This window comes from Narcine bancroftii, chromosome 4 (genome assembly GCF_036971445.1).
Source record: "Narcine bancroftii isolate sNarBan1 chromosome 4, sNarBan1.hap1, whole genome shotgun sequence".
In the NCBI taxonomy this organism is placed as follows: domain Eukaryota; kingdom Metazoa; phylum Chordata; class Chondrichthyes; order Torpediniformes; family Narcinidae; genus Narcine; species Narcine bancroftii.
Genome location: NC_091472.1, coordinates 194336207 through 194579999, shown reverse-complemented (window position 1 = coordinate 194579999; position 243793 = coordinate 194336207). Strand labels below are relative to the sequence as shown.

The 243793-nt window shown below is 44.3% G+C and overlaps 2 protein-coding genes and 1 long non-coding RNA gene across 21 annotated transcripts; 1 reads left to right on the top strand and 2 right to left on the bottom strand.

Moving 5' to 3' along the window:
- Positions 1 to 1171: 1171 nt before the first annotated feature.
- scarb1 (scavenger receptor class B, member 1) lies at positions 1172 to 218179 on the bottom strand. 17 transcript variants are annotated; one of them, XM_069933453.1, is made up of 23 exons: positions 217935 to 218169; positions 216493 to 216626; positions 206206 to 206366; positions 193726 to 193867; positions 176710 to 176913; positions 170431 to 170526; positions 155643 to 155758; positions 154299 to 154465; positions 142540 to 142658; positions 130310 to 130383; positions 127932 to 127983; positions 125443 to 125598; positions 57508 to 57668; positions 51419 to 51560; positions 48680 to 48883; positions 46551 to 46646; positions 45520 to 45635; positions 40894 to 41060; positions 25660 to 25778; positions 23695 to 23768; positions 10916 to 10967; positions 6668 to 6820; positions 1172 to 1372 (listed from the first exon to the last, which is right to left on the bottom strand). In XM_069933453.1, the coding sequence occupies exons 2-23, from the start codon at positions 216598 to 216600 to the stop codon at positions 1259 to 1261; spliced, it is 2793 nt and encodes a 930-aa protein (XP_069789554.1). In that variant the 5' UTR covers positions 216601 to 216626; positions 217935 to 218169; the 3' UTR covers positions 1172 to 1258. The 17 variants fall into 17 exon arrangements, with proteins under 17 accessions (XP_069789554.1, XP_069789567.1, XP_069789555.1 ...); XM_069933466.1 differs by lacking the exon at positions 217935 to 218169 and adding an exon at positions 216730 to 216834; XM_069933454.1 differs by lacking the exon at positions 217935 to 218169 and adding an exon at positions 208956 to 209369 and having other exon boundaries at positions 216493 to 216574.
- Positions 148114 to 154495, top strand: LOC138761407 (uncharacterized). The gene is made up of 2 exons (XR_011356311.1): positions 148114 to 149168; positions 154179 to 154495. It is a non-coding gene; the product is annotated as an uncharacterized lncRNA (long non-coding RNA).
- Positions 218180 to 232142: 13963 nt separating the features above from the next.
- Positions 232143 to 233956, bottom strand: LOC138761405 (polyubiquitin-B). 3 transcript variants are annotated; one of them, XM_069933449.1, is made up of 2 exons: positions 233822 to 233956; positions 232143 to 233221 (listed from the first exon to the last, which is right to left on the bottom strand). In XM_069933449.1, the coding sequence occupies exon 2, from the start codon at positions 233216 to 233218 to the stop codon at positions 232298 to 232300; it is 921 nt and encodes a 306-aa protein (XP_069789550.1). In that variant the 5' UTR covers positions 233219 to 233221; positions 233822 to 233956; the 3' UTR covers positions 232143 to 232297. The 3 variants fall into 3 exon arrangements, with proteins under 3 accessions (XP_069789550.1, XP_069789552.1, XP_069789551.1); XM_069933451.1 differs by lacking the exon at positions 233822 to 233956 and adding an exon at positions 233425 to 233448; XM_069933450.1 differs by lacking the exon at positions 233822 to 233956 and adding an exon at positions 233352 to 233443.
- Positions 233957 to 243793: the final 9837 nt, after the last annotated feature.

The window sequence follows — 243793 nt, the reverse complement described above, 5'->3', positions numbered from 1 at the left end:
CTGGAGTAACAGTGTAGCCAGAGTGGGTGTGAAACACTGAACCAACAGTCCAGACAGTGTGGGTGTGAAACACTGGTGTAACAGTGCAGACAGAATGGGTGTGAAACACTGGAGTAACAGTCCAGACAGTGTGGGTGTGAAACACTGGAGTAACAGTGTAGCCAGAGTGGGTGTGAAACACTGGACCAACAGTCCAGACAGTGTGGGTGTGAAACACTGGTGTAACAGTGCAGACAGAATGGGTGTGAAACACTGGAGTAACAGTCCAGACAGTGTGGGTGTGAAACACTGGAGTAACAGTGTAGCCAGAGTGGGTGTGAAACACTGGACCAACAGTCCAGACAGTGTGGGTGTGAAACACTGGTGTAACAGTGCAGACAGAATGGGTGTGAAACACTGGAGTAACAGTCCAGACAGTGTGGGTGTGAAACACTGGAGTAACAGTGTAGCCAGAGTGGGCGTGAAACACTGGAGCAACAGTGCAGACAGGATGGTTGTGAAACACTGGAGTAACAGTGTAGCCAGAGTGGGTGTGAAACACTGGACCAACAGTCCAGACAGTGTGGGTGTGAAACACTGGTGTAACAGTGCAGACAGAATGGGTGTGAAACACTGGAGTAACAGTCCAGACAGTGTGGGTGTGAAACACTGGAGTAACAGTGTAGCCAGAGTGGGTGTGAAACACTGAACCAACAGTCCAGACAGTGTGGGTGTGAAACACTGGTGTAACAGTGCAGACAGAATGGGTGTGAAACACTGGAGTAACAGTCCAGACAGTGTGGGTGTGAAACACTGGAGTAACAGTGTAGCCAGAGTGGGTGTGAAACACTGGACCAACAGTCCAGACAGTGTGGGTGTGAAACACTGGTGTAACAGTGCAGACAGAATGGGTGTGAAACACTGGAGTAACAGTCCAGACAGTGTGGGTGTGAAACACTGGAGTAACAGTGTAGCCAGAGTGGGTGTGAAACACTGGACCAACAGTCCAGACAGTGTGGGTGTGAAACACTGGTGTAACAGTGCAGACAGAATGGGTGTGAAACACTGGAGTAACAGTCCAGACAGTGTGGGTGTGAAACACTGGTGTAACAGTGCAGATGGGGTGGGTGTGAAACACTGGTACCCTGCCTATTGACGGATGATATTTTTCAGTGATCCTTAGGCACTGGAATACAGCTTCAGATATCCTTTTATTGACAGACGTTCATTCAATTTGGGGTTGCAAAGTACCAAAGGGATGAATGGTCTTCTCAGCGACCTAGAGTTGTGTTTGAGACTTTTTCTTCAGCCAATCTCCTTCCACCTTATTTTCCTTTCTGAAGTTAGCTGATATCTCCCCAACAGTTACCGAACCCAATTCTTTGGTTCTCTTCTGAAAAAAAAAGATAAATTAAATTGTTAGATTATAGAATGAGGTAATTTGGCTGATCTCTGCTGGCTTCCTGTACAGCAGTTGTTCAGCAACTCCTTGTCAAAGTTAGCTTCTAGCATATTGTCAGGCAGACTATCATATGGAGAGCTTGTCAGGCAGACTGTCAGGTGTAGAGTTCATCAGGCAGACTGTCATATGGATAGCTTGTCAGGCAGACTGTCAGTCATAGAGTTTATCAGGCAGACTGTCATATGGAGAGCTTGTCAGGCAGACTGTCAGGCGTAGAGTTCATCAGGCAGACTGTCGTATGGATAGCTTGTCAGGCAGACTGTCAGTCATAGAGTTTATCAGGCAGACTGTCATATGGAGAGCTTGTCAGGCAGACTGTCAGGCGTAGAGTTCATCAGGCAGACTGTCATATGGAGAGCTTGACAGGTGGAGAATTTGTCAGGCAGACAGGTGGAGAGTTCTTTAGGCAGATTGTAGGGCGGAGAGTTAGTCAAGCAGACAGGTGGAGAGTTCATCGAGCAGACTGTCTGGCAAAGAGTTTGTCAGGCAGTCTAACGGTGGGAGTTCATCAGGCAGACACAGGTAGAGAGTTATCAGGCAGACAGTTGGGCAAAGAGTCTGTCAGCCAGACTCAGGTGGTGAGCTCATCAGGCAGCATGTTGTGTGGAGAGTTTGTCAGGCAGATTGTTGGGTGGGGAATTCATCAGGCATATCTTTGGGTCGACTGTCAGGTGGAGAGCTTGTCAGGCAGAGTCGTCAGGCGGAGAGTTTGAAATTTGTCAGGGAGACTGTCAAGCGGAGAGCTCATCAGGAAGATTGTCAGGCAGACTGGCAATTGGAAAGCTGATCATGGAGACTATTAGGTGGCCAGGTCCACACTGCCCTCTCATGTCCCCTTCACCCAAAGGCTATCCTCAGGAACTTTCCACTAATTGACAGGATCTCTTTATTCACTTTGTGCACATCAGATGCCCACAACTCATCAGGAAAACAAACATTCATCTGTATTTAGGTAGAATCCTTAACTTTGAAAGATTTTCAATGATATTTCACTGTGAAAATAATAGCTCAGACCCAATGAAACAGTCTTAAATAGGAAAATTCAACCTAAGCAGTTAAGCAAGGGTGCAGTTATTAATCTGATATAAAATTACTACAAAGAATCCCTCTGCTTTCCTCTGAAAGCTGCGCAGCAATAGGACATTACAGCACAGTACAGCCCTTTGGCTCTCAATGTTGTGGTGACCTACTCAACAAATGAATCCTTCCCTCCTTCGCGTCCAGAACCCTCTATTTTTCTTGCATCCATGCAGCTGTCTGAGAGTCTTTTAAATGTCCCTATTGTTCCAGCCTCCACCACCACTATCCCTGGCAATGCACCCACCACTCTTTGTGCAAAAAAACTTACCTCTGATGTCTCCCCTAAATTTTCCTCCCCTCTTCTTATACAGATGTCCTCTGGTATTTGCTACTGTCGTCATGGGAAAAAAAAGTGCTGTCTCTCCTTTCATAATTTCATAGACCTCTATTAAGTCACATCTTTCTACACTCCAAACGCTAACCTTGCTTCATAAGACACGTTCTCCAATCCAGGCAACATTCTGGTAAACCTCCTCTGCACCCTCTCCATAGCTTCCACATCGTTCCTGTAATGAGGTGACCAGAACTGAACACAATATTCCAAGCATGGTCAAACCAGAGTTTTATAGAGCTCCAATATGACCTCTCTACTCTTGAATTCAATTCCCCACTAATGAAGGCCAGCATACCATAACTCTTCTTAACTACCCCATCAACTTGCGTGGAAACCTTGAGAGATCTATGGATTTGGACCCCAAGGTCGCTCTTTGTTCTTCCACACTGTTAAGAATCCTACCATGAACCATGTTCTTTGCCTTCACGTTTGACCTTCCAAATTCATCACACTTATCCAGATTGAACTCCACTTTTCTGCCCAACTCTGCATCCTGTCTAAATCTTGTTTTAACCTGACAGCTTTTTGCACCATCCACAACACCTCCAACCTGCAAACTTACTGACCCAACCCTCCACTTCTTCTTCCGGGTCATTCATAAAAAACCATCAAGAGCCGGGATCCTGGAACAGGCAGAATACATTCCATCTCCTACTATCTTCTGCTTTCTGTAGGCAAACCAATTATGAGTCTACACAGCCAAGGTTCCACGGAGCCCATGCCTCATGACTCCCTGAATGTTTAAATTGTTTTAAAGCGGGCTTGTGAAATCATTGAGCATCTTCCAGCTACCCCAGTCAGGAAAGAGATACAAGAGTCTTAGAGCCAGGAACACCAAGCTGAGGAATTGCTTCTTCCCACGGTCAGTGAGAATACTGAATGGCTGATGGCCTTCTAAAACAACCCTCTGAGACTCCACTATTTATTAACAATATTTACTTTAAGTATTTTTTCTTTTTTTCTTTGGCTTGGCTTCGCGGACGAAGATTTATGGAGGGGTAAATGTCCATGTCAGCTGCAGGCTCGTTTGTGGCTGACAAGTCCGATGCGGGACAGGCAGACGCGGTTGCAGGGGAAAATTTGTTGGTTGGGGTTGGGGGTTGGGTTTTTCCTCCATTGTCTTTTGTCAGTATATGCATATATACATATATATATATATATATATATATATATATATACATATATATACTGTGCTTGTCTGCAAGTGTGTTATGTCTGTATGTGTGGTTGCAGGGTTCTGCACTGTGGACACGAAAACATTGTTTCAACAGGTCGTATTGATATAATCGGTAGATAAATGAACTTGAACTTGGTTTGTAATTCCCAGGATTCTCCCTATTATCTTTTTTAAACAAGGGGACTACTTTGCCATTCTCCAATCCTCTGGTACCTCCACTGTGGCCAGGGAGGACACAAAGATAATTGCCAATGGTCCAGCAATATCTTTCCCCATTTCCAGCAGTAATCTCGTCCAGATCCTGCACTTAATCTTTCTTAACCTCATCGTGTTCCTAAACCTGTTCTTTACTGACCTCATATTGAGCAAGGTCCCTTTCTCTGATGAACAATGCTCCCCATGCAAATGTCGACTCTCTCCTCTTGGCCCGCGGGCAGACAAGATAGTGTCGACCACGAGGTGCAGAAGGATGGCTGCCCTTTATCTTGATCCGATGATGGACTAGGTTGCGCTAACCTCGAGGCGAGGCAAGATGGCCACTGTGGCTTCCCGTGATGCTTCGCTTCCGGTGGTGGGTCCTGCCACGAGGCACAGCAGGAAGACGCTGGTGGCGAACAGCACGGAGAGGCAGGGGCCGGTCTTTTGGGACTCGGGCACGGGTCAAGCGATGAATGAGTGGTCACACATGTGGTCACCCTCCTTGGGTTCCCTTTAGCCCAGAAGACCTACACCCAGTGCTCTCACTTACCACATCCTGTGCACATGGAGTCCTTCATGGGCCATTGGGTGCAGGGGGTGGTGAACCTGTCCACAGAAGTAGCATCCCCAGTTGCTTGTGGCCGCAGCAGTTGGCACTGGGGCTGCAGGGGTCACCGACACCCCAATGATCTGGTCCTCTGAAAAGGCACTGCTTTCGCCTGTGAGGTCATCAGCTCCCAGTTGGGCCTGTTTGAGCACTTTCGCCAGCTCCAGGGTGCTGGCCAAGCCTTTCTCCCCCAACTCCAGCAGTCACTGCCTCACGTATCTTGACCTCACTCCTGCCATGAGGGTGTCCTGGATTTGTTCCTTCTCTCTCACCTGGGCTGTGACCACTTCGTTGTGGGATTTTCTGGTCAGGGCCCACCCACAATTCAAGAATAAAATTGTCCAGTGACTCATCCAGACACTGCCGATGTTGAGACAGTCAATGTCTCACCAGGACATCATTCTGGGGCCTCACGTAATGGGCCTTCAAGCCTTTTATGGCCAACTCGAAGGTAGAACACTCCCTGATGACAGTGAACCCCTTGAGGCCGACTTGAGAGAGGTGCAGATCTCCAGAGTTTATTGGAGTTGAAGATGCCTTGCGTGGTCATCAGGTCAGACTGGAAGCACCCCAGCCAGTAGGCAAATTCCTATGGGTCTTCCGGGAACAGAGGGTCAACCTGGAGCAGGTCTGGCTTCAACAGGGCTTCCATCCTGCTTCAAATTTAAAGCATTAAAATTGTAACGCAACTGATTGCCCTCAGGGACAAGTGAGGTGCACAAACACGCTTTTACTAGCTTACAATCAATGGCCAGTAGACACAATAGTCCTCAGGTGACTCTGAGGTGAGGTGGGAAAACCAGGGTTTATATTGGGGTAGGTGAGGGTGGAGCCGGGGAGGAGCCGGCCATCTGAACAGCACATACACAGTGAATTCCAGTTCACTACACAATGAAGCAAAGTATTCATTTAGGACCTTGCCACCACCCACCCACCAACACCCCCCCCCCCCCAACTTCCAGGTACATTTTGCTTCCTTTATCCTTATGTGGCGCAACCTTCACTCTTGTCATCCCTTTGTTTTCCACATACAGTATGCAGAGAACACCGTAAGGTTTTCCTTAATCCTGCTTACCAAGGCCTTCTCATGCCCCCTTCGAGCTCTCCGAAGTCATTTCTAAGTCTCTTCCTGGGCCCTTCCTGTCTTCTGCTTCCTGAACCTTCTGCATGCTTCTTTCATCCTCTTAACTAGCTTTTGTCACCAACGGTTCCCTTTTCCTACCACCTTTCCCCTGTCTCAGTGGGACAAACCTATCCATCATCCAAGGCAATTAGCCCCAAGACGTCCTCCATGGAGGATCAGAGCCGGAACCACCAGGCTGAGAAACAGCTTCTTTCCACGGGCAGTGAGACTGCTGCACGACTGATGAACTGCTCATACCAACCCTCCATGACTCTACTATGCATTAACAATATTTATTTTTAATATATGTATATAAGTTCTGCATGTGTATTGCCTGTCTGTTATGTCTGGCTGTTTTTGCACTGAGGACCAGAGAACATTATTTCGTTGGGCTGTACTTGTACCATCGGATGATAAATGAACTTGAACTTGCATCTTATTAGTTTTCTTCCCATTCAACTTTGCAGGGGTGATCAGCCTGAAGCTTTTGGTCCTTTGTCATATATGGAGATAATTTCCTGCAAAAGCATTTTGACTCAGGTTGGTAATCATTATATGTGGCCCCTTTGTTTCATAATTTACAAAATGCAACATTTCCTTGGGTTGGTTGTCTTCGCGCCAAAAGTCGGCCTCAAGGGGTTCACTGTCATCAGGGACTGTGCTACCTTCGAGTTGGCCAATTTGCAAATGAAAGTACTCCTTCTTACCTGTTGGAAGGAAATAACTCCAAGGACGGCAGCCACAATCACCAGCAAAGCGCCAAGGCCCAGGAGGATGTACTGCAGGCACTGAAGAGTCCGGGGTACCACCGCCATGAATATGTAGAATTTTGTTAGGATTGGCCCATCAATATTACCACTCTGAACAAAGAACATAGAGAATTACAGCACAGTACAGGCCCTTTGGCCCACAATGTTGTGCTGACCTGTATGAACCTACTGCACAACAATCTAATCCTTCCCTTCCTCACACACACATAACCCTCCATTTTCCTCACATCCATCAGCCTTCACCAGCACCCTCAGCAATTCATTCCAGGTGCCCACCACTCCCTGCGTAAAAAGAACGCACCCCTAAACTCTCCTTCATTTATCATTAGTAGATGTCCTCTGGTATTGGTCAATTGGTGCCCTGGGAAAAAGTGCTGGCTGTCTGCCCTAACTAGGTCTCTTGTAATCTTATCTACCTCTATTAAGTCATCTCACAACCTTTGTTGCTCCAAAGTTTCTTTCCACCAGCTCTTTCCACCTTGGTCTCCAATCCAGGCAACATCCTGGCAATTCTCTTCTGCACCCTCTCTAAAGCTTCCGTATCCTTTCTATAATGAGGCTACCAGATTGAACACAATGCCCTTGGGGTGGTCTAACAAAAGTTTTATAAAGCGGCAACATTACCTCACGGTCTTGAACTCAATGCCCTGACCAGTGAGTCATAAGCCTTCTTAACTACCCTATCAACTTGTGTGGCAACCTTGAGAGATCTACGCACCTGGACCCCAAGGTCCCTCTGTTCTTCCACACCGTTAATAATTCTGCCAATAACCTTGTACTCCGCCTTCAGGTTCCATCTTCCAAAGAGCATCACCTCACACTTTTCCAGATTGAACTCCATCTGCCCAGCTCTGCATCCTGTCTATATTCTGCTGTTACCTGCAACAACCTTCTGCACTACCCACAAAAAAAATTAAGCAAGTTTCAGGAGCAAAGGGTTTAATGAAATCCACAAAAAAATGCTCAGCGCCTACAACTTCTAGTGATTTTAATGACGAAACAGTACCTGGATGCTGTGATTGTAGCAAATGCACAAAAGTGTGGGAGGAACACAGCCGGTCTCGCAGTGTCCATAGGAGGTAAAGATATATTACTGACGTTTGGGGCCTCAAGGTATAAGCAAAGAACAGGCGATCACCTGAATAAAGACTGGGGAGAGAAAGGGGGAAGAATGGGAGGGGGGGGGGGAGTCCAGACAAAAGGCGTTCATTGGATGTGATAAGAGGAAAAGTGAGAATTTATTTTGGCCCTGTGAAAAGAGACAGAGGGAGAAGGGAAGAGGAAATAGAGGAGGAAAGGATAGGGGGGATGAAGATGGGGTAAGACTCTCTATGAGAAGTAGGTATTGTCTTGAAGGAATGGAGATGTGATCAGTTCCGTTGCAGACCAGTTGAAGAAGTAAATGCTGGAGGAACTCCGCCGGTCTCATTGTGTCCATAGATGTATTACCGATGTTTCGGGCCTGAGCCCTTCCTCAAGAAACAAAAGCAGACAGGCATCTTAATAAAGACTGGGAGGGAATGGGGGCAGGGGAGGGGGGGGGTTGGTGGTGGTGGTGGTGGTGGGAAGAGTGTTTCACTCCACTTTGAAGAAAGCCTGTCTGAAGAGTCATATATGCTGCCTGGTGCTGAGAACAGCTGCACGCAAGTCGTTCCTGAACAGACTGAGGCTGAGGTTTGTGAGCAGACAGCCTGATACACTGCCACAGGGTATGGAGTTAGAGGGTGAAAGGATGGTGATGTTGTCTCAGTTAGCAAGAGCTGTGCATGCATTCACTGGACAGCAGGGCTGCAGGTGAAGCTCTGACAGCGACATTTAAATTTAAATCTATTTACAGTGCGGTAGAAGCCGATTCCGGCCATTTAAACCTGTGCTGCCCAATTACACCCAAATTAGCCTCCTACCCCGTACAAATGGAAGGTAACCGGATCACTCAGAGGAAACCCACGCAGATATGGGGAGAACGTACTAACTCCTTATAGATTGGGCTAGATTTGAATCCAGATCACTGGCACTGACCGTGCCACCATAATGGGAGCTGGGATGTTCAAGCAGAAGGCGTCTTTGGTCAAGTCACCACGAAATGGCAGTAAGTTACAGAACACAACATCAGGGCCAGAAATGGAGCCGGCCTTCACTCAGTCATTTCTGGGCGGAGGGGAGTGAAGAGCTGGTGGTGGAAGGGGTGAAGGGGGAGAGGGCAGAGAGGGAAGAAATCGGAGAGGGGGTTGATTCTGATCGGTCGACAGAGGAATTTGTGAAGTGGCCTTGACCCGATGCTGGGATGTGGTGGGAGCTCAGGGTGTGGTAGAGAACTCAAACTGTGGGTGGAGACTCATGGAGGGGAGGGGGCGCGACATTACGCAGACGATGGGCAGTGTTAGACAAGCAGTGGAGAGCTTTTTTTTCTCCTCAGACAGTTGCAAGTCCACAGACATTGGAAGCACAATCTTTCAATATTTTAAGGGAAACATAGACACTGGCTCCTGAAGAAGGGATCAGGCCCAAAATGTAGAATGCCTTTTGGTTTCTATGGACAGTGCATGGCCTGCTGAATTTCTCCAGCACTTTGTACACTGCCATAGATCCCAATATCTACAGATTTGCCAGCATATTTCTGATATCGCTATCTGGTGTGGAGGGGCCAATGCACAGGACAGGAAAAGGCTACAGAGGGTTGTGAGCTGGGTCAGTGCTGTCTCGGGCATCAGTCTCCATTCCTTCGAGGACATCCACCAGAGGTGGTGTCTCCAGAAAGCAGCCTCTATCCTCAGGGACCCTCACCACCCAGGCCATGCCCTCTTCACACTGTTACCATCAGGAAGGAGGTACAGGAGTGGCACAAGGACAGCTTCTACCCCTCTGCCATCAGATTTCTGAATGGACAAATGAACCACAGACACGACCTCACTTCCTCTTAATTTTGCACGATATTGTTGATTTTGAAATGCAATTTTTAACAATATTTGCACCTGTCCTGCTACTGCAAAACAATGGATTTTGTGGCATGTTTGTGTAAATTCTTATTCTGTTAAGAAGCAGATGAGAAGACAGGTGCAGGTGCCAAGGGGAGTTGTAATCAGGCAGGTAGCAATCAAATTGTGCAGCGTTTCTGAACGACCTGGGGCACCTGCTCCTGGTTCCGCCTCTGAAACTTGAAAAACACAAGAACTGCCGATGCTGGAAACTTGAGCAAGCAATAAGACCACAAGACATAGGAGCAGAAATAGGCCATTCAGCCCAACGGGTCTGCCCCACCATTCAATCATGAGCTGATCCATTTCCTCACTCAGCCCCACTGCCTGGCCTTCTCCCCATTACCTCTGATACTGGGTAATCAAGAACTCTGCCTTAAACACACCCAATGGCTTGGCTTGTGGCAACAAATTCCACAGATTCACCACCCTCTGGCTGAAGAAATTCTTCCGCATCTCTATTCTAAGTGGACACCCTTCAAACCTGTAGTTGTGCCCTCTTATCCTAGACTCTCCCGCCAAACAACTTTTCTTTGTCTACTCTGTCCATGCCTTTCAACATTCAAAATGTTTCAGTGAGATCCCACTCATTCTCCTAAATTCCAACAAGTACAGGCCAAGAGCAGTCAAACATTCATCACATGATAACCTCTTCATTCCCGGAATCAGCCTTGCGGACCTCCTTTGAACCCTCTCCAATGTCAGCACATCCTTTCTCAAATGAGGAGCCCAAAACTGCTCACAATGCTCCAAGTGAGACTCACCAGTGGCTCAGAGAGCCTCAACTTCACATCCCTGCTCTTTTATTCTATTCCTCTGGAAGGACTCAGCAGGTCAGGCAGCATCCATGGAGAGAAATAGTCAATCAGCATTTCAGGCCGGGACCCTTGGATGCTGAGTTCCTTCCGTGACTTATTGTTTGCAAAACCAAAGAGCTACAAAGGATCTGTGCAATTTAGCGGAGGTATGGATGGGCAAAAGGGACAGGAACCAGAGCGGGAGCAGAAACCGGAATGTGAAAGGGAGCAGCACTTGGAGCAGGAGGAGGGAGGGGCGGCGACGACAGGAAATGGGGGAAGTCAGAGCAGGAACTTTGGGGGGGAGGGCTAATAACCCTTCTTGCCTGACCTGCCTTTCAGCAGTCTCCTGCCTGATCTTTTTACCCCAGCCCTACTCCCGTACCTTGACCCTGGAAGCTGTTGGGACTTACTTCATCGAACCACATGAGAGGCAGCAGCATGGTCCGCATCTTCCCAGTCAGTCTGCCCAAAGAAAGGTCAGAGTTTACTTTGCAGCAGCAACAATTTTGAGGATATTCTAGAGCCAAAGTCCAAGTGAGGACAATGGGGCCGGCTTTCTCCTGAGATTGAACACAGTCTGCTGGAGGGAACTCAGTGGGACAAGCAGCGTCAGTGTGAAAAAAGCCAAAACCCTTTATGGAGGTGCAGTCTCCTGCAGTTTCTCCCCAGGTTCTCTGTTCAAGCCCCAAGGTAAGCTTCTTAATGAAAATGATCACAGTACTCCATTGGCAACCTGCTGCAATGGCTTGCACACTGCCCCCTTGATCAGGAGACCAGACGGAGCATTCTCATTCCTACGTGGTGTAGGGTTTCTCCTTGTCGATAAACTCTCACCCTAGTTCTCGTGTCCCCTTCTCTCGCAACTTAACCCATTTGATTTTTCACCTTTCCAGGTCTGATTTGTTCACTTGTTTCTCTCCCCGCAGAGGCAGGCTGGCCTTAACATCTCTGTGCAGGTTTTTTTCTGTTACTTTCCGTGTTGTTTTCTGCGTAATTATTTCAATAATTTAAAAAAACAATTACTAGAGAAAGATAAGGTGACAAATAACAAGTGAATTTAGTGTTGTCAATCATTCCTGGTGACAGAGGCAGTGGAGAGATGACAATCTGTCCTCTCATTAAACAGGAGAGCATGCGATTCCAGCTGGTTTGGTGATGGGCAAATTACTTCTGTGGGACATAATGAAGCTTAATTAGAAGGGAATTTGCTAAGCAAATTTTGTGCCAAATTAACCAGCGAATTCCTAGAGGAGGTAAGAAGGAGGGCTCTTGGAGGGTACAACAAAGGAGCTGTAAATGTACCGAGATGGGCTAAATGCTAAAGGGCTAAAGGTGCAAGTAGCAAATGTGGAATTTAATTCTGAAAAATGCTAAATGCTGTATTTTGGAGAGTTAAACCTGGGCAAGGCTTGCATGAGGGCCCTGGGGAGTGTTGCAGAACAGGGAGACCAAGATACACAGATTCATGGTTCCCTGAGAGAGGCTACAGGGGAGGAGTCACGTGATGGAGTAGTGGCCGGACGGTGAACTCCAGCCCTCTCCAGAAAAGTCGGGAAAAACAAGAGAAAATACAAAGGCACAGAAATACAAGTTAAAGAAAAGTGAGTATAAAGGTGGAAAGAAGATGGAGACAAAAGGAGAAAAATCAAAATCAACGGAAAGAAGAGAGGAAGAGAAGACAACGGAGGAAAAAGGTGAAGGCCTTACCTGTCCGAAGAGGCCCGCTGTGGAGAGAGGACCCCACTACCTCAGGTCGGTAGAAAGAGAACTACAACAATGGCTCACAGAGCCGAGTAAAAGTGCGCAACCACGCATGCGCGACTCCTCGCGCATGCGCGATGCGCATGAAAAAAAACACACCGACGGGAGGGGGGACCAGCTGGGGAGTCGATCTCCACAGCCGGCAACGACAGCTGCAGAACACCTGCAGCAAGAAGAGACCACAGAAGACAATGGAAACAAGAAAGAAGAGGAGGAAAGGGCAGCAAAGAAACAACAGATGGTCAACCTAGAGGAAGAAGAAGAGGAAGAGGAAGAGTACAGGGAAATAGAAGAAGAAAAGAAAGGCAAGGTAAAGGAGGTACTTGCTCTTGTTAGAGGATACATGGAGTCATTTAAAGAATGGCAAACACAGGAATTCAATGATTTAAGAAGAAGAATAAACAACACAGAAAAGAAAATAAATAAAATGGATATGACCTTAACAGAAATGGGGAAAAAAATGGACAAGATGGAAGAACGGGCAATAGCAGCAGAAATGGAGGTAGAAGACTTAAAAAAGAAATTGGAGGAATCTAATAAAAAAAACTAAAGAGACACAAGAATTACTAGCCCAAAAAATAGATATAATGGAAAATTATAACAGAAGAAATAACATAAAGATAGTGGGCCTTAAGGAAGATGTAGAAGGCAAGAATATGAGGGAGTTTATAAAAGAATGGATCCCTAAGGCCCTAGGATGTCCAGAACTACAGCAAGAAATGGAAATAGAAAGGGCACATAGAGCATTGGCCCCTAAACCACAACCACAACAAAAACCAAGATCTATTGTAGTAAAATTCCTAAGATATACTACAAGAGAAAAGGTACTGGAGAAGACAATGGAAAAAGTAAGAGAGGGCAACAAACCACTGGAGTATAAAGGGCAAAAAATCTTCATTTATCCAGATATAAGCTTTGAACTCCTAAAGAAGAGAAAAGAGTTCAATGCAGCAAAAGCGATTTTATGGAAGAAAGGATATAAATTTACACTGAAGCATCCTGCGGTATTGAAAATATTTATTCCAGGACAACAAAACAGACTATTCTCGGATCCAGAAGAAGCACGAAAATTTGCAGAACAATTACAAAAATAGACTGAGGGATGAAGACGGGTAATGAGAGCAAAAATTATCACGATTGATATGTATGTGGGTAAAGACAAAAATAGACTGAGGGATGAAGACGGGTAAGGAGGGTAAAAATGACCACGATTGATATGTATGCGGGTAAAGAGGTATAAGAGTGAATAGAGACAATGGGCATATGTGAAAGTATCTGTAATTAGAGGAAAACATAGAGAGTATAGACAAGAATTAATAAGGGAAGGTAATGGAATAGAGAGAATAAGGAGGGAACTAAAAGAGTGACCTTTGTGACATATAAAAAGCGAAATCTTTTCTGGGGGGGGCTGGGTGGGGGAAAAGAGCGGTCACTGCAAAATCAGTTGACGCTTGCGAGTGGATTCGCAAATCCAAATGGAGAGGGGAGATGTGGTTGTCCGACAAGGGATAAAGGGCAACTCAGGAGGGGAAGGGGAGATTGGGGATAAAGAAGATAGAAATAGGAGAATAAGGAAAATGTTGGATGTTGTAGGAATGTTGTCTGGTAAAGAGTTGAAAATAAGAAAACAGAAATGGAAAAGGAGGAAAGGTAATGATGGAAAAACGGAAAGAGAAGATAAACAAAATATAAAATGGCTACGCTGAACTATATGACTCTAAATATTAATGGAATACATAACCAAATTAAAAGGAAGAAACTACTAAATTTACTGAAAAAGGAAAAAATAGATATAGCATTTGTCCAAGAAACACACTTAACTGAATTGGAGCACAAGAAATTAAAGAGAGATTGGGTAGGACATGTAACAGCAGCATCGTATAATTCAAAAGCAAGAGGAGTGGCTATATTAATTAGCAAAAATGTGCCATTTAAAATAGAAGAGGAAATAATAGATCCAGCAGGGAGATATGTTATGATAAAATGTCAGATATATTCAGAGCTTTGGAATCTACTTAATATATATTCACCTAACGAAGAAGATCAAAAGTTTATGCAAGATATCTTTTTGAAGGTAGCTAATACGCAAGGGAACATACTAATAGGAGGGGATTTCAATCTGAATTTGGATCCAAATATGGATAAAACGGGGAAAAAAATTAACAGGAAGAACAAAGTAACCAAATTTATAATTAAATCAATGCAAGAAATGAAACTTGTGGACATATGGAGGAAACAAAACCCAAAAGAAAAGGAATACTCATACTACTCGACTAGACATAAAACATACTCAAGGATAGACCTATTCCTGATATCAGCCCACATACAAGGGAGAGTTAGGAAAACGGAATATAAAGCTAGACTATTATCGGACCACTCACCCCTGTTATTGGCAATAGAGCTAGAAGACATCCCTCCAAGAATGTATAGATGGAGATTAAACCCCATGCTACTTAAAAGACAGGATTTTAGAGAATTTATTGAAAAACAATTAAAAATGTACTTTGAAGTAAATACGGAATCAGTGGAAGATAAGTTTATACTATGGGACGCAATGAAAGCATTCATTAGAGGGCAAATAATAAGTTATGCAACCAAGATGAAGAAGGACTATAATCAGGAAACAGAGCAGTTGGAAAGGGAAATAATAAACATAGAAAAAAAATTAGCAATAAAGGAAGATACAACCAAAAGAAGAGAATTGGCGGATAAAAAAATAAAATATGAAACATTACAAACATATAAGGTGGAGAAGAATATAATGAAGACAAAACAGAAATATTATGAACTAGGGGAAAAAACACACAAAATCCTAGCATGGCAGCTTAAGACAGAGCAAACTAAGAAAATGGTATTGGCAACAAGGAAAAAAGACAAACAAATTACATATAATCCAAAAGAAATTAAGGAAAACTTCAGAGAATTCTATGAACAATTATACCGAACCGAAAACGAAGGGAAAGAAGGGAAAATAGATGAATTTTTGACTAAAATTGAACTACCAAAACTACAAATAGAGGAACAAAATAAATTAACAGAACCATTTGGAACAGTAGAAATACAAGAGATAATAAAAAATTTACCAAATAATAAGACACCAGGAGAGGATGGACTCCCAATAGAATTCTACAAAACATTTAAAGACCTAATAATACCGCCCCTCCTGGATGTAATCAACCAGATTGATGAGACACAAAACTTACCAGATTCATGTAAAACAGCAATAATTACAGTGATACTAAAACAAGGGAAAGATCCACTCTCACCAGCGTCATATAGACCAATATCTCTGCTAAACACAGATTATAAGATAATAGCTAAACTACTAGCGAACAGATTAGCAGAACAGGTACCGAAAATGGTAAATTTAGACCAAACTGGATTTATCAAAAAAAGACGCACAACAGACAATATTTGTAAATTTATTAACTTAATTCATGCAGTAGAAGGAAATAAAGCACCGGCAGTAGCAGTTGCTTTAGACGCAGAGAAGGCCTTCGACAGAGTAGAATGGAATTACTTGTTCAAAGTATTGCAAAAATTCAGTTTACCGGAGAAGTATATTAATTGGATTAAAGCATTATATAAGGGTCCGTTAGCGAAAGTGACGGTAAATGGACATGTATCAAAGCAATTTAACTTAAGCAGGTCAACGCGGCAGGGATGCCCACTATCACCATTATTGTTTGCGCTAGCTATAGAACCACTAGCAGAATCGATAAGAAGAGATAATAATATAAAAGGAATAAAAATAAAAGACAGGGAATATAAAATCAGTCTGTTTGCGGATGATGTGATAGTGTACTTAACAGAACCAGAACTATCAATAAAAGAACTATATAAGAAATTGAAGGAATATGGAGAAGTGTCGGGATACAAGATAAACGTAAATAAAAGTGAAGCAATGCCTATGAATAACGCGGATTTCTCAAAATTTAAGGAGGAATCCCCATTCAGATGGCAAACGCAGGCAATAAGATACCTAGGTGTGCAAATAAACAAAAATCTAGGCCAATTATATAAACTCAATTACAATCCACTAATGAAAAAATTACAGGACGATTTAGAGCATTGGAAAGAGCTACCACTAACACTGATAGGAAGGATAAACTGTATTAAAATGAACATTTTTCCAAGGATACTATACTTATTTCAGGCATTGCCAATACAACTGACAGAAAAATTCTTCAAAGAGTTAAAGAAAATAATAAGGAGATTTTTATGGAGAGGGGGGAAACCGAGGATAGCACTAGACAAATTAACAGAATGGTATAAACAAGGAGGCTTACAATTGCCAAACTTCAAAAATTATTATAGAGCCGCACAATTAAGGTACCTATCAGATTTTTATCAAACAAGGGAAAAACCAGACTGGACGAGACTAGAATTAGATAAAATAGGGGAAAAGATACCTGAACACATATTATATAAATGGGACGAAAAATTGGTACAACATAGAACTTCTCCAGTATTACACCATCTCCTCAATATATGGAAGAAGATTCATGTAGAAAGAAATAAAATAAATTACCAAATACCAAAACTAATATTGACGCAAAATAAGCTACTCCCTTTTACAATAGACAACCTTGCCTTTAGAAAATGGGAAAAAAAAGGGATTAAAAGAATAGAAAATTGTTTTTCAGGAAGTAGATTCTTATCCTTTGAACAAATGAGAGATAAGTACAATATAACGGGAGATACAGCGCTGGCATATTACCAACTGAGATCCTACTTGAAAGATAAATTAGGAAGCAACTTGAGTTTACCAGAGGGAAGTAACCTTGAATATGTGATTACAGATACAATGTTAATCAAAAGATTTATAAAAAATATGTATATTAAACTGCAAGAAAAGGAAAATGAGGAAACAAATGGTAAAACTAAACAAAAATGGGAACAAGATTTAAATATAAAGATAAAAAAGGAAACATGGGAGAAGTTATGCTCTGGAACGATGAGAAATACAATAAATACAAGGCTGCGTATGATACAATATAATTGGTTACACAGACTATACATTACACCGCAAAAGTTAAATAAATGGGACCCAACAGTATCTGATAGATGTTTTCGATGTAAAAAAGAAAGGGGAACAACAATTCATGCAATCTGGACATGTGAGAGAGTAGAAAAATTTTGGGATGATCTCAATCAGATATTAAATAAAATAACAGAAAACAATATACCAAAGAATCCAGAGATCTTTCTCCTAAGTAACATAAAAAATAAAGAATTTGGAATTGACTTGGAGGATGCACAAAAAAGATTTGTTAAGATAGCCCTAGCCGTAGCAAAAAAATGTATTATGTCAACCTGGAAATTGGAAGATAATTTGAAAATACAACAATGGTATATAGAAATGAATAAATGTATTCCATTAGAAAAAATAACATATAGTTTAAGAAATAATATTGAAATATTCGAACAAGTATGGGAGCCTTACATTAAATACAATAGCGAAAACCTACCGGGAACAAACATTACCTAAGTTGATGGAAGGAGAAGAAAAGAAAAGAATGGACTCAGTAGAATTTCTGGTGTATTTTTGTTGAATGACAACATTGTCTAACTGAATTAATGCAACCTAGATTGTATAACTAAAATGGATGAGAGGGGGGGGGATGGGGGGGTGGCTTGGGAGGAGGGAGGGGAGAGGGAGAAAAAGTCACTGTAAATGTGTGGAAAAGAAAAAGTGTATATCATGGCTATTGTGATTTATGGCGTGAAAAATAAAAAATTTAAAAAAAAAAAAAAAAGAGAGAGAGGCTACAAAGGTTGAGAAGATGGCAAAGAAGTATTTGGCAGACTTGCCTTCATTGGCTGGGATTTGTATTCTGTGGCATGTTTACATCTGTGCAAATGATTGGTGAGATCACACTTGGAGGGCAAAATTTGCTAACCCCAGCAACAAGAAAGATATCATTAAACTGGAAAGAGTATGAAAAGATTCATAAGGATGTTCCTGGAACCAGAGGATATGAGTTATAAGGAGAGATTGGATTATAGAGAGCACCAAGTTCCTCGGAGTCCGCTTAAGAAGCACCCTATCCTGGTTACACATCTCACTTTTCAAGGAGGCACAACAGCGAAGACTGAAACAGGCAAGGTTACCGGCCACCATCACGTCAACCTTCTACAGAAGCTCAATCGAGACCATCCTGGCAGGCTGCATCACAGTGAGGTACAGTTGATGTAGCCCATTGGATCAAAGGTCAATCCACGGGACCATAAGAGCAGCAGAGTGGATAGGGCTCGGAAAATCTTTAAAGATCCCGACTAGTCTGTCCACAGCAACTTTCAGCTGCTCCCATCGGGGAAGAGATACAGGAGGATCAGAGTCAGCACCACCAGGCTGAGGAGCAGCTTCTTCTCACGAGCAGTGAGAATGCTGAAGGACTGAATGAACTGCTCTTGAAATTCCTTCGAGATTCTATTATTTATTAAACAATGCCTATTTATTTTTGTATATGTATATATGCACTGCATATGTGTTGTATGTGTGTAACATCTGTATGCATGTTTGCATATTTTTGCACCGAGGATCTGAGAAGATTGTTTCATTGGGTTGTACTTGGATAGGATGGGATTTTTTTTTTCCCTGGAGTGCAGGAAGCTGGCTTTTCATTATTTGGATTAAAAATGTAGGTAGCCTGAAAAGGAAGTTCGCCTATTGCACAGAAAATCTAGAAAGTGAGGGTGGTTATCAATGGATACAACAGGATCAATTAGGTGGCGAACTGGCAGAAGGAATTTATTTAGAACAGGTGTCAGGTGTTGGACTTTGTGAAATGCAAAGGCAAAGAACAGAGTAAAGGCCAGGACTCTGAGGAGAATTATGTTCAGAGAGTTTTGATGTGAAAGTCCACAACCTGTTCCCCAAGATCCCTCTGTGCATCAATAAACATTTGCAGAAGTAGATGGGAGAGAACATGTAACATTACAGCACAGTACAGACCCTTTGGCCCACAATGTTGTGCCAACCTATATATATATATATTTATACCAACACAAAAAAAGTTAGCCCTCCCTTCCTCGAAACCCTCCATGCCTCTTTCATCCATGTGCTTATTCAAGCGTCTCTTAAATGCCCCTATTGTTCCAGCTTTCACCACCACCCCTGGCAATGCATTTCAGATACCCACAACTCTCTGGCTAAAAAAGCCCTGATGTCTCCCTTAAACTTCCCTTCCTTCGTTTTGTACACCAGAGTGTTTGCTACTTGTGGCCTGGAAAAAAGGTGCTGGGTGTTTACCTATGCCTCTCATAATTTTGTAGACCTCTATTAAGTAATCTCTCATCCTTCTTCACTCCAAAGAGAAAAGCCCCAGTTCTGCTAACCTTGCCTCATAAGACACATTCTCCAATCCAAGCAACATCCTGGTAAATCTCCTCTGTACTCACATCCTTCCTGTAATGTGACCAGAAATGAACACAATATTCCATGTCATCTCACCAGAAATTTATAGAGCTGCAACATTACCTCATGATTCTTGAACTCAATTCCCCCCCAACTAATGAAGCCCAGCATCCCAAAGGTCTTCTTGACTGTGTGGGCGATCTTGAGAGAATTATGGATTTGGACCCCCAAAGACCCTCTGCTCTTCCACACCCATTAAGCATCCTACCATTAACCATGTACTCTGGCTTCTTCCAAAGTGCATCACCTCCACTTATCCGGAATGAACTCCATCAGCAATTTTTACACTCAACTCTGCATCCTGTCTATATCCTATAACCCATAGCAACATTCAACACTATCCACAGCACCTCCAACAGTACCATCCACAAACTTACTGACCCATCCTTCTGCTTCTTTGTCCAGGTCATTTTAAAAATCACCAAGAGCAGGGGTCCCAGAACAGATCCTTGCAGAACTCCCCTCGTCCCTGACCTCCAGGCAGAATAAAGAGAGAATGTGACCTAGTTGTCAGGTAAAGGAGTATTAAAGTTAGGAAGCCATGTTGCAACTGCTCAAAATGTTAGTTTGGAGAATATTGTGCCACACTTTAGGAAGGACGTGGAAGCTTTGGAAAGTGTGCAGAAGAGATTTCGCCAGGATGTTTCCTGGATTAGAGAGTATTGCGTGTATAAAGAGGTTGGGCACCAGAGGCTGATCAAAGTTTTTAAAGTTATGAGGTAGGGTGGATTGTCAGTCATTTTTCCCCTCGATGGAAATGTCAAATACTAGAGTGAATAGGTTTCAGATGAAAGGGAGATTTGGAGATAGGATATGTAGAGGATGGCAGTGGAGGATTGTGACTCAGCCTCTGACCACTAGTGTGTCACATGGTTTGGTGCTGGATCCACTGCTGTGTGTCATCTGTATTAACGAGGCAGCATGGTTATTAGAATTAGAATTTACTGGCATGAATATAACCCGAAATTCATTGTTTTGCAGCATCGCGACAGGTGGGAAATTACTATAAATCACATTTTAAAAAATTAATTTGTGCAAAATAAGAGAGAGTGAGGTCATGTCTGGGGTTCATTGTCCATTCAGAAATCTGCTGGCAGAGGGGAAGAAGCTGTTTCTGTACCGTTGGGTGTTATCTTCAGGCTCCTGTACCTCCTTCCAGATGGTAGCGCTGTGAAGAGGGCGTGGTTAGAGGCTGCTTTCTCAAGATACTGCCTCTTGTAGATGTCCTCGAGGGAGTGACATCTCGATGGACTTATGTTCTCAATAGCCTAAATTTCATTCTGAGGAGAAATTCTTGACTCACCGCTGAATCAGTGATGACTCTGGAGGACAAGGAAATCTCGGCTATGTCCATTGACTGATTTTTCGGCACCAAAAGAACCGAGTGGTATTTGAACCATGCTGGAAGATGATGCTGAGGCAGTCAGCCAGTGGCGTTCTTAATTAATGACAGAGCTGGAATGGGTGGATCGTCTCCTGTAGTTGGAGACACCTCAGAATTGATGAAGGGATCTGACCCAAAATGTCAATCAATCTTTTACTCTCACAGATGCTCTTTCCAACTGCTGAGTTCCTCCAGCAGGCTGCTTTTTTAAAAAATCAATTGTTCTCATTTGTTGACGATAGGTATATCATGGAGAGCGTTCTAACTGGTTACATCACCATCTGGTGTGGAGGCACCAAGGCACAGGGCAGGAAAAGGCTACAGAGAGTTGTGAACACAGTCAGTGCCATCATGGGCACTCCAATAAGAACATTTTCAAGAGGCTGTGTCTCAAGAAAGTAGCCTCTATCCTCAAAGACCTTCACCACCCAGGCCATGCCCTCTAACACTGCTACCATCAGGAACGAGGTGTAGGAGCCTGAAAAACGCCAAACATTATGAGAACATTTTCTTCTCCTTGGCCATCAGATTTCTGATCGGACAATGAACCTATAGACCAGTGGTTCTCCACCTTTGGCTTCCCACTCACATCCCACTTTAAGTAATCAGTATGCCATCGGTGCTCTGTGATTAGTAAGGGATTGCTTAAGGTGGGATGTGGGTGGAAAGAAAAAGTTTGAGAACCACTGCTCGAGACACCACTTTTCTCTTTTTTGGACTACTTATTTTTTTATAAATCTTGTTTTTACATAATTGTACTTTATTGTAATGTTTGCATCTTGTACCATACTGTTGCCACAACAAATCTCATGACACATGTTCATGATAATAAACCTGATTCCTACACACCAATTTATAAAATCAAGGATGGTCTTCCATTTTTATTATTCTCTCAATCTACCTTGCCCTCCAGTTAATGGTTGTGGACACCCAGGGGTGTCTCTGTTCCTGCATTCTCAAACAGCCTGTCTTTCTAGCAAGTGGAGGGATTCCCACTTCTTTCAGTTGCCTGCCGTGTGTCTGTCCATTGCCATCCCTTGAGGCCTCCCACTGTCTTCTTCATTGTCAATCTCACTTTCGTGAATTTTAAAATGACATCCCATGATCTTTCTTTCTTTGGCTTGGCTTCGCGGACGAAGATTTATGGAGGGGGTAAAAAGTCCACGTCAGCTGCAGGCTCGTTTGTGGCTGACCAGTCCGATGCGGGACAGGCAGACACGATTGCAGCGGTTGCAAGGGAAAATTAGTAAACATTGAGGAAGCTGTCTCAGAACGTCGCACAAAAGTAGTGGAGAAACTCGGCATTGTCCTTAAGTGCCTGCTGAGTTTCTCATAAGAACATGAGAAATAGGAGCAGGAGGTCATCCGCCCCGTCGAGTCTTCCTCGCCATTTAATGAGATTATGGCTGATCTGATGATAGGCTCATTTCCACCAAACTCTCTTTTCCTCATATCCCTTAATTCCCCTATTTTGTAAAAAAAATCTATCTTACCTTGTCGTAAATATATTCGCTGAGGTCGCCTCCACTGCTCCAATGGGCAGCAAATTCTGGGAAAAGCAGTTCCTCCTCATCTCCTTCCAAAATCTACTACCCTGAACCTTGAGGCTATGTCCCCTAGTTCACTAGTTCTGGTCTCCCCCACCAGTAGAAACAACTTACCTACCTCTATCTTATCTATGCCTTTCATAATCTTATACATTTCTATAAGATCCCCTCATTCTTCTAAATTCCAGCGAGTACTATCCCAGATGGCTCAATCTCTCCTCATAAGCTGACCCCCCTCATCTCCAGAATCAACCTGGTGAACCTCCTCTGGACAGCCTCCAAAATCAGTATATCCTCCCTCAAGTAAGGAGACCAGAACTGCACACAGTGCTCCAGATGCAGCCTCACCAGTAACTTGTACAGTTGCAGCATGACCTCCCAGCTCCAATATTTAATCCCACTAGCAATGGCGAACATTCCATTTGCTTCCTTGATAAGCCTGTTGCACCAGCAAACCAACCTATCGTGATTCATGCCACATGCTCTCCCAAGTCCCTCTGCGCAGCAGCATGCTGCAATTGCTTGCCATTGAAGTAATATTCTCATCTTCCATTTTCCCTTCCAAAGTGATAACCTCACATTTGCCAACATTGTACACCATCTACCATCACAGTTTCTGCAGGCTGTCCTATTAAACTCAGAACTTCAGTGGGGCAGGACGATGGCACCTGGGAGTTGTGGGCACATCTCCACCACTGCCTGCAAAAATGAGGACAATCTCCCATTAATAATGTGGCTACAAGTGCCTCGATGAAAGGCTCTGGCCCAAAACTTTGGCATATACCTTTATCTTTGCTCTATAAAATTACCCCCTCCATAAATCTTCGTCCGCGAAGCCAAGCCAAAGAAGAAGATAAAATACACTGTTTGACCTGCTGAGTTTCTCCAGCGTTGTGCTTTTACTTCAATCACGGTGTTTACAGACTTTTGTGATTCATTTCTGCCAAAGCCGAAAGTTCACTTAAAGAAAATGCTGCATTTACATCGTGCCTCCGCCACTTGTGTGATCGTAACAATTGAAAAGAGCCCACTTAGTCTTTCAGGTGAAGGAAGAAAATAAAAAGACCAATGACTCACTTTATTCCTTTAGCAGCTTTCAAGAAGAGATTTAGTTGCAATTTAATGGAGACATTCAGAGGGACTCCCGTCAACTGAAAGATTAATAATTGATTATATTAAAACGTCCCATACTTGACGATTATCTCACTCAGTGACAGGAAACATGAACTTTACAGGAAATCTGTGATGCCAAGGTCACCCACCCTGATGGCTGCATCATTATTGCCAGTGACCATTTACATTAACTTAAACACAGTCCTGTTAAGCTTCCAACAACATGTCATCTTTGCAACCAGAGGAGAGAATATCTTGGATCTGGCCTACACAAATGTCCCTGGAGCATACAAGGCTTCCCCCATGTCCCCACCTTGGATACTCAGACCATATATCCATCCTGCTAATCCCTCTTACAGACAACTGGTCAAACCAGTTCACAGGGAGGTCTAAATCAACATCAACGAGTCTTCAGTTTTCACATGCCCAATAACATGGGGTCGAACCGGGCGATTTAGTGGGTATTTAATAGGCGACCTAGCTGTGTGAATGCTCCAAGCTGGGCAGGGAGGGGGTAAAAATCAACCAGGCTCTGATACTTGATAGAGGAAGCCCCTTTCACACTGCCAACTCTCTTAGGATGTGAGAAAACTTACCGGGCCTGCTGCACTCAGGACCCTTTCCCACTGTTCCATGATTTACCAGTAAATTGGCAACCTGGCATTTTAAGGGAGGGGTCCCGCCTCCCATAGTGACATCACAAGTACTCATAAGAATACTCACAGGAAGTCTATTGTGCAGTTAGGAATGGCCAACAGTAATGATTTTCAGATGCTGGCTCTGCAACTCTGTGTCATGGCAGTCATCGCTAAGCAGCTATGGAAAAACAGAAATCACGGCATTTGCAATAGAGGCATTTGTTTGTTATGCCAGACCCTTGTTACCTGCACCAGTATTGAATCATGTTATCTGCTCCAGTGTAGAACCATTATCAGCTCCAGTGAAGAACCATGTTATCTGCTCCAGTGTAGAACCATTATCTGTTCTAGAGTAGAGCCATTATCTGCTCCAGTGACAGCCCATGTTATCAGCTCCCGTGTTGAACCATTATCTGCTCCAGTGTAGAACCATGTTATCTGCTCCAATGTAAAACCATTATCTGCTCCAGTGTAGAACCATTATCTGCTCCAGTGTAGAACCATTATCTGCTCCAGTGTAGAACCATGTTATCTGTTCCAGTGTAGGACCATGTTATCAGCTCCAGTGTAGAACCATTATCTACTCTAGTTTTGAACCGTGGTATCTGCTCCAGTGTAGAATCATGTTATCTGTTCCAGTGTAACACCATGTTATCAGCTCCAGTGTAGAACCATTATCTACTCTAGTATAGAACCATGTTATCTGCTCCAGTGTTAGCTCATGTTATCTGCTCCAGTGTTAGCTCATGTTATCTGCTCCAGTGTAGAACCATGTTATCAGCTCCAGTGTAGAACCATTATCGGCTCCAGTGTCAACCCATGTTATCTGCTCCAGTGTAGAACCATGTTATCAACTCCAGTGTCAGCCCATGTTATCAGCTCCAGTGTCAGCCCATGTTATCTGCTCCAGTATAGAACCATTATCTGCTTCAGTGTAGAACCATTATCTGTTCTAGTGTAGAGCCATTATCTGCTCCAGTGACAGCCCATGTTATCTGTTCTAGAATAGAGCCATTATCTGCTCCAGTGTAGAACCGAGTTATCTGCTCTAGTGTCGAATCATTATCTTTTCCAGTGTAGAACCATTATGTGCTCTAGTTTTGAACCGTATTATCTGCTCCAGTGTAGAACCATGTTATCTATTCTAGAGTAGAACCATGTCAACCTTACTGCCAGCATCACATTAACCTATCCCCCACCACTCTTAGCCCATTAATAGTCTTTACATTGTTATATGTTGTGTTTGCTTTCCCTCATTATTGCTGCAGGCCTGAATGGAGATGGTACTCACAGGGTGGATGTCAATGAACAGTGCATGATCCTTCTCATTGGGGTGCAAGCCGTCAACAGCCTCCCACAGCACAGGGTCACCATTGTAGAAGTGAGGATGTGAGATGAAAACTTGGGAATCTGAAATTAAACCACAAGCAGAACAAATTAAACAGCTGCAGAACTCATATTTCTGTGATTTAATCCAATGATGTAAAGCTCTTTAAAAAATTCCAAGTGGCTGGTGCTTTTTCTGAAGACAATGTTTTCTTTGGCTTGGCTTCGCGGACGAAGATTTATGGAGGGGGTAAATGTCCACATCAACTGCAGACTCGTTTGTGGCTGACAAGTCCGATGTGGGACAGGCAGACATGGTTGCAGCGGTTGCAGGGGAAAATTGGTTGGTTGGGGTTGGGTGTTGGGTTTTTCCTCCTTTGCCTTTTGTCAGTGAGGTGGGCTCTGCGGTCTTCTTCAAAGGAGGTTGCTGCCCGCCAAACTGTGAGGCGCCAAGATGCACGGTTTGAGGCGATATCAGCCCACTGGCGGTGGTCAATGTGGCAGGCACCAAGAGATTTCTTTAGGCAGTCCTTGTACCTTTTCTTTGGTGCACCTCTGTCACGGTGGCCAGTGGAGAGCTCGCCATATAACACGATCTTGGGAAGGCGATGGTCCTCCATTCTGGAGACGTGACCCACCCAGCGCAGCTGGATCTTCAGCAGCATGGACTCGATGCTATCGACCTCTGCCATCTCGAGTACTTCGACGTTAGGGATGAAAGCGCTCCAATGAATGTTGAGGATGGAGCGGAGACAACGCTGGTGGAAGCGTTCTAAGAGCCGTAGGTGATGCCGGTAGAGGACCCATGATTCGGAGCCGAACAGGAGTGTGGGTATGACAACGGCTCTGTATACACTTATCTTTGTGAGGTTTTTCAGTTGGTTGTATTTCCAGACTCTTTTGTGTAGTCTTCCAAAGGCGCTATTTGCCTTGGCGAGTCTGTTGTCTATCTCGTTGTCGATCCTTGCATCTGAAGACAATGTCCAGTAGTTCTAAACTCCACACTCTCAACAGGCAACTATATTAGCATCACGGTTAGTGCAATGTTCAAATCCAGTGCTGTCTGTAAGGAGTTTGCAAGTTCTCCCCTTGTCTGCATGCGTGCTCCAGTTTCCTTCAAACTTCAGAAACATACAAGGAGGAGGTTGTAGGTTGATTGGGGTATTTGGGCAGAATGGGCTCAGAGGCCAGAAGGGCCTGTTACTGTGCTGCATGTCTAAAAAACATGTCCCTCAGACTCATGGGCCTAATCTGCTCTCTTGATAAGATAAACATGTGAATGGGAACATCCTCTGGTTCTAGAGAATGATCTGGACATTGAAGGCTCTAGGCCAAGTACTGGAAGATGGGGTCAGCAAGCTTTGGGTGGAGTCAATCAGGCATCAGTCTTGTGATCATAAATGGAGCGGGAACCAATTATCCAGCCATCACATTGCTCTGTCTAGTATCTCTGTGCTACCTTTTTCTTGCACTATCTCCATTTCCCTGATTATCTGAATATGAAGTCAGTGTAGACCAACACTCCATTTACCACCTTGATTAACTGTTGTTTCAGGAAACCAATCTTTTGCAATTCATGCACAAACACTATCCTCTGTTTAACTTGCTGCAAGCTTTCATTAAACCATCCGGTCTGGGCAGAGTTCCCAGCCAAGTACTGAAAACCTCTGGGGACCAACTTGCCAATGTATTCAAGGATACCTTCAGTGTAGGGCGCTGTAACCATTTGTTTCAAACAGGCCTCAGTCGTCCTGTGCCCAAGAAGAGTGTGGTAACCTGCCTAAATGACATCCACAGCAATGAAATGTTTTGAGAGGGAAGTGTTGAAGCATATCAGCTCGTGTCTGCATGGCGACGTGGATCCCTTCCAATTTCCCAACCACAGCAACAGGTATACAACAGAGACCATCTACACAAAACCCTGGGACATCTGGAGAGCAGAGATGCATTAATCAGGATCCTCTTAACTGACTACAGTTTGGCATTCAACACCATCATTTCCTCAAAACTGATCAGCAAACTCCAAGTGCTGAGATTCAACACCCCACTGTGTAATTGGATCCTGGATTTCCTCACCTCCAGGCCACCATCAGTGAGGATGGGTAAGAACATCTCCTCCACAACCTCCATCAGTATCGGAGCACCACAGGGCTGTGTTTGTAGCCCCCTGCTCTACTCACTTTACACCTATGGCTGTGTGGCTCAGTATGACAAAATACCATCTACAAATTTACTGATGAATTTGTAGAAGGCTGTATAAAATGGGTCAGCGTACAGGAGGGAGATGGAAAACTTGGCTGAATGTGCACCAACAACAACCTCGCACTTGAAGCTACCAAGACCAAGGAGCTGACTGTAGACTTCAGGAAAGAGGATTCAGAGATGGAGAGGATGAGCAAAGCTAAATCCCTGGGAGCCACTATCTCAGAGGGCCTTCTCTGGACCCAGCGCATGAATGTTATCATGAAGAAAGCACATCAGCACCTCCACTTCCTCAAGAGTTTTCAGAGGGTCCTTGTGTCGTCGGAAACCCGGCCAAACTTCCATCGATGTGTAATGGAGATTGCACTGACTGACGGCATCACAGTCTGGTATAGAGGCATCAATACCTCTGAGTGTAAAGCCCTTAAGAGCTAGTGAACATGTCTTAGCACATCACAGGCAAAACTCTCCCCCCCCATCGAGAAAATCTACATGGAACACTGCATTAAGAGGACAGCAGCGATCATCAAGGATCCACACCACCCAGCACACGCTCTGTTCTCGCTGCTGCCATTGGGAATGAGGTGTCAGTCCCACAAGATTTGTACCACCGGGTTCAGGAAGAATTGCAACCCCTCCACCATCAGACTCCTCAACGACAAACTCAATCAGAGACAGATTTAAGGACTCTTTTTACTGTATTGCACAATTTGTTAACATTTCTCTCTTTTGTATACATATCTTTTTCTTGAGTACTGTTCACAATTACTGGTAAGTAGAAATTCTGCTGTGCCCCCAAGTAAAAGAATCTCAGGGTTGTATGTGATATCATGTATGTACTCTGACAATAAATCTGAACTTTGAACAGAATAACAATTGTGCTATCAACATCACCAAGACCAAGAAATTTATTGTTCATTCTCGAAAGGAGAAGCCAAAGGACCACGTACCTGTCCGCATTGATGGAATGGAGATTAAAAGTGTTAGAAACTTCAAGTTCCTCAGAGCCAATATTTATTCAAAATAACTTTCCTGCTTTTGAACAATTGTCAGTTAAATTTAAGCTCTCTAATCGACATTTTTTTAGATAATTGCAAGTTAGGAATTTTATTTGGTCTAAATTGTAGGCTTTTCCTTGAATCGCAGACTCAAATTATACTTTTTGATCTACAATTTGTTCACAGTGGATTGATATCACACATTTATATCGATTTATTGGATTTAAGATGAGGCCCAAAAGCTGATTAAAAATGATTGGGAACATGATCTCAATAGAACTTTTTCAGATGAGGATTGGTATCCACTCTGAGTTTGATCAACGAATCTTCATTTTGTGAAGGTGTTGTTTCCTTCAATTTAAGGTGGTACACAGAATACACATGCCTAAACTCAAATTAACCTGTTTCTATCCGGATATTGATCCATTTTGTGGAAAGTGTAACATTTTTGAAGCCTCACTGATTCATATGTTTTGGGAGTGTCCTAAATTAGGAAGATATAGGCAAAATATTTTTCATTCTCTCTCAACAATTTTTAAAATTAAATTAGATTCTTGCCCTTTAACTACGCTGTTTGGTTTGTCACGTGAACTTTTATTAACATTTCAAGAGAAAGTTTTAGCTTTTAGTACGTTGATAGCCAGATGAGCAGTTTTAATGACGTGGAAAAATGAACTCTCCCCGACCTCATGCACAGTGGCTACATGATGTTTAAGCTTAGAGAAAATTATATATAATATTAAAGATAAAAAGGTACATGGCCCATTTATAGAATACCATCATAATTGGCAGTTTTAGATGATTTGGGTGCTCTGGTGCTTATCCGTCTGTCTTCTGCAGGTCCATCTTTGTATTTCTCTTGTAGCCTTGATTAGAGGGAGGGGTTAGATTAGTTTTAGTGTTTTTTTTCTTTCAGATAAATGGATTTATGGGGTTTAATTATGATTATCCAAGATGACTTCTCTTTTTTTTTAGATACAGTACTATATTAAGGTACTGTAGCGGACCGCGCACGGAGATGCGAACCAGCCCGCAAAATGGCGACCGTGCGGACCTGCGGGTGGCACCGGCTATCGCCCCAGGTTACCTCGGCACTGTGGGAAGACGAAGTACTCTGGCGAGAACGCCGGCCAACCGGAGGTCAGCGCTCCGATGACGTGGGCCCCTGACGTCAGCCGTGGGGGCCATTTTAGCAGACCTGCGCATGTCTTCCTTCCACACTCGTAGCGCACACGCTACAGTATAATGAGGTTTGGTATAATATTATTTAACTGATCTATATGCATAATCATTTAACAAACAATCACATTTAACAATCAGTGATGAAATTTAAAATTTGTTGGATTGAATATTTACTTTAATTATATGCTATATATATATGTTATCATATTGCTTTGCCATCGACCTCGCCCTCAGCAAGGTTGCGAATCTTTTGATTCATCCACAGCTTTTGTTTGGGGCACACACTCATCTACAAAGGTCCTGATGAAGTCAGTGACAACCGTGGCACATTCATTCAAGTTTGAAGATGAGTCCTTGAATATGGTCCAATCCGTTGATTCAAAGCAATCCTGTAGGTGCTCCTCCACCTCTCTTGACCATACTTAACACCATCTTTAGCACTGGCGCTGTAATCCTCAGTCTCTGCTTGTAGGCCAGGAGTAGAAGTACAGCCAGGTGATCAGACTTGCCAAAGTGCAGTCGTGGTATGTCTTGGCAGGCGTTCTTCATGGTGATGTAGCAGTGGCCGAGTGTGTTGACTCCTCTGATAGGTTGGCCTGGTTGAAGTCCCCTACAATGATTAGGATGTGCTATCTCATGGCTGCTGATTACAGTGCCCGGCCCCTCCAGTGCCAGCCTGATGTTACCTTGGAGCAGATTATACACTGCCACCAGGATGGTGGTAGAGAACTCCCTCGGCAGATAAAATGGATGACACTTGATCACTAGATTCTCCAAGTCAGGGGAGCAGGACTGGGACATAGCTATCATATGAATTAATGACAAAGCAAACATCGCCACTTCTACTTTCACCTTACAACGACACCGTTTGCATTGAACATTATGACGATCAATCACCCTGGTCACATCCTCTTCTCACTGCTACCATTAGGAAAAAGGTGCAGATGCCTGAAAACCAGCTTCTCCAGGTTCAAAACCAATTTCTTTGCAAAGGCTATCAGGAATTTGAACCTCCTCATGTTGTACTAATCAGAATCAGAATTTATTGTCGTAAACAAGTGTCACGAAATATGTTGTTTTGCTGCAGCAGTATTGTGCATTGCAGAGGCAAAATTGCTCTAAATTACATTTCCATAAATACACTATTTTAAAACATAAATAAATTAGTACGCAGAAGAGGAACAGTGAGGTCGTGTCTGTGGTTCATTTACCCTTCAGAAATCTGATGGTGGAGGGGAAGAAGCTGTCCTTGTGCCACTGGGTGTTGGTCTTCAGGCTCCTGTACCTCCTTCCTGATGGTAGCAGAGTGAAGAGGGCATGGCCTGGGTGGGGAGGGTCCTTGAGGATAGAGGCTGCTTTCTTGAGACACCACCTCTTAAAGATGTCCTTAATGGAGTGAAGACTGATGCCCATGATGGCGCTGGCCGAGTTCACATTGGCCCCTCCACATCAGACAGCAATGCAACTAGTCAGAACACTCTCCTGTAGAAATTTGCAAGTTCTTTGGTTATGTATCAAATCTCCTCAAACTCCTAAGTCCTTACAGTTTCCCACATTAGATGTCATCTGCTGTGCCTCTACCCACTTCCTTCTCCTTTCCTGGTCAAAAGTCTCCTCCTTGATACATTACTTTAAGATCCTGCATTGCTTACCTGTGTCTGAATCACTGTTCAGAATCAGAATCAAAATTTATTGTCATGAGCAAGTCACGAAATTTGTTGTTTTGCGGCAGCATCACAGTTCAAACATTCATATAAACCACCTTTCAACAATAAATAAAAATAGTGCAAGGAAAAGAAAAAGTCAAAGTAGGCTGTGTCTTTGGTTCATTGATCATTCAGGAATCTGATGGCACTGGGGAAGAAGCTGTCCTTGTGCCGCTGGGTGCTCGTCTTTAGGCTCTTGTACCTTTTCCCCGATAGTAGCAGAGTGAAGAGGGCATGGCCTGGGGGATGGGGGTCTTTGAGGAGAAAGTGCTTTTTTAAGACCCCGCCTCATGTAGAGGTCCTCGATGGAGTAAAATCTGGTGCCTGTGATGTCGCAGGCGAGTTTAAACAACCTTCTGGAGTTTATTTATCCTGAGAGTTGGTTCCTCCATGCCAGGCAGTGATGCAGCTAGCCAGAATGCTCTCCACGGTATATCTGTAGAATCTTTTGAGAGTCTTTGGTGACAGATCGAATCTCCTTAAACCTCACAGAGTATAGCTGGTGGCGAGCCTTCTTTGTGATGCGTCAACATGGAGGCTCCAGGACAGATTCTCGGAGATGTTGACATCCAGGAATTTGAAGTTCTTGACCCTCTCCACTACTGAGCCCTCAATGAGGACTAGGTCATGTTCCACTGACTTCCTCCTAAAGTCCACAAACATCTCCTTGGTTTTGCTAATGTTGAGCACAAGGTTGTTGCCGTGACACCACTCAACAAGTTGATCTCCCTCCCTCCTGTATGCCGTCTATGATTCTGCCAACAGCTGTTGTATCATTATTGGCAAATTTGTAGATGGCATTGGAGTTGAGCTTGGTCACATAGTCATGGGTGCAAAATGAGTAGAGCAGTGGGTGAGCACACATTCTTGGGGTGTACCTGTGTTGATCGTCAGTGAGGAGGAGACATTTTCAATTCATACTGACTGTGGTGTTCTGAAGAGGAAGTCAAGGATCCAGTTGCAGAGTGGGGGGTGAAGAGACCCAGGGTTTGGAGTTTGTTGATCAGCACTGAGAGAATAATGGTGTTGAGGACTGAGTTGTAGTTGATGAAGAGCAGCCGTATGTTATGAGTTTCTAGGTGATCCAGAGGTGAGTGACATTGCATCTGCTGTGAAGCAATTGTGATGATAGATCAGTGTTTCTCAACCAGGGTTCCCCAGAACCCTAGGATTCCGCAAGAGGTCGCTAGGGATTCCGCGAGAAACAGTGATAAATAGGCTAATGCATTTTTGAGTAATTTTTGTTTCAATTTATATTTGTAATTTTACTATAGACAGACAACATATTGTTGAAAAATCCTCAGTTATTATAATAAAGGCTTGAACCTCTTACAATATGTACAATGAAAACCTCGGTGTGAGGTCTCATAAACGAGCAGTATGATTTTTTTTTTGCATTGCTAATAAATTTGACAAAAAAACGGAGGTCATTCTTTCCTTAAACAAGTTATCCAAAAAAAATATAATGTTTACCATGTGAACTACGATAAAAATATAAAAGCAATAGATATTAATAATGATATATAATAATTTTTATGCAGGGGTTCCCTGAGACATGAAAACTATTTCAAGGGATCCACAAAGGTAAAAAGGTTGAGAAACGCTGTGGTAGATGAATGGCAGTGGGTCCACACCTTTACTTTGGTGCATGTTAATTCTCGGCTCCATTCTTGATATCTTCAAAGGACAGTAAGGCAGTGCCCGTGATGAACTTGGCTAGGTTTGCACCATTTTGTGTTCCTTGGCATTTGTATTTCCAAACCAGGCTGCGATCCAACCAATGAAGACACCTAGCAAAGTGTACTTGCGAAAATTCCTTGCAATACGGGTACTCCCCAACATACGTCCATGTTCCGTTCTGGATAACCTGTCTTATCTTGGAATGGACGTATGTCGGAGTTGCATACTTACCTTGTTCGTCCTTGTTAGACAATTCTGCCTGGCCCACAGTTAAAAGGCTCTCAGGGTTGTATGTGATGTCATGTATGTACTCTGACAATGAATCTGAACTTTGAAAGTGGCTGAGGAGCTAGTATCTATGCAAAAAATAGGACCAAAAATCGATGAAAAGAGATATAAGAATTATGCCTGTATCTTTTCCCAGGTCATGGTAGACGACTGTCTGTCAGGATGGAAGTCTGTGACGATCGGCGTGCCTCAAGGATCGGTGCTTGGTCCCCTGTTGTTCATAATTTATATTAATGATTTGGATGATGGGGTGGTTAACTGGGTAAGTAAATATGCAGATGATACGAAAATTGGAGGAGTGGTGGATAGCGAGAAAGGTTTTCAGAGATTACAGAGAGATTTGGTTTGTCTGGAAAATTGGGCTGAAAGATGGCAGATGGAATGTAATGTAGAGAAGTGTGAGGTGCTTCATTTCAGAAAAAATAATCAAAATAGGACATGTGTAGTGAAGGGGAGGACATTGGGGAATGCACAAGAACAAAGAGATCTTGGAGTTATGGTGCAGCATTCCTTGAAGGTGGATTCCCTTGTTGACAAGGTGGTTAAGAAGGTATTTGGTATGCTAGCCTTCATAAATCATAGCATAGAGTATAGGAGCTGGGAAGTGATGCTGTGACTGTTTAAGGCGTTGGTGAGGCCAGGTTTGGAGTATTAAGTTCAGTTCTGGTCTCCAAATTATAGGAAGGATATAGGTAAGGTGGAGAGGGTGCAGAGAAGATTTACCAGGATGTTGCCTGGCTTAAAATACCTAGAGTACAGAGAAAGATTGAAGAGGTTAGGACTTTATTCATTGGAATGTAAATGGTTGAGAGGGGATTTGATGGAGGTGTTTCAAATTATGAAGGGAATAGATAGACTAGATGCAAGTAGACTCTTCCCCCTGAGAGCAGGGGAGGTTGAAACAAGAGGACACAAGATGAGAGTAAGGGGGCAAAATTTTAGGAGAAACATTAAAGGATGCTTCTTCACTCAGAGAGTGGTGGCTGAATGGAATAATCTTCCAGAGGAAATAGTTGAGGTAATCAATTCTTTCATTTAAGAGGAGGCTGGATATATACATGGATAAGAGGGGAAGAGGGGGGTTAGAGGGTTATGGGCGGAGAATAGGTGGGGGGGATCTAGCAAAGTTGTTTGAGTGAACCGGTGTAGACTTGATGGGCCGAGATGGCCTGTTTCCATGCCATAAACTGTTATATGTGAGGGAAGTCACGTGATGGAGTAGTGGCCGGACGGTGAACTCCAACCCTCTCCAGAAAAGTTGAAAAAAATAAAGGAAAGCACAAAGGCACAAAAATAAAAATTAAAGTAAAGTGAATATAAAGGTGGAAAGAAGATGGCGACGAAAAAAGAAAAGTCGAAACCAACGGTAAGAAGAGAGGAAGAGAAGACAACGGAAGAAGAAGGAGAAAGCCTTACCTGTTCGAAGAGGCCCGCGGTGGAGAGAGAAGCCCGCTCCCTCAGGTCGGTAGAAAGTGGACTACAAAAATGGCTCGCTGAGCCGAGTAAAAGTGCGCAACCACGCATGCGCAATGCGCATGCAAAAAAACACACCGACGGGAGGGGCGACCAGCTGGGGAGTCGATCTCCACAGCCGGCAATGACAGCTACAGAACAGCAGCAGCAAGAGGAGAACATAGAAGACAATGAAAACAAGAAAGAAGAGAAGAAAAAGAAAACAAAGAAACAACAGATGGCCAACCCAGAGGAAGAAGAAGAGGAAGAGGAAGAGTACAGTGAAATGGGAAAGGCAAGACAATGGATATATTTTCTCTTATTAAAGAATACATGGATTCATTTAAAGAATGGCAAGCACAAGAATTTAGTGATTTAAGAAGAAGAATAAACAGTACAGAAGAGAAAGTGAATAAAATAGATATAACCGTATCAGAAATAGGAAAAAGAATGGACAAGGTGGAAGAACGAGAAGCAGCAGTAGAAATGGAGATAGAAGACTTAAAAAAGAAATTAGAAGAATCTAATAAAAAAGTTAAAGAGACACAAGAGCTGTTAGCTCAGAAAATAGATATAATGGAAAATTATAACAGAAGAAATAATATAAAGATAGTGGGCCTTAAGGAAGATGAAGAAGGCAAGAATATGAGAGAGTTTATAAAAGATTGGATCCCCAGGATCTTAGGATGTCCAGAACTACAGCAAGAAATGGAAATAGAAAGGGCACATAGAGCATTAGCCTTTAAACCACAACCACAACAAAAGCCAAGATCCATTTTAGTAAAATTCCTAAGATATACTACAAGAGAAAAGATACTGGAAAAAACAATGGAGAAAGTAAGAGAGGACAACAAGCCACTGGAGTACAAAGGGCAAAAAATTTTTATTTATCCAGATATAAGTTTTGAGCTCCTGAAGAAGAGAAAGGAGTTCAATATGGCAAAGGCGATTTTATGGAAGAAAGGGTATAAATTTATACTAAAGCATCCAGCGGTATTGAAAATATTTATTCCAGGACAGCAAATCAGACTATTCTCGGATCCAGAGGAAGCACGAAAATTTGCAGAACAATTACAAAATAGACTGAGAGATGAAGACGTGTAACGAGAGTACAAAAGACTGCGAACTAAAAAGATGTGTGTATAGGACTATATACATATATAATACATATATTACATAAGTGTATGTGCATTTAAAAGAAAATATATAGTGTATAGAGAAGAATTAATGAGGGAAAAAAAGGGGAAGAGAGGAGTAAAGAGGGAATTTAGAGAGTGACCTTTGTTGTATATAAAAATTGAAATCTTTTCTGGGGGGGGCTGGGTAGGGAGAAATTACGGTCACTGCAAAATCAGTTGATGCTTGCGAGTGAATTCGCAAATCCAAATGGAGAGGGGAGATGTGGTTGCCCGACAAGGGATAATGGGCAACTCAGGAAGGGGAGGGGACAATGGGGTTAAAGAAATATTAGGTAGGAGAATAAGGGGAATGTTTGATGTGTTAAAAATGTTGTCTTATTAACTGTTCAAAGAAAGAAAGCAGAAATGGATGAGAAAGAAAGGTGATGATGAGGAAATGGAAGGGAAAGATAAACAAAGTATAAAATGGCTACATTAAACTATATGACTTTAAATATTAATGGAATACATAACCAAATCAAAAGGAAGAAACTGCTAAATTTACTGAAAAAAGAAAAAATTGATATTGCATTTGTGCAAGAAACACACTTAACTGAAGTGGAGCACAAGAAATTAAAGAGAGATTGGATAGGACATGTAACGGCAGCGTCATATAACTCAAAAGCTAGAGGAGTGGCTATATTAATCAGTAAAAATGTACCAATTAAAATAGAAGAGGAAATAATAGATCCAGCAGGAAGATATGTAATGATAAAATGTCAGATATATTCGGAGTTTTGGAATTTACTTAATATATATTTGCCTAATGAAGAAGATCAAAAATTTATGCAGGATATTTTTCTGAAGATAGCAGATACGCAAGGGAATATATTAATAGGAGGGGATTTCAATCTCAATTTGGATTCAAACATAGATAAAACCGGGAAAAAAATTAACAGAAAGAATAAAGTAACCAAATTTATAATTAAATCGATGCAAGAAATGCAACTTTTGGATATATGGAGGAAACAACACCCAAAGGAAAAGGAATATTCATATTATTCGGATAGACATAAAGAAAATTCAAGAATAGATGTATTCCTGTTATCAGCTTGTATACAAGATAGAGTTAGGAAAACAGAATATAAAGCTAGAATATTATCGGACCATTCACCCTTGATATTGACAATAGAGTTAGAGGATATCCCTCCAAAAATGTATAGATGGAGATTAAACCCCATGCTACTTAAAAGACAGGATTTTAGAGAATTCATAGAAAGACAAATTAAAATGTATTTTGAAATAAATACGGAATCAGTGAAGGATAAGTTTATATTATGGGACGCAATGAAAGCGTTCATCAGAGGGCAAATAATAAGTTACGTAACTAAGATGAAGAAGGATTACAATCAGGAAACAGAACAGTTGGAAAAGGAAATAGCAGATATAGAGAAAGAATTAGCAAGGAAGGAAGACACTACTAAAAGAAGGGAATTGGTAGATAAAAAAATAAAATATGAAACATTTCAAACATATAAGGTGGAGAAAAATATAATGAAGACAAAGCAGAAATATTATGAACTAGGAGAAAAAACGCACAAAATTCTAGCGTGGCAGCTTAAGACAGAACAAACTAAAAGAATGGTATTGGCATCAATGAAAAAAGACAAACAGATCACATATAATCCAACGGAAATTAATGAAAATTTCAGAGAATTCTACGAACAATTATACCAAACTGAAAACGAAGGGAAAGAAGGCAAAATAGATGAATTCTTAACTAAAATTGAATTACCGAAATTACAAACAGAGGAACAAAATAAATTAATAGAACCATTTGAAATAGTAGAAATACAAGAGACAATAAAAAATCTGCCGAATAATAAAACACCAGGAGAGGATGGTCTCCCAATAGAATTCTATAAAACATTTAAAGATTTATTAATTCCCCCCCTTCCTGGAAGTAATCAACCAGATTGATAAAACACAAAGCTTACCAGATTCGTGCAAAACAGCAATAATTACAGTAATACCAAAGGCAGGGAAAGATCCACTTGCACCAGCATCATATCGACCAATATCTCTACTTAACACAGATTACAAGATAATAGCTAAATTATTAGCAAACAGATTAGCTGATTATGTACCAAAAATAGTAAGTCTAGACCAAACTGGATTCATAAAAAAAAAGACGAACAACAGATAATATTTGTAAATTTATTAACTTAATTCATGCAGTAGAAGGAAATAAAACTCCAACAGTAGCGGTTGCTTTAGACGCAGAGAAGGCCTTCGACAGAGTAGAATGGAATTATTTATTCAAGGTACTACAAAAATTTAGTTTACCAGAGAAATATATTAATTGGATTAAAGCATTATATAAGGGGCCATTGGCAAGAGTGACAGTAAATGGATATGTATCAAAACATTTTAACTTAAGCAGATCAACAAGACAGGGATGCCCACTATCGCTCTTATTGTTCGCGTCAGCCATAGAACCACTTGCAGAACTGATAAGAACAGAAAATAAAATAAAAGGGATAAAAATAAAAGGCAAGGAATACAAAATCAGTTTATTTGCAGATGATGTTATAGTATACCTAACGGAACCAGAAACATCAATAAAAGAATTACATAAGAAATTGAAGGAGTATGGAGAAGTGTCGGGATACAAGATTAATGCAAATAAAAGTGAAGCAATGCCAATGAATAATGCGGATTTCTCAAAATTCAAGAAAGAATCACCGTTTAGATGGCAAATGCAAACAATACGATACCTAGGTATACAAATAAATAAAAACCTCAGCCATCTATATAAACTTAATTATTATCCACTAATGAAAAAAATACTGGAAGATTTAGAGCATTGGAAAGACTTACCATTAACACTAATAGGAAGGATAAACTGTATTAAAATGAACATTTTTCCAAGGATACAATACCTATTTCAGGCACTGCCAATACACTTGACAGAAAAATTCTTTAAGAAGTTAAAGAAAATAATAAGGAAATTTTTATGGAAAGGGGGGAAACCGAGGATAGCACTAGATAAATTAACAGAATGGTATAGACAAGGAGGCTTACAACTGCCAAATTTTAAAAATTATTATAGAGCCGCACAATTAAGATATCTATCAGATTTTTACCAAACAAAAGAAAAGCCAGATTGGACTAGATTAGAGCTAGACAAAATAGGGGAGAAGATACCTGAACATATATTATATAAATGGGATGAAAAATTGGTAAAACATAGGAATTCTCCAGTATTGCACCATTTGCTTAATATTTGGAAGAAGATTCATGTAGAAAGAAATAAAACAAACTACCAATTATCAAAACTAATACTGACGCAAAATACGCTAATCCCTTTTATGGTAGATAACCTGTCTTTTAGAGAATGGGAGAAAAAAGGGATTAAAAGAATAGAAAATTGTTTTTCGGGGAATAAATTATTATCTTTTGAACAAATGAAGGATAAATATAATATAACTCAAGATACAGTGCTGGCATATTACCAATTGAAATCCTATTTAAAGGATAAATTGGGAAGTAGTCTGAAGTTACCAGAAGGAAGCAATTTTGAATATCTGATTACAGACACAATGATAATTAAAAAATTTATAACAAACATGTATATCAAATTACAAAAAAAGGAGAATGAGGAAATAAATGATAAAACTAAACAAAAGTGGGAACAAGATCTAAAAATAAAGATAAAAAAGGAAACATGGCAGAGGTTATGTTTAGGAACTATGAGAAATACAATAAATACGAGATTACGTATGATACAATATAATTGGATACATAGGTTATATATCACTCCTCAAAAGTTAAATAAATGGGATCCAACAGTATCTGACAGATGTTTTCGTTGTAAAAAAGAAATAGGAACAACAATTCATGCAATCTGGACTTGTGAAAAAGTGAAAAAAATTTTGGGAAGATCTAAACCAGATATTAAATAAAATTACAGAAAGCAATATACCAAAAAACCCAGAGATCTTCCTCCTAAGTAACATAAAAAATAAAGAATTTGGACTTGATTTGGAGGGTGTACAAAAAAGATTTGTTAAGATAGCCCTAGCTGTAGCAAAAAAATGTATTATGTCAAACTGTAAATTAGAAGATAATTTGAAAATACAGCAATGGTATATAGAAATGAATAAATGTATTCCATTAGAAAAAATAACATATAGTTTAAGAAATAATATAACATTATTTGAACAAATATGGGAGCCGTACTTGGAATATAATAGAGAAAACCTACCGGGACATCTATCACCTAAAATGACAAAAGGAAAAGAGAATGGAAAGAATTGACTCAGTGGAAGTTTTTGTTCGTTAATGTTGAGTGACAACATTGTTTGATGGGTTTGATGTATCTTGGACTCAGAGTTTTGAATGGATGGAGGGGGAGGTGGGGGGGGAGGGGAGGAGGGAGGGGGGGAGAAAACGACACTGTATATATTTGAAAGGAGAAATGTGTATATCTTGAATAATGTGATCTATAGTGTGAAAAATAAAAAAAATAAAAATAAACTGTTATATGAATTAAATAGAATCAGGTACTCACTGTATCTGCATGAGCTGACGTTTAGAGCTCCGGACTGCCTGCACGGACAGAAACCTTCATTGGGAGGGTACACTGTTCCGTTTGCAAACATTGTCTTTGGAGCAATGTAGCGGTATGAAGGTAATCCAAAAGTCCAGGCTGATCTTTGGTAAACTAATTCCAAGGACCTGTTCCAATTTAAAAGTAAAATTGCTTAAGATCAGTATCTTGCTAATGGTAAAACTGCTGAGGGAAAGGTGCAGTGGTTGGTCTAACGTTGTCTTTGCACTGCGCAAAAGAGAGAGCTAAGGTGATGGTAATAACCACTGAGGAAAATCCACTTTATACTGAATCAGAAGTGCCATTGCGTTGAGACATTACGTTACAGCTGTACACAATGTTGGTGAGTCCAGATTCCAAAACGCTGTCCCACCATTCCTTGAGATTATGGCTGGAAGTAAGGATCCACCTGGTAGAGATGGGTGCAGATTGATCAATGTTAATTAATGCCTTGCTGCCTTGTAAAAGAGCGCAGAGGGTTATAAATATTCAGAGACAGGAGCCCCCATGACTTGTGTTGCTGGGCAATCCCTGCCGAGCCAGTAAATTTCCATCAGTCTAGAGTTACCCCACATCAGGTGACGTGCATGAACAGTGCCCAAGGACAGGAGAACCTGGCTACAATGATCCAATTTTCAGATGAATAGTGTGTAGCTGATTGGGTAATGCTTGTCACATGGGAGAAGACTGTTTTTAGGTTGGTGGCGGGGTAATTGTATGTTTGGGGAGCTTCTGGGACCCCTATGGGGGGGTTGGGGGGGGAAGGGTGATGGAACTCCCACCAAGCTTGTGTGTAATAAAGAACCACCAGGAAACTAAAGTGCCTGAGCTCTCCATTCATTTCAGTAGGGATAGAGCACCAATCGGTAGGAATAGAGCACCAATCAGTAGGAATAGAGCACCAATCGGTAGGAATAGAGCACCAATCGGTAGGAATAGAGCACCAATCGGTAGGAATAGAGCACCAATCGGTAGGAATAGAGCACCAATCGGTAGGAATAGAGCACAACCCTAGACTGAAATGAAAAGCGACCATCCACGCATGAAGAACTCCCCAGTGACCCAAAAACAGCTTCTTCCCCTCTGCCATCAGATTTCTGAATGGACAATGAACCACAGACACTATCTCAATTTCTCTTATTTAACAAAAAATAGAAACGTAGAATAATTACAGCACAGAAACAGGCCACTTCGACCCCTCTAGTCTGTGCCAAACCATTTTCTGCCTCGTCCCACAGACGTACCCAACACATACCCTTTCATACTCCTCCCATCCATGTACCTCTCCAAATTCTTATATGTTAAAATTGAGCCCGCATTCACCACTTCAGCTGGCAGCTCATCCATATCCCCATCACTCGCTGTGTGAAGAAATTCCCCCTAAACTTTTCCCCTTTCACCCTTAACCCATGTCCTCTAGTTTGTATCTCACCTACCCTCAGTGGAAAAAGCCAATCTACATTTACTCTGTCTATCCCCCTCATAATTTTAAAAACCTCTTTCAAATCTCCCCTCATTCTTCTACGCTCCAGGGAATAAAGTCCTAATCTGTTTAACCTTTCCCTGTGACTCAGTTCCTGAAGTCTGGGCAACATCCTAGTAAACCTTCTCTACACTCTTTCCATCTTATTGATATCTTTCCTGTGATTAGGTGACCAAAACTGCACACAATCCTCCAAATTTGGACTCGCCAATGTCTTATACAACTTTAATATAGCATCCCAACTCCTGTACTTAATATTTTGATTTATGAAGGCCAATATGCCAAAAGCTCTCTTTATAACTCTATCTACCTATGATGCCACTTTCAGGGAATTATGTATCTGTTTTCCCAAATCCCTCTGTTCTACTGCACTCCTCAGTATCCTACCATTTATCGTGTATGTCCTTTCTTGGTTTGTCCTTCAAAAATGCAATACCTCACACTTGTCTGAATTAAATTCCATCTGCCCATTTTTCCAGCTGATCCAGATCCCTCTCCAACCTTTGAAAACCTTCCTCACTGTCCACATCATCTCTAATCTTAGTGTCATCTGCAAATGTTGATGCAACTTATCACATTATCATCCACATCATTGATATAGATGACAAAAAACAATGGTCCCAGCACTGATCCCTGAGGCCTCCGGTCTGAGAAGCAATCATCCACTACCACTCTCTGGCTTCTGACTAGCCATTGTTGAATCCAATTCACTACTTTACCATGAATATTTAGCATCTGAACCTTCCTGGCTAACATCCCATGGGGGACCTTGTCAAGGGCCACGTAGACAACATCCACAGCCTTTTTCTCATCAACTTTCCTAGTAACCTCCTTGAAAAACTCTATAAGATTGGTTAAACATGACCTACCATGCACAAAGCCATGTTGATTATCCCTAATCAGTTCCTAGCTATCCAAATACTTGTATATCCAATCTCTAGAACATCTTCCAATAATTTATCTACTACTGACATCATGTTCACCGACCTATAATTTCCAGGGTTACTTTTGGAACCTTTTTTAAACAATGGAATAACTTGAACTACCCTCTAATCCTCTGGCACATCACCTGTGGCTAAGGACATTTTAAATACTTCTGTCAGAGCCCCTGCAATTTCTACACTGGCCTCCCTCTAGGTCTGAGCGAAAAAGTTTTCAGGCCTGGGAATTTATCCACCCTTATTTGCTTTAAGGCAGCAAGCACTTCCTCCTCTTTCATCTGTATCGGTTCCATGACCTCACTGCCTTTTTTCCTTTCTTCCCGCTACTCTGAGCCTGTTTCCTGTCTGAACACTGATGAAAAAACATTTAAGATCTCCCCATCTCATTTTACTCCTTTCGTAGCCACCCACATTGATCTTCAAGGGGACCAATTTTGTCGCTTTTGCTCTTAAAATGTAATTTCTAGGAATTTGGTTGGAAAAATGAAAAAGCATATTACCTAAAGAATGAGATATGAGAAAGCTCTTGAGGTTCAAAATTATCTGAGGGTCTTAGTGCATAATTCAGAAAAGGCCAACTACTTAGCTTAATACCTGGAATGGGTGGGCTTTCTTGTGCAGAAATATTGGAAGAGTTTTGGAATATTAAAGTTTACATTTTTAGATTTTAATCACTGTAGGGTAGAAACTGATTCTGACCATTTACACCCATGCTGCCCAATTACACCCAAATTAATCTCCAACCCCTGTATGTTTTAGAACATGGGAGGAGACCGGAGCACCCAGAGGAAACCCACGCAGACACGGGGAGAACTTACAAACTCCTTACAGACAGAGTGGGATTCCAACCCCGGTCATTGGCCCCGTAACAGAGAAGCTAACCCACGATGGAGGTCAGAATCGAACTGGGGTCTGTGGAGCCACAGGTCAGCAGTACTACCTGATGCACCACTGTTGCAGACAAAGGTGGAGCCAACATTGCAGTCAGGTCAGCCATGGGCTTTTAACTAGAGGGTAGGATCAATGGGCTGAATGGCCAACTCCTGTCCTAATTCATATGTCAACACGTTGCTAAAACAATGAGCATCATGGGCTCCAATGCTGAATGGCATATGCATTTTGTAAGTGGCACTGCTGCCTGCAGACCCAATATAGAGAGACAATCAGTGAAAGGAGAGACATTATTTGACCCTTGGATTAAATTTAAAAAATGGCAGTGTTGCTGGAGTTGCTGTAACAACACCAGTGCTGCCACTGGTGCGGACCTGGGAGAGCGGGAGGGTGGAGACACAGTGCTGCTCCAAAGGGTTCACCGCATGGTCCTAATGCTGATGGATCCATACAGGCTTTAAAGGAGCCGACAGTGTTTGTAAGTAAAAATCCTGCAACCAGGGAGGTCTGTGCTGGTCATGTCTGTACTGGGCAGCGCAGACTCCGGGGAGCAGAGGTCTGGTGCAGGGCACCAGAAACAGGGAAAAATAGTCCCCGTGGACAAGGAGAGGAGATGACCCTACAGGAAGCTGACCACGGCAGTGGACCAACAAGTGGCTCAGTGGCTTCAGGACCCTACAGGAAAGTGACCATGGCAGTGGACCAGCAAGGGGCCTGCACGGGCTGCAGGCTGCCGGACAGTGGCTCGTGAGAACCAGGTATTGGAGCCGGGATTCAAGAGGGTGCTGAGGGCAAGAATGGCTCCCGAAGGGCCTCGGGCGCTGAAGGCTTCATGATCACGTCAGAGGTTTGGATCGAGAACTCAATCATCAATTGAATTGAACATGGGTCTGTGCGTCTGCAGAGGCTACGGGAGCGCTGGAGATGAATCCAAGGACACTCAGTGGCTCTGAAAGGACTCTCTTCTGCTTCTCTCTCTCTCTCTCTCTCTCTCTCTCTCTCTCTCTCTCTCTCTCTCTCTTATTTTAAGAGGTGCCGGGCAATACTAATGGCAGCTCTTTGCTGCCTTAAATTAAAGCATATCATGTATGCAATATTTTTAATGTATTAATGCATGGCATTAAAAAGAACCTTAAACCTTGAACCTTGAACCTTAAACCTTGAACCTTAAACCTTGAACCTTAAACCTTGGTTGTCTGACACCCCTATACACATCTTTACAAAGATTCTTGCTGAACACATTAAATGTGGCTTTTGTTTTCTCATTCGTACCTACATGCATCTGGGCTGTAAAACTCCAATGAGTCTGATGGAGTCATGAATGGAGGCCACATTTCACCCGATGTCCCGTTTATCATGTTGCATTGGTCAGAATACCAGTAGTTTACCTGGAAAATAAGAACAGCGAGTAAAAACCACCTCAGGAGGGAGATTGAAATCTTGGCTGAATCTTGGTGAACTGATGTCAACAAAACCAAGGAGCTCAATGGAAAGGGAAGGGAAAACCAGAGGTTTCTTGATCATTAGGGGATCAGAGGTGGAGAAGGTGAGCAAATGTAAATTCCTGGGAGTCACCATCTTGGCAAAGCCTTCCTGGACCCAACATACAAAAGTCATTGTGAAGAAAGTGCGTCAGGTCCTCGGGATTTTGCGGAGGTTTGGTATGACATCAGAACACTTGGCAAGCCTCTGAAGATGTGTAGAAGAAAGTGTGCTGACTGGCTGCATCAAAAACTGCTGCAAAAGGTAGTGGACATATCTCAAGACATCACAGGCAAAACCCTACCCACCATTGAGAATGCTGCTGTCGGAGCAATCATCAAAGACCCACACCACCCAGCATGCACTCTGTTCTCGCTGCTGCCATCAGGAAAGAGGTGTAGGTACAACAAGACTCACCCCACCAAGTTCAGGAGCAGCTGCTGCCCCTCCATCATCAGACTCCTCAACAACAAACTCAATCAGGGACTTGCTTAGGACTCATACTTTGCATTTATTTTATTATTTTATTATTTTCTGTATTGCACAATTTGTTTGCATTTGCTTCTTGTTTTAAATTTCTCTCTGTTCTTGAATAGTTTTTTTTTTGTTCGACGAATAAGTAGAAATTCTGCCATGCCCGCAGGATAAAGAATCTCAGGGTTGTATGCAATTTCATGCATGTACTATGACAATAAGTCTGAATTTTGGATTTGAACTTTGAACATTTTAAGGATATATAAAATGCAGCTTTCAGATATGCTCCTTGTGGAATATTGGCCCCTAGCTGGCTTTAGCCACTCAGCTCCCGCTCCAAGCCATACCTTTTTAGCACCATTCCACGTGTCGATTTCTTGGACTTTATCAATATCATTGACTCCTGTATTAATTGTGAATAATCCAGTGTCAGTGTTGTTCAGCTGTAACCAATCAGAGAACAGGGGCTGTTAGATAACTTATTCAAAGCCAACTCTATCACTGTAATAAAACACTGCAGACCCTGTGATTGAAGTGAAAACAAATGGAGAAACTCAGCCGGTCAAACAGTGAACTTTATAGAGCAAAGATAAAGGTACATAAACAATGTTTCAGCTTGAGCCCTTCGTCAGGGTGTCGATCAGTGCATATCGGAACATGTGACAATAAACTTGCACTCCCATCCTGGGAAAAAGGTTGTCCATCTTATCTATGTCTCTCAGAATCTTGTAGACCTCTATTAAGCCACATCTTATCTTTCTATGATCCAAAGAGAAAAGTCCCACCTCTGCTAACCTCACCTCATAAGAGTTATTTTCCAATCCAGACAACATCCTGGTAAAGCTCCTCTGCACCCTCTCCATAGCATCCACATCCTTCATGTAACGAGGTGACCAGAACTGAACACAATATTACAAGTGTGGTCTCACCAGAGATTTGTAGAGTTGCAACATGACCTCCCAACTTTTAAACTCAATTTCCCATTAATGAAGCCCAGCATCCCATGGGCCTTCATAACTATCCTATCAACCTGTGCAGTGACCTTGAGGGATGTATGGATTTGGACCCCAAGGTCTCTCTGTTCCTCCACACTGTTAAGTATCCCTCCATTAACCCTGTACTCAGCCTTCAGATTTGAACTTCCAAAATGCATCACCTCACACTTATCTGGATTGACCTCCATTTGCCACTTCTCCACCCAACTCTGCATCCTATTGCAACCTTCAATGTTCTTCAACACCATCCACAACTCCTCAAGAAGTCAACCAGGGTCCACTGGGGAAAAATGGGGCAATCAGAGGATGTAGGTGATGTCTTAAATGGATTCTTAAATAGATCTGCATCCAAGGTTGCTGTGAGAGAGAGGAAGGAGATCGCTGGGGTCCTGAGAGAGTTTTTAATCTTGGCTGACTACAGGTGAGGTGCCTGATGCAGTAGGTGTTACTCAAGGAGGGCAGGAGGGATAAACTACATCCAAGGAAAATGGGCAGAACTGTTTGATTGTGAGAGACAATGCACTGCTATGTTTGGAAGCCTGTGACCAATTGTGTTCCAGAGAGATGGGGGTGCTGAGCCTCTTGTCTTTTCCATCATGTACATTAACAATTTGGAATGAATGCGGGAGACATGATCAGCGGCTCATTGGGTAATGGTGCTGATAGGGAGGGAGGAAAGTTGTAGGTGTAAAAGAATAAGTTTAACAAATATGCTGAACAAAGGGTTAATGAATTAGGGGAGATAATACAGTCATTCACTGTAAGATAATGGATATATAATTGCTTTCTAATATGCTGCAGTGAGATGGTAACTAACACTACAAGAATGTGAATACACCTTGAGTAAAGGACACCCTGACATTGCCCAGCCATATATAGATGCTACAGGAAACATGTGTAAAAACAAAAGGGCACCAGCTGTGTGAAACTTGTAGGGTCTCGTGCAGACCCCTGCCCAGAGGTGTATAAAAGTGAGGTGAACACTCTGTATGCTCTGAGTGGGGCTCAGTGTAGAGAACGAGTTACTGAACTCTTTCTTGTCCGCCTCACTCCTGCTAGCATTGTCATGGCTGAATAAAAAAAATGCTGTACACTTCATTGGTTCTGCTGTTTGTTTTATTACTGACTTTCACATAAACTACAGGGTAATAGGGATGAGGTGGCAAGATGGGGAGAGCTATGGAAGTTGGAATGTAATCTTGATATGTGCATGGTGATGCAGTTTAGGAGGACTAGCAGGGTAGGGCACATGACGAATGGAAGAGCCCTAGGGAGCAAGAGAATCTCAAAATATTTATCTTGAATCAAGAGGATAGTAGATTACAGAACAAGTGTTAATAAAATGTGATCCGTAAAGGCAGGCACTTAATGGTCTGCTTTGACGCGGTGGGCAGGAGACTGTGCTGTCAGGTGGACTCCACACATGATTTCAGCCACATTTTGTTCACTTTACTAAACTTCTTTGAAAGCTACAAACTTACATCAGCAAACAAGCCAAACTTGTCCTTGAAGGGGAGGAGATCTGGGAACAGTGTTTTCAGGAAGGTAATAAGTTCATCTTCGTAGCCCCACATGATTTCTTTTACGGTCTTTCTGAAGAAGGCGGTTTGATTAAATTTCTTCATGGCTATGTTGAATGCCAACTTCAAGGCTGGAGGTAAATTCTCAGCTAATATGGCCGAACCCTAAAATTAAAACAACAAATATTGGTAAAAGACACTGATGCACTCAGGAGGCTATTGTGGAGAAACCAATAGGCTTTCATTCACTTGAGAACATAGCATATCCTGGCTGTTTGGCCGTCCTGCACTGAGTTGCAGGGGCCTGTGGAGCCTGTGGGGTGGGGGGTTGGGGGGGGGGGTGCACAGGTACAACCAGCCAATAGGCATACTTGACCACATAATTATACGTTACACCGGAGGAGAGTTGAGATATCCTATATTCTGCAGTGCACATAAGAGTCCAAGCAAGTGTTTCAATTTCAGGTTGGGAAGGAGAATCTACTTTGAAGATCACACTAATGTGACAAGGAATCAGCATCAATACAACATCCTCTAACACAGTTAGTGTCGCCTTTATAGCACAAGCAGCCCAGGTTTGAATCCCGCGCTGTCTGTAAGGAGTTTGCCCATTCTCCCCATGTCTGCGTGGGTTTTCCCCGCGTGCTCTGGTTTCCTCCCATCCTCTGAAACATACGAGAGATGTAGGTCGATTTGGGTGTAATTGGGCGGCACGGGTTTAAATGGCCGGAATCGGGCTGTAAATAAAATTTAAAGCAATCATCAATTACAAAACACAGACGATGATCAGACTTGCATCATGCAGGACAGAACCTTTGCAGCTGAAGGTGAGCGTGATGTACTCCTTTTAAATGTGTTCAAAGAAAGGATGATGGAAAGCTGAAGGAATCTACAGTGGCTCAGTGAGAAACAAGTTGGGATTAGTTTCCTTGACCAATTGTAAATGAGTCCATCACTCTTGCTCTTAACTTCCCTTCTGAATGTTCTTCCTCTCCTCCTTTTAGGCTGTGTGTCCCACAGCATGCCCACGCAGGAAAAGGAAGTGGGAGGCGGCCCTCTGGCCTGTTGAACCTTGTCCACCATTCTATAAGATGGTGGCTGATCTGGCTATGAAGCTGAGCTAAAGGCCCTCCGAGTCAAATCACACCTCCTCTATTCTTGGTTCCAAATCCCCAAATCGCTACAAAGTCTTTAGCGTGGGCCCTGCTCACCATCACCATTCCTGGCTCCCACAGATGGCTGCATTTAAGCCACAATCAATATTATTATGTCAGAAAAGATACCAGCGCTGCTGGAAGAGCAGTGCAGACCCAGGGAGCGGAGCTGCTCCATAGGGTCCTGCCACCCGGACCCCATGCCTGTAGCTCCATACAGGCTTTAACCAGTAGTCGCAGAGGTGTGTGCCCAACATGATGACACCCATCCTCGGCAGCAGCAACAAGAGGTTGCAGAATCCAGAGGAGCAGCTAACCGGTGGAGGGCACCAGAAACGGGGACAACATCCCTGCTGAGAAGGAGAAGCAGACAAGATGACCTCAGTGGCAGACCAACAAGAGGTTCAGTGGCTGAGTGGCCAACATGGGCTGCAGGCACCGTGCTCAGGGGATATGCAGGGGCTGCTGGTCACTGGGTCATGGGAACTAGATATCAGAGCTGGGATTTGAGAAGATGATTAGGGCAAGAAGGGCTCCCGAAGGCTTCCTGATAGTGTCGGGAGATTAGATCTGGAGGTCAGGTCGTCGATGGACCAAACAGGAGTCTGCGGCTGCAGAGGCTGCAGGAGGGCTGGAGGTGAATCCATGGACTCGTTGATTCTGAAGGACTCTCTTTTGCTTCTCTTTCATTCATACTGAAAGGGATGCCAGGCCACACTAATGGTGGCCCTTTGTCTGTCTTACAGCAGGCAGAATGCAATTTTTAATAATATTACATGCTCTGTGCTATTATATGATGATAAAGGAATGTTGAATGCTCCATATTGCAATCCAATGGGAACCTGCATGACTTGATCCACAGCCATGGGTTTCCATCTCTAGAGACTGCTTCAGATCTCCTTTGGTGAAATGACAGAAGGAGGGGTTGGGGGAGAATGAAGGGTAAGAGGAGGAGGGGGGATGGGAGAAGGAGGAGGGAGAATGGAAGAGGAGATGGAGAGGGTGGGGAGAAGGCACTGGCTGGGGAGGGAGGGAGGGGTGGGACAGTGGGAGGGCAGAGGAGGGAGAGGGGGAACGAGAGAGGAATCTGAGTGAGGTGGGGGAGGGGGAGAGGTGGGGAGGGGGAGAGGTGGGGAGGGGCAGAGGGTAGGAGACTGTAAGAAGCAAGGAGAGAGAGGAAAGAGGGTGCAGGAGGGGGAAGGGTGAGAGCAGAGAAGGGAGGGAGTCGAGGGTGGAGGGTGGGAGATAGCGGGGGGGGTCTCTCACTCTGCTGTGGTGCACCAATTTACTGGTTCTTTGGCACCTCCACCCCTCAGCAGCCAGCTACTGTGCACTGCCAATATGGATACAGACCTCCCAAGACCTTCGATGAAACCTGCACCAAGGACTCTGGGGCTTAGTCCACCAGAGAGGCTATGGCTTCTTCAACCAGCACCGAATCAGCTGCAGAACTGTTGAGCCGAAGGATATTAACTCTTCCCTCAACATTAACCTTATCAGGTTAAGCCACTCATCAAAGCCCTATGGGTCTTGGACTGGTACTTACAAGTGCGAGCATGTTGGGCAGCACCAGTTGGTCCTTCTCATCACCGGCTGAACGTTCAGGGACAAAGTGAAACTGTCGATAAGATCGGTATGAAACAGTGTAGTTGTCATTAAAGGTAATGTTACCCTTTGGTCTGTACTCTCTGTAAAACAAAAAGAAAATCTCAATAAATTTTACATTTAGACATACAGCATGTGGTAACAGGCCCTTCCAGCCCATGGGCCTATGCTGACCAAATACCCCAATTAACCTACAACCCCCCCCCCCCCCAAATACATTTTGAAGGGTGGGAGGAAACCAGAGCCCCCAGAGGAAATGCTCCCAGACACGGGGAGAATGTACTGTTACGAGCCCAAAGGACCCCAAAACCCAGCAGCAATAGATATTTACCACAAGTAGTTACTTAAACAAAAGTTATTTTTTTTTAGTTATCTTTAAACATGAAAACAGAATCAAACTTTAACTTATCACTATTAACTTAACTAACCCAACTAATCCCTTTCTAATTCTAAGCGCACGTGTATGTAATGTGTGTATAAATTTAAGAAAGATCTTTGGTTCATAGTTCAATCACACTTCTCATTCTTCCAAGTTCTCTGGTTGCAGGCAATTCTTATACTGTGCACAGAATTTAACATGTATAAAGCACACCAGACTTTGGTACTCAAAAGGTAAATGGTTACTGCTCAGGAAGGTTCTTGTAGGTTTGCAGAGAGAGGTGTGTTGTTCCAGGATTTCCACAACTGAGGTACCACCATTAGTCACCTCAATGTCCAATGTCTTGCTGATGAAACTTGCCCCATCAGGGTTCTCCAGATGATAACCTCTTTCTTTCATGCTATCACAGAGTTCTTTTCTGTTCCTCTTATTCCAAGAGAAACATCAGACAGATAGCACTTCCATCCATCCACCACTCTGGAGCTTCTGTTTCAGTTCCAACAAGCTTCTCCTGGCTTGTTACCGCTTTCCTGTGTCACACACAGTCAAAGGCTCCCTTCTGTTTCTCTCTCTATCTGAGATCCAAACTGCCAGCAGTGTGTCCCTCTCTCTCTCTCTCTCTCTCTCTCTCTCTTTCTCTCTCTCTCTCTCTCACTTGCAAAACCCCCAACCTTCTCCAGCAAACAACAGGAGTTCATCTTTTGGTCCATCTGTTGTTTTAGGTAAACAATAACCTCTCAATGACCTCTGAGTGACCACTTTGCAGAGAGGTCAAAAGCCTTGCAAAAAAGTCCAAAACAATCAACATGGCTCTGGTTGTTCTTCCAAGACAATAGTCCATTCATTTCATGACATCATTTCAATTAGTACCTACTTGTGAAATGTGCATAGCATTCCTCACAGTTCCTCTTCAAAGTACTCTGGATATGAATTCTCCAATATTTCAAATAAGATCAGTTTTAAAGAGTGTGTATGTAACCTACTCTAATTTTACCAATCTAACTCCCAAAAACAAACCGAAATATTCCATCACAGTACAAACTCCTTACAGACGGCGGAGGTCACAGGCACTGTAACAGAATTGCGCTGACTGTGATGCTATCGGTGCCGCCCCAGACGACCCCACCTACTTCCAGGTTTCAATGAGCACATATTACTTTACAATAATTTTACTAACTCAAAGGAAATGGTTTTTAAAGTTGTTTGAGGACTTGGGAGCCTTATAGAATTCAGAAAAGGCCAGCTAAAAAATTGATAAAGAAAAGGCAAATGTTCTATGAGATCCAGGTGGGAATTTTGGTGGATCATTATCAGGTGAAACTTAATCTTACCAAGTGCGAGGTGATGTATTTTGGGAAGTCAAAGAGGGAGAGGACATATGGGGCAAACAGTTGGGCACTAAGAGACGTCGATGAACAGGGGTGCCTTGGCCTCTATGTCAGTGGATCCTTGAAAGTGTCAGTACAGGTGGACAAGGAGATGAAGAAGATGCATACGTTGCCTTCATGGATTAGCACATTAAATATAAATGTCAGGATATTATGTTGTAATTTAACACCTGGCCACACCACTCCTGATGTGTGCAGTTCTGGTTATCACACAACAGAAAGGATACGATTTTACGAATTTGCAAATACAGATTTGGTGCTGACGCTGTGGCCGTCGGCAGAATCCCAAACAGCAATGAGGAAGTGCGCAGGAGTGAGATCGCTCAGCTGGTTGAGTGGTGTCACAGCCACAACCTTGCACTCAACGCAAGCAAAGTGATTGTGGATTTTAGGAAGGGGGATTCAGGAGAACACAAACCGGTCCTTGCCAAGGAGTCAGGAGTGGAAAAATTAAGAATTTCAAATTCCTGGGTGCCCAACATCTCTGATGATCGGTCCATGTCGCTGCAGCAACTAAGAAGACTCACCCAGCGGCTCTACTTGGTGAGGAGTTTGAGCAGGTTTGGTGTTTTGCTAAAGACTCTTGCAAATTTCTGCAGGTGTGCCACGGAGAGCGTTCTGACTGGTAGCGTCGCTGTCTGGTGTGGAGGGGCAGAGAGTTCTGAACTCACCCAGCGCCATCTTGGGCATCACTCCATAGAACCAGAGAACATTACAGTACAGCAAAAAGGCCCTTCTGCCCTTTTATTATTCTAACCTGCACCCAGTCCTCCATATCCCTAAATGTTCTTAAATGTTAAAACTGAGCCCCCATTCACCACCTCAGCTGGCAGCTCGTTCCACACTCCCACCATTCTCTGTGTGAAGAAACTGCCCCTAAAAGTTACCCTTAAACTTTTCCCCTTTCACCCTTAATCCATGTCCTCTGGTTTGTATCTCACCTGACCTCAGTGAAAAAAAGCTTACTTGCATTTATACCTATACCCATCATAATTTGTAAACCTCTGTCAAATCTCCCTTCATTCTTCTACGCTCAGGGAATAAAGTCTTAACCTTTTAACCTTGCCCTGAGGTCCATGCAACATCCTAGTAAATCCTCTCTGCACTCTTTCTATCTTATTGATACCTTTCCTTTTGTTAGGTGACCAAATTTGCACTCAATATTCCAAATTTGGTCTCACCAATGTCTTATACAACTTTACCATAACATCCCAACTCCTGTATTCAATACTTTGATTTATGAAAGCTAATATGCTTAAAGCTCTCTTTACAAACCTATCTACCTCTGACGCCACTTTCAGGGAACCGTGTATCTGTATTCCAGATCTCTCTGTTCTACTGCACCTCTCTTGGACACATTAAAGCTCTTTAGACAGGAAGATTTCCGGTCAATACAACCTTTGTGAAGGTTGACAGAGCTAAGGCTTTTCTCTTTGGAGCAACAAAGAATGAGAAGTGACTTAATAGAAGTATATAAGATTATGAGGGGCACCAGACATCAGTTTAAAGCGATTGGAGAAAGTTTTAGGGGTGATATCAGGGGTTCGTTTTTTAACACAGAGAGTAGTGATTGCCTGTAATGCATTGGTGGAGGCTGGTACAAAAGGGACATTTAAATGACTCCCAGACAGGCACATGGATTCAAGAAAAATAGAGGGTTATGGCCGTGAGGTAAAGTAGGTTGTGATTGTTGAGTAGGTTTCTATTGATTGGCACAACATTGTGGGCTGAAGGGCCTGTACTGGGTTATAAAATTCTATGTTCTAACAACTGCCTGTGTTAATCCCTATATTTGCTCCTTTAATTCCTGATGGGTGGGGGAAGGGCTCCATTATAACCCTATCAAATCCTTTTTTACTTTGAACCTCCACTCGCCAAGAATATACCCTCTTGGCCCTGCCCTGATGTCCTCCCTGATCAAAAACTACCACCTCACCCCTCTTACCTCTTCCTCTATCTCAGAGGAGGTGAGGCAGAATAAAATTGGACAATGTGGGAATGAGAAATTACTTTCTGTGTTGTACTCTGCATTTACATTGCTTCAAGTATGGAATCCTCCCTTCTGCAATTTGAGCCACTCCAGGTTCACACTGCTGGAGCAGTGAATCAGGCATTCACAATATTACACTTAGGAATATTTGCTAAGTTATAGCAGATATATATATATACTTCTGATTAACCGAAAACCAAACAACCGGAATTCTGGCATCACAATTTGAAAAAAAGTCGATTTTTGTTTACCCACCATGCTCAAGTGGGGGGTCTGGCACACGGTTAGTGCCATTTTGAATCAACGGAGCTCTTGTGCCCTATACTGTTGGAAGATACGTAGTAGCTGCAATGGCAAAAAGGTCTGTCGGTCAGTGAGAAGTAAAGGAGGGAATGTTTGTCTGTCTATAGAAGAGAACATCAAGCCACTGTTGAAGCTGGACAGTGGTGTAAGTGTGAAACATCTAACAGACGTGTTGGAACAACCACACTCTATGACCTGAAGAAATAGAAGGATAAACTGTTGAAGTTCTATTCTGAAACTGAAGAACGGAAGTTAATAAAAGATAGAAAAACACTGCGTAAAGTTAAAAATGAAGAACTGAGCGTGCATTGATGGAGTGGATCAGGCAGCATCACAGTGAACATGTGCCATGTAACAGATTGCTGATCCTGAGAAAGGCAAAGCTCTTTCATGATGAACTGAAAATTGAAGAGAACTGTGCATATTCAGTCGGCTGGTTGAGTAGATTTAAGAAAAGACACGGCATTAAAGATGAGAAGCAAAAAAGCATCTGCTGATCATGAAGCAGTGGGAAGATTCATTGACGAATTTGCCAAGATCATCGCTGATGAAACCCTGAACCCAGAACAAATCTATAATGCCAATGAAACATCACTGTTTTGGTGTTTTTGCCCCAGCAGAACACTGGCAACCGCTGATGAGACAGTCCCTACTGGAATTAAGGATGCCAAGGACAGAATAACTCTGCTGGGATGTGTTAATGCAGCAGGCATGTGATAGACAAAAGCATGCATCCTCATTGCTTTAAAGAAATTTTTTACCAGTCCATTATTATGCCAGCAGAAAGACATGGGTCACCAGGGATATCTTTGCTGATCGGTTTAATAAACATTTTGTTCCAATGGGCCATGATCACTGCAGGGAACTTGGACCAAATGCCGACACCAATATTTTTTTAAATTCCTTGACAACTGTTCTGCTCATCTTCCACCTGGAAGTCTCAACAAAGATAATGTTCATGTCATGTACCTTCCCCCGGATGTGACTTCCTTAATTCAGCCATGCGACCGAGGTATCCTTCGATCACTGAAACACTTTCTTGAACAACGTGTTGTCAGCAATGAACAGAGGTGTGGTGGGTTTCCAAAAGGAGTTTACCATAAAGGATGCCATTCATGCTGCTGCCAACGCTTGGAGCAAAATGACTAAAGACACAGTTGTACGTGCCTGGCACAATCTCCAGCCTGTAACTATTCCTTGATGATGAAGATAATGGTGAATTTGAAGGATTCCGTGTGTCAAGGGTAAAAAAAAATGTCATCTGATCTCCTTGCAAGTGCAAATGAAAAACCTTCAGAGTCCATCAGTAAGTTGGAAGCAGAGAGTAATGAAGAAGTTTTTAACCTCGATTATGATGCTCCAGTTGTTCATTCACTGAAATTGTTCTGCATCCAGGTGAGCGCGATGAAGAGAACTTAGTTGATGCTGCAGAAAAAGTACCTATAGATGACATGGTGAACATGTATTGATGGACTTACTGATGGACTAGAGCAGTGTGCATTCAGAACAGAACAAGAGATCATGTCAGTGTATAGAATCAAAGACAGACTGCTCAGACAAAAACCCTTGTTAATGAGGCAGATGACATGGGAAGAGACATTGGAAAAAACCGGCGCACTGAAACCCCAGTGTTTGTTGCTGCATTTCAGACATACACCACAGTAACAACAGGCCCTTTCGGCCCATGAGCCCATGCCAATTACACCCAATTCACCTACAAACCCTGGTACATTTCGAGCCCCCAGGGAACACCCATAAAGTAAAAACACACTCTGCTTTGTAAGAATTAAACTTTATTATTTCATGCTTGAAAAACCTTCTGTTGTCATTTGCTGTTGTTTAACTATGGACACAAGTGTTCTGCTGATGCTATTGATCAACTTAGAGAAAATACCCGAATTTCTGAAAAATCCGCTTAACCAAGATTGGTCCGGTCCCAAGCATTTTGGATAATTGGAAGCATACTGTACCTGTAAACATAGGGTCCTCGCTGCACAATAACCGGTTTCTTTCCGAGGAGAATGGCATCTGGATTCACAACGTGAAAGAAATATACAGACATGTAGAAAGGCACAGGAACATCCTTCCAGACGGAATAGCTAAAACCATTTTTGGGGTTGATTTGAACATTCTAGATCCAAAAGTAAACCACAGATTAACAAGGAGTAATGAAATGGAGGCAAGCCATTAGAATTCAGATCAGTGCTTTACTTACAGACTGTACCAGCAGTGTTGTTAGAACATAAAATGACATTAATAGGAGTGGGAATAGGGTTACATGGGGCCATGAACATCCAATCTCTCTGCACCTCCAACCCCCATATTGAACGTCTCAAATCCCTGCAAATTGACCAGTCCCCATCCTTCACCACCCTCCTCTGCCTGGCAGAACTTGTTCTCACCCTCAATAACTTCTCCTTTGATTCGTCCAACTTTGTCCAAATCAAAGGATGAGTACCCACTTGGGCCTTGGCTATGCCTGCCTTTTTGCTGGCTATGAAGAGCAATCCATGCGATAAACCTACACAGGCAAAGCTCCTCAACTCTTCCTCTGCTTCACTGACGACTACATTGGTGCTGCCTCATGTGCCCATGATAAGCTTGTCAACTTTGTCCACTTTGCTGCCAACTTCCACCCTGATCTTAAATTCATTTGGTCCTTCTCTGGCAACAAAAGGGACTCCATCTCTCTGTCTCCTTCTCGGGAGATAAACTCTCTCCTTTTTCTACAAACCCACTGACTCCTCTTCCCACCCTGTCCCCGGTAAGGATTCCATTCCTTTCTCGCAGTTTCTTCATCTCCATTGCATCTGTTCCCAGGATGAGGCCTTCCAAATCATCCGAGATGTCACCCTTCGTCAAAAAGTGTGGCTTCCCCTCTTCTACCATCACTTCATCCTTACCTGCATCTCCTCTATTTCCTGCACATCTGCCCTAGCCCCCTCTTGTCCTAACCTACTACACCACCAGCCTCCGCATCCAACATATTATCCTCCACAAATTCCACCATCTACTATGTGATCCCACCATTAGAAGCATCTTCCCCTCTCCGCCTTCCATGGGGACCACTCCCTCAAAGTTCAAATTTATTGTCAGGGTTCATGCAGCCCTGAGATTCTTTTACTGCAGGTCAGGCAGAATTTCTGATTATCGGTAACTCTGTGACTCCCTCGTCCACTCAGCCCTTCCCACTAATCTCTCCCTTGGTATCTACCCCTGTGACCACAGGAGATGCTCCACATATGCCTACACCTCCTCCCTCACAACCATTCAGGGTCCCAAATAGTCCATCCAGGCGAAGCGACACTTTATTTGTGAATCTACGGGAGTCGTCTATTGCTTACGGTGCTCCCATGGTGGCCTCTATAGATAAAACTTTCCTTATTCTAATATATCCTAATTTCAAAGTAAGATATTCCAAAAGCATGAGCTACAATATTCCGAATTTCGATCTCTTCAATCCAATAAATCCAACTCTGTGACTGCTGCTTTAATTCATGATAAAACAGATAAACATTTTGCATAGCTTTTCATTAAGACTTTCATAACAATGAATAACAACGTATTTACTGTATAATTATAGATATAAAACATATATAAAGAAGCTCAGACTTTAAAGCGACAAAAAAAAGGTATTTAAAGAGATGCAAAATGTTCAAAATGTTTCTTGTGCTCACGCCTTCTTCAGATCTTGAAGAATAATGAGCAAGTTGTTAGTCTGGGTGGATATTACAACATATTACATCATGGTCACTATGGTAACACTTCAAACAATAGAATGAAGCACAAAATTAACTAAGAATTAAAAAGCACAAGGTTTTAATTTTTACAACCTCCTTTGTACTTGGAGTGACTGGACACAGACTGAGAGGTAATTTTGTTGAGTACCTTCACTCTATCCACTGCAATAGCAGGGATCTCCCAGTGGCCAACCATTTTAATTCCATGTCCCATTCCCACACTAACACATCTGTCCATGGCCTCATGGACCACCAAACTAAAGCTATCTACAAAATGGAGTAGCAATACCTATTATTCTGTCTGGGAACCCTCCAACCAGATGGTATCAACATTGACTTCTCTGGTTTCTGTTAGGCCCCTCCCCATCTCTCTCTCTCTCTCTCTCTCTCTCTCTCTCTCTCTCTCTCTCTCTCTCTCATTATCCTTCTGTCTCCTTTCCTCCATCTCCCTATCCCCTTCCCTCTCCATTCTGAGAGTAACCTTCTACCCCTAACACTTCTCACCTTTTCCCTCCAACCCGTATCCACTGATGACCTCTTGCCCATTGGCCTCTGCTCCTCCCCTGCCCCTTCTTTCATCCACCCCCCACCTTTTTATTCAGGTGCCTGCCTGTTTTTTGCTCACACTTCAGGTCCGAATGTTGGTTTTATATCTTTACATCCTATGGACACTGTAAAACCTGCTGAGTAAGATCCCTAGTATCTGGAATTCAAGCAACAGGCAAAAAAGAAAATCGAGAAAAATAAGCAATAAATAAATAAATACATAAGAATAAAATAATAGGTAAAAATACATAAGTTTAAATTGGTAAAAGTAAATGTTCTCTGAAGTAACACATCAACCTTTGGTGAAGATGGGAGCAGTATCCAGCCAGTGGAGGTCTTTGGTCAGGTTTTACTCGTAGCAGCTGTTTGAATCAAGTTGTGTTTCAAACCACAAGCAGGGTAGACATAGGAGATGCAGTGGGTGTTGTATATTTGGATTTTCAAAAGGTCTTTGACAATGTGCCCCACATGAGGCTGCTGAACAAGATGAGAGCCCATGGGAATTACAGGAATGATACCAGCAGGAATAGACCATTATCTTATCGGCAGGAAATAGAAAGTGGGAATAAAGGGACTGACGAGAAATCAAGTGACTCCATGAGGCAGTGGATTGGAGTCCAAAGGCTTTTATTAATTTAGACGTTAGCTGGGGCTCAGAGAGCATCTGGCCTGGATCCAAGCAAGAAGTGATCTGGGGTCAAGGTCTCGGGTCAGAACCTTTATTAGGGAATCTCCTGGGAGGGGGGGGGGGGGGAGTCAGAGGGAAGAAAGGGGTGGTCCAGGCAGTTATTACAGTGGTGTAAGCCAAGCCAAAGAAAAGTAATAACTCATACCACATGATTTGGATTGCAGAATACATGGCTTTGTGGCTACGTTTGCAGATGATACTGGTGGAAGGGAAGGAGGTAATGAGGAAATGGAGGAGCTGCAGAGAAACTTAGAAAGATGAGGAGAACGGGCAAAGAAGTGGCAATTTAAATACAACGTTGGAAAGCGTACGGCAACACATTTTGGTAGAAATAATAAAAGGGCAGACTATTATTTACATGGGAAAAAATTCAAAATTCCTGGGGTACAAAGGGATTTGGGAGTCCTAAAGGTTAACCTCCAGGTTGAGTCGGTGGTGAGGAAGGTGAATGCAATGTTGGCATTCATTTCTAGAGGAATAAGATATAAGAGCAGGAATGTGATGTGGAGGCTTTATAAGGCACTGAAGAGGCCTCACTTGGAATACAGGGTACAGTTTTGGGCTCATTTAAGGAAGGATGTGTTGGCATTAGCGAGGGTTCAGAGAAGATTCAGAAGAAGGATTCCTGGACTGAAGGGATTAACAAATGAGGAACGTTTTGACGGCTTTTAGTCTGTATTCCTCAGATTTCAGAAGAATGAAAGGGAAATCTCTAACTGAGGGGCTCAGCAGCTGAGAGATTCACACCAGGCTGCGAACTGCTGGAGACTGGCTCATGGGGACCAAATATCGGAGCCGGGATTCAAGAGGGTGCTGAAGTCAAGAAGGGCTCTCAAATGGCCTCAGACACTGAAGGCTCCCTGATCGTGTCGGAGGTTTGGGTCTGGAGCTCGGGTAGCCGATGGATTGAACAGGAGTCTGCTGCGGGATCGCTGAAGGTGAATCCATGGACACTCAGTGACTCTGAAGGACTGTCTTTTGGTTCTCTTTCTCCTATAGTTGGTGATGTGGAGCGGGGGGCGGGGTGTGGTGAGCTCAGGGTGACTCACAGTTTGCCTTACAGCAGGCAAACATTAAAGTATATCAGGTATGTTAGATTTTTAATGTATTAACACGTGACAATAAAAGAAACCTTTAACCTTGAAGTTATTTATGTGGTTGGTCACTAGTGACCTTGAGGTGTTGATATTGGGAGACTTGGCACTAGTTTTGCCTTTGAACGTCATTTACATATATCACAAACGATAGGAGTTTCCAACACCAATCCCAACAGCACAGAGCTGTCCATACACCTCCACCCAGAATAACCATCTGTCTCCTATGTGCCAGTTAATTCAGAATCCAAAACTATCAATTGCCATGGATTCCATCCATTTTTACCTCCTGGGTCAGCCTATTATGAGGGACCTTGTCAAATACCTTAAAGTCCAGGCAGTCAACATCTCCACACTCAAACATCTTTGCCACCTTCTCGAAAAAAATTCAACAAATCAATAAGACATGATCTCCCCCTCTCAAAGACATGTTGACTGTCCCTAATCTGACCACAATGTTCCAAATGTGCACAAATCCCCAAGTAGCCTTTCCAATAGTTTCCACTGAAGTGAGGTTCACTGATATTGTAGCGGAGTCGCTACGGTATAGCTCGAGGTAGAAAGAAGACTCGCACACCAAGGGAGTGTAATCAACACGGACTTTATTGGGGTGCAGCTCTGCTTTTTATAGGCAGCCAGCCATGTCACCACCAGGACGTGGCTTGAGCGAGGCCGACTGCTGATTGGTTGTCCCGGATGTACAGTTCCGGATTGGACCCCCTGGGATCCGCTGGCTGTGATTGGCCAATTCAAATGCTGTTCCTCCGGCCTATGGGAGCGGACGTCTCATCCTGCGTGCTTTCTTGCCTAATCGTCGTGTTCAGCGACTGTTTGCTGTGTCATTCCATGGAGTTGGCTGCGGGCCGCTACACGACCCTCCCCCCAACCAGAACCGGTGATCAGGACACTGTCTTTGGGCCGCCAACCCCTGCGCCATGGGGTCAGGTGAGTTAATGTCCAAGTGGGCTGGTTTCAGCCTGTCAAGCGTGAAGGTCTCTTCCCTGCTTCCAACATCCAGCACGTAGGTGGAGCTGTTGTGTCTGACAATGTGGTATGTCCCTTCATAAGGCCATTGAAGAGATGGCCAGTCAGACAAAAATGTAGGCACAGTCTGCAAAGGTTTTTAGATCAAAGGTCTGGCTTGGGCGTGGGCTTTGGGTTTAACTGGGGCTAGTCAACGCAGGTGCTCATTCAATCAAGTCAATGTAGCCGCCAGGAGCTCCCCCAAGTCCTCAGAAGCTTCCATGAAGTTGCCAGGGATGACTAGGGGTGTGCCATAAACCAACTTGGCAGAGGATGCCTCAAGATCCTCTCAGAGCGGTCCGGATGCCTAGCAGGACCCAAGGGAGTTCGTCTGCTCAGTTCGGTCCGGTGAGCCGGGCCATCAGAGCTGTCTTCAGGTGCCTGTGGGACCTCTCCACCAACCCATTGGCCTGCAGGTGGTATGCTGTGGTCTGGTGGAGTTGAGTCCCCAGGGCATTTGCTCAGGTGATGCACAGACTGGAAGTGAATTGGGTCCCTCTGTCAATGTTAAGTGTTTGGGGACCCCGAAACGTGCCACCCAAGTGTTCAGTAATGCCCATGTACATGTCTTCATAGAGATTTCAGGTAGCGGCACCACCTTTGGCCATCTAGCCATCCGGTCAACCATGGTCAATAGATAACATGCACCTCTGGATACAGGTAGAGGTCCCTCAATGTCTATGTGTACGTGGCTGAAACGGTGGCACACTGATTTGAAAGGCTGCAGAGGGGCTTTAATGTGGGTCTGGACTGGCACTGAGTACATGTTTTGTCCCATTGAGTGACCTCTTTATGGAGGCCGTGCCAGACATACCTGTTGGTCACCATTCTAACTGCAGTCCCGATAGCAGGGTGAGCCAAATTGTGGACTGAATTGAAAGCTTTCCTCCTCCATGTGACCAGAAAGATGGGGTGCAGTTTTACCAGTCTAGATGTCGCACAGCAGTGTACAGTTACCTGGGACGATCTGAATGTCCTCCAGTTGAAGGCTGGTAAGTGCTGTCTGATATGCCAGTATTCAGGGTCTGCCTGCTGTGCATCTGCTAGGGCCACATAGTCGATACCTGGAGTAGGGTAGCCGGATGGGGTAGGGCATCGGCTATGACGTTGGACTTGCCAGCGATAGGTTCAATGTCTGTTGAAAATTCAGATATGTAGGACAGATGTCGCTGTTGCCTGGCTGATCACAGGTCTGACACCTTACTGAAAGGAAAGATAAGTGGTTTGTGGTCTATGTAAATTTTGATCTTTCTGCCCTCCACGAAGTAATGAAAATGCCGAATTGCCAGATATAACACTATCAGCTCCCTATCAAAGGCACTGTACTTGAGCTCTGGTGGCCTGAAGTGATTAGTGAAAAAGGTCAGCGGATGCTACTGTCTGTTAACCAGTTGCTCGAGTACACCCCTGACCACTGTGCTGGTGAAGGCGGTCTGTCCTGGGGTGCACAAGGAGGGTGGGATTGGCTAGGCATCTTTGCTTGCTTGGAAAGCTTCGGTCGCCTCCTGTGTCCATTGAATGTCTTTACTGGGCCCTGCCATGATGGGAAATAGTCAACTCACTATGCAGGGCTGCTGCAGGTATGAGGCGATGATAAAAATTGATCATACCTGCAAACTCTCGCAGTCCCTTCATGGTCGATGGTCTGGGGAAGAAACAAATAGCGCCCACTTTGGTGGGTAACTGCCTGGGCCCATGTTGGTCAATGCAATGGCACAGGAAATCAATGATCTCTTGGCCAAAACTGGCACTTGGCCAGATTGATGGTTAAACCAAACTCACTTAGACTTGAGAACAATAGTCTTAAGTGAGCAGCGTGCTCGGTATGGGTGTGACTGGCTATTAAAATGTCATCGAGGTAGATGAAGGTGAAGTGCAGATCCTGGCCCACTGACCCATCAATCTTTGGAAAATCTGAGCCGCATTTTTCAGCTCGAATGGCATGCGGAGGAATTTGAACAATCCAAAGGGGGTTATGATGGCAGTTTTGGGAATGTCATCAGGGTGAACTGGGATCTGATGATAACCCCTGATGAGGTCCACCTTAGAGAATATCAGTACCCCTTGCAGATTAGTGGTGAAGTCCTGGATATAGAGCATGGGATATCTGTCGGGCATGGTAGCCTCATTTAGGCGGTGGTAGTCTCTGCACAGCCTTCAACCTCCAGCTGCCTTAGGAACCCAATGTGGGGGGGGGGGGAGGCCCATAGGCTATTGGAGAGCCACACAATGCCGAGTTCCTCCATCTTTCAAAACTCCTCTAGCCAGGTTGAGTTTCTTGGGGGTGGGGGTGGGGTAAGTCACCACACCCTGATGTGGAGGGGAGGACCCTCCATAATAATTGGTGTCTCAACCCATGTTTTGGTTCCACTGAGTTGAAATGGGGCATAGTGATGGAGGGGAATTCCAGTAAGACTCGAGGAAATTTGTTGTCGGCAGTACTCACCAAGTATAGATGTGGGTTAGTTAACTTCGGTGCCCTTGAGCGAGAGAGTCTGAAATATCTGGGCATGTACCAGCCAATAGCAAGTTGGCTCTCAGGAAATTGGCACCCAGTAACAGTTGCGGTACAGCCATCACCGTAAATTTCCAAGTGAATTGTCTGTCCCTAAAGCAGAGGGGAATTGTACAGGCGCCAAATGTCTGAATATTGGAGCTGTTTGCTGCTCGAAGCTCTCAGCCCATCTTGCTGCTGTGAGCCTCTAGGCTGGACAGGGGAAGGATGCTGTACTGTGCTCCGCTATCCACCAAAAACATCGGCATGACAGGGAGTCTTGGTTGTGGAGGAGGCTATGCCGTTGGCTGGTCATCGCAGCCATCAACGGGCTGGCCTTGGCATTTCCCTGGAATGCATAATGGGAGTGGCATCAACGGGCCTTGGTACCCCACCATTGATGATAGAAATAATACTTCTCACCGGTCGGGTAAGTTGATTGGTAAGATGGTCGGTCGACAGACTTCCTGGACAGATGTTGCTGGCGAGGTGCCATCACCTATTCAAGTGAAGCGCAGGTGTCCCTCTTCACTGCTCATAGCACATCTGCTCGGGCAGTCAAACTCCTGGGGTCGCCAAAGTCTTCCTCTGTGATGAGTAGCCGGATGTCTTCAGGCAGCTGCTCCAGGAAGGTCTGCTGGAACAGTAGGCAGGAGGCGTGGCTATCATTGAGAGTGAATATGTCGCTCATGAGGGTAGAAGGGGCCCTGTCCCCCAAACCATTGATGCTTGCACTTTGAGAGCCCAAAAGTGCAGGTTAGTAGCTCCTTGATGGCCACAAACTTCCATTGCTCCAAGGGCTGCTGGAGGAAGTCGATGATGCGGGCTGCAGTGTCTTGATCGAGGGCACTGACCACGTGGTAGTTATGTGCAAACTGCGCCTCAGCTTGCTGGAACCACACCAGTGGTTGTGACGTCCAGAAGCCCAGCAGCTTCAAAGCTATGCCATTAATTGTAGGCTGTTCCTCAATCATTGGGTCCAAAATGCCGTTGGGACCAGTCAGGATCACCACTGTAGCATGGTCACAACAGTTATAGCTCAAGTTATAGGTCGAGGGAAAAGGAAGAGAGTGTCATCAACACCGATTTTTTGGGCTGCAGCTCTGCCTTTTATAGGCAGCAGGCCGTGTCACCACCAGGGCATGGCTTGAATGAACCCGGCTGCTGATTGATTGTCCCAGATATGGAGGTCCAGATTGGACCCCTGGAATTTGCTGGCTGTGATTGGCCAATTCGTCCACTATTCTTTCAGTCTATGGGAGCAGGAGTCTCATCTTGCGTGCTGTCTGTCTGATCATCGTGTTTGATGACTGTTTGCTGTGTTGGCCCTTGGAGTGGGCCGCAGGCCGCTACAATATGATAAGAAGAAAGGTGAGAAGTGATTTTGGCTCTGTGAAAGGAGACATGGGAAAAGGGAAGAGAGAGAGAAAGAGAAAAAGAGAGAGAGAGCTGGAGGAAAGGAGACGTGGGGAAAGATGGGGTGTGTGGAGGGGTCCATGTTAATGCCATCTGGTTGGAGGGTGCCCAAACCAAATATGATGTGTAGTTCCTTCAGTTTGCGGGTGGTCTCAGTCTGGCTGTGCATGAGGTCATGGACAGACATGTCAGCAAGGAAGTTAAAATGGGGGGCCACTGGGAGATCCTCATTTTTTCTCAACTTGTCCACCACAGCTAGTCCCATTTGCATGTATTTGTTGCAAATCTTTCATAACCATGTACCAGTCCAAATGCCCTCAATGTCAAAATTGTAACACACCTCTACCACTTCCTTGTTCCACACAGACACCACCCTCTATGTGAAAAGTTGCCTCTCAGGTTACTTTTAAATCTCCCACTCATCTTAAACCTAAACCCTCTAGTATTAAATGCACCTACCCTGGGGAAAATACTGACCATTTATCACGTTCAGATGGTCCCCGACGTACTTCCGAGTTCCATTCTGACCAACCGGTCAGATCTCGAAATGGTCGCAAGTCAGACGTATGATAGTCAGGGCCAACACGTTCTTAAACTAGAGCGTGACACTTCGTCCATGGCCCAGCCTGCCCAGCACTGTCCATCACCACTGGCACCTGGCCTGCGCTCACCTCCCCCCACCTCAGTCTACCGCTGCCTTTGTGTCCAAAATTAGAACAAATCCAGCAGCAGTGGCGTCTCGACGCCATCCTGGCCCACGGCTGCCGCCATGTTGGTCCATCAAAATAAACAGCCCCTGGATACCCAGCACCAAATGCATAATCTTTATACTTACATTACTTTTTCTTTATTTCTTTTAATTTATACAATATTTTTTTCCACTGGTATATACAGATGGTCATAAATATCATCAGTCATAAGTAGGGGACTACCTGTTCATGTCTCACTTGATAAATCTCTAAGATTACTCTTGTGTTCCAGGGAGAAAAGCCCCAGGGTCTCCACCCTCTCAAGATTCAAGATTCCTTCATTGTAATGTAATGATACAAAATATGTAATATTACACAAAACGTCCTTCTGCCTGCCTTAAGGCAGATAAAGAGTCACCATTCATGTTGCCTGGCACCTCTTACAGTACTAGAGAAAGAGAAGCAAAAGAGAGTCCTTTCAGGGACATCGAGTGTCCGTGGATTAGCCTCCAGTGATCCTGCAGTCTCTCCAGCCACACACACTCCTGTTCCATCCATCGGCAGCCCGAGCTCCAGATCCAAACCTCTAGCGCAATCAGGAAGCCTTCAGCGCCCTGAAGCCTTTCTTGCCCTCGGCACCCTCTCGAATTCCCATGAACCAGAATCCAGCAGCCCAGATGGGTTTCCCGGCAGCATCGCCCACAGTCTGTGTGGGTCCTTCAGCTGTTGAGCCCCTCGCTAGTCCGCTGCTCGCAACTTATCCTTCAGTCCTGCTGGCCTCCTGAAACATTTTCTCACCCTTTCCAGTTTAGTGACATCTTTCCTCATAGCAAGATAGCTATGAACACAATAGTCCAAATGGAGAGAAACACGAAAGTCTGCAGATGCTGTGATAAGTAGTAAGAACAGAGAAATGGTGGAAGAACGAATCTTCAGGTGTCATCTACTTCATCCACTGCTCCTGTTGTGATCTCCTCCACATCAAGGAAACTGGACACAGACTGGGAGATTGCTTCACTGAGCACTTTTGCTCTGTCCACTGCAATAGCGTGGATCTCCCAGTGGCCACCTATTTCAATTCCCTGCCCTATTCCCATGCTGACATGTCTGTTCATGGTCTTATGCACTGCCAGACTGAGACCACCCGCAGATTGGAGGAACAACACCTCATCTCTCGACTGGGCACCCTACAACCAGATGACGTTAACTTCGACCTCCAGTTTCTGTTTGCTGCCCCCCCCATCACATTTCCCTATGTTTCCTTTCCTCTCTCTTTTCCCATTTCCCTGTTTCCTCTCACAGAACCAAACGCAACCTCCTTCTCCCCCCCATCAATTCTCACCTTTCCACTTTCCTGTCCTCTTGCTATATCCAATTATCACCTTTTATCTGTTGGTCTGGACTCCTCCCTCTCCCATTCTGCTGCAAACGTGCCTGCCTGACCCGCATTGGACTTGTCAGTCACCAACGAGCCTGCAGCAGACGTGGACATACCCCTCCATAAATCTTTGTCCGCGAAGCCAAGCCAAAGAGAGAATGTAGGTGCCTGCTTGCTATTTGCTCGTACCTTTAGGAAGGGCTCAGGCCTGAAACGTTGGCTCTAAATCTTTGCCAACTTATGCGAGATCTGCTGAGTTTCTCCTGCATTTCTGTGTTTTTACAATAGACCAAATGTGGCCTTACAAATGACATGTAACATGAAATCTCAAAACCTGCATTCAATTAAGATAAAAGTGTCAAACAATTTCTTCACCTCACTGTCTAACCTTGTCTCTACTTTCATGGAGCAATGGATCAGTATCCCTATGTCTCTCTGTTCTGCAATGCTCCCCAGGCTCCTACAGTTTATTGCGCAAGTCCTGGCCTGGCTTAACCTCCAACTGCAACAACTTACACTTATCCAAATTAAACTCTATCCACCATTCCTCAGCCCACCGTCGCAGTAACTTGGATAACAGAGAACAGAATACAGGCCCTTCAGCCCACCAGATTGCAGCAAGTGGGATAAACTTACTCCACATAAATCAAACCTGCCCCTCATTCACACCCCATAATGCTCCATTTTTCTTGCATCCATGTACTTATCAAGGCCCCTATTGTACCAGCCTCCACCACCACCTCTGGTAATGCATTCCAGGCACCCACTGCTCTGTAAGTGAAAAAACATTCCCCTAACTTTCCTCCACTCACCTTAAATGAATGATAACCTTGCTGATTGTCACATCACCAATTTTAATGTCATTCGCAAGCTTACTAACAGTGCCATTTACATGCTCATCCAAATGAACAATAGTGGACCAGAATCAATCTCTGAAACATACCACAGGCCACAAGGCTCCATCGCCACTCTCTTTTTCCTACTCCCAAGCCAATTCTCTATTCAATTGTCCAGCTCGTGCTGGGTCCCATGTGATCTAATCTTGTGGGCTAGTCTACCATGAGGGACCTTGTCAAAAGCCTTGCTAAAGCCTATGTAAACAATGTGAGACACGAAAGTCTGTAGATGCGGTGATTGTAGTAAAAACATACAGAAATGCTGGAGGAGCTCGGCCAGTGTCGCAGAGCCCATAGAAGGTAAAGATACGTTACTGACGTTTCAGGCTTGAACCCTTCTTCAAGGAATAAGCAAAAACCAGGCAGGCGTCTCAATCAAGAAAGGGGGGGGGGGGGGTGGAGAATGGGCAGGGGGAGGAACCCAGACCAACAAACAAATGTGTGTCAATTGGATATAATGAGGAAAGATGAGAATTGATTTTCATTCAGTTAAAGGAGACAGAGGTAAAAGGGACAGAGAGAGATACAGAGCTGGAGGAAAGGCAATGGGGGAAGGGGTGGGGGGGTGTTAACTGAAACTGGAGAAGTCGATGATAATGCCATTTTGTTTGGTGGGTGCCCAAACAGAGGAGAGGTGTTGCTCCTTCGATTTTCAGATGGTCTCAGTCCGGCAATGCATGGACAGACATGTCAGCAAGGGAACGGAATTGACATGGGTGGCCACTGGGATCTTTTAGCAGTGCATGAATGGCCACTGTCCTGCTCTCATCAATCCTCTCCATCACCACTTTAAAAACATTCCAATTCATGAGCCCACATTTCTCAGCCTCAAAGCCATAATGACTATTCTAAATCAGTCCTTGAACACAAGGAGATCCTCAGAATGCCTCCAGTAATCTACCCACCTCTACTCAGCCTGTATCACCCAAGACTGTCCTTACAGCCTCTAAAAGAGGCACAACATTCACCGCCTTCCAGTTGCCCAGTACCTCACCCATGCCTAATGATGATTTAAATCACATCTTAAAATTTAGATATACAGCACGGGGTAACAGGCCCACGAGCCCGTGCCACCCAAGTACCCTAATTAACTCTCAACCACCCCCCCCCCCCATATGTGTTGAAGTTTGGAATGAAACCAGAGCATCCAGAGGAAACCCACGCAGACAAGAGTAGAATGTACAAACTCCTTACAGACTAGCGCCGGCTTTGAACCCAGGTCACTGGCGCTGTAACGGTGTTGAGCTAACCGTGCTGCCTAGGGGCCCTATAATTTATCCTCATTTCTCAAAACCTTCTGGGATAGACTTAGTCAGGCCCTGGGGATTTATCAACTTTTATGTTCCTCTGCAACAGCTCAAAAACATTGTTCCGTAGCCTAGGGGGACTTCAGTTCTCCAGTGATTATCCCTTCCGGAGGAGGGTTAGAGAGTGCACCTCAGAGGCATTTCCTGCTCTTTCAGGTGGGTACCCCGAGAACCGCATAGGGGAAGAATATGAAAAGAGCCTTATGATAAATTCAGGCGAGAAATACTCTTATCTCCTGTGATCCACAAACAGACAACCTCGTTGATATTAAAGAGACCTCATTCATTAACCTGCTTACTCTTTTGCTTTTAATCTCTGAAGATTCCCCTTTACTTTATCTGCCAGCCCCACCTTTACTCTTCAGATTTCCTTGAAGTGAATTACTACATCCCCATTAATAATACTTTTTCAGAGGAGATTCACAAGAACGAAAGGGTTATTTTATAACACATGACATCTCTTGGCCAGTACTCATTGGTATTTAGGGGATATCACATTAAAACAGGGTGGCACGGTTGATGCAACGTCTTTATAGCGCCAGGGACCGGGACCAGGATTCGATTCCTGGGCTGTCTGCACGTTCTCCCCTGTGTCTGTGTTGGGTTTTCCCCGGGGGCTCCGGTTTCCTCCCACCATTCAAAACATGTACCAGGGGTTGTAGGTTAATTGGGGGTAAATTGGACAGAATGGATTCATGAGCCAAAATGGCCTGTTACTGCACTGTATGTCTAAAAATTTTTAGAAATAGAATGTTGAAAAGCATGGACAAATAAGGTTGTTTCCCTCGGTGGGAGAGTCTAGGACAAAGGGGACAACTTCAGGATAGGAGGACGTCCACTTAGAACAGAGAGGTAGAGGAATTTGTTCAGACAGTGTGATAAATCAGTGGAATTTGTTGCCACGGGCTAAGCCACTGGGTGCATTTAAGGCAGAGATTGATAGGTTCTTGATCAGCTGGGGGAACAAGAGTGATGGGGAGAAGGCCTGGCAGTGGGAAAATGGATCAGCTCATGATTGAATGGCAGGGCAGACTCAGTGGGCTGAATGGCCTATTTATGCTCCTATGTCTTGTGGTTTAGATAAATACATATTCACAGTTGTAGTTAGTGCAAGAAAAGAAGTGACATTTAGGGCAGCCGAGAAAGGGTTGAGAATGTCTGGTTTAGATCGTGCAGGCAAACCTTCCTGGGGCAGTTTATAGTCCGGCTTATAATAGGTATGGATAGTGGTGGAAGCAGATACATGGTCTAGTGGAAGAGGCAGGGAATGGAGGGGCGCAGACCACGTGCAGGCAATCAACGTTAATTTGGCATCGTGGGTGTCACAAAAGGGCCTGTTCCTGCACTGCCTGGTCTACATTTTTAGTCTTTTCCCCAAGGAGGTGTGGCCGCCGGTGGAAGAAAAAAGAGCGGCGCTGCCGGAGCTGCTGTAGTGGTAACACTGTGGACCCAGGAGAGCGGGAGTGGAGTTCAACCACCTGGTCCTGACAGCGACGGCTCCGTTTGGGCTTTAAGCGGCCCTGTTAAAGGAGCTGATGGTGTTTGTAAGTAAAATCCTGCAACCACGGAGACTTGGAGATGGTGGAGCTGATGCCATGGGGGGGTGCCAAAAATGGGGAGAACACCCCTCGTTGAGAAGTATGTTAGATGACTGCACAGGAGGGAGACCACGGCAGCAAGACCCGCACAGGCTGCAGGTGATTTGAAGTCGGGTGACGCACACCAGCTCTGGGCTGCTGGCAACTAGCTCAGGGGAACCAGGCATTGGAACCAGAATTTGAGAGGGGGCTGAGGGCAAGAGGGGCTCTGGCAGGGCCTCGAGTGCTGAAGGCTTCCCAATCGTGTTGGAGGTTTGGATTTGGAGCTCGGGTCACTGATGAATCGAACAAGAGTCTGCGTGGCTGTGGGAACACTGGAGGCAAACACTTTCAAATTGCAGCGCCTGCCTGGGTAGCCCTTTTGGGACCCTGGTGAGATGACTGGGTCATGTGGGCAAGATACACCTTCCAAATAGCAGCCTAACTTACCTGTTAAATTAAGGGGGATCTCAACCTGGCAATGACATGGTGAGTGACACGTCACACAATCACAGGCAGTCCCATAGGGAATCACTTTCTGTTTAAAGTTCTCCTAAATGCCATCCCATTCTTGGCCGTTAGTCGCCCCCCCACCCTTCAGCAAAGAGCCGCTGCTGCTAACGGGGAGGTTGGAGCGGGGCATTGACGCAACGGCCATTGCTCCCATATTGAGCCGTCACCACAAACTGGAGCGGAACATCGTGGCAGAAACCTCCCAAACCCCCGGTCATGGAAGCGGCATTTCATGGCAGCACTGTGACAGCATCCTGTATTGAGCCAGCCAGGAGTCTCTCTGTTACGCACGCACGCAAGCCAGCTGAGTAACCGGCTCCACCATTTCCCCTTTCTAATCGACGGAGGAGGATGCCTGGGCAGGTTTTACTGGGTCCCCTGACCACCTCTGAGGTTGGTCTGGGACCCAGGTGCATTCTGACCAGGTTGACACGTTTGGGCCCTTTCAAATCACCACATATTTGGATCATCAACCAAACAAATTGCCCAGTGAACCCCATTTTACATGGCAATTTGAAAGGGCCAATTGACTCTGAAGGGACTCTCATACTGTATTGACAGTGAGTGGCACTAATGCCAACTATCTGTCTGCCTTACATCAGGGCAAAGTTAAAATATGTATGTTACATTTCTAATATATTATTATGTGACAATTAAAAGAACCTGTCTGATTCTAGACTAGAGGGCATTGTTTAAGGTGAGGGGAGAGTTTATGAGCTGAGGGGGTAAGCTTTCCACTCGGAAGGTGGTCGGTCGGTGGAAGAAGCTATCAGAGGAAGCTGATTACAATATGACAGTCAAAAGATATCTTGACAGGTTTATGAATAGGAAGGGTTTAAAAAGATGGCAAATGGACTCGCCCAGAACACTAACTTGGTCAGTATGGATGTGTTGGGTCAAAGGGGCTCTTCCATGCTGTACCATTTACGAAAAAAGTGAAACACAAAAGTCTGCTGACGTTGTGATGGCAGTAAGAACACACAGTAAATGTTGGAGGGACTCGGCCGGTCTCGCTGCGTCCGTGGGAGGTAAAGGTACATTACTGGCGTTTCAGGCCTGAGCCCTTCTTCAAGGTATACGCAAAAAGAAAGCAGGTGTCTGAATAAAGACTCGAGGAGAGAAAGGAGGAAGAATGGGAGGGGGAGGAGTCCAGACCAACAAAAACAAAAGGCATTCATTGGATATGATAAGAGGAAAGGTGAGAATTGATTTTGGCCTGTGAAAGGAGACAGAGGGAGAAGTGTGGTGGGCGGGGGGGGGGGGGGGTAATGAGAGAGAACTAGAGCAGGGGTGTCAAACTCAAATTCACGGAGGGCCAAAATTAAAAACTTGGACTTAGTCAAGGGCCAAACTAAATATTTATTGAAAATTTTCAACAACATCTGCATGTTTTCTCTTCTTTCAACATATGTAATGTTAAACTTTAGGATATAACTTTAGGAGGATAATGTTAGAGGTCAGGAGTAGGTAGCTCAAGTTCACCCTTTGCTTGATCTGAGGGAAACCTATTTGGTCCCTGTGGAGATGTAGTCAGCATTCACAGGCTGTGTCCATTTTGGCCTGCATCAGGACTCAGCATTTCCTGCTCACTCCTCAGGCTCTAGGCCTCTATTCACCCTCGACCCACCATCCCTCTACCTGACCAGTCCTTTACCCAACCTCTACTCACCCCTCACTCCACTCACTCTGCCTCTACCCACCCCATCCTATACACGCCCCTCTACTGCCTCTCCCCTCAACCTGTTCCTCCCTCTACCCGTCTCTCACCCTCTAATCACCCCTCCCCTACTCGCCCTGCCCCTCCCCTTTTACCTCTTCCCTATCCACCCCTCCTTCTACTCATCCCTCCCTCTAACTGCCCCTCGCACCACCATAACTTCCCCTGCCCATTACTTCTCACCTACACCCTCTGCCCACCCCTGCTTACCCACCCACTCAGGCCCAGCGCGCTGCCGATCAACCTTTGCGGACAGCCACCATCTCTCTCTTCATGTGCAGGGCCGAACCAGCCGTCCCTGGGGTCCGCGCGGGTGCAAGCGCTGAAGGCCGTGGCGACCAGGAGAAGTGCACTTGCGCTGTGGAAGGGCCGTCCGGTGCCAGTCGCGCGGGGCTCACGCTGCACGGGGTTCGTGCGCAGCTTGCCATGCCCGTTGCGCCGACAGGAAATCACAGGCGCTCGCCCATCCGCCACACCGCTCGACAGGTGGGAGAAGTGACTGGTTGTGCGGGGAGCCTTCCAACCGGCTTGCCGGCTGATGACATCGACAGACTTCTCGTGTTACAATTTCTTGTGTTACAATGGGGAAGGATGTGCAATGAAGGGGGAGGATGGTGGGGGTGACATTACCAAAAAACAGCATCGGTTCTCGTTGCAGGGCGGGCCACCTCTAATACATTTTTGAAATGATCTTGCGGGCCAAATATAGGCCCGTGGGCCAGAGTTTGACATGTGTGAACTAGAGGAAAGGCGGCAGGGGAAGAAGATGGGGGGAGGGTTTTATCAGAAACCAGAGAAGTTGATGTTAATGCCATCTGGCCAGAGGGTGCCCAGACAGAAGATGAGGTGTCTTGCCTCCAATTTGTGGTTGGTTCCATTCTGGCAGTGCAGGAGACCATGGACAGACATGTGACTAGTGTGCTTCTCAAACCGGATTCCAATAGTGTTGCAGTGGGTGGTGGTGCAAGTCTGAGTCGAGTCGGTGATCAGTTCTGCAGCACAGGGATCCGCGCTGGATGTGAATATGGAGGTCTGGTTCGTACGTTTGCAGATGATATGAAAGTTGGTGGAGTGGATGAAATATGGAGTGGATCATGAGGAAGGTTGTAGGAGGCTAAAACAAGACATAGATCAAATCTATCCACATTCACAATGACGTTACAAGAGCAGGTCCGGGACGAGTAGCTCGCCTCCTAATTCCCAAAGCCTGTCTTCACTGAATACAGCTTCAAGGAGTTTGACAGTCTGTTTGATTAACACCCCATCCCCAACCACTTCCTCACTCCACCCGTAACACACAGTGCCAGCAGTTTGCACCACCCCTGGGATTCAATGCAGCAGCACATGAGACAGCACCTTCCAAACCCACCACCTCTACCAGTGAGAAGGGTAACTAAAGTAATCCTCTCCAACGGTGAATTATTCCATCCCGTTGAAACAGTCCAAGATCTGAAGCCTGTCCCGAGCTGCTTACCTTAATAATTTGGTCCCGGACAATAAGTGGTGCCACAAAGAGCAAAACCAAGCCCCCTACAGCAAACAGAAGCCCAGTCAGCAGAATGAGGACAATCCTTCGCCTGGAAGAACTCATGTCCCAAAGAGTGGCTGCCCAGAACCACTGTTTTAAAGAAGGGAAATTGGGGGATAAATCAATGATTGACAAGTATAAACCAGGCAGTGATCTTTCCAAATTATTAATAGCAGTTATCTGAATGTTAAGAAAAGGCTTTGGCCATAAAATGTATCATTAAATTGTAACAGCACCCTATCTTGCTCATCACACAAGATCAGAGTCCATTTTATCTGAAAGGCCTTGGCAGGTGCAAATGCCATGAGCTCCAATGTTCAGGAACCAGGACACCTTATCAGCGGCCATCCTTTGCTGACCTGGGATCCCGATAAGGCACCGTGTAGCCAATGTCACCCAAAGACTGATTCAACCATTACATCAGTGACTGATTTAGTGATGCAAAGCCCGGCCTCACTTTATAACTCGGGTGGGGAATGAGGGTCATTTTCAGGTGTACGTGACAAAGCTGATGTAGCCTGGGTAAAGGTTCACTGCCAACCTTTGGAGTGTTCTTGTCGAACAACCCATTTCAATGATTTTGTAAAATAGCTTGCAAGATGTACATCAGACTTGTTGAGGGTCTTCCAGAGTTACACTGTCAGGCAGAGTCTGCTCCATCTTAGGCAAGTCATGACAGAAAACATCAGCTCAAACCGCCTGGGTGATAAGGTGGCAGATGGGATTGTGCAGCTGGGGGGAAATGGAGGGAGGCCCAACAAGATGGGGAAGTGGGATGTACGGAGGGTGACAGAAGGTGAGCTGAGCAGGGGAGCCTATGTTGGAGGGCATGGGTCAGGTCGGCTCCCTGTTCTGTATTTATTCCATGGGAAACAACACAAATACCATGGAGCTTCAAAACCACAGTTCCCCAACAAACCCATTCCAGAACTTTGGGGATCTCAACCTCAATAATTCCTTCCTAACAAACCTTAATCAGTTACCTTGATAACAGTCCCAGCCCCGAAACATCAGTTATATATCTTTGGTTCCTGTGTACACTGCGAGACCTGCCTGAGTTTCTCCAGCACGTTTCAAGTTCATTCATCATCCAATTGCTCAAGAACAACCTGACAAAACCACATTCCCCACTGGTATCCCAGACAAAACACACATACAGACAGGTGATACAAATGCAGATCAAATGTACAGATATAAAAATAAATAAATATTGTTTAATGAACAGTAGAATCTCGCAGGGTTTATGCGCGTAGTTTTGTGCATTAAACTACAATCACAGCATCTGCAGATATTCTTGTTTAACTCCTCAATCAGTAAAGAATTGTAAAGACATCTCCTCAATGACAATCAACAACAGTGCTCCTCAAGCATGTGTACTCTATCCCCTACTATATTCCCTTGTTATATAGTCAGGATAATGAGAACTATTTTGTTACTGCGTAAGAATACACACTTCTCACTGTAGTAACTGTAGTGCCCCACTGTGGGGCGTATGTATATGTGTGCGTGTGAACAGTTTCCGAGATGGTGGAAGGCATCAGTAAGTAGTCTCTTCTGTTATTTGAATCTTGTATCTCTAAGTTATTTAAGAAGCCTCCCAAGTAACACAGAGACATAAAATGGAGGCAGCATTGGGATCCGAACTCTTTTTTTTCAATTTTTAATTTTATTAAAACTATCTTGATGATCATAATGGCAGGTTACAGCTATACAGAAATGGCATTCACAACTCTAACATTAATTTAATTTTGGGTCAGTCGGAACATCCATGACTGCACAGCTAAATACCATTCCAACTCCACCTTCCAATTTGCCAACAACTGCACAGGAGTGGGCTAGGTATCAAATAGTGATGAGGTGGAAATGCAGGAAAGAGATGGTTGCAGGTCACCAAAATAACAAATTCTCAGTGTCAATAAAATGAATGGGATGATCAGTGACTTCAGAAGAAGGCAGAGAGTTCACACAGCTGTCCACACCAATGGAACTGAAGTTGAAAGAATAGAGAGCTTAATCTTAGAGCCGTCGAACAATGCAGCACCAAAAACAGGCCCTTCGCCCCTTCTAGTCTGTGCCAAATTATTATTCTGCATGGTCCCATGGACCTGCACCCAAGCGATATCCCTCCATAACCCTCCCATCCATGTTCCTGTCCAAATTTTTCTTAAATGCTAAAATTGAGCCTGCATTCACATTTCAGCTGGCAGCTCATTCCACACTCCCACTACTCTCTGTGTGAGGAAGTTCCCCGTAATGATTCCTTTAAATTGTTCCCCTTTCACCTGACCTCAGTGGAAAAAGCCTGCTTGCATTTACTCTGTCTACCCCCTTCATAATTTTGCATACCTCTATCAAATCTCCCCTCATTCTTCTACTCTCCAGGGAATAAAGTCCCAGCCTGTTTAACCCCATAACTCAGTTCTTCAAGACTCGGCAAAATCCTAGAAAATTTCCTCTGCACTCTTTCAATTTCATTGATACCCTTCGGATAGTCCTGTGGACCAAAGATCTTCAATAACCTGACCCAAGTCAATCACATTGATACAAAAGTCAAGAAAGTACGCCAATGCCTCTACTTCGTTGGAAGACAAAGGACGTCTGTCATGTCCCCCTTGGCCCTTAACAACTTCTGCAGGTGTACCATCAAAAGCACATTTACTGGATACATCACAACATGGTAGGGGAGCTGCTCTGCTCAAGATTGCAAGGAGCTACAGAAGGTAATGAATGCAGCCCAGGCCATCTTGCAAACCTCCTTCCCCTCCACGATCTCCACTGAATCTCCCACTGCTGAGCTGGCATTCTCAAAGACCAATCACACCTTGGACACACTCTCCTCTCCCTCCTCCCATCAGAGAGAAGGTTCATAGTGTGAAAACATGCACCAACAGTCTGAAATCTTCCCTGCTGGCATCAGGCTCTCGAATGAGCTCCATAATCAGTGCTCTCATGCTGCCTCTTGCCTTCCTGATTGCCCGGGAGAGTTCCGCCCTTGTTGATCTTGATGCCATCTCATCACCCATCCTGAAGACAGTGTCACCAGCTCAGAGGAATGAATGTATGGCCCTCTATGTCTAGCCATGGTTTCTGATTTGCCCTGGGTGTGCAGCATTTGATCAACCCCACAATTCCTATGTCATTGGCCACTGAGCTTGCGTGCTCCTTAATATTGATGTGGTCATTCGAGTCCTCGCCTCCCCGAATCCACTTCTGTCTGTGGTTTTGAAGTAGTCCTGCAGTGGCTTCCTCTGGGCATGATCTGATTTCCCTGTGAACTGGTTTGACTCGTTTTACTGAACTCTGACTGAAAGGAGTAATGAAAGGCAGCAGCATTAGATTGCAGTAGTTGGTGTTTCGAGTGAAATAAGGTTCCAGACAAAGGAGATGATTGTGGACTTCAGAAGGATGAAGTTCAACCAAATGAACATTTCCCTTGTAGAAAGGACAAAGTTCCTTGGTATGCTTGGCGGCGCAGTCAGCATAGCAGTGAGTGTAACGCTATTACAACGCCAATGAACCAGGTTCGAATCTGGGTAAGATGTCTGCACATTCTCCCTGGTTCCATGTTCCAGATGCTCCAGGTTCCTCCCATCCTTCAAAACATACCAAGGCCGTGGGTTAATTTTGGTATTTGGGTGGTACAGGCTTATGGGCTGGAAGGGCCTGTTACCGTGCTCTAGATCTAAAAGCAAGGGGCGACCTATCCTGGACTCACACCTCCTCCTCATTAATTAGGAAGGTGGAGAAGCCCCTACACTTCCCAAGGAAGCTGAGGAGGGCAAGGATACAGGCCCCCACCTTGACAATATTTTACAGGAGTACATTTCAGAGTGTCTTCCCTGGCTACATCATTGTGTGAAACAGTAGCTGCAAAGGATCAGACTGGAAGTCTATGCAAAGGATCACCAAAATAGCCAAGAGGATCACTGGTGTCTCCCTTTCCTCTACAAGTCATTTACTGGGAACATTGCCTAATGTGGTCCACAAACCCAGAAAAGACTGTATAACAGGCTTTATTCCAGTGAAAGTCTGAACACCAGTTCAAGCCTTGGTGCTGCCCCATGTGACTGGCTCAAGAGGGACAACTCAGGTTTATATTCAGGTCAGCTGATTGACAGCTGGCCAGATGTACTCCCCTTAGGTGGTCTATTGAGATCAGCTTATTGACAGGTCTTCCTGCAGGTACAGAGATCGCCCCTGCAGTAGGCTGGTGGTCATATCACCACATTCACCACCTTCTTAAAATTGTCCGGGGGTTGAGGGGTGTGTAAAATGGTGCCGGGTGGTATTTACAGATTCAGGTAGTCCAGCAGCCATCGGAGTCTCTTGGACCATCGTAGGGTTGGTTCCTGGTCAAAGGTCAGCGAGGACGGGGTTGCTGCCTGATGGTTGGCTGGGTCTGGGATAGCCATGGTGGGCGTTGGTGTGGGTAAAGTGGTGGGGGGGGGGGTGGCCGGGTAGGTGTAGTCCACTAGGAGTGGGGCTCTCTGGAGGGGTGGAGGGAGGAGGTCTGTCCCCGGGTCCTGGGTGGCCAAGGGTACCTATGGTGGGGTGGTTGAGCTAGTCGTGATGCTAGGGGTGTGGGGCCCCTGCTGGTGCCAGATCCCTGGTTGAGACAGTGTCTTCACGGCCACTGAGGTATCTGATGTAGGCGTAGTTCTGGTTGGCGTGGAGGAGCACCTGCTCGACCAGCGGGTCGGACTTGTGGGCCCACATGTGTTTGGGGAGGAGCACCAGTTCTGGAGATGTAAGCCAAACTGGGAGGGAGATGCCAGTCGCTGATTTCCTGGGGAATGAGAAAAGGCGCTCATAAGGGATCTGATTAGTAGCCGTGCACAAGAATGACCTAATGGCATGGAGTGCCTCAGGGAGGGCCTCTTGCCAGTAGTCAACGGACCAGCCTTTGGACCTCAGACCTCAGGAGGAATGCCTTCCAGATCACTCTGTTTTCGCGCTCCACCTGCCCGTTGCCCTGTTATGCAACTAGTCGTAATGACTCGCGCTACCAGGTACTGGTGCAGCTCCTCACTCATGAAGCCGGACCCCCAATCACTGCGGATGAATGCTGGGTATCCAAACATGGTGAAAATCTGTGTCACTGCCTGATAACGGTGGCTGTAGAGGTGTCAGGGCAAGGGATAGTGAAGGGAAAACAGGAGTATTCGTCTATGACCGCGAGGAAGTAGATGTTCTTGTTTGTGGAAGGCAAGCAGCCCTTGAAGTCGATGCTAAGTAATTTGAAGGGCCGAATGCCCTTGACACCGTGGGCCTGTGGTGGGCAGAAGATGTACGGTTTGCACTCCGCACAGACCCCGCATACCTCAATCATGGTCCTGACTTCTTGTACGGTGAAAGGGAGGTTCCGGGACTTGATAAAATGGTACAAGCATGTGACGCCTGGGTGACAAAGGGTGTCGTGCCGCCTGCAGTTGGTCAGACTGCACAGTGGCGCAGATCCAGGACAGGCCATCAGGGGAGTCGTTGAACTTCCCTGGTCTGTCTGGATGTCGTAGGTGAACGTGGCCAGCTCGACTCTCCAGCGCAAAATCTTGTCATTCTTGATCTTGCCCCTGTGGGTGGTGCTGAACATGAACACCACTGCGCATTGGTCGGTGAGGAGGGTGAACCTCCTGCCTGCCAGGCAGTGGCACCAGTGGCTGACTACTTCCACGATCGCCTGGGCCTCCTTTACAGTGGCGGAGTGCCCAAACTCAGAATCATGGAGGATCCTGGAGAAGAAGACCATGGGTCACCTCCTTTGGCCGCAAGAGCAACATCAGAGGCATCGCACTTCACCTGGAATGGGGTGTCCTCATCCATGGCGTGCATCGTGGCATCGGCGATGTCCTGCCTGATGTGAGCGAAAGCTTTTTGCGCCTTGGGGGGGGAGAGGAAAGGTGGTGGCTTGGGCCAGCAAGGGGACCTTGTCTAAAAAATGGGGGATTCACTGGGAGTAATAGGAGAAAAGCCCAAGGCACCCACAGAGGGCCTTGAGCATGTGGGGGAGGGGCAGTTCTATTAGTGGGCACATGCGTTCTGGGTCGGGACCAATGACACCATGTTCCACGAAGTACCCTAGGATGGCAAGGTGGGTGGTGCTGAACATGCATTTCCCTTTGTTGTAAGTGAGGTTCAGCTCCTTGGCCGTCCGGAGAAATCTCTCCAGGTTGTCATTGTAGTCCTGCTGGTCATGGCCGCAGATGGTGACATTGACCAAGTATGGGAAGGATGCTCTTAGGTTATGCCAGTCTACACGTGGTCCATCTCCTGCTGGAAAGCAGAGACCCCATTAGTGACCCCAGACGGGTCATGGTGGAACTGGTAATGGCACCCATCAGCCTCAAAGGCAGTATATGGTTTATCCCAGGTGTGGATAGGGAGCTGGTAGTAGGCCGACTATAGATCAATTGTCAAGAAGACCTGTTAGCGGGCTATCTCATCGACCATGTCAGCTATTCGGGGTAGGGGTAGGCGTTCAGTTGGGTGTATCGGTTTATAGTCTGGCTATAATCGATTACCATCCTTGGTTTGCTAGCCCCTTTCATCCAAGGACAGACTGGGGAAACCTTTGGCCAGAAGCTGCCTCACTTCTCCCTTAATGAAGGCCCTGTCGGCTGAGCAATAGCAATCTGACATAAGATAGTTGAAGAGGGCAGAAAGGGTTACCCGTAGTGTGGAGAGGCCACAGGTGGATTGGAGGTAGTTGCTGGGCTGTGTGCTGTGAAGTGTGAGTAGGTGGATGGGCTCGCCGAAGGTGAATGTAAGGCTTTGGAGGTGACACTGGAAGTCTAGCCCTAAGAGGACTGGGACACAGAGCTGGGGCATGACCAGGAACCTGAACCTTTGGTATGTCCCCCCCCATGTAAATTCCACAGAGCAGCGCCCAAGGGCTGTGATGGAATGGTCCTGGGCGGCAAAAATGATGAAAAGGTTTGTGGGATAGATTTTGAGCTTTCGTGTCTTGGCCACATTCGGCTGCATGAAGCTCTCAGTACTACCGCTATCAAACAGGCATTTTGTTACCTTCCCATTGACAGCGATGTCCATCATTGAGTGCACGTCCATGGGAAATGACACTTTTTAAAATGGTGGACGCTAGGACCATCTCAGGGTCCAAGTCACTGCTCCCCAATGGATGAGATGAGTAGTCAGTGGCTTCCTTCCAGGGCATGGGGTGCATTGGGTAGTCAATCAGGTATGCTCCCATGTTATCCCGTCAATATGGTGCATGCGTTATGGCAGTCGAGGGCTGGTTGGCCCGAGATGGCGGTGCTTGTGGTGTCGGTGCAGTCCGATGACCTGACCACCAAGGCGAGCACACTGCAGCGGTGCGGGTCAGTGGTTGGGCCGGAAGTGACGTCACTGGTGATGGGTGGAAGTGGCAGGGCGAGAAATGGCATCGCCCGGTCCTCACACGTGGTGACGTTCAGGATGGCTCCCAGCTGGTCGAGGAGGGCCGCAGCATTCCCGATGGGACTGGAAAGGCACGCCTTAGCGAAGTGGCCTTTCTTCCTGCATAGGGAGCAATGCGAATTCCTCTTTGGGCAGCCTTTGCAGGATCGCTTGTCTGACCCACACCGGGACCCGCAGTATTTACAGGGGTGAGGTGTGGCGGCAGCTATGATCATTTCCTGCACGTCAGGCCTTTCGGCAGCAGTGGTCATTTGCATCAATCAGGCCGGGGGTTGGGGGACTCAGGCATCGAAGACATCTGCATGATGAGCTGCAGTCTCCAGGGAGAGGACTACCTCTATTGTCCTGGTAAGTGAGACAATATTTTCTTTCAGCAGCTTCTGTTGGGCGCTCCTCGAGCTCAGCCCTCGCATGCAGGCATTCCAGATGAGTAGGTCTACTTCCCCTTCGGTCACCCAGGTCTCGGCCAGGCATGGGCGGGCTATCTCGCAGGACCCCCAGATAGACATCTGCCGTCTCACCTGGTTGCTGGGACCTGATGCTGAGCAGGTACCAGGTGTAGACCATGTTTGTTGGGGGCTTCTACATGCTCTCCAGGTTGGCCATCACAGGTTCATAGTCCGTGCAGTCCTTGATGGTCTGGAAAGCTCTTGGGCCCAGCTTGCTGCAGAGCACTGCGAGCCGTTTCTGGTTGGTGTTGATCACCTCAGCCTGTGTTAGGATAATCGCCTCAATCACGTGCTTCCAGATCTCGAAGCATGCTTGGGCATCCGAATGTTGGGGGTCAACCTCCAGGCCCCCGATTGTCAGAAACTTCTCCATGGTGTCTCCTTAAAATTTTACTGGAATAAATTGTGGTGCACTGAGGTAGTGCAAGCAAGCACAAATCTCGAAAGACTACAACAGGCTTTATTCCAGTGAAAGTCTGAACACCAGTTCAAGCCTTGGTGGCTCCCCATGTAAATGGCTCAGGAGGGGCCAGCTCAGGTTTATATTCAGATTGGCTGATTGACAGCCGGCCAGGTGGAGTCAGCCCCTTTGGTGTTCTATTCAGATTGGCTGATTGACAGCTGGCCAGGTGGAGTCAGCCCCTTTGGTGTTCTATTCAGAATGGCTGATTGACAGCTGGCCAGGTGGAGTCAGCCCCTTTGGTGTTCTATTCAGATTGGCTGATTGACAGCCGGCCAGGTGGAGTCAGCCCCTTGGGTGGTCTTCCTGCAGGTACAGAGAATCCCCCCCTGCAGTAAGCTGGTAGTCATATCACCACATCGAAATAAGGAATAATAGAAGACCCTTTTCATCCAGTGCATAGTATCTTCAACCCTCTACCATCAAGGAAGTCCAGGAACATCAAAATCAGGGCTGGTAGGCTGGGGAATCGCTTCTTCCCACAGATTGTGAGATTGATGAACTGTGAGAGTCATCCAAAATATTTATATATATTTAATGTAGCAGTTAGCGGAATGCTATTACAGCACCGGCGACCTGGGTTCATATCTGCCGCTGTCTGTAAAAATTTGTATGGTCTCTCCCTGTCTGCATGGGTTTCCTCCAAATGCGGGGAGTTGTAAGTTAATTAGGGTATTTGGACAGCACCGTCTCGTGCTGTATGTCCAAATTAAACATTGTAAATCTTGTGCTTGCACTGTGGTCTGGCCAGGAGCTGTTTCAGCAGGTTGTATATCTACATTCAAATGATAACAAACTTGACTTATGCAGTCAGTAGCCTCAATTGAAACTAGTAATTAAGATGCTTAGTTCAAGGTTAACGTCGAAGTACTCGAGATGGCAGAGGTCGACAGCATCGAGTCCACGCTGCTGAAGATCCAGCTGCGCTGGGTGGGTCACGTCTCCAGAATGGAGGACCATCGCCTTCCCAAGACCGTGTTATATGGCGAGCTCTCCAGTGGCCACCGTGACAGAGGTGCACCAAAGAAAAGGTACAAGGACTGCCTGAAGAAATCTCTTGGTGCCTGCCACATTGACCACCGCCAGTGGGCTGATATCGCCTCAAACCGTGCATCTTGGCGCCTCACAGTTTGGCGGGCAGCAACCTCCTTTGAAGAAGACCGCAGAGCCCACCTCACTGACAAAAGGCAAAGGAGGAAAAACCCAACACCCAACCCCAACCAACCATTTTTCCCCTGCTGCCGCTGCAACAGTGTCTGCCTGTCCCGCATCGGACTTGTCAGCCACAAACGAGCCTGCAGCTGACGTGGACTTTTACCCCCTCCATAAATCTTCGTCCGCGAAGCCAAGCCAAAGAAAAAAATTCAGGCCGGGAGAGCCAGCATCTCTGCTCACCATATATCACTTAGGTACAGCTCCTGATTGTCATAGCACACAGCTGGATCTCCGGATAGATTCATAATGGGATGTCCACTATTGCAGTGACAGATCGATAGAACCTGTAGCATGGATGCGCTCACCTCAACCAAGCCGACCTTAATGCCCATTTATACTTGTCCCATGATCTCATATTAGGTCTGTCTCCTTCTCTGCCTTGCCAATTTACGTGTCTGTCCAAATGCCGCATGCATCGTTCTAGAATCCTGCTCCACTACCTCCTCCGCCGGAGAGTTCCAGGCATCAACGAGTCTCTCTGTGAATTTGAAAAAACCTTGCCCCTCAGATCGGGGAGGCAGAGTTGGCATAACAGTTAGCGCAACGCCTTTACAGCACCAGCAATCGGGACTGGGGTTTGAATCCCGAGCTGTCTGTAAGGAATTTGAACATTCTCCCCGTGTTTGTGTGGGTTTTCTCTCGGGGCTCCGGCTTCCTCCCACTGTTCAAAATCTACTGGGGGTGTAGGTTAATTGGGAGGCACATACTCATGGGCTGAAATGGCCTGTTACTATACTGTATGCTTAAATTTTTTAAAAATTAAATCTATCTTTAATCTCCTTTCTATCACTTTAAATCCATGTCCTCAAGCTTTGATTTCCTCACACGGGAAAAAATAATTATCTATGCTTTTGCAATCTATATATTTCTATCAGGTCAGTCTCATAACTCCAGGGAAAATAGGCCTTTCTCTCCCATAACCAATGTGCATCAATCCAGTTGACATTCTGCAGAATTTCCTGTTCTCCCTCCAGTACACTCATACCCTTTCTCTATCCTTGTTTTCTCTATGTCATCACTCTCTGCTCCAAGTAACTCATTGATTTGTACCAGAAATTCAGAATCAGAATCGATCATCCTGAACACGTCACAAAATGCGTTGTCTTGCAGAAGCATTAGAGTACAAATGTTGCCAATAAGTTACAATTAAAAATAAATACATTCGTGCGGAAGAGAAGAAGAGAAAGTGAGGGAGAGTCCATGGTTCATCGTCCATTCAGTAATCTGATGGCAGAGGGGAAGAAGCTGCTTTTGTACTGTTGGGTGTTCGTCTTCTCTTACACCGCAGACCAGCAGCAATAGAAATTCACCAAGATACACTATTGTTTTTATTTTTAAAACAATATATTTATTAATAACTACCAATTATATAACACCTTAATTAACTTAACCCCAACTATGCGCAAATATACTTATGAATGTATTTGGGACACCCAAACTATTACATAGCTCAGGCACAATTCTGGAAAGTCAGTCCTAAGTTCAGTCTTAGAAATCCTGTGTTGAAACGCAGACTCTAACTGATGCACAGATTTAATCGCAAAGGAGGTGGGAGAGACTGGCTGACCGGACTGCTGAAAACTCAAGAATCCTTGTCGAGTCGCTTGCTGAGAAATATTCTCTTGAGCAAACTGTTGTCCCAACTCCTCTTTTCCTTGATGAGGGGAAACAAAATGTGTGACTTCCACTATATTTCTAAAAACCCCAGCACAGGTCAGTCAAAGTGACCTCTCTTGATCACGGTGTGGTTCAGTAAATTCTCTTTCCTTTGGTCACGGTGGGGTTCAATAATTCCCCTGACAGGGAGAATCAGCCAATTCATCCATTTCACACAGAGTCACTCAGCACAGTGTTCAAGAGATGGCTGCTGTTCCTTTAAACGATTCTCTCGCATGTCTCTCTCCCCACCTGTCCCTGGATAAAGCAACATATGTTCTCTCTCTTCTTCCAGAGAAATAAACTTTGGGCACAGTCTGCACCTAATTGTTGTCACTCAGTTTTCTCCACAGTTGTGAATGGTGGCCATCTGTACTAACCCACTAAATGAAACAAGAGCTCGTAATACCTCCCCCAACAAAGACAATTTTGAGCTGTTGGAACCAAGTTTTAACTGCAACCTACAATGTTTAAAATAACACATTCACTATTGTTACATGATATAGTACAGACAAATATAACTTTTTTCAAAAACATTGCGAACATAACATCTTGAAAGGCAATTGGCAATACATTATCCTTGCCTTTAACATGAGTTATCATTCAATCATATTCCTGCTGAATTAAACTCCAGTTTGACAGTCTTCTATTTTTGTTTTCCATTTTATTCAAGAACACTAAGGGGTTGTGATCAGTATCTACCAGAGCTGTGCAGATATAAATATAAAAATGCTGCAAAGCCAGTCCAAGGGACAATAATTCTTTCTCTATGGTAGAATAATTCTGTTGATGTTCATTGAATTTCTCGGATAAGTAAACCATTGGATGTTCAATTTCATCACAACCATTCTTTTGTAATAACACTTCTCCCACGGCTCACCAGTAACATCTACTGCTAAAGAAAATGGCTTCTCAAAATCAGGAGTCTTCAGCACAGGCTGCCGACATAAAATGGCTTTCAGTTTATCAAATGCTTCCTGACAAAGTTCTGATCAAACAAACCTTTCACCTTTCTTCAGAAGGTTAGTCAAAGGAAGGGCAATATCAGCAAAATTTTTACAGAACTTTCAATAATACCCTACCATTCCCAAAAGCCTCCTAATAACTTTCTTACCCGTGGGAAATGGAAATTTAGAAATTGTCTGAACTTTCACCTGAACAGCCACCAACTTGCCTTGACCAACAACATAACCAAGATAAGTCACAGTAGTATGGCCAAATTCAATTTTATCTAAATTAACAGTAAGACTTGCTTTTGAAACTTTGTCCAACAATTTCTCTAACTCAGAGATATGTGCTTCCCAGGTGTTATTCCTATAACAAAATCATCAATATAAGCATTTGTATGCTCTAAACCAGTAGTTCTTGACCTTTTTCTTTTCACTCACATACCACTTTAAATATTCCCTATGCCATTGGTGCTCTGTGATTAGGAAGGGATTGCTTAAGGTGGAATGTGAGTGGAAAGAAAAAGTTTGAAAACCACAGTTTTAATCGTACCTAATTGACTCGTTATGTGCATGGTTTCAGAACTCCAAAGGAAATGGGCCAATGACAATTTTTATCAAGCAAAATATTTCAGTAACATTTGGGTCTAGAGCAGAGATTCTCAACCTTCCCTTCCTACTCCCATAAAACCTTAAGCAATCCCTTCCTAATCACAGAGAACCGATGGCATAGGGTTTACTTAAAGTGGGCTATGAGTGGAGAGAAAAAGGTTGAGAACCACTGCTCTAAACCTTGAATCACTGAATAAATTGTTCTTTGGAATGTCCCTGGTGCATTTTTCATTCCAAATAGTAAAACATTCTATTCATATAACCTTGACAAGGTTACAAATGCAGAAATGTTCCTACCTGTCTGTTAAGGGAATGCACCGGTAACTTTTTAATGAAGCAACAAACGTTCTCTCTTTTCCTACAGAGATAAACTTTAGGCACAGTCTGTACCTAATTGTTGCCACTCAGTTCTCTCCACAGTTGTGAATGGTCGCCATCTGTACTAATGCTTAAAGTGACAGTCACTAAATGAACCAGGAGCTCATAATACTTCAGGCTCCTGTACCACCTTCCTTATGGAAGCAGAGTGATGAGGGCATGGCCTGAGTTGTGAGAGTCTTTGATGATAGAGGCTGCCTTCTTGAGGCACCGACTCCTGTGGTTGTCTTCGATGGGGTGAAGAATGAAGCTCATTATGGCGCTGACTGAGTTCACAGCCCTCTATGGTTTTATCCTGTAATATGCATTAGCTCCTCCAGATTATCCAGTGTACACAATAGTCCAAATATGTTCGAAACACTCTAAAGGGGCAACATAATGTTCCAATAGACAATAGGAGTAGGCCCTTTGGCCCATTGAGCCAGCATCGCCATTTTACAGATCATGGCTGATCACTACCATCAGTACCAACTCTTGTATTCCATATCCTGATCAATGAAAGCAAGCATTCATACGCCTTCTTCATCATCCTAATTATCTGTATGGCCTCTCTCAGAGAACTAAGAACTTGGATCCCCAATCTCTTCAATTCATCAAAATTCCTTGGTACCATAAATCCAACCCCTATTTAACTTCCAAAAATACACATAGAACAACACAACACAGGTCCTTGGACATGTATGTCTTTGCAGATCCTGGGGGGCACAAATGCCAATACCCCTGGACAGAACAGCCCAGGACATCACAGGCAAAACTCTCCCTACCATCAAGTACAAAACAGGGAAGGCTACCGTCAGAGAGCGGCAGCAATCATCGAGGATCCCCACCACCCAGCACATGCCCTGTTCTCGCTGCTGCCATTTCTCAATAAGAAGGATATCAACAGTAATAGGGAGCATATTGAGGAGAATGTTCACATTTTAGGGGATTTAGAGATCAAGAAAGAGGAGGTGTTGGGTCCTCTGAGAAGCATTCAGGTGGATGTCCCCTGGGCCTGATGGGCTCCATCCCTGGTTTCTAAAAGAGGCAGGTCAAGAGATTACTGGGGCCTTGGCAAAGATCTTTGCCTCCATACTCGCAACAGGAGAGATCCCAGAGGACTGCAGAGTGACTAATGCACCTTTGTTCATGAAGGGAAATAGGAATAAACTTGGAAATTATAGGGCCAGTAAGCCTCACATCAGTGGTAGGGAATCTATTGGAAAGGCTTCTTCGGGATCAAATTTGGAAAATCGTGGTCAGATTGGGGACTGTCAGCATGGCTTTCCAAGGGGAAGGTCAGGTCTTACTAATCTGAATGTGCTTTTTTGAAGAGTCAACAGAGGCGGTTGTTGAATTTTAGTAAGGTGTTTGACAAAGGCACTCTTAGTTGGTTGATTTAGATGGTGCAGGAAGGTGAGTGGCTAGTTTGGCTGTGAATTTTCCAGCACATTGAAGGCAGGGGACAGTGATGGAAATGTGTTATTTAAGCTGGAGGACTGTTCCTGAGGGATTGGTGTTGGGACTACTGTTGTCTGTGATATGTGTAAATGTCTTGGACAAAAAAGCAGGAGGGTGAGTTAGCCAGTCTGGAGATGATACAGATTGATGGAGTTGTAGACAGTTATCAAAGAATAGAACAGGATATAAATCAGATACAGATATGGGGAGGGGAATGGGCAGATAGAGTTTAATCTGGACAAGTGAGAGAGGTTGCAATTTGGGAGATTAAATGTAAGAGGAATGCATACAGCAGGGGTAACCAAACCTTTTTGGTTGTGGACCACATACAGAAAAATAGGAGTCGGGCCAAACAATATTAAGGCCAGCAGGTTTCAACTACAGTGGGCTGTTTAAAACCTGTACGGAACCAACAGTAGTCAGACTGGGTAATTGCACCATGCAGGAGAGAGCTGAGGCTTCGCTCCCAGCTTTCTGTGGGCTGGTATCAGCAGCTCTGCTTCTTTTTTTCCTAATGGGGCACTTAAAAATGGGCAACAGGCTGCAGTTGGCCCAGAGACTGCAATTTGGCCACCCCAGTATAGATTTAATGGTAGAGCTCTTGGTAGTGCAGTGGGCTCGGGGAACCTGGGTCCATAGCTCATTGAACATGGCCACACAAGTACAAAGGGTGGTAAAGGAGGCATATGGCTCCATTGAGTATACGTAAGGAGGCCATGTTGCAGCTATATAGAATGTGGATTTGGCTGCACTTGGAGCACTGCGTCTAATTCTGGTGTCCCCACTCTGGGAAAGATGCGGGGGCTTTGGAAAGAGTACAGAAGAGGTTTACCAGAATGTTTCCTGATTCAGAGTTATGGGGAGAGATTGAATAAACTTGGACTGTTTTCTCTGGAGCGTCAGAGGGCTGAGGGAAGGCCTGATGGAGGCGTGTAACATCATGAGAAGCAGTGATAGAGTGGACAGTCAGAATCTTTTCTTTTCCCCCCCCCCCCCCACAATAAAAGAGTCACACATTGGAGAACATGTTTATAAGGCAAGAGGGTGGAAGTTTAAGGCAGAAGTGCGGAGCAATTTTTTTCTATACAGAGAGGGGCTGTCAGTAGTGGTGGAAGCAGATAGCAGGCGTTTGGATAGACATATGAGCATGAAGGGATGGATGGATATCAGTCGGGCACAAGCAGCAGAGTTTTAATTTTATTTAGGCATCGTATTCAGCACAGATATGTGCCCAAAGGGTCTGTTCCTCTGATATACTGTTCTATGTACATGATCTCAATCTCTCTATTCTCTGGATATTCATATGTCTTCACACTACATATCAGTACAAATAATGTTGATTTTTAAAAAAAGGATTAGGTCCCGAAATTAGAGAGAGCTCGCAAAATCTGTAAGTGCCCCTACCACCCCACACTTGTCGTCTTCCAGCTACTCCCATCAGGAAAGAGATACATGAGTATTAGAGCCAGAACCACCAGGCTGATAAACAACTCTACCCACGGGCAGTGAGAATGCTGAACAACTGCTGAACTGCTAAAACGCCTCGCCATGATTGTACTATTTATTGATAACATTTATTTTTACATATGTATATAAGACATGTATATAGATTGCATGTGCATGTAGAGTTTGTCTGAATATCTGTTATGTCTGCATGTGTTTGCACTGTGGACCGGAAAATGCTATCATGTTTAGTTGGACTGTTACAATTGGATGACTAAAAAAACGTGAATTTGAAACTTGAATATAAATGATTTGAGCCCATTATTTTTTAAAACAAATCAGGACATCAAAACCATCTTTCACACCTGCAAGTGATCCCAGGAATTAACGGCCTGTCAGCCTTTAAAGTGCTAAGAGTGAACCAAATTCAGCTCAACGCTGGCATCAGATGACATCATCCCACGCTGGGGATTGACAGCCTCAACCCCTAGTACAATCCCTGGCATCTGCAGACATCGGCATTGCAATCAGGCAAGTGTGAAATGGGTAATTGCATTGTGGGATTGAAATGACGCAAGTTTTTCCGTGAGTGCAGGAGCTTAAAGGAAGAAAAAGATTAAAATGAAGATATAAACTTTGCCAAGGGAAAGTTGCATTAGGGGAGAGAGAGAGAGAGAGAGAGAGAGAGAGAGAGAGAGAGAGAGCAAGTAAATAGCAATAGCAGACAATTTTTAAACAGAGTGGAAAAATTCGTGGCGCTATAGCGTACAATTTATAAAGATCATGGGAAAAAGCAATGGCAGACCTGATTTCCCAGAATGCTCCATGCATGCAGCTGGGCATACAGCTCTTTCACTGCCGCATGGCATTCTGGGATGGCAGGTCTTCATTGCTTTTTCCCCCACATTATTTATAAATTTTACATGATAGTGCTACCAACTTTCCCATAAATTGTGTACTATAGCACTACAAACTTATCCACACTGTATAAATTGTGCGCAAAAGCTCGACCAATCTTCCCACCCTCTTTAAAAATTGTCTGCTATTGCTATTTATTGCTAGCACTTTACCACAGTCCCTTATAAAGATTTATATAGGTTGGCCCAACAACAACAGGGGCTGAAGGGCTTTTACTGTGCTGTACATAAAGCTTAATTATGTTATAATTATGCATGATTAATTTTGTTCAAATATAAGATCATAATACATTGATTAGGATTTAGGGCAGGTCCACCATCACTCGATGCATCATGACATCACCAGTAGAAGGTAGAACAGTCCTAAACGTGGGGATGGTTCCTTGCAAGTGCGAATGTGTTCAGTGTCCCAGTTGGGAGTGGTCAAGTTTGAAAAGCTAAACCTCCATTCCTATCCCAGGAGATTGAACAGCCAATTTAGTGGGATGCCAGTGTGAAAGGGGCTAAAGATAGTAATTTCAAAATTAATTCATATGCCACGCTTATTAGCACAAGAACAGGAGAGGTGGTTGAGTGAATGAATCGATGACAAAGGGACTGATATTGCAAGGACATAGTCACCAGTTTTTGGAAAGGTGAAAAATGTAAAGGTGGGTGAAGACCTGTACAAGGTGGACTGGTTACACCTATATCAGCTGTTCATGTTACATCTCTGCAAGAAGGGCACATTAGATCTGTACAAGCAAGGCTGGTTACACCTGTCAGGGAGATAGTGGAAAAACACAAAAATGCTGGAAGAACTCAGCAGGTCTCATAGTGTCCCCGCGAGGTAAAGGTGTATATCACCGAGCCCTTCTTTAAGGTATGAGCAATACACAGGCAGGCGTCTCAATTAAAATACTGGAAAGAAGGGGCAGGGAAGGAATACAGTCCAACAGAGAAAAGATGTTAATTGGATATGGATGGGATACAGGAGAGAGGAAAGGTGAGAATTGACAGGGAGGGGGTGTTGCTTGGGGCTCTGTGGAAGTGGAACTGGGGGAAAGGAAACAGAGGGGAAAGGGAAGAGAGAGAGAGAGAGAAAGAGAGAGAGAGAGAGCTAGAGGAAAGGGATTGTGGAGAAAGGCTGGGGGCAGGTGAGGGCTAACGGAAACCAATGCTAATGGCCTTCAGATTGAGACAGATACTTTTACAATGTTTAAAAGATGCTTGTACAGTTACGTGAACTGGAAAGGTGAGAGGGTGAGGGGCTTGATGTGCAACTGGTGGAGATGGAGATCCCAGTGGCCATGGGCAAGGTGGGGTGGGAGGTCCCACCTCTGTGATGTATGATTCTATTCATCACAAAACCTCAAGGTGGAACGACAAGGTAATTGATGAGATATTTTCATGAATAGGAGGGTCCCAAATGAGAACATAGGTGCACGATAATGGGACAACCATTTCATATGGCCATAAATCAGAATTTTTTTTTCCCCAGAAGCTGGTGAATCTCTGAATGTTCTGTTCCAAAGGGTTGTAGAGGAAAAAAATCACTTGATATATTGAAAGAGGTGTGACGCTCTCCCATTTTTTCAGTTCATTTTATTTGTGTGGGACTGTCCCTTTAAGAGAACAGATTTGACAAACCTTGCCGATTTTGGAAAGTGACTATGAACTAGCAGCAGGCTTTGAAGACAGCATGTTCCAAAAGGTGATATATTTGCAGAGCAAAGGAAAGAAGCCCTGTAGAAGCCAGGTGCAGAGATTGTCCAAGTTTTTGAAAAGATGATACACAGTTTGCTCAGGAGGCCTTTTTAAGAAGGCAGCACAAGTGAGAAACCCACTTGGCTTCATTGTGTGGTTATAGACAAACTGTGAGATTTCCTCCTGTTAGTTATTGAGGAATGAGAAGATCGCTTTGTGACGCAAAAGAGTGAAGGTAATTTTTTGTTCAACTGACCCATGAAAAAGGTTCTGGAAGCTTCATCACTTGCTTCATGTCCCCCTACACCAGAAAAGAGGGGAATTTTAGTTGGCACTTGTCTACAAAGAACACGTCTTTGAAGCACCGCATCAAGGGTTTCGTGAGTTAATCAACATTCTGTCTCTTTCACTCATTTCATGAACTGTTAATTTCATCTAAGGCCTGTGTGTCTGATCAATGTAAAGACTGCATGTCACGTTCATCTAAGATCTGCTTGTCTCAACCATCTAAAGCCTGTGGGTCGCATCAATTTCAACCCTACGTGACATCATTGAATTTCCAAAATTGAACTTTGAACTGCCTTCCGAGAATTGGGCCTTGAGCTGAGTGGCTTGGGGTATTCTACACACGCGCACACATGAATGGCTTGGGGTATTCTACACACATGCTCACCCACTCACTTGCATGTGCACATACGCACATGCATATATTCGTGCAAAGTGGGGGGGGGGGGATGTTAAATAAGTGTAGGTAAATTTAGTTAAGTTTAGGTAAGTTAGTTCAGTTAGATAAAATGTTATATGTTTATTTATTAATAATTAAAAATATTATTTTAAATATAACACTGGGCTTATTTTTATCGCTGCTGTCTGGTACGTAACAGAAGAGATAGTGAATTTTTGAGAAAGATCAGTGAGTTGAGGATGAAATGGGATTGGCAGAGTAAGGAGTTGGGGTCTGAAGTAGATCAGATAGGGTCACATTAAATACTGGGGCCAGGAGGACTTGTCCTCCCCTCTATTTCCAACAAATCATTCCTAGACTGCAGTTTATGACCAGAGAGGTTCCACAAAGATTGGCAATTTCACCCCAGTACAGAAAACAGGCCCTTCAGCCCTTCTAGTCTACACTGAACTATTATTCTGCTTAGTCCTCCCATCCATGTCCAAATTTTTCTTAAATGTTCACATTGAGCCCACATTCACTACTTCAGCTAGCAGCTTGTTCCACACACCCACTACTCTCCATGTAAAGAAGTTGCCCCTAAACTTCTGCCCTTTCACCCTTAATCCATGCCCTCTGGTTTGTATCTCACCTCCCTCAGTTAAATAAGCCTACTTGCATTTACTCAATCTATTCCCATCATAATTTTGTCAACCTCCATCAAATCTCCCATTTTTCTATATTCAACCTAACCTGTTTAACCTTTCCCTGTAACCCAGCTCTTCAAGTCCCAGCAACATCCTAGTAAATCTTTGCTTCACTCTTTCAATTTTACTGATATCTTTCCTGTAGTTAGATGACCAAAACTGCACACAATATTCCAAATTTGGCTATTCTCAATGCTTTGATTTATGAAACCAATGTACGAAAAGCTCTCTTTACCATCTATCTACATGTGACACCACTTCCAGGGAAGTATGTATCTCTATTCCCAGATCCCTCTGTTCTATTGCACTCCTCAGCACCTTATCATTGATCATTCATGTCCTATCTTGGTTTGTCCTTCCAAAATGCAACACCTCAAACTTGTCTGCATTAAATTCCATCTTATAGCGGCTGTGTAGCGCACCAAGTGGGCACACAGTGCAGTATCGTGAACCATTGCCAGTGCAGCTCACCAGCGAATGCACGGAACTGTGGGCCAGACCGCTATCCACTTACCTGAGTAATGGACCGCATACGTACGATACTGCATGCTGAGTAATGGCACACCGGATTGATATGCCTCCCTCTAGAGGGCACGGGGCTCCCACCATGTGTACTTTAAACCCGCCAGGCCCGCGGATTGGCAGCAAACACTTAGTGATGTCACCACCCCTGTCCCATGGAGCCCGGAATGGGAGGGATATAAAAGAAGCATGGCAAACTCAAATAAACAGTCTTTGGTTGACTAACTCTGTGTATGTGTGTTGATTTAGTAGCTCGACCGGAGTAGTCGCTACAATTGGTGACCCTGACTGCAAGATTCAGCCGAAGCTTGAATCTACAGTTGTCATGGAGAAAACGACTGCAGCAGCTGCCACCACAGCTGCAGTTAATGCAGTGGGGCTTCTCTTTCCTCCTTTCTGGACCCACCAATCTCGGGTATGGCTTAATCAGGCTAAAACCCAGTTTCGTCTTCGTGGCATAACGGCAGAGGACAAAATTCTGGCACATCGTTAGGGAATTGGACGCTGCTACAGCATCTAAAGTGAGTGAATTTATGGCCCCCCTCCTCCCCACCGGCTGACAACCAGTACACCAAGTTCCACCAACTTCTCCTGGACACACTGGAATTGATCGGGCTGAGCGCAGCATGCGACTTTTCAATATGGAGAACTGGGTGACAGTTGTCCATCCGATCTGATGAATGAGATGCTCGCATTAGCGGACAGTCATTCTCATTGCCTGCTTTCTGAGACTCTATTCCTGTCGAAACTCCCGGCTAATGTCATCATTCCAATTGCTAACATGGATTTCTGGCGTCCCCATGACATGGCCCGGGAGGCTAACAGACTATACCGTACACCAACGCAGGAGTCTGCTCACATACTGCCGTATTCACAGCGGATACATTTCCTGTGCTCTGTGAGCCACCTGTGTCTGTGGTTCAAAGAAAGACAAAGGAACATAGCGACGGGCGACGAGAATTGTGTTTTTGCCATCGTTTTTTTTTAATTTTTTATTTTTCACACCATAAACCACATTGACCATGATACATACATTTTCCTTTTCAAATATATACCGTGTCATTTTCTCCCCCCCTCCCTCCTCCCATCCCACCCTCCCTACCTCCCCCCCATCCATTTAAAGTACAAAATCTAAGATACATTAAACCAGTCAAACAATGTTGTCATTCAATAAAAATAAACAAGAAATTCCACTGAGTCAATTCTTTTCATTTCCTTCTCCTTTCATTAATTTAGGTAGTGAATGTCCCCGGTAGGTTTTCTCTATTGTGTTTCATGTAAGGCTCCCATATTTGTTCAAATATTTCAATATTATTTCTTAAACTATATGTTATTTTTTCTAATGGAATACATTTATTCATTTCTATATACCATTGTTGTATTTTCAAATTATCTTCCGATTTCCAGGTTGACATAATACATTTTTTTGCTACGGCTAGAGCTATCTTAACAAATCTTTTTTGTGCACCATCCAAATCAATTCCAAATTCTGTTTTTTATGTTACTTAGGAGGAAGATCTCTGGATTTTTTGGTATATTGTTTTCTGTAATTTTATTTAATATTTGGTTTAGATCTTCCCAAAATTTTTCTACTTTCTCACATGTCCAGATTGCATGAATTGTTGTTCCCATTTCTTTTTTACATCGAAAACATCTGTCAGATACTGTTGGGTCCCATTTATTTAACTTTTGAGGTGTAATGTATAGCCTGTGTATCCAGTTATATTGTATCATACGTAACCTCGTATTTATTCTATTTCTCATCGTTCCAGAACATAACTTCTCCCATGTTTCCTTTTTTATCTTTATATTTAAATCTTGTTCCCATTTTTGTTTAGTTTTACCATTTGTTTCCTCATTCTCCTTTTCTTGCAGTTTAATATACATATTTGTTATAAATCTTTTGATTATCATTGTATCACATATTCAAAGTTACTTCCCTCTGGTAACCTCAGACTGCTTCCTAATTTGTCCTTCAAGTAGGATCTCAATTGGTAATATGCCAGCACTGTATCTTGAGTTATATTGTATTTATCTTTCATTTGTTCAAAGGATAATAATCTATTTCCTGAAATACGATTTTCTATTCTTTTGATCCCTTTTTTCTCCCATTCTCTAAAGGAAAGGTTATCTATTGTAAAAGGGAGTAACTTATTTTGCGTCAATATTAGTTTTGGTAATTGGTAATTTGTTTTATTCCTTTCTACATGAATCTTTTTCCAAATATTGAGTAGATGATGTAATACTGGAGAACTCCTACGTTGTACCAATTTTTCATCCCATTTATATATGTGTTCAGGTATCTTTTCTCCTATTTTATCTAGTTCTAATCTAGTCCAATCTGGCTTTTCCCTTGTTTGATAAAAATCTGATAGGTATCTTAATTGTGTGGCTCTATAATAATTTTTAAAGTTTGGCAGTTGTAAGCCTCCTTGTTTATACCATTCTGTTAATTTATCTAGTGCTTTCCTCGGTTTCCCCCCCTTTCCATAAAAATTTCCTTATTATTTTCTTTAACTCCTTGAAGAATTTCTCTGTCAAGTGTATTGGCAATGCCTGAAATAGGTATAATATCCTTGGGAAAATGTTCACTTTAATATAGTTTATCCTTCCTATTAGTGTTAATGGTAAATCTTTCCAATGCTCTAAATCGTCCTGTAATTTTTTCATTAGTGGATAATAATTGAGTTTATATAGATGGCCGAGATTTTTATTTATTTGTATACCTAGGTATCTTATTGCTTGCATTTGCCATCTGACGGTGATTCCTTCTTAAATTTTGAGAAATCTGCATTATTCATTGGCATTGCTTCACTTTTATTTACGTTAATCTTGTAACCCGACACTTCTCCATATTCCTTCAATTTCTTATATAATTCTTTTATTGATAGTTCTGGTTCTGTTAAGTATACTATAACATCATCCGCAAATAGACTGACGGGAGGGGGAACAGCTGCGGAGTCGATCACCGCAGCTGAGAGAGACACCTGCAGCACAGCAGCAGGTGCAGAACACAGACAATAACGACAACAAGAAAGAAGAGGGTAAAAAGAAAACAAGGAAACAACAGATGGTCAATCCAGAGGAAGAAGAAGAAGAACAGAAAGAAGTGGAAGAAGAAGAGAAAGGCAAGACAATGGATGTATCTTTTTTTAAAGAATATATGGAATCAGTGAAAGAATGGCAATTACAAGAATTTAATGAGATAAAAAGAAGAATTAAGAATGCAGAAGAAAAAATGAATAAAATGGAAATGGCCATGTCAGAGATAGGAAAAAGAATGGAAAATATGGAAGAACGAGAAACAATTGTAGAAATGGAAGTAGAGGACTTAAAAGAGAAATTAGAAGAATCTAATAAAAAAGTTAAAGAGGCACATGAGCTGTTAGCTCAGAAGATAGATATAATGGAAAACTATAATAGAAGAAATAATATAAAGATAGTGGGCCTTAAGGAAGATGAAGAAGGCAAGAATATGAGAGAATTTATAAAAGATTGGATCCCCAGGGTCCTAGGAAGACCAGAATTACAGAAAGAAATGGAAATAGAGAGGGCACATAGAACTTTAGCCCCGAAACCACAACCGCAACAAAAACCAAGATCCGTTTTAGTAAAATTCTTAAGATATACAACAAGAGAAAATATATTGGAGAAAGCAATGAAGAAAGTAAGAGAAAACAAAAAGCCACTGGAATATAAAGGTCAAAAAAAATTTTCTATCCACACATAAGTTTTGAACTCCTGAAGAAGAGGAAGGAGTTCAATACAGCAAAAACGATCTTATGGAAAAAAGGATATTTTTCTTTGGCTTGGCTTCGCGGACGAAGATTTATGGAGGGGGTAAAAAGTCCACGTCAGCTGCAGGCTCGTTTGTGGCTGACAAGTCCGATGCGGGACAGGCAGACACGGTTGCAGCGGTTGCAGGGGAAAATTGGTTGGTTGGGGTTGGGTGTTGGGTTTTTCCTCCTTTGCCTTTTGTCAGTGAGGTGGGCTCTGCGGTCTTCTTCAAAGGAGGTTGCTGCCCGCCAAACTGTGAGGCGCCAAGATGCACGGTTTGAGGCGATATCAGCCCACTGGCGGTGGTCAATGTGGCAGGCACCAAGAGATTTCTTTCGGCAGTCTTTGTACCTTTTCTTTGGTGCACCTCTGTCACGGTGGCCACTGGAGAGCTCGCCATATAACACGATCTTGGGAAGGCGATGGTCCTCCATTCTGGAGACGTGAACCATCCAGCGCAGCTGGATCTTCAGCAGCGTGGACTCGATGCTGTCGACCTCTGCCATCTCGAGCACCTCGACGCTAGGGATGTAAGCGCTCCAATGGATGTTGAGGATGGAGCGGAGACAACGCTGGTGGAAGCGTTCTAGGAGCCGTAGGTGGTGCTGGTAGAGGACCCATGATTCGGAGCCGAACAGGAGTGTGGGTATGACAACGGCTCTGTATACGCTTATCTTTGTGAGGTTTTTCAGTTGGTTGTTTTTCCAGACTCTTTTGTGTAGTCTTCCAAAGGCGCTATTTGCCTTGGCGAGTCTGTTGTCTATCTCATTGTCGATCCTTGCATCTGATGAAATGGTGCAGCCGAGATAGGTAAACTGGTTGACCGTTTTGAGTTTTGTGTGCCGGATGGAGATGTGGGGGGCTGGTAGTCATGGTGGGGAGCTGGCTGATGGAGGACCTCAGTTTTCTTCAGGCTGACTTCCAGGCCAAACATTTTGGCAGTTTCCGCAAAGCAGGACGTCAAGCGCTGAAGAGCTGGCTCTGAATGGGCAACTAAAGCGGCATCATCTGCAAAGAGTAGTTCACGGACAAGTTTCTCCTGTGTCTTGGTGTGAGCTTGCAGGCGCCTCAGATTGAAGAGACTGCCATCCGTGCGGTACCGGATGTAAACAGCGTCTTCATTGTTGGGGTCTTTCATGGCTTGGTTCAGCATCATGCTGAAGAAGATTGAAAAGAGGGTTGGTGCGAGAACACAGCCTTGCTTCACGCCATTGTTAATGGAGATGGGTTCAGAGAGCTCATTGCTGTATCTGACCCGACCTTGTTGGTTTTCGTGCAGTTGGATAATCATGTTGAGGAACTTTGGGGGACATCCGATCCGCTCTAGTATTTGCCAAAGCCCTTTCCTGCTCACGGTGTCGAAGGCTTTGGTGAGGTCAACAATGGTGATGTAGAGTCCTTAGGATATAAATTTATGTTAAAGTACCCAGCGGTACTTAAAATAGTTATTCCAGGGCAACAAAACAGACTATTCTCGGATCCAGAGGAAGCAAGGAAATTTGCAGAACAACTACAAAACAAGCAGAGAGATGAAGACATGTAATGAGAGTAAAAATGACCACGAACTATATGTATGTGTGTATATGGGTATATGTGTGTATATATATAGTGTGTATACATGAATGTATCTGTATTTAGAGGAAAATATATAGAGTATAGACAAGAATTAATAAGGGAGGGAAAGGGAATAGAGGGAATAAGGAGGGAATTAAAAGAGTGACCTTTGTTACATATGAAAATTGAAATCTTTTCTGGGGGGGCTGGGTGGGGAGGAGTTACGGTCGCTACAAAATCAGTTGACGTTTGCGAGTGAATTCGCAAATCCAAATGGAGAGGGGAGATGTGGTTGCCCGACAAGGGATAAAGGGCAACTCAGGAGGGGGAGGGGAGAATGGGGTTAAAGAAGTTTTAAATAAGAGAATAAGGAAAATGTTTGATGTTTTAGAAATGTTGTCTTATAAAGTGTTCAAAACAAGAAAGCAGAAATGGATAAGAAGGAAAGGTGATGATGGAGAAACGGAAAGAGAAGATAAACAAAGTATGAAATGGCTACGCTGAACTATACGACTTTAAATATTAACGGAATACATAACCAAATTAAAAGGAAGAAACTGCTAAATTTACTGAAAAAAGAAAAAATTGAAATAGCATTTGTGCAAGAAACACATTTAACTGAATTGGAGCACAAGAAATTAAAGAGAGATTGGGTAGGACACGTAACAGCATCGTCGTATAATTCAAAAGCAAGAGGAGTAGCTATATTAATTAGTAAAAATGTGCCAATTAAAATAGAAGAGGAAATAATAGATCCAGCAGGGAGATATGTAATGATAAAATGTCAGATATATTCGGAGTTTTGGAATCTACTCAATGTATATTCACCTAACGAAGAAGATCAAAAGTTTATGCAAGATATTTTTTTGAAGATAGCAGATACACAAGGGAACATATTAATAGGAGGGGATTTCAACCTGAATTTGGATTCAAATATGGACAAAACTGGGAAAAAAATTAACAGAAAGAACAAAGTAACCAAATTTATAATTAAATCGATGGAAGAAATGCAACTTTTGCATATATGGAGGAAACAACACCCAAATGAAAAGGAATATTCATATTACTCGGCTAGACATAAAACATACTCAAGAATAGACCTATTTTTGTTATCAGCTCGTATGCAAGATAGAGTAAGAAAAACAGAATATAAAGCTAGAATATTATCGGACCATTCACCCTTGATCTTGACAATAGAGTTAGAGGACATCCCTCCAAGAATGTATAGATGGAGATTAAACTCCATGCTACTTAAAAGGCAGGATTTTAGAGAATTAATTGAAAGACAAATTAAAATGTACTTTGAAATAAATACAGAATCAGTGAAAGATAAGTTTATACTATGGGTTGCAATGAAAGCGTTCATTAGAGGGCAAATAATAAGTTATGTAACCAAGATGAAGAAGGACTATAATCAGGAAACAGAGCAGTTGGAAAGGGAAATAGTAAATATAGAAAAAAAATTAGCAATGAAGGAAGATACAACTAAAAGAAGAGAATTGGCGGATAAAAAAATAAAATATGAAACACTACAAACATATAAGGTGGAGAAGAATATAATGAAGACAAAACAGAAATATTATGAACTAGGTGAAAAAACACACAAAATTCTAGCGTGGCAGGTTAAGACAGAACAAGCTAAGAAAATGGCTTTGGCATCAAGGAAAAAAGACAAACAAATCACATATAATCCAACGGAGATCAAGGAAAACTTTAGAGAATTCTATGAACAATTATACCAAACTGAAAACGAAGGGAAAGAAGGGAAAATAGATGAATTTTTAACTAAAATTGAACTACCAAAATTACAAATAGAGGAACAAAATAAATTAACAGAACCATTTGAAATAGTAGAAATACAAGAGATAATAAAAATCTACCAAATAATAAAACACCAGGAGAGGATGGATTCCCAATAGAATTCTATAAAACATTTAAAGATTTATTAATTCCTCCCCTCCTGGAAGTAATGAACCAGATTGATAAAACACAAAGCTTACCAAATTCATGTAAAACAGCAATAATTACAGTAATACTAAAGCAAGGGAAAGATCCACTCGCACCAGCGTCATATAGACCAATATCATTACTTAACACAGATTATAAGATAATAGCTAAATTATTAGCAAACAAATTAGCAGAGTATGTATCGAAAATGGTAAATCTAGACCAAACTGGATTTATTAAAAAAAGACGCACAACAGACAATATTTGTAAATTTATTAACTTAATTCATGCAGTAGAAGGGAGTAAAGCGCCAACAGTAGCAGTTGCTTTAGACGCAGAGAAGGCCTTTGACAGAGTAGAATGGAATTATTTATTCAAAGTATTGCAAAAATTCAGTTTACCAGAGAAGTATATTAATTGGATTAAAGCATTATATAAGGGGCCATTGGCGAAAGTGACAGTAAATGGATATATATCAAAGCAATTTAACTTAAGCAGGTCAACACGGCAGGGATGCCCACTACCACCCTTATTGTTCGCGTTAGCTATAGAACCACTAGTAGAATTGATAAGAACAGAAAATAATATAAAAGGGATAAAAATAAAAGACAAGGAATATAAAATCAGTTTATTTGCGGATGATGTTATAGTATACTTAACAGAACCAGAACTATCAATAAAAGAATTATATAAGAAATTGAAGGAATATGGAGAAGTGTCGGGTTACAAGATTAACGTAAATAAAAGTGAAGCAATGCCAATGAATAATGCAGATTTCTCAAAATTTAAGAAGGAATCACCGTCAGATGGCAAATGCAAGCAATAAGATACCTAGGTATACAAATAAATAAAAATCTCGGCCATCTATATAAACTCAATTATTATCCACTAATGAAAAAATTACAGGACGATTTAGAGCATTGGAAAGATTTACCATTAACACTAATAGGAAGGATAAACTATATTAAAGTGAACATTTTCCCAAGGATATTATACCTATTTCAGGCATTGCCAATACACTTGACAGAGAAATTCTTCAAGGAGTTAAAGAAAATAATAAGGAAATTTTTATGGAAAGGGGGGGAAACCGAGGAAAGCACTAGATAAATTAACAGAATGGTATAAACAAGGAGGCTTACAACTGCCAAACTTTAAAAATTATTATAGAGCCACACAATTAAGATACCTATCAGATTTTTATCAAACAAGGGAAAAGCCAGATTGGACTAGATTAGAACTAGATAAAATAGGAGAAAAGATACCTGAACACATATATAAATGGGATGAAAAATTGGTACAACGTAGGAGTTCTCCAGTATTACATCATCTACTCAATATTTGGAAAAAGATTCATGTAGAAAGGAATAAAACAAATTACCAATTACCAAAACTAATATTGACGCAAAATAAGTTACTCCCTTTTACAATAGATAACCTTTCCTTTAGAGAATGGGAGAAAAAAGGGATCAAAAGAATAGAAAATCGTATTTCAGGAAATAGATTATTATCCTTTGAACAAATGAAAGATAAATACAATATAACTCAAGATACAGTGCTGGCATATTACCAATTGAGATCCTACTTGAAGGACAAATTAGGAAGCAGTCTGAGGTTACCAGAGGGAAGTAACTTTGAATATGTGATTACAGATACAATGATAATCAAAAGATTTATAACAAATATGTATATTAAACTGCAAGAAAAGGAGAATGAGGAAACAAATGGTAAAACTAAACAAAAATGGGAACAAGATTTAAATATAAAGATAAAAAAGGAAACATGGGAGAAATTATGTTCTGGAACGATGAGAAATACAATAAATACGAGGTTACGTATGATACAATATAACTGGATACACAGGCTATACATTACACCTCAAAAGTTAAATAAATGGGACCCAACAGTATCTGATAGATGTTTTCGATGTAAAAAAGAAATGGGAACAACAATTCATGCAATCTGGACATGTGAGAAAGTAGAAAAATTTTGGGAAGATCTAAACCAAATATTAAATAAAATTACAGAAAACAATATACCAAAAAATCCAGAGATCTTCCTCCTAAGTAACATAAAAAACAAAGAATTTGGAATTGATTTGGATGGTGCACAAAAAAGATTTGTTAAGATAGCTCTAGCCGTAGCAAAAAAATGTATTATGTCAACCTGGAAATTGGAAGATAATTTGAAAATACAACAATGGTATATAGAAATGAATAAATGTATTCCATTAGAAAAAATAACATATAGTTTAAGAAATAATATTGAAATATTTGAACAAATATGGGAGCCTTACATGAAACGCAATAGAGAAAACCTACCAGGGACAGTCACTACCTAAATTAACGAAAGGAGAAGGAAATGAAAAGAATTGACTCAGTGGAATTTCTTGTTTATTTTTATTGAATGACAACATTGTTTGACTGGTTTAATGTATCTTAGATTTTGCACTTTAAATGGATGGGGGGAGGTAGGGAGGGTGGGATGGGAGGAGGGAGGGTGGGGGAGAAAATGATACTGTATATATTTGAAAAGGAAAATGTATGTATCATGGTCAATGTGGTTTGTGGTGTGAAAAATAAAAATTTTAAAAAAAAACAAGATGCTGCTGGTAAATGCAAGTTTCTTGTAGACATAGGCGCTGAGGTCAGCTTGCTCCCGTCAACTTATTTTGAGAGGACACATAAGCGACAAGACCTGGCTCTTCAAGCAGCAAATGGGACTTCCATTCCCAGCTTTGGCACACGATGGGTCACAATTAGAATAGGAGGGGCGACATTCCATTGAAATTGCGTCTTTGCTTCCATTGCACAACCCATTTTGGGTGCTGATTTCTTACAATCCCATGACTTGCTGGTGAAGCGGAGGTAATTAGTTAATGCCACCACTTTCCAAACATACCTGTTAGCATGCAGCAAAGAACAAGTTTCCCAGCTCGGGGTGCACAACCTACACAAAGACACGTATGCTGCCCTGCTCAGAGAATTTCCTGGTGTGCTCTCTCTTAATTTCCGGTGCCCCTGACTATAAGAGAAGAGAGATTCCCTTCAGAGTCACTGAGTGTTCATGGATTCACCTCCAGCGCTCCCTCCCTCCACCTCTGCAGCCGCAAGGACTCCAGTTCAAACTATCGGCAACCGACACGATCGGGGACCGAGGACATTCAATAGCCTTTTGAACTCAAGTAGCAGTTCTGATTATCTGGTTCCCATGAGCATCTCCAATAACCCGCAGCCTGAGTCAATCCTTCCGCTACTGAGGCTCCTCCTGGTTCTCTGTCATGGTTACCGACCTGTAGGGCCATCTCTGCTTCTCCTTCTCTATGTGGGGGGGAGGGGTGTTCCGCATTTCTGGTGCCCTGTGCCGCTGCTGCCCCAGAATCTCCACCCCTGCCAAACACAGACTCTGCCGTCTTGGGTGCTGACCCCGCAGCTTGCAAGATTTTCACTGAGAACACGTGTCATTTAACAGACTCTTTGAAGCCTACATGCAGAAGTTGGCAGTAGGACCCTGTTGGGCAGCACTGTGTCTCCTCTCCCTGCTTTGCCAGGTCTGCAACAGCAGCAGTGGCGCCATAACAAGTAACAAGTGGGCTCAGCACCGATCCTTGAGGCCACACCACTAGCCACAGGCCTCTAGTCACCACTACCCACCTTCCACTTACCAAACACATTCTTGCAGAAAACAACCTGTTCAATCCACGCTTTCCATATTTCCTCAAATATGAATGCCAGAATTTATTAGACACCAATGAATTCAAGAATCATTAAAGTTCAAGATCTCTTTAATAATAGGTTAGTAATTGCAGATCTAATTCAAATTTATCATCTACAATCGGATTGGAGATAAACAAGTAACAGAATAATTTTCTATGTCTTCATGCTCCAAAAGAGCTCACAAGCCAAGTACCCCTTTCTGTAAATTGGGAGATTTGCAATGCACTGATGGCAATTGTTTGTACGTCCAGCATTGTTGGTAAATTCACTGCTCCCTACCACTCAGACACAACAGTTCAAAGCTAAAGGAATTAAACTTTATTTAAATATCTTCAATCTTTGGTGGGGGGGGGGCAGGGATGAGACAGAAGATATTTAGGCTTTTTGGTCCACGAGCCCATGCCACCCAATTACATACAATCCCATATGTTTTGAAGGGTGGGAGGAAACTGGAGCACCTGGGGAAAACCCATGAAGACACGGGGAGAATGTACAAACTCCTTACAGACAGCACCAGATTTGAAGCTTTAACAGCACCAGATTTGTCACTTTAACAGCATTGCGCCAACCATTCGGCCACTGGTTCTTGACTTTCTTTCCACTCACACACCACTTTAAGTATTCCCTCTGCCATCAGGGCTCTGTCATTAGTAAGGGATTACTTAAGGTGGGATGTGGGTGGAAAGAAAAAGTTTGAAAACCACTGTTTTAATCGTATCTAATTGACTCGTTATGTGCACAGTTTCATAACTCCAAAGGAAATGGGCCAATGACCATTTTTCTCAAGCAAAATATTTCAGTACCAATTGGGTCTAGAGCAGTAGTTTTCACCTTCCCTTCCCACCCACGTACCACCTTTAGCAATTCCTTACTAATCACAGAGCACTGACAGCCTGGGAATTACTTAAAGTGGGATGTAAGTGGAAAGAAAAAGGTTGGGAATTGCTGCTCTATGCTAACTATGTGGAGATGTTTCCTGGAGTGGGAGAATTATAATTGAGGAGACATACCGTATATACTGTATAATAGTCAATCCCATGTAATAGATACCCTTTTTTTGGCTCAAAAATTGCATTTTTCATATGACCCATACAAAAGTTGACCTCTCCCCCTATTTTTGTCCTTGTCCTCAGCTGTCCACCCTTCCAAGCTCCCAACACCTCATCTGTGGATCCTTGCCCTGTCCTCCTGCCCATTCAAGCTCCCAATGCCTCAACCACTGACTCTCTCCTAGGCCCTGGCCACCCACCCACCAGAGTTCCTGATAACCCTGATCGTGGACTTACCACCCAGTCCCATCTGAGCTCCTGATGCCTTGGGCGACACAGGTACGTACTGGGGTCAAAAGTCATATCCATGTAAAAGTTTAGCCAAATTTGGCCTGGAAAATTAGTCCCCAAAACTCAAATATTACATGAGCATGTATGGTATAAACAAGATCAGAGGCAGTCATTTAAAACTAAGTTAGGTAGGAACTTGTTGGTCAGGGGGTTAAATCTCTATAATTCCCTGCTATGGAGAGTTGTGGAGCTGAAACAATCACTGAAGATGCTCAAAAGAAGAGGGAGAAAAGGTTTAAAAGATCAGGATTATGGGGAACTGGAGTAGAAGAGAAGACCAGGATAGATGAGCCAAGATCACATGGAATGGGCAAAACAAACACTTTCATTTTCTGTTTCTAGAGGAAATGGTATTTTGTATTCCAGGGCAAAGGATGGTGGCTTGGGGATTCCCAAATGAGAACCACAAATCCAGCTACTGTAAAACCCCTGGTAAATGGCACCTATGGGGATTGGTAGATGCCAGATGAGTGAATATCCCATTTGCTTGAGATTGCATGTTGCATGATTGGTGAACTATTCACGCCAATTTATACTTTTATTTTTTACCTATTTATTTCCCCCATTTTTTTTTGCCAGTTGCTTGAGGCTGCCAGTTGCTTGAATTCAGGACAACAAGGGTTTCACTATATCTATTATTAAGAAATATAGAAACATTAAGAAGTCGAGCGCTGAGTCAGTGGAATCGTCTTTCCAGGTATTAGTGTTATTGAGGAAATTAGTAGTTTAGACTTTGAAACATTTCAAGGCCATAACTTATAATGACGACGTTATCCAAGTTGACACTAGAGTTAAGAAAATAAGGGTTATTACTCAGAACTGCATATCATTGGACAGAATTTTGGTTCAGACATAGAACAGGTCCCAATGTGGGAATTCTGTCCATGGTCTCTGCCAGACTGAGACCACCATAAATTGGAGGAGCAGCATCTTGTATTCCATCTGGGCAGCCTCCAACGGATGCCATTAACGTCAACATCTCCACTTTCTGTCAAACCCCCCCCCCCACACATCTGCGCCCCCCCGTCTCCTTTCCTCTAGTTCTGTCTCTCATCCCCCCCACCCACCTTTTCCCCTGTCTCCTCTCTCCCAGCTCTGCTTTCACAGAGCCAACTTGTGCTGACTTGCCTTCACCCAATGAGTTATTTTCTTGAACTTGAATTCCATTAACTGAAATAGTGGGTGATCTGGCTTTTTTTAAAATCTATATACCAAGAATCAGCATCAACTAAACAATGGAAACAAGGCCTTTCAAACAGACATGAGATAAATGTTTCATGCTTTTGAAGTGAGAAAAAAAAAGGAAAATAAGAAATGGTACCTGCTCAATTTTTACTCATGAAAGGTGTCACCTGAATTAAAAGCATAGAGACGCTGGAGAAACTCCCCAAGTCGCACAGGAGGTACAGATGTAGAACCGACCCGTCGGGCCTGAGCCCTTCTTCAAGGTAGGAGTAAAAAGCCTGAATTAAAAGGCTGGGGAGAAGGCAACAATGGGCTGGGGGAGGAGCACAGGCTGATAGACAAAAGGTGTTAGTTGGGTATGGATGGGACACAGGAGAGGAAAGGTGAGAATTGACTGGGGGACGGAGGAGGTGTTTTTGGCTCTGTGAAGGCAGAGCTGGGTGAAAGGAGACAGGGGAAAAGGTGGGGGGGGGAACAAAGACTGACAGAGCTAGAGGAAAGAAGACAGGGGCACAGATGTGTGGGGGAGGGGTTTTAACAGAAAGTGGAGATGTTGACGTTAATGGCATCCATTGGAGGCTGCCCAGGTGGAATACGAGGTGCTGTTCCTCCAATTGACAGGTGGTCTCAGTCTGGCAGAGACCATGGACAGAATTCCCACATTGGGACCTGTTCTATGTCTGAACCAAAATCTATCAAGTCTTTCAATCCAACAGGGTCATATTATATGCTTGAGAGTTTGATTGAGACTCAAACCCTTGATCCACCATGGAAGGGTTGAATATCATCTTGTAAACACTTGATAATGTTATCACAGTGCACCATGTATCTGAACAAGGTAATAAATAGTATACAGCAATGAAAATGAAGCATCGCTGGAAGGTTTCTCCATTCATGGATATAATGTTGGCAGAGGGAAAACTTGGATTAGAGAAAAAAATCTGATACAAAATACAAATTGAATAGTTAAAATGAATATCTTTCAAAGCGATGGTAACAAAAAGCCAGTCCATAAGATAACTAGCTTATCTAAGTGATACATTTGTCGTGGCAGCTTGTAGTAGCGGCGACCTCTCCGAAACTCTTTGACAGACTGGCATGGCTTCTGATAATCTTCTAGTGAGTGGAATCTAAGTAACAATGAAAAGGTGAGTCAAATGGTGAGAAATAAAAGATGGGAAAATACATAGCAGGAAATGCACTGGATGCTACATTTTAGATACAGGAAAAAACAAATTCTATATTTGAAAGTTGCTATAAATGCATTTCACGAAATATTGACATTAAAAGTAGCAGCACAGAATTAGCTATGCAAATATTTTGAATGAAGCTTCCAGAGTTTCAGTTCCCTCTCACCGTTCAAAAATATATCGGGGGAGTAGGTCGTTGAAGTGTAATTCAGGGGTATGGGCCATAAGGGCCTGTTACCATGCTGTATGTCTAAATTCCAATTTAAGGAAATAAATTTTAATTTAACAATGTTATCAGGAAATGAAGAACATAACAGCAGAGCTGCAGGCTCTTTGGCCCATGGGGTTGGCGCTGTTATTCAGAGAATTATTAGGTAGTGAAATGGTTACCTTTTAATAGGATTTGTATATCTATACATCTTGGTAATAGTTCTGCCACCAAACAAGGCACAAACGTGGAGGAGGAACTGAGCAGCATCCGCAGAAACCTATATGCAGTTGATGTTTCAGGCCAGCATGCTTCATCGCGAGTGAGAGAATTCAAGCAAACGCCCAAATAATGTGGGGGGAGGGGAAAGAGCACAGGCTAACAGATGATAGATTGGGGGGTGGGGGGGGGGGGAGGAAGGAGATGTGATGGAGGGGGTAGAGGGCTCAGAAAAATGCTCTCAGATAGGATAGGATAAAAAGGAAAAGGAATAAGCAGCAAGAGGGAGGAAGGTGTGGGTGGTGAACAGTGAAAAGAGAAGGGAATGAGAGAGAAGGGATGAGGGAATGAGAGAACAGCAGAGGGAGTTGACTGAAATCAGAAGTTGATATGACATCATGTGGTTGGAGACTGCCATTTATGTGTTGCCTCAACCTGGCAGCACAGGAAGCCATGGACAGATATGTCAGTATGGTAGCGGGATGTGGAATTGAAGTGGGAGGTCCTTGCTATTTCATCAGACAAAAGTACTCAATGAAGCCCGCTCCCTCCAGACTTGTCTGGGTGCTGCATAGAGCCTTTCGCTGAATCCACTAGGAAGGATGAGGACATGAGTGGAGTGACGATGCCAGGCAGTGGAGGCTCTCAGGTCAAGGTCTCCCTGTACATGGATGACGTCACCATCTTCTGTTCAGGCACATGATCGGACCACAGACTAAGAACATCTGAGGCCGGGTTGAGCTTGCATTGGGTGACAGAGTCAACTCGAAGAAGAGCGAAGCAATGCTCTTCAGTAACTGGTCTGATCAGTCCACTATCTCCTTCATAGATCTGACTACCTGAAGGTGTTTGGGATCTGGTTTGGAGGGGCTGAGGCGTGCAAAAAGAATTGATTGGAGTGGATTGCAAAGGTCCATTAGATATTGGATCCAAGGGTGGAGCGCTCCCTCTCCATAACAGGGAAGAACCTGGTCATCAAGATGCTTTTGGTTCTGCTGTACGTGGAGTCAGTATGGCCCATCCCCCTTCACCTCTGCCCTGGCAGTCGCCAGAGCAGTCTTTTGGTTCATATGGGGATCCAAGATAGAAAAGGCCTGAAAGGTTGCCACGTACAAGTCACCAGACAACTGTGTACCCAACATGGCCCTCATCCTGATGACCACCTTCATGTGTGGCCACATCAGGCTGTGCATGGAACCAAAGTATGAGGGCACTAAGTGCTCCTATATGCTGAGGTTCTACCTGTCCCAGGAGTTGTGAAGGATGGGCCTAGCCCTATTTCCAGACAACAACCCAGTCAGCTGGACTTTACAACACCACCTATCCTTCATGGAAGTTTTTCGAGACAAACACCTTTGACCACAAGACCATCAGGCAATGGTCAACATGGAATGCCCTGCAGACACTGAGAGATGAGGACTTGATGGACACAGTTCTCTGAGCAGACTGTCCAGATTATCTGGTGGAATGCTTCGTTGCCAGTGACAAGCACCAGGACTTGGCCTGGCCAGCAGTGAGAGGAACCCTCCTGGTCAGATCCTTTCTGTACACCAGAACATCACATAAAATGCCCATTATCCCCGAGACAATTGTGGTAGAGTGGAGACAGTCACCCACTTCTTTGCAGAAAGCAGACACCAAGAGTGTGTAGAGAAGGATGCAGGGGACTTCAACACAGTTCATCCCCAGCAGCAGTGTGACCGAGGACTCTCTGATTTATGGGCTGTTCCCTGGACACACACTCAGCCAGACATCCAGAAATGCTGGAAGACCATCTACTTGGAAAGGCACCCAGTGGTCAGTCCGAAACCTGTTGGTCTTTCAGCACACAGAGATGTCGATGAGGGAATGCTGCCGACTGGCACATTCCAGGCTGCAGGAGTACGCAATGAGGCTTGGTGCAGCCCACACGAGGGCATTGCAGAGCAAGATAACAGTCTGGAATCCTCCCATTACTGGGCACTTAGGGGCTGAGTCCAAGGGGAAGCCCCTCAAATAACAGAAGGGGGATAACAACAAGGTCTCATAGGGGTGACAATGGTGTAAATAGAAATAAATGTAACAATGTAGTGATGGAAATGTGTGGATACGTCTCGAAGAATGTAAAAGGATGAACAGTTTTCTTTTGTCTATAACTTTTTGTGAATAAAGTTTATTTTGGGGGGGAAAATATCCTGTTTTTTTTTTGGTAGCCATCAATTTGTGTCTTCTGCAAACTCACTCACCCATGTATGTTGGTTTCATGCCAACTCTGACCAGGAGACTGAGCTCATTAATTGTTTTTTTAATGAGTTTCAACAGGGAAGGATCTAGGCAACTGGGATCCAATACAGCAAGTGTCCAGTTAACGTTCTGCAGCCAACCCTTCCCTTTGCAATATATCAGCCTCCTGAACCCAAAGGCATTTCCCTTCGACTCCAAGATGGTGCCGGTTCTCTCTTCTGAGAAATAGCTGGGCTTCCCTCTTGGGGTCAGAGAGGTGACATGGACTGCCGTTCCTTTTCACTGCGGCCTTACAACTAACTGCAACATGGAAATGTGAGGTACCCTGAAGGCCCACCTTCTATAGCAGCAGGAACCCAGAAACAGAGGACGCTAAACAGGACTTGGGCAGACCTGAGGCTGTTGGTTTAAAACATTTTTTTTTTCCGTAAGGGGGACTGAATTTCTAGCTGCCCAGTCAAACCAACCTGGTCACACAATTATCGGAAGTAAACCTTCACCCACCTACATCGAGACTTCCACCTCCAGTTTCTTGGTACAAGCCACTTAATTTGATTTTTCTGAATCGTGCGCTGTCTCCTCAGTGCGCTCTTTACTATTCCAAAATAAAACCTTTTTGTCCTACAAAGCAATTACTCAAAATGTATTGCAAGGTTAGTTTACATTAAATTTTAAAAGCTTATACATGAGGTCAATAAGCACAACCTGGGTTGTGTGTTGTTATTTAGCTTATTTTCATGTTTATGATAATATTATCACTGTACTTAGCATATCTTATCTTTAGTAAGCATTATATTTAGTTTGGACATTTATAAATTATGCACAAGGCTGTTATTTAAATTCTTTTTAAGTGCTTTACACATTTTAATCTATATTTTAACATCATTAAATCACAGCACAGGAAGGCAATCAATTCATCATGTCTGTGGCAGCTCGATGAAGAAGCAAAGGGAGATTTGGAACGTCACCAAAGACTCTTGCAAATGTCTACAGGTTGTACCATGGAGAACGTTCTGGCTGGTTGCATCACTATCTGGTGTGGAGGGGTCAACGCACAGGACAGGAAAAGGAGAGTTGTATACTCAGCCAGCACCATCACAGGCATCAGTCTCCACTCCATCCAGGACATCTACAAGAGAGGTGGCATCTCCAGAAAGCAGCCTCTACACTCAAGGACCCTCCCCACCCAGGCCGTGCCCTCTTCCCTGCTACCAATAGGAAGGAGGTGCAGGAGCCTGAAGTGAACATACTGCGGTGCAGACACAGCTCCTTCACCTTCACGACCAGATTTTGAATGGACAATGAGCCACAGACGCTACCTCACTATCTCTTCTTCTGCACGGATTTATTTATTTTAAAATGCAACTTATAACAATATCTGCACTGTAATGTTGCAGCCAATGAATTACATGACATGACAACAAATTCTGATTCTGGACCCATGCTGGCGACTTGAGGTAAAAGGACTCACACCAGACTGTGGGCCTGCTGGAGAATGGCTCATGAAAACCAGGTACCAGAACCTGGATTCAAGAAGGTGCCAAGAGCAAGCAAGGATCTTGCAGGGCCTTGGGTGCTGAAGGCTTCCTCAGCATGTTGAAGGTTAGGATCTGGGCTTGGGTTGCCCATGGTTTGAACTGGAGTCTGGTGAGGCTGTGGGAGTGCTGGAGGTGAATCCGCGGTGACTCAGGGTTGGTGGGGGTGGGGGGAGCTCTCTTTTGCAACTCTTTCTTTGATTCTAAGGCGTACCAGGCAATTCTAATGTGGTAGACGACAGGCAATTTTGTGTAATACTGCATTCCTGTTTTATTACATGATGACAAATAGTATCTAATTTGATGATTTGTTCACCCCGTTGTCCTTGTTCTGCAGCAATTTTTTAATAAAACAGAATCTAATTAACTTTGTAAGGATTGCCCCCTTGGCACTGACCATATTTCAACACTCCTCTCAGTAATTCCAGAGTTTTGATTTTACAAGGCAAGGTCCATTGAAAGAACCAGAGCCCATCTTTACTTGTCCATTAAAAAAACCACCAATGGCCTCAGCAGTCCCACAATTTCCAACTCAAATAACTCAGGCGTCAATTAATTTTCAAACTCTATTCATCTGCGACTCATTTTCATTACGAAGAGTAGAACTGAATCTAAAACAAATCAAAGAACAACACGAAACTTGTCACCTTCAAATAATAATACAGTAAAATGTCCATGATCCAGAATTCAAGCAACCAGCAAAAAAATCATAGAAAATAAATAGGCAAAAAATACAAATGTTTAAAATTGCCCCTCCTCCCCCCCCAATTCACCAATCATGCAATCTCGAGCAACTAGAAAATTTGCTTATCCAGGATCTAGGTGCCGGATACAGGAGGTTTTACTGAAATCGACTTTGGGGAGCTTGGACCAGGTGTGAAACGGCTAACTCTTTTTCTCCTAAAATAAATCTCATTTTTTGAACTTTTGTCAATGAAAGATTCCATGCGTTTTATTAATTCCTCTTTCAACACGTCAGAGGATCAGAGTTTAACAGCATGAAAACCAGCCCGACAACTCAATTTCTCCACAGTGTCCACTGTCGTGAAATGTTGAGAGAGTCCAGTCACAGACTGCATTAATTCCACTTCCCCACCACCTTATCACACTTCAGTTCGTCTACTGCTGCAACACATCCCCGGAATAGACCATCTCCTGGGCCCTTCACTCAGACTTGGAACAGCTGGATTGGAAGGAGACCTATGTCAGATCATAAGGCATAGGAGCAGCAAAAGGCCATTCAGCTCATCGAACCTGCTCCACCATTCATTCATAATCTGATCCATTTTCTCCCCTTAACCTTAGACGCCCTGGCTAATCACGAGCCTTTCAATCTCTGCTTTACATACACCCAATGTCTTGGCCTGTGGCAACAAATTCCACAGATTCACCACCCTCTGGCTGAAGAAATTCTGCCTTATCTCTGTTTTATGTGGCTGCCCATCAATCCTGAAGTTGTGCCCTCTTGTCCTCTGCTCTCACACCGTGGGAAACATCCTTTCTACATCTACTCTGTTCCCGCCTTTCAGAATTCAAAATCTTTCGATAGGATCCCCCCCACATTCTTCTAAATTCCAACAGGTACAGGCCAAGAGCCGTCGAACGTTCCTCAGATGATAGCCCTTTAATTCCCAGAATCATCCTTGTGAACCTCCTCTAAGCACTGTCGCTAACTGTAGCTCTGCCTTCAGCTCAATAGTGCCAAGCAGATTCATCACCAATCTCCGTGACATCAGAACCCAACACTGTAACTAGATCCATGATTTCCTGACTTGTACACCACCATCAGTGAGGAGTGATGAGAACACCTTTTCCACGAGCATCCTTCACTCCAGTGCCCCACAAGGTGGCGTACCCAGTCCCCTGCTCTACTCTCAGATCATCTGCAACTGTGTGGTCAAACTCCGTCAACAAATTTGCAGACAACACCATCACAGGCAGGACCACTAACAATGATGAAGCAGAGTACAGAGGAGAGATCGAGGGGCTTATGGCTTACACCAGACTTACTGACTGGTGCCAGGACAACAACCACTGCCCTCTAGCAATAAGCAAAGGCACAGCTCCAAAGTGTTCAAGCATTCTGAATCAGAATCGGGTTTATTATCATGAACATGTCGCAAAATTTGTTGTTTTGAAGCAAAACTGCTATAAATTAGTTACGTAAATACAAGATTTAAAGATAAGCAATCCGTACAAAAAGAGAGAGACCGTGTCTGTGGTTCGTTGTCTGTTCAGAAATCTGACGACAGAGGGGAAGAATCTGTTTTTGTAATGTTGCGTGTTGGTCTTCAGCCTCCTGTACCTCCTTCCTGATGGTGGCAGTGAGAAGAGGGCATGGCCTGGGTGTTGAAAACAGAGCTGGAGAAACTCAGCTTCATAGAGCAAAGGTAAAAATATATAACCGACGTTTCGGGCTTAAGACCTTCATCAAGGTATGACAAAATGCCGGCAGGCATCTGAACGAAAGAGTGGGGTGGGGGGAGAGGTGGTCACAAAGGCAGGAGGTAATAGGTGGAGAAGGGAGGGATGGGACAGCAGCGATCAAGGGGAGGAGGGATGGCTGCGTGAACAGAGATGGAAAGGAGGGAGGGGAGAACTGGAAAGGGGAAGGGGGGGGGGAAAGAGAAGAGCAGGTTAGCAGATGCCAGAAAAGTTGATGTTAATGCCACGTGGTTAGAGGATGCCCAGATGGAAAATCAGGTGTAGTTCCTCCAATTTGCGGGTGGTCAGGGAGCGACAGTACACAAGGCCACGGACAGACATGCAAGTATGGGAGTGGGCCACAGAACTGAAATGTTTGGTCACGGGAAAACACAAAGCTGGAAAAAAATAGAGTGACTTGGTGGTAAATGTATGGAGATCTTTGAATTTGGGAGTAAAGTGCTCAATACTGGTTACCTTGCTCAAGGAAGGATGACTTCAGATTTCTGGGTGTCACCACCTCCGAAGATCTATCCTGGGGATTTCACGTTGATGCAATCATGAAGAAGGCTCGCCACTTCGAGAGGAGTTTGAGGAGATCTGGTATGTAACCAGGCTCTTGCAAACCTCTACAGATGTGCTGGGAAGAGCATTTTAACTGGTTGCTTTTAGTATCTGGTATCAAGGATCCGATTCACAGGAAAGGTAAAGACCACAGAGCTTTGTGAACTCAGCCAGTGCCATCCTCGACATTAGTCTTCACTCCTTTAACCTTTCATAATATATATATTCTGGACTAGGTTCATAGGTAAACTACAGTGTGAAAGGTTGAAAATCAGTATGAACCAGCTGATGATTAGGTACAAAACCAGTCCCAGAAAATGGGGACACGGAGCATATGTAAAATGGTTAAAGGTTCCATTGCTGTCACGTGGTACTACATTTAGAATGTAACATACATGAAATTCTTTAACTCTGTCTAAGGAAGACAGAGAGTCACTACTTTGTCCAGCGCCCCTCACGGAAATGAGACCCCAGCGAGGAACAAACTCGCAACCCCGGTTCACAAGACTAGTGCTCTAACCACTGAGCTACGTACTCGTTGGTAGTCCCTGAAAATAGGGACACCGAATCCAAGGGTTTAAGGACATCTTTATGGGCCCCCATCCTCAAGGACCCTCACCACCCAGGCTGTGCCCTCTTCAGCTTGCTACCATCAGGAAGGAGGTACATGGGCCTGAAAACCAATACCCAACAACAGCTTCTTCCCCCTCCATCATCACATTTCTGAGCAGACAATGGCCCACAGACACTCCCTCACTTTCACTTCTAATGCTCAATTTTATTTATTTATTAAAAAGGTACTTTAAAGCGATTTTGCACCTGTGATGTGGCCACAAAACAACGAATTTCGCGACACGTTCACCACAATAAATTCTGATTCATTCAGCTGGGGAAGGGTGCAGAAAAGATTGATAGGATTGTTACTGGATTGGCAACCTTGAGCTACAAGAAGAGATTGGGTAGGCTGGCGTGTAGGAGGCTGAGGGGTAACTTTATTTTAAAAATTCTAAAATCATAGGTCTGGTTGCCTTATCCTCGGAAGGATGTAGAAGCTTCAGAGAGGGTGCCAAGGAGTTTTCCCAGGATGCTGCCTGGATCATGAAGGAAGGTTGAGCCAGCTGAGGCTTTTCTCTTTGGGATGAAGGATGAGAGGCGACATAATGGAGATGAGTGAGAGAATGGGAGACACAGATGGGGTAGACAACCAGCACCTAAAGTCTAATCTAAATCTAAACTGAACTCAGCTCTGCAACCTGACGAGATCCCACTGTGAAGTTTTTCCTTGTCTGTGTCCTAAATAGCTTCCCCCTTATCCTTAGACTGTGACCCCTTGTTCTGGACTTCCTGAACATCAGAAACATTCTTCCTGAATCTAGCCTATCTGATCCGGTCAGAATTTTATATGTCTCAATGGGATCTCCTCACATTCTTCTGCATTTCAAAAACCCCACAACAGTACTGATCCGTTGATCTTGCTTGATGCTAAATTATCTTTCAAATGTGATCCTATATTCTGTAATTGCACTCTTTACACAGTTGTATGAATGCGTGCGATAACCTGTTTGCTCGCAGAAGAACCTCTTGCTTTTGTGTCAAATAAAGAACACGTAAAAGGACAAGGAGATTGAGATTGTGTGGCTGAAGGTCGTCGCTGCTTCCTATGCTCTCTCCATTCACTCTTTCTGCTGTCCTCTGCATCCAAGCGCCATGTGAGAGATCCCTTTCCCTTGAAGAATCCCTTGTGGAGCATTCCATCCAGGACTACATTGATTTGGCAGTCAATTAGTTCCTCAGTTCCTGGCCATCTTCAACTATCCTCATCAAACCAGCACAGAAGCTGCTGGTTGACACCCGCCCCCGCCCCCCCCCCCCCCGACCCCTTATGCTCAACAAGCCAATCATGGTTCATCTTCAAATTTATTATCATCTGATTGTACAAGTACAACCCGAAGAAACAGCGTTCTCTAGTGCTCAGTGCAAAAACATGCAGACACACAAAGACGTAACATACATAGAGACAAATGATAACCATATAACTGTTTACGGCGTGGAAACAGGCCACGTCGGCCCTTCAAGTCCACGCCAGTTCACTTGAACAATGCAACAGATTCACTTCTTCTTGTAAAGTGGAAAATCTTAATGAAGTTAATTCTCAGAAATTGTTAGTTCCAGCAGGATTCGGAAGTGACTGAGAATTACATTTTATATATATTTTTTTATTTTAGACATGCAGCATAGTAACATGCCCTTCTGAACGCTAATTCCTGGAACAAACTGTTTCCCATTGACGGAGCAGTTTTCAGAGCAGATCCTGGTGAGTTGCATCTTCTGAGCCATTAGAACATACATTTTTTAAAAATAAACATATATAAATAAATAAATATTGTTTAATAAATAGTACTGTGACAGAGTATTTTGAGGTGGTTTGGGAGGAATTGCTAGAGCAGATTGTACACACACACATTTTAAAACACAGGACTTTTGCAGAATGCTTTTTGCAGGAGGCAACAAAGTATCGACAACAGCTTGCCTGGGAGAGCATGTGATCTTTACAGGCAGAGGAGAACTGTTTTGCTCTCAAAGAGGGAGGGTGTGAAAATGGAGAGAGAAGGAGTCACAGAAATCAGTTCCAAAAGGACATAGCTGGCAAACGTTTGGAAGACTGCCTGGTCAAAGGAGAAGGCTGACTGTCTGAAAGGTGACCTGAAAGAAGAAGGATCATCTGGAGAACCCTGAAGGGGGGGCAAGTTTCGTCGCAAGACTGATTGGAAAGGAATCAGTTGTGGATGTCCTGGAAAAGGAATCTCTCTCTGAAAACCAACAAGAATCCTCCTGAGTGGTAACCATTTGCCTGTTAAACACCAAAGCCTGGTGAACTTTGTTAATGCTAACTTCTGTGCACAGTACAAGAATTGCCTGCAACCAGTTAGATTGGACTGTGATCCAAATAACTTTTCTAATCTTAAATATACATTGCACACACCTGCACTTAGTATTAGAGGGGGGATTAAGTAGGTTAGGTAGGTTAAGTACGTTGATAGTAATAAGTTAAAGTCTAATTCTGTTTTCTTGTTCAATTATAATTAAAAACTACTTTTGTTTAACTACTCCTTTGTGTTGTGGTGCATATCTATTGCTGCTGGTTTCTGGGGTCTTCTGGACTCCATAACAGTAGAGTCTCAGGAGGGTCAGCATGACCAAGTCATTTAGTCATTCTGTGGGAAGAAGCTGTTCCTCAGGCTAGTGGTTCTGCCTTGGATTCTCTTGTACCTTTTTCCCGACAGAAAGAGTTGGAAGATGCTGTGTGCAGGGTGAAAGGGGTCCTCAATCATCTTGTGTGCCCTCTTCAAACAACGATCCCGGTAGATTGTGTCGATGCGAGGAAGGAGGCTCCTCTCTGCCACTCTATGGTCATGTGGATTGACCTCTGATCCAATTCTCTGCAGCAGCCATACCTCACTGTGATGCAGCCAGCCAGGGCGCTCTCGATAGAGCTCCTATAGAAACTTGACAGGGTAGTGGCCGGTAGCCTTGCCCGCCTCAGTCTTCTCAGTAAGTGCAGTCGTTGTTGTGCCTTCCTGACAAGTGAGGAGTTATTGTGTGTCCACGATAGGTCCCTTGTTTAGTGGACTCCGAAGAACTTGGTGCTTTCCATTCCCTCTGCTACCGAGCTATTGCTGTGAAGTGGAGGATGGTCGTTCCTGGTCCTCCTGAAGTCCACAATCCTCTTCTTTATCTTGTCCACTTTAAGACTCAGGTTGTTATTCTCATACCATATCTTGGTAGAGGGTCCAAGAGCTTCTCCAGAATTACAGCAGATATTAGGGTCGCCATAAGCTGCGGCTTCTCTGCAGTTCTTGTAGACTGAGGGTTGATAGCATGTCTGGCGGCTAACGAGCTGAGAAGACCAGATCATGGGTCTCTTTATTCTCTGCTCATCTCACATCCAAGCTTGGTATCATTTGCAAATCTTGAAATGCTATCTCACGGAAATGCTGGAGGAACTCAGCAGGTCTCTACACCGTCCGTAGGAGGTAATATATAACCAATGTTTCAGGCCTTACGAAAGGCCTCAGGCCAAAACGTTGGGTATGCATCTTTACCTCCTACCTGGCTGAGCTCCTCCAGCATTTCTATGTTTTTACTACAATCACAGCATCTGCAGACTTTTGTATTTCACTTCCTGCTATCTCATGGACATGCTCAATTCTAACACTAAGTGCAAGGGAGCACAGGCCCCCATGATTATTCAGTTTGAGAAACGAGAGTAATAGGAATTTGAAAGGATGCAAAAATAGACCTGCTAAAAACAGGGAAACATAAAAATACAACAACACCCCTCACAGATGTAATGAAAGGTTTTCCTCTCAGAAGGACCCTTAACAAGCCTGTATGTGTGCAACTGAAAGCATACAAAAGATTCTGGAGACAAAGTCAGGCCTACTTCATGGAATACACAACTACAGGTCAACACTTCTCACTGGATAACTAGTAGGCCATGGTTGAACACAAATCCAAGCGCAGCATTCCCATTATTCTTCAATCTCAGTAGCTATCCAGCACTTTTGGAAATCTTAGGATGGCAGGCTCTCTGATTCCTGTGTAAAGCACCAATATTAAATCCTGATACAGAATAGCCCTGGTATCTGGAATTCGAGCAATCGGCAGCCTCAAGCAACTGGCAAAAAAAATTGCAGAAAATAAATAGGTAAAAAAGACATTTGGAATTGGCACACCTCGCCATTAGTTCGCCAATCAAGCAACACGCCTACTCAGGCAACCAGAAAACATGCTTACTTGGCACCTATCAATCCCCATAGATGCAGGATACCAAGGGTTTTACTGTATTCAGCCCTTTCATACACTCCTGGGGAACGCAACCAAAGAAGCCCAGTAAATACTTACAAAATATTACAGAAGCCAGAAAATCTCAAATAAAACAGAAAATGTTGGAAATATTCAGGCAATCAGGCAGCATCCGTGAAGGGAGAAACAGAGTCAACATTTTGGGTCAGAGATCTTCCATCTGAACTAGGAAAAGTCGTGGCAGGCAACAAAAAGTGGAAGAGCCAAAATGTGCACTTTGTGTGTACTACCTTGTTGGTCAGTGTCCCGGGATGTTCTGGGGCCACGTTGGGTTCACGTATGGTAGTTTGGTTGGCGTGTGCGCGAGAGTTAAGAGCATGAATTCAATATGGTTAGAGCACACTGAACAACATGCCGATGTGTGTGAGTGAGAGTAAATTAAGCTCACGTGTTTTTTGTTGACCGTTAACTCGGACATTTACATGAATTTTTCTTTTTACGATCGTTATCATAGAACATTATTTATAGATATTTCAGAGAGCGCTAAAGAAGATGGTTACATTTTATGTGTTAAAATAAAGGATTTAAATACAACTGAACTTATATTAGAAATAATTGAAATGCATCACAAATATAGAGCTTTGTCCAGAATCCAAGTGGCTTTTGTGGATAGTACAAAAGCCAGCCGTGGAATTGGAAAATAGAATCAAAAGTAATAGGTGGCCTGTAAATCCTGGGAATCATAGTTATGTTGGGAAAAGTTTAGTTCAGTGGTTCTCAACCTTTTTCTTTCCACTCACATACCACTTTAAGTAATCCCTAAGCCATTGGTGCTCTGTGATTAAAGGATTGCTTAAGGTCGTATGTGAGTGGGAAGGGAAGGTTGAGAATTACTTCTCTAGACCCAATTGTGACTGAAATATTTTGCTTAAGAAAAATTGACATCGGCCCATTTCTTTTGGAGTTCTGAAGCCGTCCACATAACGAGTCAATTAGGTACGATTAAAACAGTGGTTTTCAACCTTTTTATTTCCACCCACGTAGCACCTTAAGCAATCCCTTACTAATCACAGAGCACCTATGGCATAGGGAATATTTAAAGTGGTACGTGAGTGGGAAAAAAAAAGGTTGAGAACCACTGGTTTAGAGGGATGTGGGCTGAACGCAGGCAAATGGAACCAGCTTAGTCAACGTGGGCAGATTAGGCTGAAGGGCCTAGTTCTGTGCTGTAGAACTCCATGACTTCTCATGCAGGGCATGGAGGGTGCATGGATTTCACTGCTGGCAACTGTGGCAGATGCAGATAAAATAGGATCTTTTGCTGATGTTAGAGTAGGTTATTAGGTCAGCACAACACTGTGGGCCAAAGGGCCTGTAGCTTTCTATGTTCAATGACTCTGACCATTATGAACTGAAATTCCCTCCTGTCTCACACAGACCTCCACACCCAGTGTTATTGCTCCCATCCTGCCCCTTCACTTGCTAAAAACTTTCATGCAACATTTTACACGATAAAGAATAACATTCTCCCATTTCACGCCTACCACTTAAGCTTACACTTCCAACATTTTCTGCTTTTGATTTTCTGAGATCATTTACACAAATTAAAATTAATTTCAATTGATTTGCAGACATTTTAATTAACTTGATGTGTGTATAAAACTTAATTTGAGGGAAGTTTTGTACTCAAGACATATCTATGGCTTTTAGACTGCAATGTCGGGAAAATCATGGAATAAGTGAACATAATTAAGCCCGTGTGGTTGTTCACACACTGGGCGCCTTTTTAGACTGCAAATCCCTGAGTGCAACAAACCCGGTGGTCGGACATGCAGTCGGGTGGATGCCCGCCAACAAATTTTTCCCGCACGATTTACGCCGCAGGCTTCCTCCAAAAAGTTGCAGGATAAATCGCGGGGCAGGAATTGTCTCCAAATTCCTGCACATTCCTTTTTCAACTGCCCGCTTGGTGGCAAAATTCCTTGATTGTGCTGGTACACACCTGTAGTCTCAAAGCCATAATCAATGGATTAATAACCGTTTGGAGGAGAGCACAATGTACAGACCCCTTACACCGATATTCTCAAACAGTGAAATGATTTTACCTGTTTTTTCAAGGACACAATTCCCAAGGCTAGAGCAAGCAACATTAAAAGGGAGCCAACCGTTAGCAGGATGTACTGAATATATTGAATGATGATCGGCAACAACACCAGGAAGTTGTAGAAAGTGTTCAGTGCTGGGCCATCAATGTATCCACTCTGCAGAAAGAATAAAGAGATACATTTGCATCGTTTTCTCGAGGGAGATGAAAGAATGGAGAAGCAGTGATTCATTTCTTATTTAATTCACTACATATGGTGTTCAATGCAGACTCCTTCAGACAATCCAAACTCGTAAAACACTTCCAGCCAGCAGGAGCCAGAGTTTTTGTTCACCTGCTACTCTTTGCTCCACAGCAATGCCACAGTGATGGGATTTTCTCTAACGCTGTTCCAATAAAGCACAAGCTCATGGCACAGCTCTGCATCTTCATGACAGAACCACAGTCCTTTGGATTCAAAGTTGCAATCAGCACCAGAACAAGGATGGCCCACTGTGCAGCCCCATGTCCCCTGACAGTCCTCTACTGTCAGTATCTGAGGATGACACGTGGCCTGTCTTCAGGAAAGTGAATCCAAGGGCAGCATCTGGTCTAGACGGAGTACCTGGTCAAGTACTAAAAACCTGCACTGACCAACCTGCCAATGTATTCATGGATATCTTCAATATCTCACTCTGGCAGGGCATGGAACCCACCTGTTTCAAACAGACGTCAATCATATTGGTGCCCAAGAAGAGTATGGTAACCTGCTTAAAAGATTACCGACCAGTGGCACACACATCAACAGCAATGAAGTGTTTTGAGAGGCTGATGTTGAAACATATCAGCTCCTGTCTGAGCAGCAACATGGATCCGTTCCTGCCTATCGTAGCATCAGGTGCCATCTGATGGTAGCATCAAGAACAGAACGTGTGCTGGGTGGTGGGGATCCATGATTCTTGATCATTGCTGCTGCTCTCCGCCGGCAGCGTTTCATGTCGACCTTCTCAATGGTGGGGAGGGTTTTGCCTGTGATGTCCTGGGCTGCAACCATTACCTTTTGCAGGACTTTACGCTCAGAGGTATTGATTTCCCCATTCTAGACCTGATGCAGCCGGTCATCCCAGTGGTCTGCTCTGCCACTCTGATCATGAGCTGATCCATCCTCCCACTCAGCCCCACTCCCAGCCTTCTCCCCGTAACCCTTGATGCCCTGGCTAATCAAATACCTCTCAATTTCAGATAACTTCAGCAAGTCACACAGCGTGCTTTATGCAGCCACAATGATAAAGACATTATGTATCTTTATCTTTGCTCTATTTTTACTTCTGCACTGTCGGTCAGAAGCAAACGCACAAAACCAAAAGATTGTACAACAGGCTTTAATCAATTTACTGTCACCTTCACCAATGGTCTCTAATATAATGCTTTAATCCAATTAATATATTTCTCTGGTAGGTTGAACCACTGCAGTACTTTAAATAAATAATTCCATTTTACCCTGTCAACGGCTTTCTCTGCATCAAAAGCAACCGCCACCGTTGGAGTCTTCTTTCCTTGTACTGCATGGATCAAGTTAATGAACTTAGAGATATTGTCCATTGTTTGTCTTTTCTTAATAAATCCAGTTTCGTCAAGTTTTACTATTTTTGGTACACAGACAGCCAATCTGTTTGCTCATAGTTTTGCTATTATCTGATTCTACCGGGACCAATGCCTGAAGAGGGCGCACAAAATCAGTGAACCGGTGTGGACTCGAAAGGCCAACATGGCCTGTTTCCGCTCCGTAAATGGTTATATATATATAACGTTAAACTCCACAGAGCCAGCTGTGAGAGTGTGCTGCTGTTTGCTGAGCTCTAAGAGTGTGACTTCGAAGGGCCGGCGCAGGCTTATATCCTGGGGGTGGGGGGGGGGGGGGGGGGGGTGATTGACACCCGACCAGATGGGGCTTGGTCCATTCAGATTGGCTGATAGACAGCCGGCCAGGTGCTGTCTTGTCCCCGTGCTGTTCTGCAGGTACAGAGGTTGCCCCCTGCAGTTGGCCAGTGGTGTACCACCACAATCATGTATATTACATTTTTTTTAAAATATACAGCAAAATCCCTGTTATCTGAAATTCAAGCAACCGGCAAAGAAAACTGCAGAAAATAAATGGGTAAAAAATATAGAAGTTTAAAATTGGTGCACCTCACCATTAGTTCTCCATTCACTCAAAAAACAGTCTCAAGCAACCAGAAAGTTCACTTATCCAGATCTACCAATCCTGTAGGTGCTGGATACCTGGGGTTTTGCTGTATTATTATGATAATAAAAAGAACCTTCATCGAGCAGCCCTTGTTCACCTCGGAAGTGGACAACAGGCTGAATAGTCTGCTTATACCGTCCGGTCTAGTGGCCATCTGGATTCAGTGTGAACAGTTCCTATGTCTTAGCCCCACCGGTAACGCTGCATTGAATTGTTTTTTGTTGAACTAATTTTTTTTTAAATCAAAAGGTTTAGTGACGTACCTCATCGAACCAAAGCAATGGCAACAGCACAGGCTGAATATTCCCAGTTTCCCTTTAAAAATAAAATATGCAACACAATTAAGATTTCACAACTGACTGAATATCCTACAACAGAGGTGGGGGAGGCGGGCCAAAGTTGGAAAATTAAACAAAAGAATCAGAAGTCAGCCAATCAGCTTCTTGTGCTCACTTTATCATTCGGCAGGATCGTGGCTGACCTTTTACCTCAATTCCACTAAACTTATCTGTTGGTTCATCTTATTATCATTACCTTGAGTATACAGTGACTCAGCCTGTGCAGTACCTGGAGAGAGAATTCCAGTGATTCACAAACGTGAGAGTGAAGACTTTCTTCATTCAGTCTGAAGTGACTGACCCCTTATTCTGAGAATGTGAACTTGGCCATGTGGGAAACAACGTCCCCACACCCACCCTATCAAGCTCCAAGAATTTTGTACATTTCACTGTGCCACTTCCACTTTTAAACTCAATAAACCCTAAGCCCAATCTGCTTAACCACGCGAGTGAATCACGCAAGCCTGCAGACACTGTGATAAGTTGTTAAAAACCCAGAGATGCTGGAAGAACTCAGCTGGTCTCGCAACATCAGTAGGAAGTAAAGATACATTACTGGCATTTCGGGCCTGAGCCCTTCCTCAAAATGTGAGATAAAGCAGGCGGCTGCCCGAATAAAAGAAATGGAGGGGGGAGGGGTGTGGTGAGGCGTACAGGCCAACAGACAAAAGGTGATGATTGGATCTGGAAATGAGGCAAAGAGAAATGAATGGGGGAGGGTCAAGTTTGGCTCTGTGAATGTAGAGCTGGGGGAAAGAGAGACAGAGAACTACAAGAAAGCAGACAGGGAGAGTGGGGCCAATACCATGCAGTTGGATGGTGCCCAGATGGAATATGACATGTTGCTCCTCATATGAAATGAGGTTAATTCTTACCTCTCCTTTCTCCCCTCGTCTCCATATCTGATCATCACCTTTTGTCTGATGGTCTGTATTCCCCCCTCCCCCTGCCATTTCTGTCATTCAGCTGCTTGCCTGCTTTTTGTTCACACCTTGCGGAAGGGCTCAGGTCTGAAACGTCGGTGATAGATCTTTACCTCCTGTGGACGATGCGAGACCAGCTGAGTTCCTCCAGCATTTCTGTGTTGGTACTGCTTAATCTTCTATCATGGGGCACACTTTGCAACCTTGGAATCCACCTGAAGCTTGATTACAATCCCTTTACTTCAAAGTCAGGACACCATAGTGGAAGAACATCAAGCGTCATTTCTCCAGTTCGCCCCTGATAATGTATCACTCTAAACAACTAAACACCACGCAACACAGAAGGTTAGGACTGTTGGTAACTCATTCTCGCTTTAAATCACTGGTTTTCGACCTTTTTCTTTCCACTCACTTTCCACTTTAAGTATTCTCTATGCCATAGGTGCTCTGTGATTAGTAAGGGATTGCTTAAGGAGGTATGTGAGTAGAAAGAAAAAGTTTGGAAACCTCTTGTTATGTGCACATTTGTAATTCCAAAGGAAATGGGCCAATGACAATTTTTCTCAAGCAAAATATTTCAGTAACAATTGGGTCTCGAGCAGTGATTCTCAACCTTCCCTTCCCACCCACATCTTACCTTAAGCCATCCCTTACTAATCACAGAGCACCAATGGCACAGGGGTTACTTAACGTGGTACATGAGTGGGATGGAAAGGTTGAGAATCACTGCTCTTGACCCAATTGTTACTGAAATATTTTGCTTGAGAAAAATTGTCATTGGTCCATTTCCTTTGGACTTATGAAACCATGCACATAACGAGTCAATTAGGGATGATTAAAACAGTGGTTTTCAAACTTTTTCTTTCCACCCACCACCCACCTTAAGCAATTTCTTACTAATCACAGAGCACTGAATACTTAATAGGGAATACTTAAAGTGGTATGTGAGTGATTGAGAACCACTGCCTTAAATGGAGGTGATTACCTATCATCCTGGGTACAGGCACATCACCATAGAAAGATTTGGCTGTGCAAATGATTGTAAACAGAGCCATTGAAGACACTTCTTAAAGTATGGGTGGCACAATTAAGAGGGACCCTGTTACAAGGACGAATCTGGCGCTGTCAGCAAGGAGTTTGTACGTTCTCCCCCATGACCTGCATAGGTTTTCCCCCGGGTTCTTCAGTTTCCTCCCACCCTCCAAAAAGTACAGGGGTTGGAGGTTAATTTGGGTGTTATTGGATGGCACGTGTTTAAATGGCCAGAATCGGCTGTAAATAAAATATATTTTTTTTAAAGTTGTCATAAATTATTGTATCAGGGAATTAATATAGTTGTTGGGAACTGATTCTAATTCATTTGACACTTATTATACTCACGTTATTCCCGGCACTGCTTTCACATAAAGGTTCAGTTGCAACTTGATGGAGACGTTGAGTGGGATTCCAGTTAGCTGAAAAGAGCAACCAAACTAAATCTTACCCTGATGCAGCGTAACAGAAACCAGTAATCTAACATAGCATTGTCTGGTAAAATATTGCTCATTAGAAAACATCTGAATACAATTATCCATCCCCCAGACCCCATTAAACAGCAAGAAAACACAAAAACACCCTCAGCTCACGGCGTCAACATGAGCGCTATCCTGTTCTCGGCACTACTCCCACTTCACAAGCTGCTTCACCAAATGAGGAGTTCTCCGATCTCCATTCTTTCCCCGACAACTCAAACAAGTCACCGTTCAAATTCCTGGGTGCCAACATCCCTGAGGAACTGCCCTAGGGACTCCTTATTTATGCAATCACCAAGAAGGCTCGCTGGCATCCACATTTCATGAGGAGTTTGAGGAGATTTGGTACATCACCAGAGACTTCTGCAAATTTTTATAGGTGCCCCATGGAGAGCATTCTGGCCAGTTGCAATCACTGTCTGGTGTGGAGGGGCCAATGCACAGGACTGGAAAAGGCTATAGAGAGATATAAACTTGGCCAGCGCCATCATGGGCATCAGTCTCCACTCCATCAAGGACATCTGCAAGATGCGGTGTCTAAAGAAAGCAGCTTCTGTCCTCAAGGACCCTCCCCACCCAGGCCATGCCGACTTCTCACTGCTACAAACACTCAACAGTGCAAAAACAGTTTCTTCCCCACCACCATCAGATTTCTGAACAGACAATGATCCACAGACACTGCTTCACTTTTTTTCCTCTCTTTTGTACTAATTTTTTTTTTTAAATATTGTATATCCAGAATTGTGATATCTTGCAATTTTGGTCCTGTAATGTACAATACTGACGCCACAAACCAACACATTTCGTGACGTCTTTTCATGGCAATAACCCTGATTCTGATCTACTTTCTACCCCTGATAAAGGGTCTTCAACTTGAAATGTAGACTTAGTCTATCTTTTCGTAGATGCCTGATCCGCTAAGTGCCTCCAGCATTTGGCTTTAGCTTCAGATTCAAGTGCATGAGGGCATCAGTAAAAGAGCTCATTAGGGAGATGGCTTTAATAGTTCAGGTGAATATCAGTGGGAGGAAGCCATCAAGTCTAAGCACTTCTGGTTGCCCAAGGGAGAGCTTTAGTGAATCCTGGGCAGGAGAGGGAGGTGAGCAGTGCCAAGATCAAGTAAGGCTTCACTTCTTTCTTCTTCCTGAACCAGTCAACTATTTCACCTCTCAATGTTTTTAGTTATGGCTAGGATTTTGCAGTCTATCTAACCCCTCCGTACAACTCAAGCCCTCTAGTTCCAACAGCATCCTTTGCATCCCTTTCAGTTTATTGATTTCAAGATTTCTTTCTTGTCATGTAATAAAGCAGATGTAATATTACACATAATTTCCTTTGTTCTACCGTAAAGAAGATAAATATTTGGCATCAGCAGAAATTCCCTTGTTCCCCTTGCAGTCAAGAGAAAGAAAAGTGAGAGAGAGTCCCTTCAGGGTCACAGAGAGTCTGTGGCCTAGCCTCCAGCACCACACAGGCTTCAGTCCAAACCATTGGCAACCCGAGCTCTAGATCCAAACCTCTGACACAATCAGGAAGCCCTCAGCTCCCTCTCGCATCCCCGTTCCAACTCCTGGTACCCCTTCGGCAAACCTTGATCCAGTCTCCGGCCCTCAGCACTATCGCTGAATGACCAGAACAGCTTACAGGACTCTAACAGCCAACAGCTAACTCACTTGCTCCCAAATTTTGTACCCTGCGCAACAAAGGTTGCCAAATGCCTTCTTCGCCTTGTCACTTTCAAGGAACTAAGCACCTGAACCTCCTTGGTCTCTCTGTTTTGCAGCACCCTCCAGGGTCCAACCATTCACCGTGCAAGTCCTGCCCTGGTTTTACTTCCCAAAGAACAACACCTTGCACTGCTCAGAGCTCAATTCCATTTACCACTCCTTGGCTCACCTTCCCAACTGTTCTAGATCTGGATGTAAACTTAGATATCCTTCCTCACTGTCCACTACATCACCAATTTTGGAGGCATCCCCAAAGGTACTATTCAAGTTAACAGTTTTTAATATAGATGACAAACTGCAGCAGACCCAGCACCAAACCCTGCAACACACCACTGGACACAAGCCTCCGATTAGAAAACATCCCTCCGCAACTGCCTTCTGCCTTCTCGTTAGCCAGTTTTGAATCCAATGGTCCAGCTCAACTTGGATTCCATGTATCCTGACTAATCTGCCATAAGGAACCTTGTCGAAGACCTTGCTAAAGTTCAATTACACAATGCCCATTGCTGTGCCTCTTGGTCAACCCTCTTGGTCACCTCTTCAAGAAGCTCTATCAGATTCGTCAAAAACCATTGTCACACACGAATCCATGCTGACTACCTCAATCAGTGCCTGACCAGCATGGGCATCAATCTTCACTCCATCAAGGACATCTTTAAGAGGCGGTATCTTAAGAAAGCAGCCTCTATCCTCAAGGGCCCTCACCACACAGGCCATGCCTTCTCCACATTGCTACCATCAGGAAGGAGGTACAGGAGCCTGAAGATGAACACCCAACAGTACGGAAACAGCTTCTTCTCCTCCTCCAACAGATTTCTAAATGGACAATGAACCCCAGGCACGATCTCACTTTTTTTTCCCCCTTTGCGCTGATTATTTATTTGTACGGAAATGTAATTTATAACAATTTTTGCACCTGTAAGGCACAATACTGCTGCCGCAAAGCAACAAATTTCATGACACATGTTGATGACAATATACCTGGTTCTGACTTCAAATGTCAGTAGATCCTGTCTCTCATAATCCCCTCCAGCAATTTTCCAACCACCGATATCAAGCACACTGTCCTGTATTCCCCAACTTTCTTCAATAACAGCACAGTAACCACCCTCTATTCTTCCAGCACTTTGCCAAAGGCTAACAATGATAAAAAGATCTCAGCAAGGCCCTCTGCCATTTCTTCCATACCACCCCACAAGACACGTGTATACATTTCATCAGGCCATGAGGCTTTGACCACTTTAATATACTCCCAAGGCTGCCAAGACCCCCTCCCTGGTAGTTCTAACATGGTCCAGCCAACTGTTTCTTCCAGTTCCTTGGCTTCAATTATCTTCTCCACAGAAAGACTGATGGGCACTATTCACTCATAATCTTACCCATCTCATGTGGTTCTACACAAAGATATCCTGTTGATCCAATTCTCTCCCTAACCACCCTTTTACTCTTAATATCCATGGAATCACTTTTGATTTTATTTTTATCCTGTCCACCTCTCATGTCCTCTTCTTGGCCTCCTGATTTCCTTCTCCTACTCCTACACTTCCTGTACTTCGAGGGATTCACTTGATCAGGACTTAAGATGCAAGCCTCTTTTTTTCCTGACTAAAGCATTGATGGCCTTCATCAAGCAGGATTCCTTCAACTTACCAGCCTTGCCCTTCACCCTAAAAGGTACATGCAGTGCCTAAACACACGCTTTCCTTTAAAACATCTCGCTTTCCACTGTCCCCTTCCTTGCAAACATCTTCTCCCACTCAACTTCTGCATTCCTGCATAATTGCTCCAATTAATGACCAGTTCCATCTCTCTCCAGAACTATTTTAAAACTTATGGAGCTATGGTCATTGATCACAAATTGTTACCCCACTGATACTTTAGTCACTTGCCCTATCTCGTTCCCCAAGAAGAGGCCCAGAATTGCACCCTCTCTAGTATAGACCTCATTACCGTGAAACCCCTGGTATCCGGAATTCAAGCAAATGGCAGCCTCAAACAACCAGCAAAACAAAAAAAAAATTGAGGAAAATAACTAAAAGGTATTAAAATAAATAAGAATAATATAATTGGTATAAAAATAAATAGGTTTAAAATTGTAAAAGTAAATATTCTCTAAAGTCAAACATAAAGCTTTGGTAAAGATGGGAGCAAATATTTAGCCAGCCTTGGTCGGGCTTTGCACATAGCAGCTGTTTGAATATAGTTGTGTGAAACAGCAATGGTGTCACCCAGGATGAAGAGCTGGTTGATGCTGCTCGCTGTTGGGGCGACTCTCTTAAAGTGTCTCCTTATCCCTGCTTAGTAAGAGTTGCCCCGGTCAGAGGTTTTATCTGTTAACTTGGGGGCTGGGAGAGTAATTATCTAGAATGTTATTGTTCGTCTTTCAGGCGGCTCTGTGGAGGGGCAGGAACCTTCAGAGTTAAACATTCATGCAAGTGAAATTTGTTCAGTGTAAGTACAGTGTAGTATTTTTGTCTTTTTTTAGAAAATTTTATTTATCACTTGTATCAATAACAATTATTCAATTATGTATAAATAGTACGTTATTAATACTATTCAATACAAGATTAATACAAACAGTTTTATATTTTCCCCATCCCCCTCCCCAAAAAAGGAAAAAGAAAGAAAAGGAAAACCCATAAACTATATATGTTAGGAAAATATGAATAGTGATTAAAAATTTTGTATCTTCTAATTATTAATTGAGAGGAGTGGATGATGTGGATGGACTCTTGTTAATGAATTCCATCTATGGTTCCCAAATCTTGTAAAATTTTCCAATCTGATTCTTTAAATGAAAAGTAATTTTTTTCTAATGGTATACCATTCTGTATTTCCGTGTTCCATCTGTCCATCATTACAAAATTTTCCATTTTCCACGTTACTGCCACACATTTGTTTTGCTATTGCTATTTATTGATATTTATCTAACTTCAACTTTATATCTGCTTCATATACATCACCAAGTAAAAATATTCTCAAGCTTTTTTGTATTTTTGTCTTCATAACTTGTCCTAATAATATGCTCAAAATGTTTCTGAAATTTTTCCACTTTAACACAGGACCAAAATGAATGTAGAAAGATCGTTACTTCCTTGTTACATCTAAAACATTGATCGGAATAATCTGAGTTAAGCCCTTTTAATTTATACAGAGTGCAGTATAATTGATGTAAAAAATTATATTGTACTATTTGATATCTAACATTAATTGTATTTGTTACACTTTCTTGGCATAGCCTTGACCAAAGTTCTTCTTGAATTTGCATATTTAAATCTTTTTCCCATCTTTGTTTTGATTTATGTTTTTTTTCCCATAGTTTCTTGTATTTTTATATACATATTAGTAATAAATGTATCTGTAATTAAATATTCAAATTTGTTCCAGAAGTCTTAAATTCACACCTAATTTTCCTTCTAAATGATTTAAGTTGATAATATGAAAAAATGTATTATTTTGTATTTCATATTTCTCTTTCATATTTAAGTCAGAAAAAAAGGAACCTAAAAAACAATCTTTTACCTCTATTTACCTTTTACTGTTACCAAGTATCAAATAAAGAGTTATTCAAAGTAAAAGGAATAAGGTGATTTTGTTTTAACATCATCTGAGGTATTTGATCATTTTTAATTCCTCTTGCGATATCGATTCTGTTCCCTACCTTAAGCAAATGCTTTAAAATCAGTACATTTGTCTTCTTTTTCAATTACTCATTGCTCCATTTATACAAAAAATGCTCTAAATTAATTTCTCCTATTTTATTCATTTCAATCTGGACCCACACTTTTTTTTCTCCAATTTGATAACAGGAGGACAAGAATCTTAATTGAGCTGCTTTATAATAATTTTTAAAATTTGGTAATCTTAATCCTCCTTGTTCAAATTTCTAAGTCAGTTTCTCCAAGGCGACTCTTGGCATTTTATCTCTCCAAATAAATTTCTAGATTTTTTTTATTTAGTTCTTGGAAAAACTTCTCTGGTATAGGAATGGGTAATGATGGAAATAGATACTGTATTCTTGGAAAAATATTCATCTTAATACAATTTACCCATCCTAATAAAGTTATTGGCAGATCTTTCCATTTTTAAAAATCGTCCTCACATTTTTAATAGTGGTAAATCATTCAATTTAAATAAATTATTTACATTTCTATCTATTTTTATTCCTAAATATGTAATAGTTTCTTTTTGCCACTTAAATTTTGTCATTTCTTTTTATTTTGTGTATAATCCATATCAACCATAGGCATCACTTCCCTCTTATCAACATTTACTTTGTAGCCTGAGACTAAACCATATTCTGCTAATCTTACATTTAGTTTACACAATGATATTTCTGGTTTTGTTAAATAAACTACAACCATCATCCATGAATAAACTAATTTTATGTTCTTTATTATCTATCTCAAAACCTTTAATCTCATTGTCTCTTTGATTTATTTCCACCAAAGGTTCTATAGCTAAAGCAAATAAAAATGGTGATAATGGACTCCCTTGTCTAGATGATATTTTTAATAAAAAAGTCTTTGATATTTGCCTATTTGTGATTACTTTCGCTTTTGGTTGATTATATAATGCTCTTATCCAATTTATAAAAGCATTTGGAATTCCAAATGTACTTAATAAAAAGTCCCATTCTAAACTATTAAATGATTTTTCTGCATCTAATACAACCGCAACTGCTGGTTTCTTTTCTTTTTGTGCTATATTTAATTAACTCATAAATTTAACTATATTATCTACAAATCTGTTTTTAATAAAACCAGTTTGATCTATATTTATTAATTTTGATAATTATTTAGTTAATCTATTAGATAATAGTTTAGATACAATTTTATAATCTGTATTTAATAATAATATAGGACTATAAGAAGGTTGTAAAGGATCTTTTCCTTTTTTTTGGAATAACTGTTATTAATGCTGTTTTAAAAGATTCTGTTAAATCATGTGATTCTCTCATTTGATCTAATACTCTCATTAATACAGGAGTTAACAATTCCTTAAATTCCTTATAAAACTCCAGGGGAACCATCTTTTCCTAGGGCTTTATTGCTTTGTAATTATATCAGAATCTCATATACTTCTATCTCAGAAAAAGGATTAGATAACTCTAATATTTCATCCATATTTAACATGGGTAAATTTGACATGATAAATATTCCTCTTTTTTTCATCCTTCAAGGATTCTGATTGATATCATTCTTTAATGAAAATTCCTAAAATTATCATTTATTTCTTGCATCTTATGTGAGTGGACCAGTTTCCTTCTTTGTTGCAATTATTGTTCCTGATACTTGTTCAGCTTTTAATTGCCATACTTATACTTTGAGCTCTTTCACCTTATTCATAATACTTCTGTCATGTTCTCATTATATCTCTTTCTACTCTATTTGTATTGTATTAAATCTTTATTTTTTTATTCCAATAACTTTTATTCACTTCATTTTTTTGGGTATGAAATTCCTTCTCTAAATTTAATAGTTCCTTTTCCTCTTTCATAAGTTCTTTCTTTAACTTAGAAGTATAATATTATTTGACCTCTTAAATATGCCTTAATAGAATCCCATATAATAAATTTATTCATTACTGAATTTTCATTAGTTTCTAGAAAAAATGTTATCTGTTGTCTCATAAAATCACAAAAAAATTTTCTCTTTAATAAAATTATATTAAATCTCCATCTATAACCTATATTTCGTTCTTCCTTCAATGCAATTGACTAAATTAAAGGTGAATGATCTGATAAAACTCTCACTTGCTATTCAACCTTTCAAACTCTAGCTTGTAGCTGTGCAGAGACTGTCTAGAGGACCCCAAAACCCAGCGGCAATAGAAATTCACCAAGACAAATTGTTACTTAAACAAAAGTCATTTTTAATTTTCTTTAAATGTAAAAACAGGATCAAACTTTAACTTATTACTATTAACTTAACCTCTTCTAATTCTAAGCACACGTGTATGTAATGTGTAAAAGTTCTTTGATTCACAGTCCAAACTCACTTCTCACTCCTCCAAGTTCACCATTATCAAGCAATTCTTATCTGTGCACAGAATTTAACATTTGTGATTTTTTTTTTTACCAGGCTCTAGTGAATATGGTTAAATGGTTACCACTCAGGAAGATTCTTGCTGGTTTCTCTCCAATCAGCCACTTCAGTGTCTTGCTGAAGAAACTTGCCCCATCAGGATTTTCCAAATGATAACCTCTTCTTCTGCAGGTCACCACAGAGTTCCTTTTGTTTCCCTTATTTCGGGTGAAACACTCTACTCTTATACACTATACCTCTTGAAATGAACGCTAGCACAGCATTCACCTTCTTCACTACCAATCCCACCGTGGCATTAACTTTTAGATGACTCTGCACAAAGACGCCCAGGTCTCTTTGCACCTCTGAGGACTGAATTTTCTCCCCATTCAAATAGCACTCTGCCTGTTTATTTCCACTCCCAAAATGCAAAATCAAACACTTCTCAACATTGTACTTCATTTGCCCAGTCTCCAAATTTGTCTATATCCCTCTGCAATTTTACAGCATCTTCAACAGTTCCTGCTCCACCACCTATCTTGGTGTCATCCGCAAATTTGGACACAAAACTATTTAGTCCACAATCCAAATCGTTAATATAAATTGTACACAGCCGCGGTCCCAAGACCGATCCCTGCAGAACACCATTAGCAGCCATCCTGAATGGGATCTCTCAATTTCAACCCTCTGCTTTCTGCCTATCAGCCAATTTTATATCCAATCTAATAGCATCCCTGTAATTCCATGGGCCTTCATCTTATTTATCAGTTTAACACGCGGCACCTAACTGAAAGCCTTTTGAAAATCCAAGTATATAACATCCACAGCCTCCCCTTTGTCTATCCTACATGAAATTTCTTCAAAAAAAACATGATCTATCCTTTAAAAACCATGCTGACTAGGATCTACCCTGTCATGCATTTCCAGGTATTTCATAACTTCATCCTTGAGGATTGACTCTAATATCTTCCCCACCACTGAAGTCAGACTTGTAGATCTATAATTCCCTTTTTTCTGTTTCCCACCTTTCTTGTACAGTGAAACCACATTTGCAACCTTCCAATCCCCCGGAACCACACCTGAGACTATTGATTTCTGGAAGATTGTCATCAATGGATCTACAATCTCCAAAGCCACTTCTTTCAAAACCCGTGGGTGTACCTCATCTGGTCTGGAAGATTTTTATATGGCTTTAATTCATTCAATTTACCTAGCACAATTTCTCTAGTAATCTTAACTGTATCCAACTCAACTCCCTGAAGCCTCTGTCTGTCAGAGATATTACTAATGTCTTCCACAGCAAATACAGATGTAAAATATTGATTTAATTCTTCTATAATATCTTTGTAATCCATTATCATTTCCCTAGCATTGTTTTTTATCGGTCCTATAATCAACGCGTGTCTCTCTTTTATTCTTTATATATTTTTAAAAAAGTATATTTTTCTATATTGTTTACCAATCTTCTTTCATAACTCATCTTTTCTTTCCTTATGACTTTCTTTATTTCTTCCTGCTGTGTCTATAGTTGTATCTATAACATTAACTGGCAATTTTTTTATGAACTAATATTGCCACACCTCTAGCTTTTGAATTAAATGAAGCTGTAAATACCAATCCAACCCAATCTCTTTTCAGCTTTTTGTGCTCTTTTTCTGTCAAATGAGTTTCTTGTAAAAAAGCTGTATCTACTCTTGTTTTTTTCATATACAGTAACATTTTGTCCCATTTTATTGTATTCTGTATTCCATTGATATTGATACTAATAAAATTCAATTTCCCTGCCATCAAGTACCTTTATAAAATCCTTTGTCCATCCACCCACCTTCCCCAGTCCTCCCATTCTCTTAATATTCTTGATTAATCTAGGTGTACAATAGAAAAGAGAAAGAAAGAAAAAAAGAAAAAAATGAGAGGAAATCCCCCCAAAAGGTGCTTGATGTTTTTACATCTTTAAAACCCTGATCTATATGGGATGTGGTTGAAACCACACTGTTTGCATGATTCTGCAGTAATCAGCTCCATTTTCCCAACTAACTCACTAGAAATGCAATACAGACCCCTGTTGTGTTATGACTATACATTCTTATTTATTCATAACTCTTAAACATATAGATCACTTATAGGTTAAAACCCTCCTCCCAATTAAACTCTCGAAATTTTCGGTTACATCTTAACTCATTCAGTCATAAATTCCTTTCAACTGTCAACAACCACCTGCCTCTCTCCTTCTGACAATGAATCCACAAACACCTTTGCCTCATTAGGCTCCATAAAAAAAAAGTTTTTCCCATCTGGAACAAAAAATGTTCAAAACTGCCAGATACCTCAAGACAAAGGCATAACCTTTTATCCAAGACATGTTTTTAACTGCGTTAAATTCTTTTCTCTTTTTTAACAAATCAAAACTTCTATCAGGGTAAAAGAAAATCTTATTCCCATTATAAATCAAAGGTAACTGTCTTTGTTTAGCTGCCAGTTCTAAGATCTTCTCTCTTACTTTGCGACGATGAAATTTAATCGGACGAGGTCTCTGATCTGGTTGTGGCTTAGTGTTCTATGTGCTCTCTCCATCTCAATGTCTTTCCTTGAAATTCACTTACCCCCCCACCCCCACAAAGATTTCGGAATCCAATGCTGTAAAAACTTAATTTCCTGTCCTTCATCATCTTCTTTAAGTCCAACAATCTCTGCTATACCTTCTGCTAAAATTTTCTAAAATGTCGATATTTTGCCTTAATTGATTTTTTGTTGCAGCCGCTTCTACTTGTACCTTCTGCATTTGTTCCTTAATGTCTTGAATTTCAAATTCTTTTCCTTTAATTTTTTTCATCCAGAACTTTAAGTCTTTTGTCCACCTGCTGCATCATTTTTTCCACTTGCCTTGTAAAATTCTTATTTTCAGCTACCCTCTCTCCACATTTTTAACTTCTTCTGTTAATAACATCATAGACTGCTGGAAATTATCCAGGTACTTTTTCATATCAGCTGGAGAGATAAATTATTCTTTCATTTGTCTCATCATTCCATCCATAAATCCTTGTTCAGAAAGTAGTTCTTGCTCTTCTTGCTGGAAGCCTCAAGTCTTTTTTTTTAATTGCTTCCTTTTTTATTCTGCGCGTACGCAGTCACTTCTTCACCTGTAGCAGGCAGCCATTGTCAGGAGAGATCCTGCACAGCAGTGTCCAAGGTCTCTCTGGCTCCCGGCCAGTATCTTCCGAACAGCTCCTGGATTCTTCTTCAAGGTAGGCCTTTCTTCTTTATCTTGGTCTTTTTCTTGCTCGGTTTCTTGTATTACTGCAGCTGGTTTTTCTTTCTTTGGTGACATTTTAAATTGTTCTTTAAATCTTCCGACATTTTTTTCTTCTAGTTTTCTTAACTTTTTCAACCTTTTTTTCAACTTTTTTGAGGAGAGTAGGGATTTGGAGTCTATCCCCACGTCATCACGTGACATGCTCCCCAGTATTTCTGTCTTTTAAATTGTTTATTTTTAATGCAGATGTATTAGTTAGACATTACAAGAGAAAGTCTCAAGCAACCAGAAAATACACTTATCCAACCTCTACCAATCCCCATAAGTGCTGGATACCAGGGTTTTACTGTATATTGATTGAGTAAGTTCTCTTGGTCACACTTAAATTCCACCCCATCCAAGCCCTTTTCACCATAGGTACCTATTAAAGTCTCTCAGTAATATGACCCTGTTATTCTTACAGCTGTCTGTTATTTCCCTACACATCTGTTCTTCCAATTTCTGATGACTATTTGGGGGCCCACAACAAAGTGAACATTCTCTTTTCTCCTGCCTTTCCGACCATGCCTTCCCACCTTTTGTTCGGATGCCTGCCGGCATTCTCCCACACCTTGATGAAGGGCTGAAGCCCTAAACGTCGGTTCTGTATTTTTACCTTTGCTACATAAAGGACACTGTTTGACCTGCTGAGTTTCTCCAGCATTTTGTGCTTTTACTTCAACCACAGTGTCTGTGGATTTTTGTTTTATTTCCTATTCCCTTTACTTTTCCAAGTTCTAATTGAGTGTCTAAATTTATCCCTCTGCTATCATGAGCTCATGATTGAAGAACTTTTATCAGAGAGCTTCCAAAATCTGGTTTTGTTTCAGATTTCTAGTAAATACAGCTATTTCCTTTGAAATACAGGAGAACGTTTTCAATAAACTCTGTTACCATGCTAGAAAAAGAGAAATTACACCCTAGGTTTTATGTTTATTTAACACAGGTTATCACGAAAGAGTTTGCAAATAGGATTAAATAAATTTTGGAAACATTATTCCCCCCCCCCCCATACAATAGTCCATCCTAAACATTATGAGTTAACAGATCTCACAGGGTGGATGTCAATGAACAGTGCATGATCCTTCTCATTGGGGTGCAAGCCATCAACAGCCTCCCACAGCACAGGGTCACCATTGTAGAAGTGAGGATGTGAGATGAAGACTTGGGAATCTGGGGGGGAAAGAGATCAAAACTCCACATGAATATTGCCAGTGGGAGAAAGGAATAGCAATCGAGATATGGGAACAAGTGTGCTCGTGAAACAAAACTATTGTAGGCAGGAATTAATAACCCAGAGCAAATGGTTTACAATTACAGTTAGAGTCACGGTTAGTGGAGATGTTAGCACAACATTGTTTCAGGGCCAATGACCGGGGTCCGAATCCAGTACTGTCTGTAAGGAAGTTTGTACATTCTCCCTGTGTCTGCATGGGTTTCCTCCCACTGTTCCCACAGGTTAATTTGGAAGAAATTGGGAGGAACAGGTTTAAATGGCCAGAATCAGCTTCTACCGTGCTGTAAATAAAATTTAACATTCAATTGAAGATATTGTCCATGAATACTGTGCCCAGTATCCAGTATCCATTTCCCCATTAATCTTTCCCCAACATATTTCATATTCTATCGCGATTCCACCACTCACCTCCAGCAATAACCAACACATCTTTGTGAAGTGGGAGGGAACAGAGGATCCAAGGAGACCCAATGAGTCACAAACATATAAACTGCAGGCAGACAGCGCCAAAGGACAGGATGCAATTTGGGTCCCTGGAACTGAAAGGTGGTAGCACCAATTTCTATACCACCATGTCAGTCCCCTACCTGAACACCCAAACTGCCGATATAGTCTTTATCCGGGACTGCCCAAAAACCAGCGACCACCCCCACAATTTTCCTGCATCTATCAGATTTATTGTCTAGGTACTTACAGGACATCACATACAACCCTGAGATACTTTTTCCTGAGGGCCAGGCAGAATTTCTACTTATTGGTAGTGTAAAAAAAACTGTACTTGAAAAAATTGTACAACAGATAGAAATGTAAACAAAGAATGAAATGTAAGCAAACTGATGGTGCAATACAGAAATTAAATATTTTCATAATAAATAATGTGCAAAGAGTTCTTGCTCAAATCTCTGAATGAGATTTTTATCAAGTTATGATTGAAGGATTTTGTATTTTAGGAGTATGTGAAATGTAATGTGAAAGTATAGTTAATGGCAGGGCTCTTAAAAGCATTCATGCACAGAGAGATCTGGGAGTCCTGGTCCATTGTTCGTTGAAAGTGGCCACACAAGTAGATAGTATGATAAAGGTGCCGAATGGTACGCTTGACTTCATTGGTCAGGGCATTGAGCACAGAAGTCACATTATGGCTAAATAAAACTTTAGTTAGGTCTATTTGGAATACTGCAAGCAAATCTAGTCATCCCATAGCAGGAAGGGTATTGGCACTCTGGACAGGGCTTTACCAGAATGCTGCCTTTATTAAAAAGTATGAGCTTTAAGGAGAGATTGGATAAATTTGGGTTGTTTCCTCTGGAGCGTCGGAGGCCGAGGGTAGACTTGATATACGTTTATAACATTATGAGAGGCATTATATAGGCAGCCAAAATGTTGCACACTAGAGAAGGTAGGGGAAGTTTAAAGATATTTGGTGAAGTTTCTTCTCTATGTTTAGTGGGCTTCTTCGGCTTCTTAATGGATGTGAGAATATGCAGCGAAAGGAGGGATATTCTGATTTCAGATTTATTGTCAGAGTACAGGTATGGAATCATTTGCAACCCAGAGATTTTTTTCCCTGTGGGCCAGGCAGAATAACCAATTACTGGTAGTGCAAATAAAAAACTGTACTCAATGCACACATGTAAACAAACTGTGCAATACAGAGAGAAAGAAAATCCACCAAGTGTACAAGTCAGAGTCCTTGAATGAGTCCCTGATTGAGTTTGTTGTTGAGGAGTCTGATGGTGGAGGGGCAGCAGCTGTTCCTGAACCTGGTGGTGTGAGTCTTGTGGCACCTGTACCTCTTTCCTGAGGGCAGAGCGTGTGCTGGGTGGTGCGGATCCTTGATAATCGCTGCTGCTCTCAGACAGCAGCGTTTCCTGTAGATGTTCTCGATGGTGGTGAGGGCCTTGCCTGTGATGTCCTGGTCTCTGTCCATGACCTTTTACAGGGCTTTACGCTCAGGGGTATCAAAGTAGAGATTAAATTTCATTTAATGTTCAGTGCAGGTCCTTCAGGGCTGAACGACCTGTTCCTATACAGAACTGTAGTACTGTTCCAGGGGCTAATTTTTCTCCTCCATCTCCCTGTTACTTGGCTGCCTACAAGACTCAGCCGTGTACAGAGAACAGTCAGCACAGGAATAGGCCCTTCATACTATCATGTCAAGTTTCAGACAACCTCTCCCCCCCCCCACCCCCTCCAGCAGCCTCTTCTATGCCTTTCACAATCTTATCTGTAAACTGTAATCATTTTTTTGCACCTTAATTGGGGGGGGGGGTCCTCATTAAAACATTCTGAATGTTGAAAGGCGTAGACAGAGCAGATGTGGAAAGGTTGTTTTCCACAATGGGAGAGTCAAGGACAAGCGATCACAACTTCAGGATTGAAGGGTGTCTGCTTAGAACAGAGAAGCAGAGGAATCTGTGGAAATGGTTTCCACAGGTGGTTGTTGAGGCCGGGTCTTTGCGTGCATTGAAAGGAAAGATTGATAGGTTCTTGATTAGCCAGGGCACCAAAGGTTGTGGGCAGAAATCTCCACTCTAGTGCTCATCTCTGCTCAAAGGGTTTAATTCCTCTCCCGTGCCACCAATTACCAAGGTGCACCAGAATGCAGTCTCAGGGAAGAGAGACAAATTGGAACAGGGTGGCTCAGGTCAGTTTGGAATGGGTGAAGATGAGTCCATAGTTCCCGGGTTGCTGGTGCAAGTTTTCATGTGGTTCAAGACAAGCACAGAGACAATTAGCAGTTTGACTTAGAAGATGGAGGAGGAAGCTGCAGTACTAATCAACCAGCATTCAAAGTGGGGAGATAGTGGTACAGCTTTGGTAAATTGGCTTCCACTTTGAACAGGTTGTAGCCACTGAAAAGGCAGTGGTGGCTGGCGAACAGGAAATAACGACACATACAGCTGCAGGTAAATCAGAACTCGTTTACTCAAGTCTCACACGTATTCTTTAAAAACGCAGAACCATGCGAACCAAGTCATGATGTCCCGTGCTGGTTTGCTAGACTTCTGGGAGTTGAAGTCTATCTATAGTGCCGCTACACTCACACACACCTCCCCAGAACTGGCACTATCACCAGGTAGTTTTTTGGGAGGTTCACCCCTGCGTCAGACCGCTGGCTGTTGAATGGGGCAGTTTTGTCAACATGGGCAAGTTTAAACCTGTCTGTGAACAACAGAGGCTGCCCAGCAATGTCCAAGATGCAGGTTGACTTCGTTCTTCTCATCACCCTGTATGGTCCCTCGTATGGTGCCTGCAAAGGCTGACCATGTGCTCCTCTATGTACGAACACGTATTCATAGTCCTTCAGTTTGTGTGGTACAAAAGAAACATGTTTGCCACGTGATGATGGTGGAACAAGGGATAATTTGCCTACGGTATCCCATAGTCTGCTCAGCAGCTCTTTAGGATCTTCATCTTTACTGGATTCGTGTGGAACGAATTTCCCTGAGACCACCAAAGGCACGCTGTATACAAGTTCTGCAGATGAAGTGTGAAGATCTTCTTTTGGAATTGTCCTAATGCGGAACAACACCCATGGTAATTCGTCTGCCCAGTTGAGACCATCCAAACGGGCCACTAAGGCTGATTTAAGGTGATAATGGAATTGTTCAACCTTCCTGTTGGACTGTGAGTGATAGTCACTTGTATGATGAAGCCTACAGCTGAGCAGCAGAGATAAGGCCATCCACAATGAAGATGTAAATTGAGGTCCACTGCCAAAGCAGGCACCCAGGAATTAAGGAATGCTTGTGCACAAGAGTCCATAGAAGCATCCACATGGGGACTGCCTCAAGTCATCTCATAAACCAATTGATCACTGTGAAGGGGTAACAGTAGCCTCATGAACCTGGAATTAGTCTCACAATGTTCACATGGACATGGTCGAGGTGGCGAGTTACCGGTGGGAAGGGTTGTAGCGGTGCTTTCGTATACCGATGGATTTTGACTTTTTGACAAACTACACAAGATCTGGCCATTTGTGTGATGTCATTCTTCAGACCGTGCCAAACAAATCTGTCTGAAATCAGATGAACCGTCGATCTGATGGATGGATGAGAAAGACTATGAACAGAATTTAAAATGCAACGTCGTCCACGAAACTGGAACCACTGGCTGTGGATGTCCTGTTGAGGCATCGCAAAAGAGCAGCTTGCTGTCGGCATCAATTTGTAGGTTGGTTATTGAGGTGCAATACGACTCCATCTCACAATCTTGGGCTTGAGTAGTGGTGAGAGCCGCATAGACAATACCATGGTCCATAGCTGATACCTCGAGTGCAACTGAGCGGTAAAGAGCATCAGCCACTACATTGTCTTTTCCAGAAATGTGCATTATTCTGGTATAAAATTCCAAAATGAAGGATAGCTGCTGCTGTTGTCGAGCTGACCTGGGCTCCGACACCTTGGAAAATCAAGGGTTTATGCTCTGTGAACATGGTGAAGTATTTGCCTTCCAAAAAGTAACGGAAGTGACAGGTGGACAAATATATGGCTAGGAGCTCTTTATCAAAGATGTTGCATTTTTTCCTCAGCCTCATGGAGATGGCAGCCAAAGAATGCCAATGGCTTCCATTGTCCATCGACACACTGCTGCATAGCGCCCCCTATAGCCACATCAGACGCGTCCGTTGAAAGGGCGGTGGCTGCGTTCAGGACTAGATAACTGAACGTGGATGCTTGAGCTAATAGTTCCTTTGTCTTTAGGAAAGCATTCCAACTTTCATTGGTCCATTGAATAGATGTGGCATTACCAGATCGCAGATTGAACAGAGGCTTCATAATGTGAGCTGCTGCTGGAAGGCATCGATGATAAAAATTAACCATGCGCAAGAACTCTCGCAAACCTTTGACAGTGGTTGGTCTGGAATATTCAGTAATGACATCGATCTTGGAAGGCAGCGGAACCATGCCCTTGTAGGTGATTGAATGCCCCAGGAATTCTGTGGACTGTTGTCCAAAAACACATTTATCTGGATTGATGGTCAGTCCAAATTCTCACAGACTTCTAAAGAGTGTACGCAGATGTTCCATGTGCTCTTCTTTAGTTTTGCTGGTGACTAATGTGTCATGTAGATAAATGAAGTCATTAGCCATGCCACCCTCTACTGCATCCATAACTCGCTGAAAGGTCTGAGCTGCATTTTTTAACCCAAAAGGCATACGTAAAAATTTGAACAATCTGAAAGGGATAATTATTGCCACTTGCACCTGGTGATATCCATGCATCAAGTTCACTTTTGAAAAGATTTTTGTCCCATGCAGATTCACTGAAAAATCTTGAATATCGGGTATAGGGTAGCGATCTGGTATAGTGGCGTCGTTGAGCCATCTATAATCTCCACAAGGTCTATAGGTAATGGAGATGCCCATGGGCTGTCAGATCTGCAAATTATCCCCAGCTCTTCCATGTTGTGGAATTCTAATTGCAGTTTCTCCAGAGGCAAGCAACGTGCCTTAGCATGAAAGGGAGGGCCCTTGGTAGAAATAAGGTGAGGTTTAAAACTGCCGAATTGTAATTTCAGGAAACTCTTCTACAAGTCTGGAGAACATCAACAGTCTTATGCAGGGCTTGAAGGCATAGCGCAGGAACATGCGATTCTGCCAGGCGAATAGTTTAAAAGGTGATACTATCCACCAGCCATCGCCCTTTTAAATCCACCATGAATGAATGAGCTCGTAGGAAATCGGCCATGAGTAGCAATCGTGACACTGTTGCTATAATAAAAGGCCATGGGTAAATGTTCCCCTCGATCTGAACATTCATTTTTTGGTGCCATACATGGGTACGATGGAACTATTGACTGCTACAAGTTGGAGGTTAGGGGTAGGATAATGTGTATCGAAACCATTTGGTGGAAAAACACTAACCTCCAAATCCTGTGTCCACCAAAAATTTACGTTGGGATTGCTGATCCCAAACATAGAGAAGGCCCGTAGATTTTCAGTCAACGGTTGGCCAGGGCATTTCCCGAGAACGTACACAGTGGCAAGCACCTATGTGAATTGACTCCCCAACGCTGGTGGTAAAAATACCAGGTGGAAGTGTCAACAGGCTGTCTGCCTGATGAATCATTACCTCGTTATAGGAGCTGGTGTTGAGAGCGCTGGGAAGTTGTGTCAACAATGGTGGTGCTGGATGCACACAGCTGTGATACAGTGACATTGTCCAAAGACCTTTTGGTGTGTTTTTTTTTGCCAGCCACAGGACATCGGCCTCTGCGGCTACAGCCCTGGGGTCTTCAAAAGAACTCTGCAATAATAAGAGTCTAATGTCTCTTACCGTTTCAGTAAGCGAGTACTGTGCTGGTAAGTTTCTTTTCCAGTGAACGGGAGTTGGAGCGAGAGAGAACGAAAGCAGGACGGTTGAAGTAGGTGTGGGCCAGAGTTAGAGTGGTGAGTTGAAGCTTTGGCCAAGAGGCTTCGGAAGAAGAGGTGGAGACTAAGGTAAGACTCAGGTGACAGTTTATTGTTATATATTCTTTGACCTTGTATGACTGCCAAGGTAAAATAGTCTGAATGGCAACAGGATTACTGGATGTGGGAATTCTGGGTGACTTGTCATCTCCCTGACAACTACATTGACATGAGGTGCATCGAGTTGCAGCTCCTTACAGACCATGTTGGGGACCTGGAGCCGCAGCTCGATGACCTTCAGTTCATATGGGAGGATGAGGAGTTCATAGATAGGAGTTGCAGGGAGGCGGTCACACCAAAGCTGCAGAAGGCAGGTAACTGGGTGACTGTCAGGACAGCAAAAGCAGAGGCAAGTAGGCAGGTAGTGCAGAATTCTTCTGTGGCTGTTCCCCTCAATAATAAGTATACCTCTTTGGATATTGTGGGGGGGGGGGGGGGAGGGGGGTGGAGAATGACCTACCAGGACAAAGCTTCAGTGACTAGGCCTTTAGTACGGAGCCTGGCCCTGTGGCTCAGAAGGGAAGGAGGGAGAAAAGGAGAGCGGAAGTGATTGAGTATTCAATAGTTAGAGGAACAGACAGGAGATTCTATGGACATGAAAGAATCACATGGATGGTTTGTTGCCTCCCAGGTGCCAGGGTCTGGGTTATCTCGGATCCATTTCATGGCATCGTGACACTGTTGCTATAATAAAGGGCCATGGGTAAATGTTCCCCTCGATCTGAACATTCATTTTTTGGTGCCATACGTGGGTACGTTGGAACTATTGACTGCTACAAGTTGGAGGTTAGGGGTAGGATAACGTGTATCGAAACCAGTTGGTGGAAAAACACTAACCTCCAAACCTGTGTCCACCAAAAATTTATGTTGGGATTGCTGATCCCAAACATATAGAAGGCCCGTAGATTTTCAGTCAACGGTTGGGCAGGGCATTTCCCGAGAACGTACACAGTGGCAAGCCCCTATGTGCATTGACTCCCCAACGCCGGTGGTAAAAACATTAGGTAGGAAAAAGGATGAGGTCCTGAAGAGGGAATACAGGGAGCTAGGTAGGAAGATGGAAGGCAGGACCTCCAGGGCGAGCAATGTCAGGAATACTGCCTGTGCCGTGCCAGTGAGGGTGAGAATAGGATGATATGGCAGATGAATACGTGGCTGTATAATTGGTGCAGGGGGCAGGGTTTCAGGCTTCTGGATCAGTGGCTTCTCTTCTGGGGATGGTACAATCTGTACAAAAAGGTCAGGTAACACATGAACTGGAAGGGGACCAATATCCTGATGGGGAGGCTTGCTACTTCTGTTGGGATAGGTTTAAATTAGTTTGCCAGGATGATGGAAAACAGAATGATCGGGCAGAGAATGAAGCAGATGGTGAAAATGTGTAGTGAGTTTGTGAGGAAAGACCTGCAGTGAAGGAGTTGGAGGGTATGAAATGTGATGATATCAATGCAAGAAGTATTAGGAATAAAAGAGGTAAACTAGAACATGGATTAGCACGTGGAATTACGATGCTGTGGCCAAGGCAGAGATTTCGCTGATGAAGGGACTGGGGTTTATATGTTTTAAAAGGGATAGGATGGGGAGGTTAAAGAGGGGTTGTGAGAGTAGCATTACTAATCAGGGATAGTAACACAGCTGCAGAATAGGGGATGCTGTGGATGGATTGTCAGTGTGGGTGGAAGTCAGAAACAGGAAGGGAATGATCACTGTTTTGAGAGAAGCCTATAGGCCCCCAAATTGGCCTCAGGACACTGAGGAGCAGATAAGTCGGTAGATTTTGGAATGGTGCAGAGATAACAGGGTTGTTGTTATGGGAGACTTCAACTTTCCAAATATGTATTTTTGAATATTTTATTTTATAATTTTTCAAACTCAAACAGTGTCAACAATCCATAACAAAAAAAACACACTACCATTTCCAATTATATACAAGCTTCACCTTTGGGTCCAATTTCGCCTCCCCCCCCCCCCCCCCCCCCACCCCCTCTCAATTAATACATCCAAAGACAAAATTAATAGTACTGGGTAATGAACCCGGTCAGGTGACAGTGCTCTCAGTGAGGGAGCAATTTGGTGACAGTGACCACAACTCCCTGATCTTTATTATACCTGGATAGCTTTTTAATTGGGAAAAGGATAATTATGATGAGATTAGGCAAGAACTTGGGAGAGTACACTGAAAACAGATGTTCTTGCGGAAATAATGCGGAGGGACCATTTGATAGGTTTGTTCCACTGAGACAGGGAAGACATGGCAGGATAAGGAAACCATGGTTGACAAAGGAAGTGAGTAGCTCGTTACGAGGAAGAAGAAAATATACACGAAGTTTAGGAAGCAAAAAGACAGGAAAGGCTCACGAGAATTATATGGTAGCCAAGAAATATCTTAAGAAATTTGGGCAGCACGGTTGATGTAGCAGTTAGCCAGTGATCAGGTCCAGGGTTCGAATCCCATGCTATCTGTAAGGCATTTGTACGTTCTCCTCGTGTCTGAGTCGGTTTTCCCCAGGGTCTTTGGTTTCCTCCCACAGTTCGAAACATACCGGGAGTGTATGTTAATGGTGTGTAAATTGGGCAGCATGTTTTCATGGCTAAATTGGCCTGTTATTAAAAATTTAAAGAACCTAGGAGAACTACAAGGGAGCATGACAAAGCTTTGGCAAGTAGGATTAAGAAAAACAGGAAAACAGAAGAATGACAAGGGTGAAGGTAAGGCTTCTTAAGGATAAAGGAGATGACATGTGCCTGGAGGCAGAGGAGATCCTCAATAAATACCTTGCTTCAGTGTTCATCAGAGAGAGGGACCTTAGTCAATTTGAGGTCAGTATAGAACAAGCTTGGGTGCTGGAGCATGTTGACCTTAGAGAGAAGTGATGGATCTTATTATAAACATTAGAATTGACATCCCCAGTAATGGACAAGATCAACCCCAGATTACTTCAGGAAGCAAGGGAAGAGATTATTGGGGCATTAGCAACCATTTTTGTGCTGTCCCTGGCCACAGGGGAGAGATTAGAGGATTGGAGAATTGCAAATGTAGACGCCTTCTTTAAAAAAGGTAATAGGGAGAATCTTGTAAATTATAAACCAATAAGTCTTGCGTCAATGGTGAGAAAACTATTGGAGCGGATTCTTAGGGGCAGCGTTTACAAGCATTTAAAGTACCATCAGCATGGCTTTGTGGGGGAAGATCGTCCCTCACAAACCTAATTGAGTTTTTTGAGGAAATAAAATGAAATGATGAAGGTAGGGTGGTAGATTTGGTCTATCTGGACTCTAATAAGGCATTTGACAAAAACACCTGTGGTAGACTGGTTTAGAAAGTCGTGAGGCATAGGATCGACAGAACCTTTGCTGTGTGGATTCAGAGTTGATATGCCTACAGAAAGTAGAGGCTGGTAGTGGATAGAATACATTCTGCTTGGTGGTCAGTGACCAGTGGAGTCCCACAGGAATCTGTTCTGGGTGGCCTGCTCTTTGTAATTTAAATAAATGACCTGGACAAAGACATGGAGGGATGGGTCAGTAAGCAGATGACATGAAGGTTGGGGGTGTTGTGGATAGTGTGAAAATTGAAACGAGGTAGATGAAGCTCAATCCAGTTCAGTGTGAAGTGATCCATTTTGGAATGTCAAACTTGAAGGCAGAGTACATGTTAATGGCAGAATTCTTAATAGTGTTGAAAATAGAGGTGCCTTGGGTTGATGTAGTTAAGACAGCTTGTGACAGTTCTCCTTCATTAGTCAGGGAGTTGAGTTCAAGAATTGAGAGGTAATGTTGCAGCTCTATAAAACCCTGGTTGGACATATATACATACAGACATACAGCATGGTAACAGGCCATTTCAGCCCACGTCCATGCTGCCCAATTTACACCCAATTAACCTAAACTGTTTTGAAGGGTGGGAGGAAACTGAAGCCCCTGGGAAACACACACAGATACAGGGAGAACATACAAACTCCTTACAGACAGTGCAGAATTAGAACCTCGGTCCCATTCCCTGGTACTATAAAGGCGTTGTGCCAACCATGCCAGCCCTCACTTGGAATATTGTGTTCAGTTTTGGTTGCCTCATTAAAGGGAGGATGTGGAAGCTTTGGAGAGGGTGCAGAGGAGATTTATCAGGATGTTGCCTGGATTGGAGAACACATCATATGAGGCAAGGTTTCTCTTTGGAGTAATGAAGGATGAGGGGTGACTTAGAGGTCTACAAGAATATGAGAGTCATAGATAGGGTGGACAATCAGCACCTGTTTCCCGAGGCGAGGGTAACAAACACCAGAAGACATCTGTACAAGGTGAGAAGAGGAATGTTTAGGGGAGACATCAGAGTCAAGCAGAGAATAGTGGGTAAAAACACAGAAAAATTGGGGGATCTCAGCAAGTCTTCCCATGTCCACAGGAGGTAAAGATTTATAACCAATGTTTCAGGCCCTGAGCCCTTCAAAGTATGAATGAAAAAGCAGACAGGCGTCTGAATGAAAAGGCTGGGGAGAAGGGAAGAATGGGCTGGAGGAGAAGCATAGACCAACAAACAAAAGGTGTTAATTGGATATGGATGGGACACAGGAGAGAGGGAAGGTGAGAATTGACTGGTGGAGGGGAGACGGCACATTGGACCTCCATGGAAGCTGAGCTGGGGGAAACAAGACAGGGAAAGATGGGGAGGGGGTAGGTTAACAGAAACAAGAGAAGTCAATGTTAATGACCTCCTGTTGGAGGGTGCCCGGGTGGAACATGAGGTGTTATTCTTCCAATTTGTGGGTGGTCTCAGTCTGGCAATGCATGAGACCATGGGCAGACACGTTGGCAAGGGAATAATACCTGGAATTCATTGCCGGGGGTTTTGCTGATATAAATAGGGACATTTAAATGTCTCTGATACAGGCACATGGATGCAAAATAAATGAAGGGTTATGGGTGTGAAGTATGGAAGGTTTAGATTATTGTGTAGGTTTATATTGGTTAGCACAACATTGTGGGCCAAAGGGCCTATATTATGCTGTAACGTTCTATAATCCAGAAATTATCTGCATTTAGATTTTACTGAAACTCTATCTGCATGGACAAAGACTGCTGCATTTGACACCAATCCAGTGCTGGGATGACAAGACCCCGAATATATCAAGAACATTGCTGCCCAGGCTCAGAGATACTCACTGTGTCGGCATGTGCTAACGTTTAGAACTCCGGACTGCCTGCACGGGCAGAAACCTTCATTGGGAGGGTACACTGTTCCGTTTGCAAACATCGACTTTGGAGCAATGTAGCGGAAGGATGGTATATCAAATGTCCAACCAGATTTCTGAAACACTAGTTCCAACGTTCTATAATTTTAAAAAGAGACATTTTACTCAGCTGCTACAAAATGTTTTTTTTTTCAAAACAAAACATTCCTCTTCAAATAATTGTATCCAAACTCTCAACACAACCAAGGATCAATTCATGGAATAATCAGGCCACACACGGCACACTGTGTCCACTTCTGATCGCACCACTTGAACAATATGGTTGCAACAGAGAGAGTGCAGAAGAGATTCACTGGGCTGATGCCTGGAATGGAGAACTTCCAATACAAGGGGATGCTGGGTTATTAGCCTCACAGACTAGGGAATGAACTTAGAGGTTCTTAGAGGTATGCGTGCAGGTGCCCAAATGAAATCACTGCCCGCACATTTGTGCACTCGCACAGCTTAGAGGGAACACTTAAGAGGAGCAGAGGTAGTGTGAATCGTTAGTCTTTTTCCTTTGGGTAGGGAATGCTAAGACTAAAGGGTACAGGTGAGAGGGAAGAATTTAATTTGAGAGGCAAGTAGAATGAGCCGCCAAAGGAGATGGTCGCGGTAGATGCAATTATTACGGGTGTCTGGGCAGATATCTGGATAGGAAAGACGTGGAGGAACATTGGTCCAATGCAGGGATTAGCACTGCTTGGCATCCTAGTTGTCATGCATGTGCTTGGTCAAAGAGCCCATCACTAGGCTATGAAGCTCTATGGCTCTTATACACATGCGCAACATCCAGTCTAAACATCCCTTCCCCTCACTTTAATATCTCATTAAGCCTCATCCCAGTTCCATTACCTTTGAAAAAGACGTCTACTGCAATCATCATCGTGCGCTGACAGATTTTCAATGGCCTACAGTGACAACACTAGCCACAATGAAAAGCTGGAGCAAGTCGGGCCGTGTCACCGGAGAGAAATGGACTGCTGAGGTTTCTGGTCAAAGGCTGGGTAAAAGTCCATGGAGAGAGTCACAGCAATTCAGCCAATACAATTTTAGCATGACATAAACTGCTTCCACCAAATGGGTCAACCCCATACGATGGGAACAGGAACCCAGTTTCACCATTTTCTACTTCCAATTTCCAAAACACAAGAATTTCCCTCAGAACTCAGTGCTGCTGGTGGCCAGTAATGCTTTAAGCCCCATCAGTGTACCAGAGACATGGTACTTCTGGGAAACAATGTGCAGGAGAGATCAACTACATTCAGTATCCTACCTACAAGAATCTGGGCTGAAAAACGTTAACGTGTCTGAAGGAGTTAAGAAAGGAGGCCACATTTCACCTGCCGTTCCATTTATCATGTTGCATTGCTCAGAATGCCAGTAGTTTACCTGGATTTGGAGGAAAAAAAGATACAGTATCAACATTTCCAGGATTTGGACTACAACATAGAGCACATGGATTGAAACACAAAAGTCTACCGTGATTGTGATAAAAACAATGCTGAAGAAACTCAGCAGGTCACAGTGTACTTTATAGAGGAAAGATAAAGGTACATAACCAACGTTTCGGGCCTGAGCCCTTCATCAAGGTAAGGATGAAGAGTACATACAACAATACAGCACAGGTAACAACCCACAGAAATGCGGGAAGAACTCAGCCAGTATCGCAGAGTCCATAGGAGGTAAAGATATAATACCAACGTTTTGGGCCTGAGCAATTTCAATTCTCCATCCCAGTCCATGGTCTCATGCCCTGCCAGACTGACACCACCACCCCCCATTTACCTCTTGTCTCTTTCCCATCCAGTTCTCTCCCTCTCTCTTCCCCTTTTCCCACAGTCTCCTTTCACAGGGCCAAAATCAATTCTCACCTTATCACATCCAATTAACATCTTTTGGCTGGACCATCCCCCGGCCAGTTCTTCAGGCCTGAAATGTTGGTAAAATATCTCTACCTCCTGTGGATGCTGCGAAACCTGTTGAGTTTCTTCAACCATTTCTGGGTTTTTAACTACAATCGCAGCATCTGCAGGCTCTGTATTTCACTTAGCACAGGACCTTCATGTATCTACGTTGAACATGTACAAATCAAACTAAAACTCTGATTTCATCCGAGAGATATCCCTCCATTCCCTTCGTATTCATGTGTCCATCTAGAAGCCTCTTAAATGCTACTATTGTACCTGCTCCCAATACCGCTACTTGCAGCCCATTCCAGGCACCCACCACACTCTCTGTAAATACATTTGCGCTCCACATCTCCCTTAAACTTTAACCACTTTAATTAGATCTCCCCTCAACCTCAGAAGCTCCAAAGAAAATGACCCAAATTTATCCAACCTCTCCCCCATAACTCGTCCCCTCTAAACCACCCTGGTAAACCTCTTCTGTCCCCTTTCCAAAGCCTCCACATCCTTCCAGTAATAGAGCAACCTGTGGTGATACATCACTAGCCTACTGCAGGGGGTGATCACTGTACCTGCAGGAAGATCACTGGAGGACAGACAACACGTGGCCGGCTGCCAATCATCCGCCAGGATATAAGCCAAATCTGGCCCCTCTTGAGGTCAGTCACTTGGGAGCAGGGCACAGCTAGCCGCAGCAGAGAGTTTAAGCTGAATAAAGCCTGTGTTTTCAGTCTTTGAATCTTGTATCTTCTTACTGTCACAACAGTGCATAACACAACCACAATTGCTGTAACTGTGAGGGTGCCTGTGGAGAGTGGGTGGAGGAGATGCAGCACTTCTCCACAGGGTTCTATTGCCCAGTCCAACTACGCATGGCTCCATTCAGGCTCCCAACAGCCTGTTAAAGGAGCTAACCATGTTTTTTTTATTTAAAATCCTGCGACTGTGGGATTTGGGCCCAAGATGGCGGGTGCCTGTGTTTGGTAGCAGTTTCGAGGGGGGGGTGTTTTACAGATTCTGGGGGAGCAGCAGCCTGGCACAGAGCGCCAGAAAATGGGGAGAATAACCCCCCCGTCCGAGAAGCAGAGGAGACGACCCTGCAGGATGGTGGCCATGGCAATGGACAGGTGAGGGGCTCTGCAGCCGAAGAACACAAAGGAGGTGGGCTTTTGGTGACTTGGGAAGAGGAGCCCACGTGGGCTGCAGACTGGCTCGAGGCTGGCTGAACAGGTACCAGGTATCAAGACAAGGACGAGAGAGGGGGCTGGGGGAATTCCTGATCACCTCAGAGGTTTGGATCTGGAGCTCAGGTTTGGACCGAAGGCTGTGCGGCTGCATAGGCAGTGGGAGCACCGGAGGGGAATCCTCGGACACTCAGTGACTCTGAAGGGAATCTCTTTTGCTAAAAATATGCAAGTTTAAAATAGTAAAAGTAAATATTCTCTGAAGTAACACATAACCCTTTGGTGAAGATGGGAGCAGATATCCAGCCAGCTGAGGGCTTGGTCAGGCTTTGCTCATAGCAGCTGTTTGAATAAAGTTGTGTGAAACAGCAATGGCATCGCCCAGGATGAAGAGCTGGTTGATGTCACTCGCCATTGGGGTGACTCTCTTAAAGTGTCGCCTTATCCCTGCTTTGTAAGAGTCACTCCGGTCAGATTCTTTATCTGTAAACTTGGGGGAGGAGGATTAATTATCTATAATGTTATTGTTCATCTTTCAGGCAGCTCCGTGGAGAGGAGAAACCTACAGATGCAGCAACAATTAAATGTTTTCAAAGAATGTGACTCAAAATAAAGTAAATTAAGGATTGTATATTCATGCAAGTGAAGTTTGTTCAGTGTAAGTACAGTATAGCATTTTTGTCTTTTAAACTGTTTATTCTTAATGCAGGCGTATTAGTTAGGGATTGTAAGAGTAAACCTCAAGCAAACAGAAAATACACTTATCTGGCCTCTAAAGGACAAACAAATTACATATAATCCAACAGAGATTAATGAAAATTTTAAGGAATTTTATGAACAATTGTATCAAACTGAGAACGAGGATAAAGATGATAAAATAGAGGAATTTTTAGCTAAAATTGAACTGCCGAAATTGCAAGAAGAGGAACAAAACAAACTAATAAAACCATTTGAAATAGAGGAAGTGCAGGATATATTTAAAAAGCTGCCGAACAATAAAACACCAGGAGAAGATGGATTTCCAATAGAATTTTATAAAACATTTAAAGAGTTATTAATTCCTCCTCTCCTGTAAGTAATAAACCAGACAGAAGAAACACAAAACTTGCAGGATTCATGTAAGACAGCAATAATTACAGTAATACCAAAGACAGGGAAGGATCCATTAACACCAGCATCATATAGACTAATATCTCTACTTAACTCAGACTATAAGATAATAGCAAAATTATTAGCAAACAGATTGGCCAATTGTGTACCTAAAATTGTAAAACAAGATCAAACTGGATTTATTAAGAAAAGACGAACAGCGAACAATGTCTGCAAACTTATTAATCTAGATATTGAGACCCTGGTTAAGAAGAAGAAGAACGGGACCATTGCCTGAAGAGGGCGCACAAAATCAGTGAACCGGTGCGGACTCGAAAGGCCAACATGGCCTGTTTCCGCTCCATAAATGGTTATAAGGTTACCAATCCCTATAGGTGCTGGGTACCAAGGGTTTTACTGTACATAAAAGATTTCTGTGGCAAGGTAACTAAGCATGAGGAAACAAAAATATGTGCTATGGTGGACAGTGAAGATTGTTGCGTGGGCTTGAAACAAAATATAGACCAGATGGGGAATTAAGATAAGGAATCGCAGATACAGTTCAACTGGTAGAAGTAAGAGGTGTTGGATTTGGGTAAATTGAACCAGGGCCACTCTTGGAATACTATGTGTAGGTTTGGTCGCCTAGCTACTTCAGAAGAGGTCTATGAATATAGCCAGGATTAGAGAAGTTGAGGTTCACCAAGAAACTGGAAGTGAACTAGGCCTGTTTTCTTTTGAGTATAGGTTGAGAGGGGATTTTATTAAGGTCTATGAAATCATGAGGGGCATGAATAAGGTGACCATCTATTTCCTAGATTAGGATGGAGGGTATAGCTACAAAGTTTGGAGGGGGGGGTGAGGATTTGAGAAGAACCTGAGGGGACACCTTTTTACAGAGGGTGGCGGGCACAGGAATGAGCTGCCATCGTGGTGGATATAGGTACCTTACAACCGTACAGGGAAAGTCACCATGGCAGCGGAGCAGCAAGGGGGTCAGCGGCTGAAGGACCCACACAGGCTGCGGGCATCTTGTGGTCGGGGGGCCTGCACGGGCTGCTAGTGCCTAACTCATGGGAACCAGGTATCAGAACCGAGGTCCGAGTGGGTGCTGAAGGTAAGACGGGCTCCCAAATGGCCTCAGTCGCTGAATGTTTCCTGATTATGTTGAAGGTTTGGATCTGGAGCTCAGGTTGCTGATGGTTTGAACAGAAGTCTGTGTGGCTGCAAAGACTGCGGGAGTGCTGGAGGCGAATCCATGAACACTGGGGCTTTCATACTGCTCGTTGAAAGCCAATAGACAATAGGTGCTGGAGTAGGCCAATTGGCCTGTTGAGCCAGCACCGCCATTTATCGGATCATGGCTGATCTTTCTCTTTCAATAACATCCCCATAACCCTCAACTCCCCTGCCCACAAGAGCCTTATCCAATTCTCTCTTAAATCTATCCAGTGAATCCGCCCCCACTACCCTCTGTGGCAATGCATTCCACAGATCTACAACTCTGGGTAAAAAAGATTCTCCTCATTTCTGTCTTAAATGGCCTTCCCTGTATTCTTAAAATATGCCCTCTAGTCCTAGTCTCACCCATCATTGGGAACATGTACTCTGATTTCACCCTGTCAAGCCCCTTGATAATCCTAAATACCTCAATCATGTCTCCCCTCATCCTTCTAAACTCCATCGGAGTTAATCCAAGTCTTTCTAACCTATCGGCGTATGACAATCCTGTCATCCTGGGAATTAATCTTGTAAAGCTGCGCTGCACTCCCTCTATAGCAAGTATGTCCTTTCTTAAATATGGGGACCAGAACTGGACACAATACTCCAGGTGAGGTCTCACCAGGGCCCTGTACAAATGCAGGAGGGCTTCTCTACTCCTATACTCCAATCCCCTCTTTATGAAAGCCAACATCAAACCGTTCACCGCCTTCACCGCTTGCTGAACCTGCATGCTAGTTTTCAATGACTGGTGAACAAGTATGCCCAGATCCTTTTGCATTACCCCATTCCCTAGCTTAACACCATTTAAATAATATTCTGTTCTTTTGTTTCTGCCTCCAAAATGGACAACCTCACATTTACTCACATTAAACTTCATCTGCCATTTCTCCACCCACTCTCCTAGTGGGTCCAAGTCCCCCTGCAATTTCCTGACATCCTCCTTGCACTTCACACCATCACCCAGTTTAGTGTCATCTGCAAATTTGCATATGTAGTTATTAATCCCCTCATCCAAATCATTTACATAAAAGATAAACAACTGAGGACCCAACACCGATCCCTGCGGGACCCCACTCGTCACATTCGCCATCCAGAAAATGACCCGTTTATCCCAACCCTTTGTTTCCTATTTCTCAACCATTTATCCATGACAGCACCCTACCCCCATTACCATGTTCCTTGATTTTACTAACTAACTTCCGGTGTGGGACCTTATCAAAGGCTTTCTGGAAATCCAAGTACACCACATCCACTGGCTCTCCCAAGTCCACCCTCCTTGTTATGTCCTTGAAACATTCCAGGTGATTAGTCAAGCAAGATTTTCCTTTAAGGAACCCATGCTGATGAGCACCGATACTAGTATTCCTTCCTATTTCTCCTTTAATGATAGATTCCAATATCTTCCCCACCACCGACGTCAGGCTGACTGGTCTATAATTTCCCGTATTCTCTCTCTTAAAAAGTGGTACAACATCGGCAACTCTCCAATCTGCAGGCACTTCCCCGGAATCTAAAGAACTTTGGAAAATGTCGACCAGTGCTTCCACAATTTTCAGAGCCACCATTCCCAGTCACCTGGGATGCAGCCCATCAGGCCTCAGTTCTAACAATTTGCTCACAACCACCTGCTTCTGGACCTGGATCTCCATCAGATTCTCTGTTTCCTTAGATAATTTCACCGTCCCTAGATACTGCTTGACCCCTACCCCTTATCTGATCATAACCCATTATCCTCCTTGATGAAAACAGATGCAAAGTATTTGTTAAATTCCTATGCCATCTCCATGTTCCCATTGATAATTTCACCTTTCTCCATTTTTAAGGCCCCAATTTGGGCCCTAACCAATTTCTTCCTTTTTTCACAACTGAAAAAGCTTTTGCTATCCTATTTTATATTACTTGCCAATTTACTCTCGTACTTCATTTTCCCCTCCCGTATGACTTTCTTAGCTTCTCTCTGTTGTTTTTTTTAAAGGCTTCCCAATCCTCTAACCTCCCACTCTGCTTTGTCATATTATACTTATTTCTTTTGGACCTGATACTGCACTTGATTTCCTTTGACAACCACAGCTGCCATTTGCTCTTCGTAGAGCCTTTCCTCCTCTTTGGGATGAATATATTCTGAATCCAGTGAAAAATGTCTAGAAATACCTGTTATTTTTGCCAAGTTGTCCTCCCAGCTAGAATGTCCTTCCATTTTATTTTGGCTAGTTCCTCCCTCATAGCTATATAATCACCCTTATTCAGCTGTAGCACTAATGTTTCTGACTTCCTTTTCTTCTCCCTTTCCATTTGCAGATTAAATGAAGTCATATTATGGTCATTATTACCTAATGGCACCCCTACCTCAAGGTCCCTTATTAGCTCCATGTCTTTGTACAGTATTAAGTCCATAATCGACTACCCCTGGTAGGTTCCATCACAAGCTGCTCCAAGAATGTATCTCGGAGACATTCAATAAACTCGTTCTCTAGATTTCCCACACCTAATGGATTTTCCCAGTCCACTTGCAAGTTGAAGTCACCCATAACTACTGTATCACTACCACTCTGACATGCCATTTTTAATTCTTTATTTATACTGATTCCCACATCAGAGCCACTGTTTGGAGGTCTGTATATAACCTCCATTATGGTTGTTTTGCCTTTGCAAGTTCTCAACATTATCCAAACAGACCCTATTCCACCTGATTCAATGTCTTTCCTTTCCATCGCCTGAATTTCATTCTTCACCAACAGATCCACTCCACCTCCTCTACCTAACTTTTTGTCTTTTCGATAAGATGTATATCCTGGAACATTAATTTCCCAATCCTGTCCTTCCTGCAGCCATGTCTCTGTAACTCCGATAACATCATAACCTCCGATGTCCATTTACGCCTCAAGTTCTTCCATTTTATTCCTTATACTCCATGCAGTCATATATAATACCTTGAAACTGTACCACCCTGCTCTCTCCAATTTTCTACCTGACACCCTCTCTGAAATTCTCCTATCCCTCTTTGCTCCCTCCGGCTTTGAGATTTCACAGTCTATCGGAGCTACCCATATGCTCTCCTTCCTATCCATTTCCCTATCAATCTGGTTCCCCTCCCCCAATTCAGTTTAAAACATATCCAACAGCATTATTAAACCTTACTGCAAGTACATTGGCGCCCTTTGGATTCTGGAGCAACCCATCCTTCCTGTAGAGGTCATGTCTCCCCCAGAAGAGACCTCAATGATCCATGAACCCGAAACTTTGCACCCTGCACCAATCCTCCAGCCATACATTTAACTTCCTAATTTTGTTAATTTTTCCCCTTCCTGCACGCAGCACAGGTAGCAACCCTGAGATTATGATCCTGGAGGTCCTGCTTTTTAATCTCCGTCCTAGCTCACGGTACTCCCTCTTCAGGATCTCCTCTCTTAATTTGTCAATGACATTGCTACCCACGTGTACCAGGACATTCGGCTGCTCGCACATTTCTCTCAGAATGCCATGAACCCGATCTGAGATATCCTGCAGTCTGGCTCCTGAAAGGCAACATACCATGCGGAAATACTTGTCAGGTGTGCAGAACCTTCTGTCTGTCCCCTGATGATGAAGTCCCCAATGACCACCTTACCCCTCGTCCTTTCATTTTGCACCGCTGGCTCCCTTGATCCAATCTCAGACTGGCCATCTTTCTCAACAACATCCAAAACAATATATTTGTCGCTAAGAGGAGTAGCCAGTGGCGTGCTCGCCACTGACTGAGCAACCTTCCTCCCTCCCTTGATAGCAGTCCACTTAACTGACCCCCCCCCCCCAATCTGGGGGTAGCCACCTGCTTGAAAGTCATGTCAATAACTTCTTCACTTTCCCTAATAAGCCTCAGATCATCACATTGTAACTCCACTTCTTTAATTTTATCCTTTAATAGTTGTGTCCCAGTACACCCCTTGTATGCATGCACTCTGGGGAGGGGAAAGGTCCTCTCACTCACCTCCTCACATTCCCTGATGAGCAACTGGTCCTCAAGCCAAAGCTGCAGATCACAAACCTGGTTTCTAAGGAGCTTCACCTCGTTGCACTTGACACAGACATGTCCACTTGGGAGGGAATAACTCCTCCATGGTTCCCACATTTGGCATCTTGAACAGAGTACTAACCCTATAGGCTTGTCTCAGCTCTTTAATGGAAAACTGACCCATGAAGGGTAAATAAGAAAGCCCACCTTTCTCCTCGCCTGCTTTTGACGAAGCCTGATGAGCCAAAGCCTGTAAGTCCCACTCCTTCGCTGCTCCGCTCACTCGCTGGCCGCTCCCTGTACCTCCCCTCTTATTTATTGGCCCACTAACCAATTGACCTAGTAACAAATTAATTAATTAATTAAACCTGCCCCCAGTAAAAGCCCTTTGAATAATACTGCTTACTTGCTCACCATTTCTTTCCTCTGCTCCCTCGAGCCAGTATTTAATCACTCTTTTACCATTTCACTTACCACGACCAACACAGTATTGGGGAGGGGGGGGGGGTTTATTTTCATCCTGGTACTTACCCACCAAGGGTCAACGCGTTTAACGTCGGCTCCAGTGTAAAAGGCTTGCCCACCTTCCCGGGACGCTAATGCTGTCATGCTGCAGGTCCCACCTCCTCTTGCACCAGGATGCCAGTTCCCTGTGTTAAAGGTCACACTGAACCAGCTTTTCTTGGTTCAGTGTGGATGCACTGATCAGACCCGACCCGGCTTTAAACACGGGTCAGTGACTCTGAAGGGACTCTCTTTTGCTTCTCTTTCTCTCTTACTGTAAGGGGTGCCGGGCAATGCTCATGGCAACTCTTTGACTGCCTTACAGCAGGCAGAAGGAAATTCTGTGTCATATTAAATGCTCTGTATGTCTTCATGACAATAAATGAATTTTGAATCTTTAAGAAATACTGATGAATCGATGGATAGGAGGGGATTAGAGGAGTGTGGACTGAATGCGGGCAAGTGGGAGCTTGCATCTGATTAGGATTTTTGGTGACTATGAGAGTGATTGGACCTTTTAGCTCTGATCTAGTTAGTGCAGCTGCAGCTGACGTGGACTTTTTTTACCCCCTCCATAAATCTTCGACCGCGAAGCCAAGCCAAAGAAGAGAAAGTTAGTGCAACACCATTACAGTTCAAATCCAGTGCTGTCTGTGAGGGGTTTGCATGCTCTACCCGGGTCTGCGTGGGATTCCTCCAGGTGTTCGGGGGTTTCCTCCAACCCTTCAAGAATATTCAGGGGTCGTAGGTTAATTGGGGTATTTGGCAGCACGGGCTCGTGGACTGGAAGGTCTACATTTTTTTTTAATTGAAAATTAAATTAAATTTTTTTTAAAAACAGTGAAAACACTGCCTTGATGGATGAGCCCACCTTACATTCACTGAATACAGCCATGACACTCTGCTTGATGGCAAATGCAACGCCTCCCCTCTCATCTCCAGTCTAAAACCTCGAACTGCACAACATTGAGCTGTCATCATAGAACCATGGAAGACTACTGCACATAAACAGGCCTTTCAGCCCATCTAGTCCATGCCAAACTCTTTTTTATCTGGTCTCATCAACCTGCAACTGGACCATAACCCTCCATATCACTCCCATTCACAAACCTATCCAACTTTCTTTAAAATGTTCAAACCAGCATCCTTCCCCTCTGCAGGCAGCTCATCCCTTTGGCAACCCCCATCCCCCCCCGACTGAAGTTCTCCCTGATATCCCCCTCAAACATTCACAATTAACCCACATCCTCTCATTCTCATCTCACTGAACCTCAGAGAAAAAGTCTGTTTGCATTTACCATATCTACAACCCCTCATAACGCAGTACGGTTGGCATAGCGGTTAGGGCAATGCTGTCGTTACAGTGCTAGCGATCGGGACCAGGATTCGAATTTGGTGCTCTCTGTAAGGAGTTTGTACATTCTCCCCTTGTTTGCATGGATTTCCTTCCACAGTTCAAAATGTACAGGGGGTTGTAGATCAATGGGGGTGTAAATTGGACAGCACAGGCTCATGGGCCAAAAGGGCCTGTTACCGTGCTGTATGTCGAAACTTAAATATGTCTAAATTTAAAAAAACTTTGATCAAATCTCCCATCATTCTCCAATACTCCAGGGAATACAGTCCAAACCCATTCAACTTTTCCCTATCGATCCTCTAAAGCACACATGTCAAACTCTGGCCCGCGGGCCAAATTTGGCCCACGATATAATTATATTTGGCCCGCAAGATCATATCAAAAATGTATTAGAGGTGGCCCGCTGGCCGCCGTGCCAGTATAGCGCATGCACAGTAACCGCTGTGTCCCAGGGTGAGAGAGAGAGAAAAATCCTGGTCCTTGAAAAGTAGTGGTAGGTGGTTTTATAAACACGCTGTCGTGTCCCCCCGCCCACCCCCCCACCCCCCCACCACAGCGCGGCCTGGCCGGTGTCAGGGGAAGCCAAGGCCGCTTCCCAGCGCCCGGAACCCCAGTGGCACAGCGTTTCTTGGAGCTGCAGATGGAGTTGGGACGCCGGAGGGAAGATTGGGGCTCCCCGCCGGGTGATGGGGGCGCCGGCCGCCCTGCGCCTTCCCACCGGACCAGCGGCGGGTGCCCGGAGTACACGTGGAGAGCGAGGCTGGTCGGGCAGGTAGAGTGGAACCCCCCCGCCAATCTCGGGAGTGGCGTGGGCTGGATCAGGATTAGCCGTGCTCACCTGCTCCTCCACCGCTGACCGGGATCCCAGCGCGGTCCTGAGTGCGGAGACTGCCCTGGAAAGGTCCTGGGACACCGGCATGGAAAGAAAAGGGGATCCAGGAGAAACTCAGCAGGTCAAGGGGGGTCTGGGAGAAACTCAGCAGGTCGAGGGGGGTCTGGGAGAAACTCAGCAGGTCAAGGGAGGTCCAGGAGAAACTCAGCAGGTCAAGGGAGGTCCGGGAGAAACTCAGCAGGTCAAGGGGGGTCCAGCAGAAACTCAGGGGGGGCCTGACCTCACCAGGACCGTTGCCCACTCCCCCTCCCTGCCGCAGGCCGACCCGCGACTCACGGTGACGGGGCAGCTGATCCGCCGAGATGCCACCCTGCAGCGAGAGCCGATGCCCCCGCACTGTCGTTGTCCAACCCGATCCCCCGCAAACCCCGCCCTCCTGCACACAGGCCTGAGTAAGTATTATGAACTTTAATCTCAGGATAAAACGATCTTCCAATGGTTTCATGTCATAGTGATAAATATATTCCTGGTTAAAAATGGTCCTGCACCTGGATACAAGCTCATTAGGCATAAAACTTGAAAAGTGTGTAAATCAAAGGATATCTGTACCAATGGAAAAAGGGCATGGCAAATAACCCTGCTAGAGTTCATGCCCACAATCAGTCACCCATTTGATTGTTTCAGGAATCCTGTTATTCTCCCACATTCTCAATAGCCCTCAGATTTTACTATTCGACAGCACACTAGCAACATTTGACAAATCCTCTATAGAGAAATATTATTTATTGAATATTTTATTTCTCATTTGTTAATGCTTCTGGAAGGAGTTTATCCAAAACTATTATTAAACATTTATTTAAATAAGAAAAAGTTTAACATTACATATGTTGAAAGAAGAGAAAACATGCAGATGTTGTTGAAAATTTTCAATAAATATTTAGTTCGGCCCTCGACTTAGTCCAAGTTTTTAATTTTGGCCCTCGGTGAATTTGAGTTTGACACCCCTGCTCTCAAGCAAAGGTTTCAGCATTTAACCTCAATCACACTTTGACCTCAAGCACGTCCACTTCCAAAATGGCAACTCCACTATACCTCCACTTTCTATTAGCTGCTGAGAAACACACAGAGCCAATCAAAGCAGCTATTTTGCCTTCTGGCATTTGAAACTCTGTTCAGCCATCCGCTCTTAACCACCATCAACTTTGCCCTAACCCACATACCCTCCATTACACATCTTGACCCTCACACACAACAGGGACAGGATTCCACTTGCCCTCACCTACCACCCCAACATTCTGTGTCCAACACATCCTTCTCCATCATTTCCATCTTCTTTAGTCAGAGGATGGTGAATCTGTGGAATTTGTTGCCACGGGCTGTTGTGGAGGCCAAGTCATTGGATGTATTTGAGACAGAGATTGATAGGTTGTTGACTAGCCAGGGCATCAAAGGTGATGGGGGGAAGCCCGGGCAGGGAGGCTGAGTGGGAGAATGGATCATCTCATGAATAAATGGCAGGGCAGACTCGATGGGCTGAATAGCCTATTTCCGTCCTTATGTCTTATGAAGTTCAATTTAAGTTTGTCCCCCAGAGCAGTCTTACTTGAAAAACATAGAACATTACAGAATCAGAATTTACTAAATTCGTTGTTTTGTGGCAGCATCACAGTACGGACATTCATATAAACCACTTTACAAAAATAAATAAAAATAGTGCACGAAAAGTCAAAGGCCGTGTAAGGCTCATTGATCATTCAGGAATCTGATGGTAGCGGGGAAGGTACGGTCCTTGTGCGCTGGGTGCTCGTCTTCAGGCCTCTGTACCTTTTCCCCGATAGTATCAGAGTGAAGAGGGCATGGCCTGGGTGCTAGGGGTCCTTGAGGAGAGAGGCTGCTTTAATAAGACACTGCCTCATGTAGAGTCCTCAATGGAGTGAAGTCTGGTGCCCATGATATCGCAGCCCACCCAGGCCATGCCCTCACCACCCAGGCCATGCCCTCACCACCCAGGCCATGCCCTCACCACCCAGGCCATGCCCTCACCACCCAGGCCATGCCCTCACCACCCAGGCCATGCCCTCACCACCCAGGCCATGCCCTCACCACCCAGGCCATGCCCTCACCACCCAGGCCATGCCCTCACCACCCAGGCCATGCCCTCACCACCCAGGCCATGCCCTCACCACCCAGGCCATGCCCTCACCACCCAGGCCATGCCCTCACCACCCAGGCCATGCCCTCACCACCCAGGCCATGCCCTCACCACCCAGGCCATGCCCTCACCACCCAGGCCATGCCCTCACCACCCAGGCCATGCCCTCACCACCCAGGCCATGCCCTCACCACCCAGGCCATGCCCTCACCACCCAGGCCATGCCCTCACCACCCAGGCCATGCCCTCACCACCCAGGCCATGCCCTCACCACCCAGGCCATGCCCTCACCACCCAGGCCATGCCCTCACCACCCAGGCCATGCCCTCACCACCCAGGCCATGCCCTCACCACCCAGGCCATGCCCTCACCACCCAGGCCATGCCCTCACCACCCAGGCCATGCCCTCACCACCCAGGCCATGCCCTCACCACCCAGGCCATGCCCTCACCACCCAGGCCATGCCCTCACCACCCAGGCCATGCCCTCACCACCCAGGCCATGCCCTCACCACCCAGGCCATGCCCTCACCACCCAGGCCATGCCCTCACCACCCAGGCCATGCCCTCACCACCCAGGCCATGCCCTCACCACCCAGGCCATGCCCTCACCACCCAGGCCATGCCCTCACCACCCAGGCCATGCCCTCACCACCCAGGCCATGCCCTCACCACCCAGGCCATGCCCTCACCACCCAGGCCATGCCCTCACCACCCAGGCCATGCCCTCACCACCCAGGCCATGCCCTCACCACCCAGGCCATGCCCTCACCACCCAGGCCATGCCCTCACCACCCAGGCCATGCCCTCACCACCCAGGCCATGCCCTCACCACCCAGGCCATGCCCTCACCACCCAGGCCATGCCCTCACCACCCAGGCCATGCCCTCACCACCCAGGCCATGCCCTCACCACCCAGGCCATGCCCTCACCACCCAGGCCATGCCCTCACCACCCAGGCCATGCCCTCACCACCCAGGCCATGCCCTCACCACCCAGGCCATGCCCTCACCACCCAGGCCATGCCCTCACCACCCAGGCCATGCCCTCACCACCCAGGCCATGCCCTCACCACCCAGGCCATGCCCTCACCACCCAGGCCATGCCCTCACCACCCAGGCCATGCCCTCTTCTCACTACTACTATTCGGAAGGAGGTGCAGGAGCCGGAAGACGAACACCCAACGGTACAGAAACAGCTTCTTCTCCTCCGCCAACAGATTTCAGAATGGACAATGAACCACGGACACACCTCACTTTTTGCCTTTTTTCTTTGCACTAATTTATTTTTTTTTTAAATAGTGTATTTACGGAAATGTAATTTATAGACATTTTGTATTACATCTGTTTTATTAAATCACAATAAAAGAATTTTGAATCTTCAATTTCTCTTTCCTGGATTTTTTTGCTTCTAAAATTTTAATTATTTTTTTTTATTTACAACATGGTGGAAGCCGATTCCAGCCATTTAAACCTGCGCCGCCCAAGTACACCCAAAGGAACCTACAACCCGGTATGTTTTGGAGGATGGGAGGAAACCCACGCAGACACGGGGAGAACGTACAGAGTATGTTCTGCACGATTCTGAAACAACAAATTTTGTGACACACTTTCATGACAATAAACCAGATTCTGATTAATCACCTTATCAAGCTTCCTGCCAGAGTAATCTACCCATTTCCCATCTCTGTCACATAATCCTGACCTTTTTTTTCCCCCTCTTATTTTCAAGGTGGAAAATCCAAAAGAATAGAAAATCTAAGGACTTTGATGACAACACAGTAAGATTTCCCCAAACAAAAACAAACTCATTATTTACAGACCTTTCTTACACCATTCCAATTATCCACAATGTGAACTTTGGTAATATTATCGACTCCTGTATGGACTGTGAATAACCCAGATTCAGAGTTGTTCATCTGCAAAATGACACAAATAACTGATGTTCATAAATTTGCAAAAGCAAAGTAAACAACAAATTTGTATTGTACATCCAGCATATTTCTGGAAATATTTTTCTTTTGAGTTTAACATAATAATCCTATATACATGTTCTACTAATACAATAAAAGAATATCACAATATATATAATTAATATAAATGCACTTTACAACAAATTTCATCCATATTTGTTAATTTGACATTATTTGTTAAAAAATATGAATATAAACCACTTGAGTTACATTATACCAACACTCACCATACCTTGGTATAATATCTAAGAAATTGTTGAGACCTAGGACCAGCAAATAATTTTAGCCTAGTGGTTAGCGAGATGCTATTTCAGTGCCAGAGCCCCGGGTTCGAATCCTGCGCTGTCTGTAAGAAGTTTGCACATTCTCCCCATGTCTGGGCACTCAAGTTTCCTCCCTCCTCCCAAAATGTACGGGGCTTTAGGTTCATTTGGGTATAATTGGGTGGCACAGGTTTAAATGGCTGGAATCAACTTCCACCTTGTAGTAAATACAATTTTAAAATTTAATTTACCCAGAAAAGGTCAGAGAAACCAAGGAATCCAGGAAAGAGAAATTCAAGATTGTTATATTGTGTAATATAACATGAAAATGTCTTTAGCCTGCCGTAAGGCAGACTAAGAGTCATTATTACACTTGTCCGGCGCCCCCCCCCCCCCACTACTGTCAGAGAAAGAGAAACAAAAAGAGAGTTCATTCAGAGTCACTGAGTGTCCGTGGAATTTCCTGAAACATATCAATGATCTTTGAAATCATTTAACTGTCACTGGATCGGCAGGTTCTTCCCCTCCATGGAGCCACCCAAAAGATGGACAATAATTATATTGATAATTAAACCCCCCCCCCCTCAAGTTTACAGATAAAGCCTCTGACTGAGGTGACTTATTAAGCAGGGATAAGGGGACACTTTAAGAAAGTCACCCGAAAGGCGAGCAGCATCAACCAGCTCTTCAACCTAGATGACGCCATTTTATTTAGACGCAACTTGATTCAAACAGTTGCTACGAGCAAAGCCCGACCAAAGCCCTCGGCTGGCTGGATATCGGCTCCCATCTGATGTGTTACTTCAAAGAACATTTGCTTGTACAATTTTAAACTTATGTATTTTTTACCTATTATTTTATTCTTATTTATTTTAACTTTTAAAATTTATTTTCTTTGGTTTATTTTTGCCAGTTGCTTGAGGCTGCTGGTTGCTTGAATTCCGGATACTAGGGGTTTTACTATTTATTTCCTTGTGCAAAGGAGATTCAAAGGTGAAGTTAGAGGCATGAGAGGCAGGGATGAAATAAATGCTCACAGTTGCCTCAGAGTAGAGGATTCTAGAACTAGAGGCCACATGTTTAAGAGAGGGGAGATAGTTAAGAGGGGCCTAAGGGACATTATTTTCATTCGGAGGCTGGAACACGTAAACTGTGGAAGATGTTTAGACAGATGTACGAATGGGAAATCCTCGGATGGCATATGGGCCAAGTGCAGGCAAATGGATTAGGCCAGATTCCCAACTTGGTCAGCATGTACGGGTTAGACCAACAAGGCTGCTCGCTGCTGTACAACTCTATGACTGGACGTGTTGGTGGTTTTGAAACACATGAAGGTGGATGAACCGCTGGGCCCTGACTACCTGTATCCCATGACGTTGTGGGAGGCATTTCTGGGACCCAAGAGAGATCTTTGTACTTTAATTAGCCAAGGGTTAGGTATCAGAAGACCGGAAGGCGGCTAATGTTGGACCTTTATTTGAGGAGGGGTGAAAGACAAGCTAGTAAACGACAAACCTGGGAGCCTATACCAATGGTAGGGAAGTTACTGGAAGGGATTCTGAGCAACCTGATTTACTTGCCTTTCAAAAAAGCAAGTGAAAACACACAGAGATGCTGGAGGAACTCAGCAGGTCTCCCACCACGCATAGCAGGTAAAGATGTATCACCGACGTTTCGGGCATGAGCCCTTCTTCAAGGTACGGCTCAAAGACAGGCAGGTGCCCGATTTAAAGGGGTGGGGAGAAGGAAAAAGGGCAGGGGGAAGAGCAGAAACCAACAGATGACAGGTGGCCATTGGAAATGGATAGGAAGACTGGAGAGGAAAGGTGAGGGGGGAGCTTTGTGAATGCAGAGAAAAGGAGAACTAGGGATAGGGAAGGGGAGAGATGGGGGGAGGGGACAGTGATGTTAGTGTCATCCAGTTGGATGGTGCCCAGACGGAAATGAGCTGTTGTTTTTCAAGTGGTCTCAGTCTGACAGGGCACAAGACCACGTCAAAATGGGAATGGGCAGGGAATTGAAATGGGTGGCCACTGGGAGATCCCCACCATTGCGACGGAGTGAGTGAAGAGTACAGAAAAGATTTATAAAACTGCTACCAGTACTAGTGACCTTAAATTCTAAAGAGACTTGGACTTTTCTCTCTTGAAAGTAGGAGATGGTGGGCTGACCTTATTGAGGTTTAGAAAACTATGAGGGGTATAGATAAGGTGAATGATCAGAGTTAAACAAGAAGGCCTGCAGAAGCTGCGATCATACTTTACACAAAAATGTTGGAGAAACTTAGCAAGTCATGCAGTGTTTTTTATGCAGTAAAAAGTTTAAGAGACGCGGCCAACATTTCCGGTCTGAGCCCTTTATCAAGGTATGAGGGAGAAAGAGACTGGGACCAGACAAAATAGTGGAGGAAGGGGCAATGATCACAGTCTTTCCTACCCCCCCCCCCACAAGAGTAGGCACTAGAGGGCATAGCAGGGTTTCCCAACCCTTTCCTTCCCACTCACATACCACAGTAAGTATTTCCTCTGCCATCGGTGCTCTGTGATTAGGAAGGGATTTCTTAAGGTGGAATGTGAGTGGAAGGGAAGGTTGAGGATCACTGCTCTAGACCCATTTGTTACGGAAATATTTTGCTTTGGAGTTATGAAACCGTGCACATAATGAGTCAATTAGGGACGATTAAAACAGTCGTTTTGAAACTTTTTTTTCCACCCACATCCCACCTTAAGCATTCCACAGAGCACCGATGGCATCCCCCCAGCTTGGCTCTGCTAACGAAGATTTAGGAAGGGAGCTGTCCTCGTCTGTCGCCAATGCAGGACAGACCTGCTTGGCCGCAGTGGTTGCAAGAGAAATTCTGTTCTGGGTTTGTGGCTGCTGCATCACATTTCTTCCTGTCTCCTTTTGTCCTCAAGGCCAGCCCTCCATGCATTCACAAAGGAGGAGACAGGCTGGTGAATGGTGTGTCACCAGGCCACGTGATCGGATACTAGAGCAGACCACTGGCGATGGTCAATGTGACAGGCACCAAGGTATTTCTTCAGACAGTCCTTGTACCTCTTTCAGAGCCTCTCTATCACAGTGGCCAGTGCAGAATTCACCATTCAGTGCAATCTTGGGCAGGTGACAATCCTCCATCCTGAAGACGTGCCCTGCCCATCGTAGCTGCATCTTCAACAGTATGGTCTTGATGCTGGTAATCTCTGACTGTTCGAGGAATTCAATGTTGGTGACGAAGTCGCTCCAGTGGATGTTGAGGATGGAGTGGCGGCAGCGCTGGTAGAAGCCCTCACGGAGTTGTAGGTGGTGATGGTAATTGACCCATGACTCGGAGCCGTACAGGAGAGTGGTCAGTTCAACAGCTCTGAACTCTGTGGCTCAGATGCTCGTTGTTCCAGACTCTTTTGTCCAGCCTGCTGAATGCACTATTTGCCTTTGCCAGTCTGTTGTCAACCTCTCTATTGAGCTTGGCATCTGACGAGATGGTGCACCCCAGGTACCTGAACTGGTGGGCGGTCTTCAGCTCAGTCTTGCGGGGAGGGTGATAATCTTCCTGAGATGTGGGCTGATGAAGAACCTCTATCTTCTTCAAGACGACTTCCAGTCCAAAGAGCTCGGCAGTGTTGTAAAGCAGGATGTTATATGCTGCAGGGCTGTCTCTGCATGGGCAATAAGGGCACCGTCATCGGCAAAGAGAAGCTCTTGAATGAGTTGCTCCAATGTCTTGATGTGGGACTGTAGTCACCTCAGGTTGAGCAGGCTGTCATCGGTGCGGTATCGGATGTAGACACTGACCTCGTCATCATCTTCTGAAGATGGGGAAGAGAAGGGCTCTGAGAGGTCGCTGTTGTGTCTGACTTGGCCACGCCAATCTTCACGTAAGAACTTTGAGGGGCATCCCATGCTTTGACACAAACCTTTCCTGCTCACAGTGTCGAACATTTTGGTACAGTCGACAAACAAACCTTGCTCTGGTCCCCACACTTCTCTTGGAGCTGCTGAAAGCAAATACCATGTCGATGGTACTTCCGTTGGCTTTGAAGCCACACTGACTCTCTGGGAGGGGTTTTTCTCCAATGATGTGCATCAGTCTGTTCAGGAGTACTCTTGCAAGGATTTCCCCTGTGACAGAGAGCAGAGTTATCCCCCAGTGGTTGGAGCAGTCGGACTTTTCTTCCTTGTTCTTGTACAGGGTGATGATGATTGGTCATGGACGTCCTGTGGTAGGTGTCTTGTTCCCAGCAACAGACAAAGAACTCATGGAGATTGGAGTGTAAGACTGGGCCCCCATCCTTCCAAAACTCTGGTGGGATTCCATCAACTCCTGTTGCCTTCCCACTTTTCAGCTGAGCTATGGCCTTGACAGTCTTTTCAAGGATTGGAATCTTGTCCATTTCTGCTTTCTCTGGCTGTTGTGAGATACGATAAATTGCTGGGTCGTCGACCATACAGTTGTCTGGAAATGTTCCAACTGCCAGTTCAGGATGGACGCCTTGTTTGTGTAGACCACCTGGTCGACTGCACTGTGCAAAGGACACAGAGCACGTGTGGCATAGGAATTACTTAAAGTGGTATGCGAGTGGAAAGAAAAAGGTTGAGGAAAAATAATTAAAAAGGGCCGGGGGAGGGGGATATTTTTCCACACAGAGGGTGGTGTGGACGTGAAACGAGTTGCCAGAGGAAGTGGTAGGTATAATGGTAATGTTCAAGACATTTAGTCAGGTGCATGAAGAGGGAAGGTTTGGAGGGATAGGGGTCAAACACAGGTAAATGGGACTCGCTCTTTTAAGCAAATTGGCTGTCATGTTCGAGATGGGCCAAAGGACCTCTTTCCATGCTACATCTAAAACTATGATTCTATGCATCAAATCTTTAAGTCATGTTTGAGTTTCTTATCACATGCACCAAGTCCAGCTTATCATCCCATATATAGTACAGCAGCTTTCTCACTGAGGCATTATCGGAGCTGCTCTCACCGCACTGCTGCTGCTGGTGCAGACCCGAGGACAGCAGAGAGCGGAGACACACCACTGCTCCGCAGGGTCAAACTGCCCAGTTCTAAAGCTCACTGCTCTGTACAGGGTTTAAACGGCCTGTTAGAGGAGCCGACAGTGTCTTATTTTAAAATCCTGCAACTTCAGGGTCTGTGCCCAAGATGGCAGTGTCTGTGCTGGGCAGTGGAACACAGGGGGGGTTGTTGACATCGGGGGAGCAGCAGACTGGTGCAAGGCAGCAGAAACAGGGTCAACGTTCCAGCATTTCCCCCCGCCCCCCCAAGTTGAGAAGGAGAGGCAGAGAGAATGACCCTGAAGGACAGTTACCAGTGAGGGTCTCAGTGGCTGAAAGACAAGATGGTGACCACAGCAGCGGACCAGCGACTGAAGGACCCATATAGGATGCAAGTGACTTGCAGTCTGGGGACACCCACAGCCTGTGGGCTGCTCGAGACTGGCTCATAGGAACCAGGTATCGCAGCCAGGATGGGAGAGGGTGCTGAGGGCAAGAAAGGCTCCTAAAGGCCTTGAGGGCTGAACACATCCTGGTCATGTCGAAGGATCCGATCTGGTTGCCAATGGATCTGCGTGGCTGAGGGAGTGCTGGAGGCAAATCCATGAACACTTAGTGAATCTGAAAAGACTCTCTTACATTTCTCTTTCTCTCTTACTGCAAGGGGCACCACTATTACATGACAAGATTCAGGAATTTTGAATCTTGAGAGTATACAGATTGCAGAGTTACACAGAAAGAGAGCAGTTAGAGCAGAGCCAAGGTATTGGAGAGTTCAGAAAGTTCGACTAAACTTATTCAATTGTCTCATGCAGAGATTAGACCAGAGGCTCTGATTATCTAGATTAAATATACTGACCTCAGCAAACAACCCAAACTTTCCTTTAAATGGGATAATGCCTGGAAACAATCGATTCAGGAAGTCGACAAGCGGATCATCATACCCCCACATTATTTCCTTCACTGACTTCGTGATAAATGGAGTCTCCCTGAAGGTTTTCAAAGCTGTGCTGAATACAAACTTTAAAGCATATGGCAGATTTTCAACCATCAGCGCTGCACCCTGAAATTAAATATAAACAGTTTAAGTGCATTTTGTTGGCATGTGTTAGCGCCACCCATTCCCAGTCACTCCTTGCTTCAGACTCTATCCACAGTCCAAGGCCTATAAATTAACAATGTGAGTGCTGATCCCGGGTTCGAATCCTGCGCTGAATGTAAGGGGTTTATACATTCTCCCAGGTCTGTAAGGGTTTCTTCGGGGTGGTCCGGTTTACTCCCACCCTCCAAAATTTTACTGGAGTTGTAGATTAATTTGGGTGTCATTGTGTAGCACAGGTATTAAGTGGCCGGAATCGGCTTCTACCACACTGTAAATAAAAAGCAATGCCCAGAAATATTTGTAACTCATTGAAGGGAGACCTCTGGAAAATTACCGTCGATGAGAGGGGGCACTGAGCAACCTTTGGAGCCAAAACCTCACCAAATCCTGATGGACTCTATCCCTGGGTCTGAAAGGAGACCAAAAGTGAAAAGTTTGACATCTTGGGTTTTAATTTTCCTAAAATGCCTTAATTTGGTGAAGAATCCATTAGATTTTTTTTAATTACTCAAAAAGGGCTGAGTTCATCGTTCTTTGAAAGTGGATTCTCATGTAGATAGGGTGGTGAAGAAGGCTTTTGGTATGCTGGCCTTTATAAATCATAGCATAGAACATAGGAGCTGGGAGGTGATGTTGAGACTGTTCAAGGCATTGGTGAGGCCAAGTTTGGAATATTGTGTGCAGTCTGGTCACCAAATTATAAGAAGGATATCAATAAGGTAGAGAAGGTGCAGAGAAGATTTACTAAAATGTTGCTGGAATTGTAGTATCTAAAATATGGAGAAAGATTGAGTAGACTGGGTCTTTATTCATTGGAGCGTAGAAGGTTGAGGGGGGATTTGATAGAAGTATTTAAAATTATGAGGGGGATAGATAGAGTAGATGTGAATAGGCTCTTCCCCTTGAGGGTAGGAGAGATTGGAATGAGGGGTCATGAGTTAAAGGTTAGGGGGCAAAAGTTTAGAAGTAACATGAGAGGGAGCTTCTTCACTCAGAGAGAGTGGAATGACCTTATGGAAGAGATGGTTACAGCAGGGTTAATTTTGTCATTTAAAAGAGGGTTGGATGAGTACATGGATGTGAGGGGATTGGAGGGTTATGGAGGGGGAGCAGGTAAGTGGGACTAGAGCAGATCACTTAAATCGGTGCGGACTAGAGGGGCTGTAATGGCCTGTTTCTGTACTGTAATTGTTATATGGAGACAAAGCACGAAACTGTGGGCCAAGTAGAGACTGTTGCAGGAAACGTTTGCCAATATGAGACTGGAGCACGTAGATTTAGGGTGGTCATTTTCAATGCACTCTGCCCCCCAGGGGCCACAGCACTTTCGAGTAAAAGCCTTTTTTTCACCTCACTTAACATGGATTTTTTTTTAATATAGTAGGTAGGAGGGAGGGAAGTACATTTGAAACTAAAGTTTGATTGCTTCACAGGAAGGGGGCTCATAAACTTTGAGCAGAGACCTGGTGGGGGGGGGGGGGTGGGGGAGAGAAATTAAATGATGAAATTGGTGCAAGAGGGTGTATATCGTCCAAAATGCCTTTGACTCAAAATTCTCATATCTTTTTCAAAAGATCATCAATTTTTAGATATTTGGTTTCGTAAGAGGATTATAAATGTTGAAGATTGTTAAGAGTCAACTAATAACATTTGAACAATTTAGAAATAAATATGGAATAACCTAAAATACTCTTTTTTTTGTTATTTTTAACTGAGAGCATTTTTGAGGGACAAGTTAGGACCAATCATGTTGTTACCTGGTTGTAGTGAAGTAGAAATTCTTATTAGGAGAGGAGTTGTTAAAAAAACGTATTTCCACAAGATATTCTTTATTACAAAGAGGAACTCCTAAACGTGGAGTTCAAAAATCTAGACAGAGTTGGGAAGTAAATTTAAGTGTCACAATCGACAAGCAAAGTTGGACAGATCTTTGCAAAGATTGTGTGACTAACACTATTAATATAATGTATAGATTAGTTTGGTATAATTTTTTTACATCACTAATATCTTACCCCATAAAAATTGAATAGATTGAAATCAAATTTATCAGACCAATATTTTAGATGTGGTGAGGATGTAGGAACTTCTTTTCTACATTCATCTTGGTCTTGTCCTAAGATAAAACCTTTTTGGGTGGATTTAGGGACCTTTTTGGAACAAGTTACAGGTGTTATATTTATTCAAATCCAGATTTATTTTTATTAGGAAATATTGAAGGAACAAAACCTACATTAAAACTGTCAATATATCAAATGGGATTTGTTAAAGGTGCACATGCGGTGGCAAGGAAATGTATTGCAGTTACTTGGAAATCAGATACACATTTGGGTATGGCAAGGTGGAATGCAGAAATTCAAAGTTGTATGCCTTTGGAAAAAATTATATATAATTTGAGAAATAAATATGCTACATTTTTACAAATTTGGCACCTGTATACTCAAACATTAGGTTTAAGTTTGTAATTTTGCGCTTCCTGTGCCTCTGGACCTGCGAGAATCTCCTCTAAATTGTATTAAAGAACTCTGTTTAAACCTGTGTGTTAGTATTAAAAATATACTTATGTACTATTCATTATGTATTAATTAATCCATTACTATGTAACAATGTACTATGTACTTCAACTACACTGTTTATGGAAAATATTAATGTAATCAAGTAATAGCCACAGTACGTAGAAAAGTTGGCTGATTATAGAATTTGCTGACTCCAAAACCTGCCAACTTTAAAACACAAAAAGGGAAAATATCTTCATCTCCAAGGTTACACAAAACTACCAACTTTAAAACACAAGTCCAGAGAGAAAACATCAAGCTCATACATTCAAATCTAAGAAAATAATAGTGGTTACAGGCACCAAGAGAATAAGCATTCAAAGGTACCTCAGCTCTCTCTCTCTCTTTAATAATTGGCCCAGGAGTCTCTGCCATTCTTCTAAGTTGTTATTGGTATCAGACCAGTTTCAATTAGCCTTAAACAACATTGCAGTTTTTTTTAATATAATTCTTTCTTCTGTGTGATTCCAAGAAACACTGCAGAAGTGGAACACCATTTCTTCATTGTTTCTTTTAAAGTCCAGCAGGAGATCAGATAGAAGTTAGACAGGACGAGGTAGGGGGAACCATAGAGGTGAGTGATTTATTCTGAAACAGGCCGATTACAAGAAGATAAGTGTGGCGCAAGCAGAAGTGATAAGAGAACCACGACCGAGAAATGAACCCCGGAGGAGCTAATTGGTACAAAACATCAATCAAAGTTGAACATTTAACAAGTAACTGAAAATCTGTATTAAAAAAAGGGGCCTTGTCTCATAGCCACAGGCATTTTAGAGTTCAGGCTTTGATTTGTCTCAGCTTTCATTTGCAAATAAAGGCTTAAACTTTTTTGAAGAATTCACCACATTTCCTGACTCATTTTTGGACATCAAAAAGCCACAACAGAATTTGGCACTGCAAGCAGGGTCGGAAAGAGACTCATCAGGAAAGAGGTAGCTGATCAAGAGTGCTTCCCAGCCCCTTAGGGATCCTCTCAGAAGCAACAGATAAAGGGTGGCCACCCACAAAAAGGATAAGAAGTCTTCGCTTTAAATTTAGGCTGAAATCTGTTGGGAACAGGAGGTGTCCGGGGACACAAAAATGCCAAACGACAGTCAGAGGGTCTCTCCGATCCAAAAAATCTGTCAACAAATTGACCTAAAAGGAGGCTCGGAGAATCAATCGTAAAACTGTGCAAGTGGCATGAGTAGTAATAAGGGGTAGAGTTTGAAGGAAAATTCCATGTGGTGTTGGTAAGTCCTCGTGGATACCGCCCTAGGTAAATAAGGGTCTGCACTGATGAGGCATTCTGCGGATACAGCCCGAGGTAAATAGGGGTCTGCACAGGCAGAACAAGTAAAATTGGGATCAATTGGACAATTTAAAACCACAAAGTGTTCGGGGGGGAAATAGTAGAAGTAGCATTGAAAATAGTATAGTAACTGCAAAGAGTGGACAGGACAGAAATAAAGACCACGACTGGACTGAATGATGAAGTGAGCGGAACAAAAGAGCACAATGAATAAAGCAACTGCAGTTGAACCTGAAAAATGGGAGAAAAGAACAAAAAAGCTGTCAACCCAGTGGCCGAGGGAAGGCACCATCAACATATGTAACGAAATGGAATGGAAGTTCTGATCAAAGATTATATGGTCTAAAGATAAATCTGAAAAATGAGAATGAAAGACAGAGCAGGAGGTGGAGATACTGAAGGTTTTCAGGACAGGAGATAAACTGGGTAAAGTGTGTCAGGCAGGGAGGATAACTAAAGAAGAAAGTAAAAAAAACTGGAGAAACAGCTTGAACAGGAGGAGAGTCAGAAAAAGAAATCTACATTATGTGGAGTAAATGTTCTTATTATTCAACCGATACAGGGATATAGAGAAGGGGGCCACAAGGGGGTCTGATTTACCTTGTATATAGAATAATGATGTAATCTTTTAGTTCAACTTGTTTTTTTGAGTGTATAAAAGTTGATGCATCCCTTTTTTGAATAGAGTCCTCAGAGACTGCTTTCAAGGCTGAAAGCAGAAAGGGTTCTCTCAGGTTAACTTGGTGTCCAATAAAGAGTTAACTGTACCAGTTCTATGCGCTGTGTTCTTTGCATCGGGAAGTGGCAATTTCAATACATTTGGCAAACCAGCCAGGAGTCCAAGATTGAGGAATACTTACTGGATGGTGTCAGTGACCAGCTGAACTTGCATCTAAAGATTAAAGAATGGGCCCATGGGATACTTTCCCAGTTCTTCTCTTAAGTTGTTAGATCAATTGATTCCTCCCTCCCTATAGCATAACTCTTACAGACTCCAGATGAACTACGAGTGTCACATCCCGAGCACAGAGAGGATAAGGGGTTTAGGATTTCCCCGGTGTTGGGATAAAAGTACTGTCAAACATAACATATTGTCCTAGTTCTGATGCCCTGCCTTAGACTGGTTGTTAAGAGGGGAAATCCCCCCATGCGAAGGTCAGGACCCTGAAGTGGGTGCAGAGGAACAAAAGGACAACATGGGACAAGTGTGTGATAAATCAGGAGTAAACACTCCTATGGGTAAATGTCAGAAATGAGTGATGTGGGGACCCCGGGACAGCCAATGTATATCTGAAGTATGGTAGAAATCTAACTTGGACAGTGAATTGCACAACTCAGAAAAAGGTAGGAATTGAGCAGTAGGCCAGAAAGGGTTGGCCAGGGAAATTTATGGTAGAGATTAAAAAGGTAATGATATATCAAAAAAGGGACTGGTTCCGTCCATGTTCCAATTACATGGAGCAGGAGGAAGAATTTATAATGACAGTAATACGGCCGTGGAAAAAAGAATAAGAGCTGGAGAGATAATGGGAGCCGCAGGGAAGGAATCGGTGGGGATCTCAATCACACGTCTGGAATATTAAAGTTCATCATGATTGGGCAGCTCCCGACCTGTCTGTGCAGTATATTTTTTTAAGGCTGAAATTAAACTTTTCTCCACATAAGATGTGTAATAAAAATTAAAAGTAAATAAGTAACAGACCAGCACCAATCACAGGATGTGAACCTGATTTAGCATTTCAGATTAAAGAGATGATCATTACGATTAAAATGGCGACACATTCCCTCAGATGCTAAATGGTTAACAAACAGAAGGTGAAGAAATAAAACCCCGGGGACCCAATGTCAGGCAGGGCGACCCAATTCTTGCAGAATGATGAGAATGAGGAAGGCCACCCCCATATGTAACCCAGCAGCCACAGTGACCAGACCTGTGACTCACTAGCAACGTTTCTGACCTAGCTTTGATGTAAAATTGTTGCTCATTTTGGAAAAAACACACTTGAAAGACTGTGCATAAATGAGGAAGAAGGGGGTTACTAAGAGCTTGAACCAAAAGTCATTTGAAAGGTACCTTCCAGAGAGCTTCAATCATGCAGCAATTTCACGTTGTTGGACTTTAAAAGAAACAATGAAGAAATGGTGTTCCACTTCTGCAGTGTTTCTTGGAATCACAGAGAAGAAATAATTTTTTTTTAAATAAACTGCAACATTGTTTAAAACTAATTGAAACTGGTCTGATACCAATAACAACCTAGAAGAGTGGCAAAGACTCCTGGGCCAAGTATTAAAGAGAGAGAGAGCTGAGGTACCTTTGAAACCTAGAGTAAAATACATCCAACATTTAGGGGCATCTCTCCTGACAATAAACGACTCAAGCACTTTTGAGCCACAATGAACCTTTCCCTTAGTGAATTCATTTGACCTTCTATGAGTGTATTACTGTTAACTCGATGGCCTTTTAAAAACTGCCTTGTGAAAAATACAGAAATGAAAATGGCTGCCTTCTATCATCCAGTTTCCCCAGGAATTTGAATTTTTGCCCTTGTAAGACCCTACATAATAGGGAAAGGAATATTTATGCCCATACCAGTACTTTTTTATCTTTTGGGAGTGCTCACCCAGAAGCCACTGCAAAAACTGCTGTTATAAACAGTCCCTTCACCATTTATTCAGAAGTGATGAACTGCTTGGATAGACCGGTCTTGCCTGATATGGGGATGAAGCACATTCAGGAGGACACTCCTACCATTTCATTAAGCTCTGTAAATAGACAGTAGGGGTGTGGCAGAAATTGAAATATGAACCACCCTGCTGGACAATTTCTGTACCAAATGCAATTTCTTATACTCATACTTCTTTCTTTGGCTTGGCTTCGCGGACGAAGATTTATGGAGGGGGTAAAAAGTCCACGTCAGCTGCAGACTCGTTTGTGGCTGACAAGTCCGATGCGGGACAGGCAGACACGGTTGCAGGGGAAAATTGGTGGGTTGGGGATGGGTGTTGGGTTTTTCCTCCTTTGCCTTTTGTCAGTGAGGTAGGCTCTGCGGTCTTCTTCAAAGGAGGTTGCTGCCCGCCAAACTGTGAGGCGCCAAGATGTACGGTTTGAGGCGATATCAGCCCACTGGCGGTGGTCAATGTGGCAGGCACCAAGAGATTTCTTTAGGCAGTCCTTGTACCTTTTCTTTGGTGCACCTCTGTCACGGTGGCCAGTGGAGAGCTCGCCATAACACTACTTAATTATATATATGCAATAATGTAGATTGACCAAGGAGAAGGGGCATAGGAGGGGCACATCACTAATCTAAGACAGTAGGACCTTCCAAAGGAAGGAAGGTATTAGCTGCCTACAGAATAATCCCAGTAAAGAAATTGAATGCCTCCCATTTGAGTGTATATGGATTGATTTTATAGACTTAAATACGTATTGTCTTGTTATTGTTGATTTGCCTGGGTCCTTAAAGAATAAATTGACTAAGTTGTCAGCAGTAACTGGGTTGAATTGGATAAAGGAATTGGGGATTACAGTGGTTCCACTGCCCTCACTAACCCCAGTCAGCAGGAATAGTGGAATGTGCAAATGGTAAAAAAAAACTTTACTGGCCAAATTGACTGAGGAAACAGGGCTAAATTTGGCTAAAACGTGTTTCCCCTAGCATTGTTTTAAATGCAGATGAGACCACAGGCTAAGTCAGAGATGCTGCAGAGATGGTCCATGGACTGCCAACACGGACATCTTAGTGAGCAAAGCCCGCACCGCCAGTAGGGATGGATTTATTATCATTAGGTGATGACATAAGCAAATATTTGAGTAATCTAACTAAACCTTTTTTGAGAGATGCATTCACAGGTACAACAAACACACTTGAAGGAGGCTGATCTACAGATCAAAGAGGTGAATATCCTAACGTCAAACCTGAGAATTACGTTCTGGTAAAGAATTGGATCGGAAGAAATTGGGAACTCGCTGGAAAGGACAATTTCAGGTCCCAGTAATAACATTGTAGAGCTCGTCAAAAGAACCAAAGACTTGTTGATCCAAACCAAGGCTTTTATTAGCAAAAGACAGGAGCTCTTCACAGGTGGCCGACCAGTCCGGAATGATCCGACCTGACTAGGGACACAACCCTTTAAGGCCCAGACAGTAGGCGTGGCTAAGCTCTCAGCCAATCGCTGTAAGCACAGTCTATATACTGTAACTATATACACTATATACATTGGTGATAGACCTGTACTATCACATTCACCTCTTCTTGGAGAACTGACCCTGGAAAAAAAAAAAATGAGGGAGAGAATGAAAGGAAGGGGTAGGTTAAGGACTGTAGCGGTCAGGGGGTCTGACCATCCGGCGTGACCGCCGTGGTGCCGGGATTGGGGTCGCTGGAGTGGTGTCGCCAGCGGGCTCGTCGGGTGCGACCGCTCCTTCACTCAATTCCCCAGTCGTGTTGTCAGCAGGGTGGCCCGGGTCATCGGGGTGCTGTTGGTCCTTCTGTTGCGGCACGGGGCCTTGGGAATAAAGAGTTGGGAAAGGTTGGATTGGGGGGTTTGTAGTTGCTCACAGTTGGCGGTGGGTAGGTCGTCGGTCGCGGCAGTCGGGCCCCGGCTGTCGTCAGCGATGGATGCTAGGGTGAGTACCTGGTTGGCCGCGGCGGGTCCCCAATCGGTTGTGGTGGCCGCATCGGCGGCGGCGTAGGCAGCGGCAGACAGGGAGCGGGCAGCAGCAGCGGTAGCGTCGGCCCCGGGGGTGGCTGTGGCAGCGGCAGCAGCTGCGGTTGCCACGGTTGGGACCGAGGCCGGGTCGAGTGTTCCGCACGGGGGCGAAAGGCGGGCCAACACCATGGTTGCGAGGGTGGGCTGCCCCTTCCGGGTTCGGCGTCTCCGTGACATCAGGCGTTGCTGTGCAGGGGAGCCCTCGCTCTCATTGGACGAGAGCTCTGGGGAAGAAGAGTTTGAATGGGATAGTGGCAGTTGGGCTTCACACGAGGCACTGTGTTTGCCGGTGGCCATTTTAGACCTACAGACTGCAGCAAAGTGGCTCTTTTTAAGGCATTTCTAGCACCTGGCTTTTATTGCTGGGCACTGGGACCTGCTGTCCTTGTGCCTCCCGCAGAAATAACATTTTGGGTTCGCACGGGGCAGTGTAGCAGCAGACGACAGGCCGTCAGTATCTCGGGGAGTGGTAGGGTAGAAGGGCACTCTACTCACATCAGAATGAGGGGTCCAGTCCCTAGAGAACTTGTTGGACTTTAAGGCTGCATCCTCCATTGTGAATGCAATCCGGGCCACGTCCTCTAATTTTTCTACCCCTTGCTCGAGCAAGCGCAGCCTCACTTCGTTCGATCGGAGCCCGGCCACATTGGCATCCCAGACGAGGTCGCTAGTGATCTCGGCAGCAGTTTTGTCCACAGAGTTACAGTCCTTGCCCAACGCCTTTAATACTTGTAAATATGCCCTGCTGGACTTGCCAGGCTGTTGCTTCCTCGACGCAAGCACGAGCCGGGCATGAACTCTGTTCACCGGTTGATCACAGTTCTTTCAGTACCTTTATGGCTGCGATGTAAGTGGTCTCATCCTGGATGTTCTCGTAGACTCTCAAGGACACCATAGACAGCAATGCTGTTAGACACTGGTTATCCTCCTCTACCTGAATGAATCTCAGGAAGTTTTCAAAGTTCAGCAGCCAGAAATTAAAGGCTTTGAAGGCTGTAGCTGACTGTGGGTCGATATCAAGTTTTTCTGGCCGAGTCAAACGCTCCATCCCTTTCAAAAAAATTATTTTTTCTTTTTGCTAATAAAATTGTAGAGCTCGTCGAAAGAATCAAAGACTTGTTGATCCAAACCAAGGCTTTTATTAGCAAAAGACAGGAGCTCTTCACAGGTGGCCAACCAGTCCGGAATGATCCGACCTGGCTAGGGACACAACCCTTTAAGGCCCAGACAGTCGGCGTGGCTAAGCTCTCAGCCAATCGGTGTAAGCACAGTCTAGATACTGTAACTATATACACTATATATATTGGTGATAGATCTGTACTATCACACACATTGACTGCAGTAATGCTTGAAGGACAACCTCACTAGATACACCAAACAGACTTAAGAAAAAAGGCCCAGCTAAGACATTCCGACTTTTATTATAACAGACTGAAAAAGCGACGCCCACACACAACACGAGAACTTTATTGTTATTCCTCTTGTCACCTTGACATTTGAACTGAAGACCAGAGTCAAGACTGAAAAGAGGAATTTTTGTTGACAGCATAATACCTTTTTAAATGTGTCTTCCTTATATGTTGATAAGATTAATGTTTATAGCTATTTAATCTATTCCCATATTCTAACCAACTTAACGGGAGGTATCCCCTCAAAACCCAGCCCTAGTCCATACAGAAAATGATAAAATGGATTTTGAGATAGAATGGACTATAGAAAAGGAGATATACATGTGGATGGCAGCAGGATATAACATGACATCTTTTATTAAATGGTATCTCCAGTCGTATAGCCATACTAAACCTGGGAGAAACTTGATGCAAGACTCTTAGTGTATACAATGAGACATTTATTTTCACATAAAGCATATCTGTGGCTCTCTACTAATTGGATGGGGTGCTGTTAATTGAAATATGTGGTTCCTCTACACCTCATGTACAAGACCTACACCAGTCAGAAGTTAGGGCTATTGGCTAATGAGTCACCTAAGGGGTTCCAAGCAGCTTAAGGAAGGCGTATAGAAAGCCAGCCACACTTATTTGATCAGATAGATAGTATGACTAGAGGAGGTTGCCAGGGTACTCACCTTTACAATGCAATCACTTCTGATTTAGCAGCCAGCATATTTCTTAAATAATAGTTACCCTGTGTGTTTTGATGGTACGGGATGGGAATGTGGGATAGTAAAATTGAAAGGTGATTTGCCTTGTATAGAAGAACACTGCCGGGAACTCGATTGTGAGACTAAGAAAGGACACTTCTGCACTTGTTTAAGGAAGGAATGTTTGAATCTAACAGGAGGAACTTAGGTGGTTTGTGGGGATGCTGCGAGGAGAAACACTGGAGAAAAATATAAAGTAAAAAATAGGAAAAAAAAAAATCACCCCAGACATTGGTACCGACAAATGTACTGAGACCCCACCGCATGTTATCGGTTAAAGAAAGCCTATGTATTACAGGAAGCAGCTTCCCTGTCTTGTTTGCCATTGGGACATTAGGACCTTTTGTTGCCCCATGCCCAGAAAATGCTAGAATCAGAAGATGGATCATCACCGAGGAATGTCAAAGGAATTTGTGCAGACAATAACAATCCTGTTACCCTGGGATCTGACTTCAGATGGGGAGTCCTCGGCTCCATATCCTTTGGAAGATCAGCTGGGGTTGTGGCTGCCAAGAATCGCAATCATCTCATCTGTGGCTTAAAGGCGTTGGGCAATGAGACAGTGTCAGGGTTGGAGGGTGTTAATTGAGAATTGGTAGACTTGAGGCTCTTCTCACAACAAACAAGATATGCAGTGGATTATCAGTTTGCTACCCAGGGTGGTGTATACTCGATTATAGGGGATATGTGCCTGACAAAGGATACAGATGAATCCTTCAGTATCTCAGAGACGATGCAAGATATTCATAATCAGTTAGTCAGTTTTAGACAAGGACTGAGTGGCAGAATGGATGGCTTGCTTGGCTAACCTGAATATTTGGAGAGTCATGGTGGGGAGGGGTGGGGGAGGTCATATATCTTGCATGGAATTGTGATATTAGCTAATTAAAAATTATAAGCCAAAAGTCAAATCTAAGAAAAGGAATGTGGTATTAAAGTGAATATTAAAATAATTTAGAAGTATCAAAGTGAATTAAAACACAAAATGGAAGCCTGATGTATAGATTGAGGAGTGGCTCCATGAATGATACGAACTGGTACAGCATCAATAGATGGCTTTGGAATGCAGGCTGTGCAGATAAGAAATACGTGACAAGTTCTCTGTTTAGATTCCCTGAGAGACCAGGGTTCGATTCAAAGGGGGAAGGAGTGGGATACTTGGACAATCCCACTGGCAGATACTTGGTGACTGTGCAGTAAGGAGGGAGGGATGATGTACTATTATAATCTGCATGACGTACAAGACACACAAGAAGAGTGTAGCACGGCTGAGATTAGTCTGTAAGGGCACCTGGGTCCTTTTTTTCCCTGTCTCAAGATATTCAAGGACAGGTTTTTGGCTCAGTGACCCAGGGAGTGGGAGAGAGAATATGAAATCAGAGCACAAAAAACAGTATATAACCCAGTTTTAGGGAAAGCTACAGTAGTTTAATCTGACCTTTGTCTTCTCTCTTTATGTGAGACCATTTAGGTCTCAAAGGGGGGGAATATATGGAAAATATACCTAGGTACTATTCATTATGTATTCATTCATCCATTACTCTGTAACAATTTACTATGTACTTCAATTACACTGTTGAAAATATTAATGTAATCAAGTAACTCCCACAGTACGTAGAAAAGTAGAATTTGCTGATTTAAAACCTGCTAACTTTAAAACACAAAGCGGGAAAACATCTTCATCCCCAAGGTTACACAAAACTACTAACTTTAAAACACAAGTCCAGAGAGAAAACATCAAGGTCATACATTCAAATCTAAGGAAATAATAGTGGTTACAGGCACCAGGAGAATAAGCATTAAAACAGGATGAGGTCAGGGGAGTAACACTAGATCAGATAGGAGAAGTTAGACAGGACGTGGTAGGGGGAACCATAGTGGCGAGTGATTTATTCTGAAACAGGCCGGTTACAAGAGGATAAGTGTAGCGCAAGGAGAAGAGATAAGAGAACCACGACCAAGAAACAGAACAGGATGAGCTAATTGGCATAAAACATCAATCAAAGTCAAACATTAACAGTAACTGAAAATCTGTATTAAAAAAAGGGCTGTGTCTCATAGCAACAGGCATTTCAGAGTCCAGGCTTTGATTTGTCTCAGCTTTCATTTGCAAATAAAGGCTTAAACTTTTCTGAAGAATTTCCCACATTTCCTGACTCATTTTTGGACATCAAAAGAACCACAACATTAGACATCATCCCTCTGTGCAATCCTGGAAATATCTTTATTTTTCTTTATATAACTATATTATATCTTTATATTAACTATTTTGAGGATGGGAGGTTTGGGGGAGAAGTTTTGAATGGGGGAGGGAATATCGACCATCATGAATGTAGTTTTAGTTTCTTTTCCCTTTGCAATTTGTAGTATTATATTAATTTTTGACAACTACATATATGCTGAAAATTTTACATGATTTTGTTTTACAAAAGAGATGGGAGAATTGGGGGGGGGGGGGAGAGTTAGCCTAAGAAAGGATGAGAACAGCTGAGTTAGGGTAAGAGGATGAGACAGAGAGGTTCGGAGGGGGACCTTTCCCATCCAGAGAGCACCTGAAGCACTAAAGGAGAGACAGGTGGAATCAGAGATGTTGATGGGTTTTTAGAAGCATCTAAATAATCTTCTTGACATAAAGCCTATGTCTTGTGGTGCTGCACCACTGCACTAATATATACGAGTTCCCACTGGTTTGGAAGGGTGTGGTGGGCCTCACTGGAGGGCTGTGAATCATAGCAATTGTTGTAAAGGAAATATTAAAATATTGCATATCAGAACTTGGAAAAAAAATTTAAGTAAATCAAGTGCCATTGACCATAAGCAGGTCCCAGTTCGGTCCTTCTGTCTCTCTCTCTTCCCTGACTCCTTTCTCAGCCAAAATAAATTCTCACCTCTCCTCTTATCATCATCCCATTTACACCTTTCATTGGTCTGGACTCCTCTCCCTCCCATTCTTCAGCCTTTATTCTGAGACCCTGCTGTGTTTTACTTACACCTTGAAGAAGGGCTCAGACTCGAAACGTTGGTAATATATCTTTACCTCACATAACTGCTGCGAGACCAGCTGAGTACCTCCAGCATTTACTGTGTGCTTTTCACTACAATCACAGCACCGGCAGACTTTCATGTTTCACTTAACCTGACCAAGCCTGCACTGACCAAGCACACGTCCTCCATAATAGTCCCATTTTATTCTCCCACAGGCCCATCAACTCCCCACCACTTGCCTACACATGAGTCACTAAACAGCCTATCAACCCATGCACCTTTGGGAAGTGGGAAGAAATCCACACAGTCACAGGGAGAACTGAAAAGTCCATATAGATTGCATTGGAAGGGAGATCTAAACTCAGGTCACTGGAGATGCGAGGCAGGAACTCAGCTATCTGGGTTGCTGTGATGCAGCAATCAGGCAAAGTCTAACAGCTCTGGGCCATCGAAATACAGTAAAATTCCTGTTATCCGGAATCAAGCAACCAACAAAATGAAATTGCAGGAAATAAATAGATTTTTAAAAATACAGTTTAAAATTGGCGTGCCTCATGTTTAGTTCGCCCACCACACAACACGTAGTCTCAAGCAATCGGCAAATACACTTATCCAGTATCAACCAATTCCCATACGTTTTACTGTACTGTTTTGCACATTTCAGTGTTTTTTTAAAGATAGACAAGTAAGAAAGCATATACACTATTTGCTTTGATTGGCCAAAGTATGGAAAATAAGAGCAGGGAGACTATGCTTTAAATCGTAAAACATTATTTAGGACACAGTAGGAGTATAGATTCTAGCTCTAGTTGCCAGAACATGTGCTACAGGCTCAAGGTAAGGGGTGGGAGACCAAGAAGGAATTAGAGGACAAATCCATGACACACTGCCTTTGGGAATGGTGGAGGCAGGCACGCTAACAATGTTTAGATGAGCCCTTGAACCACTATGACAGAGAAGGCCAAGGACAAAATGCTGGAAAACAGCATGGGTCGTGGGGGTCTGTTTCCATTGTGTGACTGCACAACATTTAGATTTTCAGAAGGAATTTAAAAAGGGAAAAATATCTCAGCGTAGGAGGTAACATATTGGGGGCTAACAAGAAACAATAGGTACAAATTTCTATTTTTCTTTTTGCAAGATGTAACAAGTTGTGTACATTTCAGATCATTGTTCAACATTTTACCTTGCAAATAACTTGGACAACAAGCTTGCACTCAACATTAACAAAACTAAGGAACTGATTGTGGACTTCAGGAAGGGGAAACCAGGAAAAGACAAACCAGTCCTCATCAAGGGGTCAGCAGTGAAGAGAGTTAAGAATTCCTGTATCTCAACATCTCTGAAGATCTTTCTTGGTGCCACCATGTCAACGCAGTCATGAAGAAGGCTCAACAGCAGGTATATATTGTAAGGAGTTTGAGGAGATTTGGAACATCACCAAAGACTCTTGTAAATGTCTAAAGGTTGTACCATGGAGAGCATTCTAACTGGTGGCATCACTGTCTGGTGTGGAGGGGCCAATGCACAGGACAGGAAAAGGCTGCAGAGAATTGCGAATTTCACCAGTGCCATTGAGGGCATCAGTCTCCACTCCATTGAGGACATCTACAAGAGGTGGTATCTCAAGAAAGCAGCTTCTATCCTCAAGGACTCTCCCCACCCTCTCCAAATCCCAGCACATATTTTCTCAAATACACATTGCTCCAGGTGAGGTCAAACTCCAGGAGAGGTCACACCAGTGCCTTACTGAGTCACATCATCACATCCCTGCTAATTATATGCTATGGCTCTAGAAATGAATGCCAACATTGCATTTGCCTTCTTCACCACTGACTCAACCTGAAAGTTAACCTTTAGGGTATCCTGCACAAGGACTCCCAAGTCCCTTTACATCGTGGAATTTTGAATTTTCTTGCCAGCTAAATTCTAGTTTGTCCATCTTTTTCTTTTACCAAAGTGCATGACTGTATACTTTCCAACACTGTATTTCATCGCCACCTCTTTGCCCATTCTTCTAATCTACTTGGGTCTCTCTGCAGCCTTTCTGTATCCTCAGCACCTACCACCCTGCCACCTAATTTGGTATCAGGTGCAGAATGTTGACCTTTATTTCAAGAGAGATTGAATGTAAGCGAGGTCCTACTGCAACTGTATAGGGTACATGTGAGGCTGCCCCCGAACTGTGTGCAGTTTAGCTGTCCTTGCTTGAGAAAGAATAGACTGACTTTGGAGTCACCAGGTGGATTCTGGAGATGATGGGGTTAATTGATGGAGTCACCTGGGATAATACTCTCTGGAATTCAGAATGAGAAGGAATCTCGGGGTAACTCATTGAACTATGGATAAGGATAAATAGGATAGAGGCAGTAAAATTAAACAAGAAAGTCTGCAGACTCAAAGTCAAAGCCTGAAATAGATCCTTTGGCCCAACATCTATATCTACCTCCACTAAAAAAAAACACAAAAATTTGGGAGTTCCTCCAGCATTTCTGTGTTTTTATTACAATCACATGCGTGTTTCATCCCACCTATGCTAATTTAAAAAGGGAAAAATATCTCAGCATAGGAGGTAACATATTAGGGCCTAACAAGAAACAATAGCTACTAATCACATTGATTTCTAGATCTCAGTGATTCAAGATTCCTGTATCTCCATCAACCACTTAGGCTATGTTGCAGTTTCCTCCCAACTTCTTCCTCAGACCCCTCAAAATTCCTCTCCTTAAACCTATGCCCTCTGGTCCTAGACACTTCCGCCGAAAGGGAACGTTTATACCTCAATGAGAATCTGGAACTCACTGCGATCTCGAATGGTTGAAGCAGCTCAATGTGGACGTGATGAAGAAGGGAAATGGCAAACAGATTATCGTTTGGATAAAATTACGAACAAAAACCTTTTGGTCCATACCGCCCGAGGCCAGGTTGTAATAACTTTTTTTTATATACAAAATAAAACTTTTTGCCATGGGCTGGGGGTCCTTACCAGAACCCTGAGACTTTTGCTGCATTGCTCCTCTTCATACATAATTGTTATCCATACATGAGGTACTGGGACGAAACTCATAACCTACCAAGGCAAGCATGTTGGGCAGGACAAGTTTGTCACTTTCATTTCCAGCCGACCCGTCAGGGTAGAAATAGTAGCGTCGATATTCACGGTACGACACAGTGTGATTGCTGTGAAAAGTGATGTTGCTTTTCTGTTTGTATTCACTGTAAAGTAAATCTAAACATTAATAAGGATATCAGACAGTGGCAAACTAACTCGTCATCATTCGACAATTTGGCTCAGGTGCAATTTTTACAAACCCATGCACTGGACCCACTGCCCTCCACCGATGCTGCCAAACCCCAACTTCACCTTTTAGCTCGACATCCCAACACCTGCCGTAGCTGCAGCTCCAGAACAAGTGAGGAGATCCGTGTTCTTTGGGGATGAGAAAGGCAACTTTATTGAAATGCAGCAGACCAAAAGGGGGCAGGAGAGATGTCCGTGTTGGGAAGGGTAAAAGAATGGGTAGAGTTAGGAGAGAAGAGGGTGTGTTTGTGTTTCAAACAATGCTCAGGAATTGTAACTCAGAAGGTGGAGGCTGTCCAAAACTGTCTCCTTCCAGGAGTGAGGGTAGAAGAGATCTGATGACAAGTGAGATCACATTGGCAAGGTTCTGATAAGATTCGATTTACCTACCACTGCAGACCCAATTCTGGTCTCCTTTTTTGAGAATGGATATACAGTAAAAAAAAAAAACCCTGTTATCCAGAATTCAAGCAACTGACAACCTCAAGCAACAGACAAATAAAATTGAGCAAAATAAATAAACAAACATTTAAAATAAGTAAGAATAAATAAAATCTTAAAAGTTTAAAATTGCAAAAGTAGATGCTTTCTGAAATAACACATCAACCTTTGGTGAAGAGGGGAGCCAATATCCAGCCAGCTGAGGGCCTTGGTCGGGCTTTGCTTGTAGCAGCTGTTTGAATAAAGTTGTGTTTGAATAAAATGGCGTCGCCCAGGATGATGCCGTTCACCGTTGGGGTGACTCTCTTAAAGCGTCTCCTTATCCCTGCTTAGTAAGAGTCTATCTTTATTAGTATATTTTTTTGTAATTTAATGATGCTTTAACTGAAACTTGGATGAGGAGGTGGTAATTGTGATGTTATTGTTCATCTTTCGGGAGGCTCTGTGGAGGGGGAGGAACCCGTAGATGTAGCGACAGTTAAATGTTTTCAAAGAAAGTGACTGAAAATAAAGTAAATTGATTTAAAGTTTATATATCCATGCAAGTGAAGTTTGTTCATAGTTTTTATTTTGTCTTTTAAAACATTTATTCTTCATGTAGACTTGTTAGTTAGGCATTATAAGAATGAGTCTCGTAACTGTAAAACTCGCTTATCCAGCATCTACCAATTTCTGTAAGTGCCGGTTTGGGGGGGGGGGGTGCAGAGGAGGCTCATCAGGTTATGAGGAGATATTAAGTGGCCTGGGATGGTACTTAGAGTTTAGGAATTGGGGAAGTGGGCAAATCTTACAGAGACATACAAAATTATGAAAGATACAGATAAAGAAAAGGTTACAGAAGTCACTAGATATTAAAAGGACAAAGAGCATAAGGGCACTTTATCTGAATGCCCGCAGTATTAGAAATAAGGTTAGTGAACTTGAGGCACAAATCGGTACCCATGCCTATGATTTGGTAGCCATCACGGAAACATGGCTACAAGGTGACCCTAAATGGGAATTAAACTTTCAAGGGTATCAGGTGGTGCAAGGAGATAGACAGGATGGTAAGGGAGGTGGAGTTGCACTCTTAATCAAAGATGAGCTCCAGGCAGTAGTGAGGAATTATATAAGATCTAAAGAGCATAATGTTGAGTCCATTTGGGTAGAGATAAAAAATAACAAAGGGAAAAAATTATTGGTGGGTGTTATCTTCTTTTTTTCTTCTTTCTTTGGCTTGGCTTCGCGGACAAAGATTTATGAAGGGGTATGTCCACGTCCGCTGCAGGTTCGTTGGTGACTGACAAGTCTGATGCGGGACAGGCAGGCACGGTTGCAAGGGAAAATTGGTTGGTTGGGGTTGGGTGTTGGGTTTTTCCTCCTTTGTCTTTTGTCAGTGAGGTGGGCTCTGCAGTCTTCTTCAAAGGAGGTTGCTGCCCGCCGAACTGAGAGGCGCCAAGATGCACGGTTGGAGGCGATATCAGCCCACTGGCGGTGGTTAATGTGGCAGGCACCAAGATATTTCTTTAAGCAGTCCTTGTACCTTTTCTTTGGTGCACCTCTGTCTCAGTGGCCAGTGGAGAGCTCACCATAGAACACGATCTTGGGAAGGCGATGGTCCTCCATTCTGGAGACGTGACCCACCCAGCGCAGTTGGGTCTTCAGCAGCATGGATTCGATGCTTGCGGACTCCTCGGATGCCCCCCCCCCCCAAGTTCCTCAACATGGTTATCCAACTGCACGAAAACCAACAAGGTCGGGTCAGATACAGCAATGAGCTCTCCGAACCCTTCTCCATTGACAACGGCGTGAAGCAAGGCTGTGTCCTTGCACCAACCCTTTTTACTATCTTCTTCAGCATGATGCTGAAACAAGGGTGTTATCTATCGCCCACCAAATAACAGTAGTTTAGTGGCACAGGAAATAAATAGAGATAAGTGAGGCATGTAATAATGATACGGCTGTAGTCATGGGGGACTCTAACTTCCACATAGATTGGGAAAATCAAGTTGGTCGTGGGAGTCTGGAAGAAGACTTCATAAAATGTATCCGCGATAGCTTTCTTGAGCAGCATGTTAAGGAACCCACAAGAGAAAATGCTCTCCTGGATCTAGTGTTGTGCAATGAGATAGGTAGAGTAAATGATGTAATAGTCAGAGACCATCTGGGAAATAGCGATCATAGTATGATTGAATTTCTCATTCAGATGGAAGGGGAAATAGTTAGATCTAAAACTAATATATTATGCTTAAACAGGGGTGATTACCATAGGATGAGGAAGGAATTGCGCAGAGTGGACTGGGAGCACAGGCTAATTGATGAAACAGTTGAGGAACAGTGGAAGATTTTCAAAGAAATATTTTATAATGCTCAACAAAAATATATTCCAGTCAGGAAAAAGGGCAGCAAGGGAGGGAAAAATCAACCGTGGTTAACAAAAGAAATAAAGGAGAGTATAAAATTAAAGGCGCAGGTGTACAAAGCTGCAAAGAGCAGTGGGAAACTGGAAGATTGGGAAAACTTTAAGAGACAACAAGGAGTTACAAAGCGGGTAATAAGAAATGGGAAAAAGGATTATGAAAGTAAATTGGCACAAAATATAAAAACAGAAAGCAAAAAATTTTATAAATATATAAAATGGAAGAGGGTGGCCAGAGTTAACATAGGACCCTTGGAGGATGAGAAAGGAAAACTGGTAGCCAAAAATGAGGAAATGGCCGAGGCATTCAACAAATATTTTGTGTCAGTCTTCACGGTGGAAGACACGCCCAGCATGCCCAAGTGCGGAGTTAAGGATGCGAATGTTGGGGAGGGCCTTGATAAAATAGTTGTTACAAAGGAAGTAGTGATGGAGAAACTAATGGGACTAAAGCCAGACAAATCACCTGGTCCTGAAGATATGCATCCAAGGGTTCTGAAGGAAATGGCAGAAGTTATAGTTGATGCATTGGTGGTCATATACCAAAATTCCTTGGATTCTGGGCAGGTCCCGGCAGACTGGAAGACAGCAAATGTCACGCCACTTTTTAAGAAGGGATGTAGGCAGAAGACTGGAAATTATCGGCCAATTAGCTTGACGTTTGTAGTTGGAAAAATGCTTGAAGCCGTCATTAAAGATGAAATAGTGAAACTTTTGGAACGTAAGGGTTCAATAAGGCAGACACGGCATGGTTTTAGAAAGGGAAGATCTTGTTTGACAAACTTGTTAGGATTCTTTGAGGATATAATGGGTGCGGTGGATAGAGGGGAACAGGTTGATGTTGTATATTGTTAGGTCTGCTTTGTTCATGAATGAGTGAGACAAACACCAGGCTGAGTCGAAATCAGGGTTCTTTGTTCTTTATTACCGGATTGTAACACTTGCGACCAACCAGGTTAGTCGGAGAATGCATTCTGCCGTTATCAGCAAAATGGTGATTTTTTATACCCTTGGATACATGCTTAGAACATCATCATATCATTACTTGTCCAATGACTAAAACTGTTGCTATCCTTTCCCTGCTAGCTTCCTGCCTCTCAATCCATCAATGTCTCTCTTATCTTGTAAGTACAAGGATGCATTTACATCTTGTTACAGCCCTGTACAGGGCAGGGTAACTCCTTACACATTCCCATCTCATGATGTTTTTACCTTACAATATTTGGATTTCCAGAAAGTGTTTGATAAGGTGCCGCACAAGAGACCTCTCAGTAAGTTACAGGAAAGTGGAGTCCGGGGAAGTATATTGGCCTGGATTGAAAATTGGTTGTCTGACAGGAGGCAGAGAGTCGGGATAAATGGGAGTTTTTCAGGTTGGCAGAGAGTGGTAAGTGGGTGCCGCAGGGGCCAGTGTTAGGCCCACAACTGTTCATCATTTACATTGATGACTTGGAGGAGGGGACAAAATGTGGTGTAGCCAAGTTTGCGGATGACACCAAATTGAGTGGAAGAGCAAATTGTAATGAGGATGTGGAGAGTCTGCAGAAGGATATAGTTAAGCTGGATGAGTGGGCAGAGGTCTGGCAGATGGAGTACAATGTTAGTAAGTGTGAGGTTATCCACTTTGGCAAGAAAAATAAAAGAGCTGAATATTATTTAAAGGGTGAAAAACTACAGCATGATGCCATGCAGAGGGACTTGGGAGTGCTTGTGCATGAATCGCAAAAAGTTAGGTTGCAGGTGCAGCAGGTTATTAAGAAGGCAAATGGAATGTTGGCCTTCATCGCTAGAGGAATTGAATTCAGGAGTAGGGAGGTAATGTTGCAACTGTATAAGGTACTGGTGAGACCGCACCTGGAGCACTGTGTCCAGTTCTGGTCTCCATATTTGAGGAAGGATATACTGGCTTTGGAGACGATCCAGAGGAGGTTTACTAGGTTGATCCCTGGGATGAAAGGGTTGGCTTATGATGAAAGATTAAATCATCTAGGATTGTATTCGCTCGAGTTCAGAAGAATGAGAGGAGATCTTATAGAAACATATAGGATTATGAAGGGTATGGATAGGATAGATGTAGGAAGGTTTTTTGAGCTGGCCGGGGAAGCTAAAACGAGAGGAAACAGTCTCAAGATTCGGGGGAGTAGATTTAGGACAGATGAGGAAAAATAGTTTTTCCCAGAGAGTAGTGAATGTTTGGAATTCTCTAACCAGGGAAGTGGTTGAGGCTGTCTCATTAAACATATTTAAAATTCGGTTAGATAAATTTTTACATGATAGAGGAATTAGGGATATGGGGAGAAGACAGGTAGGTGGAGTTAGGTCATAATTAGATCAGCCATGATTGTATTGAATGGCAGAGCAGGCTCGATGGGCCATTTTTGGCCTACTCCTGTCCCTACTTCCTATGTTCCTATGTACAGGCAAGATAGAAGAGAGGCTGCTTCCACTGAGACAGGGATATAGCCTCAAGATTCAGGGAAATACACAAAAGTGCTGGAGAAATTCAGCAGGTGATGCAACACCCTTAGGAAGGTGATCAATGCCTCAGGCTTGAGCCCCTGGTCATATCTCATGGGAGTAGATTCAGAACAAGGTTAAGGAAGACCTACTTGTGCAGGAAATTCTGCCCAAGGAAGCAGTAGAGCAGGGCTCATCGAGTGAACAAGACACAGATGGACACATTTTCGAAGAATAGGGGAATTAAGTGCTATGGGGAATTGGCAGATAATTGGAGCAGAATCCACAGTTAAATGTTATTGAATGGCAGAGCAAACAGTGGACAGAAAGACCAACTCTTGCCCATATATCTTAGCGAGATAATATGAGCAGGAGTTGGTCCTGAAAAATAGACTCACATGTTCAAATACTGCTTATCGACTTCAGCTTGGCATTCATCACCTGATAAGGAAGTTGAGCCTGCTGAATCTAAACACTTCCCTCTGCAATTGGATTCTTGAGACCTCCAGTAGTCCAGATCGGAAGCAGCACCTCCAAGACCATCACACTGAGCACGGGGGCCCCCCAGGGCTGTGAGCTTAGTCCACTGCTGTTCATGACTGTGCAACTAAACACAGCTCGAACCATATCATCAGGTTCCCTAACAACATGATTAGTGGTGGGCCTCTTCAGTAAGAATGAGGAGGCAGTATACAGGAACAAAGTGCAGACACTAACAAACTAGTGCAAAGCCTACAACCTGTATCTGAATGTTAAAAAAAACTTCAGGAAGGCTCGGGGTGGGGGGGGGAAAACACATGACCACACTCCCCTGACCATTGTTGGCTCTACTGTTGAGGTCGTTAAGAGTATCAAGTTCTTTGGTGGGAATCTCTCCTGGTCCCTCAACACCAGCTCGATAGCCAAGAAAGCCCAGCAGCGCCTCTACTTCCTGCGAAGGTTGAGGAAAGTCCATCACCCACCCTCCATCCTCACTACATTCTACAGAGATGTATGGAGAGCATCCTGTGCAACTGCATCACCGCCTGGTTTGGAAGCTGCATATCCTCGGACTGCAGAACCCAGCAGAGAATAGTGGAGTCAGTGGAGAAGACCATTGGGGAGCCTCTTCCTAGCATTGAGAACACGTACTACCATTTGGTAGGAAGTACCGAAGCACTCGGGTCCTTGCGTCTAGAGTGGGAAACAGCTTTTTCCCCCAAGCCATCAAGCTCCTGAATTCCCTCTACAGATGTGGATAGTGTATCATTGATTTCAGTGTATACGTCTTAATATTTTAATGTGTTAACTACTTTCCTATGTAAATCTATGTAAATATGCTCCGTGGTCCTGGAGAAATACTATCTCATCCTGCATGGTATGAACGATAAATAAAGTTGACTTGACTTGACTTGGAGAGAGGAGTACTCAAGGACAAAGGAGGGAATTTATGCTTTGAGTCAGAGAAGTGGAGATGGCATTAAATGACTATTTTGCATCAGTATTCACCAAAGACATGGAGTATCGTAGCAGCAGGGTGGAGAATGTTAGTGTGTTCGGGCATTTTGAGGTGTTGCACTTTGGGAGGACAAATCAGGGTAGAATTTACACAGTAAACAGTGCAGGCGGAAAGGGAAAGCAGGAAAGAGCACAAGTTTACCAGGATGTTGCCTGGTTTAGAGGGTGCACGTTATGGGAAGAGGTTGGACAAATTTGGGTTGTTTTCCATGAAAGCATCAGATGTCAAGGGAGAGCAGATAAAAGTTCCATGAAAATGTTGATCAGGTATCACAGAATGGTGGAATATAGGTGGACGAGTGGGCCATTCAGCCTTGCATGTCTGCGTCACCATTCATTATAATGGCTAATCTTATGACTTCAGTGCCCTTTTCCTGCTGTGTCTCCATACCCCTTGAACTTTTTAGCCAGAAGGATTATATCTAACTCCTTTTTGAATGAATCTCATGCACTGGCCTCAACAACTTCCCATGACAGGGAGTTCCACAAGCTCCAAATGAAGACGTTTCTCCTCAATCCTAATTGGCTTCAGTCTTATCCTTAAACTCTGATCCCTAGTTCTGGACTTCCAGCAATAGGAACATCCTTCCTACATCTAACCTGTCTAGCCCAGTCATAATTTTACATGTCTTCGTGAGACCAACACCCCCCCGCCCCACCCCGGCTAAAAAGATCACAGCAAGAATGCCCCGCTTCGGATTTCAAAACCTCTCACAATAAAAGCTTAACCCAAACCCTTTCTTCATCACTTTCTGTACCAGCATTACAACCTTCAATAACTGATGGACCCCCCTCACCCCTTTCTAAATTCGTCATCATTCAGAGAAGAAGTTGTCTTCCTCTATTTGCCACTAAATGGATAAATTCATATTTATCTACACAACACTGTGGCTACCATGCATATCTCTGCCCTCCAAATCTGTTCAAGTCACTGACACCTCTTGGAAACTTTGTCAGAGCTCGCCCTACCACCCTTGTTTGTGTTAACTGCAAGCAGAGAGACATTCAATTTGTTTGTCTAGATCAGCCAATTCTCAACAGGGGCCACAGCACATTCAAGTAAAAGCCCTGTTTTCTTTTTACCTCGCATAATGCAAATTTTTCTTTATGTAGTTGATAGGAGAGAAGCACAGAAGAAACTAAAACATGACGGCTTCACAGGGAAGGGGGCCCATAGACTCTGTGCAGAGTCCTAGGAGGACCATAGCCAAAAACAAGGTCGAGAAAGGCTGGTCTTGATCATTAATGCATAATCGTAAACAGCTCTGTGGGGATCGGTAGATGCTGGATAAGTGAATTTTCCGGTTGCTTGATATTGTGTGTTACATAATTGGCGAACTAACTGCTAGGAGGTACCAATTTTAAACATTTGTATTTTTTACCCATTTATTTTCCACTACTTTTTTTGCCAGCTGCTCGAATTCCAGATAACGGGGATTTTATTGTAGTTAGGGTTCACCATGAAAGACCCCAACAATGAAGACGCTGTTTACATCCGGTACCGCACGGATGGCAGTCTCTTCAATCTGAGGCGCCTGCAAGCTCACACCAAGACACAAGAGAAACTTGTGCGTGAACTACTCTTTGCAGACGATGCCGCTTTAGTTGCCCATTCAGAGCCAGCTCTTCAGCGCTTGACGTCCTGCTTTGCGGAAACTGCCAAAATGTTTGGCCTGGAAGTCAGCCTGAAGAAAACTGAGGTCCTCCATCAGCCAGCTCCCCACCATGATTACCAGCCCCCCCACATCTCCATCGGGCACACAAAACTCAAAACGGTCAACCAGTTTACCTATCTCGGCTGCACCATTTCATCAGATGCAAGGATCGACAATGAGATAGACAACAGACTCGCCAAGGCAAATAGCGCCTTTGGAAGACTACACAAAAGAGTCTGGAAAAACAACCAACTGAAAAACCTCACAAAGATAAGCGTATACAGAGCCGTTGTCATACCCACACTCCTGTTCGGCTCCGAATCATGGGTCCTCTACCGGCACCACCTACGGCTCCTAGAACGCTTCCACCAGCGTTGTCTCCGCTCCATCCTCAACATCCATTGGAGCGCTTACATCCCTAACGTCGAAGTACTCGAGATGGCAGAGGTCGACAGCATCGAGTCCACGCTGCTGAAGATCCAGCTGCGCTGGATGGGTCACGTCTCCAGAATGGAGGACCATCGCCTTCCCAAGATCGTGTTATATGGCGAGCTCTCCACTGGCCACCGTGACAGAGGTGCACCAAAGAAAAGGTACAAGGACTGCCTAAAGAAATCTCTTGGTGCCTGCCACATTGACCACCGCCAGTGGGCTGATATCGCCTCAAACCATGCATCTTGGCGCCTCACAGTTTGGCGGGCAGCAACCTCCTTTGAAGAAGACCGCAGAGCCTACCTCACTGACAAAAGGCAAAGGAGGAAAAACCCAACACCCAACCCCAACCCACCAATTTTCCCCTGCAACCGCTGCAATCGTGTCTGCCTGTCCCGCATCGGACTTGTCAGCCACAAACGAGCCTGCAGCTGACGTGGACTTTTTACCCCCTCCATAAATCTTCGTCCGCGAAGCCAAGCCAAAGAAAAGGGTTCCACCACTGAACTTTGTGGCCTACTTGTAGCCAGCTGACACCCTGAAAAAAGCCCATTTATTATCTAACTAGTTCTCTATCCACGTCAGTGCTTCACCACGTTCCCTAATTCTGCACGCCAATCTCTTGCGCAGGACACCTGCAAAGCCTTTTGGAAGTCAACTGGCTCACTGATAGGCATCCTACTGGTTACATCCTCAAAATGTACCTGAATATTCCCTCAGCAGAATTTTCCTTTCACAAGTTCATGCTGTCTTGAACTAATCACGTCATCTCCCTCCAAATGACATTTTTGATAAATGACTCCAGCATTGTCCCCACAACCGAAATCTGACTAACTGGTTTATAATGTTCTCATTTCCCTCTCCCTCCTTGCTTAAAAAAGTGATGTCAACTCCTCCCAATCAACTATTGAGCCACAAAAACTCTAGATAAAGACATTGTACATGTTCATTTGTTTTGGTCCAATCTAAATACACAATCTGCTCAATCATGGGGTCTCTCTTGTGCTTACTGATAAACCCTTTGATTTGCATTATTTGCACTTTGCTTTTAGCTAAAACTTCGAACAGCAACCGACAAGTTAGCTATCTGCATTAACCGAACTGTGATTCTCTTTCCATTAGCGCTTGCAAAGTTCAACATCCTCAGTGGGTGGAGGAGCAGGCTGGGTTGAGGAAACAGGGAGGCTGCAGATGGACTTAGACAGATCAGGAAAACGGGAGAGGAGCAGCAAATGAAATAAAATGTTGGAAAGTGTACGATTGTCACAACCAGAATCAGGAGTTAATGTTATGAAATTTGGTGTTTTTCCAGCAGTATCTAGTCCAAACGTTCACAATCATCTTACAACGTTACTATAAAGATTAAATTAAATAATAACGGAGCACAACAAGTCAGGCCATGTCTGGTTCATTGATCATTTAGGAATCTGATGGCAGCAGGGAAGAAGCCGTCCTTATGCCGCTGGGTGCTCGATGGTAGCAGAGTGAAGAGGGCAGGGCCTGGGTGGGGTGGGGGCCTTTGAAGATAGAAGCTGCTTTCTTAAGACCCCCGCCTCATGTAGTGAAGTCTGGTTCCTGTGATGCTGCAGGCCAAGTTATCAATCCTCAGGAGTTAGCACAGTGTTGCAACCAGCCAGAATGCTCTACACTGTACACCTGTGGAAGTTTAACGAGAGTCTTTGCTGACGTACCAAATCACATCAGAAAAACCTCAAATTTTGACTGCTAGCAAGCCTTCTTAGTGATTGCATGCCCTTTGGTATAATAAGTAAATGGGTAGACTATTTTCTAAAAGGGTTCCCCCTTGTCCATTACATTTTAGACCTCCTTCACAGAAGCAGAATATTACAAATGCTGAAAATCTGATATACAAAAACACACATTGAGGACAAACAACAATGGTCCCAGCACCAATATCTAAGACACACCACTAGTCACAGGCCTCCAGTCTGAGAAGCAATTGTCCACCACCACTCTCTGGCTTCTTCTGTAAAGTCAACGTCAAATCCAATTTACTAACTCACCATGAATACCAAGCAACTTCCTGACTAACCTCCCATGTGGGACCTCGTCAAAGGCTTTACTAAAGTCCATGCAGACAATATCCACAGCCATTCCTCCATCAACCTTCCTGGTAACCTCCTTTAAAAACTCTCCAAAATTGGTTAAACGCGACACAAAGCCATGCTGACGATCCCTAGTCAATCCCTGTCAATCTGTACATCTGATCTCTTAGAGAGCTTTCCGACAACTTGCCTATGACTGTCATCGGGCTCACTAGCCCATCATTTCCTGGATTTGTTCTGAGCCTTTTTTAAAACAATGAAGCAACATGACCTACCCTCTAATCATCATCAACGTTAAATATATCTGCTGGAGCCCCTGCAATTTCTACCTAGCCTCCTCCTTCAAGGTCTGAGAGAATACCTTGTCAGGCCCTGGGAATTTATCCATATTTGCCTTATGGCAGCAAGAACCTTCTTTTCTTTATTCTGTATAGGTTCCATGACCTCACTGCTTTTTTTGTAAGACTCTGTGCTAGTTTCCTGAGCAAATACTCATTCAAAACACCCATTTAAGATCTCCCCCATCTCTTCTGGCTCCATACACAACACAGTAACAGGCCCTTCCAGCCCATGAGCCCGTGCTGCATAAATCCCTCAATCAACCTACAACCCGGTATATTTTGAAAGGTGGAAGGAGCTGTAATTTATAGCAATTTTGCACCGGTAAGGCACAACTCTGCTGCCGCAAAACAACAAACTTTGTGACACCTTCACGACGATATTTACACTTTAAAACATTTCGGCCCACGAGCATGCAATTTGCACCCCATTAACCTACACCCCCCAGTACATTTTTTTTTTTTTTTTTTTTTTTATAAAGGGTGGGAGGAAACCAGTGCCCCCAGGAAAAACCCACGCAGACACAGGGAGAATGTGCAAACTCCTTACAGACAGTGATCCCGATCGGTGGTGCTGTCAAGGTGTTGCAGTAACTGCTACACCCACTGTGCCGGCCAAAATAGAATAAAATAAATAAACCCAATTCTGATGTCTTCTTTTAGCTTTCCTGATTTCTTTCTTAAGCTTTTTTTCCTGCATTCTTACACTCCTCAGTACCTCGATTGCTCCTTGTTGTGTATACAGTACCAGCTCTTCTTTAGTAGATTCCCAATATCCCTGAAAACCAAGGTTCATTGTGTCTGGTGATCATTCAAAAAGCAACCTTTATCTTTCAAAGCAAGCAAAAGTGCTCCAATTGAATTGTATGTTGTTCATATTCAAGCTTCTTTACAAGATACAAATGCAAATCTGCGGTAAAATTTCACCAATTTGAAATCCAAAATTTAAATTAAATAACCCAGACGTACCGATAAACATAAGGTCCACGTTGAGCCAAAACTGGTTTCTCCCCATGCAGAACTTCCTGTGGATTTTTAACCTCAAAGAAGTAGACGGACATGTAAAAGGGAACTGGAATGTCTCGCCACATGGTGTAAGCCAGGCCACTTTCTGGATCAACCTGAACATTCTGCACACGATACAAAGAGTGAAAGATTCAGCTGCTGACAATAAATCCAACTGCCCTTCTTTTAAAACAACCTTTGTTTAAATGACACTGACAGGAAAGGCAGGGGAATATGGCCTAATGCTGTGCATACTGTTCATCAACTTCAGCATTAAATAAGATCATTCCCCAGAAGCTGGTGGAGAAGCTCTCCTCGCTGGGACCCAACACCCCTCTCTGTAACTGGATCCTGGACTTCCTAATGGAAAGACCACAGTCTGTCCAGGTTGGTAGCGGAGCATCGAGCACCGTCACGCTGACCACTGGGCTGTGTGCTCATCCCACTCATGTTCATGGTACTGACCCATGACTGCATCGCCAAGTCCAGCTCCAACAGCGTCATAATTTACAGCTGACACAACAGTCGTTGGCTTCATCAGAAACAACAATGAGTTGCGCTTATTGGTGGAACATCTCATGAGATGGTGCAAGAATAGCAACCCGAGTCTCAACATGGACAAGATCATGGACTTCAGAAGAACCAGGAACAACCACCCTTCACTACACATCAACAACTCTGTAGTGGAGAGAGTGGATAACACCAAGTTCCTTAGAGTTCACTCAACTAATGACCTATCGTGGACACCCACCATCTCCTCACTTGTCAAGAGTGACTGCACTTCCTGACAAGCTTCTACAGGTGCTCTATCGAGAGCGTCCTGCCTGGCTGCATCACAGTGTGGTACAATTGCTCCAAAGAAATGAATCAGAGGACATTCCACAGGGCCAGAAGAACAGCAGAGGGGATCACTGGGGTCTGCCTCCCCCTCCCAACCCCCGATCAACCAGGATCGTTGTTTTAAGAGGGCATCCAAAATCATTGAGGACCCCTTCCACCCACACACAGCATCTTTCAGCTCCTCCCGTTGGGGAAGAGATCCAGGAGGATCAGAGCCAGCACCACCAGGCTAGGGAGCAGCTTCCTCCCACGGGCAGTGGGACAGAAGAACTGCTCACACGAACCCTTCAAAACGCTCATATTTACTAAACTATATTTATTTGCAGACATGAACACTGTCCTGCATATATATTATTTGTCTGTATGTGGCTACGTCTGGTTGTGCGTCTGCGTGTTTTATTCCGAGGGCCAGAAAACACTTTCATCGGGTTGTACTTGTACAATCAGATGAGAAACTTGACTTGACTTGGGACTAATTAGGCGGGCTTGACAGGTGGCAGGAGCAAGGTGGTCTCAAAGTGTCGTATGACTCAGTGTTCCACCTGAAGGCCGTGCTCTTGGCATCTGATCTCTTGTGTTTAACTTCATACCTGACCTAACCCTTCAGTATTGAAACAGATTGCTTCTGCGTGAATAAGTATTTCTGTTGAGATCTTTGCCAGGACTACTTTTTAAATCAGCATCAAACCTGGTTTAGCAATGCAAATTAGATATGTTGAAACAATGCTAATTAAGAGTGAAAACAGGCAATCCGGCTCGATCAGCACAGGATATTTTTGTCTGCTAACTGTTGGAGATCTACAGGGCAGAAACAGCCCGCTTGTCCACACCAACAAGGCCAACGACCTTAACTAAATCCACATGCCTACATTCAACTCATGTTCCTCTCAACCTTTCCTATACATGCAGCTGTCCAAATAATAAACACAATGCTGGAGAAACTCAGCAGGCCAAACAGTATTGTTTGTAGAGCAGAGATAATGATACATAACCAGGTATGAGCAAAATGTAGGAAGGCATCTGGTGCACAGACCCACAAGCAGAAGATCATAGGTGGCTCATGCCACCTGTATCCATTTGGTGCCCCTTATGGCTGCTGCCGAACACAGGCGCCAACATCTTGGGCCCAAACCCTGTGGTCACAAGATTTTTAATAAAACACCATCAACTCCTTTAACAGGCTGTTTAAATCCTGCGCAGAGCCATCAGTGGTAGAACCGGCGGTAGGGAGATGACAATGGAAACTTTAGGAAAGGTGCAATGGACAAAATTGCACCAGATAGAACCGACACAAGAAGGAATCCTGTTGCTGATAAATGGATGGAAGAGGATGGAACCAAAAGGGGAGGAGGTTGGTTGTGGAGGGTGAGGAATGGGAAAGCTCTAATATAGGCCAAACTACAGCCCCAGGCCAAATGCAACCTCATTGCCCATTTTTAAGTGGCCCAGGGAGAATTTTAAAAATAAAATGGAATATGGCCCATTAGAACATGGTCTCTAATAATAAATTGCATTGTGTACACTTGGTGTCAACCCTAGATGTTACTGCCATTTTGAACAACTACTAGATCAAGAGTTCCAACATTACTTATCGATGAAAAATTTTACCTCAGTTAAAGAAAACATTTACCTCGGTTAATTAAACACACTGGAAACAAAAAGACCAAAATAGCAAGGGAGTGCCGAAAATTTAAGACATGGTGTGAAAATGTCAAGTCAAGTTTATTGTCATCTGATTGTACAAGTACAACCTGACGAAACAACATTCTCTAGACCTCAGTGCAACACACACAGACACACCACACTTAGAGACAAACAATATAAGTGCAGGACAAGATTTTCATCCATACAAATAAATATTGTTTTGTACATACGAGTCTCGAATGTTTGTGTAAGCAGTTCCTTTGGTCATTCAACATTCTCACTGCCCGTGGGAAGAAGCTGTTCCTCTGATATTCCTGTATCTCTTCCCTGATGGAAGCAGTTGAAAGATGCTATGTGCAGGGTGGAAGGGGTCCTCAATGATTTTGTGCACCTCTTCAGACAACAATCCTGGCCAATCTCATCGATGGTTGGGGGGGGGGGTGGGGGTGAGGGAGACTTCAGTGATCCTCTCTGCCACTTATGATCCTGTGGATTGATCTCCGATCCATTTCTCAGCAGCAACTGTACCACACTGTGATGCAGCCGACCAGGGCATGCTCAATAGAGCTCCTATAGAAGGTTGACAGAATGTTGGGAGGGTAGCCTTCAGTCTTCTCAGGAAGTGCAGTCACTGTTGCAGCTTCCTTTTATAAAAAAAAACTTTATTTAATATTTTCCAAACAAAAACTTTTACAAAATCCATAATAATAACTACAACTATCCCACCCCCTCCCCCACAAAGGAAGCATTAAAGAAAATATTTATTACAGTTTAAGATATTACTAAATTCATACATTTCAAATAAGGTAAACACATCTTATCAAAAACAATCATAATTATCATGCAAATTATATGTTATTTTTTCCATATAAATACAGAACCTCAACTCGTTATGCCAACCATTTACATTTATCTCAACTTTGTCTTTCCAAAAGTCACAACACATTTATGCGCCACAGTCAAAGCTAAACGCAGAAATGCTGTCTGAAACTTATCTAACCCCAAGTCCATAAACGGAACAATAAAACCCAACAAAAAAATTTTTGGGATCTAATAAAAATTGAATTTTAAACAAATTTTGAAGAAATTCCATAATTTTATACCAAAATGATTGAACTTTATCACAAAGCCAAACAGAATGTAAAAATGTTCCAACACATGATCCACATTTAAAACACAACTCTGAATTACTAAATCCATATTTTCTCAATTCCTCAAGGGTTAAATATAACTGATGCAAAAAATTATAATTAATCATACTGTATCTTACATTAAACAATTCATTCACACCCTCAAAACACATCATCTCCCAGTCGGCCTGATTGATATCACAAGTTAATCTTAATTGAGCTGCCTCATAATAATTTTGAAAATGGACTAATTGCAAACCCACAAAGCATATTTCCAAGTCAATTTATGTATCGCTACTCTTGCTAGTTTTCCCTTCCATAGAAATTCTCGGACTACTTTATTTATGTCTTGAAAAAAAGATTTCAAAAGAAAACAAGGAATCGATTGAAAAAAATATTGAATTCATGGAAAGATATTAATCTTAATACAGTTTACTTGACCTATTAATGACAAAGGTAAATCCTTCCATTTAATCAAATCAGTTTTGATCTTTCTCATTAGTGGTACATAATTTAAATGAACTGTTGAACCTTCCTGACGAGTGAGGAGGTGTTGCGTGTCCACAATAGATCACTAATTAAGTGTATTCCAAGGAACATGGTGCTCTCTGCTACAGAGTGATTGATATGTTAGTGGAGGGTGGTCGTTCCTGGTCCTCCTGAAGTCCACGATCATCTCCTTCGTCTTGTCCATGTTGAGACTCAGGTTGTTACTCTCGCGCCATTTCACGAGATTTTCCACCTCGTCTCCGTAGTGCGACTCATCGCTGTTGCTGATGAGGCCGACTCCTGTCGAGTCATTTGTAGACGTGACCCCCCCCCCCCCATGTGCGCATGCTGGGTGGCGCCATTGTCCCCGCAACGACTTCCCCCTTCCCCCAAGCCGAGCTTGGTTGTGGATTACAGCCAGACCATTAATCGGTACACCCAGCTGGATGCCTACCCCCTGCCAAGGATCACCGACATGGTCAATGAGATTGCCTGCATCCGGGTTTTCTCCATGATTGACCTGAAGTCGGCGTATCACCAAATCCCTATCCACCCGAAGGACAAGCCCTACATCGCCTTTGAGGTGGACGGGCACCCATACCAGTTCTGCCGGGTTCTTTTTGGGGTCACGAATGGGGTCACCATCTTCCAGCGGGAGATGGATCGCATGGTAGGCTGGCACAAGCTGAAGGTGACGTTCCCATATATGGATAACGTCACTATCTGTGGCCGTGACCAGCAGGACCATTATACTAACCTGGAAAAATTCCTCCAGAATGCCACGGAGCTGAACCTCACTTACAAGGAGAAGTGTGTGTTCAGCGCCACCCGTCTCGCCATCCTGGGGTACATCATGCTCCATGGCGTCGTCAGCCCAGATCCGGAAAAGATGCGCCCATTAATGGAGTTACCCCTCCCCCCACGCTAAATTATTATTCGCAGTGGGTCCCTCGCTTCTTGGACAAAGTCCACCCACTGGCCCAAGCCACAACTTTTCCCCTCCCACCTGAGGCACAGGCAGCCTTCACCTGCATCAGGCAAGACATCGCGGATGCCATGATGCAGGCTGTGAATGAGGACTCCCCCTTCCAGGTGGAGAGCGATTCCTCCAAGGTGGCCCTCGCTGCTACCCTCAACCAAGGGGGCGCCCCATCGCTTTCTTCTCCAGGATTCTCCACAGTTCCAAGCTAGTGCACTCCGCCATTGAAAAGGAGGCCCAGGCAATTGTGGAAGCGGTCTGCCACTGGCGCCACTACCTGGCCGGCAGGAGATTCACATTCCTTACGGACCAGCGGGCCGTGGTGTTCATGTTTAACGCTACCCACAAGAGCAAGATCAAGAACAACAAGATCATGCGCTGGAGAGTCGAGCTGACAACCTACAGCTACGACATCCAGTACCGCCTCAGGATGTTTAACGACTCCCCTGATGCCCTCTCTCACACCTGCACGTCTATGCATGACAACAAGTTGCAGGCATTACACGAGTCCCTCTGCCATCTGGGCATCACCCAGTTGTACCATTTCGTTGTCCCGAAATCTGCCGTACAGAGACATACCTGAAGCCTGACAGGTCTGAGTGGAGTGTAAACCCCGTTTTTTCTGTACCCCCCCCCCCCTCTCAGGCCCACGTTGTAAAGGCTACTCGGCTTTCAATTGTCTCGGCATGGACTTCAAAGGGACCCTGCCTTCCACAAACCGAAACGTCTACTTCCTCACGGTAGTGGACGAGTACTCACGCTTCCCTTTAGCCATCCCTTGTCTGGACACCTCCATGGCCACCGTCATCAGGGCCTTGGGGCAGATTTTCACTATGTTTGGCGACCGGGGTGGGGGGGGGGTTTAGTTTCATGAGCGATGAGCTGCGCCAGTACCTGACGGTGAGGGGCATCGCGATCAGTCGCATGGCAAGCTATAACCCAAGAGGCAACAGGCAAGTGGAACGCGAGAATGGGGTGATCTGGAAGGCAGTCCTCCTGGCTTTCAGGTCAAAAGGGTGGGCCGTTGAGATCTGGCAAGATGCCCTGCCCGTGTCATTCAGTCACTGCTGTGCACAGCTTCCAATGAGACCCCTCACAAATTTCTGTTCTCATTCCCCAGGAGGTCAGCAACTGGAATGTCACTCCCAGCATGACTCACGTCCCCGGGACTAGTGCTTCTGCGTAAGCATGTATGGACACACAAGGCCGAAGCCCTGGTGGAGGAGTTTTTCCTCCTTCATGCAAACCATAACTACGCCATAAAGTTCAGCAGTGGCAGGGAGGACACCGTCTCAACCAGGGACATGGCACCAGCAGGTGCACACACCACACCACGCCACCCTCAAACCCAGGACGACGCTGACTGGGCATACATCCCCATCCCAAGGCAGCTATGGGGCACGCAGGGCCTCCTTGACCACCAGGGGCCCACTTCAGCCTTAGGAGATGAACTCGCCCCCCCCCCCCACCCATCCAATACAACCCGCATACATCGACCACGGCCACCTTGGCCACCCCTCCGCACGGCACCACACCAGCCACACACAGCCCTGCCGCCAGCCCCCCCAACTTCTCCTCTGACCAGTGACCAAGAGCCAGTCCTACGACGGTCACAGAGACCCCAGCAGCCGCCGAATCATCTCAACCTGTAAATATTGTATGTACATAGTGGGTGTGATTCCTTGTTACTGCCCACCCCCCCCAACTCCGGGACAATTTTAAAGAAGGGGGTGAATGTTGTGGTACACCACCGGCCTACTGCAGGGGGCCACCTCTGTACCCGCAGGAGTGTAAGGGGACAGGACAACACCTGGCTGGCTGCCAATCAGTTGGCCTGAATGGATCAAGCCCTACCCAGTCGGGTGTCAATCACCCTCCGGGATATAAGCCTGCGTGGGCTTCCCGAGGCCTCACTCAGAGTTGCTGCAGCCACAGTCAGCCTGGCTCAGTGGAAGTCTTTGTGGATTAAAGCTGGCATGCTCTCCAAGATATCTTGCAACACCTTAAATAGGGTTCTCCTCACCTCAGCCACAGCTTTTGGTCCATTTATCAGGGAGACACAGAGATTTCTTTAGCGTCATTCTGTTCTCATAAAACCGTGCACAGAAGATGCTCACTCTGTCTGGAAGGGAGTTGTCATTATCCTTAACTCACAAAGTTGACTTGTGATCCATTGCCACATGCGCCTTGTGTCGTTGGTGAATACTTTGAAATGAATAAATTTTCACAGAAGTCAAGGGGAAGTGAGTTTGTTTGAGGCAAGGAATCTGTGAACTTTAATACAGATTCACACATTGCATCAACATCATTAAGGTGGACACTTAGGCCATGGACTGTATTCACTGAGGGTGGTGGACGAATGTTGGAGATAGCCTGGTCTGTTCCTTGATCTTTTCTCCTGTTCTTATTTTCCACCCAGCTCTTTATCTTGCACTGCTTTTTGAATGAGAGTTTTATTGTATTCATTTAAATTAAATTTAAAGGCAGCAGATACAGAAATCCCTTCTGTAATATGTGAGTACCACTGTAAACTACTGTAACATCAACAGTTAAACTGTTCAGTAATGTTGAACAGTTATTTTGATGGAATTTTTGACAGTATAGGGGTTTTCTGGTCTAAGAGCACCATTTTCCTTGCAGGAACTGGTTGAAAACTGCCAGCCTTAATATTGTTTGGCCCATGACTCTTATAATTGTCTGTATATGGCTCATACCGATAAAGGTTTGGCCACCCCTGCACTAGTAGATCAGAGGAAGAGAGGGTGGTCTCGTTATCTGAAATTGGAAAATTCAATGTCTGGGTATCCAGTCAGGTGTTGTTACCCTAGTTTAGAATGGGTCTCACTCTGGCTGTGAAGGCCAAGGATGGCCAGGTGAGTTGAAACAGCATGAAGCCACTAGATCAGGAGACCCAAGGCCTTATACTGTATCCTGTTGCAACGCATTGGGGAAAGATAGATGATACTAGTAGACACTGGGGCTGAGCACACCATCATTTCTGGTAACCGCCAGTGCTTGGCAAGGCCCACAGGTGGCCACTGAGGGATTAGGGAGAATCCACCATTCCCACCAAGGCAGCAGAGTGGAGGTTCGCCATTGTAGTCAGGCCACTTCCTCCTGCAGAGCTTTGATCTCCCATCTCCAGCACTGGGCCCGTGAGGGTAGGCAGGTTGAGCCCACACCCTTGGGAGAGGAGGACCCTTCTCCTGGCTTCCCTCTGCAATGCTGTTTCCAGTCAGACAGACACACCCATGCACGCAGGCAGACACATTCAGGTGCAAGCACTCACTCTTGCACACACAAACACACTCAGACATGCAGGCATCGAATGTAATTAGCAACCGGACACGAGTTAAGGGTAAAAGGAGAAAAGTTTAGGGGGAACTTCTTCACACAGAGAGTGTTGGGAGTTTGAAACGAGCTGCCAGCTAAGGTGGTGAATGCAGCTCAATGTTAACATTGAAGAAGAATGTGGGCAGGTACATGGATGTGAGAGGTATGGTGGGCCACTGACATTCACTGAGCAATGACTATCACTCTGTGTTTGTGGGAACTTGTTTAGTATGCTGTGTATGACAGTTTATCAGACGCCCTCTGGCTGGATTAGCCCTTGGCCTGATTGGCTGAATGTCCTGATTTCCAAGGGGTGGAATGCAGCAGGGAAGGTCAGGCGGGAACCTGGTCAGAAGCCAACACATCTATCTTTCAAGGTCAAGACCACCCCTAGTGAGCACACGCTTTGCCATTAGACCCTTTGAAAGAAACCACACCTCGCCACTGTCTCCCTTTACTGCCTGCCCTATTTTGGGGACACCTGACCAGGCCCCCATCAGCCGGCTGGGGTATAAAACCCAACATGTAGAGCAGCTGGGTCCAGTGGTAGATTAACCATTAAGCTGAATAGGTTTAAGCCTCAGGGCTCAGAAGGGAGGGGGGTCCCGAGAGCAAAAAAAATTGAGTGTACACATTTTGGATGAAATTTCAGTACATTTGCATTTAGTTTTTTCATATCAGGAATATTACAAATACTATTTTGTTATCTAAATTAGACTCCAAACATATAAACATTTAGAAGGAATGCTTAGTACGCAGCCACGAGATTGTGTTTACCATGACCATGTTAACATGTGCGTATATTGGTTAAAGCCTGTTGGAGCATGAACTTAGAAAATATGACAGTAAACAAAAGCGTTACTTTAGTAAGTCCATGTTTTAGCGCTCCCTTACAAATGGCGGGAAAATCAGGAGTTGGTTGTGCTGTTCTCCAAGCACAGTCTATTTGTTTTAACTGCAAACTGTTTTCAAGCCAAGTCCATAATTGATTACTGGACAATACCAGTCAGAATGTGATTACATGAAAGCACTTCTAGAAAGGGTTGTTGCTACAATTAAATTTCTGCATTACACATGGTCCAAGGATACAAGTTATTTAACAACGTCAGTTAATCCACCGCTGTCAGGGTCTCTTTTCTCTCCCCCTTCCCTCCCTTGAGGGATGAACCCAAGCTGCACTCCAGGTTGTGAGCTGTGGAGAACACTGGGAGAGTTAAATACAAGGTGTGTGCCAGTAACTGGTTGGGGGATAATGGTGGTGCACATTACGAATCGATTGAGGGGGGGGGGGGGAGTTAGTACTGTTGTTCCATCTTTTCCCTATAATCTCTAGATCGGGGTGTGTGTGCCAATTACCGCTTGTTAGTTGCATCCGATGCACGTGTCTCGACTTGTATGTTTGCAATCCCCGGGGCCAGTTTCCCTCACTGGCAAATAAATGTTACAATCGACCATGCTAAATCTGGAATTGTGTAGAAAAGGCTCACTTAGATAGAAGTGTTAAACCAAGGAATGAAGTCCTGCTCGCCTCATTTCCCAAAACGTCGAGAGTTAAGGAAAACTATGTAACCATTCAGATGTAAAGTAGAAACGGAATTATGATGGCTTTCAGATTTGGGCGAAAAGCACGATACAGTCGGCAGGCACCGTGACTGGAACTCAGCGAGCCCCGTTTGAAACCCCGATTCGACGGGGATGTATCTTTAACTTTGTTACATAAAGTTCCCCGTTTGACCTGCTGGGTTTCTCAAGTATTGTGTCTTTAAGATCAGAGTTGCCTCAGAAATACAGAAAAATTAACATCTGGCCAATTGAAAAGGCGAGAGCGAACCTTACCGATTTCACCTGGCGATGTACGATGGCTGGAGTTGCCCAGAGCAGGACGGCACCGGCCAGGGCAAGCAGTCCTCCAATCACGGCCAGCATCCAGGGCCGGACTTTCATATTCCACTGGAGCCTCGTCCGCGGACCTAAGAAACGAACAGAGACGGAGTTAATCTATTGAGATCGATTCATGACTTGACCCCCCCCCCCCCCAAAACTTGGCGCTGCAGCTCAACCCCTGCTGCCCACCTTTATGGAGGCGAGTTCGCCCCGCCCAAGCACGGTCGCCAAAGTTGCACTCCCGCCCATCGCATCCAACTCCGCGCCCCCTCCGGGAAGGGCGAGGCTGGGGCAAAGGGCTGTCCGGGGGCGACTCCGGTCACTGGTGGCTGGAACGGTGGAGATGGGAGCAACCGCTGGGGGACTGAGGGAGAGATGCTGAGGGGCTCTTTGGCGAGAAGGGGGGGAGAGAGAGAGGGGGGAGAGAGAGAGGGGGGAGAGAGAGAGGGGGGAGAGAGAGAGGGGGGAGAGAGAGAGGGGGGAGAGAGAGAGGGGGGAGAGAGAGAGGGGGGGAGAGAGAGAGGGGGGGAGAGAGAGAGGGGGGGAGAGAGAGAGAGGGGAGAGAGAGAGAGGGGGGGAGAGAGAGAGAGGGGGGGAGAGAGAGAGAGGGGGGGAGAGAGAGAGAGGGGGGAGAGAGAGAGAGGGGGGGGAGAGGTCCCAGTCCAGAGTTTGGGAAGTGAGGTCCCAGTCCAGAGTTTGGGAAGTGAGGTCCCAGTCCAGAGTTTGGGAAGTGAGGTCCCAGTCCAGAGTTTGGGAAGTGAGGTCCCAGTCCAGAGTTTGGGAAGTGAGGTCCCAGTCCAGAGTTTGGGAAGTGAGGTCCCAGTCCAGAGTTTGGAAGTGAGGTCCCAGTCCAGAGTTTGGGAAGTGAGGTCCCAGTCCAGAGTTTGGGAAGTGAGGTCCCAGTCCAGAGTTTGGGAAGTGAGGTCCCAGTCCAGAGTTTGGGAAGTGAGGTCCCAGTCCAGAGTTTGGGAAGTGAGGTCCCAGTCCAGAGTTTGGGAAGTGAGGTTAGGTCCTGGGATGGGAGATGAGGACCTGGGGTGGAATTTGGGAGGTGGTTAGGTCGTGGGATGGAGATGAGGTCACGGGGTGGAGGTGGGGTCCCGTGGTGGAGATGGGGTGAGGTCCCGTGGTGGAGATGAGATGAGGTCACGGGCCGGAGTTTGGGAACAGTGGTTAGGTCCCGTGGCGGAGAGGGGTTGAGGTCCCGGGCCGGAGTTTGGGAGCAGTGGTGAGGTGCCGGGGGGGAGGGGGAGGGGGAGGGGGAGCAGAGGCATCACTGCCGGGCCCGGTCTACACGGGGACGGGAGGCCACACCCCCTTCCCGGGCCGACACGGTCAGTCCCGTCAGACGGGCCACAGGGATGCCCGGTCACGTGCGGCCCGGCTGCACCCACCGGTAAGTCCTGCGGCCCGGCGCCGGCTCTCATGCCACGGAGAGCGCGATCCCCAGCTCCTGCAGTACGGGCGGTGTTTGGGACTACGGCCGGTGACCTCCACCCGTGTGGGTGGCGTCTGCAGCTTCAATTCCGGTGTAAGGCGATTAAACAGTGGAGGGAGGCTTTCCACAATGCAACTTGTACACTGTTAGAAATAAAACACGAAGCTCTGCAGACACCGTGGTTTTATTGTGTGTCACGCATTCAAGGGGCAAAGTCCAAAAGTGGTGCTCTGGGGAAACGCTGTAAGATATAGAAGCAGGAGTAGCCCATTCAACCCATGGTTTGTCCCACCATTCACTCATGAGCAGATCCCTTCTCCAACTCAGTCCCACTGTCCCTGCCTTCTCGTTCTCCATATAATATCTGCTACCCTGACTATTCAGATCAGTCTCTACCTTCAATGGGGGCAGCAATACATCTGAGCAGAAAGCCCAGTGGACCAGCCCAGTACATCGCAGGCCAAAGTTTCTCCACCATCCAGAAAATCTACGGGCAAGGCCGCTGTCTGTCAGAGAGCAGCAGCAATCATCAAGGATTCACACCACCCAGAACACAGCCTTTCTCGCTGCTACCATCAGGAAAAAGGTATAGGTGCCACAAGATTCATACCAGCAGTTTCAGGAATAGTTGCTACCCCTCGAAATTTAGGACACGTTCATGACAATAAATTCTGATTCTCCTACTTTTCAATTTGAAGGTTAATTGTACCTTTTCTGATGCTGTCTAACTACTTGGTGATAGCTGGATGTAGCCAAATCCTCTTTTAGAAAGAATGCACCCCACCTACTCATGTTCTATGGCTACGTGAAGTCATACTCAATTTCCAATTTGAATGTAAATTTTCAAACACTGTGGGGACCCTTTTTGAATGACTTTTATAATCTTTGATTTGTTCTGAAGGTAGAACTAATGTGGTAATTTATCTCTCTGATAAAAATGCTGTCTTTTTTCTGTTTTTTGCCCTAACAGCTTCTTTCTTGGTAGTGGGTTTAGATTTTCCTTTTATATCTTCAAATATAAAATATCAATACACTATAATCTGATTAAAACGTGGGGTACCTTGGATGAAATAATATATAATGTATCTTTTTGAATTTTAACCAATCTGTATATACTCTATTTTTGGATCTGAAATTTCAATGTAATAAAAATATTGAAAAAGAAAGAAAAAAAGAATGTAACCTCCAGTTCTCTGGCAGCCAAACTACTCTCCTAATTAGGATAAGAAGATCATGGCTTGTGCTTCTACAATTTACATCAGGAATTTACCTCCAAAATTTCAAATACTTTCCATACGGATAGGGTATCTCTTCTCCTTTAGAATTCCCTCCTCTGTATCAATATTTATTCTTTTAAATGGCAGTATGGTTAGTGCAACGCCTTTATAATGCCACGATTGGGACCGGACCACAGTTTGAGTCCTGGACTGTCTGTAAGGAGTTTGTCTGTTCTCCCTGTGTTTGCTTGGGTTTTCTCCGAGGTCTACTGTTTCCTCCCATCGTTCAAACTGTGCCTGTGGTGCAAGTTAATTGGGTGTAAACTGGGCGGCATGGGTTCGTGGACATGGTGTATGTCTAGATTTAAAGCTCTAAATTTAAAATGATATCCTGCAAAAAAAACCAGATTATTTTGAGATTAGTTAGTGCAAAACTATTAGAGAGCCCAGGTTCAAATCTGGCGATCTCTCTAAGGAATTTGTACATTCTCACCGTGTATGCAAGGGCTTCCTCCAGGTGCTCAGGTTTCCTCCCACCCTCTAAAAACATTTGGGGTTTTGTAGGTTAACTAGGGCAGAGCAGGCTTATGGGCCGGAGGCCCCGTGACCATGCTGTATGTCTAATTTTTTTAATGCATTATGTAAATGTAAGTTGCTGTAAGGATACAGATGAACTCAAATCTAAATGATAGAATGACTTTGTTGTACTTTTCTAAGTACAGACGGATTTGGAATAAAGAAAGGCTCACATCTTTCTCTGCATTTTCTGTGGAATGTTGAGAAGACCGGAAAAGAGGATGACTTTCAGTGTCAGATGTTGTCTTCAGTTAAAAGTAGATAATCGTTGATTTTTCAGAGGCAGTGAAGTAATAAATGAGGGAAAATCAGAAACTGAATCAGGTTTATTGCCTTTAACAAGCATCACAAAATATTGCAGCAGCAGTAATTATGCATTTTACCGATGTAAAGTTGCTATCAAATACAATTCCAGAAATTCACTATTTAAAAATAATTAAGTAATGCATAAAAGAGAAAAAAGTGAGGTCCACTTCACCCCTGTGGCTGCTGCATCCATACCCCTCCCAAGGCCTCGGGAAGGGCTCAATATCCACCCCTTCCGACATCTATGGGTTAGATACCACCAGATGGCGAGAGAATGGGGCCCCTCCCTCCCCCCGATCCATCAGTCTGGAGTTCAGGTGGTTTACTGCCTATTGTAGCACACTGAGCCACCCCAGCAAAGATTGAGTGGGTGTCAGTGTGTGGATCTGCTGCTTTAGCACACCATTCATGAGCCGATCAGACCTACTGCCCTGCTGCCTGCGGGTGTGCAACAGCCACGAGATTCCAGATTCCACGACCCAGTCTTGGACCTTTATGTCAGCAAAGTGGGAGTCCTGATCAGATCATGTCTCCCACAGCACCCCCGCCACCCCAGCCCCGTACATAGATGAGAGGTGGTGTAGCCCCTTGATGGTCAGCACAGTCACTGCCACCAGGACCTCCGGGTGAGGCTCAATGTAGTGGATCTGGCCTGCTCCCATGCTTCTGCGAATGTGTCCCAGGGATCTGTGGGCCACCCCCGGGGTTTGACCTGATGGCAGGTTGGGCAGTTTACGACCATTGATTTGACCTGGTCATCGGTTAGTGCGACCCTCTAACCCAGGGGTGTCAAACTCAAATTCACGGAGGGCCAAAATTAAAAACTTGGACTAAGTCGAGGGCCGAACTAAATATTTATTGAAAATTTTCAACAATATATGCATGTTTTCTCTTCTTTCAACATATGTAATGTTAAACTTTTTCTTATTAAAATAAATGTTTAATAATAGTTTTGGATAAACTCTTTCCAGAAGCATTAACAAATGAGAAATAAAATATTCAATAAATAATATTTCTCTATAGAGGATTTGTCAAATGTTGCTAGTGTGCTGTCGAATAGTAAAATCTGAGGGCTATTGAGAAAGTGCGAGAATAACATGATTCCTGAAACAATCAAATGGGTGACTGATTGTGGGCATTTGCCATGCCCTTTTTCCATTGGTACAGATATCCTTTAAATTTACACACTTTTCAAGTTTTATGCCTAATGAGCTTGTATCCAGGTGCAGGACCATTTTTAAACAGGAATATATTTATCACTGTGACATGAAACTATTGGAAGATCGTTTTATCCTGAGATTAAAGTTCGTAATACTTACTCAGGCCTGTGTGCGGGAGGGCGGGGTTTGCGGGCGATCGGATTGGACAACGACAGTGCGGGGGGCATCGGCTCTCGCTGCAGGGCGGCATCTCAGCGGATCAGCGGCCCCGTCACCGTGAGTCGCGGGTCGGCCTGCGGCAGGGAGGGGCAGTGGGCAACGGTCCTGGCGAGGTCAGGCCCCCCCTGAGTTTCTGCTGGACCCCCCTTGACCTGCTGAGTTTCTCCCGGACCTCCCTTGACCTGCTGAGTTTCTCCCGGACCCCCCTTGACCTGCTGAGTTTCTCCCGGACCCCCTCCCCTTGACCTTCTGAGTTTCTCCCAGACCCCTCACCCTTGACCTGCTGAGTTTCTCTCGTACCCCCCTTTGACCTGCTGAGTTTCTCCCGGACCCCCTTTTCTTTCCATGCCGGTGTCCCAGGACCTTTCCAGGGCAGTCTCCGCGCTCAGGACCGCGCTGGGATCCCGGTCAGCGGTGGAGGAGCAGGTGAGCGCGGCTAATCCCGATCCAGCCCACGCCACTCCTGAGATTGGCGGGGAGGTTCCACCCTACCTGCCCGACCAGCCTCGCTCTCCACGTGTACTCCGAGCACCCGCCGCTGGTCCGGTGGGAAGGCGCAGGGCGGCCGGCGCCCCCATCGCCAGGCGGGGAGCCCCAATCTTCCCTCCGGCGTCCCGACTCCATCTGCAGCTCCAAGAAACGCTGTGCCACTGGGGTTCCGGGCGCTGGGAAGCGGCCTTGGCTTCCCCTGACACCGGCCAGGCCACGCTGCGGTGGGGGGGGGGGTGGGTGGGGGGACATGACAGCGTGTTTTTAAAACCACCCACCACTACTTTTCAAGGACCAGGATTTTTCTCTCTCTGTCTCATCCTGGGACACAGTGGTTACTGTGCATGCGCTATACTGGCGCGCCGGCCAGCGGGCCACCTCTAATACATTTTTGATATGATCTTGCGGGCCAAAAGAGTTTGACATGTGTGCTCTAACCCATGGCCAAGTCCCATCTGCTCCCAGGTGCCCACAATTGCAGTGTTCCCAGGCCGCCAGAGCTGATACGTTCCAGATGGGTTACCACGGAGCATATCTGTGAGGCTTCGACCACGGCTGCATTGTGGGCAGTCTCCTCAGTGACCTGGGAGGTGTGGGCATCCACATAGTGGACCATGGTGTGGTACTCCCCCACTCCCCATGGGGCTGTCCCCAGAGTGGCCGTCCGTGAATCTCTCACCCCTCCTCATGCCCCCGTTGTGTCCACATCGCCACGCTGCTGGCAACAGCCCAAGAGTTGGTGTAGATGCAGATGGGCCCAGTGGCTTCTCTGAGAGTCACAGCTGCAGCCGCTAGTTCGGCCAGCTGGCTGGATCTCCCAGTTCCATCTTGTGTGAGGGTCTTGCCCATGATGGGGTGGAGCATTGTGACTTTCCATTGCTGTTTTACCCTCTTCCAGGAACTGGAGCCATCAGCGAACCCAACTTCCCCCTGCTCTTCAGAGATCAGGTCGTCAAATGATTTTCCCCATTGTTACAGGAGAGGGGTGGATGGTGGGGCTGTCACCGTTGGGTAGGGACATGATCTGTTTGAGGAGGCGTCTCACCCACTCTGGTCCTGCCTCAGCGTGATCTGCAATGTACCACTTCCAATTCACCACAGAGGGCCATTGGGATGGGCCTCTTTATGAGTGACGTCGCAGATTTTACCCAGCTCATGTTGGGGAGATGAGGCCAAAGTTCAAAGAAGCGCCCAGTAGCTGCCTCTCAAAAGGTGGCCTCAGGAAGGGTCCTGGTCTAGAATCTGAGTGGAACCAGTAGCCTTGTGGCATCTACCAGAGGTTCCATTCAGCCACCGTGTTGGTAGCTGTAGCTCAAACGGCAGCGCACTTCATCGCGGAGTCATTGGGAGGGCTTGTTTTACTGCTTGTTTGACAGTTTCAAATGCCACCTGCTGGCCGGATAGTTAGTGTGAACAGCTCATTTGATCTTTCAACATCCTCACTGCCTGTGGGAATAAGCTGTTCCTCAGCCTCCTGATCCTCCTGTATTCTTTCCTGATGGGAGCAGTTGAGAGATGCTGTGTGCAAAGTGGAAGGGGTCCTCAATGATTTTGCAGGCCCTCTTCAGACAACCATCCTGGTAGATCATGTTGATGGTGGGAGTGGGGTGGGGAAGAAAGACTCCAATGATTGTCTCTGGCACTCATGGTCCTGTGGATTGATCCATTTCTCTGCAGCAACTATACCTTGCTGTGATGCAGCCAGGCAGGACGCTCTTGATTAGCTCCTGTAGAAGGTTGACATAATGATGGCTGGTCGACCTTGCCCATTCGGTCTTACTCCTGTACACTCCCTCTGCCTATACAATGATAGTGGCATCAGCAAACTTGTAGATGGCAGTTGAATTGTGCCTACATACCACAGTCATGGGTGTAGAGAAGTAGGGCTCAGCATACATCATTGAGGCGCGCTTGTGTAGATTGTCAGTGAGGAGGAGATGTTGTTACTGAACCGTTTTGACTTCCAATGAGGAAGACAGGGATCCATTCGCAGCGGGAGGTGCAGAGGCCTAGGTTTTGAAGCTTGCTGTCCAGTACTGAGGCAATGCTGGTGTTGAATGCTGAGCTGTCATCAATGAAAATCAACCTTATGTAGGTATTGGTGTTGCCCAGGTGATCCAGGGCTGAGTGGAGAGCCAGTGAGATTGCATCTGCTGTGGAATGGTTGTGGCGGTAGGTGAATGGAAGAGAAGCAAAGTGAAATGATGGACAAGGATTCTGTGTTCTCGTTTCCACTTTCTGCCCAGCATATCCTCTTTCACCAAAATGTTTTTCTTTCCCACCCATCCTTGAGGACATGCTCCAAAATAGGCACTTGGTCACCATCTCTAACACTTTCACTGTTCGCACTTCATTTCTAATTTCACTGCAAAAATGCATATGGAAGTTCATTTTGATGTTGTCTTGTCACAGGACAAGGAGATACAAAGGCTGTTGCATACTTCATTCAATGCCTATAAAAGTTGAATGAGGAACTAAACAATGTATCACTGTAAATGCTGGATAGTGTGAAATTCAAGAAGATGCATATCTAATACACAGAAGAGGGTAAAGAATTTCCCCTTGAAAGAGCTTTATTTACAGAATTTTTTTTAATTTCACGTCTTCCATATGTCCCTCAGCTATTTTCATCCTAAAATGAAAAGACTATCATTACATGATATGGAGCATGTTTAACAGTATTTGTAGTTACTGACAAGTTTACAGTTACCGACATTGTCGAAATTCTGCCTTGCCCGTAGGAAAAAGAAAAGAATTTCAGGGTTGGATGTGATGTCGTGACTCTGGCAACATATATGACCTGTGACAGCACAGCTGATTCAGTTAGCGTAATGGTTAGCTCGATGCTATTGCAGTGCCAATGACCTGGTTCAAATCTGGTGCTGTTCCTAGTGTCTATGTGGGTTTCCCCCTGGGAGCTCTGGTTTCCTCCCACCCTTCAAAAACATACGGTTTGTAGGTTAATTGTGGTATTTGGGCGATGGGCTTGTAGCCCAGAGGGCCTGTTCTGTGCTGTATGTCTACATTTTTTTTAAATTACATCCTTCAGCCCACATGCCTGTATCGAACATGATGGCCAAATCCAATTGAAAATCTGCTGTTTCGCTCCTGATAGATGTCCCTTCATATTCATGTGTCTATCGAGAAGCCTCTTTAGCTCTACTATTGTATCTGCTTCCACCTTTATACCTGGCAGCCTGTTCCAGGGACAAGTCACAACACTATATGTAAAACATTTGCTCCTCACTTCAACTTTCTCCCCTTCACCTTTAAGTGTGACATTATCCTGGGGAAAGACTCTGACTGTTCAACCTATCAATGCCTCTCGTGATTTTATACACTTCTACCAGGTCTCCTGTGCTCAAGAAAAGACAGCTAAACATTGTCCAATCTTTCCCCTTTAAACCAAACCTCTTCTGTAGCCACCTCATTTTTCCTGTAACGGGGCAACCAGAATTGCACATAGCGTTCCAAGTGCACCCTAACCAAAGGGTTATATAGCTGAAATATGCTCTCCTTACATTTATACTCAGTGCCGCGCCAATGAAGACAAACGTACCTTATGCCTTCTTTGTCACCCAACCTACTTGTGCGGACACTTTCAATTAAGCAGCTGGATCCTAGATCCCTCTGCCCTACCATTAACTGTACACATCCATTTTAAATTTGACCTCCCACTTGTCCAGGTTAAATTCCATCTGCCATTTCACTGCCCAACCTGTGACTGATCTATAAGATTATGAGAGGTGGACTGCCAGCAACTGTTTCCCAGGCAGGATCAGCAAACACCAGAAGACATGTGTACCAAGTGATGGGAGGGAACTGTTTTTTTTTTTTGCAGGCACATGGATGAAGGAAAAATAGAGGGATACGGGGTAGGGAGGGTTTAGTATTTGTTTTTAAAAAAGGAATAGATGGGTCAGCACAACATTGACTGGGTGAAGTGCCTGTACTGTCGACCTCTTGCTCTACTGCCTTAGAGAGAACATCTTGATTAGAGAACTCTTGGGATAGATAGAAGAGTGAGTTCTCATCAGTGTTTATATCTTAACTGATGCTGATTACAAACAGGCACGTGGAGCTGCAAGATGTGGTCAGTAAACAACAGATGGCCCAGCCTTATAGACTATAAATCTTAGTCGGCCATTTTAACCTGGCCTGTATTAAGAACAACCTGCCCAACTACCACCAGAGGTCCCAGGACACTCAATCACTGCTACACTAAAATAAGGAAGGTCAATTGTTCTTTCCCGAGACCACATTTTGGCAAGTCGGATCACCTGGTTGTGCTCCTTCTACCTTCATATAGACAGAGCCTAAAATGAGAGGCTCCAGAGGTCAGGACAGCTAAAAGGTGGCTGCAGGAGGCTGAAGAATGGTGTAACAGAATATAGTTGTTTTTGGGAGATAAATTGGGACAGGCTTTTTACTGTAGGTCACATACAAACACTTTAAACAGATCTTATTTAAAATACTGGAGCTCTACTAATGCTGGACATTTCAGCCCCAGAACCTTTGCAGAAGCTTTGGAGAGTGCCCAAGAGGCTTCACCAATGAATTGTTGTTTACAAAAAGGCAATAGGTGAAATAACTTGTCGGAGCCGTATTCTGTTTGGAGTGGAACCTGCTGTTCTAGGAGGGTCATGTGGTTTTGCAAGCAGAGTCAAACAGGCTTTTTTTCTCTCAGAGAGACAGAGACAGCGATCAGTTCTCAGTTTTACAGACAGCAGTAGCAGCAACTAGGACTGGAACAGGACAAACTGGCAAGCTTGTGGAAAAACCCATTTGGAAGAAGGGTTCAGCCTGGTCGAAGCCCTTGTGATTCATGCAAGAGGAGAGGACAAGCTGTCTAATGTTTCACTTGAAAGAAGAGAAACAAGAAGAAACTCTGTGTGGACCTGAAAAAAAGAGGTTATCATCCGGAGAACCCTGAGGGGGAAAGTTTCTTCGCAAGACACTGAAGTAGTGGGTGTCAGCGTACAACAAATCTCTCACTGAAAACTGACAAGAACTTTCCTGAGTGGTAACCATTTGTCTTTCAAGCACCAAAGCCTGGTGAACTTTATGATAAATTCTGTGCACAATATATGAATTGTCTGCAACCAGTCATCTTGGAGGAATGAGAAGTGAGATTGGACTGTGAACCAAAGAACTTTTCTAAACTTACACATACATTACATATGCACTTAGAATTAGAAGGGGGTTAAGTTAGGTTAATTAACTCAATAGTGATGTTAAAGTGTGATTCTGATATCATGTTTAAAGATAATTAAAAGCAACTTTTGTTTAAGTAACCATTTGTCTTGGTGAATATCTATTGCTGCTGGATTTTGGGGTGCTCTGGGCTCGTAAGAATAGTTACAGGACTTCCTTGAGTCAGCAGGTTGGGTGGTATTCAAGGACTCAGCTGAGGATCACAATTACACCAGGCTGCCCACCAAATTGTTCAGGGTTTTCCCCAACCAGAAGTCCTGGATAAACAACAAAATCCAGAACCTACTGAGAGCCAGTTACAGGCATTTAAGTCCAGAGCTCCAGATCAATACAGGAGTATGAATGACCTACTAAAATCATTATCTTGGAGGATCTTTCCTTGACCGAACACACTAATGACATTGTGAAGAAAGCACATCAGCATCTCTACATCCTCAGGAGTTTGCAGAGGTTTGGTATTACACCAACAACTGCTACTCCTTCATCAGACTCCTTAACAACAAATTCAATCAGGGACTCCTTGGACACTTTATTGAAAATTTTTTGTTATTCTCTCTGTATTGCAGTTTGTTTACAGTTCTTTACTTGTTTACATGTTTATGCTGTGTACAGATTTTTTTGCACTACCAAGGATTCTGCCTCACCTGCAGGAATAAAGAATCTCAAAGTTGTATGTGATGTTATATATGTACTCTGACAATAAATCTTAACTTTGTTAACAGGCCCTCCCAGCCCACAAGCCTGTGCCACCCAAATACCCCAATTAACCTACAAACCCCCCCTCCCATACATTTTTGAGAGTCGGAGGAAACTTGAGCACCCAGAGGATACCCACACATACATAGGGAGAAGAAACAAATTCCTCATAGACAGCACTGAACACTGAAGTTGAACCCTCGACACTGGCACTGTTATAGTGTTGTTAACCCTTACACTCTGCCGATTGTCCAAAAATCCTCTCCTTCAGCATACTCTCTATGTTCCCTACCACTGATGTGAGCTTTACTGGCCTAACATTATCCTTTTTTACCTTCTCACCAATCCTCTGGGATCTATTCTGTCACTAGTGAGGATGCAAAAACCTTTGTCAAGCTACCAGCTATCTCTTCACTAGCCTCTTTCAATGACCAAAAGACCCACGGGATATCCATCTCAATGTCCCTGAAAGGACCGAACACCACCTTTCTTGATCTCATTATGCTGTCCATATTCTCCTCCTCCTTGGTAAACACTGATGCAACATCCTCATTTTGAACTTCGCCCACTTCATTTGACTCCAAGCATAAATTCCCTCCTTTGTCCTTGAGGGATCCTATGGTTTCCAGTCATCCTCTTCTTCAAAGTTCAAATTTATTGGACACACATGACATCATATATAAACCTGAGATTCTTTTACCTGTGGGCCAGGCAGCATTTCCACTTATCGGTAAATGTAAACTAAAAAGATAGGTATATAAAAGAGAGACGTTCACAAAGAATGTAAACAAACTGCAATGCAGAGAAAAAAATATTCAGTAATAAATAATGTGTAAGTAAAGGTCCTTAAATTTAAATTTAGACATATAGCACGGGCCCACATGCCCACTGCCGCCAAATTGTAGCACATCCAATTAACCTACAATCCCGTAAGTTTTGAAGGGTGGGAGTAAACCCACGCAGATGGGGGAGAATGTACAAACTCCTAACAGACAGCACAATATTCAAATCCAGTGTTGCATGAACTGTTTCACTAATCATGCCACCACTTAAATGGGTCTGTTTAGAAGTTTCATGTTGGAGAGGTAGCAAATGTTCCTGAACCTGGTGGTATGTCGTTAAATAACATCAATGATAATATCAAGAGAATCGATTATAAAATATCATAGGATTGCAATTTAATATGAAATCAATCCAGATCCAGTGGGATTGATCTGAAAACAATGTAACGGAGGATCAAGTCATAACTCAGTATTTCTACATTCATGAGATGTGGAGAAGAGTGGGATTGATTTCCCATCGCTAACTGCTCTTGAACAGGGTGGCATTTCACAACAAAGTATTGACTACATGATGTGTGGGCCTGGGGACTTGTACACACCAGACCAGGAAAAGTCAGGAGATAATCTTGTCAGACTCATATTTAAAATCCAGTCTGTTTTTCAATGTCACAACTGCTGACACAGCCCATTCATTGTACATATTTAATGAAATTACTTTTGACCTCCCAGCTGCTGTGGTTTGATCTGAACTTGCATGTCCAGATCACAAAGTGAGCTTCTGAATTACATCCTGAAATATCATGCCAGTGTATCCCTGCTGAATGACACCAGAGACCAACAAAATGGTCAAATGTTCACATACTGCACAGGATATCTGCTCCGCATACACTGCCATTCTACACCTTCATTCATTCTACTTCATTGGGCTCCCTCCTGTTCCGTGCACTCCGCTTCCCTCTCCCAAACACACTTGGCCAGTCCTCCAGTGTATTTTACACACTTTTAAGCACAAGTATAAAATGCCTTGGGGATTACCTTATTCCTGCTTTCAGAATCAGTATTGTCATGAATATTTCACAATATTTGGTGTCTGACGACAGCATTTCAGTGCAAATATTGGTATTAAATCACATTTAAATTAGTGCAAAAATAAAAGAAAGTGAGGTAGTGTCTGTCCATTCAAAAATCTGATGGCAGAGGGGAAGAAGCTGTTTTGTACCATTGGGTGTTTGTCGTCAGGCTCCTGTACCTCCTTCCTAATGGTAGAGTGAGAAAAGGGCATGGCCTGGATGATGAGGGTCCTTGAAGCACCGCCTCTTGTAGATGTCCTCCATAGACTGAACCTCATGATGGCAGTGTAAAGTTGGCAACTGTAGACTTTTCTTGTCCTGTGCATGCAACCAGTCAGGACACTCTCCATGGTACACCTGTAGAAATTTGCAAGTCTTTGGTGACATACCTCAAATTCCCAATGACATGTAGCTGCTGGCATTTTTTGATTGTATTGACACCCAGGAACCTATAGTTCTTGACCCTTTCCACAACTTATTTCCCCTTTCTGAAATCCATAATCAACTCCTAAGCTTTGCTAACGTTGAGTGCAAGGTTGTTGTGACAGCACTCAATAGCTGATCTCCTTTCTTTATCCTTACTCATTGCTGTCTGTGATTACACCAACAACCAGTTTCCTCACGTATAATTGGGTAGCACTGGCTCGTGGGCCAAAATAGCTTGCTACTGCACTCTAAATTAAAATTTAATGCAGGCAAATAGGAGTAGCCCAAAAGAACCTGTTCCATACTGTCTCACTTTGTTATTCAGCAGTTATTTTGTATGGTTTTCAACAGATCAAGGAAATATCTAATTTATTTTGGTCACCCGCAGCACAGGATTCCTCAACTGCTGAACCTCTCACTGGTCCACTGCCATGGACACCATATCAGATCATCTCACTGGGGTTGTTCTTCCAATTTCTGGTGCTGTCCTGGACTGCTGCTCCCTGGAGTTTGCAACCCCTCATGGCCACTGCCAAGTACAGATTTTGCCATCTTGGGCAGACCCCATAGCTTCAGGATTGTACTTCTGGACGAGACACATGAATATCCAAAGAGGGATACAGTACTGAAACGTCATTTTTTTTCTTTAAACTGAGAATTTGTTTTCATCTTGGGATATTATATCTTGGCAGTTCTGGTCATTTTAATTTTTACTGTTGTAGCTGTCATTTTATCTATCTGTTTGATCGCAACAAGATAGATTTTGATGCACCTGTAAAGATCGAGTGAGGTAGGCCTTTTCTCTTTTGGGTTATGAAGAGGCAACTTAATATATGTTTAAGATTAAAGCACTGGTAAGCTGGACAGCCAGCACCTATTCCCCATGACCATTATCAGAGGAAATCTGTTTAAAGCGAGTAGAGGAATGTTCAGGTGAGATGCCAGAGTTAAGTAGTGGCTGTCATGAACCCAAGGGAAGATTAGATTGATTGTGGATTAAGTTTATATAGGTTAGCATAGCATTTAAATTTAGACATATAGCATGGGCCCACAAGGTTAGCTGGATGTGAAAGCAGGCAGGAGAGGAAAGGCAAGTGGGAGATTGTTTTGGCTTTGAAAGATCAAAGATGGGGGCAGGGCCAACAGAAACTAGACTATATTAATGTTATCTGGTTGGAGGGTCTCAGTCTGGCAGTGCATGTTGGCAAAGTAATGTGACAGGGTGCTAGTAGGATTTTCCAGAGGGAAATGGTGATAGCTTCCAATTTATTAATATTGGCTAAATTAACAAATGCACTTTATTTCCCCCATCATTCAAATTAAGGATTACCTTCAGACACCACTTTGGCTCTTGACATCATCTGCAATTTTACTTCAGGAAGGATACAGTAATTATGATGCCCATTAGCTCAATGTATTGAGACAATCTTGAAACTCAATGACAGCTACACAAATTGAAGGTCAAGCTGCATCTGCCATGAAACTAGATTGCTTTAACTCAATTTGTTAATCCATATCAGCATTCAAAAACCGAACTATTGCAGATGGACAGTCTACCCCTACTCACAGCACTACTTGCATGTGAATTTATGAAGAGCTTCTTTTAATAGCCCCAATTTAATTATTGCAATTAGCATGGTGGTTCAAGTTACATATATTCCTGTATTTGCTCTGAGCCACCCAATTCACGTCCCTAATGAGAAATATAAATTTAAGATGCTATTTACCCATGTTATAATTCAACTTGCTTTCTCTCCCCCCCCCCCCCCCAAAATGTCCTCTCCTGGTATCAAGCTGTGCCACTGTTCAAGGGACGACATTCCCTCCACCATGCAATGTTGTTTTGGAGCAACACATCTTTGGCTCAAGGCCCATTGGGGCAATTTAATTTGCATCATTGGTGGTATAATCTTGGTCCTGTCTTCCAGGAAGCAAAATTTGGTGCATCTGTACATTGTACTCATGCACAAACTCATGTGGTCATGAAGCATGCAAGATTAATGCAACAGTTTCAATGGTCCATTTCCTTTATTTTAGCTTTAACATTCCCAAGCAAACCACCAAAATAAGCTTGCAACAATTTTATTCTGAATGACATGGGAAGACTCTTTAATCAACAATTTAAACTAGAGGCAAGAAAATTACCCACAAAATGCCAAACAGTTTAACAATTGCCCCCCCTCAGACGAAGAACCAAATGCAGGGTTGATTCTTTCTGAATATTGTAGTCAGACAAGGTGCGACCATCTTCTAGTTGCTTGCCTGCAAAGATCAAACGTTGTTGGTCAGGTGGGATTCCCTCTTTATCCTGAATTTTGGCCTTCACGTTCTCAATGGTGTCACTGGGCTCCACTTCCAGGGTGATGGTCTTGCCAGTCAGGGTCTTCACAAAGATCTGCATGCCACCTCTCAGCCGAAGCACTAAATGGAGGGTAGATTCTTTCTGAATATTGTAGTCAGAAAGAGTACGGCCATCTTCTAATTGCTTGCCTGCAAAGATCAAACGTTGCTGGTCAGGTGGGATTCCTTCCTTATCCTGAATCTTGGCCTTGACATTCTCAATGGTATCACTGGGCTCCACTTCCAGGGTTATTGTTTTACCAGTCAGGGTCTTCACAAAAATCTGCATGCCACCCCTCAGACGCAGCACCAAGTGCAAGGTTGATTCTTTCTGGATATTGTAGTCAGAAAGAGTACGCCCATCTTCTAACTGCTTGCCTGCGAAGATCAAACGTTGCTGGTCAGGTGGGATTCCCTCCTTATCCTGAATTTTGGCCTTAACATTCTCAATGGTGTCACTGGGCTCCACTTCCAGGGTGATGGTCTTGCCAGTCAAGGTCTTCACAAAGATCTGCATGCCACCCCTTAGCCGCAGCACTAAGTGCAGGGTTGATTCTTTTTGGATATTGTAGTCGGAGAGTGTGCGTCCTTCTTCCAGTTGCTTGCCAGCAAAGATCAAACGCTGCTGGTCAGGTGGGATTCCTTCCTTATCCTGAATCTTGGCCTTAACATTCTCAATGGTGTCACTGGGCTCAACCTCAAGGGTGATGGTCTTGCCAGTCAGGGTTTTAACAAAGATCTGCATATTCTGTAAAACAAGGCACAAATTATTACCAAAATGTTAACCTCGTCAACTCCAGTCTTAACCTGAGAGCTTTGTCAAGAGCCTAGTTTCAATAGGTGACAGCAAACAGATTTTGCGCTTCAGCGCCATCTACCCCGGGAACACCAGGCTTAGTCCAGGGGCGGCTACATGGAGAGAAGAGGCTGCAGCGTTGAGTGGCGACTCACCGACTGATCGAGTCCGGGTTTAAGTGGGCGGGCGGGCGGGAGAGGGAGGCTGGTTGCAACAAACACCGCCTATTGTGACGTAGCGAAAGGCGGCGCCACGTGACCAACACCGCCCCGCCCAGTGGCGGCCAAACACCGCGGGATGTCGTCACCCCTTAAACTGCTGCGTCATCGCCAAAAAACCCACTCCAAATAACTATTTTCCGCTAGTTCTCTCCCAATTTATAGGCAAACTGGTGCGAATATAAAATTCTGCGCATCAACAACCACCGCTATCGGACCAAACGCGCTAAAATGTTGAAGCTCAACAAAAGTGAACAGTACAACGGAACCACAAACATTTCCCCGCTAAGCAGCTGTTAATCCAACTGGGTATATCAAACATTTAACGTCCTACCGTATCCAACACAGCGTTAACTCGCCACACGACCAGGCAACAAATACACACGTTCCTGTTCCTCCGATGCGAATGGCGACGCACCCGCCGTCCTGACTTTTATAGGGTCAACGGCCTCCGCCGCAGGCCCCGGAACTACTTCCAGCGCACTACATCAGGCGGCGCCCAACGCATTAAAACAGGCGGTGAACTACATCGGCCGGCGTGTTGCGTCAGGCGGCGCACTACATCGGCCCTGCGTCAGGCGGCGCACGACGTCGGCCGGCGCGTTGACCTTGATAAAGTCTTATGTTTGTTTGTTATCCTTTGGGGAAGTGAAATGATCCGAGGGAACGGAAGAAATAGATAATTTTCTGAGTTCCATCTAAAAAATGCATTTGGCGGTCACTGCAAGTGCTGCGGTTGCGGACGAGGCTGGCGACATTTTGGGGAGGGGGGGAAAGGAGAGAGAGGGAGGGGGAAGTGGAAAGAGGGGAAGGGAAGGGGAGGGGGAACAGGGAGGAGGGGAGAGGGGAACGGGAGGAGGGGAGAGGGGAACGGGGGGAGGGGAGAGGGGAACGGGGAGAGGGGAACGGGGAGAGGGGAACGGGGAGAGGGGAACGGGGAGAGGGGAACGGGGGGAGGGGAACGGGGGGAGGGGAGAGGGGAACGGGGGGGAGGGGAGGGGTGAACGGGGGGGAGGGATGGGGAACAGGGCGAGGGTGAACGGGGAGGGATGGGGAAGGGAGGGGTGGGGGAACGGAGGGCGGGGGGGGAAGGGGGGGCGAGGGGGAAGGGGGGCGAGGGGGAAGGGGGGCGAGGGGGAAGGGGGGCGAGGGGGAAGGGGGGCGAGGGGAAACGGGGAGGGAGGGGGAACGGGGAGGGGGAGGGGGAACGGGGAGGGGGAGGGGGAACGGGGAGGGGGAGGGGGAAGGGAGGGGGTGGGGAAGGGAGGGGGTGGGGGAACGGGGAGGGAAGGGGAAGGGAGGGGGTGGGGGAACGGAGGGGAGAGGGGGGTCAGGGAGGAGAGGGGGGTCAGGGAGGAGAAGGGGGTCAGGGAGGAGAAGGGGGTCAGGGAGGAGAAGGGGGTCAGGGAGGAGAAGGGGGTCAGGGAGGAGAAGGGGGTCAGGGAGGAGAAGGAGAGGGAGAACAGAGATGGGGAAGGGAGGGGAACAGGGAGGCATGGGGAAGGGAGGGGAACAGGGAGGCATGGGGAAGGGAGGGGAACAGGGAGGCATGGGGAAGGGAAGGGAGGGGAACAGGGAGGCATGGGGAAGGGAGGGGAACAGGGAGGCATGGGGAAGGGAAGGGAGGGGAACAGGGAGGCATGGGGAAGGGAAGGGAACAGGGGAGGCATGGGGAAGGGAGGGGAACAGGGGAAGGGAGGGGAGGCATGGGGAAGGGAGGGGAACAGGGGAAGGGAGGGGAGGCATGGGGAAGGGAGGGGAACAGGGGAAGGGAGGGGAACAGGGGAAGGGAGGGGAACAGGGGAAGGGAGGGGAACAGGGGAAGGGAGGGGAACAGGGGAAGGGAGGGGAACAGGGGAAGGGAGGGGAACAGGGGAAGGGAGGGGAACAGGGGAAGGGAGGGGAACAGGGGAAGGGAGGGGAACAGGGGAAGGGAGGGGAACAGGGGAAGGGAGGGGAACAGGGGAAGGGAGGGGAACAGGGGAAGGGAGGGGAGGCATGGGGAGGGGAGGCATGGGGAGGGGAGGCATGGGGAGGGGGGGAGGCATGGGGAGGGGGGGAGGCATGGGGAGGGGAGGCATGGGGAGGGGAGGCATGGGGAGGGGAGGCATGGGGAGGGGAGGCATGGGGAGGGGAGGCATGGGGAGGGGAGGCATGGGGAGGGGAGGCATGGGGAGGGGAGGCATGGGGAGGGGAGGCATGGGGAGGGGAGGCATGGGGAGGGGAGGCATGGGGAGGGGAGGCATGGGGAGGGGAGGCATGGGGAGGGGAGGCATGGGGAGGGGAGGCATGGGGAGGGGAGGCATGGGGAGGGGAGGCATGGGGAGGGGAGGCATGGGGAGGGGAGGCATGGGGAGGGGAGGCATGGGGAGGGGAGGCATGGGGAGGGGAGGCATGGGGAGGGGAGGCATGGGGAGGGGAGGCATGGGGAGGGGAGGCATGGGGAGGGGAGGCATGGGGAGGGGAGGCATGGGGAGGGGAGGCATGGGGAGGGGAGGCATGGGGAGGGGAGGCATGGGGAGGGGAGGCATGGGGAGGGGAGGCATGGGGAGGGGAGGCATGGGGAGGGGAGGCATGGGGAGGGGAGGCATGGGGAGGGGAGGCATGGGGAGGGGAGGCATGGGGAGGGGAGGCATGGGGAGGGGAGGCATGGGGAGGGGAGGCATGGGGAGGGGAGGCATGGGGAGGGGAGGCATGGGGAGGGGAGGCATGGGGAGGGGAGGCATGGGGAGGGGAGGCATGGGGAGGGGAGGCATGGGGAGGGGAGGCATGGGGAGGGGAGGCATGGGGAGGGGAGGCATGGGGAGGGGAGGCATGGGGAGGGGAGGCATGGGGAGGGGAGGCATGGGGAGGGGAGGCATGGGGAGGGGAGGCATGGGGAGGGGAGGCATGGGGAGGGGAGGCATGGGGAGGGGAGGCATGGGGAGGGGAGGCATGGGGAGGGGAGGCATGGGGAGGGGAGGCATGGGGAGGGGAGGCATGGGGAGGGGAGGCATGGGGAGGGGAGGCATGGGGAGGGGAGGGGAGGCATGGGGAGGGGAGGGGAGGCATGGGGAGGGGAACAGGGAGGCATGGGGAAGGGAGGGGAGGCAAGGGGAAGGGAGGGGAGAGGGGGAACAGAGGAAGGGATTGGGAAGGGAGGAGGGAGAGGAGAAGAGGAAGAAAGGGAGAAGATGGATTGACAGATGAAATCCATTAAAAAGACATTCGTTTATCTCAATACGGAGCTGTGAAGCAATGGGTTAAATGCTTATAAAAGCTGTTTGGTTAAATGAATGTAACAGGGAAGGTCAAGGGAAGGTTCTGGGCTTTAGCAACATTTGCATTCACACCCCGGAAACAAACATTTGCAGAGATTTAGGATCATGTGTTCTTTTGTAAAGCCTGGAAATTGCAACATGTGCAAACTGAAACCAAAAAAAACAGTGCCTGGAAAATCAGGAAGGGAGGGGCAGAGAATGCGAGAGAAGGAGTCCGCAGGATGCAGTCTGAGATGAGGCTGGACAGGAGGAGCCTGCTGACAGGTCTTCCTGTTTCAAGACTGGGCAGAATTCTGATATGGTACTAAACTTTCCACAACTTTCCTGCCTGGTAATTCTAAGTGAAGTACGGAGGTTTGCTTTACCGTTTGATTCTGTGCACAGGATTGAAGATTACTAGAAACTAGCCTTGAAAACGTGAGCAGTAGAAGATTGGCCCGTAATAAAAAGGACTTGCTTGAAAACAAATTATACACACTTGCGCTTAGATTAGGTTGGGGGGGGGGGGGGGGGAAGGGATTGTGTACAATCATTGTGTACAGAATCACCCGCCAGCCCCCTTCTTCTCCGCCGGTCGGCCCAGCCCCCCTCTTCCCCCACCGGCCGCCCCAGCCCCCCTCTCCCCCGCAGGCCGCTCCAGCCCCGCAATCCCCACGCTGACAGCCTAGCCAGCTGCCCCTGCCCCGACCTCCTGCGCTGGGGGAAGGGGCAGCTGGGAGAGGAGCTGTCAGGCGCTCGCCAGCTGACTGTCATCCCGACTGCAGCTGCTTTTAGGGGGCTACATTCAGATGGCTGGGGAGGCCACTGCTGCGGCGATTATCCCTGGAGGAGGAAGGTTTCAAAGTCCACTTTGCAAGTGCCTCCTGCACATTCACGTCGCCTCCCAACAGCTGCAGTTCGCCAAAATATACGGCTTTACAAGCGGGGCAATTGGCCACCTGAAAGTGTCTTTAGTGTTCATAAGCGTTGATCTTGTTCTCTACTCAGATAATTAAACTAATATTGTTTAAGGAAACATTGTTTTGGTGTATTTCTATTGCTGCTGGTATATGGGGTTCACTGAACTCATAACAGCACATTTGCCTTTTTCGCTCTCCAAACTAACACACTGGTAAGTTGGATACACTTTGCTTATTTGGTTCCAATTTAAAAAGCACTTTGGTTATCATAGATTTTCATTAATTATCCCAATTTTACACAATTCCTTTTTTTTAAAACCTTCGATTCAAGACATTGGATATACTCAATGGTCTTGGTTAGGTATTAAATCTTTCTTGGACTTGTTTATAGACCAAAATTTTACCTCTCTCTTGAGCAATTATCTGCCAAATTTAAATTACCTAATCAACATATTTTTCACTATTTAACTGATTAGGAGCTTCTTAAACTCCTTAGTGTTAAGGCTTTCCCAAGGCTCTGATTTTAATCATAATTGGGAAGTACCAGTATATAATTTTAGACAATCTGAAATAACTGCTTTTAAGATTTAGCAATAGTTCTTTAACATTAAGGAAGTTTGGGGACATGACTTTCAACAACTGTTTGCTGAAGAAACATGGGAGTCTATTTTGAGAAATGTACATTCCTCCTCTCGGTGCTGGACTTTCCTTATTACAATTTAAAATAGTTCATAAGGCCCACTGTTCCAAAGTTCAATGAGCTAAATTTCACCCCAATATAACCTCTAAATGTCATGGTGTACAACTCAGGAAGAGACTTTATATCATATTCTTGTTACGAGCCCAAAGGGTCCCAAACCCAACAGCAATAGATATTCACCAAGACAAATGGTTTCTTAAACAAAAGTTGCTTTTAATTATCTTTAAACATGAAAACAGGATCAAACTTTAACTTATCAGTAATGTGTGTGTAAGTTCAGAAAAGTTATTTGATTCTGTCAAGAAAATTCTTCTCAACTTAGTTAATTAAATAACTAACGTGAGTGGTAAGATTCAAGCCTCCGCTTTATTGAGGGAGTGTCCCCCAGAGGTCTGACAACTGCACGAGTCTCGCCTGACCTAATGTTACAGGAGTCGGTCTTTTATAGGCAGAGATGAGCAGTCTTTTCTCATATTTGACATGATCACGAAATTACTGAGACAAATGACTTTTTAAAAGATGTGTTTAACATGATCATGGGAACACACAAAGGTTGGTGATTAGAGAACATTCTGTTTTTATCTAGCAGTTTGTTTGGACTTGTTTATTCTTGGAAGACCTCTATTAATCATTCCCTGTGAGTCATGGTATCAGTTTCACGATAACAGTTTTGCAATAACATGTTTTAAGCTGAGTCATACTTTTTAACTGAGTCCAACATTAATTCAATTTCTTCCACAATTCACAGTCCAATCTCACTTCTCATTCCTTCAAGTTCACTGATTGCAGACAATTCTTATACTGTGCACAGATATTAACATTTATAAAGTTCACCAGGCTTTGGTGCTTGAAAGGTACTGCTCAGAAAGGTTCTTGTCAATTTTCAGAGAGAGATTTGTTGTTCTCTAGACACCCACAACTGATTCCATTTAATCAGCCACTTCAGTGTCTTGCCGAAGAAACTTGTCCCATCAAGGTTCTCCAGATGATAACCTCTTTCTTTCAGGTCACCACAGAATTCCTTTTTTGTTTCCCTTATTTCAAGAGAAACATTAGGCAGCCAGCCATCTCCTCTTGTATGGACCACAAGGGCTTTAACCAGGCTGAACTAAGCACTCACAACCTGTCTTCCAAATGGGGTTTTTCCACAAGCTTGCCAGCTTGTCCTGTTCCAATCCCAGCTGCTGCTACTGACTGTAAAACTGCAGAACCGATCTCTCTCTCTCCCAGAGAAAAGCCTGATTGACCCTGCTTGCAAAACCACCAGACCCTCTTAGAACAGCAAACAGCACTCCCAGACAGCCTGCGGGTCTGACTTACTCCTCCGAGTTCTTTCACCTGTTGCTTTTCAAAACAACAATCCATTAGTGAAGCCCCTTGGGCACTCTCCAAAGTTTTTGCAAAGGTTCTCGGAGCCGGCCAGTCTAACTTGAAGAGAGCTCCAGTGTTTTAAATAAGATCTGTTTTGTAAGTGACCTACACTTTAAAAATAAACTAGCCCAATTTATCTCTTTTAAATCATATCTATAATCTGTCACATTTTGTCCCTCCCTCTGAAACCACTGGAAAGAGGTATTTAGTACACTATCCTTAATTCTTGATACAAATCTCTCTCCAAGCCCGTTTATTGCTATTTTTGGAATGAGTGGGGCAATGGACTTAATTTAACTCCATCTCAATCCCATGTGGCTGCTTTTGCTTCCTTGATTGTTAGACAGCTCATTCTGTTGCGGTGGAGAGATGTCCCTCCCACACGAACACAATGGTTGTGGGATTTGATGGCATCCCTCTCTCTAGAGAAAATTAGGCGCTCAACTATTAAAAAGAGTATATTAATTTTTTTCTCTCTGGGGTTCCTTTTTTAATTATGTTCAAAATTTATACATCAATATTTTTGTCTTTTAATTTTTTTTCTTTAATTATTGCACAATTAGTATTGAAATTACAAATTGAGGACTGAGTTTGATAGTAATCGCTCATATAATAGGGTGGGGTTAGAAATTAGATTAGTTACCTACTTTTTTCTTTTTTTCCCCTTTTTTAAAATCAATAATGGATCATATGTATCTTGTTTACTTCTATCTGAACTTTATATGTATCTATGTAGTTGATATTTTTTCTTAAAAACAAATATAAAGATCGAAAAAGAAAATGAGTTGGCAAAGGCACTGATTTTGATGAAGTGATTCACAAGTTCACAGCTTAGAAGACTACGAAAGGAATGTTCTGAATGAGTTGAAATGTGCTGAAATGCTTGTGTATTTGTTCCTGTTTATTTTTATGGTATGTCAGGAAGATTTTCAAAGCTTGCTAAAGGATCTGGACTGGCTGGTAAATAGGGCCAGTAAATGGTTTATGTGAGTTGTTGCACTTTGAAAGAGCAAATTAGGGTAGGATGCACACAGTAAATGGTAGGCCATTGAGGAGCGCAGAGGAGCAGAGAGATCTGGGAAGGTTCCTTGAAGGTGGCGTTGCAGGTAGAAAGGGTTGTAAAGAAAGCATTTGGCATCTAACACTGGTATCTCATTGGCGGAGACGTTGCCACGACTGATCAGTCGTGGCAACTCGGGCGACTTAGGAGACCAAAAAATGGCTTGCGCTCTCACCAAGGTGACACCAGAGCGACGTACGAGAAGTTTCCGCGACGTTTCCATACAAGGTGACAACCAATTCACCCAGGAGTTGCTGCGATGTCTCCAGCAGTTGCGGAGACTAACTTTGACTGCGACTGGGGAGACGTTGCTGCAATGTTTCCTCAGTCTCCTTGGTGTCCAGCAGGTTTTGGAGATGTCGCGGAGATGTCTCCCCAGTCACGGACAAAATTAATGTCCACGACGTCACCACAACTGATGGAAATGTCTCTGAGACCTGCTGGAGACTGGAAAAAACCTCTAAAAAAATCGAGTATGTTTGAATTTTCCACGACTTCCCGGAGACCCAGCTAGTCTCCAGGAAATGTCGCGGAGACTCGAGTCACCACCAGGTTGCTACCTAGTCTCCAGGCCAATGAGAGAGGCCCTTTAGCCTTTATAAATCATTGAGTACAAGAACACAATCCTTTATCCAGAACCCTTGGGGGACAGTGTGTTCTGAATTTTGGATTTTTCCAGATTTTGGAAAGCCAGATTTAAGCCCACTCGAATTGAGCTGCTGTATCCACCCCAGCCCCTTCCAGTCTCGCTGCTGCCTCCCCCACACCCTCTTTGTCCACCCAACTCGCGCTGCCAGTCTCTCTCCTTCACTCGCCCGACTCACACTGCTGGTCTTTCCCCCTTGCCCGCCCGACCCACGCTGCCATCTCTCTCCCCACTTGCCAGATTTTGGAGCTTTCCGGATTTTAGATGGCTGGATAAAGGATTGTGTACCTGTATAGGAATTGGGATGTTATGTTGAAGTTATTCAAGTCATTGATGAGGTCACCCAGCAGCAGGAAAGATACCAATAAGATTGAAAGAGTGCAGAGAAGATTTACTAAGATGTTGCCAGGTCTTCAGGAGTTGAGTTACCGGGAAAGATTAAACAGGTTAGGAACGAAGAAGAATGAGGGGAGAATAAGATTATGAGGGGTATAGACAGAGTAGATGCAAGTAGGATGTTTCCACAGACTGGGGGAGATAAATATGAGAGGTCATAGTTTTAGGCTGAAAGGGGAGAGGTACAAGGGGAACATCAGGGGAAGGTGCTGCTCTGCATCCAACATATTATCCTCCGCCATTTCTGCCACCTCCACCATGATTCCATCTCCAGACTGAGCTTTCCCTCTCCTCTTCCCTCTGGTTTCCACAGGGACCGCTCCCTCCGTGATTCCCCTGTCTGCTCATTGCTTCCCATTAATTGCCCCCTTGGTATCTGCCCATTGGTGCTCCACTTGTGCCCACACCTCCTCCCTCACCACCATTTGGGGCCCCAAACAGTCCTTCCAAGTGAAGCAACACTTCACTTGTGAATCTGCAGGGGGAACCTACTGCATCCAGTGCTCCTGTTGTGGTCTCCTCAACATCGGAGAGACTGGATGCAGATTGGAGATCTCTGAGCTGAGAACATTCGCTCTGCTCACCGCAATAACTGAGCAGCAGCCACAAGGGGTTGCAGACTCCAAGAGAGCAGTGGACTGGCTTTTGGCTCTAGAAATTGGAAGAACACCTCCTCCCCATTAAGGAGGAAAAGCAGAGATGGCCCTACAGGACGGTGACCATGTCAGCAGAGCAGCAGTGACCCACACATGCTGCAGGCGACATGTGGTCAAGGGACTCATGGAGCCGGGATATGAGAGGGTGCTGAGGGCAAGAAGGGCCTCGGACGCTGAAGGCTTCCTGATCTGGAGTTTGGGCAGCTGATGGATCGAACAGGGGAGTGTGTGGCTGCAGAGGCTGTGGGAGGGCTGGAGGAGAATCCACGGACACTCAGTGTCTCTGAAGGGACTCACTTTTGCTTCTCTTTCTCTCGTACTGTAAGGGGCGCCGGATGACACTAATGGGCCTGTCAGTAAGCATTTTTTAAATTTAAACATACAGCATGGTAACAGGCTATTTCGGCCCATGAGTCCATGCTGGCAAATTTACACCCAATTAACAGCCAACCCTGTGCATTTCGAATGGTGGAAGGAAATCGGAGACCCCAGGGAAAACCCACGGAGACACAGGGAGAACGTACAAACTCCTTAAAGATAGTGCGGGATTCGAACCCAGGTCCCAGTCGCTGGTGCTGTAAAGGCATTGTGCTAATCGCGACACTAACCGTGCCACCCTATTCTGAATGAATACATGACAATAAAAGAATCTTGAATCTGAACCTCCCAGTGGCCAACCATTTCAATTCCACATACCATTCCCTCACCAACATATTTATCCATGGCCTCATGCACTGCCAAACTGAGGCAGGCTGCAATTTGGAGGAACAATACCTCATATTCTATCTGGGCACCTTCCAACCAGATGGCATTAACATCGACTCTCCCAAGTATCTGTCCCCATCCCTCTGCCTCCTTTTCTCTAGCTCGCCACCACTTCCCTTCTCCCTTCAGAGGGCCTCTACACCAATCACTTCCCAACTTTTTTCTCTTCTCGCCTCCCACCCAGATCCACCTGCAACCTCTCACTCATGTTTTTTTTAGACGGCAATGTCAGGAAAGTCACTGAAAAAAAAACATAACTATAGCCTGGGTGGTTGTTCACACACTGGGTGCTTTTTTAGACTGCGAGTCCCCGAGTGCAGCAGTCCCGGTGGTCGGACATGCAGTTGAGTGGATGCCCGCCGACAGATTTTTCCTGCACAATTTATGCTGCAGGCTTCCTCCAAAAAATTGCAGGGATCCTGCAGGATAAATCAGCGTTCCTTTTTCGGCTGCCCGAGTGGCAGCAATTTCCTTGGTTGTGCCTGTACACACCTGCAGTCTCAAAACCCCTTGTGACATATGCCCCTTCCTCCCTCCTCCCCTCCATCCCTAT

Excerpts from the sequence above, each read along its gene's own strand:
- scarb1 (XM_069933453.1), bottom strand. The coding sequence starts at position 216,600 with ATGAAAGTCCGGCCCTGGATGCTGGCCGTGATTGGAGGACTGCTTGCC. Across the intron at positions 170,527-176,709 it reads AGTTTGGGTTGTTTGCTGAG|ATGAACAACTCTGAATCTGG; the intron begins GTCAGTATATTT and ends GTCATTTTGCAG. Across the intron at positions 48,884-51,418 it reads TGCCCAACATGCTCGCACTT|GGTTCGGCCATATTAGCTGA; the intron begins GTAAGTACCAGT and ends TTTTAATTTTAG.
- LOC138761405 (XM_069933449.1), bottom strand. The coding sequence starts at position 233,218 with ATGCAGATCTTTGTTAAAACCCTGACTGGCAAGACCATCACCCTTGAG.